Here is a 288358-nt window from a genome sequence, read left to right as displayed (position 1 = left end):
TCTCCCAGTCATGCACTTTCCATCTCATTCCCAGTAGCCAGCGTGCATATTTTCCCCCTCAATGCAAATGTTCGCACAGTGAAATTGTGAGCACATTAACCCGGCTCTTTAAACACAGCAAATGACACAGAGACTAAATGAATTTCTCCCTGCGAAAAATTATTTCGGGGTGGGTAATTGAAGTTTGCCAGTGTGATCATAAGAACAGCTTTTTATATATATATATATATATATATGTGCATTTTTTCCAAAAGGTAACCATCAATATGAGGGGGGTTGGGTGGAGGAAATAGAGGCAGAAATGGAAAAATCAGTTTTAGTTTTTAGTTCTAGATCAGAGAGGCTTTCAACCGTAGAGCTGCGACTCTCGGGACTTGACATGGTGCAAGATCACTGAATATGATTTAAAGTAAGTCTACACAAGATTTAGATTTTTAGCTTAAGTAGAGATGCCAGTGATCTAAACAATTTAAGCACCAGGACTCCCAGAGTCCTGGAAAAACCAAGGGAACATTCAATTTTAATTCATGTTCATTTATATAGTGCTTTTACAAATGTAGATTGTGTCAAAGCAGCTTAACATAGACATTCTAGTTAACTGACAACTTTCAGAGTTGAAGTTTAGATTAGTTCAGTGGGGTTTAAATTTCACTGCTGAAAGTTCAAACACTGAAGAGCAAATCCAAAAGTCCCAACCAAGCAAGCCAGTAGCGACAGTGGTGAGGAACAAACTTCACCAATTGACGAAATTGAAGGGAAAAAATAGAGAGAAAGCAGGCCTACTTGTGAACGACCTTTTCTTGTCTGGCCAAACTTCTTGTGCAGAGCTGCAGTCTAGACGCCGGAGGTTGGAGAACGCTGGACGCCCATTGTGGAGAACTACAGGTGTAAGTCACTGACGGGTGTTCAGGCTGGCCCACCGGACCAATGCATAGTCTGTCACTGTGGTCTTTCAGGAATCAGTCTCACGCTCTCGCCTCTGCCACAACCACCACAGCATCAGCTCAGGATATGGCCTAGTACAGGATTATGGATTCCACAATATCATTTCTTTACAGGTCTTGGATTGCATCAATGGCAATTGAACATAGAACTGATTAAAATCTGGAAGGTATTGTTTTTAAAATATTAAATTTTACATTTTAGCATTATGTTACTACAATGTACAACTGGTTACATGCAGTATGGTTACAGTACTGTTCTTGATATGCTACACTGTGTTTCCATAATCTGTGCGTAATCCTTCACAATGTATTGTAACAGAAGAGCAGGGGCCTGTGCCACGAAGCCAGATTAGCTGGCTAGCCAGTTAAGTTTCAGTTTAGTTTGCACCAATTCTGGGTTTTAGGTACCATGAATGTAGCTCAGCTCTGCTGCTCTATAATTTAATGGAAACAAAGAGTAAATAAATTCAATCTGCTTACCTTCATGTTACCTACATAAAAGCTTAGTTTGGTATTGACTAAAACTTAGCGGGTTAATCAGCTAATCCAGCTTCATTGTACAGGACAAAAACTGCTCCCCCTTTTTTGTCCAACTTCACCAGCTCATCACACAAAAGATTTTAAAGACCTACAGTGGCGATCATCTACTCTCTACAGATGGTTTTCATAACACTTTTTTTGTTGTTGTTGAACTGAACACCTCTATGAAGACTTGATGTAAGCTTTGCCCCTTCCATGAAATGGGTGTTGGAGAAATGAAGTCCATGATTCTCTATCTATACCAATCCCAGCCCAACCCAAGAGTCTCCCTAAAAGTCCTTTGAAAACTCTCAACACACCACAGTAGCATTTCTAGTCTCCAGCAACCTCAAGGTTATAGTCTTCTAGGCCTGGACTCCACCTTGGCACACTGCTCCCTCATCCCCACTGTGGTACATCAGCGCACCAGCCCCAACATGCTCCATCCGGTTCAACCTTGTCCCAACTTACCTCCTGCTCTGTTGGACTCCTCCATGACTTCAGATCTAGCATTCTCAGGCATTTCTAGGGATTTCTGCTCCCTCCTTGATCATTTGATCCCTTAGCCCTGCCTTGGCCCTCCAGAATTTCATCTCCAGCCTAGGATCCCACTCTATTGGCTGCATTGGTCCACATCTCCACTATGGCTCCTTCCTTTTCTGATCCTGCCTGCACTGAGTCTCTTCACCTGGATTCTTCTGCACCTATTTTTTTCTGCACATGTGGCAAGTGCAAGGTCACACCCGCTTTTCTTCAGTTTCTCAGTTCCTCAGATAGCTTTGTTGATACTTCTACATTGTGTTCTACCATTTATCTGGATCACCTGTGTTTGTTGAATTGAAAACTTGTTCATCATCTGTATTCCTTTACAGCTACATTGATTTTAAGAGTTCACACTTAGCTAATGATTGATTATAAAAGCGTGTTTGGCATGCTGTCCTGGGAGAGAGCCCTGAGCTCATGAGATCCTTGAGCGCGGGGCTCCCTCCCGTTTGTAGTGTGAGAGGGGAGTTTGAGCTCAGGTAGGTCTCGAGAACTCTCCTGCTTTTTAATAGTGAGTGCAAATTATAAATAACTATGGAGAGAATATTGCTGAATTAATAGCTCTTCTATGGTGCTCATTTGGTTTGGTCAATTTACTTACATTACATGTTTTTGGACTGTGGGAGAAAACCGGAGAGCCCGGAAAAACCCACGCAAAACACAGGGAGAACATGTAAACTGCACAGAAATGTTAACTTGGCCAGGTAAAGACTTGAACCAGTTACATTCTTGCTGCGAGGCAACGGTGCTAACCACTGGGCCTCCATGCCACCCTGTCAAGGAAAGGGGAGGAGTGGGGGAGGAAGGGGGGGGGGGGTCTTAAAGACGAAGATGGCTAAGGTAAGATACTCTTGTTATTTGTAGTGATTGAGGAATCATGATTGACTGTGGCTGGTCCCGCATTAGCTAATGCATGATCCACCAATCAGATAAGCACGTGCTTCTCTCGAAATGAGTTTATAAATAAACCTCACTAAAACTACACTTATGTAGGACCATTAATTCTAAATTAAATGAAAATTCTAGATTCGAATATTTCCACTCCTGGTTAAAGTTAAAAATAAGCTATTTTGCCAACACAGCAGTACCGCCAAAAAAAATCTTGAAGGGCTTCCAATTATCAGTTTCTTTGGGGGCCCTTTTAGGAGTCAAAAAGGGTGAGCAGCGCTGATCTAGATCAAACTAAACCATCCAAGCAGATCCAGCATTTGGAGCGCAATTACCAATTCTGAATCGTTCCTGTAGCCGGATGATACACTGAACACATCAGCTCCCCTATACAAATATTATGATCCGCCTGATGAGAGCCAGGGCTCCAGTCTGGATGGCTAATAAATTAGAAGCACGCTTCTCGTTTACTCATCAGAGCTAATGAGGCTGATAAAATTACCTTGAGGATCATAATTACAGGCTAGTGGCAGAAGCACCATATCTACAACCCAAGCGCGTGCACACACACCTACAGTAGAAGAACAAACAGCTCAGCGCAGTGGCCACCGCTGGACAAGCAGAGTTTGACCTTTATTATAAACTCTGCGTTAGATAAGTGTGTAATGTATGCTTTTAATTAAACAATTAAAGCAAGTTGCATTTTGCTGAAAGCAGCCCATGTGATCGCATTAGCACACTTTCCACCAAAAAAAAAAAAAAAAAAACACCCCAAAAAAGGGCTTAAGTACACTCCATTTCCAAATCCATTTTGTGTTAGTGACCCACGCTTAGCTGGCCTTGATCAAGCAAATATGTAAATGTCTTTCAGTTATGTACCGAAAGTGAGACGCGCACACGCATGCGTGAGGTTAGCGAGGGTACATCTGAGCTGGCACACCGAATTTCAAACACCATCCTGGTGACAAACACCCGTCGAACCCTGGGATCCTTTCCATTTCGTCAGGCGGCTCATATACATTAAGCACTTGATCAGTAATGGCATCTTTTGATGGACACGGCTGGCGTGGACGCGAGAGAATTTCATTTCATCAGCCAATTCACAGGACGAATTGTTTTACTTATGAATATTAATGTCCGCCTAATTTGAGGCTGTTGTTAATGCTTGTCGCTAGGAGCTTGGCAAATCAGGTCCCATTCCTGTTAAAACCATGTATTAGACACCCCCTGACACTAAGCCCTCGCCTTTGATTCTTAATTGCAGGAGTGCGAGCATTTGCAGGAGATGGGGCGCAAAGCTTTAATTAACTCTAATATCACACGTATTCAGTCTCGACTGTCACCCGCATCACGCGTGGCGCTCTGCACCAATATCCTCCTCCTCCTCGGCGAAGAGAGAGATGCTGTTCCAAGTTCATGATCACAATTTCATGCATCTTAAATTGGGGATGGATGGCCTGTAAGCAGTGCCACGATATTAAATGTGAGTAAATTATCTTAATGCATTTCACTAAAACGCATATTAAATGATGGCTGTATAAACGGCCATTTTACAGCACGCAATGATAGGAACAACAATTACGGGCTCTACCGCGGCGAGCAGGGTGTCATTTTTAACCCTCTCAGGCCTAAGGGTGGCTTTTGAGACCCGGATAAGTTTTGACGTCATTTATTTCTTCATATTATTGCTTACAATCTGATTGCACTGTTATAGCACACATTCTGGTAAAGTAATATGCAAGCAGCATGCACACAAGTTTGTGAAAACAAGGCGTATGCAATTTTGTTTAGGTACTGCCCTGCACTGACAGACTTTTTCATATAGCCAGGGGCGGATTTAGTGATTTTGGGGCACTAAGCAATTCCAGCCATAAGGCCCAAGCCCTGAAATGCACCCGCTCTACTTTCATTTAACAATTATTTTATATAGCTTTTTTTTCTTCTTTTCAACATTTTAAATTAATGAAATCCCTACATTTTAAATGTGTTTTCTTAAAATTAATTTACAACTATATTTTTAATAAATTTGACTGCTGGTCTGCTCCATCACGCATATTTTATTTTGTAATATTATTATTACATATGACATTTTTATAATAATAGCAAAAATGTTATTTTTATAGCTAGAATATAATTTATACTTCTAGATATTTATTGGGGGCTCCCAGATTTCCCCTTAGCCCCAAGCGGCCACTTACCTCGCTTAATGGTTAAATCCACCCCTGCATGCAGCCTACAAGTGTTTATTGCCCCTTCATCTACATCAGGGTTGCCCAAACTTTTCTGTATGAAGGGCCAAAATTTAAATATCATTGAGAGCTGTGGGCCGAAGATAAATATACCAAACTATTTTACAAGCTGCCATGGGTAATTTCCTAGTTTATTTCATAACATTTAAAAGTTAATAGAAAACATCACTGTGAATCATATTGACTAATGCAGAATAACTTTAAATATAACTTATTGCAATAAAAACAATCACATTTATAACAGTTTAATGCTGAATATACACTACTCAAACGGAATCTGCTTTTGCCTCAATTTGCTCACCAAAGTCTCTGCATTGTTCTCGACCTATCGGTTGATAGTACCATAACTAAACTACTGCACTTAATTTCAGTTAGCTTTTTTGTAGCTTATCAATAAAACAATTAAAAGGTTACATTATATTTTAAATGACAATTCCTAAAACATCCCCATAATTCTCCCTCTCATCTCAGATGGGATGGTGGGCCAAATCAAAGGTTACCATGGGCCAACTTTTGCCCACAGGCCCTAGTTTGGGTATGTCTGATCTACATAAAACAATACATACAAACTGCTTTTTTTTGTTTGTTTGTTTGTTTGTTTTGAAGTAATTTTGTGTACTTTGGCTGTATGCATGGAAGGGTCGGTGTCCATATAATTGAGATTCACTTTTATTAAAGACCCTCCCCTGATGGACCAAATTAAAAGGAGCGTCACTGAGGGATTCAAAAGAAATAGTTTAAGACTATACAGTGCTCAGCATATAGAAGTACACCCCTCACGAATCTCTCTTTTAAATTCATAGTTTTAATAGGAAGCTATACAATATTATGTGTGCATATACTTAAGTACTGAAGACAAATCTTGAGCTTATTTAACAAACTAACTTATGAAAATAATCCAAAAACTAGTACTCCCAAATGTATACGTTAGATAAATAGAAATCAAAAAAGAGAAAAAAAATTAAAAATGGAGTTGAAATTTTGTAGTTTGTAATTTTAGCAATATTTTGCTTGAATTTAATTGTGTTAGCTTTAAATTTCGCAATGTTTCCTCAAAATGGGCTGTACTCTATGCGGAGCACTGTAAAAACATTTGTTTATCATTTTATATTATATTGGCACTTCCCATTCCAACTTTGTCTTGATCTTTATTACAAACACAGTTGATTAAATTGACATGCAAAATTAGAGGATTTATTATGTCTGAGTAAATAAATAGTTTAAAACACATTCTGAAGTACGAGTTTAACTTGTTAATAGTACAACAAAATTAATTTGTAGGATTTTAGCAATGACTAATAACCAAGAATTTGCAAACACCAACAATTTAAGGATGTGTAAAAACGTGCATTTGATAAATAAAAACATGCTAAGTAATAAAAAGTTGCTTTAAAAAAAAAAAAAGGTAAATAAATACACTACACAAAACTAAATAAATACACAAAAACACTACTGCTTATATGTATCTCTAGTTTGTTAACTCGAGCATATTAAATAACATTTCCGTTAAACTTTTACATTAAAAATCAAACTTAAGACTTTTAAATTTTCTTTAGATTTATTTTAGCTACTGTAGATCTCTGCTTGTCCAATGACCCTTCTGTGCCCAAAATTAATTGAAATACCTGGAAGTTTCGACTTAGCTAGGCTTTTTGGTAACTGGAACCATTGTAAATGGATAGGCATTTCCAATCAATATTTCTCCTCAGTCCAAATGCAGACATCTCGCATTCAAAGACAGCATGAAAATACACTACTGGTCAAAAGTTTGGGGTCAGTTTTTTTTTTTTTTAAAGAACATTATTCTGTTCATCAAGGCAACATTTATTAAATGACAATAAAAAAGTATGATGTTAAATATTTATTAAAATTAACTAACTGCTTAATTATATGTAGTTTCAAATGCAATTATTACTCCAGTTATTATTGCTTTTATTACTATTACCAATAATAATAATAATAATAATAATAATTTTATTGTTATTATTATTATTAATAAATATTAGAGTGGTTTCTGATGGATAATGTGACTATGAAGACTGGAGTAATGAAGCTCATTAAAAAATAAAATAAAATAAATAAATATTTCACTGGAATAATTTGATTTAATCCCAGTTTAGACCAATAATACCAAAAGTAGGAAATTTTTTTCACAATTAGTTGCTAGAAGTCTTGTACTGCTCAAATGGAAAGACAATTTTTCTCCAACTTGGAGATCTTCTGTACCATCTTACAATAGAGAAGATTCGGTGTTCCACCAAAGGTTGCAGTCAAAAATCTTATTTGGCAGCCAGTGATGACATGTATAGAGCAAATGGATACAAATTTAATATTTGCAGTTTGACTGGTTTATTTGTTTCTCACATTTTTTCCCTTCCCTCCCTCCATTTTATTTTATTTTAACTTCTATCTAAATGATTTTAGTCCTTTATTTTATATTTGCTAAGTCTATTGTGACTCATTGTGTGCGTATACATGTACAAAAGATGAGTGAACATAAGGGAACTTTTATCTACTTGTATTGCATGTATGTATATATTATGGTGTAAAACGGATTAAAAATGTGCATAATATTGTATAGAAATGATGCAGTAGGGCGGGGGGCTCAGCTGGAGCAATCTGTCTTTGTTATTTCAAATATTTTGACATTTTAGTTTTAGTGACAAAAAATGTTAATAAATTTAAAAAAATAAATTTAATTTAAAAATTCCCTGAAATAAATGATTAAATTTATAAACTACTTTTGAACAGTTATTTTACAGTGCAATTACACTTCACAATTTTTACTGTATTCTTGATGAAATAAATGCAGTTTTAGTGAGCAAGACAAACGTATTTTAAAACATTTAAAAAGCCCGGTATTGTACATAAAAACTTTGCTTTTTCTATTCCCGCTCATCAAAAAAAAAAAAAAAAAAAAACACAACAACAACAACAACTCTGCATTCACCTTGGTTATAATACAATTAGAAACTTCCTTAAGATTTATTGAATAACCCATGTTATTAAAGTCAAATACACAATAAATAAGCACATCATCAGCATCTCTTCAGAGAACTTTTTAAAACATCTTTAAAACATTCCTGAAGTAGCTTTTTCAAACAGTTCAGTCATACCTTTTATTTAAAACATTAAAAAAAAGGCCTCTTTGCACATCTACTACTTAGATAAGTTAAATGAGGTACACTTTTAATTGAACTAGGTTAGAGACTTAAAAAGAGAATAAAACCAATAATCCGTGCCTCTCCAGCGCGCGCGCACACAAGATCTTCTGCAGTCTAATCTCCAGCTTGATTTAGCGTTCACAGGATATAAGAGTCTGGATAGTCTGATGCACATGCATGCAAGCTCATAGTGCCCCCTTCAGGTCACTGTTAGCACAGCACATTGAACGCTTTCAATCTTTGAGCTCAACGCTTATTGGAGGTTAGGGTTAAATTAAGATGCTCCGCAGATTTTTGGATGGCAGTCAAAGAGCGTGCTTCAGCCAGCCTTGGACATCTGTTTGTTTATCTGCTAATACAACGGTACGGTTTATCTCCGAACAAGTGAGGGGGTGGAAATAAAAATAAAGTTAAGTAAATGTATATTCTGAACAATAATTATTCAAAAGGAGCCCACGCATTGAAAGTATAGGAGCAAAATTAAACATTTTAAATGAATAGAACAAGCATTAGGTAAATCAAAGTGAAAAACTTTCTGAACATGACTGAAATAATAAAAAGTTAATAATAAACAACATTTTACTTCAAGAACTCTTACCTCACTAAACCACCTGACATATTGTAGACCCACCTTGTTTTTTTAAAACATCTAAAAAGATGAAGTTTCAACAAACTGCAGCCGAACATATGGAGCACGTCAGTCTAGTAGCTGAGCTTCACTCTCCCATCGAGGCTTTTTTACTTCGTCGTCGAAATAACTTTGAGAAGGATGACTTGCGTTTGTTTTTAAACTTCTGAAGACCTGCATGGTGACATAAATAATGTTCACATGATGGTCTTGGGCTGCTTCTGATTTAAAATAAGAATAAGAGAAAATTCTTACCCAGTCTTTGCATCATTTCATTCAACTGTTGATCTTCCTCCTCCTCCCTTGAAATGTGATGTAGTACAATTACAAAAGTGTTTTTGCATATATTGATATTGTTCTTGCTCTAAAAAAAGTTTGGCATTTGACATGCAGAGTCAGCAACTGTGGTTTCTTGAGGACTTGCCTTATCCTGTCTTCCTCCAGACCCTCAACAATAGCGTTTCTGTCATTCACAATCTTCATCAGTCTGTTCAACAGCTCAGTTTCCCTCTTCTTCTCATTCAGAGTTTTGAAATGTTCTAATAAGCACACAAACCCACAGCTTAAATGACAGTTCTTCAAATTAAAGAAATTTAAAAAATGAACCAAGCCATATAAAACAGTCATTGCATTTAACTGGGGTTGACATTGTAATACCACTTTTGCACTTTTGTAAATGCTTAATTAAAATCATCACCATTTTAATTTGAAGCATATCCAAGAATTGCCTCCATGTGTCAGACGAGATCAATGAAGACGCTTAAATTTGTATTTAGTGCTAATTTCTAAAAGCAAACTTAAAAGCAACCAATAAGTAAAGAGAAAGCAAAATAAAAAAAAGCTCTTGACATTTATTAACATTAATGTAGCTAAAAAAACACTACAGTAGCACGCGCACACACACACTTATGTTTTTGAATTAAGTGTTTCGAACATTTAATTAACAGCAATGATCAAATATATTTAATAGTGTGTTGATGTATACATGGAATGCCTTTGTACTTAATGAGACTAGGTAATTATGTCTTTACATTTTGGTTGTCATTCATTTGAATATTTACATTTCAACATTGCAAACAATTACTGGAGCATTGTTTCAATAAAAATATGATAATAATAATAATAATAATAAAATAAATAAAATTGCTGACACCTTTCACAAACCAATAAGTAGCTGGTTTGGGTTTCTTCAATTTCATGAGGTTTCTTTGACAACATCGATAATGTAATACAGGGGTGTCCAAACTCGGTCCTGGAGGGTCAGTGTCCTGCAAAGTTTAGTTCCAACCCCAATCAGACACACCTTGGCTAGCTAATCAAGCTCTTACTAAGCTTTCTAGAAAAATCCCTGCAGGTGTATTGAGGCAAGTTGCAGGACAACAGCCCTTCAGGACCGAGTTGACACCCCTAATATAATATAATCAATATAGTCATAAATAGACCCAATGATTCAGTAGGTTTTTTTAATCTTAAAACTAGATAAAAAGATGTTTGGAGTAAGTATAGAATGACATGATATTTTACCGGAAATGCCCTGGCTGGATTATCAAAATTAAAAATCTCCAACTAAAACAGGAACTAACTAAAGGAAATAAAAACATGCATACAATTCCATGCAAATAGTCACCTTGGATATAAAAGGTTCTATCTGTGTTCTGAGATATTGAGCTTCAAAGTTTTTGCATTTCATAGCAAACAGTATGTGTGTAACATTAGTTTTTTTTAATAAAGTCTTAAAAATGTAAACAACTTCTAAAAAGAAAAAAAAAAACATCCCATAATATAAATAAGTTGTCATTTAATAAGAATGTCAATAACACAATTTGAAAAAATGACAGATAGAACCTTATAATTCTAAGGTGATGAAATATTAACCTTGCCATAGAAAAAAAAAAGAAACTAAAAAAAAAATAGAAAAAAAAGTTTCCGTATTTTGGTAAAAACCCAAGTTTGTGCAAGCAAGTATTTTACAGTACTTTAGAAATACTCAAAAACGTATCTGTCAATGTTTTCAAAGTATTATATTTGATTTACCAAAGTCACACAAGTGGCAATTTCACATCTGTCACATCCATAAAGGAAAGAGGTCACATCCATGACGACGCTTTTTCCTCATAAATGCTAAAAATAATAAATCAAATAAAATCATGGTTGTCCTATAGAGAGCCAACTCTTATCCTTTTAATTAGCACTATTTCACTATTTGGGTTGTGCAGTTTAGTTCACAGAATTACTACAAAGTATGTTGTATACTGCAAACTTGCAGACTTCTGTCACATCCATAACGCACGTTTATTTATTACTCATTTAAAAGTACAAAACAGATTGATATTTTCTGGTCCCTTTACTCTGTGGTAAATATAAAGAGATGTTTCAGTACGTTTCAATGTTTTCAGATGTTTCAGTATATAATAATTTTTTTTTTAATACCTTTTAACTTGTTTTGCTGATTGATCACTAGAAGGTTCATAAAAATAAAAACAAAACACTTATTTTGACCGTACAGATTACTGTTAAAAACTACACTTGATGTTATCTGAAAGGGGGTTTGCAGTAAATCTAGATATCAATGGAGTGCTCTTTACCTGGTTTGTTGATCAATCTCCTGAGTTCCCCCTCCACTCCCGGCTGTTGCTCCTCCAGATCTTGTGTTCTTGCTCTAAAAAATAGAAATCTTTCAAAACAACAGCAAGCAGACCCTAGATACTGAACAACTTGGCTGACTTCTCTATTATCTTATTAATCTACAATTAAATCTCAAAAACATTGTCATTCAGAAATAAAGCACATTAAAATGGATCACTTACATGTACATCAACTCCGACTCTCTCCGTATGTAGCTTTGTTTCTTCCGAATCAGGTTAAACCAATCAACCATTAAGGGGTCCATCAGAATGTCCCCATGACCCTCTGTAAAACAGTCCAAAGTCAGTAAGGTCCAAACTGCATCATTCACACACACAGATACACACCACCTCGAGCAACAATTTAAAGTGCTCAAGAGACAGGCATCTCCAAATACTCACTCCCAACTTCTATTTGAGCTATGATTGAATTCTATTTGTCCCCTAATAGAGTGTTGTAATGCGGTCTAAAAGCATGTTTTCCATTGACATTGCCTTGAGGTGGTACAAAAAAAAAAATACAAGTACAATCATGAATGCGCACAAACTTAATTTGATCAAGCGGAGGTTTTGGCTTTTGGTGGGAGTGACGGTTTCTTTGAAATCCCTCCGGTTGCTCACAGCAGGACAGGTGACTGGAGCAGCGAGCCTGGAGATGATATTACTGTGCCACGGTGACCTTGAAAAGAGCCAATCAGATGCCCTTGCCCCATTCAGCTAGCAGCCTCTCATTGCCGCCCACCACCTCCTCCATTTCCATCCCATCATCCCACAGGAGGAGAGGGAGCTTCCCCTGCGCCTCGCCTCATTTGGCCCTGGCTGCTAGAATAGAGAGGCCTTTATTGGCCACTGCCTTCCCCTAAAGGCTACATAGAAACACTGACTCCCAGGTGGACAGGCACAGCTAACAGGTTTGGAATGAGTGCGCAACTCGCACGACTCGGAGCACACACATGCATAAATATACACATGGCTGTTATATGGCATCTAAAACACACCGCATGGTGTTACATTGCATCAAAAAGAGAATCTGATGATGTCGATTTAGTCGCATACAACCTTGAAAGAGTTCACAACCTTCAAATCTCACTTTCAAACTACACAGACCTACATTCTGGATAAACAGAATCATTATTCTTGAAGGGATAGTGCAGTCTAAACTTATCAATTTCTCACCCACAGGTGAACACAAACTTTGTTCAGTATATCTTCTTTTTTTTTTTGTTCAACAGAATAAAGAAACAAAGTAGAAAACCTGTAACCGTCGACTTTCATAGTAGGAAAAACCAACACTATGGAAGTCTACTGCTACAGGTTTCTACAGAGCTTCCGTCTGGCCACTCAACCATACAGGCCTGATTGGTGGATTGCTGCTCAGACGGTTGTCCTTCCCACTCTCCACAGAAGAATGCTGGAGCTCAGACAGAGTGACCATTGGGTCTATTCTCCCCCAATCACTCAGCTTAAATGTCTGGCCAGCTCTAGGAAGAGTCCTGGTGGTTTCAAACATCTTCCACTTACGGATGGAGGCCACTGTGCTTATTGAAACTTTGAGAGCAGCAGAAATGTGCCTCGAGACAAGACCTCTGAGGTCTAGAGACAATTCCTTTATCTTTATACTTGGTTTGTGCTTTGGCATGCACTGTCAACCCTAAGATCTCAGACAGGTGTCTGCCTTTTCAAATCATGTCCAATCAACTGAATTTACCACAGGTGAACTCCAATCAAGCTGCTAAAAACACTTCACTGCTGAGCAGTGAAGCTCTAAATTGAGCTCAAGTACAAAGATCGTGAATACTTGTGATATTTGGGTTTTAATAATATATTTTTTTTGTAAATAAAATTTGCAACAATTAAAAAAAAATCTTTAAACATTGTCATTATGGGGTATTGTGTGTAGAAATGAGGAAATAAATTAATTTAATTAATTTTGGAATAAGGCTGTAACATAAAAAAAAAAATGTGGAAAAATTCAAGTGCTCTCAACACTTTCCGGATGTACTGTAAATGATTATCTCAGTACTTCTGATATTTTAAATTAGGGCTGGCCAATATGGCAAAATTGCAATCTCGATTTTTTTCTTTTTGATTATTAAACAATAACGATATATAACTTCGATAGCAGTTGTTGATTCTTCAAGATTAAAGAGTATACAGGGTTTCTGCAGGTTTCTCCAAGTCAAATTTAAGACTCTATAAGTCTAAAATTTCATTCGTCGTTGTCTTAAAGGGCTAAAACGAAGTATTTATAATGGCCCAGCAGAAAACAACAAAAAACAAATTAGGTATTTCTTAGGCACATATTTGATATAATGCATCAAAACAAGCAGACCTTAGTTGTATACACATTTTTCAACATGACTTAAACTCTTTAAAAGCTAAAATGTATGCACAACAGCCTGTTATAATATTAGTTGTGAACAGTTTTGAGATGTACAGTTGGTGATTGGATAGCTTTACATAAATAATTTTAAATGGGTCACAATTTTCCTTTAAGACCTATTAAACAACATTTAAGTCAATTCAAGACTTTAAGGCCTAAGATTGATTGATTGATATATATATATATATATATATATATATATATATATATATATATATATATATATATATATATATATATTTAAATAAATTTCATTTATGACAATTGTTAATGACTAGACACAAATTAGTGGGTCCTTTAAATAGCATAACCTATTTTTGGTGGCCGATCATTTTTTGCTGGCCAAAAATTTGGTGCATTTCTGAGAAACACACTTCTAGATTCCCATTCTTGCACGTTTTGTTGTGCGATAGGCTCTTAAATCAATATAGAAAGAAAAAAAGTCCTTGTCAAATTATTGTGATTGGCTATAATACCGTATCTGCCCAGCCCTATTTTGAATGTTTGTAAACAAAACAATATTATTTGAAATGACTAAAGCGGTTTTAACCATAAATGAAAGATCTAAAATGTACCAGAGTGATCAAAGCTTTAATAATTCTAAAGGATCGCGATCCTTTAGACTGGAGATTTCAGGAGTGTTTGAGACTTTAATATTTTAAGTGAGCAGCTGTACTACTATAACATTTAATATATCTGATCTCAAACCTTCTTCATAAACACGAAGTTTCCATTCCAGCTCCACTCCTTCATTCTCCAAATCGTTGAGGTTGTTTTCAATGTCTTGCAGTTCTTTTGAGATCTGCTCTGGCGTGATATAGCAAGTTTTTGTCTGGAAATACACATAATATTAAAATAAAGATGAATACGGTTTATGAAATGACTACAAAATGAATAAATTTGAGTCGAGATTTGCAAAACTTACAGTAGGTGACCTTGCTTCATGGAGCAAGCTGTCATTACATAATATATTTCCATTGTCGTAACCTAAAATTAAAGCACACATTTTATTAGTGTACAAAGAACCATCAACAAACTGCTAGACTATATTCAAAAGGATGGGTGAATTAGGTAAGCTAAATTGTCCGTAGTGTTTGAGTGTATGGGTGTTTTCCAGTGATGGGTTGCAGCTGGAAGGGCATGCGCTGCGTAAAACATATGCTGGATAAGTTCATTCCGCTGTAGCAACACCTGATTAATAATGGGACTAAGTCGAAAAGAAAATGAATAAACGAATGAATGTATTTAAATGGTTTACAAATTCTTCAAGTTAATTAAAACTTGAACTGACAAACTCTTAAAAAAAAAAATTAAATAAAAAAAATATAGCAACAATCCAAGATACAATTACGTTTTTACATTTATACAATATAAGATTTATTTGGGTTAAATTAACAACATTACTATTTACAACCATTTTCAATACTAAGAAATATAAAATAACTGATCGAAATCTATTTCTAGTGAAATATACAATTGAAGTCTGAATTATTAGCCCCCTCTGAATTATTAGCCCGTTTATTTTTCCCCAAAGAGAAGTTGAACACATTTCTAAACATAAGCTTGTCATTTTTTAATAACTGATTTAATTTATCTTTGCCATGATGACAGTTAATAATATTTGACTAGACATTTTTCAAGACACTTCTATACAGCCTATAGTGACATTTAAAGGCTTAACTAGGTTAGTTAGGTTAACCAGGCAAGTTATTGTATAATGATGGTTTGTTCTGTAGACTATCGAAAACAAAAATAGCCTAAAGGTGCTAATCATTTTGACCTTAAATTTTTTTTTTAATTCTTAAAAACTGCTTTTATTCTAGCCAAAACAAAACTAATAAGACTTTCTCCAGAAGAAAAAAATATCATCAGACATACTGTAAAAATGTCCTTGCCCTGTTAAACATCATTTGGGAAATTAAAAAAAAAAAAAAAAAACAGGGGCTAATAATTCTGATTTCAACTGTATAAATAAGGCATTTATTATTAGTTCAAGCGATATAAATACACACACACACACACACAAAAAAAACATTTATTTATATTATGAAATTTTTTTATACATAAAATAAAATATATTTTTTAATAACCATTTCTTAAAATAACACCATTTGAACATGCTTACTTGATGTCGCTGACCTGCAGCGAGGCTGTTTTGGAGATGAAGGTTTGTTACAGGACGTAGAGGGTGATACGCATGAGGCCAAGGAACAATCACTATTACAACCTGTGAAAAGAAAGAAGAAGAAAAAAAAACGTATATTTATTATGATAGTCAAACTTACCATGCTGCAGCTGATGTGCTATAAACAGCTGAATAGACAGATAGACCTGGTGCTGTACAAGCTCCAGTTTTAACTGGGAAGGAGAAAAGCATGTAAAGTTGCAAAAACATTTGGTACTAGAGCAGCAGATCTGAGTTTGAGGTGTTGAAATGTCTTACCCTTGGAGTGGTTCGACATGAAGGCTTGAGAATCCTGCACTTTTAAATCTTTGTTTTCTCCACACATCAATGCAACATCTTTGGCAATATCAGGAGATCTACTAAAAGCAAAATAATTATGATAGTTCCCTTTCACACAAAGAATGACAACTTCAATAAGACAATTAAAAAAAATATTCACATCATTTACAATGAAACAAAATGATACAAGTTCTCTATTTTTGCATTAACATTTAAAACTATTAATGTTCGATCATAATTCACAAGTTTTAGGAGCTGATTCATTTAAAAAGTGGCATATGTGACATGCATATAACAAACAAATCATTACAGTGCATTGGTGTGAAGGTTCAGGGATTTTGCAAGTTTCACAAGATCAAATTAAGACTTCACTGCCTTTTTAAGACTATTATGAATAATTTAAGACAATGCAGATATCATTAGTAGTCATAATTTAGTTCTATTTGAGCTAGTTTGAGAAATAACTAGTTCTAAAAATGATAAGAACAAATAAAACTTTCATTAATAATGTATACGGCATTTACAGCTTTGAGGTCAGAAAATTCTATATTAAAAATATATAAATAATGTGTTTTTTTTTTTTGGTTTTTTCCCCAAAGTAAATGGTTTAAAGTACAGACATGGGATAAAACGATTTGGAATAGTCAAGGTTTTAAAACCACCAAAACTGCTGTTTCTAAGGTATGTTTAATTAGTTTTTTTTTTTTGACAACATTAATCGCCAGCAGAAAAGATCTCCAAAGATCCTTTTGAAATTGTACAGAAATCTGTGTTTTTTAAACTAATAAAGACAGCAGAATGCTTCATTCAATGATTTATTTGAATTAATTTGCCAGACATCCCAGCAGGCACACATCATAAGATGTTAATATTAGGTTAGATTTAGGTCGTGACATCAGATAACAAATTCAATGTCTAGCCAGTGTCTAAGAACAACGTTAACTTGTTCAATAACATCAAATAATATTGACATTTGGTTGATTTTAGCTGACCAAAATCCATCTTAAACGTCATGACATCAAATAAGGATATTTTTACATCAGGTATGGAAACCAAAATCCATCGCCTGATAGATGACATAGTGGTACAGTCCACACAACGTCAAGCCATTACATCATTAGAGGCTGATATTTGGTTGATTCCAGGTTGGACATTGACATTGGCCTGATGTTGGGTTCTAATGTCAACCGGATTTTCAATTCCAAACAAAATGCAATGTCCCACAACGTTGGGGTACAACATCAATTTGTTTAAATCATGTTGACGTCCTGTGCCTGCTGGGATGTTTAGTATTCCAAAGCCTTTTTAAAAAATAAAATATATTGTGTTCAAAGGGAAAAACAAACAAACAAAAAAAAAAAAAAAGTTTGTTTCTTACCCAGAAACTTAAAAAGAACTTATTTTAGGGCAGTAAATCACAAACTGTGAAACTGATATCGTTATGTAAGGTTATCATAACGTCAGAATCTTAAAACGGTCCATGCCTAGTAGTTTTTATTGGTTAATTGCAGAACTCCTCCATTTATTTAAAAAAAAAAAAGAAAAACCCTGCAAGATCAGAAAGAGATCAAGCATTAGCAAAGGTAAGAAAGTGAAGCAAAATTAACTTAGTTTCAAATCATTATTAACTTAATAATTACTAACTTCAAATCAAAATTAACTTCGTAACACAATGAGAGTAACCAACTTTGTAGAAAAAAATAAAATCTCACAGAACCTAAATGATGAATTCACAAAAGCTGTGCACAGTAAAGCAACAGTAAAAATTATAAAAATGTATAAATATAAAAATAAATTATTATGTTACCTTCACTCGAATATTAACAAAAACATTTTACATTACCTCAAATTTCACTGTAAAAATATGCTGGGTTTAACAAATCCATGTTGTCCCAACAAAAATCAATTAAACTTACCAAGATTTTTATATTCAATCTACTTTAATTTGGAAAAACAAGTTATCCACCCAAAAAAAAAAAAGGAAGAAAGATTTGTCCTGATTCAGCTCATTTAAATCATTAGTTTGACCAAGCAGATAAAACATTTTGTGCATGTTTAAGTTCAGCTTAATACAATCAAACTGTCAGATTTCTTTTCTACCATCAATCTGAGAATAAATTAAGTGTTATTGTTCATTTTTTGACAAGATTAGCATACTGGAAGAGCCATTAATTAGGGGATTATAAAGAACATGAAAGTGAGCAATTATTGACACTTTTCATATTTTGGTGAACCAATCCTTTAAGACTGTAAATCATCATCATTTACTCCAACATAAGCAGACCCTCACCTTAGATACAGCAGACGCCCACAAAACTAAATGGGAGGATCGTCAGAAGAACTCAAGGTAAGAGTATAGGGTTTCAGAGAGGGTTGGTTTAGGCGCAGCACTCGTTGGGACTGGTGAGGATTGGGGACAGAGCGAGAGGATGCACTCTGCACACTATGGGGGAGGCAGGAGACATTCGCCGGCTAGAGGATGAATACATGAAAGGCCCCACTGTCAGTACTGCAGCTCTGAAGTGTCATCGCAGCGCACACCCCAGTGACTTCGCCTGCTTCCCCTTGTGTGGATTAGAAAGCATTAGGGATAACTAGGCTGATCGAACTTACTTGAGTCTTGGTCCATTTGGAGCTGCCTTTGGCTTTGATCTCCAGTCAGCCGGGGCATCGTAGCTCTGAACATCATTGGCTGAAGCTGAGAGAAGGAGGGAAAATTATGGCAAACAAAAAGAGTATGTTGCACAATATCAAATTACGCCATTTGAAGCCATGCTGTCACAGAGAAAGGATAAAAATACTATAGTCCCATCAGTTTCAGTCTTATTCTTGTGAAGCACAGCTTAACTTAATCACTTTCCTGTCTACAGTCCTACTTAATGCACATATGGGAAAGATACAAAACTTCAGCTTTTATAGGTGTGCTGCATTCATGACATAAACACCTACTCCTATAATTGGGTAACAATTTTGCATTGTAAAACTGTTGTGACATCATACACTCACTGGCCACTTTATTAGGTACATGTTACCAGTACCAGGTAGTACCTTTTGCCTTCAGAACTGCCTTAATCCTTCATGGTATAGGTTCAACCAGGCACTGGAAATATTCCTCAGAGATTATAACATGATAGCATCATGCAGTTGCAGCAGATTTGTGGGCTGCACATCCATGATGCAAATCTCCCAAATGTGCTCTACTGGATTGAGATCTGGTGACTGTGGAGGCCATTTGAGTACAGTTAACTCATTGTCTTGTTCTAGTAACCAGTCTGAGATGATTCACGCTTCATGACATGGTGCAATATCCCGCTGGAAGTAGCCATGAGATGGGTACACTGTGGTCGTAAAGGGATGGACATGGTCAGCAATAATACTCATGTAGGCTGTTGCATCCGAATGTTGCAGCAGAAATCGAGACTCAGTCCAGACAACATTTTTCCAATCTTCTACTGTCCTATCTTTGGTGAGCCTGTGGGAACTGTAGCCTCAGTTTCCTGTTCTTAGCTGACTGGAGAGCAGCCAGTATAGTCTTCTGCTGTTGTAGCCCATCCGCCTCAAGGTTTGATGTGTTGTGGAGTCAGAGATGTTATTTTGCATACCTTGGTTGTAACGAGTGGTTAAGTTACTGTTGCCTTTCCATCAGCTTAAACCAGTCTGGCTATTCTCCTCTGACCTCTAGCATCAACAAGGCATTTGCGCCCAAGGAATTGCCACTCACTGGATATTTACTCTTTTTCAGACCATTCTATGAAACCATTCTAGATATGGTTGTGAAAATCCCAGTAGATCAACAGTTTCTGAAATACTCAGACCAGCCCGTCTGGCAGCAACAACCACGCCACATTCAAAGTCTCTTAAATCACATTTCTTTCCCATTCTGATGCTCACTTTGAACTGCAGCAGATCGGCTTGACCATGTCTAAATGCAGAGTTGCTGCCATGTGATTGGCTAATTAGAAATTTGCGTTAAGCAGTTGGACTGGTGCAACTAATAAAGTGCCGGTGAGTGTATAAACACATTGCTTGGCTTAAACCAGGTTAAATTTGGGTTGTCAATGAGCATCAAATAGTCATCAAGGAATTGCCCAAAACAAATCCAGTCATCAAACACAGACGTCATGTATTTGAAAACTATTGTAGTTTTCACTGACAGACAGCAAATTTAGCCTCATTTTAGCCGAGCTCTCCATGTTTAGATATCATTTAAACAAGAAATGCTTGATGGGATACTTTAAAAACAATGGGTCATCTGGATTAAAGACATCCAAGTAATAATCAGTATACCAAATGAACTGAATCAAAGCAATAGTGACAAGCAATAGTAGAAATATTGCTACTTCTTTAAAACATTAGTGTCAGATCTAATTTAGTCGGCACTGCATCTTTTAATTTCTCTGAAAAGTCTTAATGAATTTGCAGTCAGATGAAGCGCACAACATTCTTATGGAACATCCTTCATTATTACTTGGTGTCTACACCAGTAACAAGAAGTGAAAAGAAAAATCAAGACAACTGAACCAATCATAATCAGCAAATGAGTACAAGCAGCGTAATTACACCATTTAAAGCCATTTCGTGAAGCAGAATGGATAAAAATACCATAGTCCTATCAGTTTCAATCAGGAATACATGGAGAAAAAAAATTAAATAAAACAATAGATGTTGAAGCATAGCTTAATTTAACACTGCTTTCCTGCCTATATTTTCACCTCCCACTTATTGCGTATGTTTATGGTAATACTTCCCATGTGACCTTTAAAAACCATTTTAAAAAAAGACCACAATTCATACAAGCAAAGGTCATCTACGAGTGAACAGCACCTTTGGCAGTAGTCTGCAGCAGGGATGGAGGTCTGCTGCGCTCCTTGCTGATGGCACTGAGGTAGAGCGATTCCTTGCCGTTCATGCCGCCGCCGCTGCTGATAATAGCAGGGCTGGATGGAGCAGCCTGATAGGAACTCCTGCCTTTTGAATCTCGCACATGTAGCTCCTGCCTCCAGGTAGAGACTTTAGCAGAAGAGCAACTGATTTTTACCCTGCGAGACAATAAAAATAATTTTCAGAATTAATCGTTTTCAATCGCTGCTAATTACCATTTTATTATTTTCACTTTTTTTGATTTATTGCAAGTAATCAAAGTTTTTTTTAAAAAAGTTATATTTGAGTTACTTTTTATTTTAATTAGCTTTTAAAAAAATAAATTTCTGAATTAAAAATTAACAGTCATGGTGAATGCTCAGAATGCATTCATTGTTTTTAACACATCGAAAAAAATGAAAAAGAGCACCGTCTTAATGGATTTTGCATAACTAATAAGACAAAAAAGTACAAAAGTAGCAAAAAGCATTGCTTTTTAAACTTTCATTATTCTGTACATACAGCATTTACAGCTCTGATGTTAAGAAGTACTCAGAATACATCATCCCAAATTACAAATGATGTCTTTATGGCAAATGAAGGTGTAGGTTATATTGGTTAAAAATAGCTAAATATAATATTTTTTATAATAAAAAAGACAACAGAAAACCCTGCAAAAGCAGTATAAGATCAAGCCTCAGCTGAGGTAGGCAAAAGTAAAGCAAAATTAACTTAAATAAAAAAAAAAAAGCAACTAGTTACTATTTTAGGGGAATAACTCAATATTGTAATGCATTACTTACAAAAGTAATTTTCGCCAACATGGATTAACCAGTCTTTATTATGCATTTTATTTAGTAATCCCTTGTGTTGTCTTTATTTTGATCTTGGATTTAAAAATGACATGTCTTCACTTATCAGTCTGCATTGCAACACTTGTCATGTTCTAATGCTAAATGTACATGCATGACTGTAAAAACATTTTAGAGAGGCAATATTCATAAAAGATAAAGTAGCAGATTCTTATTGTGTGCACGCACATGTTGGAGAGTGCATGCGTGTCAGTTTGTGGTATAAAAATGGTTTTACAGCTGACAGATTTTGATAAAAAAAATAAATAAATAAAATGCTATACATACAGTACCAATATGTGTACAAAAGTATAAGAGGATTAACTTTTTCTAATGTTGGGGACATTTTAGGAAAAAACGAGTCACCACATTTTGGACACGTTTAGATTTTTGTTTTCCTGCTATTAAAAGTGGTGTCTGGGTCATTTTTAACCCTCAATTCAACAGAAGGGTTAACAAAAATGTTGACCAAGTGTTTTAGGGTGTACTCGCACTAGACTATCCAAACCGTTCGATTGGCTGGCCCTGGCTCGAAGGAGTTGTGTCAGCGCAGTTTGGTTGGGCTCTGGTGTGATACGCTTGTGAGTGTGCAAAGCGAGCCCAAGCAGAAGATGTGACGTTACTTTTAAAGTAGTTTCATATGGATTTGATAATCATTCTTACTTTTCAATTAATGTGTACCATCATGGTTGATTAAATACGCAAACCTTTCGCTGCACGACAGCTGCCACCTTCAGCAAACCTCCTTAAGCCTGGTCTATACTTCTGTGTCAAGTGATTGGCGGGACCCAAGGCGCATGCAACGAGCGTAACTGTGCATTTATACTTCTGAGCACTTCTTCTGTTGTTCTGCAATAACACTTCCGAAACACTAGTTGGCAGTGAGGTGTAAATGTTCCTCTGTTTAGAATTTTTCACTGGCATTTTGTTTTTCCTGAACGCTTCCTTAAAATGTACAAGTTGCTCAACTTGCTCATTTTGAGGCAGGAACCTCATGTGCAACAATTTTAACCATGAGGTAAACACAAAACAAAACTTTCCATCCGGAGCTCCTTCATGGGACTTCACACTTGTAAACAAATCACTCCATCGGGCTCGCGCGGCTCTCAGTCCCACCCAGACTTGTCAGCGCTACCAAGCCAACTAATCACAGAGTTTGTGCTATGCGTCGTTGCAACGTGTAGTCAAATTTTTTTTTGAGAGGTGAGCAGGGAATGTGTCAATGTGTAGGCCGCGCCATAGCATACGCGGCGCTTGACGCAGAAGTATAAATCAGCCGCTAAACATGCAGCACAATGACTTTCATGAACATTTACGAGCGTCAAAAGTGGTGGAACTGTTTAGCAAAAGATTTGTCATTGCATCCCAAACGACTTAAAATAATACACAATATAACTAAAACATTCCATTATACAGAGCAAGTGTGCTTTTCTTCCAAACTGAACAGTCGAATCAGATAACACAAGCATGCTCGGAAGGTAAAATTGCAGTGCGAGTGCAGGCCGAGGGGAAGAAGGGAAACAATCGCGCCTGGGCAGTTCAAGACAACCATGCCTAGTGTGAGTACACCCTTAATCTTCATTTTCTACAATAACACTCACTGGCTTTTTGCTCTTGGGTCAGAATTCAGTGCATTGTTGTTATTGGCGTTTCCTTCATGTAGTCGATTTCCATTCGCCAGAGCACGGTTTCCTTCTTTTTCCTGCACCTTCAGACTGGAGGGCTCAGCTGGGCCTGATGGTGGTTTGGTATTGGGCTGAAGCTCTGTTGCTGGGGAACAAGACTGGAAGAACTTCTGCCGAGCTGCTTGAGTCCTCTGAGCTGAAGATGTCCATGACTGCTGAGCCAGGCTGAGCTCCACAGGTCTAGGAACAGCCTTGATGGGTGCAGATAATACAGAGATGTAGCGCTGTGAAGGCGACTGATCTTCTCGCTCAGATTTGGCCACCAAATCAGAAACTGTAAAGCCGCTGCTCTTAAAAGGCTTAACAGTGGGCTTGAAGCCATTTTGGCCATGTTGGTGAATAGTGCAGACGAGTGAACCAGTGTCTGATCCCAGTTTATATGCTCCAGATTTTAGTGTGCCATAACATACACTGCACCTGAATAAGACAGATGGAGAAATGATAAAAAGGTTACAGAATTTTCAAAATCTATTTAATCGCAAAGAAAAATGGAAATAACTGAACTAAATAGCGTAGGATGGGTTACATGCCAAAGCTTATCACAAGTAGCTACGAGTAGGCTGCAGCAGAATCAGCAGTTTAGCCCATCGTTGAGTTCATTTGTAAATTTATAACTACTAGTGAAGTAATGGATCACAAACCTCACGGTTCTGATCACATTATGGTTTTTTTAGTCATGGATCAGCAAAGGAGGAGACAAATGTCATTTGCTTTTCATTTCTACAAAAATATTGCTGCAAAAGCCATTGGTTTTAACAAACAACTAGGAAAAAAATTAAAATAAATAATAATAATAATAATAATAATAATAATAATAATAATAATAATAATAATAATAATAATAATAATAATAATAAAATCAAGAACCAGCTTTTAAAAAAAAGGAAAATGTTCAATATGAAAAATTATCTTTGCAACTGTTGCTGATAATGCTAAATATATTATATTAAATATAAATATATATCATATTTATTTTCAATTAATGATTCAACAATTCACACAAAACAATTAATTATAGGTGGATCATTTTTGAAAACCTATTCAGTGGTTTTTCACCACCTTTTGGTTAAACAATGTAATTACAACTACATTCATCAATGTCAGGTTCCATTAATCAGGGATTTTAATCTTTACCATAAACATTAGTGTTTATATCTGAACTATAAACTGTTCTACCAGTACTATTGTTTTATTTAAATGTTTGTAACGAACTGAAAACTTGTAAAAATTGCATCTCTCGGTCAAATGCAGATTTGTATGCAGCACTTCAAAGGACTAATAAACACATGCTAATCATTTATCATTCATGTTGTGCGGGTTTGAATTGACTACAATATTTTAACGCTTAATTGTGCAGCTTTACACTGAATACCAAACAGAGACAGAAAACATCTTTAAAGGGGTGGTCCAGAATGTAATTTTAAGGCTTGGTTGTGTTTATAAGATGCAAAGCAATGTGTGCTTATGCTTCACTTGAAGGAAATCGCGTAATATTTTTTATATATCTCACTTTGATTATACACAGCTACTCAGCTAACATGAAAACGACTGATATATTTCCTAGTTCCTCTAAAAGGCCCGCGCTTAAGTGACTCTGATTGGTCATCATCATAATGTGCTGCTATTGGCGGATCGGCTCCACGGCACCTCTGGCCACGGCCCTTACCTGCATGCGCAGTGTGGGATGCGCAGTAAACGAACTTGTGATCTCACAGGGGGCGGAAGTATTTTTTTGTAGTCCCCAAAATTCGTTCATTGTAGGCTTTGCTAAGCTAACTCTGTAAAAACCAAGGTCTCCCTTAGCATTGAACTTAGAACTTTTTACATTCAGAGATGTTGTTTATGTTCACACAGCTACATTACACATCAACTAAAGTTTAAAATATGAGATCGTAGTGGACCACCCCTTTAAAAGCTTAAGAAAGCATTTAGGTCCCACCACAACTTTCCATAATCTTATTTTACAGGAAAGCAAAAATGCTTTCATACACATGATGTGAATGACGTGAGAGGCGATCTCTCTGAAATTGCTATAATGTTGGATGAATCTACAAGTTCAAAAAAAGTTATTAATCCGTGAGTCACGTGCGTTCTGAACTGTGGGTTGTGATCACCTAATATCTACTCAGTTTTATAATTAACTTCAGTAATATTAAATCATATGGACTGTTTGTCATATTTGTCAATTAATGTACAGTTTGTAAAGTAATATGTTCTGTCTTTTAGAAGAGATATTATATGAGAAACTTGCTTTGTTTACCAATTAATATGGATCTAAATGCAATTGTAAATATTAAATAAAATTTAAAAAAGGTATTATTTTAAAGAGATTAGAACTCTATATCATTGTTTATGGAAGTGTCCTTTGGTTAAACATTTTTGGGAGAAAATTCTAAACTTTATCTATAGTATTAAAACAGGATATACCCAAATGTCTAAAACTGTGTAATCTAGTTATTTTTCTATTACAAGCATTTTTACAAGTTCAACTTTCTTTATTACTTGAAAAACGTATGATAGCTCGTTTTTTTTAAAATACAGAAAGCTCACATTTTGGACACGGTTGTGGGAATTTTCTAATAATTTTGGCTTTAGACCAGGGATGTCCAACTCGGTCCTGGAGGGCCGGTGTCCTGCAGATTTTAGCTCTAACTTGCCTCAACACACCTGAAAGGACGTTTCTAGAAAGCTTAGTAAAAGCTTGATTAGCTAGCCCTGGTGGGTCTGATTGGGGTTGGAACTAAACTTTGCAGGACACCGACCCTCCAGGACCGAGTTTGGACATGCCTGCTTTAGACAAATTAACTTGTATAGTCAAGAGAAAACCTGAAAAGTTCTTAAAATTTGGAATCTTTTTGTAGGTTTCCTGAAGAAAGTCGATATAAACCTTTTCTCAGTATAACTTGCATTATCTGTTATTGATATACCATAGTTGCTGTTATTATATAATCTACTTTATATTGTGTGTAAAAGTACACGCATTTGATTTCTGTTGTACATGGTAAAAGCTACTAAAATCAAAGACTGTAAAAAAAATAAAGATTTTTTTTTATTTCATACAAAAAGTTATGATGCTCACTAAATCATTCCATATAAATCTTCAGATTTCTTTTTAAAATTGTGCGCAGAAGTAGCAAACAATGTCTTTAGATTCTGTCTGGCCCTAGCTGGGAGTAATAATAGCAATAGTTTCCAAACACCACTAATGAAAACTCACTTATAGCAGCTCCGGTGGTAGAGTTTTCCATCCACCAGGTGTCTCTGGACTAGATGTACGTGATTTCCACAGACGGCACATTCACTGTTTAATGTACCCGTTTTATTTGAGGTCTCCACCAAAACAGACTTCTGTAAAAGATTCAAATTGATGAAAATTAGGGGCAAAAAAAAAAGCTGAATTAAAAAGTGAAAAAAGTTAAATATATACACATCAGGCTAAAAAAATAAAGCTAAAATATATAATGAAGTAACTTCTCTCTGCTGGCTAAAAAGAGAAATAAAAACTCCACTGTATACTAAAAATATAAGAATAAAAAAAGAGGGCAGAAAGGAAGTTAAAAGCTAAAAAAACAAAACAAAAAGGATTCATCATGACTGAAACAATCATTTCTAAACTTATTTAAAACCATTTTTTCCCTAAACTAGTTCTGAAGTCCAATCTTTGCGATGTTTAATAATCAAGGGAAAGCTTTAGCGACACCTTCTCAGCTTCTCTGTGTGGTTGTGGAGATCTCGCTCTGAGTGGTGTGATGGGCGCTTGCACACATTTAGGCCCTGGAGATTTCTGCCGGTCTGTGCCAGTCTGCCGAGCTGGAGTGGCTTGAGCGTGCTTCTCTGGAGCACTTTTCTGGATGTTAAGAGATGGAGGACGGTTGATAATTTTTGGCATTTCACTTTGAGGAGGACGGTTCTCTGTATTTGTTTTGAGATTGTGGTTTTTGGCAACCACAGGCAGATTCTTCTTCTCTGATGGCACCTCCTTTGAGTCCTCAGCGTGCCGCTTGATACCTCCTACTCCCCCGACTGAAAGACATCATTGACAAGACTAACAAACATGAACGCATTCGAAAAATGGATTGCACAATAGCATTATTTCTGCAGTGTACATGGCGCACAGTTTGCAATTTTCTTACTGCGTAAAATATATTGGACCTAAAAACCATATTTACATTTTAAAATGCTTTCCTTTAAGCATTTTCTAAATGTTTCTTGTCCAAACAGAATTTGCTAAAATGATCCAACTGAACACGAGAAATGAAAAGCCCACTTAGATAATACAGAGAAACAATACAAAGTCTTCATGCTGTTGTTCTTGCAAATTAATAGGATACATCAAGGCTAATAGTGTAGCTGTATAAACAGATGTGGTGTCCTTGTTCTTTAAATAGTTCAGTTTTTAGGCTACAATATAATGCAAAAATAAACAAATAAAAATATCAAATCAATCTTGGGGAGCATCCCAGGTCAAAATGCACTCTGTAGACAGGACGATAGAATTACATCTTATATTTATAAGAATATATGCAGCCTAGAAGGAATAATGTATGCCACAATGCAATATACTCTGATCAACTCATTACTAAAATTCTACACTACATTTAAAGAGGTCCCAAAGAGATCCTAAAGCCTCCTTTACTTTACACTGCAGGTCTTGATACCCAAATCTGATTTACTGCCTACAAGTAAACTGTGAGTATGACCAACATCCAATGAATCAATCACCATTTGAAACATTGCACATGCTTAAACGAGGATACTTGCATCACACACTAGCCAAGGTAGCCGAAAGTAAAATGCACTTGATATCTAATAACTAGTGATTCATTTGATGTTCTCCAAACATGGTGAAAGAAAAATCATTGCAATATTCTTTAGTTATGGTATGCTTAAACATTCTGTGGAGTGTCTGGGTGAGATTTAATTACTAATTTTATTGTTTTTTTGTTTTTTTTTACTAATTTTATTTTTTTTTATTAAATGGACTGACAGTAGAGAAGTGGTCACTGCGAGCAACACTAGAGTATAAGGTTACAAATGAAAGGGAGAGTATAGACAGAGACATGTTAAAAGAACAGCTCAGAGGAGGCCATCCAAAAAAAAGCTATACAATGTTGTCCATTATCTTAGATAAATTGGTCACATGAAAATTGCTTAATCGTTTACGAAAAAGGTGTATTCAACTTATCACTTTGGATAGGGTTTTCAAAAATGCGTTTATCACCAAAAAAGTATCAGTTTATACATGGCCTAAAAATAACTATGAGAATATAACCACCCTCCCAAAAAAAAAGGATATAAATGTGCATCTCTTTAAAAGAAAATAAGCTGCTCCTTGTCATGCATTTTACAGCAGGGGGCAGTCTTTACAGCATGTGCCAACTCTTATGGGGCAGCTGGGACATAATGGTTAGAGTTTGATTTGTAGCTAAATTGTTGCTGGTTTGATTTAGGGTACTGGCAAGAATGGAAGGTGGGGGAGTAAATGAATCGCAATCTCTAGTAGGAGCAAGGCACCTAACTCCTATAATTGCTGACAAGTGTTCTGGGATTATGCTCACTGTGCGCGTGTGTGTTTTCTCACTCTGTGTGTTTTTCAAATCTGTGCACGCAATTGGAGTTTAAAAAAATAATAATAAAAAATAAGATATTAATAGTATATTTATATGCATGTTCCCTGAAAAGAAGCACCAAAAGAAGGTTAAGTTAAACATGCAAAGCAGTAAGGTTGTTGCTTGCATTTAAAGTTTTTGTTGACTTAAGGCATACTTCCTATCACGCTGTACAGCATTTGATTTACTGCAAATAACAAAACTGCTAGAACTCCATTCTAAAACAAGTCTAAAACAGTGTTTCTCAACCACGCTCCTGGAGGAGAGCCAACATTGCATAAGGGTTCTTACACCTTTTCCAACTTCAAATTCTAGCTCTTTTCAAGCACTTCTAAGGTGCATTTCTAAGCTTTTCCAGCACCTAACAGCCACAGTAAAATTATGTTTATTTATGCCGTTTATCCTCGTATCATTTTCATAGTGGGCTTTAACCCACCGCAAGTCTTTTATCTACTCTTCGAAAAGTGTAAAGGTGGATTAACATTAACCACATGATCACTGATCAGATCTGCCATTATTTGTAACTTTAGGTGGTTTCGATAACTAAATCTGTCAGTGTATTCTCACTCTCCCTTACCCAGACCTTTACATTTTCGCAGCTGTAGCTCCCTGTCATTTGAAGGCAGGCATTGACTGATTGATTGACAGCTGATATTAACCAAACCATTCGCGTTCAGTTCAAGAACAGTAGGCCACTCAGAAGAGCTTGAAGGCAGGGCAGGCATTGCTGGCTTTGTTTACTGCAGCAAGTTGACATGCCAACTGTTTTGAACTATTCCATAGCACTGCGTTTGGCATTTTTAGTTAATATGCAATATTACCTAATATGCACTCTGCATGTATGTCTACTAAATACATGCATGCGGTGAACATTTTGCAATCAAAACGGGTCACACAGCAACAAATATGCACTCGCACAAATGCTCCCAAATATATTTTGAGCTTGCGTGGATACAATTTTGGGCACATATGCAACCAAAACGGTCACAATTTCAAGCCCTGCATTTTTTAAATTCAAGCTGGTTTGGCACTTTGTCCAAAACACTTTTCCAACCATGAAAACACTATTGAAGAAAATAAATAAAATCAAGCATTTTCCAGGATTTCCAGCACCCGTATGAACCCTGCTGAATGTTTTGGATGTCTCCTTTTGTCTCTGACACCCATTACAGGTTTTTTAGTCTCTGCTAATGAGCTAAGTCTAAATCAGGTGTTTTTGGCCAAGGAGACATGGTAATATGCAAAGCTGGTGGTCCTCCAGCAGTGTGGTTGAGAAACTCTGCTCTAAAACAAAGATGGAGAGTCTCACTGCATCAAAAATCTCACAAAGAAAGCTAATAATTAAACTTTCACTTATATAATCTGTTTGCTTGCGAGCGAACCTACTTGGGGAGCGGCCATGGAAGTAATTGTAGTATTGTGAGACATATGTGAGGATGCTGAGTCTGTCTGGGACAGGCAAGGCCACCATATCCTCCGCATCCAGAAGAGCAGGGATCCCCAGATGATCTTCAGCCACACGAAAAGCCTGAAGCAAAAAAAAAAATCACAACAGAAGTTCACAACAACAAGCGGGACATAAGAGGAGGATGACCCCATACAGAAAAAACAACAATTAGACATGCACAGCAACAAAAGTCACCCAGTGTTTATCGCCACCATTGAACACACTCATTCAACATGACCTCATATGATTGTTTCAGGCCACCGCTATCACACTGGGCAACGTTTTTTTTAGAGGAAAGGCACTCGGCCAATTAACTGTAAACACAGACAAGGGACAAAAAGTTGTCAAAAATAGAACAGGCCAGTAAAGCAGCACGATCTGGCAGTGTGTCAAGGCGGCCCGGGCAGGGAGTGCATAATGAATAGCACATTTCCTGTTCGCGCCACAGCCTGGGAACGAGGACAGAAGAGGGGGATACCAGGGCATTGTTTAGACCTGACCTGGACACACTCATTAAAATTTACAGGACAGCTGAGGAGGGGTGTGCATATCCTCCATGAAGCAGCTGCGACTTCCTGTTTCTCTTTTGTAGCACAAATATGAGGGTCTGAGGTTGATTCTAAAAACATTTCAGGTCATATAATTAGACAAATCAGCCATTCTTTAGTGTTTAATGCAACGAGGGACTAACAGTTGTAAAGACAGTAGTAGAACAGAGGTAAGTTAATCTTGCCGGAGAGGATCAGGTGCACTGTTGATGACTGTCACCCTTGTTTATAATGCATTAACTGGACGGACTCCACGCAGCTCGGGTTCAAACTACAGCAGAGAGCACAGTCTATAGAAGTGCTGAGGGTTTGAAACAGATCTCGGAGTGTGTGGCCTGTAATCGCCTGTCTCTGAGGAAGCAACGCGAGAAAGAGCTCATCATTGTGAAAAAGTCCCAGTTGTGGCGTGTCTCGCCAGTTCATTCTCATACAAGCACTTCCTGACAGGGAAGAAAAAGAATTAGGTCACTGGCACTGGTCTTAAACACAAGATTGAATTTTTTCCAAAGAGAACATGCATGATTAACCCTAACTTGCATATTTATTAGATTTAATTTGTTATATCGTTAAATGCAAACTGCAAAGGAGGTATATTTTTATTGAAATGTTTATATTTCACCATTATGTCCTTTAATACATTAGTTTTACACAGGGCATTAACAATAGTTACACTAAAGACCTTCAAGACAAAAATGCCCCATTGAAACCCATTAATGATTCAATTAAAATGTCAGGAATATTTAAGGAACCTTCATACTTTGTTTGTTTGAAACGAAGTATGTGCAATAAATTTGATATCTTTATTATTAAATGTAATCTTTTGTCCTCTATGGGCAAAACTGCTTTAAATTGATATACAATGCAAGTTACCCAAATGAACGTAATACAGAGAATGTACAGGAATCTGATAGGAAAATTCAATACCTTTTAAGACCTTTTTCTATACATTAAGACCTTATAACCACTTTTCAACTGGAAACACTGGCAACATTTTCGCATATTTATTAAATATGTAGGAAATTAATTCAAAACTAAAACATTATTCATATACTGAATAAAAATGATTACATTTTAGTTAATTCAGCATGCTAGCACCTATAGAACTACAGAAATAATGGTGTTGCCTTGGTTTCTGCAGTAAACAAAGCAGCATGATGTCAAATCTAGTACGATTTTATTGAATTCATAAACTACGCAGCATCCTAATATTGGCAGAATTCAGGCAAACATTAGCATACAACCATACATTGCATGAGCAAAACTGATAAATTTAATACCTTGCAAAATAGCAAGACTTTAAAACTTTGATGCACCAACTTTTAATATTTTAAGACCCCGTGGACACCCTGTAATATAATTAAAATACAAAATATAATTTAGTCATTTTAATAATAAATAAAAAAACACTTCCTAATTTTAAACTTATTTTTTTAAAGATTTACAAATTTAAAAATCTACCATTGTAGGAAAAAAAACGCATGTAAAATGATAACAGCAAGCATGGGATATTTAATGTGAATAAAGATTTCTATCGATCAAAAGGAAGTAACACCTAACGAAAGTATGGTGGCTAAGAGAGTTTAGCGTGCTGCAATTTAACAAATACTGTACCATTACAAAAAAATTAATAAATAAAAAACACCAGCAAATAAAGAAAAGATCTTCATCGGTTTGATAGCACACGTGTTGCAAATCCCCACAATGCAAACAAAGAAAACACACAGCATTCTCATAACACTTAGCAAATAAAACAGAACTGAATGTTTAGTCACAATTCTGGAGTTTATAACTCTAAATTCTGATTTTATAAGTCACATATCTGAGTTATAACAAGACCATAAACCATGATGGAACCAGCTTTTTAGGTTATAGTTATTTAGGCTCAAAAGGGATAAAGGATGTTAAAAAAAAAAAACTCACTATTCAAAAAAAGCACCTACAACTTCACGGAGCACTAGTCACGGCACAATAAAGATTTCACAGCATCATATTTTAGGGTCCTCTTGAAACATTTTCATTATGTTCTGTTCTATTTGCAAGTGTTGTGAGAAACTGTAGATGTTTTCATAATTTGTTTGCGCTGTGGGAAAATAATTATGCCTGTTTTTTTTAGGTGTTTGCATTGAGGATTTACAGCATGTGTGCTATCAAACTAAAGAAGATCTTTTCTCAATTTGCTGACGTTTTTTGTACAGTAATTGCATGCGTTTTCTTAAATAGCAGCTCGTTAACCTCTCTTGGCTTGATTTTATAAATTAAAAACTTAGTTTTAAGGCAACATTATTCCCAACTGACTTAAGCACACTGAGGTCTGAAACTTTGATATTCGTTTTCATGCAAGGTAATTTTTGGATTATCTAAAGGATGTCTTTTATTGTGCCAAAAGCAAAGCATAAATGGAGATTATTTAAAGTAAACAAAAACAAAATAGATCACAAGCATTTAAAAAAAGCTTTAGGGAATAGGATATTCAAGCTTTTTCATGCATTTGTTTCTTTAAAGTGCTGCACACTACATGAGCTGGGTTACAAACAAATGTCCAGCCATACTGTGACTAAAAGCAAAAAATAAATGTAAAAAATCATGCAAAAGTTACAAATTTCTCACTCTTAATTTTTTCCAGGCATGATTTTCTCTTTTGTTGCACATAAAATTTGACAATTAAAAAAATGCTGAAAACTATGAATACAATTTAAGTTGAAAGCTAGTCACTGAATACCAACATTGCTTGTGTCTTCATTCATTCATTTAATAATTTTCCTTCAGCTTAGGCCCTTTATTCATCAGGGTCGCCACAACGACAACTTATCCAACATATGTTTTACTGGGGAAACACCCATACACTCACACATACCAGATGTCTTTGGACTGTGGGGGAAACCAGGGGGGTATTCCAGAAAGCTGGGTTAACTTACCATCTGCTAAAACCTAAACTCTCGGTTGATTTACCCAAAACCTGCTTACCGCGAGTATGTTGGTTCCAAAACAGGTGACAAGAGTTAGTTAAATCAACCTCCTGAAGATAACCGCGGGTTAATGCGCGTGCACGGCACACACCTGAAGGCATTTTCAGTAGATCGCCGAATTCACGAGTCACCATAGAAAGTCATGGTGAGGAAAAAAGGGCAACGCACTTTACAGAGGCGAAGCTGGAGGTTTTAAACACAGATTACACATCTGCTTCAACGAAGGAAAGAAATATAGAATAAGAAATAGATAAGAAAATAAAAAATAAATAAGAAAATTTATTAGTTCATTAAATTACACATGCCACCCTCCATTTTATTGTAATGATAAATTAAACTGCTCTTAAACATCCTTTTTGAGTATGTTGTGTAACCATTCATGCATTTATTTTTCTTGCCATTCATTTCTTAAGGCTACAATATGTGTATTGACTAATAAGGCTTATAGAAATTGTAATCTTTCTGGAGCTAGAACTCTGTCCAAAGTCATTAAACACAGAACCATTATCATAAAAGGTAATATTTAATTACTGGAGCTCTTTATTCAACACTCTAGAATATTCTTTCTGACATGCAGCTAATAGTAAGAGGCCTGTCGAACTGCTGTGTCCTATAATAAAGGCTTTTCAGTGGTTGAGTTTTTGACTTAAACCACACACTCTATCACTGTTGTAAGTGATTGTTGTCAGATAGCTTTAGGTTCTTTTTATTTTGCATGCAGACGAAGTTCCTTCTGCCTCAACTAACAAGCAGTGTAAGAATTTTCTACACTTTTCCATATTTGAATATTACTCTTGGATCAAAAAATCTTTTATCTACATATTTAAATTCTAAAGTAGCTGTATAAGGTCCATCTTCAAAGATAAAGTCACATGAGCATCAACTTAAGGTGAGAAATGTATATGAAAAATATGTTACACGTTGAAAGGTGTGTGTATAAAGCAGTGTACAAAATCATTCATTTTATTTCAGGAAATGAAGAAATGAACAGACCAAACTATTTGATTAAACATAGTTTTTTGACTAATTAAATATTTTTATCACTCTTCCATCTGTTTTGTCTGCTTGGGTCGCTGAGATTTTCTCTGGTTCAGGCTGCAGGTACGTGTCATCGTATAAGGCAGAAAAGGGTATCTTTTGTCCTCCAGCAAGTAACAATGTAGTGCCCAGTAATGATTCTATTTTATAATACAAATATAATAAAAATAAACATTGTGTTAAGCAACATTTGCTTTATTTTATTTTTTTTACTATATTTGTGTTATACACTTGAATCATTACTTCCTGAAAATCAGCCATTTAGCCTCAACATAGTGATGAGGTGAGGTGTGTGATGAGCTGGTAAGTGGAAGCAGTAATGAGTTTAATAGTTGAAACACCAAAAGATTAAAGATAGAAAATTAAGTTGTACCTGCACACTTATACTTTGGACAAATTTTATATTATCAGTGTCCTTTAGTGACTGATGGAGCTTTAAAATCGGCTGCAATTAATGCACACAATAGCATTTAGAAACCCTGAAAAAAATATTATATTAAAAATGTAGGTGTGTGTGCGTGAATGTGTATATATAAGAATGACGTCCTACATCTTAAATTAAAGATATATTTTCCTACAAAAGACAAAGCTACCACTTATAATATTATACAGAAAAATGTAAGGGTGCTGAAGGAGAGAAAAAACACAAAATCTATAAGTAAGATTCGAACTAGCTCCGTTGTGCGCTCCGTTGTTCTTTATCGACACACTGTCCACTACGCTATTCCCGTGCTCTGAATCATCTGTGTAATGATACGCAGTAATGTATGACCAAGGAACTGTACAAAAGTGTAAAAAGCAGTTCAGTGCCAGGCATACTGTACAGGAGGTCATGCTGCCACATTGTACAGTTGCCTAAAATGCCCTGACGCGAATACAAAGAGCTGCACTGAATGTTTTTCATGGTAAGCGCAGACCCGCGGTTTGTCACATTTGATTTCAAAAAGGTTTGTTAAATACATTAACATTATGAATTTAGTTATGAAAAAAACTTCACTTATAACCCTCTTACAACGAAAAAACTTGTATCTGTGTGTCCACATCCATAAATATTCTCATCAAAAGAGCACGCAATGCTCAGTAAACTCTCTGAAACAGACAAACTCTGAAACATAGCAACTTACTCTCTGAACATAACCTGCTTCGGAGCAGGTTATCTTCAGAGAGTAAGTTGCTATGGCTACTTAACATACCCAGAAGTTACCTCCGATTTTGGAACCAAAGTTGAGGTTATCCACCTACTTACTCTCAAACTTACCCGTGTATGTCACATAACCTGCTTTCTGGAACAGCCCCCAGAACACCCGGAGAATACCCAACCAACACATGGAGAACATGAAGCTACCAACATCATTCAAAATATAAATTGTGTTCAACTCAGAGAAAAAAAATCTTTTTTTTAACAAAGTGGATGGAGAGCAAAAGACAATCTTCATTATTCCTGTCTTGCACAGAGTATTTCAACTACAGTATCTGCACTAGCTATCAAGAGACTGTAGAAAACCCACATCTGTACAGGATACGGCCAAATGTGGATACACAACACGCAAGTAACAGGTCACTCTGATGTCACCATTTCCTATGATCAAGGACAAAACAAACAAACAAAACTACAAACTTACCAAGTGATTGTTGTAATACACATTGTCTTTGGAGAGAGACTCGAAGTTTCTGAAAGAAAGAAAGGAAATGAGTCAGCGGACAGACAGATAAAAACATTGTCAAACCTAAACATTCCTGATGCTAAAAGAACGTTGTAGCCTACTTCCAATGTGTATCAAACTGAAAATTAAAAGTGATGTCAGTTTTTTTTTTTTTTTTAAAGCCACACATAAAACCAATATAGAATATATAAATTTTGCATATATAGTGTCAAGATAAGTCTTAGTTTAAACATGAGACAGTGGTATGGGTTAAGGATAACCTACAATATTCAAGCAAAATTTGACAAGCAAAATGTTTAAAGATGGTTAAAAAACAAAAATCATATTCACATGTGACTGCAAGTGGGCAATGCCAACAGGTTTTAATCCAAATAATCAAGGCGACAGCTTACATGTACATCAACTTTAAATGTAAGAAAGGTAAAAACCTTAGGTCCAATCAGTTTTTTCCTTCACTATAGTTTATTTTACATTGCAATGAAATGATAATACACATTGCCTATTACAGCTTGTTGCCTTAACATATGAAGATATTTTATAATATAATATTTTTGTGATGCTCCTTAAAATATTTGTAGATTACTGGATATCAACTAAAAAAAATCATCATCTGTCATAACACAACAGAAGCCATATATATATATATATATATATATATATATATATATATATATATATATATATATATATATATATATATATATATATATATATATATATATATAGCATTTACATTTTATTTCAATACACTTAAATTGACAAATTTCCACTCAACACAATCAAACACACTGTCTGAAGCTATAAACAAACGCCAAAGCTGAGAACTAACATTCAGTTTTTTAATGACTTAAGTGTCCACTTGAGTGAAGGGGGTTTTCTGTTTAGCTCATAACATGTTGCAAAAGTTTCAGGAAATTTTAATTCAGTTATCTGTTTAAATATGACCAGGTTCAGATGTAAATACTCAACATAACGTATCGCTATCTATAAACCAGACTGAAAATCTCTACACTTCCCATTCCTTCTTAAATACGTTACCTGACATACATATTTGAATTACAGTTATATTCTCATTAAATTACCAAATACAAAAGGTGTAATACTTCACAGTTACACGAGCAGAACAACTTCTGTACCCTAACCAAGGGCAAATAAAAAGATTGTAATAAAAGTCTCTCACATGAGATCCGGTCTGAACTTGTGGATGAGCGCACAGAAGGCCAGTCCATCTCTGAAAGACATGCTCATGTTGCTGATGGCCACATCTCGGTATCCCTCGCACTGAATTTTACACCACTGCTGGAGCGCTTTAATAGCCGCCATTCTCTCCAAACGCTCTCTCTACTCACTGCAAAGTGTTTTTTAATAACAGGAAACTAAAAAGGGTCTTTTCCGACAAAATTACGAAGCCGTAAAGAGAAAACGTCCGCCGAAAATTAAGATTAAAATGAACTGAAGGGGACGTTGAGCTGTAAATGCGGCGTCTCTTCAAATCTGCTTACTCCTGCAGAGCGGCACCTGTGGAGCAGAGGAAATGGAGGAGGAGGAGCCTCAAATTGTCATCAATAATTAAACGCTAATTGCTTTAGTTGTTCTTTTTATGGAGTTTGTTTTGCTGGGTGCTAGATCTTTGTTTAATATGACTACATTACATGTTAAATAATTAACAAAGAGAGAGGAAGGTTGGTGGAATGTGATACAATAAAGGCCCATTTTAGAAAACCAAACAATATACAGTAGTTATGGTGTGCAGTTTTGTTCTGTCGTAACAAAAAAAAAAAAAAACATTTATAAACTACAGTAAAGTTAGACATCACTGCATTAAGTAACGTATCTGAGTACAAGACAATGAATATATGCTTCATATTTGCACTGCATATGCTCATTGCAATTCTAATGTATTCACAGCATTGTGCAAAAAAAATAAATACACCCTTATTTACAACAAATATAAACTTACTTTGGGTAGAGCTGTGCACAACTGTAAACAATACTGCAGTACATATTGGAACTGAACCTATATACAACATACAAGGGTCTGTAAAACATTCTTGAAATTGTTCAGTTTAGAAGACATTTTCAAGAAACAAAGTTTTTTTTGATAAAATTTGCTTGACATATTTTGATGACTTATTAATGACTCAAGTAGATGTTAAAATTAAGACTATTAGTTTTATATGGAATGACTATTCAGCATTCACAAGTTTAGTTAATTTTGACTGACATAAGCAAATGATAATGTTATAAACAGCAGAGAGTTGAATGAAAGCAATTGATAAATGTCCAAAAGCATTTGCAATTTGTTGGAAGGAATGAGAAACTGCTACTATGATGTGCACAAATTACTACTTGTTTTGAGAAATGCAAATGTAAATAGCGTTGTGAGAAATGCACCAAAGTGACTGAGGAAAACTGTAATAAACAATGGTGTCAGGACTTTTCATTTTGATGACTCTGACACTTTCATTGACATGAATACTTGCTTTTGAGAAATGAGCTATCCATTTTGAGCAAGTGACACTCTTTTGCAGATTACATCTAGGTTTCGCAGTTTGTACTAATTGTTTTTAGAAATGCATTAACTGTTGTGCAATTGTAAATAGTGTTGTGAGAAATACACCAAAGTCACTGAGAAAAACTGTAAATATTAAAAGTCTTATTTTATTGGTTATTCTTCTTAAAGTGAAGGGACAAATGGGGCATATGGGGTCAAATTCTGTACTTTGTCAGATGAGGTGTGGGTCATTCGAACAATTATTACTTCATGTCACCTTATACAGTGTGCATTTAGGTTAAACACCTTAAAACTTTTTTATATTGTTATGATTACATGTGTTATTATCAAAACATTTTTTTTTTATTCGCATACAGTAAATTTTAGGTTGACACTATGTAAACTAGCTAACTATCCTCATCCAGGTTCCATCTTGTGTAAATAATGTTAGTTATAATTAATAAAGTTTTAGCGGCTAAACTCCACCAGACTATATATCTGAAAGCTCAGTGTAGGCTTTATAAAAATGATTTCTTAAACTGCAACATTTGTTATTGTAATATTACAGTGCTCATATAAGGCACTTCATTACACGAATGACCCATATTTTTATGATGCAGAATAAACATGGAATGTGTTTAGGGTGAAACCACAGGGGGCTGCAGAGGACGTTGTTTACAATCATCAGCATAAATCAGTTCAGATTATTGGTGCATGAATATGAATTTAAACAAAGGCCTCTTAACAAGGTCAGACTGTACATAAACCATCTAGGGAAAAATATGTTTTAACATTCAGCTCACTACAAATATGAGCGCTTGTTTTACATTACCAATAATAAAATAGATTTATTTTACTTTAAATGATCTAACCCTTATATAATCTCTACAATTTATAAGACCGTCTTTTTTTATTTACCCAAGACCTTGTGTTGAACTTAAGTCAGAATGTGCCTATTATAAATGATGATGTCCACTGTCATGTTCTGAATTTGAAAATCCAAGTCTGTGAGGAGTGACTATGAGGGTGGGACACAGACAGTATCAAAATCCCACCCAAACCCAATGTGCACAAACCAAATCAGTTTTCTGTGTTCAAATTGAATTCTGCGTTCAGTGCTGGGTAGACAATATTTTACAATTGACAATATAAATTACATGAAGTAAATTGTTTCATTAACTATTAGATTTAGCATTTCTTGTGCCATATACTGTATGTCTATTATTACTGACTAAGTTTGATTGCTTTTAATACTGTTACTTCCCAGGTAGGAAAGGATTTTTGCCCAGATTTGGTATAAAGATGGCACAGCAGGCATTTATCCGGCTCTGCCATACAGCATGTGGGCCAAACATGGCCAGGGTTTGGCAGTGGTGGCATCGTCTTTAAGGTGGCGTGCAAGACATAGGCCCGATGTCAAATGTAGTATTTGGCCCAGATGTTAAAAGTTGATATGTTGGGCATGTAAGTTTGGCCTATCTTGACCCACTTTTTAAAATTTACTTTTTAGTAAATAAATATTTTGATGCACAAAGTCATCCCAAAGTCATTCCATCTTCCTGTTTGCATCTTCTAATGCCTTCATTTTAATCCAGGAAACAACAAGATTTATTAATCTAGCTTTTCCTGTATGTCGCAAATTAACAGAATTTAACCTATATTAAGGAAAGCACGGTGGCGCAGTAGGTAGCACTATCCCCTCACAGCAAGAAGGTCACTGGTTCGAGCCTCGGCTGGTGTTTCAGTTGGTGTCTCTGTGTGGAGTTTGCATGTTCTCTCTGTGTTCGAGTGGGTTTACTATGGGTGCTCAGGTTTCCTCCACATGTCCAAAGACATGGGGTATAGGTGAATTGGATAAGCTAAATTGTCCGTAGTGTGTGTGCGTGAATGAGAGTGTACTGTATGGGTGTTTCCTAGTGATGGGTTGCAGCTGGAAGGGCATCAGCTGTGTAAAACATGTTCTGGATAAGTTGGCGGTTCATTCCACTGTGGCGATCCTTGATTAATAAAGGGTCTAAGCCGAAAAAGAAAATGAATGAATGAACCTACATTACATATATTTTAACAAAATTATGTTATTATTAACCAACCATTACAATTATTAACGCACCTGAAGCACAGTGCTTCACGGGTTTATCAATTTATGATTTACAGTTTATTAATCATCAAGTCGTGACACCAAATATGGCTTCCAGACAATGGCCAAACATGGGCCAAAGCTGGCCCAGTTCAGGTCGAATTATGGGTTATTAACTTGGCTAAGACTAGACCCAGATATAGTCCATGTTTGGCCCTTATATGGAAGCCAGACTTGGTCTAGTCAGGTACCGTAATTCACAGCAGTATGCGGGCCACGCAAAATCTGATTGTGTGGGCCAGATCTGGTCCAAAAAAATGTTGCTATGTGGGTTGTTATGTCTTTATGTAATTATTTTACGACTTACAAGGAAATTGTTCTAAAGTGACTCCTACATCCTATAAACAAACACCTGAACACACATCAGTGAGATAAAAACTACCTAAAATGAGAGACAGCACAACTGAAAAAAAAAGAAACATTAATAAGCCTATTGTATTTTTTTAATTCAGCTCACAAAGGCTTTTCATTTAGTACAGGGGTGTCCAAACTCTGTCCTGGAGGTCTGCTCTCCTGTACCGTTTACCTCTAACTTCCTCCAAGACACCTACCTGGAGGTTTCTAGTATACCTGGGCTGCGTCCGAAACCGCCTACTACTCAGTAGGTACTGCATTTGAATTTAAGTAAAGTACGTTCTATACAGTATGGGTGTAAAAAGTATGAATAGAATTCGGACATACTACATCCGCCATTTTGTCATGGTCATGTGACCTATCTGCGTCAGTTGCGTCACTTCACTTCCATTCAAAAATTCTCTCGTGGGGTATCATGGTATAGCACAGCGTGCATGGGATGGGCACTTCAGAATCTCGCCGGAAGTTGCAAGTCATCCGGATACTTCTCGCATACTGATTTTTGAATTCTATGAATTCGGACATACTATCGCATACTGATTTTACCGTACTATACAGTATGGAAGTATACGGTTTCGGATGCAGCCTTAGTAACCTAGAAAGAGCTTGATTAGCTAGTTCTGGTGTGTCTAAAGGGGGTTGGAACTAAAATATGCAGGACACCGGCCCTCTGGGACCAGGTTTGGACACCCCTGATTTAGTAAATCGAGAAGACGGGTTTATGGCCTGTATTGCAGCCAGCCACCAGGGGGCACTCCAAAAATATGTTCAGTTTTTTTAGGATCGTGTGAGGTAAATTTGCACTGGTTTCCAGTCACAAAATAACTACTCATTGTACCATGGCCTAAAGTTTCCATCATTTGTATTCCTCAAATCCTTCATTCCAAAGGGCCCTTTGAATTGGCCAGTTTGAGCACTTCGGTTTGGAATGACACTTTAATATGGCAGCCCTGTCATGAATGTTTTGACTCCAAAGTGCCCTTCTGAGGGCAATATCTTGTTTGGAATGCAGTGTGGTAACTGTATGCCATTGGACTTTTATTTTGATAGAAAACCACAGGGAAATTATTCTTTTGAAATGATACTCTTCAGCTAGCAACCATTGCATTTTCAAATGTACATTTTAATGTGACCCAAACTTACAACACTTGCAAAGAGATCATTTGGATGTGAACCAAAACACATTGAAAACACTCCTATCATGAGCTCACTGTTCCGCTCTACCCTTGTTCACTTCACTCGCATAATTATAAACACAATTTAACATGCGAAACCATGTTTACAGAAACACCAATCAGCAGATCTAAGGCAGTGAAAGACGTGGCATAGATTCAACAAGGTACTGGACATATACCTCAGAGATTTTGCTCAGTATTGACATGATAGCATCCCGCAGCTGCTGTAGATTTGTCGGCTGCACATGCATGATACGAATCTCCCGTTCCACCACCGCCCAAATGTACTCTATTGGATTGAGATCTGGTGACTGTGAAGGCCATTTGAATACAGTGGATTCATTGTCATGTTCAAAAAACAGTCTGAGATGATTCAGAAGATGGATAGACTATGGTTATTAAGGTACCTAATAATGTGGCCGGTGAGCGTATATAGATCTGTGCAATTCATTATTTGGTAAAAAAAAAAAAAAAATGTATCATAATCTTTTAATCCATACCTCATTGAAATTAATTTTCTTCACTTCTGGTCACATGGATTTCCTTTCAGCATGGGCTATCAAGCTGGCTCTTGTTTCTGCCTTGCTTTTGTCCCTTCGTTAATCTTCATTTTGTTAGCAATAACCATCTTCCGACGATCCAGTTGGTTCCCAAAAGACAAAGTCCTGTACCACCCTACATTTTTTTTCTCATTTTAGGACCGTTTCAATTGGATGTACATCATATTATGGGGACAAAAAGGACAATATTAACCTCAGTCTCATAATGATTTTAAATTTAGATGATTCACCTCCTATTACGGATTTGTGTTTGACTTAGGTAACTCGTGGTGAGCCTCTCAAGTTGTACAGTAAATGAATGCAAAATTGATGGGTTGATGAATCTTCTGAATCCAGATTTGCATGACAATCTGAGCAGCTTCATTCATTCACTCAAAAAAATATTGATTTTTTTCCCTATTTCTAACTGCTTATTTAAAATGAGCTGAAACAACACAGTTCTTGAGATTTCATCGGGACAACTTAATTTTTTTATGTTCAATGCACATAAATTTGTCAAAAAGTGTTAAGTCAACTTAATCAATTTGCGACAACATGAAGGAATTATGTGGAACCCTGCATTTTTTTACAGTGTTTATTTTCTTTTCGGCTCAGTCTCTATTAATTGGGGGTCGCCACAGCTGAATGAACCACCCACTTATCCAGCATATGTTTTACCCTTCCAGCTGCAACCAGAACTGGAAAACAACCTTATACACCCCTACACTCTTATTCACACACATACACTACGGCCAATGTAGCTCACCCAATTCACCCATAGCGCATTTCTTTGGACTTGTGGGGCAAACCGGAGCACCCGGAGGAATACCCCACGAATGTGCAAACTCCAAAAAGAAATGCCAACTGACCCAGCCGAGGCTCAAATCAGTGACCTTCTTGCTGTGAGGCGACAGCGCTACCCACTGTGCTACCCTCTGAGCAGCTTGTTACGTGTTAAATCCTCTCCCAGATTTCATCCACACTGTTGGTGTCAGAATGACTGTGATCAAACAGACCCGCTTAATCTCAACACAAGACACCCTAAGGATGCCAGAGGAGGGCACTCTTACTCCAGCAACTGAAGACTGAGAGACAAGCGCAAATTCTGGACTTTGGTTTCACAAAAATAGCATGCTGATGTTGAGATCCAGGAAATTGTCTCATTAACAGGGATAGCTCACCTCAAATAGAAAATTTACCCACCATTTTCTCACCTACAAGTGGGTCCAAACCTTTAAATGTTTATTTATTCACAAAAGAAGATATTTTGAAGAAAGTTTTCTTAGTGTTCAATAGAAAGTCGAATAAATTGGCAACCAAATAAAGGCTGAGTGAATATTGACAGAGTTTTAATATTTCAACGATCCCTTTAAGGGTCTTTAAATTCATTTGACATGCAGGTGCTGTGCTTAAATTGAACTGTGGTACACCAACATCTAAGGTTATCAGAGGATGTGAAAATGATTTCTCAGGATTACCTAGTTGCAGATTTTCTTGAAAATAGTGTTACTTAAAATATAAAAGTGATTTCTAAAACCTTTAGATAATTGTATATGATATCAGAAGTTAACACTATGTATAAATGGGTCACACACAAGATGTCCCATTCAAATAAAAATTTTAAAAGTGGCTATAAATGCAAAGACATATTAGATATTGATTCAGTTTAATGTTTCAAATAACTTCAGTGAAAATAAATGTTAAAATATGGATTAAATAAAAGTCACAAGTAATTCTGATAATGGCTCTGGAAAGCCTGAAATTTAAAGTAGTTTTAAACGTTTGAAATATGATTTGACATTTAACAAAGTTTTAAAAGCTCAGAATTTAAAGTTTCTCAGAAAATGCGCCATTCATGCGAAGGTGGTTTTTGAGTGATTGCTAGTGTGTTCTGTGTGGTTGCAAGAATATCAATATGCATTTACTAGGGTGTTGCCATGCAAATTCTTTTGCTGATGCACGTAGATAAATTTTTGCTCAGTATGTTTTGGTGTAATCTTTTCTTACACTGAATACTGTTTTAGCCCTTAAACTGCCGGCTCTTGCAAATGGTTAATCATATTTTGACTGTTTTAAATAATGACTTTAAGTCATTTAAAGAGTGATTGATTTTAATAATGGTTCACACTCACAGCATTGTTGGCTTACAAAAAAATAAAACAAACATTAAACAAGCATTACTACACTTGATTTTGGTTTTATTGTAAAAAAAAAAAAATCTTAAATGAGAACCTGAAGTATTTTATAGCATACTTCAAAAAAAAAAAAAAAAAGATGATATAGTATTCAAAAATGTTTTATTTTGAATATATATATATATAATATAAATTGGTCTTACACTTCAGATTTTTAGATTTATGTATTTATTATAGGTATTTTTCTATAAACTAACATATAAACTATTTGGAGAGGTTGCTATTTATAACATTATGGGTTGAAAACAAATGCATTGTGTTAGCTAGCAACATTAGGAGTTAAGAAATGCAATACAAACCGTTTGTTTCTTAGTGAGGTAGTTAAAGGGTTAATAAATGTATTCTGTAAATCATGGTAAAATGCATGGTAGATATTTTTGCACAGAAACAGGACAAAAATGTTTTAAAGCTACATTTCATTTGAATTTTTGTTGTTGTTGTTGTTTGAAAACGCTTTTTATCATCTATGTATAAATTCAAACACAAATAAAAAGTGTGTTGGTCTTTAAAAAGCACATTTGTCAGGAAGAGTTAAAAAAAAAATCCCCATTGTGTTTCTGGAGGGCTTGTGGCAGCTTGCAGACGTCCTGTGTTTCCACACCGGTAACAAGAGAGCTGATAGAAGAGCAGGCCATCGATGACATCATCAGCAGTTTCCTTTTTTAGTTTCTCGTTCACTCACTGTCAGTCCAACAACAACTGAAGCCGTCACATTTGTAGATATGGAATTGACCTTCATATGTTTTAAATGCATTATATGAATTGCTGCTAATTATAATTTCATAATGCCCTTTTAAATTAATTTAAAATAATATAAACATATAATAATTATTAGAGTAGACAAAATGTTTAGCCTTACATTCGTCTGAATAGTCGCTGGAAAAACTAAAACTTGATATAGCATTTAAAATTTTAACATGCCAAACAAAACTAAACACACATACCATAGTTATGAGTTACTCATATACTGTTAATGATTTTTGTAAATTACACGGTATTTAACTGTAATATCAGCTGTATTTAACTGTAGGACACTTTTGCAGTATGTTATTGTATTTTAATGTTGCATTATGAAAATTACTGTATATTTTACAGTACAGATATAAAATACTGTAAATATACAGCAAGATAAATGGTACTGTTAATGTGAATGCAGTATTTTTGCTGTAATAGATTTACAGTAAATTCCTGGCAAACTGAACTGTAATATGAACTGAAGTTTACTGTATATTTTACAGTAAAGATATTTAATACCGTAAATACATAGACAGCAAGATAAATGGTGCTGTAAATGTAAATACAGTATTTGGTTGTAATTGAATTACAGTAAGTTACTGGTAACCTGCTGCCAGTGTTACTGTAGATTCTACAGGAAATTATTAGCAGTGTATATCGCAGACACAATATGACCTGATGTGATGATCTGATGTGTTCAGGTGATGAAATCTGTGTCCAGTGCTGGGTAGATTATTTAGGGACTATAATCCATTACTGATTACAAATTACATTAAGAAAATGGCTACATTAACTATTAGATAACACATTTTTGTAATGCAATCAGGTTACTTTTGAATTGGTTTAAAGCAGTGTTACTTCTCTTTTCTTTCTAATTTTATCGGTTCATTTGTTTTAAAGTGAAAATTGATTTCAAATAAAATATGCTCAAATAGTGATTTTTGCTACTTGTTAAAAATGAGCTGGATCAGCACTATTATTGAGTTGTTGTTTTTTTGGACTTGAATTTAATTGTTTTATGTTCAATCCACTTAATTTGTAAAAACCAATTAGTTTAACATATTCGAATTGTGTTGGGACAACAAGAAGGAACTGTGTGAAACCCTGCTTTTTTCTTTTTTTTTTTTACATTTTTAGCAAATTTCCAAATGTATTTTAAAAAGAAAATTCTTCCAGCAAAGAAAATCACAAAATATTATTAAAAATATTAATGATATTATAATAATATTGTAATTTTGATGCTTGTTAATATATATATATATATATATATATATATATATATATATATATATATATATATATATATATATATATATATATATATATTGACAGTTACCTGACCTTATATTTGAACATAAACTAGTCGGCGTGTGGTTCATTCAAGAGTGCATTTCTGTTAAATTACCCTTTTGAATTTCATTTCAGGACCTTGATGTACTGACTTTTCTTGCTATTTTTAGTAGTTTGATACAATACATTACCTAAACCGGTCATGTAATAACTGGTGTAAAAACAGGAAAAGAGCTCCCTGTACATTTGTTGTGATTTTAAGGAACTTTTCTTAGAGTGCGAAATTGGAAACATTAATTATTTGATTAAGTTTTTTTTCAAATTTTCAGTTATATAATCTGATTACTTTTGTTTATCTGTCCTTTACTTATTTTAGAAGAAAACAGTAAACCACACTGACATAACAATAAAATAAATTCAAACTAAATTATTGGCTGCAAGTGTCCTTTAGGAGTTGGTGCAAAAACTGTGGTCAAAAATGTTTCTCAAAATTGCTTTGAACACCTTTGACAGACATTAACAGACATCAGAGAGCAATATACATGATGTAAAGGTGTTGTTAAAATGTTAATAAAATTTTAAACTTCAGGGGTAGCTACTTCAAGCTAAGAAAGTCTTTAAAACAGCTATCGAAAACTGTTATACAAAGTTTAACTTCACAGTTTAGTCAGTTTGATTGATGACAAAAAAGTTAATTTAATTCAGCTAAAAAAATAAGGCAGCAATTTTTTACAATGTGTGAAATATATATAAAAGTAATCACGCACCAAAAAAAGTATAGTAATATAATTATCACCATTTTAAAATGTAATCAAATTACAAGTGTTTAGTTTGTAATCCAGATTATATCAGCAAGAACCCAGCACTTTTTATTTTATTTTATTTGTGTTTTGCTTTTTTCCACCTCGCTGTGTGTGTGTAATAAATAATGAGTTTAGAGATGTGTTTCCTGTGAATGTCAGTTCAGTCTCTGTCCGAGACTCTCTTCATCTTCCTCTCTCTGGCCACAGTGCTGTGAATCTCAGCCTCATAGTCTCTGGCCTTCGCCCTAAGTTTGGCAATACTGCAGGACCGCAGATCTTCTGGACCGGGAGCCTCAGAGTCCTGCTGGTCTTGGAGCAGGTCTGTGACGGGGCTCTGGATGGCTGAGGGCGAGGGTTTGGGGTGAGCAGGGTTTGTTCTGTCTTGGTTTCTGTCCCAGCATGGGCTGGGGCTGTTGTTGTGGAGCTCTGGGTTGCTGATGGATGATTCGGGGTGTCTGGTGTCAGTGTCCCGTTGGCTGCATTGCTCCCCTGTTTGGATCTGGAGCTTCAGCTGACGACGCATTTTAGCCCGACGGTTCTGGAACCACACCTGGAAGAACAGGAGGTTTTTTACTTATTGTGAAGTTTATGCTGGTTTTAGATCGAGTTAGATTGTGTTATGCAGATATTTAGAATACAAATGCTGGCATGAGCTTTGCTTTTCAGAGATAAACAAAATAACATTTGTCCTTTGGTTTTAAGTCAGATGCTGTTAGGTTTAGTGCATTTAGTAAATATAACTTGCACTAAAAAAGATTTGAGGAGATAGGAAGAGTTGCTAGACATTTTCACAACCAGCTAGAAACACGTTTAATTAAATGTAAAAGAAAAATAGTTTTAAGGTAAATGTATTCCAATAATATGTGTTGTTTGTTATAAGGTGCAAGAGCTGTTACTGGATTACTGAAATTGTCCATATCTTAAATGGTGCATATACAAAGTATAAATAAAATGATACTTTTTGAAAAGGTACGGCCACAGTCACACAACAATTAAACCCCTTAATTGTAAGCATCACACATGTAGGTCTTTTTGGTATATTAAAATTAAAAGGATCATATTCATATCCCATGTACCATTTTCAAGTCTAAAAACAATGGTGTGACGGTTAAGTGGTTAATTTTACAATTATTAATAATGACCTTAGTCTTGTTTTCAGTGGCAAGCAGATTCTTCTCTGTATGTATAAATTATAAAATGTAAAATATTAATTGTGATATAATCATTATTTTCTCAATAAGAACTTTTTTCTGTTTGATTTTTCTAAATTTATTATTTTAAGAATATATTTTATATTTGAATTCTCTAAATTTAATTTCCAAAAGTCTAATTTACTTTTGTATAATATATAATTTACTTATTATTTAATTTACTAAATAACATTTTTTCATTTCTTAATATAATATGAATTAATAAAAAATAGTGTTCCCCCATTTTTCCCCTCAGTTTTGTCTCATTTTATGAGTAATTTGTAATGCTATTTTATTACTTATTTTTCGAAATATTATGTTTTACATTTATATTCATTACATTTCTGGCGTTTGGGTATTTGGGTACTGGTATTTGGGTAGGCTAAATTGTCCGTAGTGTATGAGTGTGTGTGTGAATGTGTGTGTGGATGTTTCCCAGAGATGGGTTGCAGCTGGAAGGGCATCCGCTGTGTAAAAACTTGCTGGATAAGTTGGCGGTTCATTCCGCTGTGGCGACCCCAGATTAATAAAGGGACTAAGCTGCCAAGAAAACGAATGAATGAATGAATTCTGCAAAACTCTTTGTTAATTATTAATATCATTTAATTTGTACATTTTAAAATTAATTTCTTAATTAAATAATTTTCCCCTTAATTCCCTATACTTATTTGTAGGGGGAAAATAAATATAATATTTAGTTCCCCTTGATCTCACTTTTTATTTTCAATATGAATTATCATTTTCAATATTTCTATAATAGGCCCACTTAAAGTCACGCTGTTGTTATTCTCCTTATTTTTTTCAGTTGTTTTCTAAAACAGACTCGAATATTTAGCCTACACTAAAGATCAACAAGGCTTCATTTAGTGAAATGTAAACATTAGAAACATGCATTAGGACAATATATCTCCAAATGTGTCCTGAATCCTAGTGAGAAAGAGAGAGCGGGACGGACCTGCACTCGGGCCTCTATGAGGTCGAGTCTGAGCGCCAGAGCTTCCCTCATGAAGATGTCCGGGTAGTGTGTGCTCTGGAAGGTCTTCTCCAGCTCCTCCAGCTGCCAGCTGCTGTAGTTCGCGCGCGCCCGCCGCTGCTTCACTGGCCGCGGTTCATCTGGAAGCCACATCGCAGCCGCCAATTAGACAATTGCCAGCGGCTGACAAGGAACTAATGGCTCTAGATTGGATAATTAGCGCGGCGTTCATTAAGGCCTCTTCAGCCGAGCCGGATAATTGATTGTTAGTTACGAGCTGTTAGCCGATCCTTTGTAAACATTTCGAATCCTATTAAATACTGTAAAATGAGGATGGACAATTATGAGTGAATATGAGTCGCTAATGGACTCTGTTAATGAACCTTATGCTTATTAAGTACAATATGTTATTAAGAACAAATCAACGAAATATATACGTGGTGGACTTAGTGATTTGGGGGCCCTAAAAAATTCTAGGTAGCCTATATGGGGCCCCATTGAAACTCAAAACATTCTCTTTCTTTCTAGATATTTTTCTCTGTAGATTCATTTATTATTATTATTATTATTATTATTATTATATTTTATTTGCTTTTATTTTTTGTAAATAAATGGCATGTTAAAAATATATTTAAAATAGACCCTTTTTTATTTTATTAATGTAAAATTAAATTGTACCCATCGCCACAGAATATATTGGACAAAGCTATGATAGTAAAAACACACAGCACTGTCATTTTTCAAACTAATCTTTTCACTTGTAAATGAATAATAGCTGTTTGTAAATCGGTGACCATTGCTGTTCACTGGGGAAAAAAAAAAAAAAAAATTTATTTGAACAGACCCTTCTTAACAAGCTAAAAAACATTCCACTATTCATGGGGGCCCCCAGATTAGAAACGAAGTAATAATGCTAAAAATCTTAATGGTTGTACAAAGATTTTACATCATATGATAGAGAATTAATAAAAGAGCTATATGATTAATATTCTTGGCATTGGTGGGGGCCCCCTAAATCCCTGGGGCCCTAAGCGGCTGCTTACCTTGCTTATTGGTTAAGTCCCCCCCTGGGCCTATATATATATATATATATATATATATATATATATATATATATATATATATATATATATATATATATATATATATATATATATATATATATATATAATCATACAATATTTATAGGATAAAACAGGTTCTAGGTGTGTTTATATATAAGATAAGGCAGTTGTAACACAATTTTAAAAAGGTTTATTTTGCCTTTGTGGTCATAAATAAGTAATTTTATGGGCAATTTATTAATTTTTATTATTTATTAGCATTAACATGTATTAGGCCTATAGTAACCTATGTGTATTGTGTATGTCCAGAATTGTACATACATATAAATCTTTAAAAAATAAAATATATAAGCAAAGTGCTCTAATATCTCAAACAACTTTTGAAATATAAAAAAAGACGAATATTCATTGTCATTCTGGGTGACAGATATTTTGAAACAATTCATTTATTCTGATCTGATCTTAATATATAAAAATCTTAAAATATATACAGTTGCAATCAGAATTATTCAACCCCCTTTGCATTTTTTAAATATTAATTGCTTATATTATATTGCATATAATAATGCATTTTTAAATATTGCAATAATGCATTTTCTAAATGATGTTTAACAGAGCAAAAAAATAAATAAATAAAAAATCTTCACAGTATGTCTGATAATATGATTTTTCTTTTGGATAAAATCTTATTTGTTTTATTTTGGCTAGAATAAAATCAGTTTTTTTTTTATAAACATTTTAAGGTCAAAATTATTAGTCCCTTTAAGCTATATTTGTTTTCTATAGTCAACTAAACAAAACATCATTATACAATAACTTTCCTAATCAACCAAACCTGCCTAGTTAACCTAATTAACCTAGTTAAGCCTTTAAATGTCACTTTAAGCTATATAGAAGTGTCTTGAAAAATATCTAGTTAAATATTATTTACTGTCATCATGACAAAGATAAAATAAATCAGTTATCACATATGAGTTATTAAAACTATTATGTTTAGAAATATGTTAAAAAAAATTATATGCTCCCTGTTAAACAGAAATTGGGGGAAAAAATAAACGGGGGGGGGCGGGGGCTTATAATTCTGATTGCAACTGTATTGAAGTCAGAATTATTAGCTGCCCTTTAAATTTTTATTTTATTTTTAAAATATTTCCCAAATTAACAGAGCAAGGACATTTTCACAGTATATCTGATAATGTTTTTTTCTTCTGGAGAAAGTCTTATTTGTTTTATTTTGGCTAGAATAAAAGCCGTTATTATTATTTTTTTTATCAACCATTTCAAGGTCAAAATTATTAGGTCCTTTAAGGTAATCTTTTTTCCCCAATAGTCTACAGAACAAACCCTTGTTATACAATAGTTTTAGCCTAATTACCCTAACCTGCCTAGTTAACCTAATTAACCTAGTTAAGCCTTTAAATGTCACTTTAAGCTGTATAGAAGTGTCTTGAAAAATATCTAGTCAAATATTATTTACTGTCATTATGGCAAAGATAAAATAAATCAGTTATTAGAAATGAGTTATTCAAACTATTATGTTTAGAAATGTGTTAAAAAAAATTCTGCTCTCCGTTAAACAGAAAGTGGGAGAAAATATTATATATATATATATATATATATATATATATATATATATATATATATATATATATATATATATATATATATATATATATATATATATATATATATATATTTAAAATATAAATAAAAATAAGTGATTAAAATATGTTGTATTATCAAATTGGTAAAATGATGGTTTAGATTGAATAATATAATATAATATAATATAATATAATATAATATAATATAATATAATATAATATAATATAATATAATATAATATAATATAACAAAACATAACATAACATAACATAACATAACATAACATAACAGGACAAAATGGAATAGAATAGAATAGAAGAGAATAGAATAGAATAGAACAAATTAAGTATTACTTGCTTGTAAAAAGTAAAGCAATACTTAATAAAAATATTACACAATATTTGTAATAAGTGTAATAATACATACTGTATATTACAAATATTTTACACAAAAATCCTTTTACTTTTTACTTTATTAAAAGATAAAAACTTAAAACATAAAATACATGTGTATTAGATGCTCTAAGAAAGGGACTTCATGTTTTAGTGTGCTCACCGATGTTGTCAGCAGGGTGTCCTGAGGACGGATGAGCGGCCAGCAGAAGGCTCTGCTTGCAGGGTTCAGGCTGTAGGTAACTGCGCAGGAGCTCATAGCTGAGCAGAGGCCCAGGGATGAAGATCTGCGGAGAACTCAACCTGCTGGGGAACGCTGGGAAGAAATGAGCAGCCGGAGAGTGGAAGACTGCAGGAGACAGAGGAGACACCAAATGCCCAGCGCCAAACATGACCAAATTCAGCAAACTCCAGAAGAAAAGCTCCAGACACTGTGGAGATCCAGCGGGAAGAAGGACTTCTTGAAGATCTTCACAGGTTTAACATTTCTCACCTGAGTCAGGTGTGAGTCCCGCCTTCTCACGGAGTCACATGACTTACCCATGAGCACTAATCCAGGCAAAACAGGCTTGGCTTTGATGGAAAGAGCCCAATCAAATAGGGGACTATTGTCTCCACGCTTCATTTAAGAGAAGTTTCTTTAGCATCACTCTTCAGTCTACATCCAGGGTGACACCTAATGCCTCCTAATCCACACATCGGCTACTCTGAAGGAGTAATAAGTGAGTAATCCCCCCTGATCGTTTTGAGTAGGAGTGTATGGAAAGGCCTGTCAGGCTGAAGTTTTCCATAGACAAGTTCAGGCTTCTGTGTTCACTTATTAATGTGACAAACCAGACATGTGCAATTGGAGTGTGGCGGGGAAAAATGGGGAAAAGCATCGCAAACGCTTTGAAAGACACGTACAACTGCAGGCAAAACCTGTTTGCTGTCTGCGTGCAAGGTTTAGATCTTAAAGCAGCAGATGGATCTTAAATCATTAAGGGAGAATCCAAAGGTTCACAGCTCAGGAGCGTTCTGTAAGAAAAGCCAACACAAACAGAGCTTCGGTTGAATTCTGCAGAGAGCACAAACAAACAGCCTCTGTTTACACAGTCAACACATCACACTAATTGGGCCACATAATTGACATTCATTTACAAGCCCATTTGCAGCATTTGGGTGACGTTCATTTGCGATACAGCATGGCTAAATGAACAAACAAACAGATTAAAAAAAATCTTCAGGAAAGGCTTTGATGAGCTTCCATAATCAACCTGCTTGTCTTTGGCGATTTTTTCGTTTGCGTCTGAAATGGAGAATGTGTGGCTTCGACTGGGAATTCTGCTGTCAGATTAAAGCCCGCTGCTTTTGTTGCAAAAGACGTCTAAGCCTGTTATCTCACTCAAAGCCTTCTTCACATTAGGAATAAGATCACCTGTCCAAACAAGGTGTATTGTTCGGTCCTGAGCTGAGGACAGAGTTCACTAACAATGGTTTTGGGTCACAGATTTGTGGTCTTTGAAAACAGATCACTTTCCCAGCTCGGGACTGAATTGTACTCAGGGAGGAATGCAAAAGTATTCACTGCAGCACATCACATATAGGACATTCTGACTGAGAATTAAATAATTTACATGTAGATATTTGAGTGATTTAAAAAAATAACAACTTACTCATTCTGACAATTGAATTTACACCAGTCACACCATTATCAACAAAATAAATTGTGTTTTCAAGACTGAAAAAATCTTATTTTATGTTTTAAAACAACGTTTTGTAAGTCTGAAAATGCAAATTTTTAAAATCAGGTTTCAATATTTTTTTGTAGTCTGTGTAAACTATAAAAGGCAATTTAATGAAAATACTGACGTTACACAAGCATATCACATATTGAGATTATTGACCTTTATTCTTTAATGCAGAAGTGTTCTCGTTTTTGTGATTGTTTTGGAACTTCCAATTCAGCTCTTTGAGAATTTAACAGGAATAATAAACTGCAGAAAACAGTCAAACTTGCTCTGCAAACAAGTGTTTGCATGATTATACAAACAAAGCAGGATCAAATAATAAGATTTAAGAATAAGTTTGACCAGCCTGATCTCACGAAGAAACATAAGTATTTTATGTTTTGTCAGTTTAGTGGCTAATTTGTAAAAATTTGCATGAGTTCAGTCGTACAAAAATGTACGATTTTAAAAAGGAGGCGTGGCACCCAACCCCACCCCTAACCCTAACCATCATTGGGTGATGAGCAAATCGTACTAAATTGTACAAATTAGATTGTACAAATCCATATGAATTAGCCACTAAATCAAAAAGTTACGAATTGCCGTGAGATTGTGTTGGTTTGCCACATCAAGCAGCATAACAAGCTTTAAAGTTTTAAAGGTCTAAAAATGAATAGAAGTGAATGACACCGGAAGTCTCGAGCAAAAAAGGTTTAAATGGCTGCGCCTGCTCGTACCCGAAGAATAAGGTGGATAGAGACCTGAACCTGACTAAAATTACATCATAATGTGCACTAGCACATGTTTATTTCAGTCCAACCTACCGAGGAAATAGAATTATTTTACGAATTGTCAGAAAAGTGAAAAATTCATACAAACTGTGTACGATTTTTAAAGGAAGACGTGCCCCCAAAACCCCACCTTTATTGGGGAATGATCAACTTGTACTAAAATGTACAAATAAGATTAATCAAACTAATACATTTAATAATTAATTGTACCTTTACTATTGTTGTGTATATTTTTTATATTATTTTTCTTGTTGTTTCATTGCTCTTACTTTAATGCATGGTGTCCTTGAGTTGCCAGAAAGGCGCCTATAAATAAAATGTAATATTATTATTATCATTATTGTTATTATAATAATAATTAAAAGTATAATAATAATAATAATAATTATTATTATTATTATTATTATTATTATTATTATTATTATTATCATCATTATAATCAAGCTACTAAATAAAAAATTTTACAAACATTTTTGATTTCTTTGAAGTCAATCAACTACTGGCTCGGCATACATAATACAGTGTATTTTATCATATTTGAGCATCCATGTGAATGAAGTTAAAGATGCAGTAGGTGATCTGCCAAAATGCAAACTGGTTAACATAATATGTTTAAAACACAGTCCCACCCTGCCGTCCAAAGCGATGCCTCCTGAAATCACGAACGCGTGCACCTTAAACATGACAGCAGACAACCCACTAGATCATGTCATTCGCCAGATAAAAAACTTTGTTGTACTTTATAATACTACAATTCTAAATGAAAAACTGTATTTTAACTAGCACATTTTCAGATGTCTAGCAAGCAAAACTTGTCATATTTGCAATACTGTATGTTTAGTGGTTGGCCGGCGGCATGCAGGAATTACAATTATTACTAAGCCATATACTTACATGCTATTTCAGAGTGAATATTCAAAGTAGCATGGTAAACAATATAAGGAGCATGTCACAGGTTGTCATTGTTCAAAAATGAACCATGTGAATATAAAATCTATATAAATCTATATAAAACTTCAGCTCAGGAAAGCAGGCTATTTATTCAGTAATATCACTATTTACTAATGTTTTGTTGTAAAACTAAATAAAAATCTATTTAAAAAAAAAACATTATCAATGTTGTAAAAGGTCCCTAATAAAACTGAAAATAGTTGCATTAATCTTTCCCCGCAAGATTTCAGAGGCTGAACAACACTTCTGTGCTTATAACCCATTCGTATAACCCATTCGTAGCAACAACACAATCCACATCAGCTTTGCTTGGCTAAAATAGTTTTAAAACAGAAAATTACCTGTCTTAAAGAAATATTTCAGCCATAGTGTCATTCTTCCTCAGGCGTGCAAAACTCACTCCAACATTGATTCAGGATTTTTAAAAAGTTTTGATTCAGCATTTGATTTTACGTGACTGTGTCTTGTGTGTGCATGACCTACTGCTGCTGAAATCAGGTCTCATACACAGCTAGGCCTTCAAATTGATGTCAAGAGGTCTGGGAAACTTGCCCACTTTGAAAAGTCAAAGACTGCCCATTAGGCCATATGACTGATGGTTTAAACAAAAAATACATTAAAAATGTCACATCTATTTCTATAAAAGTTCATACTCAATTTAAACCTACATGAAATTAAACATTCTGAAATTGGAAAATATATATAATTATCCACTAAAAACACAAACCAAGAATGCAGTTACTAATCACTGTACAATATTGTGCACTTCATTGACAGCGATGCTAATGAGATGCTTGAGGTAAATCAGTTTACAGTGTCTCCATTTTTTTAACATCAACAAGCAGTTCTGGAAAACTGAACACAAGACTAAATCATCCAAATACTATTTCAAAGTCTAATTTTGGCCCGGTATCCTCTCCTGGTTTAACTAATTCACTTGATCTTCCATCAAAGATTTAAGAGGGCAAACGACTTGATCTTTAGGGAAACATTCCTAACAGTCGGCCTGGCTTGAAAAACAAAACTCTTGCCATGTATAGTTGGCAAACAAGCTACCTTCTGGAAAACTCATGGACGTTTGTTAGTGAGGGATCGTCTGTGAAAAATGAGTTTATTTTGAATGGGTTTTTTAATTTGATAATGATTTGCTTTGATTATGCTAAGAACCTTGTATATGTTTGAGAACCAAAACAGTAGTTAATTAATTGATATTGATAAATCCTCATGGACAGAGATTTAAATATATATATATTTTTTTGATCAGATGGCTTTGTGTTGTTTCCAGGCAAACTATTAAATATATATTTTTGGTCGCTTTTATTTGGATATAATAGATGTTGGAAATGACATCGTAATGAGGCTACATATCAAAGCTTTGTCCATGAAGCTATTAAAGCCAATGGGTGAACCGTTAAAGCATGCAGAACGAATATCTCCAGAAATCCATGCAAGATTCAACCATACAGAGGACGACATTGATTCTGTTGAATATTCAGCATATGGTATATGGCCATGATGTCTTAGGCTGAGACTATAACCATACTTAGGCATATTTGACCAGTTTTAAATTTCAGCACCTAAAAGCCTTGATGTTCTGTAATTTGAACTAAACCTCCAAAACCATAATGCTTTGTTGACACTTAAAAATTTATTTGAAAAAAAACAACAAAAAACGTTGTAAAATATTTATATTATTTATATATTTCAGTCGTAAAAGGGACAGTTCATCAAAAATTCTCAATTCTGTCATAATTTACTCACCCACCACACCACACTTCAACCGATTTCAGTTTCTTTCTTCAAAAAAACTGGAAAAATTCTGGAAAATTACATTCATATACCTAATCAATACTTTTTTGTGTTCAAGAGAAGTGTAACATGGTAGCGCCCCATTCAAACAGGACGTCAGCGCTTCCCTTTCACTTTCAATGGGTGACGTCAAGCACTGACGAACTGAATTGTGGATCCGTCGGCACCACTTCAGCGGCGTTGTTTGCTGCAAAAGTTGAACATTTCTCAACTTTTCAAGCGCCAACGGACACGTCAGCCAATTAAATCACTTTATGCAAATACCCCAGCTCAGACAGTATCCAATTGCGGACTTACTTTATTCAGACACTTACTTTACGGACTTACTTTATTCAAATTCAGACACGCCCTCCGTCAAGCGTTGCCACTGAAGCCATATGTGAATGCACGGTAATGACAACGGCGTTGAGGATCCAAATGCAGCATGCTAATTTAAACAGAAAATGGTCAGACAGGCAATAGTCAACCAATCAGCAAACAGTATCAAACAAGGTAATCCGAGAGAAAAGTCAAGTCACAGGCGAAGAGGTGGCTAATGGCAAAATTCAATAAACAAAACAAGGGTTTAAAAACACGGAACGGAAAAACAAGACAAGGAAAACGATTTGTAATGTTTACAGGTTAATGAGACTCAGCACTGTGTGTGAGTAAGAGTGGTGTATTTATAGTCTATCAAATGAGTCCTTAAGCAGCTCACAGCTCATTGTGTGTGTAATCGATATAAAACTGGAACAGGTGTGTGTGTGAGGTGCATGACAGGATATGTAGTTTGTAACTGTGGCATGTGAGTAGTTCTCCAGTGAAACTGCAAAATAACAGATATCTTTTTACAGTCTATACTATACAATAATCAGTTTGTGTTCTAATTCTAAGTAAATAATCACTTACTGAGTTATACAGTATAAACATACATTGATTGAGAAAAACATGAAGGCAAGTAAAAGATGATAAAATTGGTGACTAAAATGACTGGTCACAATGCAACACCATAACAAAAAAAACAAACAAACAAAAAAAGAGTCCAGTAGATGACTGATACCTTTGAATAACAGAAACTCTTCCTGTTTTAGACATTCGCACTGAAAGAAGACAGCATCGCACTCTAAACATCTGCATCCCAGTCGCTGATGGACGAGCGAGGAGTTGTCATGATCTCTCCGAGCACAAAACACAGGTGCGCGAATTAATTCCCAGGAACGTTTCAGCCCACAATCATCTTCATCCACCCTCTATCTGCTAATCCGATCAAACTGCAGAGAGACTGGAGGGCTGTCACCGGCATCAGCGCTAACCGCTAATCCCGTGCTAACTTTGATCAGATCCAGACATCCAAGATTCACAGCTGGGCCTTTCTGAGTGGAGTGAGTCACCCGCTTTAAGGCCACAACAGCGCGGAAGGACAAAAACTCTTCAGGCAGCTGTCAAAACATCCAGGGATCCGAGTCCTGCCTGCTCTCCTCATACTTTCACAACCGTAATTACAAGAGTATGCTTGTTTATCTTTTCCACCAAACAATCTGGCAGGGTTCGAACACATCTGAAGATAGAGAAGTGACACTTAGATTTATCTGAAGTGTGAGGCATCACCGGGTTACATTCCTGTGGACTTAGAGGTTGTGAATCACCAGTCATAGGCCATTTTAAACCAGTGTTGGGGAAGCTACTGTGAAATAGTTGTGCTTATATAATACAATATACCACCCCCCACCCCAAATCGGACTGCCCTAGACAGGAGGAGAATGCACTCATCTATACACAGAACTCTGAGACTGAGCTAATACGCGCAAATTAATTTTTTTCATTTCTAAATTTTTCATTTTCATTTTATTTTTCAGTTGCCGTGTGGGATGCACATGGGATTGCTTGGAATTGCACGTGGGATCCTTCATGGGTAAGCCCTCATGGGTCCAACATGGACTCCTTAACCAAACACACCTAATTCAGATCATCAGCATATTAGCAAAGGCCCAAAGACCTGTAATGGGTGTGACAAACAAAGGAGACATCCAAAACATGCAGTGTTGGTGATGCTGGAGGAACGTGGTTGAGAAACACTGCCATGTGGGATCCATGTGGTATTGCTCAATACATGACATAAGAACTGTCATTGAGCTACTACCATGAAAATACAGAACTCTTTGACTGAGCTACTACCAGCAATTTAATTTTTTAATCTAAAGTTTAATTTTTTTATTTTATATTAATTTTCCTATGATGGACCCAATCCTGAGATTCCCAACAAGGGGCCCACCTGGAGTAGCCTGGGGTTGTCCACGTGGGGCCCACCTGGGGTAACTTACATGGGGGCCACCTGGGGTAACTTACATCGGGCCCACTTGGGATAGCCCATGTCGGGCACACCTGGGAATGTCCATGTGGGGATACACGTGAGCTTGCCCATGTGGAATCTATGTGAGATCAGTTTACCAACTCTGAAGCCAAATACATTGGCATCCTGTAGACTTCATTGCCCATACTAAATCTGCTTGGCTTTGTCCATGAGGGATCTAAAACCATGCTAGAACCATGTTTTTTGTTAATAGTTCTGAATTATCACATAATAATGTATAAAACTGTCTAAATGCATATAATTCTCAATGGTGTGTAACACACTTTAAACGAAGACAAAACAACATACTTTAACACATATATATATATATATATATATATATATATATATATATATATATATATATATATATATATATATATGTTAAAGTATGTTGTATTGTCTTCGTTTAAAGTGTGTTACACACCATTGAGAATATTGAGCTGTTAATGAAATTAAAATCCCAAATGGCATCTAAATTTCAGAAAAATCACAATTAGATTTTCCCCTTCTTGGACAGCCCTATTATAAATGCATAATTCTTATTACCAAAAAATAGTCAAGAAAAATGTGTATGTAACATAATGTGCAGTTGTATTTGAGCATAAAGTCTTTATATTACACCAGGGGTTCTCAAACTTTTCCACTTCAGGGCTCACCTCCCTCTCTGAAAATGTTTTTTCCCACGTCTTGACATTTATTTTTTTAAACTGATTGTCTAGAGAAAAGGCGTATTTTGAACCTTTATTTATTAGCAAACTATTTATTTTGCTTAAACTATTATTATACTATATATATATATATATATATATATATATATATATATATATATATATATATATATATATATATATATATATATATATATATATATATAGAACATTAAATAATATATATTTTATTTATTTTTTAAAAACACACACAGTTTCAAAGCTCCTGAATTCTTCAGGTATTTTTCACAACTGCAGAGTATTTGGGCCTTTTTTAAATAAATGATCCTGAAAAAAACTGCTGCTTTGAATTGGACTGACTACTTTTAATCGATTGATCGTATCCATTAAAAATAAACAAAAAAAAGTAACATAGTGGAAACACTATACGTCTGTTGAAATACATCCATCTGGAGACGCTTGGGTTTTAAGTATATTCGGTGACAGTAGTCTTATATCTGGAAGGTCATTAAAACTAAACACCACAACTTCTGCACAGTACTGTCTCTTGTAAAATAACCATTATTTGCAGCTTATGTTAATATCATGATGATTCCCAACATTGTGTAAAAAGCTTTAACAATTACTGCAACTTGAATATTGTATTATCGTCTCATGCATACTCAGGAATGTCAAATTCATTTGTATATTCCAGACAAAACCTTACCGACTCCTTTACATAAAAGTTATCATCAATAACAACAACAACAACAACAAAAAGATAGTGCCCAGGAAGTTAGGAAGGTGTCTTTTTTCTTCCTCACTTTTTGTTAAAAGCTATTCGTACAGTGCCAAATAAAATGCGATTAACACATAAAAATTCAGACATACAGCCCTTTCAACCATAGGGCCAAAATAAAAAGTGTGTGAAGCCAAAATAAAAAGGAGTTAAAGAGATTTCACATGCCTTTCCTAGCAAACTGAAGAAGGCATTAGGACAACAATGGCAGCAGATCTTACAGGCCTGCATTGATCTTTTAAACTCACACTTGTGTGGCGTCATTTGAATACACTGGGGCTTAACAACAACTTACAGCATCGACAATAGCTCAAAGTGCTTCTGGGCTTTAGTGGAGACATTCAAGGAGATACAATAAAAAAGAGAGCGTGTGTTCTTTGAATCAGAGAGAGGAATCAAGACGAGCATAAAAAAAACTCCTTTGAGGGCGAAGTCGCTGGTGTCAATTGTTTTAATACGGAGTCCTAATTAAAGAAAATCATTGAAATATAAGATGGAAAACAAGCTGCCTAAATGGCTCGTCCAATCGTCAAACAATAAACGAGGAATGTCATTTGATAGGTTTAATTCAAGACGGCGTTTTTCATTTCAGATGTTTCTTATTGTAGCTTGATTGATATATTTGTGATGCTGGATCATAATTTAGAGAGGTTAATTGCTTCTGCAGCAACTGGAAATGATTCTCGCATTCATATGTGGCTGATGAGGGCAGGTTTGAAGAGCTCAAGGAGAAAGAAAGGTAATTTACTAATAAAAACTACACCAACTCAGTCCTTCTGTCTGCATTTTAGCATTGAAAAAAGGGTGAATTAAGTGAACAGAACACAGCTCTAAACCGTTTTTGATGTAGATTTTTACATTTTGCTCATAAAGTGAACAAAGATGTAACTACTATAATTTCTGCAATTACTTAAATACATAAATTTGTAATCTACTGTAAACCCAAAAAGTTAAGATAACTCAAACCATTTGAGGAAACCACTTGCAACAAACTATTTATGTTCAAAATCTAAATCTAATAGAGCACCCAGAAGAACCCCAGACAGGATGTGAGGCTAATTCTAATTACATACCCCAATATTCATTTTTGGAGAGAGCAAAATACGTACTAGGAGTTTTTTTGGCAGTTTTAGTTTTCGCAAATCCAGCAAGGGCCGTGTACGCTTTTTCAGATCACAAATTTGCCAATCGTGCCTGCTGTTGCCGTGTAAATCCACCAAAGGCCGCTGTCAACTGACTGACTGACTGACCAACTGACTGATCCCCCACCCTAACCCTACTCTAAACCCAACCAATAGTGTTTTTTAAAACCACCGATTGACCCGCCCACCACCTTTCGTTAACTCAACTGCAGTTTTTTAAAATGCAATCCAGTAAAAAAAAAAAAAAGTCTAATTTTTAGCATGTTTTTAAATTTTACCATGTTCTCACCCTGTTTTTTACTTGTTTAATTTATTATTTTTTTGTTCTTGCTAACCCTCTTTCTGGAACCGTTCTTCACCGGACCCTATTGTTGTGGTCAAATTCACTCTGAGTCTCAAGTTCACTGATGTAGATGCCGAGCTATTGGACAAACTGGTAACAGTGGAAAAGCCGTCCATATGGTAAGCGGTCAGCTGATAATCGAGAAAAGGAACGGCGTCATACCGCCCTACAATATTCGTAATAAAGATGAAATGCAGCCATACATAATTCTGGCTACATAAATCACGATCTCCAGAAATATATATAGAGCTACGGTTTCAGAATGAGCACATGTTGCAGAAATTCCAACTGGTCCAGCTGGGACTTAAACCAGCAACCTTCTTGCTGTGAGGCGACAGTGCTAACCACTGAGCCACCGTGCTGCCTTATGATAACAACATATTACACCAAATTAGCAGAATGACAGTTTTTTTTTTTTTTTTAATAACTTTACAAAAAAAAGTTATGTAGTTTAACCATGGTAACCATAATGATAGGCATACTAGTATTTTACTAAAAACACCAAATGATAGCATTGTGCCAATCATGTTAGCAGCACACAGACAACATGCTATTTGTAATAACATAATGATGATAGCAAAGGTGTCAAATTAGCATAATTAATTGATTTCTGAAGGATCATGTTACATCCCTTACGAAAATTAACCATGGTTTTAATACAAATTCATGTAAAATTTGTAGGGGTAACACAATAGCACAAGTTAGAAACATATAAAGAGTATATAACATGCTAGCGTTATGCAACCCGAAAAAAGTTACCAATAGTGTTTACAAATAGCTTGTGCATGCTAATTATGTTAGCAGCACAAGCTATTTGTGTTAATGATGATAGCAAAGATGTTAACATCAAATTAGCATATTAGAATGATTTCTGAAGGATCATGTTACATCCCTTGTTAAATAGGCAAGGTTATACTAGAAAAAATGTATTGTAGTTAAACTCTTGTAGTTAAACCATGGTAACCATAATGATGAGCATACTAGTGTTTTACTAAAAACACCATGAGAGCATCATGCTAATCATGTTAGCAGCATCCAGGCAGCATGCTATTTATGTTAACATAATGCCAACAACATAATGTCACAAATAAGCATATTAAAAAGTGTTCTAAAGGATTACTTTACCTTTTGAAAATAACTTATTTTATTAAAGGAAAAAAAAGTTCACCATGGTTTTGCTACACTAACCATAGTAAAACTGTGGCTTCTATTATGGGTTATTAAAAATGACATTCCATGTAGTGTGTAACAGCTCTAAGTGAAGTGAAATATCCAGCTAAAGGCCCGTGCACACTGAGATGTTTTTTGCTCACGTTTTCTGTCGACGTTAAACGTCTCGTGACTAAATAAAGGGCATCAATATGATCTTGCACACCAACGCGCAAAACGGTGTAAAAGCGTCATTTAAAAAAAAAACACCTCATGCTTGTTTCTCCACCAATCAGATTGGCACTTTTGTTCACGTTCACAGAGCTGCTGAAGTTAAAGTAAACAGCACTTGGGGGCGCTCAAGTGCAAAACTGTCAATGCGAGCGCACATTGAAGAAGAGGCCCAGAGGCGATATGAACTTGCAGCTGCTTTTTTCTCTGATGAACAATAATAATTTCTTCATCGCTAGAGCTGGAGCTGCTACTTGAACCATCCATAACAACAAGCGTGTCAACTGTCTTCTTCTGTGTCACAAGTGGGTGTCAGAAGCTTAAAGTTGGGTAGCGCCATCTAACGTCAAGGAGTGATTTTTCATACTCTTCTGCTCGACGCCAGTGAACATCACTTGGGTTTGAATCCGGAAAAATGTCTTGAAAAACGCTTACCATAAACGTAAACGAAAAGCATCCCGGTGTGTACGAGCCTTAAGGCTTAAATCTGAAAGTGGACCGTGTTTAAAATTATTGATTCATCTATAAAAGACTCATAGTGGTTTAACCAAGCCAGCGTGACGTCAATACGGAACTTAAGCTCCGCCCTTTTGCTGCGCACAAACCTGGGAAATTTGAAACCCCCGGCCCTGCCCACAAACACTGTAGAAAGAAAAAAGTAAGACACTGTAGCAGATCCCGGTTGAATCATGTCGCAAAGACGCTGTGCTCTGAAGTGTGAGGGAAAGTTAGTGTTATTTTCCTTACCAAAAGATGAGGCTGTGAAGAGTCAGAGGTTGAAGTTTATTTTTGCAAAAATACCCCAGCATTGTAGACCCAGCCTTGTGCTGTGTTTTCGTCATTTTTTTGACGAGTGCCTCAACAACCTACATGTTTACAACAGGGGATTCATCGGCCGTTTGTTAAAAGAAGGATCAGAAAAGACTATTTGACTTTGCAGAGTTTGACAGGAACTTGACAGTACACAGTTCACGGATCAGTTTCTTTCTCCATTTCGCAAGTGTAAGTAGGTGCGATTAAAATGGTTTCTGGTTGTACTGTATCTGGTTAACTCTTGGAGTGTCTAAAGCCATGCTGAAACGCTATGCGCGCCGCTTTGTTTACAGATTTAAATTAGTTTGTGAGCTCGCAATCCACTGCCGTTTGTCGTTGCTATGGCCACCGTCAGCTGTTCCTACACACGTGCAGCGGTCAAGTTTCAAAATTACAGCAGTTTTTCGGAAGAAATAACAAAACTGGAGGGTGGCAGGAGATGGGTCTGAAATGACTGCCAGGAAAAACGGGAGTATTGGCAGGTATGCTCACACATACACACTGCACTCTGACTACTTCAGTATTGGTAATAAGCTGTGCTGGGCATTTCTCTCTGTCTCGCACTTAACATAGTCGACCAATCATAACAGACTGGGTCATCAGTCCAATTAGCGCAGATTAGCATCGTGCTAAGGAGGGATTTGGGAATAAATGACTCACTGATTGATTCATGAAGGAGTCGCTGGGATAAATAGATAAAAATAAATGCGTATTTGTCACCGACTCGGTCCCAATCATTCCCCTCGCTGGCCAGCAGAGGCCACCATCACCGGACTTCTAAGCATTACGTTATCCACTTAAACTGATAAGCACACACACCTGCAGCTCATCCCGCTAACGACCCACACTCACACATATATGCAGCACATACCCTCCAGTCCTGTGCGAAGTCTTGTTCTGCCCTGTCTGACATTTCTAAGCATTATCTGCTGGCCTATTTCCCCATTGATTACCTGGACTGCTACTGACCTTGTGTTGCCTTCTGCCTGCCCCGAACCTTGCTTGTTATCTCGACTCTGAACCACGCCGCCTGTCCTGAACCACGTCTGATATATCTACTCTGAACCACGCCGCCTGCCTCTGACCCATTCCTGCTACATTACTCCTTGACAGCCAGCCGCCAGCCCTAAGACCCTTACTGTATGCTATTGATGTGAGTTTGCACGTAAGTGCGTATTGTATGATTGTGTTTGAACTGTGTGTAATTAATATACTGCAAATGGATCCCTCCGTGTCTGGCTCCCCATTACAGTATTATGAGACAATGAAAGTTTTTTAACCTTGCATCCATATCAACCTGTTGTTGGAGACCCCCAAAACCAAAGTATGACCCTTTTTAATGCATAATAGGGTCTCTTTAATATACAAATAAACCTGATGGTTAATTTATGTCCACTTATAATTCATATTCATAAGGGACTGAATCAATTAATGCCAAAATAAATGTCTTGGTCAACACAAGATAGCATCTTCTTTCAATATATTATCCATTACCTCCTTCACGGTGTCTGAAAGCAGCTCTGAAACGATCAGATTCGCCTGGGGATTTGCCAGCACAGGCTCCTGGAACAATGCATAATAACATTAGCAGTCACTGGAGTGACACTTAAGAATACACAACACCTGAAACACTGAGCATGATGGATGACTGTCTCTGAGTCATGGGAAAATCTCTTAATTTACACAGAAAAACTCGTACAAGTCTAGAACGCAGGTAAAAAATGAACAAACAGTGAACATGAGCCATTATTTGAGTAACTGGGGTTACAGCTGGATATGTTTTGGACTTTTAAAAATGATTTTGCACTGTCCCGTGGTCTACCTTTTCACATTTTAAAAACTCATACATTAATAATGTAATAGCATTAGTCTATCTGTCCTGTTTATTTTTCTTTCTTTAATCTCCCTCACATCAATTGTACACACTGTTTGAGTAGATGAGACAGATTGTAGACTTCTAAGTGAATGCCCACTCTTGTGATTGGTTAACAGTTTGCACACACTGTCAAAAAATACCTGTTTATTAACAGTTTCCATATTTTGTCATTCATAAGTGTTTTCTATTTATTTATAGGTGTAAATTGAATGATGGGACTTTGATCTCAGCTCTCTTGATTTCTGATGTTGAAAATTCAACTACAGTTTAACAAAGTCACTTTTATTGACATTTTAGTAGTTTGAATTAATATAAGAAATTATATAGAGAGAAATAAGTGTGTTGTATTACACAACAGAAACTGTATGGCTGTTTATTTGTAGCAACAACTAGACAGTATATCACTTTAAGCTATTTAAAATGGGTCCCATAAAGCAGTTCAAAAGCACACAATAAATGGGAAAATATAAAAAAATAAAAACAGGAATCACAAAATATAGAAAACTGCTAATTTAAAGATCTTTTTTTTACAGTGTATTTAAAGTTATTATTATTTTAAATTAACATTTACTCTTATCATTTTCACATAGTACTGCTTGGTATAAATGACATATCTGTGCACTTTATTATTTTGTAAAAATTAATTACATTTTTAAATTGTAACTTTTATTCAAATACAATAACCTTCTCTCCATGCTCGACACAACTTCTCTTCACTTCTGGTCACAATTAATGCCTTTCGGGCGGGGCTATCAGGGGCGTCTCTGTTCTACCCTACTTTTGTCTATTCGTAAGTCTTAATTTTGTAAGCAACGCCCTTCTTACAACAATCCAATCGGTTCCCAAAGAACAAATCATGCGCCGCCCTTCTTTTTTTCTCATTTCAGTACAGTTTTAAGTGGATATACATCTTGATACAGGCAAAAATAGGACAGTCAACTTTCGTTTCATGGCAACTTAAAAACTTTTGAAAAGCTCAATAATGTAAGCTTGCCTACATCCTTCATAGATGGACACTGCTTGATGGAGGCTTAAACTAAAAAAAAAAAAAAAAGTTTATTCTTTCATCAACGTTTTTCTATAAAATGGAAAGTCTGTGTTTTCCACAATTGTTGACAGCATGCAATTTCAGTTATTGTATTGCTTACAACATATTAACACTGAATTACATCAGAATAATTTCTGAAATATCAAGCAACACCACTTTTGAAAATTAACTATGTTTTACTACTAGTAAAAGTAGTGGTAAATACTTTGTAGGTTTAAGCTTGGACCTGCATTAGTCTCTTTTTCTATTTAAGCCATGCTTACATAGTGCAAATTCTGATGGTCGAAATATTTTATGTCCATGCATGTGTCACAAATTAATTTGTGTCAAAAATCAGTTGCATAATCACATAAGACACGATTTTACAACCTAGCGAATTCCGAAGCAATCACATTAAATTTGGTGCCCAAACACATAGGAACTTCTTTCAGAGCCTCTGTCTCTCTCTCTCTTTCATTAAAGTTTATGGATGTGGGCCATGAACGTTTGCTACACATACATCATACATACATTTTTTTCTACCACCGGGTGGACATCCTGGAATTTTTAACAACCACAAAGAGTCAGGACCTGAGTTTAATGTCTCATCTGAAAGACAGTGCTCACTGACAGTATAGTGTCCCTATCACTATAATGGGGCATTAGGACCCACACAGACCACAGCATGAACAATGGAGTTTTCCCATGTAGTCTCCCCTCCTGACGAAGCCCTGCTAAGCTTCAGTGGGTGACCATGTGAGAGCTAATGGCTACCGGATTAGCTCCCAAACAATTTTTAACACGTTTATAAGTGATTATGAGCTCTCAAGCCACTCGACTTGTAAATTCCTCTCAGAATGAACCACAACTATGTGAGCATCAGCGGTTTCCATGTGACGTCTCCCGATCATGTACAAGCTCGTACCACATCAAATATCACAGCGTACACTCATCTTTAACCAAGCAGGTATAGCTGTAGCCCAGAGACCTTCAAGTAGGTTGGGTGACCTCCAAGTGGAAGGGACTTATGCCACATGTAGGTTGAGTTTAGGTGTTGTAGATGTTAATAAAACACATCAGGTTACTGTGAGGTTGGGTTTAGGTAGGTGTAGAGATTGATAATACACATCAGGTTACTCTGAGTTTGGGTTTATGGTTGGAGTAGGTGTAGACGTTGATAAAACACATCAGGTTACTGTGAGGTTGGGTTTAGGTAGGTGTAGAGATTGATAATACACATCAGGTTACTCTGAGTTTGGGTTTATGGTTGGAGTAGGTGTAGACGTTGATAAAACACATCAGGTTACTGTGAGGTTGGTTTTAGGTAGGTATAGACATTGATAATACACATCAGGTTACTCTGAGTTTGGGTTTATGGTTAGAGTAGGTGTAGACGTTGATAAAACACATCAGGTAACTGTGAGGTTGGGTTTAGGGTTGGAGTAGGTGTAGACATTGATAAAACACATCATGTTAATGTAAGGTTGGGTTTAGGGTTGGGGTAGGTGTAGAAATTCAAAAAGCACACTATTGGACTCCGTATCATGTACAAGGCAGTAAATAAATAAAAACTCCAGGTTTGTACAGCCTACTTTGAGCTCAAGGCCCACCCATTTGGAGCATCCGTTTATACCCTTCTCGATTTAACTACATTATTGAACTAATGGGCCGAGCTAAAGAACCAGTGATGTAGAAGTGATCTACATGCGTCGAGGTAAACTTTAGACACACTTTTATGTAATAAAGCTGCACATTTTAGCAGACAGGCTTAAATATAAGCATCAACAAAGTTTTGAGTTCTAAAACTAAAACAGAAATTTATTATAGTACAATGACAATGAAATACAGTTGAAGTCAAAATTATTCGTCCTCCAGTAATTTTTTTTCAAGTATTTCCCAAATTGTTTAACAGAGCTTAGAATTTTTCACAATATTTCATAATATTTATTTTTCTGGAGAAACTTTTATTTGTTTGTTTTTTCAGCTAGAATAAAACTGATTTATTAAAAAAAAATTAAGTTTTAAAATTTGAGGTCAATATTAATATTCTGTAAATATATAATATTTTATTTAAAGTTACTATATTTTCGATTATCTACAAAACAAACCATCATTATACAATTGCCTAATGCCCTAACCTGCCTAATCAAGTCTTGGCCTACTCACACTATGCCATCCGTACCGTGCCCAGGCCCGTTTCCTGGATCGTTTGAGAAGTGCGAGTGCGCTGAATTGGGCTCAAGCACGGTTCACTTGGCCGGCCCTGGCCCGGTTCGAAGAGGTGTGCCTGAGCGCGGATCACTTGGGCTTTGGCGCGGTACACTTGTGTGTGAGTGCAAAACGCGCCAAAGCCCGAAACTGAAAGCGATACGTGACTTTAAGGGGTTGTTTCATATGGATTTATTAATCATTCTTACTGTTCAGTGAACGCAAACTGCCGTCGTTTATTCAAGACGCAAACCTCTCACTGCACGTCAGCTGCGCGCCTTCAGCAGACCTCCTCATTCCTGCAGCACGAGGGCTTTATGGTTGTTTATGAGCGCCAAAAGTGGCGGATCTGTCCGGTGAAATATCTGACTGCGTGTCCCCGCATCCCTAAGGACTGTTTGGCGAAATATTTGACTGCATGTCACTGCATAACAAACGACTGAAAGGATATAACTAGAGAAATCTCCACTGTGCTACTGGGTGAGAGTGTATGGCAAGCCGTTTTAGCATTTAAACCTTGTTCTGACTATCCACAAATATATTTAGAGATCTCTAATTATATTTTGACTAGTCATAATTATAATTCGACTAGTCAGATTGGAGATATCTGCAAATATATTATGACTGACTAGTCATATTCCTCCATTGACTTCCATTGAAAAATATTTGCAGATATCTCTAAATAAGTTTTGACTAGTCACAATTGTAATTAGAGATATCTCCAAATGAATTTTGACTAGTCAAAAATCCAATTCAAGATATCTACAACTGTAATTCGGCTATTAGTAAACTGATTAGAGATATCTTCAAATATATTTGTAAATATCTCTAAATATGACGAATTAAAGACATCTCCAAATGTATTACGACTAGTAAAAACTCAGTTAGAGATATCTCTAATTACAATTGTGACTAGTCAAAACTCATTTAGATATCTGCAAATATTTTTCAATGGAAGTCAATGGAGGAATATGACTAGTCATAATATATTTGCAGATATCTCCAATCTGATTTCGTACTAGTACAATTGTAATTGCAGATATCTCTAATCGTCATTCTGACTAGTGGAATTATAATTATGACTAGTCAAATATAATTAGAGATATCTCTAAATATATTTATGAAGTCAGAACAAAGATTTAAATGCTAAAAAGGCCATAGAAAGCACTTCTCACTGAACAGAGCAGCAGCGATGACGTAAGCGCGCCGAGGCCCGATATGGTGTGAGCGCGGGCCGTCGGGGGAGACGGAAGGGGGGACAAGCGTGCTTTGGCCCGGTTCGAGGCAACTGTACCTAGTGTGAGTACGGCCTTAAAGTGACTTAAAAGTGTACTGTTATCATAGCAAAGATAAAATAAATCAGATATTAGAAAATAGTTATTAAAACTATTATGTTTAGAAATGTGTTGAAAAAAAATCTGCTCTCCGCTAAACAAATTGTGAAAAAAATGTATAAAAGGGGGCTAATAATTCTGACTTCTACTGTACATGGAAAGAAAAAACAAAATCACTCAAGCTGGTCAACACCAACTAAAACCCATTCAGACAAAAATCAGCATGCGATCCTCAACAAATGGGCAGGAATTTTTCAGTCATCTTTCTGGTAATTGTACCTTGCAGGCAGTGAGCTGATTGCTTTAGTCCTGGATCACTGGCAATGGGATAAACCTGAGAGCTCGGGCTGCTTTTCATGTCAAAGTCTTCAATAAGAGCGGCTGCGATCCAAAAGCAATCACACTTTGCACTTCAAAGCGCGAGGGAAAAGGAAGGCGAGAGCCGGTCCGCATTTTTTTCCACGCTCGCCAGGCACAACTCATGCGTGGAGGAAGAGGAGATGATCTAAGCGCAGGAGCTGTTGAGGAGCGGAGTCGACAGGTGTGCGCAGGCAGGTAAAGGCACATCTCCCGCCCTCCTAAAGCTGACACATGAGCAGCGCTTTACTCAGCTTTTATTACATTTATTTGTGGTCACCTGCTGGTACTTGCGGATAGTTTTGCTACCCCTACAAAAGTTATCAGGGTAATTAATCATACTATACAACTTTGGAAATTTAGTATAATTGTACCAAACAATTAAGAACACTTAATGCAACCATTAAGATTCAGAATCATGCAACGTTTTTGACTAAAACAAACACAATCTAGGGGAGAGTGGGGACAAAAGTAACAAAGTATTTTCTCTAAGCCCTGACAACATTTGATTTTCAGGCTAACAGCACATTCAGCATGCAACCCTTGATAGAGTTGCTAAATATGTGATTGCAGGACCCCGCAGTTAGGTCCGAATTTCAGTTTTTAAGTGCAAGTAAATGATTGTGGCGGTTCTTTTTACCTCATTACAAGTTGTGTTTCTCTTTTCACATTTCACACTAGATCAATCTACCGGTTATTTAGTGCAGTAATACATCCTTGAGTTTGAAATGTCTGAGGCTTAAGAGTAAATCAGACTTAAATGGCAAGAGTCCGTGAGAACGACAAGTAGCACACGAGGAAACACAAGTATTTTACTTTTTGACAGTTTAGTCAGTGGCTAATTCGTACGAATTTGTACAAGTTCAGTCGTACGAAAATGTACGATTTTAAAAAGTAAAATCATTCGGTGATGAGCAAATCGTACTAAATTTTATGAATTAGATCGTAAGAGTTCATACGATTTAGAACAAAAATAAAAAAGTTACGAATTGCCGTGAGATTGCGTTGAATAGCCATACCTTAATTTTCATTTTCACATTATACCTCATTCACACTAGCAGCGACTTTGTAGCTGCCTTGCGCTATGGGTGGCGACCTGCTTCAAACACAGGGGATTATGTGAGTTCTACTGGTGACCCTATTGGCTATCACTAGGGCCAGACGGAATCTGCAGATGCTTTTTGCTATTTCTGCAGGAAATTTCGCTAAAAATTGCAGATTTCTGCAGAATTTTTTGGGGAAGTATCATAACTAAAACCTTAATATGTAAAAAAAGAAAAAAATAACATCCTTTTAACTTTTATTTAATGTTTAAAATGCAAATTGCATTACTTTATTTGGTAAACAATGCAAGTTTCTTATATCTTAAAGACAGAAAAAGTTACTGTAGAAACTGCATTGTACATAAATCAGATGAACATTTTCATAGTAATTAATTTTAGGCACGTGCACACATAGGGCTCAACCTGTGCAGTGCACACGCCCTTTTTAGTCTTGGATAGAAAGTGCCCTTCCAAAATGATCTGAAATGCCCCAGCGACAGAAACCCCCTTGCATAAAGCTGAAGGATTCTCAACTCTGTTGCGTCACTCGACACGCCCACCTGGTCGCCAATAGTTCCTGTCGCTCGTGTGGACAGAGGTCGCTGGAAGTCGCTCAATTTTCGTTTAAATGAGCATGTCGCTTTGCCTTTGCGAGTTGCTTGCAGTGTGAATGAGGCTTTGAATGAGTTTTCAATGTTTTGATTCATGTTTTATAAGATTAATGCATATTGCCAATAACAATAATAAAAAATATCCAAACATTTTTGAAAATTCTAACATTTTGCATTGTTTGGTTGCTTTTGTATGGAAGCCCTGAATCGCAAAGTAGAAAAAAAGAAAAAGAAAACTTATCTTGTTAGATAGACATAATATCTCGAAATAATGACATAAGTTGTTATAACAACATAATATCTCGAAATAATGGCATAAGTCGTTATAACAACATGGTATCTCGTTATTTCGAGATAAGTCTTTATAATATCTCGTTATTTTCGAGATATTAAGTCACTATTACAACATAATATCTCGTTATTTCGAAATAATTTAGTCGTTATTTGGAAATAATTAAGTTAATTTCTATATGAGCCACTAGATGGCAGAGTAAGAATAGGAACAGGTCAATGTGAAAGCTCTAAGTAAAATCTTTACTGTTCCGAAATCAGAGCTTTATAATGGGCATTTACAAGCCATTTTGAAACATCTGAGCTGAAATTTAAAATAAAAATGCAGTGTAATATATTTTTTTTCAAAAATAAGACAAAATATGTTTGCAGTTAACATTAACAAGGTCATAGACAGATGTAATTAAAATAAACAAGAGTAAGCCAGTAAATCTAGCAAATATTGTAGTTACGTTTGACCCACCCATGACTTACTTTCGTCCCTGCTGACAATGTGCAACTTTTGTTTAAAGTGAAGTTATATTGGAATTGTTGATACAAAATAACACCACTCCAATTATGAGTTAGTAACCACATGAAAATATATCACTGATAAAAACATTATCTTTTAAATGAAAAAAATTCGACCCCGCTCTCCTCCAAAGGGCAGTTTAGAGAAACAATAAATTAAGTTTAAAATGATCTATTATAGTTCATCGATATTTCCTGGATTTATATGGTATGAGTTCGAGTAAAATGTTAATATTCGTTTCATTCTATAAAAGACTGAAAACTTTTCCAAATTAAAAAGAAAAAAAAGAGACATTAAGAGCTTTTTTCTTAAGGCAATGGCATTTCGTCACCTTAGAATTATAAGGTTCTATCTGACGTTTTTGTCAAAATTGAGTTATTGACATATTCTTATTAATGGGATGTTTTTTTTTTTTAATAAGTTGTTTACATTTTAAGACTTTTTATTTAAAAAACAGATTTTATACACATACTGTTTGCTATATGGAATGCAAAAGCTCAATATCTCAAAATCAATCAGAACGCAGATAGAAACGTATAATTTCAAGGTGACGATTTGTCATTGCCTTTGTGTGTATTGCCTCTTCTTGTTGAATCACTGAATGTCTCAGTTGTAAGTCTCTTTAGACAAAAAAAAAAAAAGCCTCTGCTAAATTACAAAATGTAACATTTATTATGCTGATTTTTTCATTTATACAATATTTTTTCCTGTAAATCAAACACACATCTTTAGCATTACACGCCCAAACTCTATCAATTTGTCCACACAAAATCTGTGCCCATAGACATCTGCAGATTTTTGAGTCCATCATTTTCGATCTATTCACTTACGTGTGCAAATATACTGATTCAGTTTTTATATTAATTTCAGCAACATTATTAAATTGAACATGCAAATGTTTAGATAATGTATGTACAATATAATTTGTAAAGTAATATTTTTTGTCTTTTAGGGAATGTCTTATTATTTGAGACATCTGCTGCAGCTTTATTTAACAAAAATGTTTCTTAATTTGATTGTAAACTTGTAAACATTACAAAAGTTTTTTTATTTTATTTTATGTATTAGATTTTCAGCTCCTACACTAAAAAGCATTCCACATAAATCAGCAAATTTTCAACTAAATTCTGTGTTGAATTAGCAATTAAATAAATTATTTAATTATTTAAAAGTCAGCATATTCTATCTGGCCCTGATATCAGCTACAGTAACAGATAAGCCTCTGCCCGAGATTAAGATTAAACGCTGTAGCGCAGCTGTTTTTTGGGACAGCGAGGGCATGCCAGTGGTTTTGGATGAGTGTCAGAGCCTCATCACACTCACTTCTCCACCCAGTGCTGTCACTCATCTCCGTTTCACCCCACTGCAAACCAGCCTATGGAAACCCGAGCAAAAAGTGCACTAACAGCCCTTCTGAAAGACACCCGTGTTATGCGACACCTTACAGGTGCAATTAAGACTGATCAAGCGCATCAGCACAAGACAAATTGACTACAGCATCTCTGAGGAAATTAGTCCAGCGTTAAGTAGTCATAACACTACAGAAGACAATTACTTCTGCCCTTTATGCATAAATCAGTCCTAGCAAGAAAGTTTTTGCCACAAATCTGAGCAAATGATCTGACAATTAACTGACAGCGGGGTGTTTTCTTGTCTAATTTATCATGGAATGTGAAGGTTAGGATGGATAGCGGCATTTTTTGGCACAGAAAATCAAAGGGATGACATTTTGTGTGATTGGGATAAGAAAACAAGGCCTTTTTAAGTAAAGGTAATGTTAAAAGTGCATGTTATAAAAAAAAAACACTTATTTAAATTGAAATAAATAAAATCACAGGGTTATTATTATCCTCAAGTTTATAATGCTGAGTGTATATTTACAAATTAAAGTTGTTATAAAAAAATATATAATTTTTTTTTTTTACTACATGTAGTACATTAACATATATACAGTGCTCAACAAATACAAGTACACCCCTCAAAAATCTCTCATTTAGATTAATATTTATTAATATTTAATATACTCTAGGAAGCCTTACAATGTTATATTTGTGCAAATAAATTAGATTAGTCAATACTGAAGCCAAATCTGGAGCTTATCTAGCTAAATAACTTATGATATGATGGTCCAAAATTTGTAAAAAATTATTAATTCTATTTATCTATTTTTTTTTTAAAAGAGCAAAATTCAAGAGAAACAAAAATGTATAAAATGTTGTAGTTTGGAAAAAAAAATAACAAAAAATAAACATTTTCAAAATGGAATGTACTTAATAATGTTGAGCACTGTATGTTCAAATATTGTAAATAAATATATAACATTTATTTTAAACTGTAATATTTCACAATATTCCTGTTATTATTAATGTAAAGGGGACCCATTATGTGTCTTTTCAAAATATATAATTTCATAAGAAATCAAAAGTACCCCACAAATTATTTGTTACACAAAATAGTAAAAGCAAAAGCACCCTGTTTTATGCATTTCCTTAAATACATTTAAGCTGACACACACAAACCGGCCACTATATTAGGTACACTTTATAGTACTGGATTGGACGCCCTTTTGCCTTCAGAACTGCCTTAAGGCATTGTGGCATAGATTCAACAAAGTACTGGAAATATTACTCAGAGATTTTGGTCCATAATGACATGAAAGCACGACGCAGTTACTGCAGATTTGTTGGCTGAACAGCCATCCCAAAGGTGCTTTCCTGGATTGAGATATGGTGACTGTGAAGGCCCTTTGAGTACATTGAACTCATTGTCATGTTTAAGAAACCAGCCTAAGATGATTCACGCTTCATGACATGGCGCGTTATCCTGCTGGAAGTAGCCATCAGAAGATGGGTACACTGTGGTCACTGTGGATGAACAAAGTCAACAACAATACTCAGGTAGGCTGAGGCATTGAAACAATGCTTAATTGGTACTAATGGGCCCAAAGTGTGCCAAGACCATTCAGAGATCTTCTTAACGTACCTTGCTTGTAACAAATGATTATTTGAATTACTGTTGCCTTTCTATCAGCTGGAAACAGTCTGACCATTCTCCTCTGACATCAACAAGGCGTTTGCGCCCACAGAACAGCCACTCACTGGATATTTTCTCTTTTTCAGGCCATTCTTTGTAAACCCTAGAGGTGGTTGTGCATGAAAATCCAAGTAGATCAGCGGTTTCTGAAATTCTCAGACCAGGCTGTCTGGCACCAACAACCATGCCACTTTCAAAGTCACCTAAATCACCCTTTGTCCCCATTTTGATGTCTACATGCCTAAATGCATTGAGTTGCAGCCATATGATTGGCTGATTAGAAATGTGTGTTAACGAGCAGTTGAAGAGGTGTACCTTTTAATGTGGCCGGGGAGTGTATTTGTCAACGCATGTCAAAAACAGCTCCTGCCATAAATAATCTTACTACACCATGTCACATTATAGTCTCTGTAAAAAATCCTTTTATGGATTTTATGTTGGTGAGAGCCATTTCTTTACCCTACACTCAAAACAAATAAATAAATAAATAAAAAAAAAAATTATATATATATATATATATATATATATATATATATATATATATATATATATATATATATATATATAATTTAGTTTTATGTTCAAAACACTTAAATCTATAATAATAAGGTAAATTAATTCCTTCATATTGTTAAAAAACAAATCGACTGTGTGGAACCTAGCCTTTTTTACAGTGCACTTCCACACGCACACGCACACACACAAAAAAGCACTAAACAGAATCCCAAATTCCACTTACGCCACTGTCAAAGCAGAGCAGAAAGCATGAACGTGAACGGAGGAAGAAGAATCTCCTTTCATCATCAGACGGGCTTGGTTGAGAGTCTCCGCCAGTGCAGACACGTCCACCCATCGGCTTCTACAAAACACACAGATCTCCCCAGTGAAACACAACACCCGCTCTGAACAGCGGGCCCTCATGAGCTCTGAACACGGGGCCCTTTGGTCTGTGTGATTGAACAATTACCACCATGGTTCATTTAGCTGTGCTTGAGATCCACGCTCACAAACATGCCGGCGCTTCTCCGTACAGATGAATCCAGCGACAACGGACCACAATAACTTGCACTTTCATGGCAAATAGACTCCCATCACAGCATTCACCGCATAGCTGAGACCTATATGGGGTGAAAAAAAGCAGGGCCAAAAAGCACAGACTTGACTCATTTGCAATCATGCGCAGGAATAGATCACAGCCTTGCCTATTCTCTGAGTTATTTGATAAACAATAGCAATCTTGAAGTGTTAAGAAAAGGGGAAATGGAGTAAAACAAAACTGGAAAACACAATTTGTGTGACGTATTGTTTTATTCAAAGCAGTAGACAATATGACAGAATGTCACTGGAAACTAAAAAGCTTTTCCTAAAAAATTAATTCAAGAAAGTTGGATGCCGGGTGTTTGAACACAGATCGAGACATGATCAGCACTGCAGAAGTTAAAAGTGTTTAAAGAGGACGACTAAGTAGTCGCTTCCATGCGCAAGACCTTCATGGATTCTGCTATCATGGAGCTGGTGTCGATCTGACCGTAGATGCCCACTAAAAACGCCTTGTGGAGGAGAATATCAGCATGTTCTAAGGAGGACAGAAAACACACAGATGGTTCTTTAAACATAGAGTAGCACTGTTAACATCAATCGAGTCAAAAAGAACGAGGGAACAAAAACACCTTTGCAAAAATGTAAGCTGAGTTTGTGCTTCAAACACTTTGAAATAGCCCTTAGTCTTGCACTGCATTTAAACACATTTAGATGCATATTTTAATATATTTAGATTCAATTCAATAACTGATAGCAAGGCATAAATGGAACCTTTTGCTACATGGGTCATAGGTAATTTACAATTCACTTAAAAAAAAGTCTTTACCTAATTAAAACCCAGAATATTAGGTAAAAAGTTAAATCATATGTGTAAATATAGTATTAATATATAATACTTATGAATTATATATGCAAAACATATAACACTTACATTTATTATAATCAATAAAGAAAATCAAGAAATATCAATGTGCTGCTACTGAACAGTAAAGTGAATCAAATTATTTTATAATATTAATTGTAATTACTACATAAACTGAATGATTACTATTAAATAGTTATATAAATATTAAAAATATTATAAATGACATTTTCTATAAATAAAAATTATTAATAAAATATAAATAATATAATTATGTTGTATGACACTACATTTTACTGTATGTATGCAATAATAATCATATTAAAATTTTAATAAATCATATTAAAATGATCTTATTTAAATAAAAATATATATATTAAATAATACTTTACTGTAAATTAATAATTTCGGAAATTAATAATCAGAGACAATGAAAATATTAGTACTAATTCATAAAAATTACCAATGCTGAATTTTATTTGCAACTGCTGCTTGGCTAGTGTTCAGTTTTTTAACCGCAAGTAAACTTATACACTGTGGCAGATTACATATTAATCTGCACTGACACTGCTAAAAAAATTTAAAGAAACACTCTCATTTTTTTGGAATAGCCTCATTTTACAACTCCCCTAGAGTTAAAGAGCTGAGTTTTACCATTTTTTAATCTATATAGTCCATCTCCGGGTCTGGTGAGAGCGCTTTTAGCTTAGCTTATCATAGATCATTGAATCGGATTAGACCATGAGCATCTCAATCAAAAAATAGTTTTTCAAAAAAAGAGTTTAGATAAGCTTGCTATTTAAAGCTCGACTCTTCTGTAGTTACATTGTGTACTAAGACCAATGGAAAATGAAAAGTTGCTATTTTGCTATTGCCATTTTTGATATGGCCAGAAACTATATTCTTATTTTAGCGTAATAATCAATGAACTTTGCTGCCGTACAATGACTGCAGCAGGCACAATAATATTATGCACTGCATGAAATAGATAACAGCGCAGTGTAATATGTTTGTGCCTACTTCAGCCATGATCCAGTAGCAGAGTTCAATTTCCAAACAGCCTACTTCCAAAATATCTAAAGTGTTCCTTTAACATCTGATAACAACAATTGTTACAGAAGAAAAAAAAACAAAACATTTGGAATAAAGTCTGTTTGTATACCTTGACAGAGCAGCACATATTCGGGCAGGCTTCTCAGTGCCGTCTGCACTACATCAAAACTCCCGCTGCCCAGACAGTACATGAAGGTTGGCAGGAATTCAGCAGCCATACTGCAGTTAGAAAAGATAATAATGAGCACACTTGTACATGGCATCTGCATTTAATATACACCATGTATTTCCCTGCAGGCGTCTCACCTGGGGCTGTTCTGGATGCAGCGTAGGGCCAAACTGAATGCCATGTTGCGGCAAACCTCTTCAGGAGAGCTCATCAATCTCTGTAGATCGTTCTGATAATACATGACAGGACCGTTGTACTTGTTAAATCTTGCTAATTTTCTGTCTCTTGAGCAATTATTTTCTTTTAGTTGTGTAAGATACTTACGACAAAATACTGAATGATTTCTGGATTCCGTTTGGATTTCTCATCCACCTCAGTCAGGCCCTCAAACACATCTAGAACAAACAGCAGTACGTCATCAGAAATTCTCATTTATTCGCTCATTTACAATAATCTATCATATAAAATGTAAATGAATACAAAATTATATTTAAAAAAACATTTTTATCTGTAAAAATATATATTTTTTATCTATAATAACATTTATACTATAAAAGTGTCAAAAATATTTTTACTTTTATAATAAGTAAATTAATACATTTATAATTGATAGTTTTAATCCTGTCATAATAAGACTTTTGAATAATCCCATATTTTAAATAATATTGATAGCTAGTAATACTAGTACATAATAATACATCAATGAATAATTAAACTAGCACAAATCATCAATATTATAACTATTATAACAAACTGTGCAATGTTTATTCAAGTAATAATTTATTCCCTTCTGTGATTTTTAAAAAATGGGTTTTATTCTTTATTCATTTTCTTTTTGGCTTTCTCAGTTTCTTTATTAATCTCAGGTTGCCACAGCGGAATAATCTCACTCACCACGTTTTTACGCCCTTCCAGCGGCAAAACATCTCTGGGGAACATCTATTCACACTCATTCACACACATACACTATGGACAATTTAGCTTACCCAATTCACCTGTACCGCATGTCTTTGGACTGTGGGGGAAACCGGAGCACCCAGAGGAATCCTACGGGAACACGAGGAGAACATGCAAACTCCACATAGAAACGCCAACTGACCCAGCCAAGGCTCGAACCAGCAACCTTCTTGCTGTAAGGTGAACGTGCTACCCACTGCGCCATATATTTCATATATATATATATATATATATATAATTACAAAAGCTTATTTATTATGTTAGGTTTTTATAGTGTTTGATGTTATTTTATGTTCTTGTTTCGTCTGATGCAACGTAACTTTGTTCTGCATTACAATTTATTGTGATGATTTAAATGATAAAATAAAGGAAACTGAAACTAATAAAAAAAAATGTAAAATAAATCCCATAAATATAATAGTAACCATATGAATAAGTAAAAAAATCACATTAATACATTTAAATAAATACAACTGGAAAATTATAAAAACCATCATTCTATAATTGTATTTAAAGCTATTTGAATGAAACTTTTCAATTACTAGTTAAAAATACAACTGAAGCAAAACAAAAATTGTATAGATCTAATTAAACAGTTCTGAAAATCATTTAATTTTGAATTGTATATATGCATTGGTGTTTATATTTATATTATTTATATTATATTATTTTATATTATTTATGATGACCTGGGGCGACGCAGTGGTGCAGAAGGTAGTGCTGTCACCTCACAGCAAGAAGGTTGCTGGTTCGAGCCTCGACTGGGTCAGTTGGCGTTTCTGTGTGGAGTTTGCATGTTCTCCCTGCGTTCATGTGGGTTTCCTCCAGGTGCTCCGGTTTCCCATACAGTCCAAAGACATGCGGTACAGGTGAATTAAGTATGCTAAATTGTCCGTAGTGTATGTGTGTGAATGAGTGTGTATGGATGTTTCACAGTGATGGGTTGCAGCTTGAAGGGCAATCGCTGCGTAAAACATATGCTGGATAAGTTGGCGGTTCATTTCGCTGGTGTGATCCCAGATTAATAAAGGGACTAAGCTAAAAAGAAAATGAATGAATGAATGAATAGGATGACCTAGAATCTAAACATTATGAAATATTAAAATATTATTATCATTATTATTATAATTATCATTATTATTAATATATTTAATAATAATTATAAATTTGTTGTATGTTTCTTTTTTTGTTTTTGTTTATTTATTCCCACGTCAGCAACTTGTCATGGCTTTTCAATGGCAAGATCAGTATACATGAGAACATCACATGATAAGAACTTCATATTTCAAAGAGATGATACACAAATACATAAAAATAAATAAATAAATAAATAAAATTCACAAAAAAAGTAATTCATCTGTAACAATGGATATTTTATAATCTATAATAACATATAAGTTATACTATAAAATTGTCAAAAATATTTTATCATTTTTATTTATAATAAATTCCAGAAATATTCATTATTTGCTATAATTTATACATCTAAATAAACAATTATGAAATTTATTTAATTTATAACTATTTTGAATTGTGTATATGCATTGGTTTAATTTTTTATTTTATATATGACAACCTAGAATCTAAACAATATGAAGTATTTTTTAAATTGTAACAAATATTTTATAACAATAATAATACATAATGATAATAATAATAATTATTATTATTATTATGATTATTATTATTATTATATTTAATAATATTTATTGATTTGTTTGTATGTTTTATTAATTTATATTTATTTATTTATTGCTACATTAGCTTTGTCATGGCAGGATAAATATACATAAAAACACATTACATGATAAGTGGAACTTCTTATTTCAATAAGAGATGATACACAAACACATACATAAATAGAAAGAAATAAATAAAATTCACAAAAAAATATATTAAAAGTTTAATATAAGTTTCAATTCAATATTTAACAAATAACTTAAAATTCTTCCTGGTGATACCTTTTTAAAAACATCCATCAAAGTGTTTTCATTATAAAATCTTGCCCAATGGTACTTACATTTTAACATTCTAATAAAATAAGGTTTACGGTGAGAGCCATTTATATTTATTGATGCTATCGTGTTTCTAAATAGATATAAAGATAGTACAATTTTCAACAGGGTTTCTAGCAGGTTTCAGCAAGTCAAATTTAAGACTTTTTAAGGCCCTTTTAAGACAATTAGTAATCACATTTTAGACTTATACCATTTCAAGAATCAGCTTGACTAGTCTCACCTTCAATGGCTTCCCCTCTGGAGATCTTCTTCAGGCATTTGGTCATGTCTGCAGCGGTCAGAGACATGGAGGCAGAGATGTTGACCAGCGGTAGGGATCCTGAGGAGGACTCCTCCACTGAAACACAGAGAGCGAGAGAACAGAGTGAGTCTCTGTTGTTGTTCCTCAGTCTCCTGTGGTTTGAGTGCCTACCGTCTCCATCCTCAGCCGAGCTCTCAGAAGAGCCACACTTCACCGGCAGAGTCAAGCCGGCCAGCAGAGACTTCAGCTGCACCAGGTCTGGATTCTCCGTAGACAGACCCCTGACAGAGAGGAAATAAACACAGGCTTTACACCAGGAGACATCACAAGCAGACAGTAAATGTAGCACTGTGAGAATGAGATACTGCCGAAACAAGGTAAAAGCATTCTTACTGAAGCACATCTGAGTGTTTCTGAAGGAAAGGGACTGCTGATGCGGCATCATGGGTAATGTATTTTTGGATGAACTGCACAAATTTGTTGATTATTGGCAGACGGGATGATCTCCTGAAGTTCTGAAAGAAGGGCACATTAGTACACTTACAGCAGTTCTTAGCCAGGTTGTACTGTCTTTAGTTATTTAATATATATATATATATAAATAAATAAGCCCTATAATTTCTCAGTGAATATAGACAATTTTTGTTTGTGCATTCAAACAGAGCTGTTTTATTAAGGCCCCGTTTACACTAGTGCGTTTTAGTTTTAAAACTGTTTCTGAACATATCTCCGTCCACACTTTGCCACCAAAAACGTATATCACGTGACCATTCACGCACTCTGGGCATGCGTGTTCTAGTATAATCAGGACGCATGCATCTCGCTCGGCATTTGGTTGTTGTTGGTCAATAAATGTCAGTTGAAAAATAAACGCGATGGCAAAGAAAGCAAGAGAGGTATTTTTGTGGACAGACGACGAGGTGTTGTTGTAACTAAACGTAACAAATGAATACCTGCACAATGGTGCCTAAAACTGACAATAGTGCAAACAGTGCTTCGATTTCTGTGTCCATGTTGTTGTTTACAGTGAAGGCTGGTCTGCTGTCTTCCAGCAGTGTCAAAGCCATGTGTTATAGTCATGTGATAGGGGCAGGTAGCGAATCTCAGCAGCTCCGCCTCTGTTTTCAGATGTCTCCGGTTTCCTTCATCCACACTGAGATGGAGCAGCAGCGTTTCACAATGAAAACGGCCTCTCCAGCGTTTTCGAAACGCTCCGTTTTCGCCGCTCGAGAACTCCGGCATAGTGTGGACGAATGCCCTAACCGTAGCAAAACTTACGCGTTTTAAAACGAAAACGCATTAGTGTAAACGGGACCTTAATAGTTATATGCATTGAAATAACTAAGTTAATAATTAAGTTAATAATAGTTAGTTATTGAAATTTTTTTTTATTACAAACAACAACATTTCAAGTGAAGTTTATGTTTTGTGTTTCTCTTGATTTTTTGACTGAGACCATTTTTCCTAATATTTTTCTCCAACATGTTAATTAATTTTTGGACCGTGATCTTAAGGTTTTTTGTAAGCTTAGGATAGTTTTGACTGTGGTGCTGACTAATTTAATGTACAGTGCATCTGGAAAGTATTCACTTTTTCCACTTTATTTAATGTTACAGCCTAATTCCAAAATGGATAAATTAATTTATTTGCTTACAATTCTACACAAAATAGCCTATAATGACAATGTGAACAAAAGATTTTTTTTGAAATTGTTGCAAATTTATTTAAAATAAAAAAACTGAAAAATCACATGTACATTAATATTCACGGCCTTTGCAGTGAAGCTCTAAATTGAGCTCAGGTACTTTCTGTTTTTACTGATCATTCTTAAGAGGTTTAGCAGCTTCATTAGAGTTCACCTGCTATAAATTCAGTTGATTGGACATGATTTGAAAAGGCAGACACCCTGTCTATGTAACGTCCCAGGGTTGACAGTGCATGTCAAAGCACAAACCAAGCAAGAAGACAAAGAGATTGTCTGTAGACCTTCGAGACAGGGTTGTCTCGAGGCACAAGGCTGTGGAAGGTTACAAAAACATTTCTGCTGCTCTGAAATTTCCAATGAGCACAGTGGCCTCTATCATCTGTAAGTGGAAGATGTTTGGAACCACCAGGACTCTTCCTAGAGCTGACCGACCATCTAAGCTGAGTGATCAGGGGAAAAGGGCCTTAGTCAGGGAGGCGATCAATAACCCAATGGTCTCTCTGTCAGACCAGACCCGTGTGGTAGAGTGGTCAGATGGAAGCCACTACAAGAATATGAAAAACAAAATTCTCTGGTCTGATGAGACTAAAAATGAACTCTTGGGAGTGAATGCTAGATGTAATGTTTGAAGAAAACCAGGTACCGCTCATCACCAGGCTAATACTATCCCTACAGGGAGGCATGGTGGTGGCACCTTCATGCTGTGCGGATGTTTTTCAGCAGCAGGAACTGGAAGACTAGTCAGGATAGAGGGAAAGATGAATGCAGCAATGTACAGAGACATCCTGAATGAAAACCTGCTTCAGAGTACTCCAGTCCTCAGACTGGGGCGACGGTTCATCTTCCAGCAGGACAATATCCCAATGCACACCACCAAAATATCAACGGAGTGGCTTTAAAACAACTCGGTGAATGTCCTTGAGTGGCCCAGCCAGAGCCCAGACCTAAACCCAATTGAACATCTTGGAGAGATCTGAAAATGGCTGTACACCGTCTCTTCCCATCCAACCTGATAGAGCTTGAGAGGTACTGCAAAGGACAATGGCCAAAAATTCCAAAAGACAGGTGTGCCAAGCTTGTGGCATCATACTCAAAAAGACTTGAGGCTTTAATTGCTGCCAAAGATGCATCAACAAAGTTATGAGCAAAGGCTGTGAATACATGTGATTTTTCAGCTTTTTTATTTCTAATAAATTTGCAACAATTGAAAAAAAATTTTTTCACATTGTCATTATGGGGTATTGTCTGTAGAATTTTGAGGAAATAAATGAATTTAATCCATTTTGAATTAGGCTGTAACATAAAAAATGTGGAAAAAGTGAACGGCTATGAACACTTTCCGGATGCATTGTAGATGCACAAATATTAATTTAAATAAGATAAATGCGAGGGGTATACTTATTTATGCTGAGTGTACTGGGAGAAATAATTATGCTCGTATATACAAGCACATATATATGTTTGTACAACTATTAGAAATACCCTTTTTCACAGTATTCCCTATTATATTTTTCTTATGGAGAAAGTTATTTCAATTAGTATGGTTGGAATAAAAGCAATTATTTTAACAAATGTAAAAACTGATAAGGTCAATGTTATTAGCCTTTTAAGCAATATTTTTGTTTTGATTAGCTACAGAACAAATCACAGTTGTCCAATGACTAAACTCAGTTAATGCAATTAACTTAGTTAAGCCTTTAAATTGTCTAGCAAAATAACTAGTAAAATATTATATACTATCATGATGGCAAAGACAAAAGAAAATATAATTTATACACAATATAATGTGTCTACAATTTAAATAATATTTTTAATAATATAATATAGACTAGAGGAGGTCTGTGTTTTTAATTACCTGCAGTACTTTGATGAAGGACAGTAGACAGTCCTGCAGCGCTCTCTGGTGGTCAGAGTTGAAAACCAGCGGCTGCAGGAGCTCCAACACAGCCAGAACATCAGTGAAGAAGCCCAGGTGATTCTGCTGCCTGATCTCCTGAAGGTTTAGATGGATGCGACCATGCAGGAGAGCAGCAATCATGGGCAGATGTCTGGAAAACACAGACAGGTCTTTTACACACTAAGAAGATTACACAATTATGCATCTTCACATATAAGAACACAATTATTTTGGTAAATTGCTCCTTTTATAATATTTTTAGAATTATTAATATACCATAGGACCACAGCGTCACATAATAAGCAATACAGAATTTAATTAATTAATAATTGCACAATTAACAATGGAATTACTAATTAGTTTAAAAATCTATAATAAAATATACTTGCAAACTTATTCCCAATTTGATATTTTAATGGACAACAAATGTTGTTTTTTTATTATTATTATATGAAGTAACTAGTTTTAACTGTCCAGTAATAAACTGTTTTGCAAAAACATAAAACACCAAGTAAATACACAATGCATAAACAAATTGAAGAATAAAAAGTAACATTTTGAATTGCAATTTGAAAAGAGAAGTAAATTACGAATTTAAATACAAATAATAATAAATACAATCAACAAATTGTCCCTTTGTTTTTTCTTTTCTTTTAGATTTATTTGGTAATTTAGCCAAATATTTGGTCATTTAGCCAATTAAATTTATGCCGTATTCTTCACATCAGATGTGAAAATATTACTCAAATAAAATATTTTTTTTGCTGAAAAATTAGTTTCACCCATTATTAGTATGTTTGATTATGTAAGTATAAAGTTTTGAATAAAAAAAAAATATATATTAATATTAATATTTTAATTTACAAACACATCTGTATGATCATTGCTCTCTGATTCCAGTTAGCGATCACTTCACAGGCAGGTTTTCCCCCCTAAATGCCACAACACCACAACTGGTTGTAAAAAGCAACACAAAATTACAGATTTAAATTTCTGGAGGAAAAAAAAAAGAATTTTATGTTAATATTAGAGGTTACTTTTTTATTTTTTTATCTTTTTAAGGTCACGTAAACTAACACTTTCTTATTAAATCAAAACTGTACTTTAGACCAGTGTTGGGTGAGTCACTTAAAAAAAAGTAATTAATTATCAATTACGTAACTACATTTGTATTTAAATTATGTCTGAAAAGCAACTTAGTTACTCAATAAGTAATTAAATTTCTTACTAAAACTCCACATAAATCTTAATGCATTGACTATAGAAATAAAAGTTTATAAAAATTTGAGGTAAACGGCCAAAAAAATGAACACTTAAAAATTAAACTAAATATATATCGAAACATAAAACATTTCAAAGTAATGCCACTATACATATATTAGCATAAACTTTTAAAGCATTCAATTGTTTCTTAAAAGTGCAGTTTTTGGAAAAATAAAACCTTGTTTAGTTGAAAATTTGAGGTATTATGCAAAATATCTGAACAACAAAAATACATTTACTATTACTCTGCTTCTCTGAATTTACATTGCCACTAATGTTGTAACGGATCACAAATCACGCGGTTTGGATCACACTATGATCGAGTCACGGATCAAACCATTTTTCGGATCAGCAAAAAAGAGAGGAAACAAATACCATTTGCTTTCCATTTATACAAAAATATTACTGCTAAAAAACATTGATTTTAACAAACAGAACTTAGAACCTGTAATTTTAATAAAATCAAGAAAGAACCTGCTGAAAAAAAAGAAAATATTCAATATGAAACATGATCTAATGCTAAATATAGAAATCTTGTACAACAGATTATATTTAGTTTCAAGTAATGATTTAACAACTCACACATAAAACATGTTTGGTGGAAAAAAAATTTTCAGGTGGATAATTTTTGAAAAGCTATAGTGACAATTTTGATGGTAGTAACCACCTTTTGGTTAAACAATGTAATTACTACAACATTCAAGTTCAACATTCAACAGTCAAGTTCCATTAACCTGCGATTTTAATCTTAACCATAAACATTAGTGTTTATATCTGAGCTATAGACTGTTCTCCTAGTACTTCTGTCTTATTTAAATGTTTGTAACTAACTGAAAACATGTAAAAACTGAATCTCTCTCGATCAAACGCAGATTGAATGCAGCGCTTCGAAGGATTAGGAAACATATGCAAATCATTATGATTTATCATTCATGTTATGCAGGATTGAGTTGAGATCACAATCTTTTAATGTTTAATTGTGCAGCTTTGCACTTAATGCATTAATGCAGGCTAAACAAACAGTGACAGAAACCACCTTTAATTAATTACCTAGGAAAGCATTTAGGTCCCACCACAACTTTTTCTGTCATCATTATATTTTACAAGGAAGCCAAAAAGCTTTTATACACGTGATTTGAGAATTATTAGCACCCCTGAATTATTAGCCCCATTTATTTTTTCCACAATTTCTGTTTAACAGAGAGATTTTTTTTCAACACATTTCTAAACATAATAGTTTTTATTACTCATTTCTAACACGTGATTTATTTTATCTTTGCCATGGTGACAGTAAATACTATTTCACTAGATATTTTTTCAAGACACTTCTATAAAGCTTAAAGTCACATTTAAAGGCTTAACTAGGTTAATTAGTGTAGACTGGGCAGTAGTTCTGTAGACTATCAAAAAAATATAGCTTAAAGGGGCTAATAATTTTGACCTTAAAATGGCTTTTAAAAAATTTAAAACTGCTTTTATTCTTGCTGAAATAAAACAGATAAGACTTTGTCCAGAAGAAAAAAACATTATCAGACATACTGTGAATATTTCCTTGCTCTGTTAAACATCAATTGGGAAATATTTAAAAAGAATAATAATTAAAAGGGGGCTAATAATTCTGATTTCAACTGTATATAATACTGTTGAATCTATGCCCTGTATTTAAGCCAAGTATATTATAAGTCACAGCAAATAAATAACCTAAAAATGAAAATAACCCTTTACTTTTTCAGCAGAAAATTAATTTAATTACAGTAACTAGTGATATTGTAACTAATTACACCGAACACTACCCCAGACACGGATATAACCACTTGCTACAACTATCCAACATGACCTATAGAAAGCCATTACTGTTTATTCATATATTATAAATCCCACATACGAGTACAACCCATAACCACACATTCAACAGTTTGTTGGACTGAACAGAAAGCTGTGATGCGTGTTGTGCAAACCTGAGCAGGAGCACTGGGTGAGAGACAGCAAGTTTCCTGCAGGCCAGATTGGCATCAGACACACGGTTTTCAGCTGATTTGGAGTCTCCAGTGTCAGCCAGCAGAGTGATGAGCCGATGCACAAGGACGTCCAACTGAATATGCGGATACACACACACATAGAGAGAGAAAGAAAACAAGCAGAGTATTAATAATCTGTGCAGTGCTATTAACAGGAGGTGTCAGTCTCTGCAGCCGGTACCTTGCATGTGCTGCCGTCTGCTGCCCCCTCGCCACTCAGTGTGGCCTCTGGTAGGCGGATGTGTTGGATGACCTCCGGGAAGTGCAGATAGATCTGAAGCAGCAGCGTCTGACACTTCTTACTCATTATACTGTAAACAGCACACAAACAATAAATAACTACTTAAACTGCCAATAAAAAGCTAAGAAGAGCCTGTTCTGATTCTCTAAATCTTTTTATATTAAATCAGCATCAGGAGTTTAGGTTAAAAATATGAGGAACATGTACAACGCAGCGACTGGTTAACATTTTATTGCAGTTTTTTTAAACCCACTTTTGGGTTCACCAGGTCACATTAGTGGGTCTAGTGGTGTAACAAATGAGTTTTAAAGCATCAATAAATAAATAAATAAATAAACAGTTTATGAACTATATAGACACTGGTCTAACTGTTTAGTTTGGTTGTGATTATCATGCCATCAATTCGGTTCAATTCGATATCTCAGAGCATCACGGTGCATTGACGATGTTTTTATATACACAATATAATATTTTATTTTACAGCACAGGAATTCTTGTGTTAAAATAGATAAATATATTTATATATTATTTGCAATACAATTTTGTCCTTTAAAACAAGCAGTAAGATATATGAACTGTACCTTTAACAACTCAAGTACATGCACAGAACAATATGAGCAAGTATAGCAAATAAACAAATGTAAATACCCTGCTCACTTTCTGATCATTGTCTATCTAGTTCTTACACCCCTAATGCTCTGGCGCTGTTCACCGATTAGTGACACTGCTAAACGGCAGCAGCGATCATAGCTGATCCATGATAGACGTAGAGGAGAAAACTAAAGTATTACTTTAACAGCCTAGAGGAGAGGAAAAGTTACCTCACGCCAGTAGGTTAAATGTCCACAGTGAGAGAGTGAGAGAGACAAAAATTGAGTTTACTTTCTTTTTCTTAAAGAAAAAGCAATCACTCACAGTGAATTTTGCAGAGTTTCTTTGTTTTTCTGTGGTTGGAGCATTTTAATTGCTCGCTTTTAATTACTTCCCAAAGAGGGAAGAAATCACTTTCGCGAATGCTCACGCTCAATCTGCCCAGTTGGTGGAATGAACTCCCTAACTGCATCAGAACGGCAGAGTCACTCGCTATTTTCAAGAAAAGACTAAAAACTCAACTATTTAGTCTCCACTTCACTTCCTAATCTGCAATTGCCTGAATATCACACTACCTGTACCCAAAAAAAATAAATAAATAAATAAAAATACTAATACTACTAATACTTCCCTTCTTAGACTTTACAGACCTGAAACTTGCCTATAGCACTTATTCATTGTTGCTCCTAGTTGTGTAAATTGCTTCCTTGTCCTCATTTGTAAGTCGCTTTGGATAAAAGCGTCTGCTAAATGACTAAATGTAAAAATGTAAATGTAATAAATTATTATTATTATTATTATTATTATTATTATCATTATTGTTATTATTACACATTTTGAGCAACAAAGCATAAACTATTAAAATTATAATCAATATAATTACAAATAATTATTTATAATTAAAAAACGCAACTTTTTCCACAAAGTATTGTCCTTTATGCAAAAACTATACACTTTGACAGTAAAAAAAATGTCAGATTACCACAGTTTAACTTGAAAAACCGGCCAATATCAAAACAGACTGCACAATAATAAGAAGAGCACAGTCATTACAGCTCACCCAATCAAGCGAAAGCTTTTTACACCGACAACTTTGTTGCTTAATTGTGGTTTATGCCTGCTAATCCGCTGTTGTGCTCAAAAGCAACAGATACGGAGAGAATGCCAAACAAGCACACGAATGTTTATCCCACCAAACACGCGCTTTACACGCCAGCATTACCCGGGCCCATTCTCAACCAAAAGACAGCTTAGCTTGACTTAAAAACATCGTATTTCTGTAGCAATTTTTTTTTTGGTCTGACCTTGTCCAAAGTTTTCTCCCCCTCATTAAGAGGGTTTATTAACCCAAGGCAGATTCATGAAAGGAAGGCACAAAGAGGCCAGTTCTGATCTTTCTGACAGCCTCGGTCTGAGCTGCGACTCACAACAGAAGCCAGAGGAAGAGCCGGAGCCTTAATCCTCACGCATTCATTATACTACACTGAGCTCTTTCTGCTAGATCACAGCTTCAGCTGCCTCTCATTTCACACCACAAGAGCTAATTACAGCTCCTCCTGCTATTGTGCCTGATGTGGGGCATTTCTGCTGTAAGCAAACCGACGATGGTGATATCGCACGCGTTTATCAGTGTCTTTAAGGAGGAAGTTCAGTGCGCTGGCTTTGTTATGGTGGTGAGTGTGATTGAGTGTATGGTAATATGGTTCAAATGCTGACCTCTGTCTGACACTGTTTTGATGCGATTAATATTGTTTTTTGTAATGGAAAATATATTTAGTTGCTCTATTTTTATAAAAAATAAAACTTTTTAACAGTCTTCTAATAGTCCTCCTGACTTTGTATATGGCATCTTGAATACATAAGTTTATTTAAACATATTTACTTAATTAGAATCATCATCAAAGTTTCTAGCGAAGAATTTCTTTCAGTGCCACCTTTGTCCTCTTCCCCTACAGGTATTATTGTTTTTGTATTTTTGTATTTTTTAATTTTTTGTATAGATTGTGTATAATTTACCTTTTGTTGTTATTTGTTGTCATCTATATTATTATTATTCTTTATTATAACTATTTTCTGTTTATCTTTGACTTTGTATAATAAATTATTCTTTTTTTGGCAGTATTTTGGTTGATGCAGGGTTTTCTCTTCCTTCCGCAATACACACAATTGTCACAATATAAATGTTACATACTTCAGTCCATAGATTAACATTGTGAAGTCATAACAATAATATTTTTTCATATTGTAATGATTACAATGAGCAATATCACATGCCTTTACGAGGACGCAGACAAAACAGCTTTGTGAGAAAGTAGCAATCTTGTAAGTACAATGTTTAAATTTTTGCATTTTACTTAGTGACATTTTTTATTTTTAGGTTGGACTCATTATCATTAGTTTTTGAAAAGTGTTTTGTATTGTTTTTCATCAAACATTTGCCCTGAAGTTCTAAATAGCGCAAGAAATATTATCATTTATGAATGAGTACAGTTCTGAGTGTATACTTTAAAATGCAAAAAAGAAAAGTCCTTTAAATGTAGTCAGTACACTACCTGACAAAACTGGCCTATCCAAGTTTTAGGAACAATTCATTATAACTTGACTTCTAGTTGATCATTTGGTATCAGTAGTAGCTTTTATGAAAGGCAAAGGCCTCTAGATTATGCTTATTTTACCAAAATAAAATATGATCATGCCTTGATTTTTTAATTATTTAATTTGGACGGTAAGGTCTGACTTAGATGTACAGTATAGAGTATTAAGTCATGGTGCAGTGGAAAAAATAATTAGTATTGTGTATGACTCTCATGAGCTTGGAGGACTGCATCCATACATTTCTTCAGTGACTCAAATAACTTATTAATAAAGTCATCTGGAATGACAATGAAAGCGTTCTTGCAGGACTCCCAGAGTTCATCAAGATTCTTTGGATTCACCTTTAACGCCTCCTCCTTCATCTTACCTCAGACATGCTCAAAAACATTCATGTCTGGTGACTGGGCTGGCTTTCAGGAAGGCTAAAGGGGATGTGGAGGCTAAAGTATGAGAAGTAGCGCTATCCTGCTGAAGAATTTCCCCTCTCCTGTGGTTTGTAATGTAATGGGCAGCACAACTGTCTTGATACCTTAGGCTCAGCAGATCTCTCCCACGAACCCCCCTACTAAATGTAACCCCAAACAATGATTTTTCTTTCACCAAACTTGACAGATTTCTGTCAGAATCTTAGATCGAATGTCAGAATCGAGTTAGAGTAGGTCTTCTGCAGTATTTGTGATGATTGGGATGCAGTTCAACAAATCTGCCACTTTTCCAAATGATCAACTAGAAGTAAAGTTATTATTTGTTGCTCTTACAACTGGGATCAGTGACAAGACTTTTGTCAGGTAGTTTACATATAAGCTATCAATTGATTGAATTTACCGAAATATTACTATATTGTGATATATACTGATATCAGGATATGATGATTTATATCGTGATATGAGATTTTTGTCGTATCGCCTAGCCCTAAGTCAGACGTTTCACTGGTGACGAGTAATCTATCCACATTTAATTGGCTACTGCGATCAACAGAAACGTGTGATTGGTTATAACGTTCAACATTGCAATATAAATAAATAATAATAACTAATAAGAAGCAACCTTTGGACATCAGAATATAGTTTTGCAAATTGACACTTTCCACGTTAAACTTGAATCATGACAGTCATAATAGATTAGTAACTGTGCAGGGGTACTTTTTTCCTCTTATCTTGTATTTACGGGGTATTTTAGTTAAAGCTACATCTTAGCTCCCTTAATTTTCAACCTGCTTTACAACAAAATTAAAATTTGTGGTCATTTTCTGAGACAAAACAAATTTAGTGACCAGCTTTGTAACTAAGAGCTAGCAACAATCTCCAGCAAATCAATCTGAGTATTCATACTCAGCAGAAGTAATAGATTAATCGTGTGCTTTTCGATTCTTTTTTAAAATAATAATAATTTCAACCTGGTACTCATCTCGCATACTATTTTCCACCTTACTATATATTAGTGAGTTCGGTTGGAGGAAATGTCTGTACATTACGCAGTTTAAGATAAAAAGAACAGGAAAAAAAAAACAGGAAGTGGAATTAAAAATCTATACAGAATGGATCTGCATTACCCATTCTGCACCATTATACAGTGCTTTAAATGCATATGTAAAATCACTAGATTGTGGTTATTAATACAGCTGTGTTTAATAAATAGATTCTGCATTGATTTGGAGATTTTCTAACTGCTTCGCTATTCTCTCTTGAATAGACTCTGATCTCAGTTTTTAAGCGCAGATGGAGCGGTATGCTTTATGAACAGCCATACTCGACTTGCATCCAATTCCTTACAAATATGATAAGCTAAGGGAATTTATAAGTTATAGTTTCCATTTTAAGTTTGCAACATGTTTGAAAAAGTTGATTCTAATGCATGAGTTTTTGTTGCATTTACATGGTGTTGACCAGCAGGTGTCCCTACCACATGGTGTTTCAAATGCTTCAAAACAGTGAATCATTTTGCAAAGCAATTGATTCAATTGTTTTTAAACCTTTAAAATATTTAGTTCCTTCAATCCCTATTAAAAATTAGCCTAGTGCGCCATCTGCTGTTAAAAAAATAACAACCGCAAAATCAATTCAAGATGGAAAGATGATGCATTTTGATGCAAAGTGACAGCTCAGCGAATGTATGAATGAAAACAGATTCAGTGTGAAGAGATTCGCTTAATGGTATGATTTAAAGGGAGAAAATGTAATGCCACATGCAGACTCAAAGGGTGTACCTGTCTCCCCACTTCTTCACGCAGCTGATGAGGTACTCGGAGACCCTCTTGACATTGTCCAGGTCTGAGTGCAGACAGCTGTGCAGGAGTGGCAGTCGGGACTGGAGAAGAGAGCAGGAGACCGGGTCCAGAGCGCTCTTGGAGGAGCCAGAGTCCCGGCAGCTCAGCTCCGACTCAGACAGGATGAGATCCACCAGACTGATGAGCTCCTCAGAGCTTAGCTTTAAAACAAACTGCTCTGTGCGCTTCTGCAGATACACAAATACACATTTTACACAAGCAAAAGAGAGAATACACGTTTTGATTATACATTTAATGTTTAACACTGTAAAGTTGTCTGCTTAATGAGCAATATACGGATTGAAGTGCTTTATAAATCAATCTTACATTGTTTTGGTTGCATATTTTAGGTATTAAGGCTTTGCAATGAGAATATATAGGAAATAGTCACCCGGTCAATACCAAGGAATTAAAATTTTCACTCAGGCATTTTCTTGATTGCATTAACACTGTCACTAGGAACTTTACTTTTTTGTTATTGTTGTTTTTTTTTTTATCCTGTCAAATATGTTTATAATAAACGGTCTGAAAAACAATAAAAGTGAATTGTAAATTGAAATGTAGGTTATTCTAGACCTTTTGTGCAAAACAAATTGGTTAAAATCAAATGATATTATAACATTGTAACATTACAATCTTAAGAGAAAAAATAATGCTTTATAAAGCAAAAGTTAAGGCAAACTTTTTGATTATAATAGTTTACAGTTATTGATTTACTTGTCACATTACAATTTAAAAGCAAAAATAATGTGTTTATAGCAAATGTTAAGGCAAACATTTGTGACTACTGGAACTGCTTTATAGTTATGGCTTTCATAAAAAAACAGGATATTGTAAGTTTACATTTGTACATTTAAAATCCAATAACCAAACATTCAACCAAATGTAAATTGATGTCACAATAAATGCAATCTGACTTTTTTGGTGCTTGTTCTGTCATAGTTTATGAAGTTTAACAGAAAAAAATGCTATTAGTATATCAAAGTCATGTGTATCAAACAATTGTGTATAAATATAAGAGAGCGATGGATGGATGGGAGGATGGATGGATGGGTGGGTGGATGGATGGACGGATGCATGGGTGGATTAGATGGATTGGATGGATGGCAAGAAAACATTAATATATAAATATATAATTATATTATAATATATTATAATTATATAAATATAATTAATACCCTTAATACATAATGATAATAACTATAACCATACCTGAGGTGTCTTCTGATCTCGCCCCTGCCAGATGCGGGGAATGTGACTGCAGGCCCACAAGAAGTCCAGAGCTGAGGTCGGGTCGAGTCTGGAGATGAGATGAAACAGAGTTACACACTCTGCAGGTGTGAGAATGAAATGCAGCAAGTGTGTTTGCTAAAGAGAGCAGCTGCTGACCTCTGCTCTCTGTGTTTGTTGAGCAAAGAGCTGATGCATTGATGTAACGTGCTCCAGTTGGACTGATGCGTGAGGAGGGCCAGCAGGTATGGCCTGTATGAAGGAGCCACACTCACACCACTGCTTTTAGCCTATAGACAAAAATAAGAAACTTTATACTCAAATTTTACAGACACGTCACATCTGTTTGGTATTTCAGTTTCCTTGATTTAAGAACAAATTTTCCCATTTATCATCATTATATTCTTCTTAAACAAATGACTGAATTTCAAATTCTTTAAGATAAGCAGAAGTCTATATATATATATATATATATATATATATATATATATATATATATATATATATATATATATATATATATATATATATATATATATATATATATATATATATATATATATATATATATATATATATATATATATATATATATATTTTTGTAGTCATAATTTTCTATAAACATTTTTGTTTATTGGAGAGTATTTTTTTCAACACATTTCTAAACATAATTTTCTAATAACTGATTTATTTTATCTTTGCCATAATGACAGTAAATAATATTTGACTAGATATTTTTCAAGACACTTCTATAAAGCTTAAAGTGACATTAAAAGGCTTAACTAGGTTAATTAGGTTAAATAGGCAGGTTAGGGTAATTTGGCAAGTTATTGTATAACAATGCTTCGTTCTGTAGACTATCAAAAAAAGAATACCTTAAAAGGGCTAATAATTTTTACCTTAAAATTAGAGGAAAATATGTCTAATTAAATTATTGTAAAACAGATGCATTTATGTACTTTTGACAAAATAATTAAACATTTGGAACGAAAACTTCACACTTAAATTAAATAAAGGAACCACTGCTGTCTATGGGGAGGGAGGGAGGGAGGGAGGGAGGGAGATCTCTATCTTTAGTCTAATCTTAATTTGTGTTCTGAAGATGAATTAAGGTGTTAGAAGTTTGGAACAACTATGAGGGAAAAGTACAGAAACAATAACAGAATCTCCACTTTTTGGCTGAACTAACCCTTGAATTTTAGAAAGTTTTGTCACCAAATACAAAACTAGTAAATCCTATGAAAACCAGGATACAATGTACTGTATCATTTATTGTTGCTGGACTGGACTATAAGTGTAAAATCAAATAAATAAATTAATAAATAAATAGTCATACCAACATAATCAGTTTAGATCGGTTTACCTTGTTTTGAGCAAAAAGCAGCTTCTGCTGAAGATCTGAGCATACAGAGGTCACCTCAGGGTCAAGCAACTCCAGCCAGTCAACCAAAAGCCCTGAACATGAGCCAGGCTTCTTTGACTCAGTGCTATCAGGGAGAGAACACACACACACACAGCAGTAAACAAATTAGAAAACACACTTTTTCTAGCAAATAAATAACACATTTACTAAATTTGTTAATTGCCATCAATGCTTCTATATTTGCCTGATCAAAAATAAAGTAAACCAGGGGTGTAGTGGACATGGTTAACATTCTTAATCACCTGTTTCTAAATAGTCTGTCTCTAAAAGTGCGGGGGACGTATTCCCCTCTCCCCGTCCCCGTCCCCCCCGGTTGCTACGCCCCTGCAGTAAACTAAGAAGTAATGTGGTCAAATAATAATACAATTTAAAATAATAGTTTTAAATTTTTTTAATAAGGAGCAAAGTACCACAGGTGGGTTGACACCTATTGTTTTTGTTGGCGTTCCTTTTACTATTATTGTTATTCCCTCTTCTGTTTCTTCCATCAAATTTAAATGGCAGCCCATATAACCATATGAGGGAAAGTTGTATAATTTGGCACAATGATAGAGGGCAGTCTCAACATTAACCACGCAAAGAGTTCCTCACATTCATACGGTATAGAACGTACTTTTATAACGGCCAAGTAGTACATTTAAATTTAAATGCAGAACTAACTGAGTAGTAGGTGGTTTCGGACAGAGCCTTGTTGTGTTATGACAACAATGCTCTGAGAATATCTGCAGCGCTTTTTTTTTTAATTATAACTTCTCAATCGTTTGTCACAAATTCATAAAATTGGTCTCTTTACATACAGCGAAGCGTGCCAAGTGCGACAATGTCACATTTTGTCGATCGGCTATTACATACTTAAAGGGTTTTTAAAAACTTTGTTTCACTTTGTCTGATGCTCTATACTAACCATGTTGATTTTAGACTGCTTTGCCCATTCTACCTCTGGAATGCTTTGCTCATTCCGGCTGTGAACTGCTTGGCCCCCAAATTGCTGCTTGTATGTATATATATATATATATATATATATATATATATATATATATATATATATATATATATATATATATATATATATATATATATATATATATATATATATATATATATATATATATATATATATATACACACTAGGGATGTAACGGTATTGTAAATACCGTCATACCGCAATATTAATTTTTTTCGATATTACCGTAGTCGCATGACTCGATAAAACTATAGGTCTTCTGAGAAAATTTACTCAGGCGAATGAAGCGAACGGGAGGTAGCGGAAACTACAATTCCCAGGCTTGGCCATCATCCTTTGCGGTCTGTTGTCACTACAGATCCAGTAATGCGGAAATGGAGTGTGCTGCTAGAAGCGGGGATGAAAAAGAGCTGGAAATGATCGAACGTAAATCGGGTGTTGTCGCCGCACGCGTACTGAATAGCGGTGTTGTCGCACGCGTTCTGATCAGCTGTGTTGTCGCGCGCAAAATGAATAGCGGTGTTGTCGCGCGCGTTCTGATCAGCTGTGTTGTCACGCACGTACTGTAAAGCTGGGAGGGGGGGTTGAGCGCGCATACTCAAGAGCGGTGTTGTCGCGCGCCTACTGAAGGGCGGGACGGAGGTTGTGTCGCGTCGCGGGGGCACTTTTGATTATTTTGGAAGGGCACTTTCTATCCATTTTCTATACTAAAAAGGGCATGTGCACTGCACAGGTTGAGCCCTATGTGTGCACGTGCCTGCAAGTTGGGGAATACGACTAATAACAGTGATGGGGACTGCAGAAACACAGCACACTGTTCAGATTGATGCAGACATTGACTTGTACTGCAAAGAGACCTCTATCTCACTCATGGTTTGTCCTCTCAAGTGGGGGAAAGACAATGCACAACGTTACCCACTGCTGTCAACCTGGGCCAAGTCATATCTCTCTGTCCCAGAAACATCAGTCCAAAATGAGAGGGGTTTTTTTTCTGTTGCAGGGGACATTGTAAATACCCAGAGATACCAGCTTTTACCAGATTATATTTAAATGATAATTTTCCTTAAAACCCATCTCTATCTAAGTGAGTGAGTAAAGGATTAAATGTTGAATGTGGTGAGTTTTCAACAATACCAAATTGAAACTTTATTTTTTTTACATGGTTTAATATTTTTTTTGTTATTAAAATTGAAGTTCCTGTTTCAAAGCTTACAGATAGATGGCTAATTTGTAAGTCATTGACACTTTTGGCACTTTTTTGGAGTATTTTCATAAGTTTTGTTTTTTCCTGTAAATGATTCAATAAATACCGTACCATGACATTCATACCGAGGTATCACCGTACCGTGAAATTCTGATACCGTTACATCCCTAATATATACACATCATTTTTTTTAGATAATTTATTCCAGTGATGGCAAAGCTACATTTTCAGCATCAATACTAGCGTAATAAGTTCTTCTTTTAGAAATCACACTAATATGCTGATTTGGTGCTCAGGAAAAATATCTGGTTATTTACAAGAACAGGATTCTTTGATGAATATAGTGTTTTTTTAAAAAACATTTAACATTAATTTTACATTACATATTTCTTTACTATCATTTTTTGATCAGTTAAAAGCATTCTTGTTGCCTGCAATTGCAATTACTTATTACTTGTCAATTTCTTCTAAAGATATAGCAATGCATAGTAATGGATGTCTGCATCCATAATTTATATGGCGTGTTAAGTGTTTGGGTCATTTTATTCATTCATTATTTATTTATTGCCATGTCAAGTGTTTGGCTCAAATGTAAGTTTTAATATACTGGTTAAACTACCGATGACATTTCTTACACATTTGAAATAAAAATGTTGTCATCAAAACAACAAATATAAAAAAACAGAGATGTATTACACTTCAGAAGAGTCCAGCAACAAGTATTTGGCCGAATAATTCTGACTTTCAATCACAACATCTACAAAAAAAAATTGCTCTCAATGACTATATTGTTATTTGAAACTTTGAAGATTTTTTATAGAATATTACAAATATTGGCCCTGATTTTACTCAAAAACATACCCACTAAATCCAGCAAATTCTAATAGTGGTATCTTAATAGTTTCCATAACTATGTTTGATATCACATTCTCATTTGAATAAACACAGTTGTGTTCTGTCACTGTAGAGTAATACTAATAAGTAATGTAATAAGTAATAGATTTTTCCCTCAATAAGACGACTAACAAGGAACACATTTCTAACTAGCTGTTCATGAAGGGATACTAGAGATTTCGTGTAGTGCTATAAAGCCAAAAACAAGTTGAGATCACTACATATGATGTGATGATTTGATCTCACTGTTCCTTACTATGGTAACTTTGGCAGTTCAACAAGTACCATAAAAAAGTGTAAATGCAATTTTACTGTGTGTTCCTTCCCCACCTAGAAACAGTAACAGCAGCACACAGTAAGGACATCTCATCGTGACTCATCATGATCTTACATTTTGGAATCCAGCTCTACTTTCACCCCGCGCTCCTCTGTTTCCTGAAGCAGGAGAGAGATAACCATGGCGACGGGGCCCGCTGTGCTTCCTGGGCTTCCGGTCTCTGTCCCGATGCTCATAAGCAGAGACAGCAACTCCTCCAGATATGGAGACTTCACCTCCATGAGGCCCTGCAACACTAAGACACACAGGGTTTTAGTTTTATATTGTTTGCACTCCTGAAACATACACACAGGCCAAAAAAATAAAAAAAGGAAAAGAAACAAAGAAAAGAAAAACAGCATCCCAGCCAATCCCACAGTATAAAAATGAAAACAACTACTTTGTCAATTTTTAGCAGTCATTACTCCAGTTTTTAGTGTCACAAGAAGTTTCAAAAATAATTCTTAAATGCTGATTAAGAAATCATGTTAAAATCATGCTGAATAATATTATTTAGTATTATATTTATATTTTGTATACATATTTATACAACAATTATGTCTGGTTCTTGAATCTGATTGGCTGATAGCCGTGTAATCTGCCAATAACAGCGCTCGTACTGCCTCTTCCCCCTTCACCCTTGTGTATTACTCTGTCCACATACACCAACAAGCAGAGGCAACATAATGTACTTTTGAGGTTTTTTTAGTCGAGAACGTAGTTATTTAGATTATTTATTTATAAGGATAGTGCCTATTTTAAATATTTATAATTTCTGAGAGATGGCGGCCATTAGCCTGTCATTGAGCAGAGCAAAGAAGGTTGACGTTGTCCATGATGGTGACAAAAACCGTATAATAAGTCCTTAGAGGAGGAAAAATACAGTGTCATTTTAAACTAAAGCTGACCAAATCATTATAAAACAGGTAAGTGACTAAGTCGATCTCTCTCTCTCTTTTATGCTGTAGTGCTGTATTTATACCATAGTAATTGTAGTGTGTTGAGTGTGAGATGGGACTAATCTTAAAGTCTTAAAACCGGATATAGGCATCTGTTTCCAATGAATCTCCTGATTTCGCTACTGCAGACTAGTTCAGTAAACAGAAAGAAGAGATACCTGCATGTGTTTAGCATTTCTTCTATCTGTGTTTACGTTGCTTTTTCTGGGTTAATTATTGTGAGATCCTGATTGCAACAGAAATACTAGGAAATCTTAGTAGACTGATGGTATTTCACGCCGTTCAGCCTTATAATCTTAAAATGTCAGCCAAATCACTTGTTTTGTCATCACTTTAGGCATTACGCTAAAGAATCATTCAAACACTAGCTTTAAAGTAATGTGTGTGATTGAGCAACTGCTGTATTGACATCAGCTGCAGATGTGAATGAGTGGCGCAAAAAAGTAGTTCCTCTTACAAAAGGATTTTGAGACTCTCCATGTTGGATTTTCTTTTTTATATATATGATTTTGCTGTTGAACTGTTGTATAAACGCAATATCACACTCGAAGCTCACTATAATGATAATATTTATTATTATTACAGTAATAATAATAATTATTAAAATAATAATTATTATGAATTATATAATATTATATAGTAATTATAATATATATCAAATTATATAGTAGCAGTGCAATTTGGCTGTATATCGTCACGGGTGGGACACTAAGGCACACCTGCGGCCTCATGACAATGCACGCCTCCCACCAGTGCCAATATACAGCCACATCGCACTGCTACTCGTGTGGTATTGCTCATATTTATATAATTAACAATAATAATAATAATAATAATAATAATAATAATTATTATTATTATTATAGAAGTAATATATTCATATTATTATTCTATAATACATATAATTTTATAATGTTTTTTATTTATTATTTTTACTTTTTTAGGATTTGTTGATGAACAGCCTTCTTTTTAATGCTATGCCAGTTTTTTTTTTTTTTGCTTGTGCTCAAAGAATTCATTTATTTTCTTTTCAGCTTAGTCACTTTATTAATTTGAGGTTGCCACAGTGGAATGAACCGTCAACTTATACATTTTACTCAGAAGATGCCCTTCCGGCTGCAACCCATCACTGGGAAACATCCATACACACTCATTTACACTCTTACACTACAGACAATTTAGCTTACCCAATTCATCTACACTAGATGTCTTTGGACTGTGGGGGAAACCGTAGCACCAGGAGGAAAGCCACGCCATTATGAGGAGAAAATGCAAACTCCACAAAGAAATGCCAACCGACCCAGTCGAGGCTCGAACCAGTGACCTTCTTGCTGTGAGGCGATTGTGCTACCTACTGCGTCACCATGACGGCCAAAGACAGAATTAAGCTTTGTTATATCCTCCCAAAAATTAAATGTTTACGATTTTTTTTTCCTTAAAACTTCACAACTTTTCAAAAATGTATCAGCAAATGTTCCTTGCAGTGGTAGAAGAATTACAGTCTAATGAAAAATAATTAATGAATAGTGAATTTAATCCAGATAGCAGCAAATGATGTGGCATCATTCTAAGACCGATCAAAAATCTCGCATAAATGATTATTTTGAGTATATTGTTGTTTAAAGTTTCACTAAGCAATATTTTAAAAATACTTTTGACTCCTGTGTTGGACCGAATCACCAAATACACTTTCAGCCAATCAGCGGTAAGGGGCGTGTCTATTACCAATAGTGAAGATTGGGCTAGATAGGGGCTAGGTCATGTTGAGTTATGTGCGCATTTGTTTTGGAGCTTTCAAATATCAACATAGTTTGTCAAAATTTGCTTAGTACATCTTTATATTTACTGATCCCATTCTGCATGTTTTTTTTCTGATTATATATTTAGAGTTGATCTCAAGTCTGTAAAAAATACAGAGCATTTCTTTCATGAACACAAGATCCAAAAACAGAAACACACACAGGCCGGAAAAAGAAAAAGAAAAACAGCACCGTAGCCAACCCCACACTGCAAAAATGAGAACTACCACACGCTTTGCTTCTGAGTAAGCCAGTCTCTTTAGGCCTCCAGCCTCGCCACATTAACTTTCATGAGGATGTATGTTTGAAAAGGCCGTTCGAGCTGTCGCTGGGCGTAAACAAGCCCTGCAGTGGATGTGTGGCCAGCCCAGTGTGTGGCTGTTTTTGTTTTGGTGAGGTTTCAGAGCGGAATGTTCAAATCATAAAGAGAAACACATTAAGGATGGCGGCAGGAGTGATGGTGCATGAGTCAAACGCTGCCCTACGGAGAGACTGACTAATGCTGGCAAACACTTTGACACCAACACACACACAGACTCACACACTTATGCTTACGTTGGCCTCAGCCTGCCACAACACATACTTTCCATAGCATACATTGTTGCAGAAAAACACCATGTGGTTCCTAGAGGAGCTACAATTAACATCATATACAAATAAGTGCTGTGTAATATAGGCCACAAAATATTCAAATGATTATATAATATTGTTTACAAATAATGGTTTCCTTTTTTTTACAATAAGGTTAATGTACTTACTTACATGAACTTATATTTGTTAATGAATTTTAATTTCGACATCTGCTAATGCATTATTAACATCCAATGGTGTGTTAATGGTCAGAACTCTTCCACTGTGTTAATGTAGGATTTCCCACAGGATATTGTGAGACTGCATTAAAAGGAATACAAATATTCAATGTATTATTCGAATTAATTATAATTAAAATTCAAAAATCAATGAAATCATAAGCAAAATATGCCTCAAATCTATTTCCAGAGCCTTTTTTAAAATGTATTATTATATCTGATTAATTAATTTATTATTTTCAAATTCATATTTATTAAGATTGTTTGTTTTTTCAAGTTTAAAATATAAAACTTAAGCAATAAAATAAAATCCCTGTGTTTATTTAATTTAGAAAATTTTAATTTATTTCAAATTTATTGTAAATTTATTTAGAACGAACAACTTGTTTAGGTGCACTTTCTCAGAAGAGAGAATGATTAAATGTACGCCAGTACGTAGAGTGTAGGTAGTCTATAATGGTTTCTTAAATGCATTCAACCACAAGTGTTTAAACTACAATCTAATTGTATCTCAATGCCAGGTACAAACAACTTTATCTGTGTGATTCCACAAACATGCTGATTTGCATTATCACTGGTAACAGGTAATGCTTGAATTTTCCTAAGACGCATCAATTACATCAGGTTTCCACTTTTTTCTTGTGCTTGAATGGTAAATATACCTCCTATGAGTTGTCAGTCACGACAATGGCCCAAATTTGAGTTTGACACCCTTGCTGTAAGTAGTCAAAACTATATTTCCTGGTGAAAAAAATCCCACTAAAATACCTTTTCTGATGAGTTCAGGTTCAGCATTGCACTTTTCTCCAGCTCTCAGAGAAGCAATAATGCCCCTCACTGCCACTTCAGAGTCCCGTCTGTAAGCTAGCGCTTCAGCCAAATGCAGAAATCCTGTACGAACTGATGACACAAGACAGAATCAAACACACTAGCAGAGCATATATTCTGCTGACTGCATTTATTTCACATGTTTTCCCTATTTCTCTGTCGTCATTTGGATTACACGCTAGTAAAAGTGATCTGTATGGCTAAGAATCAGGATCGGGAGCTGCTCACCATCTGTGATGCGATGTTTGTGAGAGTACTGCGCTGCCAGAGACTTCAGGAGGCTGTGGAGAGGACCCGTGTCTACCGCCGAGTTCTCCAACCACGTTAACATTTGCACAACGGCGTTAAAGAACAGTGATGAGAAGCCAACGTCCTGAGAAACCGACCTCTGATTGAGAAAAACAGAAGTAGAGAGTAAGCAAAAGCAAACAACAATAGATTCCAGATTTCAACCCAAAGATGTGAACTTACTTTATACTGTAAAAATTAAATATTGCATAAAACATCTACAAACAAAAGTGTTTCTATCGCATGTGTTAAAGAGAACAAAAATCAATGCTTCTGAAGAAACTGGCATGATGTATGATTGATAAATTAATTGGTTTTGCAAATTCAGAAACCGCTTTATCTTTATTCTTCATAGTAAGTTAGTAGTAGCTCAGGGGTGCGTTTCCGAAAACCATCGTTAGCCAACAAAGGTCGCAAGTTGTATCCTTACAAACATAGTTTGTTGATTTGCCGTTTCCCAAATCCGCCGTTCCAACAAATATTTGCAAACTGTGTCGCAAACTTCTATGCTTGCAACTAAACCTCTGGAGCTGTAGTTAGAAACATAGTTCCTGGCTGTGTTCTATTAGTTATCCCTCCTATGCCCTATTAGTTTAGAACATTCTTACATTTAAACTTGGAATTATAAAAAAAGCATTAGAGTCATCACTCTTACAGGTAATTTGCTTTCAATGTATTTTTACATATCTGTTTTAGAGATCTTCATGTTTACAATTGCGCTCCCTTAGCAGTGCACTTTGAAAACATTGATGTCATTTTGAAAACAGCAGTGGTTTATGACCAAAGCTATAGGTGACCTATTTTTTAAAAGAGAAATTTACCTTACATCTCCAAAGCTTGTGAAAACAAAAAATGTAGCATACGTTAATTGTTAAAATTTATAGTAGGTTAATTATGAAGTATCTGTACTGTATATGACATGGCATGGGCCAGTTGGTTAGAACATTTCTGCAGTGGTGTGCATGTGTCAAATTGTAAAAGAAAACTTAAAAAAAAAAAATAATAATAATTAAATTAATTATATATACATATACATATACATAATTATACATATATTAATAGGCGAGGCAGTGGCGCAGTAGGTAGTGGTGTCGCCTCAGAGCAAGAAGGTCGCTGGGTTGCTGGTTCGAACCTCGGCTCAGTTGGCGTTTCTGTGTGGAGTTTGCATTTTCTCCCTGCCTTCGCATGCGCCGGGTGCGCCGGTTTCCCCCACAGTCCAAAGACATGCGGTACAGATAAATTGGGTAGGCTAAATTGTCCGTAGCGTATGAGTGTGTGTGTGGATGTTTCCCAGAGTTGGGTTGCGGCTGGAAGGGCATCCGCTGCGTAAAAACTTGCTGGATAAGTTGGCGGCGGTTCATTCCGCTGTGGCGACCCCGGATTAATAAAGGGACTAAGCCGACAAGAAAATGAATGAATGAATAATAATAATAATAATAATCGTCATCATCATAAAAATTATTAATATTATTATTAAAATAGATTTTTTTTCATTTCCTAATAAATAATAAATATTAAATTAAATTTTCTAATAGATAGTCTATTTATTATTAATTAATTTATTTATATGATATATATCATATTTATATGATATTAGAATATGTGTTAGCTTTTACAAGTGATTTTATGTTAATTTAGAATAAAATATGTAATTCAGTTAATATATAAAAAGAGTGCATGTTTTTACCGAAACTAATATTGGATTTTTTTTAACGTGTGTGCGTGTAAAACAAAATAATTTGCACAAATAAATGATGGAGTTCTTCTTTAAAGAAGCTCTAACCACCCTGCTTAGAGCATGATTATGGATGTCTGATGTTATAACTAACGTGGTTCAAACGATGGATCTGTGACAGAGAAACTTCGGGTTTTGGGAAATACTCGACACTACATCGTTCTTTTATCATAGTACTATGATAGTTCAGCCGCGAGTTAAGTCGTGGTTTGGGAAATGTATCCCATATGTAGAACGTACCAAGTAACGTAGAAAGCAGCGTCAGTGCACCAAGATATCCAATTGAACCGAATTGATGGCATTATAATCGTAACCGAACCAAACCGTGAGACCAGTGTAGGTTCACACCCCTACTAAGAAGTACATAAAAATAGATGGATGGAAAACAATGTTGGTGCTGATAGTGAGTGTGTAGGAATGATTAGCTTTAGTGCCTGGTAAAGATGCAGCTGGCGCAGTAGAGGGCAGGAGATAGTATGGCTGTGGTGCATTGCCATGACCAGGGCTCCAGCATGGCCAGAGTTGAGAAGAGCTGCTAAAGCTTGAAGGAGTCTTCCAGCAGCTCCACCCGGCTGGATGTGACCCTGGCGTGCCCGCAGCACCTCCTGAGCCAGAGTCTGCTGCAGAGCTAATGATAATGGCCGGACGGGGGGTGGAGGCCAGTGGGGGTCCACCTTCAGAGGGAAGAGCTGAATATAGAAAAAAAAATACATGATTTATTAATGACTAGATATGCCATCAATATAATCAGACATGGAGTTCTAAACCTAAAAGATCCACAATAGATTTCAAAGAGCTCATGACTTTTTTAGTTGTCTGAGTGTCTAAGTATAAATCGATTTTTACTTACATATTTGATCTAATAAAATATTTACAACGAGGAAAATCCAATTCATAAAATGTATATAAATGCAACTTTATGCAAACATAAATATTAAATATAAAATGTATTCAGAAATATAAATGTAATTATAAATATTTAAATAATTGTATTGATTTATTTATTTATTGAGGACTACACAGCCACAATATGGGTAATGCTCCATTTTTATTCAGTGTAATCTATCCAAAAATGAAACAGCAATTATTCTGCACTGTATAATATTAGAATATATAACATAATTAGAACTAACAGTTAATCTTTATACTTTAATGATTATTATGTACTTTAATTATTAAATAGTCTTGCTTTTTAAAATAATGGTCAATTGACAATTTGCTAAATCTTATGAATTGCTTTTAAATCAAATTCAGGAAGTTTGAGGAAGCATCCTATTTTTGGTGGAATGGGTTTTCAAAGGAGGAGAGGAATTTCAGAAATTTGTGGCTTTATGATGAATCAAAATCGTATGGGTTTGGAACAACATGAAAGTGAGTAAACAACCAAATTGGTTGACCATTCTTTTAAAACCAACTCAGTACTTCTGGAACATTCTACAAATTCAGTGCAATACAATAATGATATTTTGATGCACTGCAAAGCCTTAAACCATGTCATCACAGTCATTACGTTCTGAGCTATCTGGAAATTACGGCTGAACAATATATCATTTTAGCATCTATATCGCAATGTGATCATTCGTAATAGTCACATAGCAAAATTTGCCATGTTATGCAATGATATGCAATGTGTTTTTGAGGCCTGTGACTGTATAATGACTTTTTAAAAGAATTCATGCATTAAGAAATTGTACAGTTTGTAACTTTAATAACGATTAATTTTACTGAATTATTTTTATTATTCATTTACTGTACCTGAATACAGTACAGCATTTTTTTCCTTAATGTATTTATCTACACTCACCGGACACTTTATTAGGTACACCTGTCCAACTGCTTGTTAACGCAAATTTCTAATCAGCCAATCACATGGCAGCAACTCCATGCATTTAGGAATGTAGACATGGTCAAGATGATCTGCTGCAGTTCCAATAGAGCATCAGAATGGGACTTTGACCGTGGCATGGTTGTTGGTGCCAGACGGGCTGGTCTGAGTATTTCAGAAACTGCTGATCTACTGGGATTTTCACGCACAACCATCTCTAGGGTTTACAGAGAATGGTACGAAAAAGAGAAAATATCCAGTGAGCAGCAGTTCTGTGGGCACAAATGCCTTGATGCCAGTGGTCAGAGGAGAATGGCCTGACTGGTTCCAGCTGATAGAAAGGCAACAGTAACTCAAATAACCACTCGTTACATCCGAGGTGTGCAGAAGAGCATCTTTGAACTTTGATCAGAATTTGGAGTCAACAACATGAAAGCATGGATCCATCCTGTCTTGTATCAACGATTCAGGCTGGTGGTGGTGGTGCAATGGAGTGGGGGATATTTTCTTGGCACACTTTTAAAGCGCAAATCATCTCAGACTGGTTTCTTGACAGTGACAATGAGTTCACTGCACTCAAATGGCCTCCACAGTCCCTAGATCTCAATCCAATAGCGCATCTTTGGGATGTGGTGGAACGGGAGATTCGCATCATGGATGTGCAGCCAACAAATCTGCAGCAACTCTATGTTGCTATCATGTCATTATGGAGCAATATCTCTGAGGAATATTTCCAGTACCATCTTGAATCTTTGCCACGAAGGATTAAGGCAGTTCTGAAGGCCAAACGGGGTCCAACCCAGTACTAGTAGGGTGTACCTAATAAAGTGGCCGGTGAGTACATGTTTGTAGATTGTTTATAAGATTTTATTTGCACTTTCTTGCATAATCATCCCAATCGATCTGAAACTATCAATTCTTTCCAAATAGATTTACACAATGTTAGGTTTTTAAATATCGTGCAGCCCTACTGGAAATCATCTCACTTATTTCTGAGAGCGACTGGAAATGCGGGAAAGAAAGCGTGAATGTAATAAAGAATCCAATGCATGTCAGACCATAATTACATGCATATCTGCTGTACCAGATAACATGACAGGAGTACATTTTAGTTGGAGCTTTATTCCTTTATTGACCTTAATCTGTGATCTGGAAATAAGCTGTTTTTAGAATGTTTCAGAATTTGGGGAATTGACTTATATGACTTATTAATGGCATTAAACAGTCAAACTACTAGCTTCACAAACAATTATATTAACGACAACACAAAAAAATAAAAATAATACAATAAGAAAATACCAGTTTGCAACATGAAGTAGCATAACAAGCTATTTCTCAGAGGTAAAAACCAATACAAGTGGATGAAACTTAAAGTCTCAAGCCAATAAGGGTCCAATGGCTGCACCCTGCTCAAACCTAAAAGACTAAGGCCAATAATAAAATGTCGTACCTGTAGTAGGACCCCAGCAAGATCATCCTCTGGGCCGATTACTGGCACCTGACTCACTGCTCTCATCTTCACAGAGCCATGGGGTGTTTCAACAGTCACTTTAGCCCTGCTCACCTCTGAGCTGTCTGTAACACACAAGACCAGCAGAGGATTCATTAGTAGAGAATTTAATCACGCCGTGCAGTAAAACAGCACCATTAATCATTGCTGACTCAACCCATGGCGTAAAGCAATAAATCCTGACCTCTACGTTGAGGAAGTGAAGCGCTGAGCAAAGTGTGGAACGTGTGTCCTCCTGTGGCTCCTCTCTCATGCTGGACCTCCACCAGATGAGCCATATAATCTAACAGGCAATAACACACATAATGCTAGTATCTTTTGGCACACTCAATAATGGAGAAAAAAAGACAACTGAAAGAGCCTCACTCTTGTCCATGATGTTTTGCTCCAGTGTTTGGGGATCATGAGACACGGCCTGGTCCAGATACTGCAGCAGTTTGCTCATGCTGGAGACGGGGATCCCGAAAGACTGGACAAACAACAGTAGCTGTTGGGGCTCCAGATCTTGCAGAGCTGAAAATGACCGAGAAAATCAGATGGACACCAGAAGGGTGGGATATTTATCATCTAAGATCACAGTGTACCTGTTGTTTTAATGATATCTTATGATGGCTGACAATATGGCTGCATTTACACTGCAGATCTTGATGATCAATTCCGGTTTTGTGACTGTATTTGATTTTTTTGATGACCTGCTTACATCATCTTTTAAAAGTGACTCGTATCCGATCGTCTGCATATACACAGCACATGGCAAAGGCGCAATGACCAGGAAAACAAGCTGTTTTGACAAGCTGTTTTACTATAGTTTATGACAGAAAGGTTTTCATTTGTACATCTTCTTTTATATATATATATATTAACCCTTAGGCATCTTAATGTAATGTTCATGGCGTGATTTATGCACGTGATGTATGCACTAGTTTTATATTAGTTTATATTGGTTATGTGGCAGAGATTGCGCACTATTGCTCTCATTAACATGCTTAAATACCTGTGCTATATGACAATACAAAAATTGTTAAGTCCTCGTGTATGAGATTTAAGGTTTGGGACTCTGCGGAAGTCTGTTCTGAAATGAAAGTGTCAGACTTGATGTCATGCACGACTCGCATTGACAGGTGAAAATTCAATCTACCTGTTAACACTGCAGAACACAGATCCGATTCATATCGGATTAATTTCATATAATTTATAATTAGGTTTATATAATAATTCAGATTCTCATTTAGCATGTTTTCCTGTTGTTGTTTTTTACAATAAAACCAAAATCAAGTGTAGTAGTGCAACAGGATTTTGTGTGTTTGATTTTTATTTTTTTGTAAACCAACAATGCAGTGTGTGTAAACCATTATTTAAAATAGTAAAAACATGGTCAACTGTTTGGTAGAGCAGCAATCAAAGGGTTAAATGTGATATTCTTTATAATTATTCTGTAAAATACATTAGTATAAGAAAACAAAAACAAACAAAAAACAAATTGCTCTGCTTCTCAAAATGATTTACTTTATAGCAGGGATCACCAAACTTGTTCCTGGAGGGCCGGTGTCCTGCAGATTTTAGCTCCAACACTAATCAAACACACCTGAACAAGCTAATCAAGGTCTTACTAGGTATACTTGAAACACCCAGGCAGGTGTGTTGAGGCAATTTGGAGCTAAACCCTGGAGGGTACCGGACCTCTAGGAACGAGATTGGTGACTTTAAAGTGTCCAATGCAAATATATTGCAAGTAACTTTAATCACCTAAAAGTAAACAGCATTCCTTACTTTACGTTTTCAGCAATTAAGTAATTTCATTAGTTACTAGCTGCACACTGCATTTGTTCCTTCTTTATAAATTCTTTGGGTTAAAGTGTCTGTTAAAAGCACTCATGTAAAGTCCTAAACAGAAAACATCCATACCTGCATCAACCAAGCGGGAGACCTCAGATCGGATCATTCTCAATTTCAGCCAATCAGGCAACAGAAGAGCCTCCTCAGAAGTGTCCACCAAAAATGCAGTAGGAAGAGGCTTTTTATCAGGAAACCAGATATCCAGGAGTATGTAGAACTCACTTTCCCCTTATAAAATCACCAAACACAGTATCTGTTATAACAGGAACAGCAATCACCACACACCACAACAGAGGAAACACTCACCTTTGGGAGGTCCAAGTGTGAGCAAGATGACCATGGCATGGACTACCAGAATGTGCATCGTGGCTGTTTCTCCAGTGGTCCATCGCAGGAACACTTGATCCTGAGACTCTGACTGAGGATTCAAATCTGTGAGTTATTCATATGCACAAGCAGTATTTAAACTGTCCAATCAAGTGTTTTGTTCCTCACCCAGCTGTAAAGGTCCTCTCCCTCTTTTGTCTTCCTCATGCGACGGATGTAGTTGGAGAAGATGGAGATCAGAGCGGAGAGAACCGCATCAGACTCGGGTCTGCAGGAGTGCTTGGAGAACAAGCAGTTCATTATAGTGGAGCGTTCAACTATTAGACGGGCCACATCCTGACAAGACGGAAAACAACATTAAAACAGGTTAGACTTCAGCTTGGTTAGTGCAGGAAAAAAGGAATTTATTTTTATTACTTTTGGGTCTTTATTTTTTATTAGAAAGATGTTTAGACTAACAACAGATTAATCAATCTTTTCTATTGTATTATAAAACATCTTGACCAGACACATTCCTCTTTTTTTACTGTGCTGCATTATTTAGAAGAACTGCTGACTAGAGGAAAAAGCAGAATAAGAATAAATTTAGGTTTGTTACACACTGCTGTCTGGACATGTCACAAGGAGCATGATCATTGTAGAAGTTATGAAATATATTAAAGATGCACATAATTTTTCAGTTCTGGTATGCAGAGAAGGGTTGCAGAAAAAGGAAGTATGTCTAGGGGTTACAAAGAGCCAAGGGACTGCAGAATGACTGATCAGTGACGTCAAACCAAAACTCCACCTGTTATTATCAGTTGTGCATATATGCTGGAGTCAGGAAATGTAACTAATGTATGTTTTGGCATTGAAGAAAACCCTCTCCAGACCTTTTCTTATTGAACACGCATGGAATTGGCATGATATTTCAACATTAGTTAATTGCTAATTTTTTAATTTAATGTTAGCATCCGAAGCTCTCTTCATATAAAAAACAAAGGACAAAAATTCAAAAGTTAAAAAAATACAAAACAAAACCTTAAGCAGAAAACTTTAACCAAAAAAATCAATTCAACAAAATCTAAAATACTTCTCATACATTAAACAAAATTCCACTTAACTTATTGTCATAGTCTAATTAATCTCAGTGTATACATAGCCCAAAAAATACACAATAAATAAATGACAATATATATATAAACAACAGTTTACAAGTTACAAGGATAGTGAATGATTCCCTATCCTGTTTGTGCGAGTGCAAAAGGTGTAATAAACGTTACAGCTTTTGGTAAAAGCTGATTCTCAGTCTATTTGTGTGCACTTTAATGTTCCTGTATCTACGCCATAAAGGCAGGGGGGCAAATGTGAGTGGGATCCTTAGCAACATACATTCAACTGCATTAATATTATACAATTACGTGAGTAAGTGCACTTCACAAAAATTAAACCAGAATGACTGAGGACCGGAGCAGACCAAGCCGGTTGGGTGTTGAGTTTGGGCAGTTCGTCGGTCAGGCTATTTGGTATATTCTATGCGCAACCTTTCGTCGGGTTAATGTTAGAGCTCGTTGGTACCAATTCAGCATGTACAATTGGTTTCGGCCATCGGCTGAAGAGAGCGCTCTGACTGGTTATTCAGCAATGAAACGTAAAGTGATGTAACAAGTTAACAAATCAAGCCAAAAACGCAAAGTCACAAAGAAGCTGATTGAAATTTCCCAAAATTTCTCAAATATTTGCAAACTATATGGATTATTAGATTATCAGACATATTTACATGGGTGAATGTCTTTCTGGTGAGTGACAGTTAAGGTCTTTGCACATTGAAGTCTGAAATGTTTGTAAGTTTTTTTTCGTACAATCATATGCGAAAAATCCGTCTGATGCGTATAAATCAATCCATTGCGAAAAAATGCTAAACATTTCGTAGTCGAGCAGTGATATGTTCTCCTCTCTTCTCCAAAATAGAAACAGAAAGAGGAATAGGCTGCATATTGTGTTTATCCAAGAGGAAGGAGAGTTTAGCTCATTATCAAAGAGCTGCGCTGGATTATCCCGAACGTTCTTTCAGGAAATCAGTGGAATTTTGATACATTGGTTCACCTTTACATTACAAATCCTGAACAGAGACTGGCATATATAACATTATAATAGATAGCGGCCAAGTTGATGTATCGAAGCAACAGACCGACCATGCTTTCTATTATGTTTATGAGCAGTACGTCAAATGTATGGACACACACACACACCAAGCAGAAGCAGGGGAGAGATGCGCCACCCACTGAAACTGTTTGTCATCAAGTCATCTGTAGCTGAAATGACGGCATTCTGTAATTAGCTTTATGCTTGTACGGTGGCTCTGAACTGTCAAAACACCTCTCAAAAACTCTTTTTCGGATGTGAAAAGAGGAAAAAAGTTTAACGCGGTTTGATTTTTTTTGAATGGTGGACCAAAGTTTCAGAGGCAGTTTTTAATTAGGATTCACACAACCTGAGATTAAAATTATTTTTTTTTATGTGGGAAAATTATGGACGAAAATTCAGCGTGCAATAACCTTTACTGTGATAATGTAATAATGGAAGTTTGGTTTCTCTTTGTGGCAAGACAAGTCCACTTGTGCAGGCACAGAACACGGCTCTCGTTTCAGTCGGCTTTTGCCCATTTGGTGTGTTCACACAGAGCTTTTTGCTCAAGATGCCATCCCACTTGAGGTGACAATTCAAGTCAATTCAATTCAAGTCAATTTTATTTATAAAACAACACAGTTGACCAAAGTGCTGACAATAGTAAAACAAAGTGTAGCACAAAGTTTAAAACAAATAAATAAATAAACAAAAAATATCAACATCTCACGCTGTGCTAAAAGCCAAAATGAACAAGTGGGTTTTAAGAAGAGATTTAAAAACAGTAATGGAAGAGGCTTGTCTAATATACAACGGCAACTCATTCCTCAATTTTGGTGCAGCCACAGCAAAAGCCCGATCCCTTCTGAGCTTTTGACTTGTCCTGGACACACCCAGGAGGAGCTGGTCGGCTAACCTGAGCGAACAAGAAGGTGTGTAGGGACAGAGAAGCTCAGAGAGGTAAAGTGGTGCAGCACCGTTCACTTACTTAAAAACAAATAAAAGCAAATTAAAATGGGTCCTGAAATGCACAGGCAGCCAGTGAAGTGAGAATAAAACCAGGGTTATGTGCTCGTATTTGCGTGTGCCAGTTAAAATACGGGCAGCTGCATTCTGAACAAGTTGCAGTCGAGAAATAAAACACAGTTGGGTTTGGTTGGTGCTAGTTGGTAGTGTTGGCTTGGTGTGTCCTGGCTCTAATTAAAAAAAAGAGTGTTCTAACACATCACACACAGAAGAAACTGAGCAAAATTCAAACCGATTAAAACCTGCAGATTTACACTAACCAAGGCTAGGTCATTGTGGAGGGACTGCTCTTCTATTGGTGCATGCTGGGAAAGGTAAATCAGGTATGCACTGATGGTTTGAGGATCCGTCTCCACGTGAATGGCCTGGAAAAAAAGGAAAACCATGCACACACTTTAAGTTCAGCAAGTCACAGGTACTGATAAACTTATATTTGTGTAGGATTTGTGTAGGTGGACTAACCTGCTGCAAAGCACTGGCCGTTAAGCCTCTCACGCTGTCAAACAGAGGCAGTTTAGGAAGGTCCTGAAGGAGCCACTGGTAGCTTGGCAGTAACTCTGCATCTCTGGAGTCCTCCTCCATGAGATGATCCCTGTCCTCTCCATCTTTCAATCCGCCCTCCGTCAGCACCAGGGACAATCCCTGATATGCACATCATAATTCACCATATCACACAAGTGTGTAAAGAACCATGCTTAGTTAGATGGAAAATGAACTCTGTACCTTTATGGCCAACACTCTTGAAGCCACTTGAGAAGAGCTTAGACGCCGGAGAAAGTAGTCCAAGACCTCACATGTGGTCTGTTTATCAGCCTTAGACCCCAGCAGAAGGTCCTGCAGCCGCCCAAGAAGCTGCCTCTGTTTTTGCTGCCGCTAACACAAACAAAAAAGCAAGAAAATTATTAATTTTTGTTTTTACAAAATACATGTTTTCAAAACTATGCAGCATATTTGTGTGCTTTCAACTTTCAGTAGTCAATACTTAAGACCTAAATGTCACGTGATCCTTCAGATGTCAATCAAATGTACATATTTGATGTTCAGGAAATATTTTCCATAATTATTATTATTTAAAGCAGTTGGGCAGATTAGAGATACAGTAAAAGTACAAGATTTAATTGAAATAATTCATTTGTAAATGTTATAAATTCCTTTATTTAGATCAATGTAATATGCCTTTGTTAAATAACAGTATTCCTTTAAAAAAAAGAGTATATAGTTGTATTAAACTATTGAGTAATTAGTTGGATTATTTTCTTTTAATATAGCATAATTGTTTGAACCACTCTATTACACCATACTGTAAACTACTATGGGTCATGTAAAATTAAACATTGGTTTAAGACACCACCATTGATATTGCAAGATGATAACAAAAAACAAAAACATTCAAACAATAACCAATGCCGTAATCATTTTTACCTGTCTTTTCTTTGCTCTCTGTTCTTTGCTTTCTCCTTCCTCTTCATCATCAGCAGAAGAGGCATCATCTGCTGCATCATGGAGGAGAAATTCACACAGGCACTGAACGGGCAGCACATCTAAGGAGCCTTCGCTGGACTGGACAAGATCAGCCAGCCACGGCATAGACTGAGAAGAAGCCTGAATAAAGGACAAACCTTCAATTAAGAGGATCTGCGATTACACAAGACCTTGAAAAGCCATAATCATAAAGCCATAATACAAAAGTCATAATATTACATCACACTTTACAGCCTAAAAAATAAAAAAAATGTTACATTTCAAATGGAAAACCCCATGTGGGTCCAATATGGGCAAAAGAAATTAATTACATACCCTTTGCCTATGTAAGTAATGAGCATTAAGTATCTGTCTATATAAAGACATCATATAAATAATGTATATAGACAGACATGGGAAATAGAGAGATGGGTATTTATACAACAATTCTGTCTGGTTCTCAAATCTAATTGGCTGATAACTGTGCGATATTCTGCAATATCAGAACTCCTACAGCCTCTTTACCCTTTGTGTATTACTCCGCCCACATACAGCCAGCAAAAAGCAGACACTACAGATCTAAAGCTTCAAAGATGCTTGCTCAACTGTTTAACTGTCAGCTTATGATATGAATCCAATGTGGAAGAAAGTAGTTCCACATACAAAAGGGTTTTTGAAACTATTCGTGTTTGATTTTGTTTTTATATATACAATTATGCCGTCAAACTGTTGTATAAACGCAATATCACACGACTCGGCCTGTGGCCTTGTGCCATCGAACGCCTCCCATGAGTGCCGATGTACAGCCATATCGCACTGCTACTCGTGTGATATTGCTCATATATATATATATATATAAGGGCTTGACATTAACTTTTTTGATCACCAGCCACTGTGGCTAGTAGTTTTTCAACATTACTAGCCACTTACCACTTTTACTAGCCACAATTTTGCTATAAGGAAAATGTATAATTATATGCATACATTTGATTTTGGCATGCCAAAGTTACGTACTTTACATTTTGTGTAATGTCCACATAAGTCCTCATTCATTTCACTTTTTGTGTGTTGTGTTTGACCTTGCTCAATGAGCATGAGCATATGGGTTATGGTTTCAGTCGCATTCAGATTAGTGTCGCATTGCAATTAGGTCTTGTTTCACAAGGCTTTTCAGGGCTAAACAGCAAGATTTACCTATTTTTTCTCTGGCCACACCAAAACAATAGTCTAACAGTCTCTAGTGGTCTTGAACACCTTAATTAGTTGGATCAGCTCTGTTTGATTAGGGTTGGAGCAAAACTGTGCGCGCGACACTAAAGCCCTTATCAGTCAGTGACAGGGCTGATAGCGGAAAAAATTCCTGAGCCTGAACTTTTTTTCCTTGCCCCTGAGGTGAGTAGGGGTGGGGGTACTATGTATGCAACGCACTTTTAACACATAACTTGTGGGCCCCTGGGCCCAAATATATTAACAGCCTATGTGTAACCCTGATCATCATTATTGTCAAGTGGCTCTTTTTAGACACATGCCAGTAATGTCAGTGACACATGCCAGTGTCAGTGATCTTGTGACATGTGCCAGTAGGTGTCAGTATAAGCACGTTATAAGCACATTAATCTTATAAGTCTCTTTGCTTTAATATTTAAAAATCATTAGGCAAATGACACCTGTTATCTTACATGCATATATGTTATGAGTTTTCAACATGCATTTTATTATAACTTTTTAAAGGATATTATTTAAAATACCTTAAAATGAAAATAAGTTAAATAATAAAATAAATGAATGAATTAAAAACATAGAAAAGTCCATATTGTAGGGAACAAAGGAACTGCCAGGGTGCAATAAACAGTACAACAGATAAGTGTAACCCCTCCCATACATAAGCATGCCACAATAAATTTGACTGACATGTACTGTCAAATGACTATATTATGTACGGAAGTACGACTACGAATACATAAAATAAATGCGTTTAAATTAAAACATCGTGGAGTAGCTCAGCAAATAAACTAACTTGCGACGCAATAAATTAGGTTAAAAGTCGCGTAATGATTAAATATGGTTTTGCTCGTGTTAATTAATGTCATAAGCTTCGCCGGGTGTCGATGTCACTGCAGTGACATGCAGCGCGACACTCTGAGTGACACAGGTCACTACACATGCCACTAGCGAGTGACACATGACAGTGGAAACCCGGACGTGCCACCAGTGGCGTAGCGCAAAATGCAGAGGCCCCCCTGCAGGGATCGCTGACGGGGCCCCCTGATGAAGGGGGGGGGGGATACGTCACACGTCAATTTGCATATCACTGGCGTCATCACGTTCTACCGTTTCTGTTTGTTTAACAGCCTATGGTTAATAAAGGGGTATTTATAATTGCACTACACTTTATATAAGCATGTTTATTTAACTAAATGTATTGCTGTTTGAATACAGTATGTCATTATAGATATGTAGTGAATGTGCAGTAATCTCTCATATGTAATAAACTCAGACAAGTTCAGAAACTGTCACTAAAATATCTGTGATTGTGAACAAGAAAAGAATAAACGGTCCAATTAAATTGTTAAAATAAAGTAGCAGTACATCGGTTTGACTGTACAAGGGAAATACCTTCACACTGCCTGTGCTAAATCATTTGTCGTCGGTACGCAGAGGGGTGATCTGCTCTCGGGCTGCAGGTGGGAGAGGCTGCTGTATGAGGACTGACTGGGCCGCCTGTCAGTGCTGTGAGGCGAGGGAGGGGCCGGCGGCATCACACGCAGCTCGTTGAGAAGAGTAGGGACGGTACAGTATGGACAAATGACAGTCTAAAAAAATCTCCAATAACACAAAAAAAAGTCGCTAGATTTGTCGCTAAGGGGGTCTGAAAAGTCGCTAAATCTAGTGACAAAGTCGCTAAGTTGGCAACATTGGCGGCAAGCAATCAGAATGAAGTAGTCCACCGCTTGAGAGGTGTTCAGAGAACACAGACCTGTGAACTTTGGTTCCGACCACAGTTGTTCCCAAGAGTTTGATTATTGCGTTCGCCGGTGGATTTTTAATTATTGAAAATCACGACGACGCGGGGCCCCCTAATCACGCGGGGCCCCCCCGCGGTGCGTGCCCTGCGGGCCCGTCCGCTACGCCACTGCGTGCCACCGGAAGTGTCACTACACTCAGTGGCATGTGCCAGTGTCATCTGTACGTCAGATGTGGTGTCACTCCATGTTAAAACTGCTACTGTGAATCCGCGTTCAAGCGCACACAATAAGCTAAAACTCGCCCCAAGCACCGGCAAAAACAAATAACAATGAATGTGTCGAGGAAAGAGTACATATCTTAATTATTTATTAATAAACTTATTCTGAGTCAGTGTCGCAAAGATCCTGACTGGCAATCTCCTCTTGGACTCGCCTTTAGAAATTCATCTTTACGGATTACATGAAGGAGTTTTTTTGTTTTCGATTTGTTTTATTTCGTTAAGTAATAATTTAAAGCTTTCTATAAATATATTATTATGTCTGTGAGGCATATACATTTTGCTTCATTTTGTTAAGCGCTCCTGTTCAAAAACCTCGATGTCCTGCAAGCTTTTTATAAGCAAACTATGCGCCTAATAGCACACATTCTTTAACGTTTAAGCTACCATTGTTTTATACTTGAACTGTTTTATATCTTTTATTTTAGGCAAGTCGTGATGATCTGAGAAGGCAAACTGATCAAACAGACAATGATGGTCTTCCGCTGGGCGCTGTTCGTTAAAAAAAAACTTATTTTTAACGAATAAAAACTGCTCCAAACGTATTTCTAAATAAGCTGAATAAAAACGAAACTAAGGATAAACACTTTGCCATTAGGCTACATACAAAACTGAACTATGTCATAGCTGAAACACTAAGTTGTTTAAGGAGAAGGGGGAAATATATTTTTGTCCCGTCTATTGCTTCACCGTTATTTCGAGAATAAACCCAGCGTAAATATGCAGATGTCATTCCCAAAACATATCAGCGTATATGTGCCGAAAACGAAAGTTTCATACAAATTCTGAATGGATTATAGCCTGGAAAGTGCAAAGCACGCTCCTCTTATTATCACTAAAAAGCGTCACTAATCTTAGTTCATAGAGATCTCACAAAGATCCGTTATATTTTATAAAGCTCTCTAAATTACACAATTAATCTTTTATTTACATGGCGTCTACACTCAAAAGATGATTCACGAGCACACAAAATGGCACTTAATAAAAACCAATCCGGCGCTTTCAGCAGTGAGTGAATTCTGTGAATCTAGAGAAATGACAGATCAATATCCGTGAACCTGATTTTTTTTTTCCCGCAGCCACAGTACGCCGGAAATCCGGCGTGGTGCCGGAACGCTATCACCCCTGCAGTGAGTTAGAGTCTCTCCATGTGCATGATCATCCTCTCACTCAATATTCACCTGCTTTCTTTTGCTTCTTTTACTCACTTCTTGTTGTATGGCGACAGCACTACCTACTTCGTTGCCCACACATCAATTCATTTTTTTTAAATGAAATAATAATTCAATATTAATCTGACCAGTTTACGTGGCAGTTGTCGCTTGGAATAATTAACCGAAATGATCCCTAGTTTCCACAAACTATTGACACACTTTACAGATTATTTTAATCTGCTCCTCGTCACACTTAAGATAGCCAAACCAATTCCATATAACAGAATTCGTGCAGCCTTTTTTGTCGATAATTTAATCATCTTTAGATAATAACTCAAGGTTAGTTTACTTTCGTCACTACTTCTCTCATTATTTTTTCATTTTTGTCATCTTGACGAGTTTGTTAGCAAAGTGCGGTAGAAAATGGTCTTTTGACTTCATGCTGATTGGTTGTTGTTGTCGCATATTGCTGCTGTGTGATTGACTCTTAGATATCCAGTAAAATTATTCAGAGCTTATCATTGTTATCGAAATAAAATTTAGTGCAATTCAATATGAAATCGTATATTGGCTCAGCCCTAAATGGATGTCAGTGGAAGTGTGGCATGAAACAGTTCTCTGTCAGCAGCTCCACGAGTAAATGAGTGTGTTCACCTGTCTCTGGATGATATTGAGCAAGAAGTCAGGGCTGCGGCTGCGGCAGAGCAGATGACCCAGACGCAAAGACTGATTCAAACTCTTCACTTGATCCAGGACAAGAGGTGGGGGTCGACGTGGGGGACCCCTGAGCACAGAAAGAAATCAAAGAAAAGGCTCAGTTACTTCATACACACTGTGGATTGCCTTTATAGACACTTTCAGGAGGTCATACTTTGGGTCCAGGCTGGTGAGCTGAGACAGCAGAAGGCTGTTGTTCTCGGTTATGGTCTGTTTGGTGGAGGCGGCTGCCAGATGACTTTCAAAGGCCAGAATCTCCTGCCTCTCCTTCTGAGAGATCTGCAGCTCACGGTTGATCATCTCAGTTTTGGTCTCTTCGTCGGCCACCGTGCATGGAGGGTAGGAGTAGTTACTGAGAAGAGAGAAATTGGATATTTCAATAGTGGAAATATCCATGAAACCACATTTCCACCCAACCCGCAGAACACTTACTTCGTCATAACCATCTCCATAAGCATTTTCAGAGTGGGGTAACCATCCCACGCTGCCAAACCTGAAACCATTGGTGACAGTGATATATTAGCATTCTAATAAGAAGTTATTATGAAATGCAAGTATTGCAACATATCTGGCCTCACCGATTTTCTGTGGGTTAAACGCTGCCACCACAAGCAGCAGGAGCCAGGCCTTCCAGTAAAGAGTTGATATGGCCAGATTTGGAGGTTGATACCTAGAATGGAACATTTAATAAAGCTTTTCACCTCCTGGTAGAATAAACAGCCCACAAATAAGTAAGGGATGCCAGGAGCCGACAGACCACAGTGTAGCTTAAACTTTCAATGCTAACAGCCCATGACAGCCGGTTATTATTTGACAATATAACGCTGATGAATCACTGCATAATAAAACAAAGTAAAAAAACAGCCGGCTATAAACTCGGTTAGGTAAAGTCATACCCTGCTGGAAGCTGGATGTTCTCTGGATGGTGGTAAGTGCAAAGATTCAGTACAGCATCGATGAGTTGGATCCTCTCAACCCGCAACACTTCCAAATCTACCGTTGAAGATGTGGAAGGACAAACGGTTTTATGAGCACACCACTTCAAAAAAGTTCTGAGCTATTTTTGAAATATTGAAGAGGGCTTATGATGCTTTGTAACGTTTTCCTTTTCTGTACAAGCAGTACAACACAAAGCTTGGGTACACTGCACTTTAAGGAGGATTGCTTGATGAAGTGGATAGAGCACAACTCCAGCTTTACACAAACAAAACCACTACGCATAGTTGCTTAGAAGCTTTGGAAGTTGAAACAAGGGCTGGTTGCACCAGCAGTGTGTAAGTTAAACATAAAACATAGCCTAGTTGTGACTTAAAGGGACACTATGGCCTCGTTTACACTGCCAGTTAAATGTGACTCAATTCAGATTTTTTTTGCTCATGTGACGGATTGGATCTGTTCTATGACCATGTAAACACAAAAAACAAAAGCATGCATTCGGATATTCAGAGACCAGTTTTAGGCCTCCTTCACATGTGGAAATAAATCAGATATAGATCGGATATGTGGCAATGAGGCTATCATGTAAACAGGCAGATCGGATTTATTGAGGCATTCCGTTTTGTACATCATTAAACTTGTGACAATGTGGTACTTCTCCGCAGTTTTATGATGTAGAAGGAAGAGCATGTGTGTGCTCATCCTAAAATTTCGGACCCACTGCTCCTCTCACCTGACCTGAGAATTCTCTCGTACCCACACATTCCTCTGAATGGTGAAGGACACCATATATAAGCCATAGACGTAAGTTGCGATGACGACCCTTTCCCTCCTCCTTCGCTTCAAAATCATTTTAAAGTTGGGCGAACTTCGCATATTTCGCAGAGCTAAAAGAAAGAAAATTTCTTCAATCGTGGCTAGTGTGACGCAGATGCTAGAACCTGCCTTTACGAATGCGTGGCGTCGTAAATTGTATGGCAGGTGTAAACCCATGAATCGGATTTGGGTCACAATTAAAAGATCAAGTAAACGGACAGGCAAAAAAATCAGATATAGACAACAAATGGGAATTGGGCATCAAGACCTGACAGTGTAAACGTGGCCTGTGTTACAACTTCCACACTACTAAATATTTTTGTTTTGCACCACTGAACTTAGTTTAAACGTATCGATACGTTTCAATTAAATATTTACGGCAGCATCCCCCCCATGTATAATGGTAGAAAAGACATAACAGCGAGATTAGTTTACATCGAGGAGCTCACGATCATAATGAAGAATGTTCTCCCTCTACTCACAGCCTTCATTTCCTCCCAAATCTCACATTTTTTTGGTCTGTGAAAGAAGAATTTATTTTATTTTAGGAGTGTTTTTTGTTTATTGCATTCATTAATTAAATGAGAAGTTCTTCTCTGTGAACTTTTCTCTTTCATGTGTAGGTTATTTGCAACAAGTTTAATGTTTTGATAACTTCGTGTATTTTGCGTGTGAAATGTGTCTCGTCTGTTATGGTGAGGGACTGTAATGTAATGTACTATAACAATGTAATTTGTTGTTTCATTTTCATAGGACAGTTATATACAGTTGAAGTCAGAATTATTAGCCCCCCTTTGAATTTTTTTCTTTTTTTTTTTTTTAAATATTTCCCAAATTTTGTTTAACAGAGAAAGGATATTTTCACAGTATGTCTGATAATATTTTTTCTTCTGGAGAAAGTCTAATTTCTTTTATTTCAGCTAGAATAAAAGCAGTTTTAAATTTTTTAAAAACATTTTGAGGACAATATTATTAGCCTCTTTAAGCTATATATTTTTCGATTGTCTACAGAACAAACCATTGTTATAAAATAACTTGCCTAATTACCCTAACCTGCCTAGTTAACCTAATTAACCTAGTTAAGCCTTTAAATGTCACTTTAAGCTGTAGAGAAGTGTCTTGAAAAATATCTATTAAAATATTATTTTCTGTCATTATGGCAAAGATAAAATAAATCAGTTATTAGAAATGAGTTATTAAAACTATTATGTTTAGAAATGTGTTGAAAAAAATCTGCTTTCCGTTAAACAGAAATTAGGGGAAAAAATAAATAAGTGGGCTAATAATTCAGGGGGGCTAATAATTCTGACTTCTACTTTATAGATGTATTAGTTGCAGAATTGAAAGCAGTTTGATGATTTAAATGCTTTTTATTGGATATTAAGTTATTCAATGAAACTACGCATGACTTTACGGAGAGCTTATGACCTACTAACTACGTTTGCCTTAAGAGCATGTGGTGCGAACAAATTTAGTTACAATTTAACTAGTAGTTACTAAAGCCCCTAGTGTGAACTTTACATTCCAGTTTAAGAAAGAACATACGAACAGCTGGTGCATCCCTACCCTGGTGATTACAGGAAGTAGGTAGATATGCCTAATTTAAATGATTTACAAAAAAGAAAATAATTATATTATTAACTTAAATGTCGATCAATTTAATAAAATTTGGAAGATGAAGAAAAGATAGAACTTATTTATACGTGTTTTTGTATATAAATATGCGCTTGACTGATGTGTTTGTCGTATTCACCTGAAGTACAGGAAAGGGAAAACAGCAGCAGGTCAGATTTTCTTTGCCACAGAATGTTTACTAAAAACTCTGAAAACTTTTATGCTAATTATCATTTTATTTCAATTTATCTTGTTTTAGTTTTTCTTTTATTGTGAAATTTTGATTTGATTTTATTAATTAAAATAGTTTTCCTTTACTAAATAACATTGGTACATGCAACAAACTAAATAATGACCTTTTCAAAAAAGCATCACATGGCCACTCTAAAATAAGGAAAACCATCTCTGTAACCAGAAGTGCTGTCTTACCATCAGACTGAACTCCTGCAGCTCTCTTCACCAGGTGATCGGCCAGCTCCATGGCATCAGCTGGGCCCAGGGGCAGATCACGGGACAGACCAATCACCAAGATGCGCATCAATGTGTCCTCCAGCAGAGGAACCTCAGAGCACAGCCGAAGAAAGAAACTAACACAGAAGAGAGATAGATTAGCATTTGTTAGACAGACGCTGAAAACATCTGCAAGATGCTAAAATAGAGGTAACTCACTTTCTGTCACTCTCAGGAGGCCAGTTGTCCCATTTATAATACGTCTCAGGCTGCTCGGTGAAAAGCACCTTGTGGAGGCTGTTGAAAAACACAACAAAACAATCAGTATACTGCACGGGTGTCATTGATAACATTGAAAAAGTTACACTATTTTGAGGTGTCCTTGTTGCAGTTGAACACAGGGTTTTTACTGGTATCAGCAAGTCAAATTTAAGACTTTTTAAGACCTTTTAAAAACATTATGAAATAAATTTTAGACTTACACAAGAGTAAACGCAAAAGATTTTTTCTACTGGTTCAGTTAAAACATAAAAAAAATGTTTAAAACAAATGTTATTGTAATGAAGATAATTAAACCACATTGGTAAATATAGTAAATAAATAATCTTCAGTTAAAACTTTAATTGAGATGGACTTTTATTAGACGAGTTTTGGAAATAGAAAAATTAAAACCTGTTAAAAATTATTTAAGACCTACAGCCCAATATTTATGTGAATTGAAGGCTTTTTGTTTTTGAACTTTAAGACATTTTCAGACGTTTTAAGACCCTGCAGATACACTGGTAACAGTTCATTTAACTACTAAATAATATTAATTACTTGCATGTACTAGGTTTACATGTTATGCTTAATAAAATGTAATTACTATAGTAAGTACATGAAATGTGTAACAACAGTGATCGATTACAAAGTACCTAGTTTCAGTAATTAAATTACCTAAAAGTTATGTATGGCAATACATTTAATTTTTAGATAATGTAATTAGTTATTTAAAGTGCACCTGCCTTAAATACTCTATATTCAACATTACTGTATATATCAAGCAGAAGAGATTATGTTTTTATGTTATTACACTTACAGTTGAAGTCAGAATTATTAGCCCCCCCATGAATTATTAGCCACACTGAATTATTAGCCCCTCTGTTTTTTTCTACCCACTTTCTGATTAACAGAGAGAAGATTTTCTCAACACACTTCTTATCATAATAGTTTAATGACTTATTTCTAATAACTGATTTATTTCATCTTTGCCATGATGACAGAAAAATAATATTTGACTAGATAATTTCCAAGACACTTCTAAACAGCTTAAAGTGACATGTAAAGGCTTAACTGGGTTAATTAGGTTAACTAGGCAAGTTAGAGTAATTAGGTAAGGTATTGTATAAAAATGGTTTGTTCTGTAGACAATCGAAAATATATATAGCTTAATGGACCTAATAATTTTTACCTTAAAATGTCGTTTAAAAAATTAAAAATTCCTTTTATTCTAGCCAAAATAAAACAAATAAGACTTTCTACAGAAGAAAAAATATTATCAGACATACTGTGAAAATGTCCTTGCTCTGTTAAACATCAGTTAGGAAATATAAAAAAAAAAAATCAAATGGGGGCGAATAATTCTGACTTCAACTGTATATTTTCAGAAAAAATACATTTTCAGCTAAAGAAGTATACATTTGAATTGAGATTGAAGTTAATTACAAATAATTCAATTTAAAAAAATTTTATTAAATTAATTAAAATGTATTAAATAGAGCAAAATGCCCTATTTGACTTACAATTAAATAATTAAGAGTTTAATATATAATATATTATTAATATTAATTGTTCATTTAGTATTTTGAAAAACTTATGGTGCAGCTTAGGTAGAATATGGTTAACGTTAGGGACTAATGGACCTTTTTCACAAGACTGTTATGAGGAGTTTAAATGTCATCATAAATCCTATAAATCTTAAATCCTTAAAGGTTTTTAATGTGTAGATTTTTTTAAAACGTATGAACATTTACATTTGTATGTATGCATTATATCATCTTTGCCTCAAATGACAAGACTCGAAATGCTGCTTTTAAAAGATGTTTCTAATGCAGCGTCTATGGGGCTGAGAGTAAATTTGACGTTATTCTCTCCTCTGGCTGCCTTCATCAGTTTCACATTATTATTTTTATTATTTTTCTGAAAGTCTTGATAACATCATCTTGGCATTTTTTTTATTATTTCAGCAAATAGGATTGTAAAAAATAATTTGTTGTACTATCCCATTCACTCAGCTCTAAGCTTACCCAACTATGACGACTTCTGCTGCTGAGAATCCCAGTAATGTGAAAAGGGTCTATTTAGTGGTACATGTAGGATTAGGGGGTAAATGCTAGCACAACAGTGTAATTACTATGTATTTACTAGGGGTGTAACTCAAACATTTGCATTGAAAGGTTTTTCCAAGTATTTTTTAAGCTTCAGCTTTATTTTAAGTACCAATAACCATTTTACTAACATTATTTAACAGCACAAATCCTGCAATCCTCTGAACCATACCAGTGCACGTAGTCTTTGGGTCCCACTTTACTGATGGTGGGAACAACAGAGTGCAGCCACCACACAGCATCTCTCTGAATAGCAGCGATCTGGTTCTGAAAGGACCTCAGTACCTCTAGATCTGAAATACATACACATAATCATTAAGATCAATACTACACATTTGAATGTTGGATATTTGTGTCACTAACAGTATAAAACAGTATTACTCTTCTTTTCCCCTTTGTCCCAGGCAATGCCGGCCTCTTTGACCTGAGCTGTAATCCCCAGCATCATGGACACGGTCAAGAGATCCGTCACTTGGATGACAAAACGCTCCTAAAATGGAAACCAAAAACAAATTATATACATGCAAAACTGATATTCTTAAAACACACAAATGCAGCAATCCAGTGCTCACTTTAAACTCCATGTCCACATAAGTGGCCTCTTTCCTCTCCTGCATGAGGCCTAAACAGAAGGACTGGAAGTTGATCTCATGTTTGGTCTGTTTAATGATTTCCCTGAGCAAGGCCCTCGAGGCCCGCAAGTAGTCGTCCTTATTGGTCAGCAGGTCCTGGAAGACCATGGCAAGAAACTAGAGACAAACGAGAAAACAAAAAATTGTAAAAAACTGCAACATTTAAAGTCTGATACTCAGGGTCAAGAGGTTTTTTTAATAAGTATGAGCAAAACTAACATATGATAACTTTTTATTTAGTAAAAGTTGACATTTTATCTTTGCATTAATATTTTGTAAACAAAGCAAATCTATTAAGTGTGTTCAAGAGAAAAAAAAAATAATAAATTTTATTGGCAAGTGGGACAAAGTTAATATCAGAGGCCCACCTAACATCTTCCATCCTGCATGTTAATGCAACATCACAACATGAATATAAAAATACATGGATGGAAACAAAGCTAGTTAAACTTTTCTAAGAAATCGAGGTCCCACTTTGTATTAAGTGGCTTTAATTATATTCATCTATTTATTAAATATGTACATATGTTTTTACACTGCATTTATATTTTTAAAATGACCAGCATGCACTTATATCTGAAATTAGTTTCTGCAATTACATTTGTAATTACACCCATCCTTTAAGTACCTAATAGTTAAAGCCACTTAAGATGAAGTGGGATCAAAATCCACACTATTTAAGAAGTATTTATGAAAACCATTTACACTTATTTGTGGAGTTTTGTAGGTTGCAGCTCACAGATATTCGCTTAACTGTTTTAGCAATGCTTCATGTGTTCTTAAGGTGTCAACCTGTCTTTGTGTAAGTAAAAACATCTGCAACTCTTCTAAAACGATGATTATTTGATGAACATTATCAAATAACTATAATCAAAGCACAAATTGCTTGAAATTGAAGTCATCTGAAATCATTTCACATTTCAGTTTAATGTAAAAGACAAGTTTCGATTAAATAAAAATATCATATATATAAAATAATTGAACAATTCATTGTCAAAAGTGAAAAATAACCAGCATCTCTTGCAAGCAAAATGAAAGTTGTTACAAATAAACAGTGAACTAAACCTAAACATGAAGTTCATTCTGCTAAGTCGACCCCTTATAACTTATAAAGTGAGTGAGGGATGCTTGACGTGAAATAATGGCAAAAATTTTGCTCCATAGTGAAAATGCGTGTGATACATGAGTGCGGAGCCTTTAAATTACACTATTCCCGCACAATACCAAATAGACGAGCAACAAAAGAAATATGATTTACTTGAGGTATGAGACACTGGCATATGCACATGCACATTATGGATTCTCTCAAGAAATCCAGGGAAATTATGTCAGTTAGGTTATGAATTTTTGGTTCGGTTTATTTTCAATTAACCGTCCAGCCCAACCATAAAGCCAGCAAAGATGGAAAGTCACCTTGGGTGCCTGCTCTGGGCTATGCTGAAGAACTGTATGGAGCACTTGCATATTATTGGGGTTTCTTGCATTTGACAATTCGTTGAAGATCACAAACTTCACCATGGTTCCCAGATTATCTCTGTGAGCATTCAAAAGCTCCCTGCAGAACATGAGAAACCAAATGGGTACAAATTATTAACAATGATTTATTATATGCAAAAAATATCCTAAGCAATTTTAAAAGAGATCTGCTGTGTCTGAATGTAATTATGTGACATTATTTAAAACAGTCAGTGTGAGGTTGTAATGCCGACCTGACACACAGCATGTAGTGGTTGAGGAGAACTTTGGGTTTGAGGCGGATCTTGATAAGGTTGGAGATGACCTCCATGTCGTCTGAGCCGTGTGTATTACAGTTCATGCACAGAGACATGAGAAGATCCTGTGCTGGCCGAGTCAGCTGGAAACACATCAAACACACAAACAAATCTTCAGATATGTGGTTTCACTCTCTCAGACAATGACACTTCCTCTCTTTTGTTTGTACCTTCGGATTCTGTAACCACATCTCCAGTCTCTGGACTGCCATTAGTCGGACCTCTTTATAACCACAGGTGGCCGTGAGCAGGCGTAAAAGGTTTCGGGATACATTGTCCATGGGCTGGCGACGGTTCAGCTGATCCCTCAAAACATCCAAGACGTATTCCTCCACACTTTCAGCTAGCTCCTCGTACCTTTAGCCGAAGATATGAAAATAAAGGACAACAGACAGAATGAAAACGTAAATTCAAATTTGTATTTGAAGCTTTTCACACAAAGCCATTTATACATATTACAAGCTGCAAAATGATTAGAATGAAAAAAACACATGATCAAGCTGTTGTCAAAATTTCAGCATAGCAGTAAAATATCTAAAATATTGGTGACAATTTCAATACCACCGCAAAAATGAAAATAAATGCGAGAGACAGTGCGTCAGCGGCCATTAGCCTGCCATACTGAGCAGAGCAAAAACATTGGCTGTTTCTCACTATGCTTTCTTCAGCGACCTTGCGTCCTCGTGTTCTCGCATAACATCATCATCAACTGCCAAAGTTCAGTTTCAATACTCAAGACCGCAAGAACAGAGGATGCGTGAAACTTCCCGGATGTGTTCTTGATATCGAGGACACACCGATGCAGACTTGAGCATCGAACTCGCTCTAGAAGTCCCAGAAGTCATTGCGACTGGAGATGAGAAGCGCAGCATTTTATATTTATTTTTACTTAAAGTTTAGAGATATCACTAATATACCTCAGGAGTTTCCCTAAATGAAACGGTGAATATAAACATTACCAAGGAAATCTTAATAAAGGAAAAAACACATTATGGATGTTTGTTTGCTGAAATTTGTAATAAAATCTGTTTTATTTATATTGTGCGATGTTTATTTATGGTGTTTTTATGCAGAGTACATATTTTAAAAAGGGGAAAAACAATAAATCGTTGTATGAATGCTGTAATGTTTAAATGATTTTCAGTTAAAAATGTGTGAAGGTCATGTGACCATCAGGAATATCACAGCATCTCATTTCCCACAGGATGCATTCTCTGTTCTCGTGGTCTTCCAAGTTCGTTCTTCCGAGGACACCTGGCAAGACCGGTCTCCACAAGAACACAAGTCTGTTCTCTGAGTTCTTGGCCAATGTCCATCCACAAACTGGCGACAGAGACAGCATAATAATCCCTTAGAACAGGCATGCTCAAACTCAGTCCTGGTAGTAATCAGACACACTTGGGCTAGCTAATCAAGCTCTTACTAGGCTTTACAGAAACATCCTTGCAGGAGTGTTGAGGCAAATTGGAGCTAAAATTTGAAGGACACCAGCCCACCAGGACTGAGTTTGGACACCCCTGCCTTAGAAGATAGAAACAGCGTAATTTCTAACTACAGCTGATCAAATCATTATTAAACAGGTAAAAGATATTCTAAGTCGATCTCTGTCTTTTTGTATGTTGCAGTGCTGTATTTAACCATATAATTGTTGTGTATTGAGTGTGAGATGGGACTCGCATATCAGGAATATGTGTTGTGTTGGCAGAAAGAAAAAAGAACTGCCCGCATGTGTTGAGCGTGTTTCCTTATCACAAACACAACAGTGATCTGGTAGTGATTGCCCTGCTTTTTTCAGAGGTTAATCATTGTGATTTCCCGATGGCAACAGAAAAATAATATAGACTGTAATACTGTATACGATCAGCCGTATAATCTTAAAATGTGAGCAAAATCACCTGTTTTGTCATCACGTTAGACAAGTAGAAAGTAGCAATAAAAAAGGGTTTTAAGATTTTCCGTGTTTGATTTTCTTTTTTTATATACACAATTTTGTACATCGAACTGTTGTATAAACGCAATATCACACTCGTAGCAGTGTGATGAGGCTGTATATCAACACTGGTGGATTTAGGAAATTCATTTTATTGAAAGGTTCTGTATTGTAATTAATAGAACATTTTCCCACAGTAAGGAAAAGTCTTTCATCAACATTCTCAATTACAAAAAAGAAAAAAAAATCTTTCCAAAGCAAATTAGAAAAACTGCACTGCCAAAATAAGTGAACTAGGGAGTCAGGGTGTTGCTCACAAAAGGAACAATTAGTATCAATATCTTTATTGTATTTTACTAAAAGAGTATTCACTGGATTTGCACGATGTATAATTCTAAATGACTTATTTTATCTTATTTGTAATTAAGTAGCTATTTGAAATGAGCAATAATTTTTTTCCAATCAATATCAGGAACTAAAGAATTCCAATAAAAAGTAATATTTGGAACTTAAAGTCAATAATATCAGGACAATAAACTTTTGTCAAATATCTCACCTAATTAACCTAGCTTGCCTAGTTAATCAAATTAAACTAGTTAGAGGAAGTCCTTAAATTGAATAATAGCACCTTGCAAAATAAGCTTAAGTTCAGTCATCATGGCAAAGACTTAATTTAAAACGAGTTATTAAAAAATTAGTTCTTAAAACTACTGTGTTAATGAAAACCTTAATTAAACAACATTTGGACTGAAGTATTAGTCGAAGTATTAGTCGTACAAATAATAATCTTGTGCTCATGAAACATTTGCTATTTTTAGCATAGCAATGTTGAAAACAGCTGTGCTGCTTAACATTTGTGGGCAAAGTTGTTATGCATTGTTTTTCAAACATTCAACAAGTCATTCTCTGTTGACCAGAGCAGTAAAAATATTTGTTTAATATAATTGTTTTTTTTAACAATTTTAATTTTAACAATTTTTAATGAGTTTTCACTCTCACTTGTTATGTATCAATTCCCATTAAATATTATATTATTATATCATCTAACAAAAATAACACATTTTAACAGTAGTGTAAAAAATTAACCCGGGAATTCAAAATGCAACCCAAAGTGTTAGCACATTTTACCTCAAGTCAAGTAATGAGGTTTAGTCCCTTTATTAACCTGGGGTAGCCACCGCAGAATGAACCGGCAACTTATCCAACATATGTTTTACGCTGTGTATGCCCTTCCAGCTGCAACCCATTACTGGGAAACACCCATACACTACCATTAACTCACATAATTTAGTATAAATAATGAAATAATGTAATTAAAGACCCGCATTGTCTTAATCATCAGGACATCCTCACCTGGGCATGACCTGTCCATCATCCTCAGGACTCAGTTTCTCTTCAGCGATTAAAAGCTCAGTCTGACCTTCATCTTCATCTGGAGTGGAAGGATGAGGGCTGTTTCCTAACATACAGCATTCAGTGTTATTTACCCTCCATTTTATTAACAAACACTCTTTAGCCCATGACTGAGAATGCTTGAACCACCAACCTGCACTGAGGTCACCCCCTGATCGCCCTGTTTCCGTCTGTAACAGCATACTCTTAGGAGGCATCTTGGTTGTGAAGGCGGTCTGGATGTTATCAACAAATGTTTTGCAGTGCGAGCTGTCAACCCAAATACGCTCACCAAGAGAGTCCTCAATGTAGACCTGAAGAACAACACCATGATTACTTTTGAGTCTGTAAACCTGGGGTCTTTTCTTTACTTAAAACAGATGTTTAGAAAGATGCAGAGTCTTTTAATCATAAATAGGGCTGAACAATATATTGTTTAAATATCAATATTATTACAGTGGCCGAGAGAGCTTAACGCAATGCAATTTAAGAAAGCACATGCAATTACAAAAAACACCAGCAAATAAATAAAACGATCATTAATTTCACAACACACGTGTTGCAAATTGGTCACAACACAAACAACTGAACAAACGCTTTGCAAATTGGTCACAACACTTTCAAAAATCCACGTAACACAACTGAAATGTTTCAAGAGCACCCAAAAACATGATGGACCCTGCTGAAATATGGATGTGTTATTATGCAGTGACTGTTGCTCTATGAAGTGATTGGTGGTCTATGAAAGGTGAGTTGTTTCTCATTTATTTTAACATCCTGATTACATGATATAATCTTTACCATGTACATCAGTCAGGGTTTCCTCTAGGATTTCCTCTAGGATCTAGTCCATTTTCTTGTGCGCTCTCAAATAAACGCTGCTTAAGTGTGATTTAGTGCGTTTATGTAACGAATGTGTCTCCAACATTTATTAGACTTACTAAGAATATTTATGAATTTCTCCAATAGACCTACAGAGCGGCATGAACGTGTCCTGAAGTAAAGTAAAACGGCTTTTTCTCCAGCAAGATAAAGTCAATTTATGCAGAGCTATAGACCTTTATCTATAAAGTATAATTATGGAAACTGTGTTCATCATAACTAAAAGCTACATCGTGTTAGCTTGCCTCAAGCATCACGCACCTGTCAGTCAGTCAGTCAGCAGGTAACCTTGAAGGGTTGAACGAATAACGCACAGCACTACTACGGTTACAGAAAAGTTTGCGCTGTAACAATTCACTTATCTTTTAAAACTTTTTTGTGCGATTAAAACCCGCTATTTAAAAAAATAATAACTGAATGTTTTGAATGAGAAGCTGTAATGTAGCCATGGCGGGATGAATTTTGGTTTGGCGCCCTGCCATGGAGGAATGAATGTAGTGAAAACAATGTCAGTGTTTATATCTGAGCTATAAACTGTTCTCCCAGTACTTCTGCGTTATTCAATTGTTTGTAACTAACTGAGAAAAACTGAATCTCTCTGGATCAAACTTAGATTTGAATGAAGCGCTTCAAAGGATTAATAAATAAATGCAAATGGTTGGCGCAATAGCCTAGTTGTTAGCGCGTCGACATATGATGCAGTAACTCGTCAGGGCGTCTTGAGATCGAATCCCAGCTCAAGGCCATTTCCCTACCCTACCCCCTCTCTCTCTCCAACTTTGCAATGCAAAAAATAAATCTTTTTAAAAAAAAAAAAAAAATATATATATATATATATATATATATATATATATATATATATATATATATATATATATATATATATATATATATATATATATATACACATGCAAATCATTATGATTTATCATTCATGTTATGCAGGTTTGAATTGAGATCACAATCTTTTAATGTTTACTTGTGCAGCTTTACACTAAATGCATTAATGCAGGCTAAACAAACAGTGACAGAAAACACCTTCAATTAATAGCCTAGAAAAGCATTTAGGTCCCACCACAACTTTTTCTGTCATCATTATATTTTACAAGGAAGTCAAAATGCTTTCAAACACAAGAATTAAATGACGCTGGATGCGATCTCTCTGCAATTGTTATAAATGTTGGATTAATCTACAAGTTATTAAAAGTTATTCATCTACGAGTCACGTGCATTCCCAATTGTGGGTTTTGATACGTTACACCACTAAAGAACAGCACCTTGAAAAAATTAGCTGAGCACTTACTTTGACAAATATCTCAGGCCAGTTTTCATCCTCCTCATAGGCGGCCATGAGCAGGTTACATGCGAGCACAGAAACCAGGTTATTCCCTTTGGCCTTAAAGTTAATGGAGGCGTCACGACGGAGCAAACTGCAGAGAGCCTGAATTTGAGACGCACAACACTTTATTAGCTACGTCACTTTAAGAATCAGCAAATACCAGTAGAACAGCACAGTAGACTCAATCCACCTCTATCACACCCTCCGTGGCGAAGACATTGGGCTTGATTTTGGCCAGAAACATGAGGCTCAGGTAGAGCGTCATGTCAGGCTTTGCTCGGTTCATCTTCAGCTGCTTGACGGCGCCGCAGAGCACCCCCTCAATGCGGTCATCATTACCCTCTGCCTCCGCCGCCTCAATCTCATCCAGAAGAACAGCAGGAGACACTGGAAAACAGGAGATTTACATGATGCAGAAATTCATCAGAAACAAGAAGAATGATTAGTTCTTCTTATCGCTTTTATTAGTTCCACTTATCGCTTTTATGAATTTCTTTCTTCTTAAAGAAAAAAAGTAACAACTGACATGCAAAGGAAACAAATTAAATATTATGGATGTCAATGGTTTTTCACATTATTTTTCAGTATCTCTTCCTTTGTGTTAAACAAAAAAAGAAAATGAACAGGATAGAAACAAGTCAAGGATGAGTAAATTATGGCTTTTTTTTGTTTATTTGTTGCTTTAAAAAGTGTTTGAATTTTGAAAATATATTATAACTTATAATAATAATTACTTGCTCCTGACCACATGTAAATGGTGAATTAAAAAAAAAGGAAAGTTTTGTTGACTCAACTATATTTAAAATATGTTAAATGAAATATATGAGTGATATGAAGTTTCGGTAAAAACAAATAACACACTAGTTAAATTTATAATCAAGTACTTTGTGTTTTCTTTAGTTTTGTCAAAACATCAAATAACCACAATAACTGGCTGAAAAAGTCTTATGTTTTCACACATGGTTTACTTTAGCCCCACACAGAATCTCTCCCAGCAGATATTTGTTTACTCTATGTTTATATTAATTTCAGTAGTAATATTGAATAATGTGCAAATGTTTTGATGACTCATGCACAATATAAATTTTGAAGTAATATATTTTTAAAGCCTTTTAGTGGATGTATAATAAGGCTATGCGATATTGGAAAAATCTGACATTGCGATATTATGTTTTTCTGCAATATATATTGCGATATGAATTCATTTTTACCAAATGACTTGAATAGCTCTATTTGAAAATAATTTATCATTTTAGATCGATTGTGTCAATACTGTAGTGCAGGGGGGTCCAAACTCGGGGCCATTGTACGCAGAGTTTAGCTCCAGCCTCTCTCAATTTTGACCTTATTCTAAAATGCGGAAGTGCGTCTGTTTTCGTGATTGTTTTTGAACTTGCGATTCAGTCGCCTATGGGAGAAATGACTAGGAATAATAAACGGCAGAAAACGGTCAAACTACTTGCTCTACAGACAAATGTTTGCATGACTATACAGACCAAGTAAAATAATATAATAAGAAAATATCAGTTTGCAACATCAAACCGTGAAACAAGCAGTTTTTAGTTTCTAAAAATGAATGGAAGTGAATGAGACTGGAAGTCTCGAGCCAAAAAGATTCAGATGGCTGTGCCCACTTGTACGCGGAGAATAAGGTGAATACCTCCCTGATGTTTCTAATACACCTAAAAAGAGCTTGATCAGCTGGTTCAGGTGTGTTTAATTGGGGTTGGAACTAAAATATGCAGGACACCGGCCCTGCAGGACCGAGTCTGGACACCCCTGCTGTAGTGGGAGTGCATCTGCATTAAATACACAAGTTAAAAAAATAATCATTTAACAATACAAATTAAATCAAAAGTGTGTAATGCTTTTGAAGGAGTCATACGGTATTCAGGAAAAGTAACTGAATAACCACATGTTAAATAATACTGCATAATCTTCATTGCATAATTTAATAAAATGCATTGTTATTAAAGTTAGAAAATGATACAGATTCTTATGCTTGAATGTTTTTAAAACCAAATCACATGCAAATTTTGAATTATAATACAGAATTAACATTGCATATCCTGCGATATGACTAATGTGAATGATCACATTGTGATATCGATGCTGAAATGATATATTGTGCATTCTTAAGGTATAATATTAGAAAACCTCTTCTTAAGTTTTTGGCTTTTATACCTCAAAATCATTCTCCACAAAGCCACAGATTCTTTACAAAATTCTGGGCAGAAAAAGGAAAAAAAGGCAGCAGATTCTGACCTGCTTTTGACAAAAACATAAAGACAGATAAAATACTTACCATAATACCTTTAACATGCATTTTGAAATGTTTTAAATTACAATTTCATGCAAACTTTGCATTCATTTCTTTTTTTATATAGCTGACATTATAGTAAAAATAATCTCTTGTTCTACTACATGATTATTTTTTATTTAAATAAGTAACAATGTTTTCTCTTTTTAATGATTTTTGTATTTTGAAAAAGATCTTTGCAAAACTAATATATAAAATAAAACTATGTTTTTTTTAATTTTGTAACATTTAGACCTTTCAAAGAGATTTTTTTTGCTGTGATATCAAAGGCAGCTCCAAAAACTCTAAATTTCACTGCAATTATGATCAAAATAAACATCAGATAAACAACATTTTACAATAAAATAGAAAGGTTTGTTGGCGTTACCTTCAATAGGAATCACAGACGGCTCTTTGATGGAGGGAGAAATTGACCTTTTGTCCACAGCAGCCACCTCAGCGAGACGAGAGAGGGCGCTGGGTGGAGTATTGGGGTGTTTGGGCCGTTTGGACAGACTGGACAAGCCGGAGGAAGAAGGCAGAGATGAAGATGCCTCTCTCTTGCGATCTGGTGGCAAACCAGTGGATGCCGGCTTCAGCAAAGCTGGGTTTGCTTTCGGTTCACTGCTCTGACTCTTCGACCCAAGAGCAATGAAATCTCCAGGAGGAGGGTGACCTGAAGGGCGCCAAAGGGGGAACAGGAAATACAAAACAATACAATACAATACAATATAATGAGTGTTCATCAAGTCAAAACAACTATTAAATGCCATGGATAAGAGATATGTTTTAAGAGTACCGAATTGTCCATATTGAGGTAAAGTTAGTTTTATATTTGCACATTCGTTCATTTTTGAATAGGTTCGAACTCCCTATATTGTTTACCATGCTACTTTGAATATTTGGTCTGAATTGGCATGCGAGTATGACTTCAAAACACCATTAGCTGCTACCTACTTAACTGTCTCTGAACAATGCAGTATTTTGATAGTCATTGGATGCTAATATGTTTTCTATACTTAGAATTTGTAAAGAATGATTTTCTGAAATTATATTATTAAGGAGAAAGTCCAAATGTGCAAATATAAAACCATCTTTATCCAAATCGTGTCCGAAAAGTAAGCTTAAAGTCTTACCTGATGGCTTGGTGTTACTAGGGCGCCTGATGCTTGTTGGCTTTGGTCGATTCATTGTGACAGTTTCCACAAGTTAAACAACTCACTGTAACTGTAAGACACATAAACAGCATTAGTCTTCAATTAGATAAAAGTACATTTGAGTCTATAACTTAAAATGACTATGATCACACCCAAACAAAATCTAGCATTTAACTTAGGTTAACTTTACATGGTGATATGGACTGATGTTAGCAGAAATAATTTGATACTGAAGTAAAAATATATATATATTTCCTATGCTGTACATAAGCAAGACAAAAATAGGTTAACTATTTTTTCGACTACCTGTAAGAGCTCTTATTTTATTTAATGTTTTGTATTTGTTTACATGCTAGTCTAAGCGTTTTAGCAGGTGATGCCTTGTAACGTTTTGTAAAAACATCAAATACTGGCTGAAATGTTCATTTTGAAAATGTTTGCTCTACCAGTAACATATCGTTTACATAATGGTACAGTAAGAAGGCAAAAAACAGGAATTGAGGATTAATAAAGTACCTCAGTTGTTGTTGAAAGGGGCAGCTACATGATTTGCCGAGTGCTGTTTGTGCTTCTGCTGCAGTGGAAGAGTTTGATGAAAAGAGCGGCTGCGCCTCCTGCAGCACTGGAGCTGAATGACTAAACTAAACTAAACTAAACTAAACTAAACTAAACTAAACTAAACTAAAATAAAATAAAATAAAATAAAATCCCAGTGCTGGGTTGCAGCTGGAAGGGCATCCGCTGTGTAAAACTTATGCTGGATAAGGTGGCAGTTCATTCCGCTGTGATGACCCCAGATTAATAAAGGGACTAAGCTGAAAAAAAAGAATGAATAAATGAAATAAAAGTAAATTAAATTTGATCAAATAATAAATACAGTACAATAAAAAGTTTATTTGTATAGAACATTTAAAACAACCACAGTGAGGGGTATAAAAACAAAGACAAGTCAACTAATTTGTATACAATAAAAAAGAACAAAAGCGCACACTACAAATGGAGATTCATTAAAATAAAGAATTGTTGCTTATCAAGTCAAAAAAAAATATTGAATGCCAAAGAGAACAAATACGTTTTAAGAGTTAGTTAAAAAAAAAATCATAAATAAACAAAAATAAAAATCAACATGTAAAAATTTAGGACAAAACAAAATAACATAAAAAGCAAAATATAATCAAAGAATAAAATAGAAAAAAACTAAAATATGTACAATAAAGTCAAAGACAACAAAAATATAATTAATTATAAAATAAAAATAATTTAAATTATTTAAACTATATAAATTTAATTAAAAAAAACTATAAAATCTTGGCATATAAGTATATAAACTAAACTAAAATAAAATAAAATGAAATAATAATATAAAATAAAATTGATAAAATAATAAACTAAAATAAACCTTAAAAAGTAAATAAAAATAAAAATAAAATGTGAAAAGGCAAAGACAAAACAAAATAAGACAGAAAAAATAAAACAATAAAATAGAATATACTTAAACAATTAAAATCAAGTAAAATACAATTAAAATACAAATGATTATAAAATTAAGACAATCAAAAGTAGTTTAAAAAAATTAAATAAATAATTATTTAAAATAAAATTAATAAAAAACTACATATTAATCATTAAAAGAAAGTAAATGAAAATAAAACAAAAAATGAAGACAAAACAAAATAAGATAAAACAGCAACAAATAAAAGAAAAAAAAACTAAAATTACTTAAATAAAGTAAAATGCAAAACACATTAAGATAAATGACGTAAAATAAAAGAATGAAGTATAGAATAAACTGAAATAGTTTAAATATCAAATTAAATCAACTAAACTAAATTAAGTGGAAAATAAATTAAATAACAATGAATTTAAAAAATATAAAAGAAGATTGATTTCTACAAGAAAGTTGTAGAAACTAAAAATAAAATAAAATATAACATAAAATAAGCACAGAGATCCCTAGTTTAAATTAATCTTTATTAAGCTTCAATTTTTTTCTCTTTTAGTCGGCCTTAGTTTTATGGTATTAGTTTTAGCTATCATAACTGCATGGAACCATTCGGCCATCAGGACAAATCATTCAGTTATTTTGCTGCTCCAATCTTTTATTACCAGCAGAGATCATGTGATTTTCAACTCCACTGCCATCTGTACGCTAATGGATGTTTACCTTCAATCTTGACTGCATGATGCAAAGCTTTGAGTCACTAAATCTGAAGCAGTTATTCATTTATTTCATTCATAATGTCATCGCCCCTTAAGACGCTTCACTCGTGTGACATAAGAATCTATCATTTTATCTAAAAGTAAAAGTTTATCTTAAAGTAACCACAGACTCTGGGTGGTTAGATGTCTCTGGGTGGCAGTGTTTCAATAGAGTGTTCCTGTACAAGGAATAATATTTCCAAGAATCTTCATTTTAAAAATGATGTCAGCATGGAAACAGACATTACTCTGCCTGCCAGACAAAAAAACAGCACAAAACAACACAGAGATACTCGCTCCAAAATAAAATAAAATAAAATAAAATAAAATAAAATAAAATAAAATAAAATAAATAAAACAAAATAACATTTTAGGCGACACAGTGGCGCAGTAGGTATTGCTGTCGCCTCACAACAAGAAGGTCGCTTTGCATGTTCTTCCTGCATTCGTGTGGGTTTCCTCCGGGTGCTCCGGTTTCCCCCACAGTCCAAAGACATGCGGTACAGGTGAATTGGGTAGGTTAAATTGTCCATAGTGTATGAGTGTGAATGAGTGTGTATGGGTGTTTCCCAGAGATGGGTTGCAGCTGGAAGGGCATCTGCTGCGCAAAAACATTTGCTAGATAAGTTGGCGGTTCATTCCGCTGTGGCGACCTCAGTTTAATAAAGGGACCAAGCCAAAAAGAAAATAAATGAATAAATGAATGGAAATAATATAAAATAATAAATATTAAAATAAAATATAATAAAACTAAATTATATAAAAATTTAAAACAATTAAATTACATACAATTAAATACAACTAAAAACCACAAAATAAGATTTTTTTTAATAAATTAATACAAAATTAGATACCATTACATACAATTAAATTTAATTTAATTTAAAATCTTAAATTAAAATTAATTTAAAACTAAGATACAATTAAATTTTATTACATTTAGTTAAGTTATATTAAATTTACTTATAAATAATAAATATACAGATTATGAATAAAATATAAATAAATAAATAAATAATAAATGAAGGAATAAATGAATGAATGAATGAATGAATGAATGAATAACATAATTATGACACATTTGAATGGAGCTACATAAACTTCAACTTTTCATCTTTCAAATTCCTTTTGAACCAATGAGATCAAATCAGTTCAACTAGAATATTATGAATTTATCACAGTTTAGACTTGTTGGGGCAATTAACTTTCTTAAAGTGAACATTTCCTCATCATTTGCTCATACTAAAGAAGTTCTAAATAAAATATTAATAAAATATTCTTCAAATTATATTATTTTGTGTTTAACAGAAGAAAGAAACTCAAACTAGTTTAGAACAAGTGGAGGATGAGTAACCGCTGACAGAATTGAAATTTATTTGAATTGAAATTTGAACTATCCCTTTAATTCTGATCAATGTTTTGTAAACTAATGCAGTTCAGACTTGACTTTGTTAATATTTTTTCATGCATAATATGGACTGTGCAAGTAAAAAAAGACTGATCTCAGAACTGTCATTAGTACAGTTATTGCTGATTGAGCGAACTAACAAACATTATTCCCTTATTCCCTGCTATATCAGGGATCACCACAGCAGAATGAACCACCAATTGCTCTGGCAAATGTTTTAGAGCCTGATGCCCTTCCAGCCACAATGCAACAATAAAAGCACAAACCTCAGTGCTGGGAAACACCCATACATTATGGCCAATTTAGTTTATCCAGTTTACCCATAGGGGTGGCACGGTGGTGTAGTTTGTAGCGTTGTCACCTCACAGCAAGAAGGTTGCTGGTTCGAGCCTCGGCTGGGTCAGTTGGCATTTCTGTGTGGAGTTTGCATGTTCCCCCTGTGTTCGCGTGGGGCTCTGGTTTCCCCCACAAGTCCAAAGACATGTAAAGGCGAAGTAAAGGCGAAAGTAAAAGTTTATCTTAAAGTAACCACAGACTCTGGGTGATTAGATGTCTCTGGGTGGCAGTGTTTCAATAGAGTGTTCCTGTACAAGGAATAATATTTCCAAGAATCTTCATTTTAAAAATGATGTCAGCATGGAAACAGACATTACTCTGCCTGCCAGACAAAAAAACAGCACAAAACAACACAGAGATACTCGCTCCAAAATAAAATAAAATAAAATAAAATGAAATAAAATAAAAAAATGAAAATAAAATAAAATAAATAAAACAAAATAACATTTTAGGCGACACAGTGGCGCAGTAGGTATTGCTGTCGCCTCACAACAAGAAGGTCGCTTTGCATGTTCTTCCTGCATTCGTGTGGGTTTCCTCCAGGTGCTCCGGTTTCCCCCACAGTCCAAAGACATGCGGTACAGGTGAATTGGGTAACCTAAAATGTCCATAGTGTATGAGTGTGAATGAAAGTGTATGGCTGTTTCCCAGTGATGGGTTGCAGCTGGAAGGGTATCCGCTGCGTAAAAAACATATGCTGGATAAGTAGGCGGTTCATTCCGCTGTGACAACCCCTGATTAATAAAGGAACTAAGAAATTGAATGAATGACTTTACCCATACATGTCTTTGGACTGTTGGGGAAACAGGAGGATCCTGAGGAAACCCACGCAGACACGAGAAGAACATGCAAACTCCACACAGAAAGGTACTCGGACCAGCGACCATTATGCTGTGAGTCATCTCTGCTGATCACTCCGGCCACTGTGCCACTCCTTGTTACAAACAACGTCAAACATTATTGTTATTAAAGCCCCTAAAACTAAAACAAAATAAAAACTAAATGTATTTTTGTAAACATGTTTCTTGGCACTTCACACACACTCCTATGTCTCCAAAACATATTTATAAAGCCCAACACAAATTCACTCATTTTGCTTACTATTATGTTGTTTTTACAAATTTAAAAGGATGAAACAAAAAACAAATCACTTATTAAAATAAGAATTGTGTTGTTTCAGCTCATTTTAAACAAGTGGCAAATAAATATACATATATTTTTTGAGTGTATGTGTTTAAGTAATGTACTCAGCAATAGCAACGTGCACTTGTTATGGAGAAAACGCACACATGTGTCTGCTCAGAGTTGTTAAAAACAGATTTCTCTGACATGAACAATGAGCAGTCGTTTCTGAAAGCCTTCCAGATATGAAATATGCATGCCACTCCTAAAAAGTTGTAAGTGGAAATAAAATATGTGTTTCCCTAAACTCGGACTGCACTTGAGGCAGATTTGCTGAGTGTTTCTGCTGTCTGTGATGAACTTTTAAAAACACTCTTCGCTGCATTTTTCCATAATTAGTAATGCTATGGCAAAGTCAGTAAAGTTATTACTTAGCCAGACGCCACACCAAACTTCCCCCATGTTATATAAACTGTTTTTCATATTAACCATATTTTCATGATGTCAGTGGCACACCAGTCACTTCTCCAAATATAAATCCTGTGTCACAGGGGAAATTGAACACTTGCGATTCTTTATGATAGAGTCTTTATAGTATTAAAAATATATAGAATATGGATAAACTGCTATTCTTAACTCTTTGGCATAACTTTAAATTTTAATCATTTAATTATTAATAACAGTATTTAATATTTAAATTCAATTTAAACTTTAACTAAAGAAGATTTCTTTACCACCATCCGTCTAGAGAGCAACCGATGAGTCATTCGTTGTAAGAAATGTAATCGTTTGAATTTACATCCACATTTGTTCATTTAGCAGAGGTTTATCCGAAGCGACTTACAAATGAGGGTTGAAATTTATTGTCTTCCACTCTAAAAAAACATTACATTGGGTTTATATTGGGTCTAAAATTACAGTTCCTGAGAAAAACTAAATTACAGTAATTTGAGTATTTGCAAATTGTTATTTTACAACACTGCCTGATGGTAACAATTTGAGATAAAGGATGTCTCTCATTATTGACAATCGTGATAGCCTTATTTAATACTCTTTGTACAGTATATGTCAGGAATGCTCTTTAGTTGTATTCCCACAACTTACTGGGATACAGTCTAGATTGGATATGCGGCTGGCTTGAAGTGCGATATACACATTAATATAATAGCTTGTCACAGTGTAAAACCAAAGACACTGACTGACAAACACACATCACATGGCACTCGTACACAAAATACATACACTTATAAATATTAATTTTTGTAGCGTTATCTGTTTTGTGCATGTGTGTGTTTGTGTAATGTGTAGGCTATAAGTTTTTGTTTTTTTCCAAGATTAGCATTGCGTTTATATAAAAATCTCACTTTCGTGTCAAACAATAGGCCATATCATCTTCCCATTCACACTAAAATAACCACAGACACGTTTTTTTTTAACATAATTTATTAACCAAACATAGACAGTTTACATACACTTACCAGTTTCCATTTCTCAGCACCAAACCTGATTATGTTTCAAACGAAGACTTTTATACAGATTTTTCCCGCCTTCACTTCGGAGCAGCCATTTTTGCATGACATCATCAGGGCATTGCATCAGGGTCACTGGTCAGTGAATAAAAATCACAGTTTTGTTGTTTAAATTTGTATTGGTTATTTGTTGTGTTGTATTTTCAGTTTTGTATGCATATTAATTTACTTGCATTAATTTATACTTTTGTTTAGTGTCTTTTTATGTCTTTTTTTTGTCTACATGTTAACCTACAACCAGTAAAATGGTTGAACCCATGGGCGGGGCCAATACTATAAAATGGCCCCAAACTTTGCTAGTGGTGGTGAAATGAAGCTTTCTGAATCAGTGAAGCGATCAACACAATTGTTTTGGAAAAAGGTTCATTACTCGAAGCTTTATAAATCAGAGCTCGATGAGGAACAATTCTGGTTAAAGTGTGGGAAAGCAGAAATGCATGCAATCGACGCCCAATCTCTCGCTACACACTTTACTAACCCATAAGTGTGTTTAAATCTTTGAATCAAAATTCGAAGCAGTCACGTGGGTACAGGCGGAAAATTAAGCTTCGGACGTCATTGATCACGTGATAATGGTAAAATAAATCAAGCTCTTGTACACTGCTTCACTGCGAGATGTATTGTTGTTGTTTTTTTTTTCCTTTCTTTTTTTTTGATACATGCTTCGAAGCCTCGGCGCAGAATGTCACATCACTACCATTCACCCCCAAAAAAATAGTTGTCAATGTGGGTATATGCACATAGACTTCTTGTGCCATTATAAATCACCATGTGTAAGATCTGGTTTCTTTAAAATCAATGATCCTCACTGCCTGATTAAGCTGTGATATAAAGTGGGAAGAACTGCATTAAATTACATTGTGTTTACGGTATAAACATTTATTTAACCACAGTATTTTAAATGGAGTTTCAGCACTCGCCTGCTGCTCTTGATGCTGCTTGCGTCTTCATCTAGTTTTGATTTCACTTATTTAACTGATTATATTTTAATTAAATTACATTATTAATGCTGTGAAAGCAACTTTATGAAATTTAAAAACGGTTCCATTAACATTTCACCAGACATTTATCGATGGCTGAAAAACACTTGCTCATTTACCCATCCTCAGAATTTTCATGCAAAGTGACTTTTTTTCTGGTTGAATTTTAAAGAAGATTTTTCTAGGAGTAATTGTGGTCCTTGTGATTAATAAAATAAAAGTTAATGACAGCTGGAACATTAAGAGTAAAAGAATATATTAAGCATACATGGTAATCATTTCAAATATTTACCATTCCTACAATCTGTCTTTATAGAAAAAGAAATAAATAAAATTTACTATGTGCTATAAATCAAAAGTCTTTTTTAGATAAATCTTGTTTAGTAATACCTTTTCAAAATTTGCTATTGCAGGGTGAAGCGAGGGACATTTTAGCTCTTAGAAAATGTAAATATTACAGTAACTATTTATTTCAAGCACCTTTCAAAAGATATGAGAATGTTCTGTAACGGGGAACATTTGGCCAGCATGTTACATGCGAAAATTCTGTTAAAAATGCTAAACCGTAATATCCTGAGCTGGAACAGTATTTTCTTATAGTTTATTAAGTACTCTTTCAATTGAAAAGATAAAATCTTGGAAATGGAACATTTTTTTAGGGACAGTTACTACCCTGAAATGGCACTGAATAGTAGGAATGACCTAGCACTGACCAATTGTTTTGCTTCATAAGACCTCAATATAGCATTCAAAGCCACACGGGTTATTTTGCTCTATTTATGTTTTAGTTTTCAACTTCAAAGTGCCAGTAGATTTTGAATTGCATTTAATAAATCACCAAGGACCACAATTTGAGCTAAAAATCTTGTTTAATGTCCTACTAATGAATAAAGAAAACTACATCTCAGACTGTCAAAGGTTGAGGAAATTACCAACTTATTTTCATTTTTGGGTTCACTGTCACTTTAAGAATCCGGAGATGTGTTTCCACTTAAAAGTTTCTCCCTTTTTTCTAATGTCCACATGGTGGTTTCCCACAGGTCCCACAGGAATCCCACGGGAAGCAGAACGGCAGTCCATCACTTCTTTTATGTTATTTGAGCTACATTTGTCTGTTTTTGTCTATAGAGGTGTGTATGTTCTTGCTTTGAAAGGTTCAAATGATGGGGTGGAGGAGAATTGTTCGAAGATAAGGAGTGGGGAATTTTTGGTAAAGAGATATTTTCACCTGGCCATAAATATTTAAAATGGACAGAACACTTTTCAGCAGCTTTGTGACATTTCTTAAAGATTTTACTTCATAACAATTGCTAACTTATTTATTTTTAAATATTTTTTTCTTAAGAAAACATTTTATGCAAACAACAACAACAACAACAAAAACATGTTTTCAGTTGACATTCAGTAAAGCTCGATACACTTGTTGGTACAAACCAGATAATTAAATGCCACCCAGAATTCTGGGCCTGAAAGAATCAAGAGGCCAGAAGCACAAACACTGATATTAAAGCCATATGCTTCTTCAGAGAGGGAATATGTGCTGAGTCACTAGAGACAATGCGAAAATTAATAAGGCATAGAGGACTAAACCTGCTAGGAAATAAATAATACCACAAAATGATCTTTCCCTTTCATTTTCCCCATAGATAACATAATGTGCAGTGTATAATTTTCCAGGACTACAGCTGTGATAAACAAACAGATCCACATAACTGCAAAGAGAAATAAAAGGATAAATAATAAATATGTATTCAATAATTTCTGAATTTATTTATTTATTATATTATATATTATAGAGATACTAAACCCTCATCCTCCACACTTACTACTGATGACTTTGCTACTTTTTTTTGCACCAAAACTTCAAAAATCAGTGCTCAATTTGCTGCACCTACAACAAACAGGCAAGACACACCACCATCACCACACACACTCACCTCTTTTTCTCAGCTCTCTGAGTCTGAGGTGACCAAACTCGTGCTATCTAGCCATGCAACCACCTGTCCGCTTGATCCAATTCCCACTCATCTATTGCAAGCCATTTCTCCTGCAGTCATACCAACACTGACTCACATAATTAACACATCTCTTGACTCTGATTTATTCCCCACTTCATTTAAGAAGGCTAGGGTAACCCCACTGCTAAAGAAACCCAACCTGGACCATACGCTACTTGAAAACTACAGACCAGTATCCCTGCTTCCATTCATGGCCAAGTTTCTGGAGAAAGTAGTGTTCAATCAAGTTCTGGACTTTCTTACTCAAAACAACCTCATGGACAACAAGCAATCCGGCTTTAAGAAAGGCCACTCAACTGAGACTGCCCTGCTCTGGGTCGTGTAGGATCTCAGACTGGCTAAAGCAGACTCTAAATCATCAGTCCTCATCTTGCTGGATTTGTCAGCTGCTTTTGACACTGTAAACCACCAGATCCTGCTATCTACGTTTGAGTCACTGGGCGTTGCAGGCACGGCTATTCTATGGTTCACATCTTACCTCTCTAACAGGTAATTCAGGGTGTCTTGGAGGGGAGAGGATGTCCAACCTACAGCATCTAAAACACTGGCTCTGTTCTTGGGCCACTTCTCTTCTCCGTCTACACAACATCTTTAGGACCAGTCATCTAGAAACATGGATCATCCTGATGATCCCTCGGTTCCAGCTCGCATCTCAGCCTGCCTGTCAGACATTTCACACTGGATGAAAGATCATCATCTTCAGCTTAACCTCATGAAAACAGAAATGCTTGAAGTTTCTGTCTGATGACCAACTAAACTTCTCTGACCACATCTCTAGAACTGCTCGATCTTGCAGATTCGCACTCTATAACATCAGAAAGATCTGACCCTTCCTATCTGAACATGCAGCTCAACTCCTAGTTCAAGCTCTTGTTCTCTCCAGACTGGTCTCTCTACTTGCCGGGCTTTCAGCTAACTCTATCAAACCTCTTCAGATGCTTCAGAACGAAGCAGCACGAGGGGTCTTTAATGAACCTAAATGAGTACATGTCACTCATCCGTTTGCACTGGCTGCCAGTTGCTGCTCGCATCAAATTCAAAGCTCTGATGTTTGCTTACAAAGTGATTTCTGGCTTTGCTCCTTCTTATCTGCTCTCACTTCTGCGGATTTATAGGCCCTCCAGAAACTTGCGTTCTGTGAATGAATGTCGCCTCGTGGTTCCATCCCAAACAGGCAAGAAATCACTTTCCTGAACTCTCGCGCTCAATCTGCCCAGTTGGCGGAATGAACTTCTTAACTGCATCAGAACGGCAGAGTCACTGCCTGTCTTCAAAAAACGACTAAAAACTCAACTATTTAGTCTCCATTTTCCTTACTAATCTGCAATTCCCTCTCTGGCTCCTACACTAACTACCACAAAATGAATAAATAAATAAATACTAATGTTTTGCTTCTTACACTTTCTTTACATACCTGAAACTTGCCTACAGCACTTATTCATTGTTGCTCTTATAGTTGTGTAAATTGCTTTCTTGTCCTCATTTGTAAGTCGCTTTGGATAAAAGCGTCTGCTAAATGACTAAATGTAAATTATATTATATTATATTATATTATATTATATTATATTTATATTCTATTCTATTCTATTCTATTCTATTCTATTATATTATATAATTACCTTTTTGTAATTACCTAGCTGTTTTAGCCATTTATTTTGATGATTTTCCAGCATCATAAGTCTTCAGTGACACGATTCCTCTGAAATTTTATAAGATGAATTCTGTAAATACTATACTGTTTTTGAACCACACTATAGGAAATACTTAAATTACTCTGCTGTACACACAACTACTATACTAATATAAAAAATCATACCATACTGTAGTTTATATGTTATAGAATTATTATCCCTCCTGAATTATTAGCGCCTCTTTATATTTCTTGCCCCCAATGTCTGTTTTACGGAGAGAAGATTTATACAACACATTTCTAAACATAATAGTATTAATAACTCATCTCTAATAACTGATTTATTTGATCTTTGTCATGATGACTGTAAATAATATTTGACTAGATATTTTTCAAGATACTTCTGCACAGCTTAAAGTGACATTTAAAGGTTTAACTAGGTTAATTAGGTTAACTAGGCAGGTTAGAGTAATTAGGCAAGTTATTGTATAATGATGGTTTGTTCTGTACACTATCAAAAATAAATATAAGGGCTGATAATATTGACCTTAAAATTAAAAACTGTTTAGCCGAAATAACACAAGTAAGACAAAGTAAGTAATCAAAAATATTATGACATACTGTGAAAGTTTACTTGCTCTGTTAAACATAATTTGGAAAATATTTTAAAAAGAAAAAAAATTACAGGAGGGTGAATAATTTTGATTTCAATATTTACATTTACACACTAATACACTACAGTTTACTGTAGTAACATATTAAGTACACTACAGTTCTACAGCCTTTTTTTGTTGCAGTTTTCAGCTCATGGTTGTTAATACTGTAGTATGCTTTAGCATCCATTAGAGGTAAAAAAAAAACATACAGTATAAAGCATTTTAATAAAACTATGGCTCAAAAACACTATAGTATTTACTATAAACTACTATAGTATTTTTGTCAAGTGGGTCTCCTAATAAATTACATTTTAATCAAATAAATACAGCTTCTGTGAGCAGAAGATACTAAAACATTGAAAATCTTGATATTTACAAATGTTTTATTTTATTTTATTTTTTTAGTTTCCAAAATCTTTTATTCATGCACAAGATTATCTAATCCTCCTGAATGACTAACTGGCAGCAGTTGCTTCCCATGTGGAACTGAATGAGTTGTTAAAATGCTTGCTGCTTTCTAAGCTTATTTTCACCTACTGTAGAAGTCTCTCTGTGACAGACAGAGGGCGCTTTTGCTTCCACTTACTCAAATGTATGACACAGATATATTTATCTCAAACATAGACGTCAAAGGAACACTAAAAAATAAGTAGAGGCGTATGAACTCTGATAACAGTCATATCACCACATATCTATCACTGATGACTAGCACACACATAAAACAATTCATTTTGTCGAAGAACACTTCAAAAAGAATTCCTAAAAATCAAATAGATATTTGCCGTTTGTATCCATAATCTGAAGATTATATGCTTACTTTCTGCGATTAATACAACGCACCGACTAAAAGTATTCAGTTGCGTCTATTTCTGGCCTCCCCTAGTTTCCCGCCTGACTGACGTCAGCATAAAGTTATTTTCATGAATGGAGGGGGCGGTCACGAGGAATTGGTGACGTCAGTGCTTGCGGAAGCACGGAGTGGAATGTTGATACATTGTTGTTGTTTTGTAGTTAATTTAGTTCAGGGAAACATTTCGCTTCGGTTGCAGGACGCGGGACAAGGCTCGACCTGTTGACTCCAGGACACTTTCTCAGAGTTTCTGCGCATCCCCGACACAGATTCCGCGTTCACAAGGTAAAGTGTGCGAGCTTTTCTGCGAGATGTTTTGAAATTCCTTTCGAAATTGCTGATGTTCTCATGATGACGGACAAGAATTCAGCCTATCCGTAATATTCGCGTACATTTGGTCGATGCGTACCATGTATCCTTCTCTAAAATAATAAAGTTGAATGAGAAATGTCTTGTGTTATAAAGTTTAAACATGAAACATTATGTAATAATGAAATATTATATTATAAAAATCAAAATATACCAGTCTGCTTTGGACACGTGTTAACGGTTACAACTTGGAATTTAGCTTACAAACACTTTATTTTTTCATGTAAACGAACACTTTAAGTCACAAACCTCACTGATATGTTGCGTACTATTCAATGTTGTGTATTTTGGAAGTTTGTTCTACTTATTTACATTTTAAAACAAGGTGTATTCGAAGCAGTGCATGGTAAACCAAGTAAACAAGGCAGTCTCGTAACATTTAAATCAATATGGCAATACTCTTCCAACTTTTTTTCTAGCTTTAACAGCGGTATGTTTCAAAAGAATTACTATTACGACATAAGGAAATAACACGTGGTGGGCATTTGGAATTCTGGGACAAAGGGCATATTTGTGTGGCGAGTAGTATTGGAAAGAGACCGAACGACTGCTATAAAGATCTCAAGTCATTCGAGCCGCGCGGAAAGATTCCGTTTTCCCGTGCTCTTTAATCAACACGAGGGTTCAAGAATAGGGTGACGTTATGTCAGATGCCCGTGCACGCGGCGTGAACGCGCACTGGTGATACATAGGCTATTACTTTTTAAGCGCTGATTTAAGAATGCGTCGCATCTTCACCATTTGGCTTACTTTCTATTTATGATTGTGCAAGTTGTTTAGTATCATAAACGCGCTTGGGCACTCTCTGTGTTGCAATAAGAAGACAGTGGTCGAAAATTATCAATGAAGGTCATCTGAAATGGAATATGAAAGTGTTTGTGGATGTGTAGGTGATTGGAAATCTGTTTGAGCACATTGTTTTAGAGTGATTGTGTCCACTCTATGCTGGCAGGTTAGCACTAGAGCGACGCCCTCACAGGAAAAATGAGTCATAACTGGATAATGTGATTCATTTCCACACATGATGATAAAATAGTTGCCCTGAACCAATTTAACGTGATTAAACCGTATTAAAGGGGAATCCATTCATTGTGATTAGAGGAATGCATGTCTTTTGCTGAAACAAGTAGTTGTTCAATTGTGTTTTGTATGCAGCTTGACCATGTAAGGACAATCGGTGTGGTTAATTAACTGTAAGAAAGAATTTAAGAATTAAGAAAAAATTAATTAAAAAAATTAAATAATGCGAGAGGAGCATTTAAGCAAGAAACACTAGAGAAACTGAATAATCAACAATGCTTATTTTTTTATAAATTACAATGGATCAGAATTGGATGAAATGTATGTGTGTGAATGAGTGTGTATGGATGTGCCCCAGTACTGGGTTGTAGCTGGAAGGGCATTCGCCACATAAAACGTGCTAGATAAGTTGGTGGTTCATCCCGCTGTGTTGACTCCTGATAAATAAAGGGACTAAGCTGAAGGAAAACTAATGAATATAGAAGATATAACAAGTTATTCATTCAAGATCAGCGAGTGAATCCTTCTTTTTGTGTTTTGAGTAACATTAATGACAAACAGCAGGAGGTTTGTTAGACTAGATGCACGGATCTAAAGTAACATTACACATCAGATTTAGTAAGAATGCCTTTATCTGCAAAAAACTGTATTATAAAATATTTGACAGACATATTTAAATTAATTTGAATTTGAATATTATGTTTGCTGTGTTTACAAGGAATTCTGAAAGTCTGTGAATTTAACCAAGTCATACATATTCTCTCTCACTCTCTCATGATTAAATCTGGATTAGTTGTTCACCTTAGTAACAGCAATGTAAAAAGCAAAGTAAATAGTGTCAGCTTTGATTGTGTGATAACTTTCAAAAGTGGGCGTGCTGTGTAAAATCAATCATTAGCCACAGTAGTTTATTGAAGGAAATAAAAACTATTGTATACTACATCAGAGGCTTTTTACAAAAGGATTACAACAAACTTCTAAAATATTCAGAATAATAAGTTACTAATATATTAAAATAAACAAGTATATTTCTAATATGTAATTATGAAATAATAATAATATAAACAAATGTAAACTAAAATACACAAGATTGTTTCATTAGTTAATTTTAGCTTGAAATGCTCAAACTAGTATGTCTTATATTATATTAAAGTTCTTATATGTATAAAAAAATATAAAGTTCTTATGTAATATTAAAATTTTGATTAAAACAAGGTTGGGAATCACTGTATTAAGCTCATTTATTTGTACTGGAAATGTGTTCCCACTGTTCTGCTGTAGATAGGGTTTCAATTTACATTGCATTAACACTGTTTATGCAATTCATCCTTAACCCTAACACTGTTCCTTTGCATTAACTTTGTGTAGCATCTTGTACAGCCACAAAATTAGAATTAGACAATAACAAATTAAAGTCAATTTGTAGAGCTTTGTTTTAACTTTACATCGATAAAAGTGATTTAAATTGTCTCAGATTTTAAAATAGTGATTTTTACAGTACGTAATGTGGAAAAGGATGCCTAATCGTCCATACATATTATATTATGTAGTGGGTCACTGTTGAATACTTGTTATTTGCTGTATAATGACTATGGTTTGCTCATAAAATTACATATACTTATAGCAGTTGTACTTCTAAGCTTATAATGTGTTAAATGTGAGTTATGCGTGTTGAAAGAGCGGAATCTGAACCTGTGCATCACTTTTTTTCCCCCCACATGTATTCAGAGAGCTTCTAAACATTGCCTGCCACAGCGACTAGCAGATGAACAAAAATATCCACCATGTGTAAAAAAAGCAAGTGTGTTAGCCTGGTGTTCATTTCACACTTTGGAGAATATAAAAAGGCCATCATCTAACCACTTGCGTGTGGCGCTGTGGTTTAGTTTGATAATTTGGCTTTGTTTTTTCCAGAGTCAGCAGGAGATCAGTTGTGTAGGCTGCTAGATCAGCAGTGCTCATTGCCCAGGAAGAGTCCTAAGAGCCGAGCTAAGGGGAAACTGCTCTGAGTTCCTGTCATTACACACTCAAACAGTTGCTGGGCTCAGCTTACATTTGTGTTTTCATATCTTCCATCGATATAAGAAGCATATTTATAGTTTTCTCTTGAAGTCGCACCCTTGTACAAACGGCCACCTATAAGGTGAGACAACATGTTCCTCTCTTACCACTTTTACATTGTTTGAAGCAATATTATATGACATTGATTTTAAAGTTGTGTTCACACTTGCATGGTCTGGGCTGATTAAAATAAAGTGTGGAATGATTGCTCTTTTGGTGCTCTTTAAGATGTGAATGTTTATCTGAGGTTTAAGTGCACCTAACAAGAGACCTCTGAAAAATGGGGTTTCCATCAGCCTCCAATTGAGCTCATTTTGGCTGAAAGGTGTGAATGCAGCAAGAACCACAGAAATCTAAACAAACAAAAGCATGACATGATGTCTTAAGATGTGACCTTTAAAGTAGCAGAATGATCAAGCAATAGCTGGCTTTACAGTTCAGCACAGGCAGCTTGCAATAGATATAGTGTGTGATGGAGGAACTCCTGGAGCTGTTTATACTCCTTTACATGTTTATAAGCTCATTAAGGGCATACTCACAATAGGTACAGTTGCCTTGAAGAATGATTGTCCCCCCTCTCCTCTCCCCCGACGGCCTGCACTCACACTGCATTTTGCCTTCCGAACCTGAGCACACTTGCGTCATCGATGATGCGACTGCTCAGTTTAGCAGGAAGAGAAGCGCTCTCACTCAGCACAGTAGAGATCGCTTCAGTTATATTGTCAAATATTTTGCAGAACATATTTTGACACTCATAAATGAACATTAAAGTCCTTGAACTGCACATATTAGGATGTTTGCTGAAGGTGCAGCTGACGTGCTGCGAGGGGTTTGCGTCTTTACTGAACTATGACAGTTTGCTTTCATTGAAAAGTAATGATTAATAATAAATCCAAATGAAACCCTCCCTTAAAAGTGATGTCACATCTTCAGTTTTGACTCAGGCATGTTTTGCACTCACACTACAAGTGTACCGCGCTAAAGCCCAACTAAGCTGCGATATGGCACAACTCTTCCAACTGAGTCAGGGCTGGCTGTACCTGAACCGTGCCTGGGCCCAATTCTGAGCACTCATACTTTAACAAACAAACTGGCAAACGCGCCTGGGCACTATTCGAATAGCATAGTATAAGTGCACCCTATGAGTTCTCATCTGATATAGTCATATGCATGCATACAGCTAGCGTTCAGACCAGCACACAGCATTGTTTTGGAGTTTTGTCACAAAATATACATCATGATAGCCAGATTTTCATGGCTGATGTAATTGCATATGCCTTTGTAAGGTTTTCCATTTCAGGCACAAAATTGACAGTCTAATTTGCACTGCCTATGCACTGTGTATACATATGAAGAGTTTACTTGCAAAAAAAAGATAACAGTTTTTAGTGATTTTCATACATCTTGTTTTTCTATTATGTATTGAAGGATACAACTGCAAAAACATAATTTATGGATCTTCAAATTACTAAAGTTTTAGAAATCAGGATTTTACATTGAGTACTGAAGAGAAGTAATTCTGTAATAGTAAGATAAGTAATTCTGCAGCATCAGTGTTTTGGTCTTTTAATATTACAGCCTTATTATTTGTATAATATTACATTAATAAGTCAGATGATGCAGTGTTGTTTGGTTCACTTCTTTTTGGACCAAATAAAAGTTTAGTCCTGGTTTACTTAGGACCTATGGTGTAATTTTAAGACCTGAAGAAAACAACTACAACAAAAAGACTCATATGACACCCATTCTGTGACTAAACTTGCTGGACTTGCTTGTTGCATTCATTCATTTATTAATTTTTTATGAATAAATGAAATAACAATTTATTAATTCTTTGGCTTTGTCTGTTTATTGCCAACTTATTCAGCATATGTTTTATCAGCGACAACTGCAACCCAGTACTGGGAAACACCCATACACTCTCACATTCACACACACACATACATTACGAACAATTTAGTTTAGAATTTACAATTTAGAACACAATTCACCTACACCGCATGTGTCAAACTCAGTTCCAAAAGGGCCGCAGCTCTGCACAGTTTAGTTCCAACCCTAATTAAACACACCTGATCAAACTAATTGAGACCTTCAGGCTTGTTTGAAACCCACAGGTAAGTGTGTTGGAGCAGGGTTAGAACTAAACTGTCCAGGGCTTCGGCCCTCCAGGAATTGAGTTTGACACCCCTGACCTACACCGCATGTCTTTGGACTGTGGAGGAAACCCACTCTAACATAAGGGAGAACATGTAAACTCCACACAGAAATGCCAATTGACCCAGCTGGGGCTTGAACCAGCGACATTATTTCTTTGAGGGGACAGTGCTAACCACTAAGCCACCGTGTCGCTTGCTTGTTACAAACAAATGATATATAAATGAATGCATATGTTATTTGTATCAGGTAAAAACTCATAAAGAGCTTATTAAATGTGTAATGGAGTCAAAGCATCTTCTGAAAGGAGACAACTTTCTAACACTTGCACTGAACTTTAATGAGCAACATAGTGACTTTAAAGGGAAAATAACAGACATGCTTGCTTGAGCATTCTGTGCATATTATGGTCTTATTATCTTTGATTCCATGTCCTTTTTTTTGTTCATTTAAGCATCTATGATCTGTGGTTAATTTTAATTGATCTATTTAGTTTATTTAACTCATTGTTTTAGAAAGGTGATCTAATTATCAAACGCAACCTCATGGTAATTGGTTTAGTGGCTTATTTGTATTTATTTGCACAGTCTCATTTGTACATTTTTGTCTGAATTACTCATCCCCCAATAGTTTTTGGTTTTTGGGGCAAGCTTCATTTTAAAAATCTTACACATTTATACTAATTAAATCATATGAATTTTTACAAATCATCCACTTTACTGACAACATCCAAATAGTTATCTTTCCTCATGAGATCGTGCTGAATTATTCATGTCTTGAAACCGATTTTCTATCAATACCTTGCCCGACTCATGGTGGAAGATGTCACAGTAAAGTAAATCTTGGTTTCTTTTGACTTTGACCCAGCATGTTCAGTGTGGAAAGTCATGAAGGAGGGCAACTTTGTGTTGTCTCTTCATACTGTACGTGGGGTTGTGTGACCTCGTCTGAGATCTAGTGTGACTCAGAGTTGCTGAGGTATCTGTGGCCATGGCCTCCCACATGTTGTACGTTATCTGCACGCTGCATTTAGAAACCCAAGGGAAGTGCAATGCACACACTGCACTGTCATAAGACATACACGTGGGGTCATAGGAACTCGAGTTTGGTCACTAGGTGTTGACAGAGTAAACAGTTTGCCATTAGCATTATAATCACATGATGTCCATATTCGGTTGTTGGCAGTTTTGGGTTACATTACGATCATTGTTGTATAGAGGATCTAAAGATAGCGTAGTCTGAAATCTCTGGCAGAAAAGATCCTGTGGTTTGGATGTTGCATTTGGAGAATCGGAACTCTTACAGTGCTCTTTGTGGTTAGAACAGCGGGTTTGAAAGTGAATGAGACAACGGTAGTTGGTGAGATAATGACTTAAAATGAAACTCAGGGGAACTCCATATCCAATTCTCACGTCTAGTTTGTATGTCGCTTTCACTTTGTGCACCATGTCTTGACTTAGTCACATCGTGATATTATCACCAGTCATTGTGAATCAAGGTCATTTGAAATAATGTGTTTGGCTCTTTCAAAACATGTGTTGACCAATGTTCCCTTTCAGAAAAAAGAATGTTTTTTTTTAAATAGATTTAATCTAAATGTTTAAATATAATTAATTTGCAGTGATAATCCCTTTTACTCAGGACACAACAGTGTACACATCTTAAACATTTTAAACATCTTAAACCAGAATTTAGGTTTGACGGATATTCATTAACAGTATTATGATTATTAATAATAATATGAATTAGGTTGTTTATACCAATTGGCATTAAATTTTATCTCATCAAAAAGTCCAGTTATTTGACATTTTAAGCGGCTTGTTATTTTTGACACCTTGAGTCATGGGGAGTCTTCTAAAGTGATATCACTTCCTGTTTTGATTTCACCTGCATGTGTCTGTTTGATTTTGTTACAGAAAATAAATGTTCTGAATAGCACATATTTTATTTGAAATATTACACATTGTATTTAATATTGTAATGATATTAAAGTATTTAGTAATTATTTTATTTCCCCAGAGTTTACCATGAAACATGTTTCTTAAAAAAAGTTATTTATTTTTATATTATTAAATCAATGTGTGTATTTTTCTTAGACTATAGAAGCAGATACAGTAAACAATGGTTGCACAAGTCTATGCATCCTCATTTGTAGTGCATTGCTGAAAAAACAGTAGAATCACATTATTGATCCATGTAGTGAATCAGACTTTATTGGCCTACGGGGTGTCTGGACCACAAAGCTGCACCCTGCCCTTTTCTTGCTGCCCTTTACTAGTTTCTGGATTGGACAGGATTGACCTCACCACATTGTGGTCAGGCCTGTGGAAGAGCTGTCTGGTACTTATTTCTCAAGAGCTTGGGTAACTGGATGTTTATGTGTCTATGATGTGTTGGTGCTGCGTTGCACAATCCCCAGGCCTGACCCGATTGCTGAAGACCATTAGTTAAGCCTTGTTTAATCATATGAGGGTGGAGAACTGATGTTACGTCAGATAGGGGTTTGGATGAGATCTGTTGGTTGTAACAAAGTTGGTCAAGTCATGATTTTTTCTGTGAAGAGCTGTGCTTGTTGTTCTTTACTCATTAAGCACATTGCACTGGCTTCCTTGTCGTACATACTGGGTGGGTTTGTCTTTGGTTAGCACATGCTTAACATTCCTTCGAATCCCTGCATCCCCAGTTGGAAAGGAGCTTTGCTCTTGCTACCTCTCCTCCCAATCCGCAGAAAGTTCCGCCGGCTCCGCCAACCATTCCCAAGGTTCCACGTACTTTTCCTTCCGCCCCTGCGAAACAACAGGATTTTCCAGGAAACGTCAGTTTGGGAGGGTGTGATTCCCTGCCGATCGTCCTAGCTCTTACCAGTAAACAGCATGACTCACAGCTCTGCTATGCTCTCCATTTCCTTTACATAATATTCCTGCGAATGCGCCGCTGCGCTGTGGAAAAGAGTGGGCCAGGACCAAAGGAGACTGAGCTCTCCACCTCCCTGTGAAAAACAGAGTCTGAGCAAATCCTTCATCTGGCTCCCTCACGCAGGAACGTAGCAGCTGGCCATGCGCTGCTTGACTAGCTGAGCAAAAGAGGGAAAAACAAACAGCAAGTACAAGCCAGGCCTCCATTTATCATGGGAACACAAGCACACATGGCTTTGAAGTGGTGTTTGGTTTAGCCCAAGGCCTCGTCTCAATTCTCTACCTTTCATAAGTGGTCAAAACAAGAGAATCTCACATTCTCACATGTGTTAACATGGCAACACTGGCGTCAAATTCCAGAAGAGGGGAGGCCCTTTGTGTTGTTTCTGAGAAAGTTCACAATCTCAAGACTCAGATATGCGGTTATCCAGCCATATTGCTCAGGGAGCCTAGAAAAGACGTCATCCCTCTAACAGCCAAAGCACGCAATACTTGAGCAGACATTAGCCCTGCGGGCCAGAGGTTTAGTCAGTAATAATCTGCCCCGTTTGGTTTATTGAGATCAAATGTCATATAAGTAATTACTTGAAGCACAAGTTATGTGACGCAGAGGCCCATTGTAATTTACCTCATGGTTTACAATTCATGGAAAATTATTGCAATATTTGGCGTGGGACCTTAACTTCCATTGTAATTGAGAGTCACCAAATCATGTGTCAAGGCTAGTGTGAGACGGAGGCTGACCTTTGAAGTTGAACAGAAAAAGCCATGACAGACATCCACATGATTCCTGTGACATGTCTGAACAGCTTCACCTTGTGATTACTGAATAGTTTCAGTTCTGTTTGTGCTAACATATTACAGTATGTACAGCAATCAAATCAGGTATACCAGGCATGGTAAGCCAAGTGGAATTAAGCATAAGGGGAACTTGATGTGAAATGAAAAGAGCAACTTGTATAGAAAAATTGGTCTCTGTCAGAAAGCTTGGCAGGATTTTGCACAGTATTGTTATTGTTGACTCCTAGTTTGACTCACCGTAGGATGTGGATGCTGGGGCTTCCAGTTCTGTCCCTTACAATCCTCTGATGAGGTAATTGTTGCTTTCCCACAACAATGCATAAACAAGCCATTTTTACGCTGCACAACCAAAATGCTTCGCTTGCAGAAATTAAGCAAAGTTCTTATAAAAAGTATTTAGTGACACTCAATTAAGCCAAAACCAACTTAAACAGACTTGACCGACATAATTTAATGTTGCACATTTGTCTGAATCTGTTTTTACAATATGTGCCATCTTCCAAGCCATTTTGTATGCCTCATGTTGGGTGTCAACATCAAGAATTTTAACAGAACTCCAAATAATATAAGATATATCACTAGAAATCAAATATGCATTTTAATTGGCTTCCTTATATATATATATATATATATATATATATATATATACACACTTGTTTGATTTTACTACACTTTATTAATTAATACACAGTTAGTGCAGGCCCAATACTAATACTTGATGAACGCCATTGTCTAAAAACAACCAGACTGATAAAGACGCCTAAAAAGGGGTCTGAAAACAGGTTTGATGAATTTTTGCTGAGTTGGCGGCACATACTTTTATACACAGCTTTGTAAAGTAATTCCATGCATTGATGTCATTTCTATTTAATGCTACAGTGTTGTTGCTGCGAGTATACTGTAACAAGTGACTAAATATAACATGGAGTGGATCTGGTTATATTTAGATGATTATAGTCATGTAGTAAGATTATTATGCAGAGAATTAAGTATGCAGTTCTTTGAATGGAAAGTGGGGCCTCTTCGCTTTTTCACAATGCCAACATGTGTGGAATGTGTTTGTTATCCACACTTCACATACGCTTTGTGGCTTTCTTCATGCTGTAACATGGATTCATTGTTTCGTCCTGGCTTCAGAATCTATGATAAGAAGTCTAGTGTTCACAAGGAATATCAAATGTTCCGCATCAAAGGCGTTGTTCGGTCCTATAATTTATGTCCAGGAAACTATGAAAACCCGGCTCTGGCCTTGGGACATTAAGGCTTTTCCTCTCTGTGAGGGCTGAGCAGGAAAGAGGGGCCCCCTGTCACTTCACCCCAGTTCTCAGAGCAAATGGAAGAAGGGGGACCATGTGCTGAAGGAATTTCAAGGAAGTGTGTGTATGTGTGTGAAAGACGTGAAAGACTGGAGGCCCCATGAATAGAAAGGGAAGCATTTAAAAAAATGTGATTCCATGGTGCTTGTTGGAAAGAAAGACAGGGCCTCCCCTGTCACAGCCATTTTAAAATCAGCTATGGTAAGCCAATGTGATGTCTGTCTAGGAAAGCTGGTCAGAGCATTGCTTATTGTAAAGTTTTATACGTTTTCATAGTTAATTAATTGTTTTGCCATTACTTAATCTGCCATTTTAAACATGAAGGAATGTTGTATAGATTTCTTATTGGATTGTAGCTGAATTAGTTGAGAGGCCCTTAATGTAGCCCTCACATCAATGGCCAGATGGAATGAATCAACCATTCAGTTTTTTTTTTTTCATGGTGGTATTTGGTTTCAAGTGCGCAGTTCAAACCCAATCTATACTCTTTTTGTCCCGTCATAACCGAAACATTTAAACCCGCAAGTGATGCTCATCCGGTGTGGTTTACTTGGGCCAAATCAAAAGAATGACTCAGAATGAACCAAACATGCCACAGGCAGTGAATCTGCTCACTGCTCAGAGATACTTAATGTAACCCTTACTAAAGAATTCTCCTCAAGACAAAATAATCAGCTTAGAAATGATTGAGGCATTTAGAGGGTTAAAAAGGCCAGATGACTGGGCCGCTGGAATTCTGCGTAAATCTGTGCACCAAAAGAAACGTGTGCTTCATCCTAGAATAATACAGTAACATACCAAAGAAATAGTATCAGGTGAACGTAAATAGTTAACTTTGAGGATTGCACAATTATTTTACTTCCTAATGAGTCATTTCTAATATTTCTACTCAAAAATTGTGTCACTGGCAACTGGAGTTTAGTGTCAGCATGCTGAGCTAAATATAACAGGCACAGTTAAATAAGGACATGAAACGAGCCAGGAAAGCCTGGTGAAACAGGATCCAGTCTTTCAGCTACAGTTCTAAACCTGATAAAGAACATTGTCTAAAAGCACAAATATAACAGTGACTGTATAAGGGAAACTATTCCCATGTGACTGACGGCTTTCTGGAATGTTCCATTTACTGAATGGCGAAGGATAGACTTGACTTAATTAGAGCTCAGCATTGCATTCAAAGAGGTCCGTGTGTGGTCTGTTCAAGTTCTATATGTATGCATGTACTGTATGTCTGTATAACAGGATGAGATCATCAGATAGAACGATGGCCTGGGTATACATGTCTATCAGTCTGTCTATTGTTCCTTCTGTTTGCATGTTGATCTTTTCTAAATCTAGTCAATGTAAATATATACACAGTGGTGTGAAAAAGTGTTTGCCCCCTTACCGATTTCTTTTTTGTTGCATTTCAGTCACACTTTATTGTCTTAGATGATCAAACACATCAAATATTACTTAACGCAACATGAGCAAACACAACATGCAGTTTTAAAATGAAGTTTTTTTTTTTTATTAACAAGGGAAAACAAAATCCATAGCCCTATTTGAAATAATGTTTGCCCTACTGATTGGGCCATGCTTAGCAGCAACAACTGCAATCAAGCATTTTCAGTAACTTGCACTGAGTGTGTTACAGTGCTGTGGGGAATTTAGGCCCACTCATATTTGCAGAATTGTTGCAATTTAGCCACAATTTGAGTATGAACTGCCTTTTAAAGGTCATGCCATAGCATCTCGATTAGATTCAGTCAGGACTTTGACTAGGCTTCTCCAAAGTCTTCATTCAGTTTTTCTTCAGGTTTTCTTCAGCCATTCAGAAGTGGACATGTCTTCCAAAAAAAACCCCGACTTCAACCATTGTCTCATCAGTCCACAGAGTATTTTCCCAAAAGTCTTGTGCGTAATCAAGATGTTTTCTGACAAAGCCGAGATGAGCCTTTATGATCTTTTTGCTCAGAAGTGGTTTTTGTAATAGAACTCTGCCATGCAAACCAATTTTGCCCAATCTTTTTCTTATGGTGGAGTCATGAACACTCACCTTAACTGCTGTTGGATGAGCTGTCACTGTCCTCTGGTGGTTTTGGTCCATTTGTAAAAAAAAATGGCTCTTACTGTGGTCTGCTGCAGATCCAAAGCTTTATAAAAAAACTGATTTTTTAAAAAACTTTTTTCCAGATTGGTAGATCCCAATTATTTTCTTTCTTGCTTGTTTTTAATTTCTTTTGGCATGGTGGCTAGCTAATAGCCCTTTTTACACATACAAAACTTTCTGGAAAATTACCGGCAAATGTAATTGCAAATGTAACAAAGGTCTGTATGTGTGAACAGGTCCTTTTTGAAAATACAGGTAAAGTCATTCCGGCAATTTTCCAGGATAAGAAATTGTAACATTATCGATAATTTGCCGAAATGCTGCGCTGTGTGAACGCAGAAGGAAAATTGCTGGAAAGAGTGCCTTAATGATTAAAATGAGATGACATAAGGCATCCAACTCCAGTCAATGAGAACATTCAGGGCCTACTCACACTGTGCTATCTGAACCGTGCCCAGTCCCGTTTCCCGGATAGTTTGAGAAGTGTGAGTGCTCTGAATCCGGTTCAGGCATGGTTCACCTTGGCTTTGGAATGGTACGCTTGTGTGTGAGTGCAAAACGCACCTGAGCCCAAAACTGAAAGTGAGACATGACTTTTAATGGACTGTTTGATCTGGATTCATTATTCATTCTTACTGTTCAGTGAACGCAAACTGTCATAGTTTAGTAAAGACACAAACCCCTCACTGCACGACTGCTGCACACCTTCAGCAAACCTCCTAATTCCTGCAGCACGAGGACTTTATGATTGTTTATGAGCGTCAAAAGTGGCGGATCTGTTCAGCGAAATATTTGACTGCATGTCACTGCATCCCAAACGACTTAAACGATATAGCTAAAGAAATCTCCACTGTGCTGTGCGAAAGCGCTTACTGAACTGCGCATCGTCGATGATGTAAGCATGCTCAGGCCCGAATGTAATGTGAGTGCGGACCATCGGGGGAGACGGGAAGGGGGACAAACATGCTTTGGCCCAGTTCAAAGCAACTGTACATATGGTGAATGTGTGTGTGGATGATTCCCAGAGATGGGTTGCGGCTGGAAGGGCATCCGCTGCGTAAAAACTTGCTGGATAAGTTGGCGGTTCATTCTGCTGTGGCGACCACGGATTAATAAATGGACTAAGCCGACAAGAAAATGAATGAATAGATAGATAGATAGACAGACAGACAGGCAGACAGACAAACGGCTAGACAGACATGTTATTTCCTTTTGAATATCTATTATTATTTTTTTTGTTTGTTTCTCCCTTGTGCGTCGAGCTTATGAATGAAGCTTGTTTACCATTTTCTGGTCACGTGACACTCACTCCCACACCCTTTGAAGCGCGTCTCCATGGCTGCAGTCATGAGCAGAGTTCAGTTCACGCGCTCAGACGCTCCTGAAATGGAGCCCGCAAAAGCGCGTGTCTCGAGCTCAAACGCACACAGTGGACTCTTTTAAAAATAGCACAGTGGCCAAAATAGCCTCGCTTGAACCGCTAAGCAGAAAGATCAGACAAAGCCTCATGCCGAGCGCTGACCTGCTTCTATTATTGCCCTCCTGTAACGGTCTAGTGAGCCGCATCGTGAGAACGCGAGATCAGCAAGTAAACAGGGCAACCCTTGTCTGGCTGAGGTTGTGCAGTACTATACTGACCTCTGCTGCTCACTATAGGACACTTCATTCAACTCAGCAGTTTCATTGGAATGTTCTAACTAGTGCATTCACACAAAAGTGTTTCTCCGATTTTGTTAATTTTTTATTGCACATATAAGTGTTACATTTGATATATTTATTACGTTATTTTCTCTTTCTTTTAGACAGATTTTTGAAGAGTTCTGACAAGCTGCTTGTATGCAGGGCATGACGACTCATTTTAAAGCAGGCAAAGCTTTAAAGGTAAGAACACTTGTGTGTTGGGAAGATTAGATTTTTCATAAATGTAAGGCCTTAAAGGGTCTAAATTCAAAGCAAATCTTAAATTTATAGAACGATTAAATGTTGCAGATGCAAAGATTAACATATTGTTACAAATATCTACACATCTTTAAATCAACATGCATCTACTTAAGATGTAAAATTAATAAATTGTTTTTTTTTTGCGAAATCTTTTAAAAATCAATTTAGCATAAGACAAGATTTCTAATCACATGCCAATTTGCTTTAAAAGTGTGTCTTAATAACGAATCTAAACATTTACATTTTGAAACGAAATAAAAAGTAATTTAAAGTCATTGTTGTTGTTTTATTTATTTTTGGAAGATAGAATAAAGTTGATCTTAATATTTAGTGTTTATGATACCGCTTATTTTTTAAAAAGTACTTGAGCATATTACCATTTGACAGCATGCTAATATTTAATACATCTAAAATTTACCTTATTAAAACTTTCAGGAACCCGTATGAAATAGCTACTATTGCAATTTAAGCTGAATTTAAGATGCCATTTATTCTTGTGATGGTACAGCTGAATTTTCAGCATTACTCCAGTTTTCCGTGGTACGCAATTCCTCAGAAATTATTCATATTTGCTGATTTGAGGATCAAGTAACATTTTTGAAAGCCTTTGTATAATTAATTGCTTTTTTTGTTAAAATTGTGATCAGGTAATTTTGTTAAGGTACATGGTGATGGGTAAATTTTATGAATTTTTTTTTTTTTTTACGAACAGAAATTATAAATTAAAAGCATTTATCTGAAAATTGAAATAATTTTTGATGAAATTAATCTTTTATGAATAAAAAAAGTATTATTATTATTATTATTATTTAAAGTGCCATAGAACTGATACATGCTTAAATTGTTCCCTGAACTCTTCATAGAATGTATGTGGCTTAGGTAAGTACAAAATCTCCAGAAAAGTTTTTACAAGTCTATTTAAAACCCTACACTAAACAAAATTAGTTTCCCGTATTTTGTGCTTTGTGTTTTTATTTATAGATCTTTTCCCCACCCTTCTATTTATGCTTTTAAATTGCATGATGAGACTTTGATCTTTCTTCTTACAACTTTTAACCTTTTAAAAAAAGTGACTTTTATTAACATTTTGAATAGTTTAAAGTGATATATTGTCTGGTTTTGTTCTGTTATTTTACATGCTCATTTCTCTCTATATTATTTCTTATACAATATATAACTAAAATGTCAATAAAAGTCACTTTGTAAAACTGTAGAGTTGAATTTTCAGCGCAGAGATCAAGGTCCCATAATGCAATTCACAACCGTAAATAAACAGAAAACACTAATCCCTAAATACGGAAACTGTAAATGAACAGATCTTTTTAAAGCATAGGGATTTGTGCTACAATGAAAAGCTCAGTTTTCCCTTATTTGGAAAGATTATGAACATTAAAATATTCAGAATAAACTTATAATCTGATTTTACTCTATTGAGACTGTTGCATTAACTTACCCCAGAGCTAACGTCTGTCCCATTTTCAAAATATGAGTCCAACATAAGTTGTTTTAAACTGAGAACATAAGAAAACATTTCTATCTCACTAGGAAATGTTGTGTCCAATCAAAGGCTGCTGGGGTGCATATTGATTATCCCACATGTAACATCACAGTCTGTTATGTTCAGATTCACGTGTGGTCTTTTAGTCAAGTAAAATGTTTATGAGAAGAAGGAAACAGTGGTGTTTGACTCTTGTGGTTTGAATTATAATTCAACCATGCATATGCAATTTTTTTTCATTCTATGGAAGAGATTTCTGAGATTTAAAATTCTTAGCATGTTGATGTACTTGCGACTGAAACAGAATATTGAAAAAGGGCCAGAGCTGTCTTTTTACACATCATTCCCTTATAGCAAACTAAAGATAAAAGGGGCATGGTTAAGAATTTTGTGACTGAAGCCATCAAACTGACGTCAATAGACCCAAAGACCACCACTACAAACATGGATCAGGGTGGGGCCAAGCTGGAGCGCACGCTCTGATCCCCCTGGCTCTGCAATGGTTTGGGAAATTAGAAATTGAACCGAAAACAAACAATTACAGATGGCCTAAGATTGACAATGCAAATTTGGGAAATGTAACCAGCAGAAACTGGGAATTAAAAAAAAAACCGCATGGAATGGTCAGACTTTGATTAATGATTACCAAAACAAACATTTTTTTTCTCAATGAAATAACTTGCAGTTATTAGTTTAATCACCTAAACAATAACAGTGTATGCTAGCAATATAAACATTGTACTTTTTGATTGCTCATGTACAACTTTCCAAACTTTGTAAATTTACAGATTCCTAATTTTTTTTTTACATTTGACTTGATTATGAAAACTTTATCAAGCACAGTCTCTAATGTCTGTTTCTGTGCTATATTTCAGGTAAAGAAGGAGGCAGGTGAGAATGCTCCGGCGCTCAGCGACGATGAGCTGGTGGCCATGTCTGTGCGGGAGCTCAACCAGCACCTGCGCGGCTTGACCAAGGAAGACGTGGTGCGGCTGAAACAGCGGCGGCGCACGCTCAAGAACCGCGGATACGCTGCCAGCTGCCGCATCAAGCGCGTCACGCAGAAGGAGGAGCTTGAGCGGCAAAAGACGGAGCTGCAACACGAAGTGGACAAGCTGGCTCGAGAAAACGCCAGCATGCGACTGGAGCTGGACGCGCTTCGAGCTAAATACGAGGCCCTACAGTGCTTTGCCCGGACTGTCACCCGTGGGCCGCCCGGTAAAGTGGCTGCTACCAGTGTCATCACGATTGTCAAGTCTGCCAATCACAGCCCAAGCTCCGCCCCCTTTTCAGCACAATCGTAGTGCAGGCTGACAGTGCCAACCTGGTCCAATCTGGCTCTGAATCCAGACTGAATCTGAATCTGAGATGCTCGGGGTTCAGACTGACGGGATGGCGGACGCCTTCATCTACGCGACTACAACAGGCTGCATTCATTTTCTTTCATGTTTTTTTTTTTTTTTACTCATACACAAAATACATTTATATTGTCTGTGCACTGTGCTAGAAAGTCCGGCACCGGCAGGGCACGACGACCGCTATTTCCACAGGCTGAGCGTTAGCTGAGATGAGCACTTGTTGAAGAAGATACTTGATTTATGATATGGCAGCACTGGTCAGACAGCTGTGACATATTACATATGCATTGGAAATATTTTATATATCTTACGTAATAATTATTCCTATATATTACAAAAATATATAGTATAGCACTCAGATGGTTGAGGTCAGTAAGATATGATGCAATTTTGTTATATATAATATATTCAGCAGCAAATGTAGTTTTGTTGTCATTTAAATAAATTATAATTTAACGCATTCAAAGAGGAAACTTTTTAAACTATTCCATACAGTGGCAGAGAGAGCTTAATGTGCTGCAATTTAGGGGTGCTTTCACACCTGTAGATCGATTGTTTTGTTCCAAAACAGGGCTTATAACCATTACTGTGTTGCTCTTTGTTCTTGGTGTGGTTGGCTTTCACACAGCAAAGTTTCTAAATGGACCAAAATAGCTAAAACAAGTCACGTGCGAGTAAACTCTCCTTACATTTGTCAGAGTTCCACTGTTTATTTTTCGCGCTCGGCTGTCATGTGTCCTTATTTTAATTTATGACAATGATCAATAAGATATTATAAGCAAAAAAGCTGTGCTTTCATTTTGAATCGTGACACCCACAGACCTTGTCACCAAATATGAATCAGAGGAAAGACTTTCTCATACACTTGCTTAGAATTATGCATTATAGGATTTACATTATAGAGAAATATAACAGATAAACCTAGACTGCAGTTCTGTCAATTTTTCTAAAGGATAAAAAGCTGTCGTAAAGAGTTCAACGTGGCTTCACATTTGTATTTGACATGAAATGCATATTTACCAGTAGGAATGATGACATCCCGTCCTAATCATCATTTTCTCTTCATATAGCCATATATGCCTATTATATATCTACAATATACTGTAGTAAAGCCTGGTTTGTTAGGTTGTTGGATTGTTTTGCTTTCTCATTACAATCGATCGGCCCCAGAGTTCACTTCAGTTGAGCAAAGACCACCCCTCTTTCGAGCGATCTCGAACTAATTGATTTGGTGCAGACCTGAGCGCAATTGCTGGTTTCACATATGCCAAACCAACCACGCTAATGGGGGAAATGAGACCGGTTCCGAAACAAAAGTCTAGGTGTGAAAGCACCCTAAGAAAATATGTGTAATTACAAAAAAATGCCAGCCAATTGTCATCTGTTTGACAGCACACGTGCTGCAAATCGTCACAATGCAAACACATTTGTAAAAAAAATTTTCTGCATTTTCTTACAATACAAACAAATGAATAAAACGCGCAGCATGTTCTCAACACACAAAAAATAATAAATTGTGCTGGATTTCTTTTTTACAGTGCAAACAAATGACAAAAACGCCTGCAGAATGCAGCACGTTTTATTAATTTGTTTGCATTGTTAGGATTTGCAGCACGTGTGCTGTCAAACAGATTTTGCTGTTCTTTTTTTTTGTAATTGCTCTCTCGGCCACCATAATTCCATGATATTACTGTTTATAGGTTCGTAAGCAAAAATAATAATTAAAAACAATACAACTGACCTTTAACTTCTGAATATATTCATAAAGATTAAGTGACCACTTGAAAATTCACCATTTTCTGGATTTATTAGATATGGGTTTGAATGAAATGTTAATATTTGTTTTATTAGGTAAATGTCTGATAACATTGTCTAAAATTTCAAATAAGAAACATTGTAACTTAACTTTTTTTATTTAAAGATTTACAATGATTGGCTTGCGTATTCTAAAGTTAAAACTGGCGTTGTGTTCTCAATAAATAAATACAAACCAAAACATAACTATTCCAAACAGAACTTTCAAGTGGTCTATTAATTGTATTTTAAATTATATGTTATGCATATATAGATAGGTAGATAGATATGTGAATAAAACATGACATCATCATATGTCATCAAATGTGTTGGCGGAATCTCATAATACATCACTATAAACTGATATCAGTCATTGTAAAAGACCAGTGATTCTGATGAAGTCCAAAGTTGAAAATGATATCGACATCAAGGGCAAATCCTTATCCTGAAACATGACATTACTGATAAACAGAGAAAAAAAAAAAAAAATCCAATAGGAAATGAGCCAATCCTCACATAGTCAGCTTTTATAGACATAGCAATCCCAAATGGGAAAACGGCACTTACCTTTTACTGTTGAATTGCAGTACAATACTATGAAGCACTTGCAAAGCAGACTGACATATGTAAATATGCAAGACTGAAAGCACAGAGGGGCTGAGATTCTAAGGGCACTTCATGTTTTTTTCTTTTATGATACTTGTTTTACAAAAGGTTAGTTAGTATAAAGTTGATTATCCTCAACTTGGTGATAACATCTAAGCGGCACATCAGTGTTGTCAGTTATCTTGAAGATATATCGTTTTTTTCAGATCTGTCTCTATACGACACCATAAAAATGGTAGGTAATCCATATTGGATAGAGCGATAGCTGTCTTAAAACTAATGCAGTTCAATTCTAACCTGTATATTACAGAACTGAGTTAAGCTTAGCAAATAATGTTGAATTCAAGCTCCCAAACTTCATCTAGAAAATTCCGTCCGTTCAGAAATCATTCCTACCGCCAAGCCACGAAAAAGTGCCACTGCCGGTGTTGGTAACCCTGATGAAATGTACATAAAAATGCAAATATTTGATATTTCGACACAGACTCTTGGGTATAGGGAGAATTCTGGTGTAATGTAGATCTGAAAACATTAACATATCCTAAAACTGATCCTTCGTAACATTGAGATGGTTAAAATCAGGATTGTCTCTTACCTAAGTGGCTATGACCTTTTTTTATTTTGTGAGCCCTTCCACCAATGCAAGGAAGCATATTGGGGTTTATATCGCCACAAGTGTTTTTGTATGTCTTTATATCCCCCAACATGATCTAAATTCCTCATTGCCTCTATAGTTTATATCTATATCCAGGACTGGTGTGATTTGTCTTTAAGTGGTTTATTTAATTGTCGATGAGCAGCAGAAACACACACACAATATCTTTTGAACAATATGTACAATATTATGAATGCAACACACTATTAGTTTATTATGGGTGAAATGTGGTGTGTTTAGGTTTCATTTCAGTATTCATTGTTTATTTGGCATTGTTATGAAAGGTTTAACATGCAGTCAGCATTTCAAACCATGACCTTTGTATTCTAATATATAAATGTGACCACAGCTCTGGTTGGCAAATCCGCTTTTATAGACGAATGAGTTTTTAAATTGCTGTCTCCACTTCCCTTTTAGGCCACAAAAGCTTTTTAGTGAGAGAAAAAAACTCTGACATTTACCATTCGTCATTGTGGCCATTTATTTTGTTCCTCTGAGATTCCTAACACATTACGTAATATTGGAATTGATCCAGTTCCATTAAAAGTCACTTAATCCTCCTTTATGGAGTTATATACAGCTTTTTAATGTAAGAAAACTTGACAAAACAGCTCTTTCTGCGCTTTACACTGACACCTGGTGGCGAGTTGTATTTTCTCCTTCAAAATGCTGTGATCAAATGCTGATGACACCAAGATCTCCGTTCGTTTCTTGGACTTTTGAGGCATTTTTGTTTTGCTTTTTTGTTTGTGTGTGAGTTCAATTCAGCTGCCACCAAAGCCATAACTCATTTGTGTACATTCTTTAAAATTCACTCAATTTTCTTGGTATCGTGAGTGAGGGTGTGCGATATTTTCTTTGTTAATATCTGCCGTTTTTGAATGGTATGTGCGCTAACATTTATCGCTACGCTAAAAAAACAAACAAACATAGCTCGAGAGTTGACTGTAAATTAAAGGGTCAGTTCACTCAAAAATGAAAATTTACTCACCCTTAAGTTGATCCAAACCTTTAAGTTTCATGGGTGTCAAGCTTCCAGCCCTGCATCAACACCTATCTGTGGGTATCAAACAAGCCGAAAGCACTCAATTAGTTTGATCAGGTGTGTTTAATCAGGGTTGGAAGTAAACTGTGCAGCGATGTGACCCTTCTGGAACGGGGTTCGATAGCTGTGTTCTTCTGTTGAAGCCAAAGCTGTCAAAACTATGTAAATCTGTAACCATTGACTTCCATAAAAACAAATAGTATTGAAATCAATGGTTACAGATTTCGAGCATTCTTCAAAATATCTTCTTTTCTCTTCAACTGATGACAGAAACAGGTTTGGACCAAATAAAGGGCAAGTAAATGATGACAGATTATTCGATTTAGGGTGAACTATATGGGGTGGCTAACCCTGTTCCTGGAGAGCCACCTTCCTGCGGATTTCAGTTGCAACCCATATCAAACACACTTGCCTGTAATTATCATGTGGTGTTCAGGTTCTAATTAATTGGTTCAGGTGTGTTTGACATGGGTAGCAACTGAAATCTACAGGAAGGTGGCTCTCCAGGAACCGGTGTTAGCCACCCCTGATATAGACCATTTTGAGGGATGTAAACAATAACAATAGTCCTAATATATTTACTGTTATGCATTTTTAATTTTTATAGCTTCCAGGAATTCAAAAAATGACATATTATTAAATAATGTTATATATAATAGCTGTTATAATAGATGTTATAATGATAGCTGTTTTAACGTAAAGTTTGATTGAATTGCCTTTATTTACAGTTATGAAATAGTTTGACATTAAACAGGAAATGTAAACGGACTATAATTCACTTCATGAAAATGATTCGATGGACAGTCCAACAAACAAAAAGTTAATATTAAGTAAATTAATATTGAGCTTTTATATGCTTTCCAGCTAGTTTTTAGGTTCCAAAATATTCTCAAAGTGTTATATGTTGATTAGCCAGGACCATTTTCTATATGTAATTAAAACATTCCTTCTAGTTTAGGAGAACAAACTCTATGTCATCTGTAACGTGATACAATCTGGAAAGTTTAATGTTTGGTTAAAAAAAAAAACCTTCAAAGAACATCCTAAAAATTTCTTATTTGGTTTCTAAAACAAGCTTATTTTTTTATAGTTCTGAAGCTTACATTTCTGAATGAATTAAGTGAGTTAATGATTGATTCATTGTCATTTGATTAAATGAATCATTTGCTTGACATTAAAGGGATAGTTCATCATTAGTCATCACTATAAACCAGTTTGATTTGATTTCTTCTGTTAAGCACAAAATATTTGTTAAAGAAACCATTGACCTCCATAGTAGGAAAAACAAATACTGTAGTCTGTAGACTGTAGTCACAGGTTTTTAGCTTTCTTCAAAATATCTTCTTTTGAGTTTAAGAGAAGCTCATAAAATTTTATAACCACTTGAGGTAGAGTAAATAGTGAGTCAATTACTATCCCTTTAAGATACAGACTTTCCACCACCTTCTAGTTGTTTTGGTGTTATATTTATTCATCCTCAACAGGCCTAAACCGTACCAGGGTAAAAAAAAAAAAAACACACACACACACTAAGCAAACTGTTGTTTATTATTACTATGGGGCAACACAGTGGCTTAGTGGTTAGCACTGTTGCCTCACAGAAAGAAGGTGGCTGGATCAGTTGCCATTTCATTGTGGAGTTTGCATGTTCTCCCTGTGTTTGTGTGGGTTTCTTCCGGGTGCTCCGGTTTCCCCCACAGTCCAAAGACATGCGCTATAGGTGACTTGAATAAACTAAATCGTAAATGAGTGTTACCCATTACTGGGTTCCAGCTGGAAGGGCATCCGCTGAGTAAAACATATGCTGGATAAGTTGGCGGTTCATTCCACTGTGGGGACCCCTGATGAATAAATGAACTTCGAAAGAAAATGAAAATTCTTACTATAGATACCATTATTGCCAGTATCGCACACCCCTACTCCATCCTTCAGTAATGCCGTAATTCAAACTAATAAGAACCAAACATGCTGTCAAAGAAGCTGTATTCTGTAGCCTTACAAGGAAGCCAGTGTTTTTTGGCCAGTTGATCAGATTAAAAAACAAGATCTGTACTGACAGAGGCATTACAGGTCATCCTGTGAGCGAGGCCTGTAGACACTTCCCTTTATTTTCATGCGGTTTTGTGCAGTAAACGTTCCTCCTAACACAGTTAGATGGTGAAGATGGTCTTTAAACTAAGTGGGTACTTTTTCCTGTCTTTTTTATTTTTAATGTATGCTGTATGTGGCCTTTTGGGCTGAATATGATAAATTATTCTATATTTTACATATGAATATATCTATTTTTTAAAATATATATATATATAATATGTGCTCAGTCAGTCCTTAAAAGCTATTTACCATGAACGCACATAGGATTTTTTTTTTCACCAATGCTCTTTAATACACACTTGCCTATAAAAAAAAAAAACCTCCATGACGTATAAAGTATGCTGCTCCAAATTATTACTTTATATTTGTCAATGTTCAGATGAAACTGCAAGGTATTGGGGGAAAGTAGTCATGTTTGTAGTTAAAATAGTGCCTTTAACGTTGAGCTCGTCATCATTTAAGTACTGTATGAATGGGTTGTCATTTTGTTTTCCCGTGTTGGACAGATTTGCCTGTTTGATCGGTCTCATAGGCGTAATTCCTATACAAGTCGGCGATTGTAAATATGGAAAAAGGCAGCAAAAACTAGACGTAGATTAATCATATTCATGATTCTCATCATTAATCAGCTTGTATCACGTTAATCTTTGGTATTTATTTTATTTTCAACCTCTAAATTATTTTATTGACATTATTTTGTTTCCTTTTCAATGAACTACCCTCATGTACAAATGAAATCATTCTGTGTTTTTTATTTCGTTTTCTTTCATTCTGGCTAAATTTGAGGTGGTAAATTATTCCTGTACAAAGTCTGCAGTGTTTGTTTTGTACTTTTAAATAAAGCTTTTCTCATGTAATCTTGTTTGATTTGAAGTCTTTTTGGTTGGAGACGTCAACAAAAAGAAACAAGTTTCACTCTCATTCATTTATTTCCTATGAGAACAGATTTGTAAAACCAACTGTACAGGTAGCTTGTTTATAAGATATCATACTCGGAATCACACAATATATAAACACAACTTCCTTCATCCACATATATAAGGCAGCAATCATTGGCACAAGTTATACTCGTATAATGCTGCCTCCCGACATTCGTTTAATGGCTATTTTACAGACAAAATAGGCACCCTTATTTTGTCTATAAAGTAAAGAGAACACTTATTACATTCTCAAGTCTGTATATTTTCGAGAAATAATTAACAAAACAAGATCAAGACATATTAACAAACATACCGGCTAACATTTAAAAACAATTTTGTATTCAGACATAACAAGCGGTGTGCTCAGAAACTTCAAAAGGCAGGGTTTCAAAGACGTCAAATTCTGTTTGGAAAGTGATCAGGAGTTCACTTTGTGGTAACAAGCGGTAAATAAACATTTTCAATGGCTTTTTCATGACGCCTGAAGTATTTCATCTTGGACTGTTTACACATGTAAACCATAAAAAGAACGAATCACTCTTGAACGGAGAGCTAAACAACATCGTTTAACGTCAACAAATTAGCCCAGGTAACCGCCTGTTTTGTTGAACACTTAAAACATCATAGGTTAAAGCTTTACCCAACCAAACATTGGATGAATACGAATGATCTGCAATTAAAATACACAACAGTGGTGGAGACTCTCCTTTTTTTCGGCATCAGATCATATTCTCTTTGAAGACCTGGTGTGAAAATTAATGAACCTCCGAATCAAACAGGGGGGGCCAGTGCTCAGTCCCACACTTTGTCCGTGTGGTATGATTGATATGGAGGTTTCAAAGAGTCACATACAAATGTTTGAAGTGCCATCTCCAAAGCCAGGGCGTCTTTGGGAGCCGTTCAATTTGTCCTGGGAACCAGCAGAGGGATGCTGAGCAAATACTTCAAACGGACAGATGCAAGGATGGCTCTCTAACGTGTCGCTCCCTCATTCTTTCCATCCAAACACCCTCATGTTTATAAGACATTGGCTTGGTAGAAAAGTGGGACTCTTCATCACAGGGATCAACTGCAGCAACGGGATGAGCTCCGGACTACAGTGAGGAAAACAAAACAAGCCCTTCCTGACACCATCTCCTTTCATTCCTGGTGTGCTCAGATCCCTTTTTTAAGATCTCTTCATATATAGATATATAAAAACAAATCATGAGCTGATTTACATGATTAGCATTGGTATTAAAGTTAGAAAGAGTTAAATTAGTTTCAGATTCAATAAATAGAAGGGACAGGACAGATTCAAGCTAGAACTCATCATCTGTGTCGATCAGCATCACTTTGTCTGATTTTTTGGTGCTCTTGGAGGTGCTGATTCCCGGTTTGCCGTTTGCATTGGGCTGCACCACTTCCTGCGTGGACTGCTGGGTGTACTGCTGGTAAGCGGGAGAGAAGTTGTGGATTGCATCCTGAACCATGTCTCCAGGGTTAATGGTCTCCTTCAAGCCACTGGATATGCTGTGCATAGGTGCCACATTTTCTACAAAACAAAAACACGGTAGATTAAATTTAGGACATCCAAAACTTTTAATGAGCTATTCTAATTATTTTTAGACTATTAGAAGGGTGTGAAAATTGAGGATGAAGCAACCATAAGAGTCTACAGCAGAGCTGCTCAACCCTGTTTTTGGAGATCTACCTTGCTGTAAAGTTCAGCTCCAACCCTGATTGAACACACCTGAACCAATTAATTAGGACCCCGAACAGCACTTGATAATTACATACAGGTGTGTTTGATATGGGCTGCAACTGAAATCTGCAGGAAGGTAGATCTCCAGGAGCAGGGTTGAGCACCCCTGGTCTTCAGTAAGAAGCCATTAAAATACAGTCATCATCATTTAAAACTGGGTAAAGTCTAGATCGGATACGCGGCCGAATGTATGATGTGCTAGTGATTGTGAAATAAAGCTTTCTTAACCAGTGAAGCGCTCGACTTGATTGTATCAGAAAAAGGTTTGTTACTCGGAGCTTTCTAAATCAGAGCTCGATGAGGACCTCTTCTGGTTAAATTGTGGGAAAGCACGGCCTTGCAATATCAAATGTTCACAACTGACCAACTCATTCATGTAGTAACACAACAACAGTAATATAAACACAATTAATCAATTACTGTAGTTTTACACATAAGGTATGTTACATTATACCACCGATGACTAGTAAAATAATGTTCAAATAAATTTACATTTGTCGTATTCCAACTAGTCCTTCACCCACCCACTCATTCCAAGCGGAGATCGAACTGGCGACTACTGTATGGGAGGCGAATGCTCTAAGGAAGAGGCTTTGAGAGTTCAGACTGTATTCGCAAGCTGGCCTCTGCTAAACAGTATACTACGATATGCAGTGGTTTTCTTTAAAGATACTTGCAAAAAATACGCTTATACACTTTAGTACGTTTCAAAACCTTTTTACTATAAATTACTATTCTATTTTTGTTTAATTACTGGTGTGTGGAACCTGTGCAGTGCTTTGAAACAGTAGAAATGCATGTAATCGACACCTAACCTCTCGCTATACACCTTACTAACCCATGAGGGTGTTTGAACCTTTGAATCAAAATTTGAAGCAGTCACGAGGGTATAGGCAAAAATGAAGCTTCGGAAGTCACTGATCACATGATTATGGCAAAACGAAAATAGCTCCAGTACACTGCTTCATTGCGAGATGTAACTTTTTTGATAAATGCTTCGAAGCCTCGGCGCACAATGTCACATCACTACGATATGCATATCAATATAGCAGCATTTATGACATTGTATAACAATAATTAATATTTGTTACAGTACTGTGATGGTTGGGTTTAGGGTTAAGGTAGGAGTATGTGTTAAAAAATTCAGTTTATTGGGTAATTTAATAGATAGCATAAATAATACTCTGTACAACCAGGGCTTAATTTGTGCTGGAACATGCCGGATCCAAATCCGGAACCTCTAAAATCTGATCCAGCACCTCATTTTATATACCCCTCTCCTCATCCGCCCTCCTTCCTCGTCCGCTGTTCACTTTCACTGTCTTCCGTGACTCCCCAACACTCTTCACTTTCGTCCACGACACCTCTCCGCCATCCACCGTACCAACCAACAACCACCGCTCCTCCACGCTATCTACTTGTGAGCGCGACACTTCTCCATTTTCGGTGAACATGCCGGATTACGCACTGGGTACAACTTCTGTTTTTACATTACTGAGATGGTTGGGTTTAGGGTTTGGGGTGGGGGTAGACGCAGTAGGTAGTACTGTCGCCTCACAGCAAGAAGGTCGCTGGATTGCTGGTTCGAACCTCGGCTCAGTTGCCGTTTCTGTGTGGAGTTTGCATGTTCTCCCTTCCTTCGCGTGGGTTTCCTACTGGTGCTCCGGTTTCCCCCACAGTCCAAAGACATGCGGTACAGGTGAATTAGGTAGGCTAAATTGTCCGTAGTGTATGAGTGTGTGTGAATGTGTGTGTGGATGTTTCCCAGAGATGGGTTGCGGCTGGAAGGGCATCCGCTGTGTAAAACTTGTTGGATAAGTTGGCGACCCCAGATTAATAAAGGGACTAAGCTGACAAAAAAAATGAATGAATGAATGAACTAACTTCCAGCCATAACCATATCTGATCTAGCAACAACCTTAAACCTGACCTCACAACTACATGGCAGGTCAACAAATGATATGTAAGCTAGCGGTGTAACGATACACCAATGATTCAGTTCGATTCTTAGTATTGGACCACCATATGGTACATTTCTCTTTGGTTTGGTTCCGTTTGCTGCAACATTCAAAATGTCCAAATTCCGATCCTTCTAAAACCTTGTATCCAGAAGTCACTCGGGAACAATCACATTATCATTATGGAGCATGTCCAAAATTTGGTAGCCTTGGGGGTGGGTTGTACCTTGGTACTCAATGGAAGCATCACAATATAGGGTGTATCATGGTTTTTCAGTTCAGTTTGAATGTCGTCACACCCTTAACCGTAGGTTAGCTGAAGATATGGCACCACACAGACCCATCTTTACCTGACAAATCTAATGCATACTGCTGCTGGATCATGGTCATGTGGCATCAAAGTAGCGCAAGCACCAGCTGCCTGTGTCAGTTGCACCAAATCAGCTGCATGACCTCTGATGCCAGCACAGCTGTTCAACAATACTCGCAGGAAATCAACTGATTTATTAATAAAGTGTTGTAAACATGGTTTACTTTTGTTGTTGGGTTATTGGTTTGGGCATAAGGCTACTTCAATAAGCAGGTTGAACAAGGGCACTTATTGAGCAATGTTGCTTAGATACTTTATTACTAAGAAAGGGCAACAAAATGTGTATCTGGACCTGGTTGATCTAATTAGTTCGGTGTCTCACATGGCTGCCCAAAAAATAGCAAATTACTGGATATTTTCAAATATTGTATCTACTTACTCTTATAAGTAAACATATAAGGTATTTCTGACCTGTTTTTTAAGTCAGCCACAAGGAAAACAATCCTTGCTGTGACAAATGCAACAAGGTGATATTTGACATGTCTCATGTGGACAAAACTACCTATGTGCAGTGGTGTAAAGTGACATTACAAATGCTCAGATTACTGTAACTAGGTAGTCTTCCTCAGGAATTGTAATTTACGAAGTAGTTTTGAAAATGTGTACTTTTACTTTCTTTTGAGTACATTTTTAGTACTCTATCAGTACTTTTACTCTACTACTTTCCTTCAGCCTGCAGTCACTGCTTTATATTTTCTTGTCTGTGGGGATTAGAAATATCAGTCGCACATAGTAGGTCAATCGCATCATAATGAACTACTACCGCTAACTGTATTACAAAAAAATAAATAAATAAAATAAAACAAAACAAATTACTAATGTTTTGCTTCTTACACTTTACATACCTGAAACTTGCCTACAGTACTTATTTATTGTTGCTCTTACAGTTGTGTAAATTGCTTGTCCTCATTTGTAAGTCGCTTTAGATAAAAGCGTCTGCTAAATGACTAAATTTTTAATGTAAATGTAGATGAAAAGATGACAGATGTTTACTGTGCGATGACCGAAATGGCCTTAAACAACCAGCGGCCATAAGACATCAACATGACATCAAATTGACGTTGTACCCCAACGTTATGGGGATGTTGTATTTTGTTTGGAAATCAAAATTGGGTTGATGTCAGAAGCCTACGTTAGGCCGTCGTCAATATTAAACGTCCAACCTAAAATCAACATCTAATAATGTTAGAGCTTGATGTTGTGTGTATGTTACCACTGTGACGTCTATCAGAAGTTGGCTTTTGGTTGCCATACCTGACTAAAAAAATGTCAGTATTTGACGTCAATATCACTTTGGTTTTAGATGTTGGCTCGACGTTAGATTTTGGTCACTTTCACAAGCTAAAAATCAACCAAATATCAACGTCATTTGACGTCGTTATTGGACATCAAAATAATGTTGTCCTTAGACGCTGGCTAGACATTGAATTGTGGTCAACTGAAGTCACAAAATAAATCTGACAAAATATTAACATCTTATGACGTCGTGTGCCTGCTGGGCAATAACTAAATGCACTACAGAATGTTAAGTTTACAAAAATTTACAAATAACATGTAAACTCATCAGCTTTTTACAGCGTAGTACTCACTTCTTACTACTCTTGGGTACTTTTAAAGGGCTACTTTTTACTCATACTTTGAGTAATATTTACAACAGACACTTTTACTCTATTTGCACTACATTTTTAGACAGGTAATGGTTCTTTTCCTCAAGTATGAATTTTCAGTACTCTTTCCACCACTGCCTATATGAAGTAAAATGTGACTTGTCAAGTATGGTTTTACCCATACTCGAAATTGGTCTTCTGCTTTTAACCCCAATTTGAGCGGGGTTGAAGAGATATCACACACAAATAAACACACAGAGTGAGCATACACCTGGAGCACTGGGCAGCTATATAACCTTTGGATCACAAGTCCAATTCCCTAACTATTAGGCAAAAACTGGTACCTCTATGGAACTAGAGGTGAAGCAATCTTAGTCACACTGACTTCTGTTCTACCTGCAGGCTTTTTGGGCACTTGAGCTGGGCAAACCCTGAAAATTGTGGGTAATAGGAAAGGCAATAAGATAGATCTTTCTGGAATGCACATAAACACAATCCACCCCACGTAGATCTCTAATCTAATTCATCCAACCAATAAAGAGCCCAAGAACTGGGCAAAAAGACTTGCTGTAAATACAGACAAACTGTGAACATTCACCTTGGAGAATAATACACAGCCTGCCCAGATTGACTTAACACAACAGTCATATTCCACATTCTTTTTGCATTTTGTTTGTATTACACAATGCTTTAACAGCCGGTGACATTTCCACACAATGCAATCTTGCTATTATCCTCACCCTTGTGAGCACATCCCTGCTGGCGCTGCCAAGGTTCAACCCAGCTGTTCGCAAAATAGAAACCAGGATGAAAACACTAGCAATGCATTGCTCCGCTTCACTGATGGGGTTGCCAAATCACTCTTTTGCTTCATTTATCTACTACAGACTGAAGAGGCCCACAAAAGAAATTTACAAACCCCCCAGATTTTGGCTTAGCTGTGGATGTATTGAATGGGGTTACAGAGTACAGCCGTATACACTGGAAAATGATGAGTTCCAGCAAACTGCATTTTGCCTTGTGGCTGATGGATGAGAGCTCGGACAAAGGTGACGGCAGGCTGCCATGAGAGGGGTGGAAGTTTCTGACCTCCTGTTCAAGAAATACTTAAACTATGCTGGTAGATCTCCAGTGGCCTACACTGTGTGTGAACGGATGGACTATTGGGGATCTGGCCTCAAGAGCAGAGGGTAAAAACTGGACAAGCACACCATCCTGAGCATCTCAAAAGCTGGTCCACTTGGGAGAAAAGGCCGACCTGGAAAAGGTTTAACAGGTTTCACAACAGTCGTGACCTTTAAATCGACAGTGAACAGTGACTTCACCTTTCCCGCTCTGTGCTAAACTGTGGTTAAAACAAAAGCAGCTTTGACTTCATATGCCAGTAATATGAGTATATATATATATATATATATATATTATATATATTTTCTTTTTTTTTTCTTTATTGTCTACACTACCTGACAAAAGTCTTATCATCTATTCTAGTTTTAGTCACAACAAATAAAAACTTGACTTCTAGTTGATCATTTGGTATCAAAAGTGGCTTATATGAAAGGCAAAAGCCTCTAGATTACGTCTATTTGACCAAAATAAAATTTGATCATGTCTTGATTTTTTAATTGTTTAAATAGGACAGTAAGGTCTGAGTTGGGTTGGGAGCTGGGACTAGAGGTCTGCATTCCCGCGGCTGTCCCGCGGACGCCGCAGGACCCGACCAGATTTCTGCGGCGCGGGAATAAATTTCCGCAGTCGGTAACGGGTTTAATTTGGGACGGGAGCGGGCTGTCTAGCAATATCGTGGATATTGCTATGCGAAAGAAAGAGAGAGAGAGAGAGAGAGAGCTTTGCCTGTGTGTGTGCTTGGTGCTTGTGTGTGTGTGTATGTTAGTGCGCGCGCGCGCGAATGAGAGAGGGAGAGATTTCCCAGATAGCAAAATACACTCAGGCCAGTTCCGGCTAGATTCTCGCCTGCCGGAGACTTACCCCTCGGCCCGGCTCCGGCTGCCGGACTCCGGATGCTTGTGGACTCACTGCCCGATTCCGGCCCGAATCAATCGGGCCAGATGCGGCGGCCGTAAGCATGTCGATGCTGCTGCATCCGCGCCGGAATCGGCCCGAGAGTAATGTATATAAATGTAATGTATATAATTTATATAAAACCTTTTGGTATTATATTGGTACTTGATACATGGTATTACAAGCCTTTGAGTTGATATAACAGCAAACGCCTGTGTGTCTGCTTGATGCTTGTGTGTGTGTTAGTGCGCGCGTGCGCGTATGAGAGAGAGAGAGAGAGAGAGATTTGTCTGTGTGTGTGTGTGCTTGGTCAGCAGGATGACCTTTTGGATTTTTACTTAGTTCAAAGACACTACTGACTACGTTTACATGGACATCTGTAGTCTAGTTATTTGCCTTAACAGACAATAATATAATTAAGGTGTTTATGTGAAGTGCTTTCATGAAAGAGTTTTCTGTAATGTTGGGTGACTTTAACTGCAGTTCGGCACTTTCACTCATGAACATTTCATTCATGCCCCCATGACAAACTGGGGTATTAGACGCAAATAAGAAGGAAGGACTAGTGAGTGTGTTATGGAATTAAATAAGTCACACCAAATAGAAAGAAAAAAACTTTCGCATTTCGCGATGTGTGTGTGGTCCTTTACTGACAGCCATGTGTGTGGATCTCGTCAAATATGTGGCGAAACGTCCTACATGACGGTAATAGTTTGATTGTGGTGTTTACTTCAATAATGCCAATAATATATGCATACTCCATATGTCTTAATTCCATTTCTGTTTAGACTTTAGTCAGATTTAGGTAATCAAAAATCACTGTTTCGAGCTTATGTAGGCTTACAAAACAGTTCAAAATTCATGTTTAACTGAATAACCAGTTAGTAAACACAAGTACATCTTATTGAACATCATTTTTTTCATCACCAAGTTTAATAGTACAACAGTTTCTCAAGCAGTTTGTGATGCATTTTAGAAACAGGAGATGAGCCCCTGGTCTAATGCGCCACCTGGCTTGAGAAACCCGTTCTCAAAGACTTATATTTAGTCATTACTTGGGTAGCACACATATTCAGAATGCCTTCATTAGAAATTCAAACGAGCCATTTTATCTAGATTAATCTGGATTAATTCCAAGATTAAAAAAAAACATCTATGCCCACCTATAATATTATATATAATATATAATAATAATTTTTTTTTTTTTAATCCTAAGAAAGATTTGCTGAAGTTTGAAGTAAGATTGTAGTGAACCAATAACTGACTACTTTGCGGTTGCTAATACTTAAATAGGTAAGTCATTTTTGTGCTATATCAGCTGCTATGGTGACCCCTGATAAAGCAGGGAATAACCTGAAGAAAAGTGAGTGAGTGAGTAGTGTTAAATCCTTGTAGTTGGTATAGGTAAAATGAATTTGTTATGTATATTTATTGTGTTTTGTAAAGACTTATATTTGGATGTCTACACTCTATTTAATATAGGCAGAGTTTAAGTTTCGTACCTCGCTTAAATGATCTAAGATTATTTGGCAGATCCCGGATCTTTTAATCTTGATAACTGATCTCTCGCTAATTTGGTTCTTCAAACAAGTTCGCAAATCAGATTAGAATGTCTGGATAAACTGATCTGAGATCGCTGAATGTGTTGTGAAGGACAGATCTATCGATCCTCGAAATCATCATCAGCAATGCAACGATTGGCTGACGGCACAGCAGCGTAATGACATCATCTGATTAATATTCAATTATCCATGTGAGCAAAATTACATCAAATTAGCAGTAAACGGTTTGTTAAATATGACACGCAATAACCTTCCACATTTGTTGTGAGCTGCAGGCTTTACACTTTCATGTGTCAAGAGTATTCATCATGTATTTCAATGCAAATCAGTGTATTTAGTTCCACATTTAGAAAAGATTTTCTTTATTAAAGTAGCCGTTTTTTAATCGGTGTAAAAAATAACTGGTTGTTTACAAAAGCGTTTTCATATTGGTAAAGGCTCTGCAACTTTTGTGAAGCATCAAATCACCGGCATATTAACTATCAAAACATGTTCATGACTGCTGAAATGTATTATTGCTTTAAAAAAAGTCACATATTGTGCATTTCTATTATACACAATTTGTACTAAAGCGGTCTAAAAAGTTCATATCAATAGGTTTTCTTTTTGCACCACCAGGTGGCAATCTTTGTACTTTCATTTCGAGGGTGCAGATTGCATATGTTTTTTAATATGTATAACTTAATTTATTTTATTAATGACTATAACTTTATATATATACAGTTAAAAAATATGTACCATTTTCTCAAATGTATATAACTACTACTGTAAGAAAATATCAGAATTCGGAACATACTTTCTGTATTATCTCTGCTTGAACTGAGCCGATCTAATCCTGTTTATATGAATTGAACCTGCTCCCGATCAGGTTTGACCTAGCAGAACTGTTGCTATGACAACAACTCTCGGATCAGCTTTGAAGAACGAAACGATCCTGGATCGTGTCAAATCGTCAATATCCAAGTCCAGCTAACTGAGTAATCCACGTACGAAGAACGGACCCCTGGTGCCATTTTAGAAATGTAGCTTTTAGCACTAGTTCTACCAGGAAGACATAATGTCACATCGCTCATCACAATCATTTCCAACCGATAGCCACGAGACTCAAGAATTGTATAAGTTTTTCATTCATTTTTTTCATTTGATTGCAGATACTGATGCGGATGTTTACCCACCATCCTCCCCACTACCACCATATTGGCCCTGTCCAGGGGGGTAAGCTCCGCCCCTGCCTTTGTCCTCGGCAGCCATAGCTGGATCAACAAACTTTCGATTCAAGCTATGGATGGGGCCTCTGCCAAAGAAATCCATTCATTCATTCATTCATTCATTTTCTTTTCAGCTTAGTCCCTTTATTAATCAGGGGTCACCACAGCGGAATGAACTGCCAACTTATCCAGCATATGTTTTACGCAGCGGATGCCCTTCCATCTGCAAGCCATCACTGGGAAACAACCATACACTTTCATTTACACACATATACTACTGACAATTTAATTTACCCAATTTACTTATAGCGGATGTCTTTGGACTGTGGGGGAAACCGGAGCACACAGCAGAAACCCACATGAACACTGGGAGAACATGCAAACTCCGCACAGAAATGCTAACTGAACCAGCTGAGGCTCAAACCAGCGAACCAGCGGCCTTCTTGCTGTTAGGCGAACGTGCTACCCACTGCGCCACCGTGCTGCCCCAAAGAAATCCAATGATTTGTTAATATCAACTTTGTCAAACGATACTCATCAGATAAATGAAAATTAATATCATATTTATCTCCCTGGTCTTTCTGTTAGAAGTATTGATATGGCACCTTATACTAAAAAAACAACAACAACTAAAGATGAGCCAGAACACATTTGTAGGTCTTCTTACACATATGCCTACAACTGTTATCTAATATGCTTTAATATCCCTACAGCTTATCTAATAAGCTTCAGTATGCCTACAATAAAAAAACCTCACGCTCAGAATATTAACATTAACAATGACACAAGGCTTGAAGCGTGTACATCTGATTGACATTCAAGTTACATTTCATAGATGCCTCTTGAAGTCAGAATACAAATCTAATGCAGCTTTTAACATTCAGCGGCTGAACTGACATTACAGCTTAAATTGGTGAAAATTGAAACGGAACTCTTCCTCGCTACCCTGAAAAGCACAAGCGGCAGAATATGACTAATCCGTTATCCGAGAGGCTTTCAGAGCTTTAAGGATATGATCAGAAATACTACTAGCTTTTTCAGATAGAGTATGCTTCTTGATGGATAAAAATGGAAATATGTAATCACTAGTAATAGTGGCTCCCACAAATAATTATAAAAAACATCATCATTTAATTGTTTACTTAATTAACTGTATTCATTATATGACTTTCAGAACAGAAATTCAGAAGTCTTTCTGTGCATTTGTTTTTTAAATAATAACTTTAAAAGGAATTTTTCATTCAAAGTTTTTCAGTTTACATATTTTTTTTCATAAGCATTTTACATTGAAACTGCAGTTCTTGGTTATTCATTAAATGTTTGTAACAGCTGCCAGCATTGTGGTAAATAATAATAATAATAATAATAATAATAATAATAATAATAAACCTTCAGCATGCACTGAGGCAGTTTGCTGCAGAATGTGACATGACTGGGATGAGAATCAGCACCTCCAAGTCTGAGGCCATGGTGCTCCACCGGAAAAAGGTGGTTTGCTATTTCCAGGTTGGAGGAAAGTCCTTACCCCAGAGGGAAAAGCTCAAGTATCTTGGAGTTTTGTTCAGGAGTGAGGGAAGGATGAAAGGTGAGATTGACTGGCAGATTGGTGCAGCGGCAGTAATGCGGTTGATGTATCAGTTTGTCGTGGTGAAGAAGGAGCTGAGTCGAAAGGCAAAGCTTTCGATTTACCAGTCCATCTACGTTCCTACTCTCACCTATGGTCATGAGCTTTGGGTCATGACCGAAAGGACAAGATCTTGGATACAAGCAGCTGAAATGAGTTTCCTTCGCATGGTGGCAGGGTGCATCCTAATAGATAGGGTGAGGAGCTCTGATACACGGGAGGAGCTCGGAGTAGAGCAGCTGTTCCTCCACATTGAGTGAAGTCAGCTGAGGTGGCTCAGGAATCTGTTTCGGATGCCTCCTAGACGCCTACCTAGGGAGGTGTTCCAGGCATGTCCCATCGGGAGGAGGCCTCGGGGAAGACCTAGGACATGCTGGAGGAATTACATATCTAGGCTGGCCTGGGAATGCCTCTGGATCCCCTGGAGAAGCTGGAATAACTGTCTGAGGAGAGGGAAGTCTGGGGTTCTCTCCTAAGACTGCTGCCCCTGCGACCCGGCCCTGGATAAGCGGGCGAAAGTCAGAGCTTAGTCCCTTTATTCATCAGGGGTCGCCACAGCGGAATGAACCGCCAACTTATCCAGCATATGTTCTACGCAGTGGAAGCCCTTCCAGTCGCAACTCAATAAAGGGAACAACTTATTTAAGCAACTTATATAAACAAACTCTCATACACCACGGCCAATTTAGCTTATTCAATTCACTTATAGTGCATTTGGACTGTGGGGAAATCAGAAAACCTGGAGGAAACCCATGCAAACATGAGAAGAACATGCAAACTCCGCACAAAAATGCCAACTGGCCCAACTGGGACTCGAACCAGCGACTTTCTTGCTGTGAGGCGATAGTGCTAACCACTGAGCCAACTGTGCCGCCCTAAAACCCAAACTAAACTAAGTAAACTAAAAGGGAATTTATCAGCTAGTATTTCCCCACACTTTTTATTTTGACAGATAATCAGGACGTTTTTTGCTATTTCTGCGGTGAATTTTGGTAAAAATTCTGCGGAATTATTTTGGGAGTATCCAGCGGAAAATCATAACTAAAACCTTAATATATTAAATAAAAAGTAAAAAAAAATAACTGAATAAAAACTGAATAAATTCAGATTTACACATTTACTCGAGTAAACAAACAGAATTAATGATGGACTAAAAATCTGCAGAAATCTGCGGAATTCTGCGGAAAATCTGCAGAATTCTGCGCGCGCAGATACAATAATAATAATATCAATAATATCAAAATAATATCAATAATAATGTTATTTCATATTATTTTTGACACAATAACTGTGGATTAATATGCTTATATCGTGACAGCCCTAATAAAAAAGCTTTTGATAATTTTTTTTGATCAATGATTTTGTGATGCAAGTTAAATTCCTAATAGAAAGGATAACCTCTAGAAAAGCACCCACTGAAGACTGTTTTCTACTTTTTTTTGTTAAATGTCATCATTTGGCCTGCTACAGGTCTGTGTTTCTCACTACACAGGAGTTATTTGATGATCTGTGTCTATCTGACATGAGTGGAGCTTTCCAACAGTCCTCTGAACTGTGAGTCACAACCCTCTTGAGGAGAAAAACTTCCAGTTGCCTCATAAAGGTTTGACGAGACATGTTTTTATGAACCTCTAAACAACAAAGTTACTCTTTCTTTTTCCCCCAAGTGTCAGATTTTCGAGTGTCTAACCTGGTGCTTCGTTTTTCTTCTCGCGGTACACGCTGGAGGTGAAGGCGTAGCGGAGGGCGATGGAGGCGAAGAACATTTCGATGCAGATGATGAAGTTCTGCCAGCCGGCTGCTACTGTTCCAGCACCAACCTCATGACCATCAATGAACTGAGCTTCTGGGATCACACCACAGCGTTCCAGAATAGCCAAAACCATGCCTGATGAAAGACACACAAAAGAAATGTTTTCAAATGGCCCATGACTCCAATTTACCAGACAATTTGCAATTTAAAAAATACTTTTGCCCAATTTCTATATGAGTGTGGTGAAGTTATGGATAGATGGAGTTTTTTTAAATAACTTTTAAAGAAAAAAGTTAAATATTACATTTATTTTAATGTAATCTTTGTTAGGCCATTTTAACAGTTATGAATAAATGGCATATAGTTTCATTTACAAATTGTAGAACATTTTTGTTGCTATCTTATAGACTCCCGTTAGGCATGTGTCTAGATGCTAGATGATCATTTAAAATGATAAAACTCACTTAAAACATACTTAAAACTTAAAATTCATGCAAAACATATTAAACGCATGTTGACAACATGCTAACTTCACACTGGAAATATGTGAACTATGCTAGCAACATGTTAAACATGGTAACAATGAGCTAAACTAGGTAACAACATGCTAAATATTGCTCTTTTTTCTTTCTTTGAAAGCTGTATCAGACAAAGGATGATCTTTAGTAACTATGCTAGCTGCGACATGTTGAACATGGTAACAATGTGATAAATGAGGTAGCAACAATGTAAATCTTTCTCCTTTCTTTCTTTTTTTGAAAGCTGTATCAGACAAGGGATAATCTTTCTATGTTAACTATACTAGCAGAAACCATTTAAACATGATAATGATGTGCTAAGCTAGGTATCAACATGCTTAACCTTTCTCTTTTTTTCTTTCTTTCTTTGAAAGCTATATCAGATTAAGGATAATATAATTATATGTTTACTATGCTAGCAACCTGTTAAACATGATAACAATGTGCTAAGCTAGGTAACAGCATGCTAAATCTTTCTCTTTTTTCTTTCTTTCTTTGAAAGGTGTATCAGACTAAAGATAATCTTTAAATGTTAACTATGCTAGCAACCTGTTTAACATAACAATGTGCTAAGCTAGGTAACAAATTGCTAAGTTTTTTTCTTTTTCCCTTCTTTGAAAGCTGCATCAGACAAATGATAATCTATGTATGCTAACTATGCTGTCTGTCTGTCTGTCTTTAAAAGCTGTATCAGACAAAGCCTAACTGAAAAAAAAAACTGTTTAAACCAGCCTAAGCTAGTTAGCTGGTTTTAGCTGGTCGATCAGCCTGGTTTTAGATGGGTTTTGGCCATTTCCAGGCTGGTTTCCAGCCATTTCCAGCCTGGTCTTAGCTGGTCAGGCTCGGAGATGACCAGCTAAAACCAACTTGACCAGCCTAGCCAGACTGAAAGCCCAGCCAAAACCAGCTATGTCCAGTTTAATGTCCTGGTTTTAGCTGGTCATTTTTCAGCCTGACCAGCTAAGACCAGCCTGGAAATGACCAAAATCCCTCTAAAACTAGACTGGTCAACCAGCTAAAACCAGCCAACCAACCTAGGCTGGTTTAAGTTTTTTTATTTTAGCAGGGAGGATAATCTTTGCATATTAACTATGCTAGTAACATAGTAAACATGATAGCAATGTGTTAAACTTGGTAGCAACATGCTAAATCTTTCTTTATTTCTTTATAGGATGCATTATACATCAAGGCTAATCTTTCTAGTTTTTAATTTAGCTTTATAGTTACATGTTAACACAATTGAATACACATGCTCTCTCCGGTTTAGTCTTAGTTAACAATAATAATCCTGCAATAAAGACTAAGCAATAAGCTGGAATAAACATTATTATTATTAATATCATTATTAATAAACAATAAACATAGTCAAACAATATTCCGCTTGGACAGAAGTGTCAAGTAACAACAATGCCAAGTAATACGAAGCAAACTTCAGTTACCAACCTTGCCAAAACGAGAGGAAGATGACTGATTTGATGGTGAGGAACTTGAGCACAGGCTCAAAAGGTCTCAGAAGGTCACTGGTGGCGAAGTAGAAGAGAAAGAGGGCATAGAGAGCCAAACTGACAGAGAAGTTGTAGATGATGGTGATGTACAGGTAACCTCCTGTTACACTATATAAGGAAAAACAAAACGTCAGAAAAGTGAAACGCTTGATTTAAACAGCCAGATGTTAGGTAACTATGAGGGTGTTAATATGAGAATTAATGACAAGGCGGCTCACTTAAAATCTCCATCGTGATATTTGCCAAACGCCTGCAGAAGGATGGTGATGACAGCCATGATGGGTTTGACGACGCAGAACTGAAGTGTGGCCTAGATGACGATGACATTAGTAACAGATGAGTAACGGCAATGGTTTGACTTTTACTCCTCTTCTATTTAGTCAGCAAGAGCATCTCATATAGTCTGAGTGATAGAAAACTTCTAGTCCCCATCGCTTTTTCAAAGGCATGGTAATGCCGAATGCTTATTTTTGACAGGAGGTGCTTATTTCTTACATAATCAACACAACGCTCGACATGACTGACAAATCCACTCATTGAGAATGACACAAAGGAGAATTTCTCCCCAATATCTCTACAGGCAAATCAGAATCGACCACTTGAACCATCAACGTGGAACACAAGTTTTAAGTCGAAGCTGTCTGCGTGAAAAAGCCGTCTCCGAAATAATCAAAGCACACGCTCTGGTGTTTCGCAAGGTGGTGACGCTTTGAAAAATCCGTAAGGTCAGACAGATTTATGAGTTTTGAAATTCCACTTCCTATTAAAACAGAAAGTTGAATTCACATTCTTTTCAGTGTTTTTTAGGGACAGGGCTCTCAAATCCAATTTCCATCAGTATTATTTTCAAAGCGTGAGTTTCTCAGCTGTCACACAGACAACATCAGGCTGGCGGCTGTAGCTATTTTTTGTGTTTATTATCAAGCTACCTGCACCTGCTTCCTACTGTTTTTAATCCTACTTTAACCACTGAAGCTCCTCCGGAAAGACAATGGTGCACAGATAACAGCTGCCACTTCATGACAATTCAGGTAGAAAAGGTAGATAAAAGGCTGAGGAGGATAAGTCACAGGAATTCAGACCCACTTATTAATATATTCATGCTATTTAGACAAAAACGCTGTCCTCCTCATACAATTTCATAGCAAAACTTGGATTTGAGACACTAAGTGGAGTCCTAAAAAACACTGAAAAGTCTACATGTTTAAAACAAATAAATGTAAAATCTGGGATTGATGTTAAAGTCTCCATGAAATCACAATAAATCTTTTTAGATGCTAGTATTAGTTTGCTAGTTTTATAAGTAGCTAGTGTGCTCCAAAGCGATGACAATATTTGCATTAAAAAGACTTAAACATTGAACGCTTGTGGTTTGTTAGTCATGCTTAAATGAATCAACAATTTTTGACATCAACTCACTTCAGTTCCTTATCAAATCTTCTGACCAATCAAAAGCTCTCTAGGATCTTACATGCTCCGCCCCCTTCAAGACACTATAGTTACAGTATGTCACAAAAGTGAGTACACCCCTCACATTTCTGCAAATATTTATTTATATCTTTTCATAGGAGAACACTGCAGAAATGACTCTATCACAATGAAAAGTAGTCAGTGTAAAGTTTGTAAAGCAGTGTAAATTTATTGTCCCCTCAAAATAATTAAAATACAGCCAATAATAGCTAAACCCTTGGCAACAAAAGTGAGTACACCCCTAAGTAAAAATGTAAAATGTCTGTATTTTGTGTGGCGACCATCATTTTTCAGCACAGCTTTAATTCTCTTGGGCATGGAGTTGACCAGAGGTTGCCACTAGAATCTTTTTCCACTCATCCATCACAACATCAAGGAGGTGGTTGACATTTGACACCTTGTGCTCCTTAACCTTCTTTTTCTGCCCCAGAGGTGTTTTATGGGGTTTAGTTCAAGAGGCAAGCTTGGCCAGTCCATCACCTTTACCCCTCAGCCTCTTCAGCACTGCTCTGCTTCCCAGTTTCCTGAGATAGGGGATCATGTTCTTCTTCAGTATGTCACAGTACATGTTAGTTAGTAATTTCTTTCAATGACATTTAGCTCCCCAACGCCAGCAGCACTCATGCAGCCCCAGATTATTACACTCACACCGCCATGTTTGATGGTAGGCAAGATGCACTTGTCTTTGTACTCCTCACTTGGTTGCCGCCACACACGCTTGAGACCATCTGAACCAAATAGGTGTATCTTGGTCTCATCAGACCACAGGACATGGTTCCAGTAATCCTGGTCCTTACTTGCGAGCTTTCTTGTGCATCATCTTTAGAAGAGGCTTTCTTTTAGGACAACAACAATGCATATGGTCTGAGCACTGACACGCTGACCCCCCATTGCTTCAATTTCTGCAGCAATGCTGGAAGCACTCATCCGTCTGTTTTTCAAAGACAATCTTTGGATGTGACGCTGAGAACATGCACTCAGCTTCTTTGGCCGACCATGGTGAGGTCTGATCTGAGAAGAACCTGTCCTCTTAAAGCACTGAATGGCCTTGGCCACTATGCTGTAGCACAGTTTCAGAGTGTTGGCTTCTTATAGCATAGGCCATCTTTATGTAAAGCAACAATTGTTTTTTTTCAGGTCTTCTGAGAGTTGTTTGCCATGATGTGCCATGTTGAACCTTCAGTGGCCAGATTGAGAGAGTGGAGAAGCTTTTATACCAAATTTAACTCACCTGCTATCTGTGGATACCCGAGACAGTGTAACACTAATGAGTCACATGACACATGGGAAGGAAAATGACTAATTGTTCTCAATTTGTACATTTTTGCTTAGGGGTGCATTTACTTTTGTTACCAAGGGTTCAGATATTATGTGTTAATGTGTTTCTAAATACTGATTTATTTTATCTTTGCCATGATGAAAGTAAATAATATTTGACTAGATATTTTTGAAGACACTTCTAAACACAGTGTCATTTAAAGGCTTAACTAGGTTAATTAGGTTAACTATGCAGGATATGGTAATTAGGCAAGTCACAAAAAATATATAGCTTAAAGGGGCTAGTAATTAACCTTAAAAAGTTTATTAAAAAATTAAAAAACAGCCTTTATTCTAGCCGAAATAAAACAAATAAGACTTTCTACAGAAGACATAATATTATCAGACATACTGCGAAAATTTCCATGCTCTGTTCAACATCAATTGGAAAATATTTAAAAAAAGAAAATCAAAGGGTTTAATAATTCTGATTTCCACTGTATATTTTTGAGCAACTGTCCCCTCGATTATCACAAAAGCCCTCTCTGTTTTGTTGTATGTGATCAAATACTTAAGCTGTGTCAAAAGTATTTTTGATATCTGTATAATGCCTCCAGAGTCAGCACTTGATTGGACAGAGGCAATAAGTCAACAGCCTTAGTTTCAGACAGACAGTGACATTATGTCATAAATGAGAATGAGTATAATTTTATAACATTTGGTATAAAAGTTGATTGATAATCAGATAATGTACTGATGAATACAAGGTTATGAAGCCTGTCTCTGTGAGAGTTCTCATTTTATGTCATATGATATATCTTAACACAACCAAGACAATTAAAAATCTAACAAACCTTTCTTTTATATATTTAAAAGTATCATTGACTCTCCTAAAACATTTTCATATTTTGTGTAGTGCTTTATTTGTTTAACATTTGTAAACTAAAACTGGTTTAAAATCAGTTCATAACATTATTAATGCAACTGTACACTGCAAAAAATGCTTTTCTTTTTGTTTCCAGTCCAAATATCTAAAAACCATGAAGCGTTTTCTATACAAATAAAAATATTGTTTTGTTTTCAGAAATAAGGCAAAAATAAGTGGATTTTCCCTTAAAACAGGCAAAATAATAAGCAAATAAGCAAAATACTAATTTTTGCTTTGAAATAAGATTATTTTGCTTACTCCATTGGCAGATATTTTAAGAAAAGAAAAAAAAACTAACTTAATTTTAACATGTTTCTGAAAACAAGAAAATATGTTGTACTTGTCTAGAAAATGCTTCTTTATTAAAGAATTTTTAGATATTTGGACTAGAAATGACAAAAAAAAAAAAAAAAAAACAACAAGGAACAGCATAAAATTGCCTTAATAACGTTATGAACTTAGTGTTAACCATTTTCTGCAGTGACATTTTGCACTGTAAATTAATTCATGTAAATTATATGTAAATTAATGCATGTAAATGATAAATTACTCCATGTAAATGAAGCAAATCATGTTGATAAATTAATTAAATAAATCATGGTTCATTTGAGTTCATTATAGTGTAAATACATCTAATTGTCACCTCTGATGCTTCCATTTCTTGGAAGAATTGATTAAGAATATGAAATAAAAATGATTCATTTATTTTTAATAACATTAAGAAAACAATAGTCATTTATGTGGATGTAAAAAACATGGGAACAAACCTGCTTGCAGAATCTCAGGAAGCCAATAGAGTAGCTCATCCCTACCAAACAGCATGTGCCATACAGGCAACTAGACCTGTTGGAGACAAATGAAGAAGGACATTTGATATTGCGGTTTGTTGACTGGATCTCTTAGGGGAGAAATCTGAAACAGTGAATCAAAATCTCTGTCCAGGTGAAAGTTCACTTCAAGAATAACCACATTTTCTGTATGTGAATGCATCTTTCCATGTACACATTTGAGTTATTCCAGTCACATAATCATAATGACATTAAAACATCAAAAAATATATATATATATCATATAATATTTAAAACCCCAATAATCATGTCTACAAACCATATTGTGCATCCTTATCATGCTTTTAAAACGCTATATAAAAATAGCAATTATTTATATATAAAAAATAAACAGGCACACTCACTGAATGGGCTTTCCTCTTATTTCGGACATGATGGCACTTTCTCCTCCAAGGTACTCAAAAGACAGACTCAAGAAGTTGTATATCACAAATGCTAGAAGAATAAAAAGGAAAAATCTAATTTAGATGACAGGCAAACTATTTGCTGAGCTTGCAGTGAGTTTTAAATAAGCAGGCTGAACACGTTTGACATGAAAGAATATCTTTTTCACTTTGTGTGACAAAACAAGATTGCGGAATTCCAGGAAATCCTTCTTAACCTGAGAAGTTTATTTAAAGACAGATTAGATGGTTCGATCTTATTGTCTCTTGTCTGACTTAGAGCGTTTATACGAGAAATAACACAAGTTATGGCAAAGTTTCTGGACTTCTGGAGCTTTCGGTTAGAATTTTTTTTAATACTTTTGTAGTTGAATTAACAATTGGATCTTTAAATTTTGTTTGTTCATTTTGAGATTTTGTTTGCATCCACACATGGATAAGAATTGTTTCTTGAACAATACATAAACATATTGCATATTGTGCTATAAAAATATTGGCTTGTTTTAATTTGTGTTAAACACAGACAAACATAACAACTGGGTTAAAATGTCATAATTTTGGGCAAATATGAGCAGACATTAGGCTAAAGGTAACAATCAGAGTTGAATACATAGAACCCAAACTTTGGGTAAACATTTTATTCTAAATTAATTTAACCCAGTGGGTTCATATTAAACTCAAATTTGGGCTGAAATAACCAGTGTAAATTTACAGCTTTGTTTTTAACTGTATTTTTGGTCAAATAACTGCAGCCTTTTGAACTGAAGTATAACCGAGAACACAACAGATTGAACTTCAAAACTGTGACTGATGTGTACACGGTTACAATGATAGTTTAAATCAGTGGTCACAAGCTTGTTCCTGGAGGGCCAGTGTGCTGTAAAGTTGTAGCTCCAACCTAGAGTTGGGCCGATGGCTGATAGATATCACGATGCTGAGCCGGCATTGCGATCCTCCACATGCTCCCGTTGCAGCAGCAACCCGCCCCGTTTACACTAGTTGTAAAATGGCCTTTTAGAATGAAAATGATCCACGTCCACACTGGCATTTCACCTGGCATTTATGAACGGCTCTCTGTCCACACTATACCACTCAAAACACACATCACGTGACCACACACACACACTCTCTGTCATGCACTCTAGCATTTGCATAGAAGTCTGAGCTCCAGGCAGTCAGCGGGCGCTTTGAGCACAAAACCCCAGAGAGCAGTGCACGCCAGACAGTTTATCAAGGATGTACCACTGGATCGAGTCCCACTATAGTTTCTATAAACGTGAAATTTAATTAATGTTGTCTCTATCTTACGACCCTTCTGTCTTTTGAATCTTTTAAGTAATGCGTTACAGCGCCAGTACAATGCTTCAATCTTTCACTTTCACGCTTGTACTCTTAGTAATTATAGCAAAAACCTCAGATACTGTTGATTGGTTGCTGTTGATTGGGCACCTTTTTTTTACCAACCAAGATTGTCGATGCCATTATAATGACACAAATCACTCAGAGCCTATTCATGCCAGAGTCCTGCAAAAAAGTGATAGACAGGTGGTAATTTGGTTGTAACTTAACTTATTTATGATTTGGTTATGGGTAAAACATAGACCATGCGGGTCAGGAAATGGAAACTGTAGGCTACAAATAATTACTTCGTTATGAATTCCTTAGTTATTCATTAATGATTAATTCACCGCCACCTACGACGTATGATGCCAAATTGGTCGACATCGTCCAGCCCTAATCAAACACACTTGAACAAGCTAATCAAAATCTTAATAGACAAAACCAGTGCATGAGGAAGGAGACCAGAGACCTTTTGTTTGAATGGAAGTCAATAGAGGAGAGGTGTCACAACATTAAATAAACAGCTTTTGTAATAGCTTGTCATTTAATCAATCTAAAGCCTGGAAGCTGATCTTCAACATGTTTAACACTATACGACACATTCATGTTCAATCAAATGTATATAATAAAAAAGTATTTTTTAAGAGAAGGCAGGGTAAAGCTGCATCAGCAATGTGAGCGCTGTTAATGCTGTTACATGATTAGCGGAGGTGTCGTGTGGATTCAATGTTAGCCGTAACACTATTTTCAATAGCGAGTAATACACATATTTTCATCTCGACACAGTTTCGAAAATCTCTGGTATTAGGTATACTTAAAACTTCCAAGCAGATGTTTTGAGACAAGTTAGCGCTAAACTCTGCAGGGACAACGGCACTCCAGGACCAAGATATGTGACCCCAGGTTTAAACAAAACAGCACCAACACTATTATTTTCCCAGGTAACTCAAACACCGCCGGGAAAAGAGTGTTTCAAATCTTGATTGTCTAGGGATAGAGGATTAAGCCTGAAAAGATAATAACAGAGACAACTGGCCATCCTCCATTCTAGCACTAACAAGACAAACAGGTTTGTTCAGTTGCAATGTATCAGTTTCCCCGTCTATGAAACTTGCCACCCCCCAACGTCTACAAATCAAGCTCTCCTATCCTTACTATTCCAAACAACAGACACGTCATTCCGCCCGCTGTACTATTTGGCCTGAATAATGCTACGCCTGGGGGACAGGAGTAGATGTAAGGGCAGAGAGGAGCTCAGATTTACTGTACCTTCATAGCAGTCACGAACAGAGTCGAAATACACATAATACTGGTCATTAGTGATGAACAGCAGGCTGAGCCATGAGTCGAAGGCATAGATGGGGACGATAAAGAGGATGCGGATGATGTAGCGCTGCTCGTTTGGCACCGTGTACGACCTCAGGTGCAAGTAGATCTAGAAAGACATAAATGTGATAAAAAAAGCAACATAAATGCCAAGTATGGCAAGAAAACAAGTGTGTATTATCAGTGTATCATCAAGGTAGGAGGAAAAGGGAGTTGGGCAAACAGGAATATTTTAAGTGTTAGTTGCAGTGGTGTTGAAAAATAGTAATTATTAGTTAACTTTAAGAGTTTAGAGCAGACTAGCATGAGAAAAAAAAGGCAAGCAGAAGAAATAAAACAAACAATGGAACAAATAAAACTAAACTAACTAGGGAAGCAGGCTATGTCGAAAAATGATGGTTATTGTGATATACATTTATTATTGATTATCTGCATAGCAGAGAGGGGAGATAATTCCTATTTCATTTTGTGTGTCAACATGTTTGTGTTGCATGCATAGGTTGTTTATTCCAATTTAATCAATCAGTTGGGGGCTAGACTGAGCCCAAAGGTGAACCTATATTGCTTTAGAGAAGATAGCTGAAAGAAAAAATGATAATAATGAAATAAATGAATAAATAAATAAATGCACTAATGACTGGAGTAAAGACATGGAAGGAAAATGACAACAACAGTAAATAAGAATGAGAATATCTGCAAAATTTTCAGACTTTTCAGTTTTATAAAGTATAAATGTTTGCAGTTTGCTCCTTAACATAGCCTGAAAAAGATTTTATATTTGTTTATTTTGGTATAAACACAAATAAACGATTTTTAAAATGCTAATAAATCGATTTTTTTTTCTGTAGGGAATGTTATAAATATATGGTTATCGCAATACTCCAACACGATGATCGCACAATACATATTTTGCCAGTATCATGCAGCCCATCATTCTTCCAATTATATTCTTTAGTGTCAAGCATAAAGAAACTCCTAAATGGGGAGTGCATCTTCATATCTGGGTGAACTATCCCTCAAACTATCCCTACAAAAGTGGTAACTTTTGGTCTTCAAGATCCAGTCCTGCAGACTTTAACTTCTACCGGACAAAACAACCTGAACACTATAAAGAAGTGTGTCCTTATTCAAAGGCTGCATCCTAGTAAAATCCATATTTGATGACTGATTTGGTCACTGTTATCTGACAAAGGTGGTCCAATTTCAAAAGCAAGAATTAAAAAAAAAAAAGATTACATTTTAAAACAAGTACAGTATACTGTAGGCTGCAAATGGACTTAAACACTTTAAAATAATTCAGAGCTTCACATGTCTTTCTAAGATGCAATTTGTTGCAATTTTTGCTATTTGTTACATACATAACTGAATTTAATTAAATATATTGAGACAGGTTTTGAACTTCTTGTTTAGAAATTACAGTACAGAAAAATGACTGCTATTCTTTCATGGCAGCGGTCACTTCGAGAATGTTTCTTTTTTAGAACATCAAAGCCTGTACCAAACCTGTTTGTGCTTCACTCTTCTGTTGAACACAAACTCAAGAATGTTTTTATTTTATTGAATTATTGTATTTTTGTTCCAACTATAGATGTCAGTGGCTGCTTTTTCCAATATCCTTCAGAATATCTTGTTTTGTGTTCAACAGAAGAAAATCCTAAAAAAAAGTTAGAACCACTTGAGTGAGAGGAAATTTTCATTTTTGGCTGAAGCTTCCCTTTAAAATAGCAGTCAAATTGACTCATGAACATGGAAATCATTACAAAATGTGATCGGAAATCGTGCCTGATCATGTGTTTCAGACTCGATCGGAATCGGACGATACCTCCCGAACAGGACTCGAATACACACACACACACACACACACACACACACACACACACACACACACACACACACACACACACACACACACACACACACACACACACACACACACACACACACACACACACACACACACACACACACACACACACACACACACACACACACACACACACACACACACACACACACACACACACACACACACACACACACACACACACACACACACACACACACACATATATGTGCATCTATATATAGATTTTCTCAATATTTTTTAACACATCTATAGTTATGCGGTAGCACAGAGTTAGACCTATTTTTTGACTTTGAAACAACAACGTATGCGAATGACATCACTTTGTTGCAGAGATGTTATTGGTTAAATGCCAGCAAAGTAGAACACGGAAGCAGCTTGATGTGGAAAGCGAGAGTATGTCTATGGTCTGGAGGAATTATAAAGTTGATGATGACAATTTTGCCGAAGCAAACCTTAAGACATGTAAACTTGATATGCTGTTTGTTTTCATATTAGATTTTTTAGATTTACTTTTGAACTTTAGTGCTAAAAGTGTGGAATTTCTGTTATTTATTACTTCAAGCCACCTCACAGAAGTGTTCTGTTTGTTAACAGAGTTGTTGAATGTTAAAATAATGCAAATTGAATAAGAACACCATGGATCTGTTTCTTCACTCTTCTTTATTCTTTTTTTATGTATATAAAAGTATCGGAATGGGTTTCGGTAGATACTCAAAATCAAATGACTCGGACTCAAGGACTCAAAAAAAAAAAAGAAAACGGGATCTCTACAAAATGTACAATATGAATATATCCATTAATCAACCATTTTCCTTTTATGATTCCTGTGTGTTTTCCATGCATTTATTTACTCTTTTAATCTGATGAGATCTTGATCTCTGCTCCAACAACTTTTATATTGAAAAGTTTACCAAAGTAAATTTTGTGGGCATTTTAATAGTTTTAATCATTAACTGGCAGTACTTTTTCCTGTTACACACATACATTTTTACACATATTAAATATATTGCATTAAACTACAAATTTTGTTCAACTTCTCATTTAAAACAAAAATGATGGAGTCAAGACTAAGATCGCATAATTGGGGATAGGATGATAGGATGATGACCGTTATCAAGGTATACCACAATTTGGAAAAGTCAAGGTTTTAAAACCACCAAAATGTTCTGTTGTTTTTTTCTGTTCGGTAGATTATTTAAAATGTTTTTTTTATTTATTTATTTTTTTTTTTAGGACAACAGTATTTCCAGCAGAAAAGATATCCAAAGATGCTGTTTTAAATTGTAAAGTAATCAGTGCTTTTGAAACTACAGCAGAAGTCAATGATTCATTTGAATGAATTAGCCTGACATGTTCACTGCTCTAAAATATTTGAAATGTTCCTCAACATAATACATAGTGTTCAAAGGGGGGAAAAGTTTTAGTTTTTTACCCAGACATTTAAAAAGAGCCTATTTTAGAGCAGTAACCACAATACTGTAGTATTCCTATGCAAGGTTTTTTTTTTTTATTATTCGGTCAGAATCTTATACCAGCCCATGCATACCCATAATACAATTACACATGTGAATCCCAAGTAAACATTTGTATATTTATTGTATTTTATTTATTGTATAACAATTGTATATTTGTATATGTATATTTTTACAGAGTACATAATTACTTTGCACAGAATACAAAAGTCACACGTAGTTCGGCTATACAGATTTAAAGTCTAAATTTGACAAACACTGAATTATTTGAAGCCTATAAATGTCCTCAAAATCCCTTTGAACTTCACATTATTACTGATGGGGCTCAATATTCGCTGGGCTTTTTAAACTTTGGCACTCTCAATCATTTGAAATCAGATTATTTGAGGCCTTCATTCCACGGGTGCAGGCTTGATGTATTTGGGCTCTGGAAAAAGCGAGGGGAGTTGCTCTCTGAACTGATGTCCTCCATTTCACCTAGCCTGCAGGGGAAATAAGTTCATAGTCTCTCAGACTCCATAATCCACTGCTGACAGTGAGAGAGAGCTGCGCTCACAGTAATGGCTTTGGCCATTGACTGTCTGCTGGCTGTCGCAGAAACGCAGTCAAAGCTAATTACACCCTGTCTGAAGCAAAGAAAGGAACTGCCTGTGGAGCCTCAAAACAAGAGTCAGTGAATCACAAGGTGCAAAACCAACTTCAAGACTGTAACACTTATAAAATCTAGAGAACAGAGAAAGGGCCTACCCACGAGTGCTGCCGGCGCCTTGTCATTGCAACATTTCACTTAAGAAAGACTGGCCTAAAAGGTGCTCGTGTTCTAAATAGCTGGTCTTCAAAGACTCCTTTGATATCCTTGGGACTGATGGGAAAGTTATGCAGGCAAATCAGTGGCTTCAGAAGAGGGAACACAATCTCAATTCCTGCCTTTAGTAAGCAGAGCATAAGAGGCTCCGTCGGGAGAATCTTCTATAGCTGAGAAAAGGCAGTGAAATACTAAAACAATCCTGAGGGCTCCTTTAATCTCCTCAGGATTTACATGTGTTGCCTCACACAAACCTCCGCAGGCGATGGTTTGACTGCTTGGAAAGCCGCGGATGAGGTGGCGGTAGATGAGTCGTTCAGGGGGACCAAAAAACCAGACTGTTTTGACTTGATTATGACTTGAAGAGGAAAAGCACTACACAGGGACTCATTTCCAGGCTCTATATAGCATGTTTGGACGCTTCAAAACTGTCAGGTTCTCAGAGGTATTGGCTTTTGTATGGCACACAAGATGCTTTGGAGGCAATCAAATGCAAGTCCTCCGGGCACACTGCGGGCGCTGCAATTCAGAGCTGAAGAAATACCTTTCCTGACCTCTGCTCTCCATCACGACGTTCCCAGTGGTTCAATTACATAACAGATGCTTGAGAAACATATTCTATATTAAATTTCTTCATGGGTCATATAGGCTGCAATGGAGAGAGATTCAAACTATAGCAGCAAGAGCGGGGAAATTAGATTTCAGGCCTTCCTGAAACTGAACAATGTCTGCAAATATAATTGGTAATTCGACACACACAATATGGGTATATTCATACTGTGGCGCCACTTCACCTGACAATTACTTTTACACAAAACTCATCCACCACCAACTGATTTCATCTAGCTCTAGGCAACACGGCGAACTCATTCATATGCCGCAGAAATTGATATTCAGGTTTGATGTGCGCTTTTAGCTGTAATGAACGGAAAAATATAAAAGGACAAGGAAATATCCCAGCAAATTAGAAGAGCTCAGCATGTTTATATCTATGAACAAATGACAAGAAGACTTATTGAACGGTCTTATCTCTCTCTTTTACTGATACAGCTGGTGTAAAGGTTAGTGACTGATGGTCTTTCAACGAGCACAAAAGAACTTCCTCTATAAACAAAGGTTGGGTGCACAAATATTGCTCACGCTTTATTTTCTGCCTCAGACTAGAACAAATGCTAGCAGACGACCATGTGAACACATTTAGTCACTTTAATAGTACTATTTTCCACATTTACAATACATAATAAGGCTAAATGGCAAATGATGCTTTTCAAAATATCTTCTTTTGGGTTCAACAGAAGAGGGTAAATGATGATTTTTGGGTGAACTATGCCCTCAAAAGCATCGGCAAAGACTGATATGGTGCCTGATTTAACTTTCTGCCTTTCAAGGAACACAGATAAAATGCATCACAGCAAAAGTATTACACAGCACAACTGACACTGATAACCACTTTATTAGGTACACCTTGCACTCGGGTTGCACACTTATTTGTCTTCAGATGGTCAGCAACAATACTCAGTATGTGGCTTTTTAATGATGCTTAAATGGTACTAAAGGGAACAAAGTGTACCGAGAAAATATTGCCCAAAACATCACAACATCGGCAGCTTGAACTGCTGACACATGGCTGGATAGATTCATGTTATTTACGTTCAATTCTGACCCAACCATCTAAATTCAGACTCATTTTTTGTTCCACATTTTAAAAATATGTTGGTAAAAGAGCTTTTATGTTTAAGAGTCCAAACGATTGGAATAATTTACCTGCTAACATTTGATCCATTGCATCATTTAAAGTGTTTAGGCAAACTTTGCTGTCATATTTTACTTTGGACTGTTTTTTTGTTTTTTTTGGTGAGGATTTTGTCGTTTAACATTTTTTGTACTATGAATATGCATGTATAGTACTTCCCCTTTTGTTAAAGTTTAGGTTTTGTTGTTTGCTGTTGTTTTATGGATGTTATGTAATATATGTTTTGTTTCTTTCTTATTGTGTTATTATTATTATTATGTGCTTACAATTAATTGTGGGACTCCATCCTTATAAATAAATGTGGGGTTAATCCTAATAAATAAATAAAAAATACAAATCTTGCAGCAGACGAAATAAAAAAAACTTACATGACGATCAGGCAATTGTTTTTTTAATCTTAGTAGCTATTCTGCTCCTGTAGCTCACCTGCTTCAAGGTTTTTATGTGTTTTATTTTCAGAAATTTAGGCATCAACAAGGCATTCACCCACAGAACTGACACTCACTAGATTTTTTTAACTCTTAGATTTGCTAATATATTTATATGTAAAAAAAAAAAATAATAATATAGGTGATGCAGTGGCGCAGTAGGTAGTGCTGTCGCTTCACAGCAAGAAGGTTGCTGGTTCAAGCCTCGGCTGGGTCAGTTGGCGTTTCTGTGTGGAGTTTCATGTTCGCGTGGGTTTCCTCTGGGTGCTCCGGTTTCCTCCACAGACCAAAGACATGCGGGACAGGTGAATTGGGTAGGCTAAATTGTCCGCAGTGTATGTGTGTGAATGGGTGTGTGTGTATGTTTCCAAGTTATGGGTTGCGGCAGGAAGGGCATCCGATGCGTAAAAAAACATGCTGGATAAGTTGGCGGTTTATTGCGCTGTGGCAACCCCAGATAAATGTAGGGACTAAGCCGAAAAGAAAATGAATGAATGAAAAATAATATATGTATCTCAATAAAATGCCAGTATACCAGCGGTTTCTAATATCAGCCCACCTGGCACCAACAAATATGTTAAAGTCACTTAAATCCTCTCTCTTCTTCATTTTTATGCACAGTTTGAACTTTATCAGATCTTCCTAAACATGTCTACATGCCTAATGCTTTGAGTTGCGGCCATGTGTTTTGCTGATTAGATTTTTGTATCAACAAGCAGCTGAACAGGTGTACCTAATAAAGTGGCCAATGAGTGCATATTCTTTTAACCATTTAAACGGGTACTTTATATCATAACAATGTAACTCAATTTTGGACCAAACAAATTAGGTCCTGGTGAGCAGACATCTTTCAAAACATAAAAATATCCCTCTGTACCAAAACATTTGAATGGTGCCCTTTTATCTCTGTCTATTCAACACTAATTTTGAGCAAATCTGCTTATTAAATAACGAAAAACATATAATATAGAGTCTGATGTGTATGAGACGCTGTCATCAAAACTAAAATGTCAAATCTTAAACTGACGAGCAGGGTGCGTATTATTCAACAGACATCAGAAGGGGTCAACTTTTTTGGTAATGTTAGCTTGCGTAATACATGCTTTAGTTAACCAAATTTAGATATTTAAATCAATAACATCAAACTTTTTAACTCAAGTCTTCAGTGTTTTGAAGGATATTAAGTGTATTCTGACATACAGTAAACTGTGATTGTCTATTTCAGCAGATGTATGATTCTCAACGACAATCTATTTTTGATTAAAAAAACAAACAGTAAATAGTTAGCATTCCTGTGCCAATAAATGAATAACCATGAAAGTGTGAGTAGGTGTCTATTAAAACACAAACTATGCATTTATTTTGACTAAAGTTTTAGGCTACATATAGATATAAACATCTATTTTACAATAAGAATGTCTTGTGAACACTTACGGTGTTTATTGTGCTCTAGATATGACGAATTCAGACTAGGGCTTCACAATATATCGTTTCAGTATCGATATCGCAATGTGATCATTCGCTATAATCACGTCACAGAATATGCAATGTTGAGTCTGGATTATAACTGATCATTTTGTAAGTGTTTTTTGAGGGCTGTGACTGTACGGGGATTTTAAAGCATTTAGGAATGAGAAATTGTACCATGTGCAATTTTGAAAAATGAATACCGATTCATTTTATTGAATTATTTATTTAAAGACTATGGAGTGTTATTTTATATTAAATTTGTGTATACCTGAATACAGTTTGACTCCTCTGAAAACAATAAAATGCTGTTTGTTTAATTATGTTGTTCTTTATTGAATTTTTAAATGTTTTTTTTTATTATATTTTATGCAGATACACTCCCTTATAGAATCATACCAATCAATCTAAATTTATAAATTATTTCCAAATAGTTTTTCATGTCGTCTAGTGAAATCGTACACATATTGCAACATATTGCGGAATAAAAAAATGTGATTTTTCCAATATTGTGCAGCCCTAATTCAGACTGCTGAATGAATTTTTCTTGCATATACTGCATGGGACGATTCTGCATTTACAACGGTATGAACCATTTTAGGGGAGGTCAAAATGTATATGTTTATCTAAAATAAAATTTTTTCATTCATTTATTTTCTTTTCAACTTAATCCTTTTACTAATCTGGGATCACCACAGTGGAATGAACCCCCAACCTATCCAGCACATGTTTTATGCAGCGGATGCCCTTACAACCTATCACTGGGACACATCCTCACACACTTACTCATACATACACTACGATCAATTTTAGCATACCGAATTCACCTATGCCACATGTCTTTGGAATTGTGGGGTGAAACCGGAGCACCCGGAGAAAACCCACACCAACACGGGGAGAACATGCAAACTCCATTCTTGCTGCTTACCCACAGTGCCAACACGTCGCCCATATTTTAATTATTAATGTTTTTATTTAAGATACGGATATGACCGAATATAAATATTTGACCACCTAGCTATTAATGGAAAAATTATTAAAATTGACATTCAGAACGTATAATTGATCAAATTTTTCCAGGTAAATTTTTTTCAATTACTTTTCCTACTGCATGTGGAGTCATGTGATCCCGCTTTATTTATACTTCTACATCAAGCAAACCCCTCACCGTGGCTGACGTGCACCTCTCAAAATTTATTTTGAAATGACAAGAAGCACAAACTCTGCGATTTAGATTTTAGGCCAAATTGCCCAGCCCTATGACCACCCTATACATTTTGTTTGTATGTCCTTCATGGGGGCATACCGGTCAACCCTCCCATTTTCCATGGGATTTGCCTGTATTTTACAGTTCCATTTCCCTATCATCCCGTAAAGGTATTTTGCTGTATTTCTCTAATTTTTTTAAGTCTTTCTGTGAAGCTTGGGAATAAACATTAAAGAGCTGAGCCTCCCTATACACAACCCATAGCGCCAAACCACCAGGGGCCGCCACTTGCTCTTAAATGTGAATCTGTTGTTTTTCCTTTTTATTTAGTCATGAAAACACTAAAAAAATAAATAAATTTGAAAAAAACAATGGATTCCTATTCTTTTCATGACAGGTGCCGTTGTGTCGTCCCTCCTGTGCAATTATCAAAACAGCCATTAGGTGCGTTCGACATAAAGCTCAGCTGCAGCCGGTGATCAACGAGATTAGCCGAGCGCAGGCGGGGCGGAGTTGAAAACGGAGCCGTCAAGACGGACAGCTGGACACTTCGGGACTTAAAGTTGCTGCAGTCATGATGACCGATAACATGGCGTCATCATATTTTTTTGTTATTTTTATTTATAACAACAAAACATTTACAAATAAAACAGAATACAGTTTCTACAAACTGTAGTTCTTTTTTAAACAATAAGAGAGAATTATGAATAAAATATCTAACAAATGCATGAGAGAAATAAGAGGAAATGAGAGGTTAATATAAACATAAAAACGAACAGGTCTATTAAATACAAAGCATAAATTCTAGGAGTTAAACATCAATCTTTGGGCTAATACTTCTTGTTTGAATATGCTAAAAAAGGGTTTACATATATGTACATTTATAGATAGAAGACTTATTTAGGTTATTCACTAAAATATACACTAAATATATCATTTAAATCGTTCATGAATGCAGTAAATAGTCTGTATAAAAAGTTAAAATTAAAAATAAACCTGTGCAAACAAGCTAACCTTTATAACCAGACTATTTAACAAAAGATGATTACTGCAGTAAAATATTGGTAGTCTTTTAATAAGCAAGATGTGTACAGGATAGAGAGGGTGTGAAAAGTGAATTGTTTGTTTTGAAACTTTTGAATCGGAATTTGTCCAATTATAAACCCGAAATACACGTGTTTGTTGTCATGTGGTGAACTCGGCCAATCGTGTAATATCGGTGTCGTCATCAAAGCTCCTGCAGTCGCTCTTCAGAAGCTGCATGGTCTGAGTTTGCCGTCTGATCTCGGAGCGCTGTCGCGGTACTTTGATGCCACATGTGACAGTCACGTGGCATCGGCGCAGCATCAATCCGGACAAGATTTCTAACCAGAATGCACCGCTTTAAGACAGATTTCGATCGATCTGCGCAGCGCTGCATGAAGTCGAACGCACCTATTAGGCGGTGCTTGACTGTCAGCTGACACGCTCCATAGACGCTGTTTCCCAAACGGATTCTGTACACGCGATTTGAAGTGGAGCAAAAGTCTGGATTTTGGGTGCATGTTTAAACAGACATATACACATTAACAATAATAATACCATCTAAAGATCTGTCTATCTTGGTGTTTTCTTTTTTTAAACACAACTAATTTTGTCCTAAATGAGCATAAACAGTTAGGAAAGCAATCGAATGCTTCCAATTTTAATGTTAGATGTGTGCATTTTTAAAGTGACACCTGTTAATGTAATCAAACAAAAAATCCAAATAAATGAGATTCATTCGTTGCTCTTTAATCAGAATGTGTAAGTTATACATTGAAGAAAAGATTAATGAGATTTGATAACTTGATTCTATTTCTTTATATTAGCTATATTAGCTATTAATTTTAATAAAGCTAAACTGTTTGCTAATTTATTTGCAGCTAATGTATACTATTTTTTATACTATTAATTTAAGGCGAGCACATCCTTTTTTTCACATCCCAATGATGTGAAATGCATAGGGGATGTAAATGTATTACACAGACACACTAATATTCTTTAATTGAAAAAATAAAAAACCCACCTTACTGTAGATAACTACATAAAATGTCCACTGCAGATAGCACATCAGTGCACATACATTATTGGTTACGTATCTTCGCATTACAAACCCCAGAGTACACTAAACCATATTCGATGTTTACTCAGCAGTCTTATCTGCTCTGGGAACAGGTACCACTCGCCTCCAAAGTTAACTTGGATTGGTCAAAGATGACTAACAGCACACTAAATGGATCGTTTAAAAGGAAAGAAAACATGGATGACTGTCCAGAACAAACAGGCAAGTATTTATTGATCCTTGATGATCGATAAACCTGCCTGCACTGGTTAGTTATTGCTGCAGTTTTTTAATGACTGCTGGCATAGATTAACCTTCTAAAATTACACAGTGTTATCAAGATCTGCTGGCGATAATGAGCCTGTGGTTAGATATGAAGGAGGAGACAGTAGGAAACAGCTGTGCGTATTCCCCGCCTAGGCTATTTGCTTTTATTTGTGTGAGCTCTGAATGAACCACGGCTATTAGCGCCTCCAGTTTTCCCTGGGCCATGATAGCACTCCATTTAATGCTGAGATTTGTTTATCACCTCATGGCCCATATTGGCGTACTGGTTTAAAAGCAACAGAGCGACGCCTTTCTGTTTCTAAATAAGCCATTCTGGGGATTAGAAACTGTGCTGCATGTGTGAGTGCCTGGCTGTAAGAGGAAACCTGCGAATTATCCATCCTCAAACACATTAGTGACATTTAGTTTCGGTAAATTAGCCTACCTGATGACAGGTGAGGATGAGCGCGGACCATACAAAAATGCCTGATAGGGCTTGAGCTGTGGCCGTGCTGAGGAAGATCTGGTCGTCTGCCACAACTTCAGTTCCATTAGCAGACCTGATCACGGTCTTGTTCAACAAGTCTGTGTTATTTGACAGCAGGGAGTATGAAGGCAAAGGAACATTGTCCATGTTTTTATCTGAACTCGCTGACAGAATTCTGAGAGTAGTTTCATTCATCTGCAGAGGAGAACACAAGCAAAGAAAGCATTTTTAATGTATTTCTATACTCAAATATTGATATAAATTACATAATCTAATTAATTACAAGTTTACATGTTTTAATATCTTTCATTTTACATCAGGCTGGGGTCAGCAAGCATATATATATATATATATATATATATATATATATATATATATATATATATATATATATATATATATATATATATATATATATATATATTATAGCAATTCCAGTGTTATGGATGTGAACCTTAAATGTTCTGTTGAACTGTTAACTGTTAACATTAAATCAAAACTTCTGTTTATATTTTTCAGAAAAACTAACCACAATTAAACTGCTCAAGTAAAAAAAAAAAAACTAATCATAAGTTTGAGAGAGAGTAAACATGTTTGATTTTAATTTTATTTAATAGTTTTGCATTTATGATAAAAAAAAACTTTGTTATGGATGTAAGAGATGTGAAATTGCCACTCGTGTGACTTTAATAAATCAAACATAATTGTTTAAGAAACATAAACAGAGACATTTTTGAGTATTTTTAAAGTACAATAAAATACTTGCTTACAGAAAAAAAACATAGCAACAGTTTCGGTATTTTGGTGAAAACATTTTCTTGGAAAAGTTAACATTTGCATGGAATTTCTCAATAATAATTCCGATCTACTACTTTATATTCCAGTATAACATGCGTAGAATTAATAACATACTTTCAATAAAGTGTATTACATAATTAATTTATTATTTTAAATGATTTATTATTTTCAAATCAGAAAGCATTTTATTATATTATTGAATTATTTTTTTATTCAGTATGAAGCAATAAATGAAAATATATATTATTTTATTGAAAAAATATATATATATATAAATTATAATCACCCCAAACTACTAAATTCTTGTGTGTATAAATATTCTATACAACAATATGAAATCTATTTATAAATACCCAACTACTTCTTTGTCTACCATGCATTTTTATTCATGGTAAAAAATACACATGAAAAATATCATTACTTATTATTTCTTCTTTAAACAGTTTCCTTATTAAATAAAACCCATATATTAGTCATCAAAACAAAGACAACGTCATTCGAAATAACATGTTTTATGGGTATTAAAATGCCCTTGACTATAATATTTTGAGCGAAACTGGATGGCATGTTAATAATAATAATTATATATATATATATATATATATATATATATATATATATATATATATATATATATATAATATGTTTCTTTTAAAACCACGATAAACAGAGATTAACCATCGTTTTGCTATTCTAGTACATGGTATTTGTAATAAAACGTTAGTAACAGTTACAGTTTTGCTATAATAAAACCATGGTTAATTACGAGTTTGCGTTAAACCTAAAAAACTGACTCATTATTTAAGTCAGATATATATAAAACTGTTTAAGTCAAACGGTTTACTGTAACAGAAGACAATATGTGTATATAGACACTTACCCTGATACTGTATCAACACGTGAAGAGATGATTGTGATCAAACGTAAATGGCTTAAAAGTCAAATAAACGTCACTTTTACTCTAAACATCGCTGTGGGACTAAAATACTTCATATATTGCATATATTTTAGTCTATGCAAGTATCAGAACACGACATGCAAGTTAGCCATAGGTAGAGTCGGCCCGCGACGACACTTCCTCGTTGAACTATTGACAGACAGGTCTGACGGACGTCACTCAGCTCGATGGAAACAGACGGAAACAGATGACCTGGCGGATGGTGATGAAAATCCCAAAGCGAAGGTGTACAGGATCGGTTTTTCCAAAAGCCTTTTCGCGATTCCACACAAAAGAAGCTCACAAGTCGGTTTCAAATTAGGGCAGGTGTACGTACTTAGCAACAACACAACAGCACACCCAGGTCATGTGACCTTGAGACTTTAGTCTTTTGGTCACGTGACGTGACAGTCAGAGGCTGCACCTGTTGCTCAAAGGTACGCGCAGTGTCTCTTTAAACGCTTACGCATTACAAAATCTATTCAAAACTATGTAGATTTAGTTCAGGTAAATCAGTGGGTCACTTTTAAACTTGGACAGAAATAGCACCCGGATATCACTTTAAACAAACACAGGGGCGAATTTAGTGATTTTGGGGGCCCTAAGCAATTCCAGCCATGGGGCTGAACAGTCCTGTAGACCCTTTATATTTTTATTCATTTCGTCACCTTAGAATTATCAGGTTCTATCTGACATTTTTGTCAAAATTGAGTGATTGACATATTCTTATTAAACGACAACTTGTTTACATTATGGGATGTTAAAGTTGTTTACATTTTAAGACTTAAAAAAACAAATGCTACACACATACTGTTTCCTATATGGAAGGCAAAAAGTTTGAAGCTCAATATCTCCAAATCATTCAGAAATCAGATAGAGCCTTATAATTCCAAGGTGACGATTTGTTTAACTGTGTTTTTTATATATATAAGAGAATCTTCTTTCCTACAACTTCACAAAATATGAAATAAACTTTCTTATTTTAAAACTAAACCTTCATCTGATTTGACTGCTGGACACAAATGTAACAATTACACTAACATTTTATTTTAGTTAAACCCTCACCATACAAAATATGATAGAAAACTAGAAACTTGAAAGGTATTTATTGGAGGCCCCAGATGGGTTGTTGGATAAACTCACCCCTGAATATACAGTATTGATTAGTTTTAAATAAATAAATACTGATAAGTAAAATTGTAATCATGAGTTAATAAGCCTTGATCTGTCGGGAGGTTAATTTATGGTTTAAGGTTTTAAAGCTATTTTCCTGCTTTCACCCCCAACTAATTAAATTAATTTATTTTTTAAATAATGTTAAAGAGATAATGAAATAGAAAAAAAGTCATCTTTCCATGTTTAGTTTGAGTTTTAATTCTGGTATAAAAAAGGTAAACCCAAAAATGACCAATCTGGTGTGAGTAAAATGACATGTATATTATCCACTGTAACAAAGCCACTCCCAGTCCCAGAGCATCTTTTTACCTCTAAATTAAAGCCTTTACGCTAAAGTTAGTCAAAATTGCCTTTTGATGCTAATTAATTTAAATTATAGGAATTTAAATGATTTGTACATTATATTATGTAATCAAGTAGTTTCAAATGGTCAATTTATAACTGCTTCAGATTAAAATTTACATTAAAAATATTCATATACAAATTTGCTTCAATATGTAAATCTTTTGAGCTGTTTGTGAACCTGCATTATAAAAATCAATTGATTTAACTGCATTGATATTAGTTAACAGACAATGTTTATATAAAGTTTTGTAAAACCACTTAACCTGATATAAACCAGATTAACTGGCTAGTTAGTTTCACTGTAGTTTGCAACCGCTCTGGGGTTTAAGTACCATGAATGTAGCTCACCTCAGCTCAGCTGCTCCATAATACCGTGGCAACAAAGAGACAAGCTGCCTTTGTGTTAGCTAAAACCAAGGATTGGTGCAAAATAAACTGAAATTAAACTGGCTATCCAGCTAATCAAGCTTTATGGGCCTGTTTAATCTGTTTTGGCAACCTGGAGTTTGTTCATTTTTGTGATATTTCAGTACTTTTGAGATAATATTGAAGTTGCTGTAAATAATACATTTGGAAAAATGAATAAATAAACAAAATACAATTTTAATAATTACTTAACAGACTTAGACCTAGTTCATTTAAGTTTTACGGTTTTAAAGCCATTATCCTGCTTTTTCCCCAACTTAATTTTTAAATTTGTTTTTAAAACAAAATGTTTGAAGGGATAGTGAAATTAAAATAAATAAATAAATAAAAAGAGTTTTTTCTTTTTAGCACAAAAATTATATATTTTAAAAATATTGAAAACTATTTACTTCAGAGGTGTTTTTCTTTATACAGTGGAGTTTGGGTAGCCAGCTAATCCAGCTTCCTGGGGCCGTTTGGATTTGGCAACTTTTTTTTGTTCAGCTCTTTTTTGTGATATTTTAGTAACTTTGAGAAAATATTGTATTTGCTGGTAATAGTTGATTTGCAAAAATGACAAAAAAAGAGCTATAAACAGTTCAAGTCAGAAATATTAGCCCCCTTTGATTTTTTTTTTTTCTTGTTGAAATATTTCCCAAAATAAGTTTAACAAAGCAAGGACATTTTCACAGTATGTCTGATAATATCTTTTTCTTCTGGAGAAAGTCTTATTTGTTTTATTTCGGCTAGAATAAATAAAAATAAATCAGTTATTAAAACTGTTATGTTTAGAAATGTGTTGAAAAAAAAATCCTCTCTCCGTTAAACAGAAATTGGGAGAAAAATAAACAGGGGGGCTAATGATTCAGGAGGGCTAATAATAATAACTTCAACTGTATGTGCATTAAGCTGACAATGGCACGGTGTAGAAACACTAAACATACACGCCTGTGCACATCCAGCTGTGTAAGCCACCACTGTTGTTTTGGTTGTCAAGTAATATGCAAGGCCTCATCGTATTCATAAATCTCCACTTCAAAAATTTGTTTTCAGGCCCTCAAAATGTAAAATAGCCCTCTGTGTAGAAGAATGACAGAAATGAACAAAATGATTTCAGTTTGTATATTTATACTCAGTTTATAAACTTAATTTTAGCTTATATTTATTTCAAATAAAAAAGTCAACTCTGGATTGTAACTAAATTAAAATCATATGGGGAAAATATGGATTAAAGTAGCTGAACATTTCAGTGAACACTGAATTCAATAACTGTTTAGCAGACAGTATATGTGAGGCTAACATTGCAGGTCCTTTTCCAAATGTTTTAGAACTGGTATGAATCATTTAAATGAGCACCAAAAATAACCAAAGATAAGAAAATATAAATTTATTCTTGTGACAACTTAAAGACATCCATTATTATCTGGAAAAATAGAAGTGAAACTGAACAATTCTCTCACGTTTTTATATTAAGAATCAAGTGCTGAGTAGTGTTCAAGTATAGCATGAGCACTTAAGATCACCATCTGCTCAAGCATCCTGTAAACTCACCAAAGACAAGTAAAGATTTATGATGTATAAATCACACAGATACTCCAAAACAAAAATAGTGTGCTCGCCATGTGACCTTCTGTTTACCAAACCTGGCAGCTTTTGATCATATCTTTAACAGTTTTCATAGTTTCAGCACTGTTGTCTTTCAGTGAAAGGCCCAACAGGATTGGTCGGTTGCCTGATTCCTGTGAGACAAACGTTGCAACATTCTTGGCGTAGACGTGTGTAAGAGGCTGCAAAGGAGACAGAAATGACAAGGTGAATCACAAACACGACTTTATCTGTTATGCTGATAGTTATCAAACAGAAAGCACACTTCAGTACCTCATCTTTCCCCAGCAGGACTTTGCTAGTGTACATTGGTACACTGATGTCACCGGACCTCGTGTCAGGCGTTATAGACACAAGTGTTCCAATTTTACCATACTGTGTCAGAACGATAAATATGTAGTTGCTGAATTCCGTGCAAACAACTTGAGTTTGGTTTCCGTTTATTGTTTTTTCTGCCTGTTTTGATCGGATGACTGGTTGAGGGGCCATTATTTAATTTCACCTGAAAATAAATAAGAGTAAGAGCCACCAAGCATAATAATCATGAGATTCATATGATAATACTTATTAACAATCGAATTACTGGAAGTTATAAGCAAACAGAAAGCTCTGCGGAAAGATTTAGTCTTGATGCTAATTCGGTGCTAAAGCGAGACTAGGCCGCATGACGTCGCGGCGTTCGGCTTATCAAACGCGGTGTGTAATCCAGGAAACACCGAGGCTCATAGTCTCTATAAGTTAGCCTTACAGAATGCTAAAAACAGCACACAGTTTCTTAGACAGAACAGCGTACAGTTAACAGCAATTTCTCACCTGTAACTTATTGACGGGGGCTAGTAAACTATCCTGTTAAGTCGATGGAATTCAGTTTATGAACATCCCTCGGCGAACACTGAAACGTGGGTGATCTTCTTCTACGCATACAATGACAAAGGGGAAAGATGTTGAACGAGAGGAGGAGAGAGACAGAGAGGAACGGTCCGTTGACTTTTGTTGCATGGATGACAGTTTTATGTCATTGTATATTTATATTTTATCAACATTAAATCGTAGTTATTTTAGCATTATATTTATGGCAATCAAACATAAAGGGAAACGTACACATTTGTTCAGATAAGCAATACAATGATCAAACATGCATGGCAGGACTTTTATTGTTACAAAGTTATTTATAATTTGTTTTTACTTCAAAATAAATGCTGTTCTTTTGAACAGTTTATTCATCAAGAAAAGTAAAACAAATTCCTCAAAAATAGTTTACTTAATTATGTTAAATAATGTTTTCTGAGTACCAATACGTGATGTAATAGGAGGATCATTTGACACTGGCTGCTGAAAATTCAACTTTATCATTAAAGGGAGTTTTTTATTTTATTTATAATGACTATTTCTGTAATACTATGTCTGTTTGAATTTGTATTTAATAAAACAGTCAGCATCAGTGACTTAAAAATCTATACTTTTAAATGCAATTGATTATATTTTAAATAAAAAAAGTATAGATGAGTGAGACAAGAAAAAAATACTGAATTTTGTATGACATTTTTAACAGTCACTGGCAACTGTATTAGGTATGTTTCTAATACCGGGTTGGACCCACTTTCACCTTCAGAACTGCTTTAATCCTTCATGGCACAGATTCAGCAAGCTTCTGGAAATATTTCTCAGAGTTTTTGGTCTATATTGGCATGATTGCATCACGCAGTTGCTGCAGATTTGTCATCCATGATGCAAATCTCCCGTTCCACCACATTTCAAAGGTGCTCTATTGGATTGAGATATGGTGACTGTGGAGGTCAGTGGAGTACAGTGAATTCATTATCATGTTCAAGAAACCAGTCTGAGATGATTCGCACTTTATGACATGGCACCATATAAGTAGCCATCAGAAGATGGGTACACTGTGTTCATAAAAAGATGAACATGGTCAGCAACAATAACCAGGTAGGCTGTGGCATTGACACAATGCTCAATTGGTACCTTTGGGCCCAAAGTGTGCCAAAAAACATTCCCCACACCATTACACCAGCAGCACCTGCCTGAACCGTTGATGCAAGGCAGGATGGATCTATGCTTTCATGTTGTTGATGCTAAATTCTGACCCTACCATCCGAATGTCGCAGCATAAATCGGGACTCATCAGACCAGGCAACATTTTTCCAATCTTCTATTGTCCAATTTTGGTGAACCTGTGTGAATTGTAGCCTCAGTTTCCTGTTCTTAGCTGACTGTAGTGTCACTCGGTGTGGTCTTCTGCTGCTGTAACTCATCTGCCTCAAGGTTGGAAGTGTTGTGCGTTCAGAGATGCTCTTCTGCGTACCTCGGTTATAACGAGTGGTTATTTGAGTTACTGTTACCTTTCTATCAGCTCGAACCAGTCTGGCATCAGTCCTTTGACCTCTGGCATCAACAAGGCCACAGAACTGCCGCTCACTGGATGTTTTATCTTTTTCACACCATTCTCTGTAAACCCTAGACATGGTTGTGCTTGAAAATCCCAGTAGATTAACAGTTTCTGAAATACTCAGACCAGCCTGTCTGGCACCAACAACCATGACACATTTAAAGTCACTTAAATCACCTTTCTTCCGCTTTTTGATGCTTAGTTTGAACTGCAGCAGATCGTCTTGACCATGTCTACATGCCTAAATGCATTGAGTTGCTGCCATGTTGATTGGCTGATTAGAAATTTGCGTTAACGAGCAGTTGGACAGATAATGAGTGTATATAATGATTATTTCTTCATTTGCTTCAAATTGCTTAAAATATCAATAACACTTTCTTAAACTGTCAAATTAAACCTTAAGCATCTAAAATCATTGGAGCAGAGATCAAGCTTAAATAAACGTCAATAGTTTGTAAATATTTTGTCTTTATCATTTTAATAATGTTTCTTTTTCGTGGAAATATTGGCATAACAAGTTAGGCCTAAATTATGTCTGACTTATTGTTCACTCTAAAACAACACACATGTATAGGTGAAATAATTGCTGCAAGAGTAAATATTTTGATTTAGAAACAAGTCCAGACAAACGAACAGACATGTAAATCTATTTGGAAATGTTCTGCGTTATCCTCTCTGTCCACCTGGGGCTGCCTGATTGCGCATGGTTTTGTCTGGATAACTTTATCCTCTGGCTGCCTCGCCCCTGTCAGTGGATCTGGAGTGGATGTGTCATGCTTTTGCTGAGTCTAGTTCGTTTGACAGTGTGTGCCATGTTCACTGAGGCTGCGCTTTGTGTTCCAGACTGTAGCGACTCTGGCAGACTTATCCTGAAGCCTTTGAGCCTTACATCTGCCTGAAAGAAGTTGCCATCTTTGCACTTTCGTCACAAGGTTGACTGGAAGTGCCAAAGCTCTCTCTCTCTCTCTCGCTCTCTCGCTCTCTGTCTCTCTCTCTCAAACAGACCATCTGGATAGAACAGGTGAATGGAGGATTAGTTTTGTGAAATGTCATTTTAAATGTCACCAATTCACATCAACATACTCGCTTGTTTTAGAATTAAATCTTCAATGCAGTGTTGGGTCTGTTTTTATAGAGTCATTTTCAGCAGCTATGCATAGTTTTGGTCTGTTATTGAAACCAAGACTAAATTCAGAATCAGGGGTGAAGTAGCACAGAATTTTGGATTCAGATTAGTTTACTTATCTTATACCGCTTTGGGGAGGATTGGAAACTTAATTTGAAACTGATATCCATGCAAAGGCAATTAATGAGCCTCTGAATCTGTAACATCAACATTGGGCACACGGGCAAACACAAAATCTGACACACACAAATCTGAAAAAGACAAAATCAACAGGCAAATTACTGCTCATTCATGTTAGTGATGATTGCTTAATGCTGGGATCCCCATGCACAATTTTGAGTCTTGAGATCTCTGTTCTATGACTGTGATACTATTTAGCTCCTGTTGTGCATGCTCTACACAATCAATCGGCCTATGATGAAAGACAAGAAAAGGAAACAAGATTATTTGTGAGAAAGTAGTCAAGAATGGGAGCTCTGGAACCATCAAGAAGCTTACGAAGTTGTCTATGCTAATCTTTGGTAAATATTAAGTTTTAGGTCTATAACTATAATCTTTCTGTTGCCGTCTTGCTTTGGGTTGGCTTTGGGACATCACTGATACTGTAATTAAACACATTAGACAGTGCAGTGTACACTTGAGTCCTTGACAGGTCCAGATAAATAGCATACTATATCTCACAGGCATAGTCAGAATACATCTTTAATAATGCAGACTACACAATTGTCCCTCAGATGAACAAGCATGATTTGCACAAAACTGTTGACAAGTGAAAACTGTGGTGTGTAGATGGCACAAGGAAAGTATACATAATGTGCCATTTGCTGTACACACTACACAAATTTATTTGACAGATTTCGTAAATCAGTATCAATAACCCAAGATCACTGACAAAGTAGGGCTTTTTGTGGTCGCTAATGCTTATGTAGAATTTGATAAAATCCAGCCAATCACAGTAAAGAGAGTATGAAATGAATAATCTTGTAATTATTTGTAATATATATATATATATATATATATATATATATATATATATATATATATATATATATATATATATATATATATATATATATATATATAATATTTTTTATTTTATTTTTTTATGTGTTGTGTATATGACCATGTTGTGGGTGAGTTCCAAAGTGTTTCAGGCAGGGGTTGGTCAACGAAACTGAAACATTGGCCAATTTAGTATTGGAGGTTTCATGGCTAAATTTGACCAGCCTAGTGGCCAATCTCTTCATTAATTCCACATTCCTCTAGTAAGAGCAGAGTGTAAGGGTTTAATTAGCAAAGTGATAACACAGTTTTGCTTAAAATATTTCAATGCACACAGTATTATGGGTGACGTATCAGAGTTCAAAGAAGAACAAATTGTTGGTGTGCATCTCACTGGTGCATTTGTACCCAAGACAGCAAGTGTTTGGGATGTATCAAGAACCATGATATCCAGGGTAATGTCAGCACACCACCAAAAGGGACAAACCACATTCAACAGGAGTAACTGTGAATGCAAGAGGAACTCAATGCAGATATAAAAGTGCACCTCAAATCTTCTCTTTTCACCAAAACTGTTCACTGTCCAGTGGGGGAAACTGTTTGTTTGCTCCACAGGATCAGTATAAACATTGTTAGGCTAATATAGCCAAAACTTTGGTCACACGGGTGGGTTATGGTGTGGAGAAGCCCCAAAGAAGCATACCACTATGTTACCTGCCCTGACTGAAGCATAGGGGTGGATCAGTCATGGTTTGGACTGCAATATCATTGCACACATATGTGTGTTAGATGAGTACATTGCTGCCAAGGACTATCAAAGCATTCTGAAGGACCATGTGCAAACATTGTATCCTGAAGGCAGTGGTGTGTATCAGGATGATAATGCACCAATAAACACAGCAAGACTGGTGACAAAGTGGTTTGATGAACATGAAAGAGAAGTTGAACATCTTCCATGGTCTGCACAGTCACCAGGGCTATGTATTTCTGAGCCACTTTGGGGTGTTTTGGAGGAGCGAGTCAGGAAATGTTTTCCTCTACCAGCATCACATAGTGACCTGGCAACAATTTTGTAAGAAGAATGGCTCAACGTCCCTATGGCCACAGTGCAGGGCTTGTATCTGAGCTTGTATCTGTCCTTTTCAAAACGAATTGATGCTGTATTGGCTGCAAAAAGAGGCCCTAAACCATACTAATGAATTGTTGGGGTCTAAACCAAGTGTTTCAGTTTCATTGCCCAACCTCTGTGATTATTATAACTTAACAGTGCAGTAAGTGATTTTTGAGAAATGCTTTTGACTACAGTGTTGGATTGACACCCAAAATACACTTGCAGCCAATCAGAAATAAGGGGGTCTATCTAGTAGCAATGAGGAGAAATCTAAAAGCAGAGGGGTCCTGTTAAGTTTTGGGTTTTTTTTTTTTTGTACTTTCAAATACCAACATCATTTGGCAAAATTAGTTTAGTACACCTTTAATCATTTTGTTTTGCTATACATATTTTTTCATCTAGCAGTTTCTAGCTAGATGTATATGGAATTGCCTTAAGAGAATAATATGCTGACAATTGTTGTAATTTTAAGAGTTTTAATTAAACAAAAAGGCTTGTTAAGAGTTTTATTGTCACATATTTTGGACATTTAGAAAAGTTTCAATCAGTTCGAGATTTAATATTACTACTGTGCAAAAGAGTAGCAGACATGTGTTGCTGGCCCTTTTACTATTACAAAGAATGCTTGCTGCTTTACTCAGTGAGCAATAACTGTGCTAATAGCAGTTCTGAGATCAGCCACTTCTTACTTACCCAGTTTATATGTTACAAATAAAGTCAGTGCACAACATTATATGAGAATGCTAACAAGCTTTTTGCTTTTTTAAAATTGCTTTTTAAATTTAACACAGGGATAGATTTTGTTAACTAAGATCGACAACGCTTTATTAGTTTTAGTTAAATAATTGTATTGAACAGTTTTCTTTAGTTTAAGTTCAAGGATTTTGCTATTTAGTGAATCAAATGAACTGAATTAAAGGTGCAGTATATTAGTTTGACACCCAGTGGTTGAACTAGGTATTGAACGCCTGGTTCAAAACATCAATAGTATCTGGATGCAGCCTTTATAATGCAAGCTGAGACTGCATCACTTTGCGATGCAATGTCAGACTCAATGCACTCAATGGAGTGAGTGACGTCATTGTGATGGGCAGGGTTAGGGGTGGGGTTAGGTGAGCGCATTAAAAAGCATTGGATGCAGCTCAGATTGCACCGCACCAAGTCTGCAGCCAGACCCTTCTCCAAAACACTCAAGTGCAGATTGCCTGATTGACAACATCAAAAGACGTGTATAGTGAGCCTAAAAGCTGATTTAAGACTGATAATATAAGTTTGAACACTTTTACATGGTATTTAATATTGCCATACTAATGAAAGCAGCAGCAGATAGTTCACCTCAGATCTTGAAAATAAAACTTTAGAACTGTGACTCAACAAACCAACAAATATTGGCCATTCAGCATGTACATTTAATAATGATAAAGAGGTTTATTATGTATTAATTAAATGATAATCCTTATCAGTTGTTGGAGTGCAGTAAGTGCACTATTCTGTGCTTCTGAATGGCTGTATTTAAATTTCTGTCACGTTTCATCTGGTGCAAACAGCCAAATTGATTTTGGGTTACAATGTAACCTGCTCACCTAATGTTTACGTCTGTAATATTTATATGATTTGCTAATTGATAACCTCATGTGGAACTCTTTAATCTGCTTCTCATTTGCTATTGTCAACCGGAGGTCGCATTTTGGTCATGAACTTTATACTTTGAGAGCCTTCCTGACTGAATGAATGAAATTCGCAAGGCTACTCTGAAGTATAACTACTAAAAAATAATTGGCTAAATTCTCATTGGCAGGCTTAAAGGGACCATAGCGTTCCAGCATGCAACTCGCATTTTCAAAGCAGAATATCTGATTTTAGCATTGATTTTCAGATAAACAAGAATGTTCACTTAGCATGTTTCTTAAATATCTGTAAACATATCAAGGTATTTTTTAAATATTTTAGAAGAGTCAAAAACGTACATACAGCACCTTTAACAGAGATAGTTTTAATCTCACCCATTCTACCAAATGTAAACATATCCTTAATATCCCATCAGGCAAAAGAGAATTTGTATCAGTTTCAATGAAGTGACACAACTGATGCATATGCTGTAAAATGGCAGATGGGGTGGACTATTTTAATGTGGCTATGTCACTTACCCATGAACAATTCCTGTTTGTTATCAAAATATTTCATAACTGAAACAAGAGGCCTCTCAATCATAACTTATTTTAAGGCAGCTGTTACATAATTATTTATCAATATGTGTCTCTTTTTGGATTCTCAGAAGCTATAGAAATTAAAAATGAGGAACAGGAAATACATTGGGACCATTGGTTTTGTTTACGTCCCTTGAAATGGTCTTGATAACATAGAACATTCTAGAGACATTTTAAAGGAACACTTTTGTATTTATTTTTTTTTTTGACAATAGGCTCATTTTACAACTCCTATAAACAACAGTGATCAACTATTTTTAAATTGATTCAGCTGATCTTTGGGTCTGAGTTGAAGCACTTTTAACTTAACTTATCTTAGCTTAGCATAAATAGTTGAATCAGATTAGACCATTAGCATCTCACTCAAAAAAATAAAAAAAATAAAAATAAAATAAAAACTTGGCTTTTGTGTTGTTACATGCCAAGACCAACTGAAAATAAAAATGAGTTGTGGATAGCCAGCAGCACAAGCACTGATTTTACTCTGTAATGAAACCTTTCATGATCCCTGCAAGGTCTCTGATTTTCTCAGCATGGTCTTGTACTGCATGGATATAACAAATGGATCATCAATTGTTCTGTCCTAAAACAAACAGTCTCGAGCGATGTTTATATTATATATTTCATGATATTTTGCAATCATGTAAAGTGAAACCTTTTTTCCAAAACAAATGTCAAATGTAGCATTTTTCCTCTAAAGCACCATTAAGTAATCACTCTCAGCTGTTAACATTAGGTAAAATGGGCACGCATGCTATAAACATGCTGAGAAGTGATTTGCTCTTCAAAGTGCTATAAAGAGGCGCCAATCAGAAGCATGATGGGCTTTTTTGTGCTCCGGAGGTAGAGGGAGAAATGAGGATGGAGCGGCAAAATGCCTATCATGGCTGATAAAAGAAAAGAACAAGCAGGTTCATTGTTCATGAACACCTCCCACAGAAGAGGACTATCGTTTTAATATCTTTTTAATGTTCTGCAGGAAATATGCATGTCATTTGGGTTCTTTTTGTTCCCGGAGCAGGAAGATAAGTCTGATTGGCTGGCGCAGAATTTAATTAGAGGTTCATTTTATCCTCGGTGTAAGTCCACACATTTTGCCACATACCTATACTCTTTTGTTCCCAATCCCTTTCATTTTAATTGTGGCTTCTAATGAGGACAGGATTATACAGATTTGATGGACATCCATTATTCAGGTTGGGAGACTTGACTTCAGTTGTGATGATTAGGGTTTTTGTTTTCATTCATGTCATGAGTAATTATTCACATTGATTTGACACAAAAACTCCTTACAGTTATCAAATGAAGTAGTAGAGCAGTTCAAACGAAAATGAAAATTCTGACGTTACTTATTCACTTTTATTATATTGTTTCAAATTCAAATGCTGTGTGCACGTGGCAACTTATGTGGATATACAATGGAGAGCAACTTTCAAGAAGTCTACAATTTCCTTGGTTTTTAAAGTTACTGCTTAATCCTATTTGGAATTACCTGTAAGCATATTTCATGAGTTACATATATTGCACCATATAAAATTCTTAAAGGGCACTAGTGATGAAAATTATCAAATGTAAGCTTTTTGGACAGAACTGTGTGTAGCTATAGTGTGTCCACAGTCATATTGAGGTGATATAAAGACAATAAGTCTCTTTTAAAATTTCCTGACGTTAAAATAGGATCCAATTCCCTCTCATTTTGAGGTCCACTGCAACATGATGTAGGAGTGTGGTTTCCCTGCCCACTGAATTTGGTTGACAGTCGCATATTAACATGTCTAATAGTAACGTGGATAATCATTTCAACAAGACAGGATGTGTGCAAAGCAACTGGGATTAAAAGATCTGTTCAGCTCTCTGTGATCATCAATCATCATCAAATGTGATCAAGAAAGAGTTTTACAAGTTTAAAACGTTTTAAAACAGTGTATGTTTGTAATGAATTACAGCGATTTTACCGTCTTTATCACCACAGCCTCATGTCAGTACAATTACAAAAGAAGATACTTCAATCTCGGATTGGTAGGTGGTTTGCTAAAATGCTGTGGAGGACCAAAAAAAAAAAAACCTCAGGTTTTATATTCATTCAAAAGCATAACATTATTGGTGAGAAATGTCTTTTTTTTTAAAGACAAATTTAAATCATATTTCAATAATTTTTCTTCATGTATTTTGCAAAAAGTACACATATGAGATAAATCACAATATTGAGTAATTTTAGAATTTGTATAGGATATACATTATGCAAAATCTTAAAATGTGTCATTCTTATTTTCTTGGATATGCTGAACTTTTCCAGCAATATCCATCCTCTCTTCAATTGAATGCTGTCAGAAAAATTGGTCCAGAAAAATGTAAATTTTGGGGAGGTATATACAGAGTAATGTAACAGTCATCTGAGATGTCTGTTGTCACATTTTTTTTTTTTTAATTTAAAAAAAAGACACTACATCCAAAACAAGTTTGGGCATAATTGTTTTCCTTTCATTAAAGTAAAAAAAAAAAATGTTTTAAGTAAATGCACAAAACTTAGTGACAAACTCTTTATAACACAATTGAAGGATTTGGCTGGCAGAGGAACTTTATGCAATGTCATAAATTCTTCACATTCCAGAATATTGCCATAATTTTAAATAAGTCCAAAACAAAAACAATCCCTCTTTCAAACCACCAATCAAAACAAAAGAAAAAAAAGAGAAAGAAATCCAAGCAGGTAAAACTTGTTTGTGAAAGTTAGAGAGGGAAATTGTCAATTTAGAAGGGATAAAATGACATTTTAAAAGAAAGTCTAAGCCACCTATTTTGTCAAATATAACATAATATAGTACCAAATTAGTTGTAGAGAAATCTTTGTAACCAATCAATTTTAAATGAGCTAATTAAATCTTTGAAATATAAAATCTCCAATCCACCCTCTGAGGTCCTGTTAGATAAGACTGATTTTCTAATTTTATGTGATTTATTCTTCCATATAAAATACTTTCAAGAGTTCCCACTTAGATATGCTTGGCACTTATCAGGTTTGGCATGCTGTCCCGGGAGAGAACCCTGAGCTCGGAGATATTTGAGCCCAGGGCTCCCGCCCGGTCTAGAAGCATATCAGGAGAACCGAGATCAGGTAGGTCTCGATCGCTCCCCCTTTAGAAGGGGAGAAAAAGGAGGAGATGGGGTGGAAGGGGGGATTCTTCCAAAATGAAGATAGTGCAATGGGGAGAAAGTGATCCATTTATACTAAGGTAGGATCATTCTGATTGGATTATTACTGATTACGGATGAGTGGCCAGCAGTGCACAATCATATCACGTGCTCCTCTCGAAATTAGTTTATGAAACTTCACTTCAAGAGTTCCCACTTAGATATGCTTGGCACTTATAGCAGGTTTGGCATGCTGTCCCGGGAGAGAACCCTGAGCTCGGAGATATTTGAGCCCAGGGCTCCCGCCCGGTCTAGAAGCATATCAGGAGAACCGAGATCAGGTAGGTCTCGATCGCTCCCCAAAAAATGCCTCTAGCTCGGGACAGCAGCCGAGTATTTCAAAGAATTTCCCCCAAAAAGCTAGAAAGTTTTTACTATATCCGGCTGCTGGATATAGTAATTAAGGAATGAAGAAAGAGTAGGGGGCTCCAGTTGGAGCAAAGTTTGAAACTGACTCCTGTGGAAGCCAGAGCGGGGGAGGGGGTTGGGTGGAGACTAGTGAAGGGGGGCCAAAAGGGGTGGGCGGGGTTGGCTCATTAAGAGTCAAAAATGCTCGAGGAACACTCCAAACGGAGATAGAGCAGGGAAGTGGCAGCGCTATATATAAATATATATGTATATATGAGAGAGTATATAAATATATATATATATATAAAATGGGATAATCTAAGGCCTGGGGGGGGTGATCAGGAGACTTCTGAGTCAGAATGGGCGCTGCGGGAGTTGGGTGCAGCAATTTTTTATTTTGCCATCTCTAGCAGAAATCGTGAAGTGTGATTTGGGCGGTGGAGATTTCTGCTAGAGGGTGAGTGGCAAGTTTGGCCAGACTCTTGCTGGAGTCGATGCTCGTGGAACACTCCGACTGGAGATGGAGCGGGGAGTGACAGCGCTCTATATAAATATATATCTATAAACGAAAGTCCATAGATATACATATATAATGAGTTTCAGTGGCCTGGGGGGGGCAGTGACGCCCGGGGAACAGGGCAAGCTGGCCTACTCTAGCAGGAGTCTGGGAAAAGGGATTTGGACAGTGAAGACTCCTGTTAGAGGGTGACGGGATAAGTTAGGTGCTCGAGGAACACTCCGTTAGGAGATGGAGCGGGGGAGTGACAGCGCTATTATAAATATATATCTATGTACAGGTGTATATAGATATATATATATAAATAAAGATTGCTAAGGCCTGGAAGGGGGACGGTGAGACGACCCCTGCGGGGGTCGTAGCTCGGGGTCACACTTCTGCGGAAGTCAGAGCTTTAGTGGGGGCGGGGTCCGGCAGGAGTCGGGAAATGGGAGGGGGCTGTGAAGACTCCAGCGGAAACGGCCAGGGTGGCGAGGTGACGGGGGGCTTGGATGAAACTCCAATTACCTATGTGGCTGGGGGAGGAAACTGAGTGTTACTCAGGCTAGAAGGAAGAAAAAGAAGAAGGTGGCTGGGTCACACCCTCGCCCTTGAGTGGATGTGGGATTATGGCTGACAAGAGCCATCTGGGCTTCTTTGGGGGGCCAGTGGCTAGGACGCATGTCTTGAAGGCATCAGGTGACCACCTTTCTAGGATCTGGATTTGTTGCTGCCCTTTGTACTTCTGTGATGGCTGCTCATATTCTGAAACATAGTATACAGGAATAAGAGAAGTAATTCAACACCTTTAATACTTTTCCCACACATTTAGAGACATTATCACCATTTTCAATCAAAAAAGCTGGCGAGATTTATCTTACGGAATATTTACTAAATATTAAAATGTAACAAATGAATCCAACTAAACATTCGAATACAGACACATGTATATTAAAATCTAGCCGATTCGACAGGTTGTCACCTATAGAGCTGCAGACTGATAGTGTTGCAGTAAACAAGCGGCAAGCTGTCAAACCTCAGTAGAATTTTACTGATTACGTAACTACCTAGTATCCTGATATTCACGGCTTGAATACAGTCAAACTTTAGCATACGATGATACCTTGTTCAACAATAAATGTATTACCTTGTAAAGGAATCTAAGACTTTCTAATACTTTAAGCCCTCAAACTCCTCTATATTGACTTAATTGACTTATCAGCCCCCAACACCTTCTGATACTCCGGAGACACCCTGTGTAAGAGTGACTGAGAGTTGATCTGGGGGATACCTGTGGAGCAAAGAACTGCTATAAGCATCTCTTAAATCAGAATCGTGTGACAGGGCGGTTGTGTCATCTATAAATGGGAAGAAGGGGGGGGGGGGTGCAGAAGGAGAATGAGGCTCGGCGGAGCGACTCTGCTATAGCGGAAGTACAAATGATAGTCAGCATTGGAGCGTTATGAGTGCTAAATATTGTCAATAGTGATATGAAGAGTAAATGGGGGAGGGGGGGGTGGTATATGTGAATATGGTATCAAGGGTGTGGGTTGTACAGGCAGAAAGTATCTTTGCGAAGAGTGTAAATGCATTAGGAATGGATGAAGAGTGTGATGGGTTGAATGAGGGCAGTTTCAGGAGCTGGCAGTCTTGAACTCTAAAATGGAAAACAAGAGAGAATTAGAAATGAAATCTTAGCAACATGGCACATGTACAGCAGACATGATTAATTGTATTGGCTGATATTCGTGGGAGAAGTCTTCATAAGTGTATGGATGATTGTGAATGGAGGCGCCTTTGTTAATGCATGTTCCAATACTTAATATCACAATGTGCCAGGGTTGTAGAAGTGGGCATTTGTCCTCCTGCAGGGTGGTAATTAGAAGGAGAACTGAGCGTATGGGGCGTTTCTATGCTGGAAGTCCAGGAAACCTCTTGGAGAGCTGGTGAGATGATGATGGAGTGGAGTTTAAACCCCTTACTGATATAGAAGTTTTTAAAACTCAAATGTATTTAACACAAAGTATAAGTATGAAAAGCTACTCCATGGCCAGAAATGTCCTCCTCTTGTTTGTTGCAGTCGAGCAGGAAATTGTTTTCTTACTGTCATTATAAACTGACTGACATTCAGGTGTATTGATATGAGAGTCACAATTGGCGTGATACAAAAGGGTTTCTGCTTGATGTGTAGGTTGTCTATCACTTGCTGGGTAATATTCATTTCAGATTTTTTTTTTTTTTTTTTTTTAAATATATGTATATATAATTATTAATAAAATGTAAATATATTAACTGCCTACATCAGTGGTTCTCAAACTGTGGTACGCGTACCACTAGTGGTACGCGGGCTTCCTTCTAGTGGTACGCGGAGGAATCGCCAAATAATGAAATAAACAATTAACACTTTTAATCCTTTGATGCGTACTATAACATCGATGTGATCAGCATTTTCTGTTTAGTGAAGCGTACGATCACAGCTCTGTGCTTAGTGTTTATTTAAGTGCATTGTGTCATAAACTTCGGAAACTGATATTCAGCAGCTTAAGAATTGATTCTGAAGCGTAATTTGACTGACATGAAAAGTAGCCAATCACAGTCGACCTTGTCTAGTTTTGCGTGAAACGTAAGGGCGGGACAAAGGCTTTCTGTGTTGCAGAGAAAGAGAAAACAACTTAAAAACAAATGTTTTGTGGGAATAATGCTTCTCGGATGTTTTCACTATAGAAATGTCTAGCATAGTTATTAAACCGCGGACATATTTCCTGCCTATTTTATGATCTTCATACACGTTTCGCCCTACGACAGCGAGTCGACTCGCCTCTGACCTGTCACTCCTCTATACAGTCTGAATGGCGGCGCGGGAATGGAGGTATTGCGCAATAACTAATTTCTGCAAATGTGGCGAGTGCTTTATTTTATCACGAGAGCGCATTCATGTACGCAAATCGCTAAAACAGACATGCGAGCTCTTAAATATGCTTTTTTCAAATGAACTGCAAGTCCTCTCATGATCGCCTGCGTGCTCAGATTGAATACAATCGCGATCTTTCCACTATTAAAGTAGACATTATTTATCTTTGCTCCTTGACTAAATTTACTCAAAAGTATTCAAAGTTATCAAGTATTTAGAAATAGATTGATGCATAATCGATTACAATGCTAATGGTCTTCTTGTTTGGCTGTGTTGTGAAGTGAAACTTACTTTTAGCAAGGTGGTATTTTTTTATTTCTTTACGACAAAAGAATTATGCTGGAAATGTTTCTGGATGAGGTATTTGTGTGATTTATACATTAAGCTGTATTCTGATCTGTCTTAAGGCATTACAGGTCAAAGCAATCCGTTGTTAATACTTATTGTTTATTTATCAAAATGAACAATAAGGCTCTTAAAGCACTGCTTTGATAAATGTAGTGTTGTCATATTTCAAATACCTCATGTAAAATGAAGTCATTTGTTTTATTTTTTTAACTGACAGTGTACTTGTATTTTTTTTAAGTTTGTATTTTAGATTAAGATCAAGTGTAAAATAAAATCTCCATGTGATGTACAGCTATTTAAGAAAATAAATTTGCCATATTGTAAAGAAAAATAGTGTAAAATATGCAAATAAAAGGCTAAATTTAAATCTTTTTACCATATACTTTAATTTAACCTTTCAAAGCTTGAAAATATTGTTTAAAAATGGGCAAAAACTGTCTTGATGGCCTTAAAGTTTATGTGGTAGTTTTGCCAATGCTATTGAAAAAGATTAATTGTCATGAAAGAAAAAATCGGTCACACTTCCTTTGTTAGTGCAAGTTCCTATACATGTAGCTTTGGGATTTAAGCAATTAAACCATTCAATCAAGTTTACACTTAAAAAAATGATTTCATAATGAAAATCAGATTTTTTTAACTAGTACTTATTAAAAGAGTACTTTGTACTTTTACCTAATATTAGTTTTATTTACTAAAATTTGTTATTTTAGCAGTGTAATAGTATTTTTACTTGAGTACAAAAAAGATTTTACAAGCATTTAGTGCAGGTTTATTTTATTAATATATGGTTAATAAATATTATTATTATTATTATTATTATTATTAATAATAATGGTTTTTATTTGTATCTATTCCTATATAATGTTTTATGGGTTGCTGACAATACATTTCAGGTCTTCAATACATAGCATGTCAGTCTTGAAAAAAATAGGTGCTGGAATTGATTTTCATTAGGCTGTCCCTGTATGAACCCTGTCATATGTACATTTAACATATATTTCAAGATTTGTCTGAAAGTGTATGAATATGACATTTAGCCTATATTTATGAGATCCAAGCAACATTTCCAACTTTTGATAAATAGGCTACTATGAAAACTTTAGATTTAAGTACAGCAGTTTTCTTTTTACTTTTTAAGAACAGCGCCATTTTTTAATGAACTTTTAAAAGCACATTTTAACTAAAACGTTTTTTTTTTTTACCTGCAAGCACAGTTAATGTTCAGACTATTTAAAATGTTTAAAGTGACTGACAATAATACATATTCTTAATAATAGAAATTAATCTGCATCGTTTTTAACAATGTGCACACCTGTAGCTGCTTAATTAGGCCTACGTCGCTATTTTTTTAATACTGGTTAAAAAATAGCGTCGTAAGGTGGTACTTGGAGAGACAACTTTTTTTCTAAGGTGGTACTTGGTGAAAAAAGTTTGAGAACCACTGGCCTACATCAAACTTAAAAAACGATGTAGCCACTTAATAGGAACTGTGTGAATGTAATGTTTATCATGGCTTTACTCCATCCATGATAAGTAACATGTCTATAATCTCAACATGATTATTTGGCCGGAATCAAAGTCTCTGCACGCAGTCCATTCATGAATTTGTCGGGAGAGAAGGCGGGACCGTCTCCAGTTTTGGAAAGCTCATTGGATGGTGATACTTCCCCTTTAAGCTATTGGCTCCTTGGAGTCACGGTCAAGAGTTCAGAGTGCAAAGGCCGGCGGCCATTTTGTAGATCAGATCGCTACAATGTTTATGCGTGAAAGTATGGCTCCACTTTCACCAGCGGCTGGTTTGGATATCAGTGCACCTTTCATGGATGTATATCGACGAATGAAGGTGTTGTGGAATGATGTTTATGGATTAGATTGCCTGGTCATTTGCCTTCGAACTATTTCAGCTGTCAGAATGTTATGGATCTGCTGACCAGCGGGAGGCTGAGAGGTGAGTTCTTCATTTAAAGCGTTCTATTCACGCTGATCTCGCCAGACTTCCCTTTAAAGCATGCACGTTACCGAAAGTGGACCGTTAACGTTAGGTGATCTGTGAGTTCGGCTCCTCTCCGGTGGCTTGAATCGCCGGCGTCATAAGTTTAGACGAAGTTGTGGCTTGTGTAGTGAGGTGCAGATGAAGTAGAAGATGGAAGAGTTGATATGCCGGCTTCTTGCGGGGGTTCTGGCTCGATTGCTGGCGAGGCAGCTGCTGGAGTTTTGGGGAGAGCGGGGTTCTGGTTGGAGAAGTTGTTGTTGTTGATTGTTTGTTCTTCCATGCCAGAAGGTTGAATGATGCTGAAGCGTAGTTTAAATGCTGGAGCGTTTGTAGCGGGAAGCATTCTTCCAAAATGAAGATAGTGCAATGGGGAGAAAGTGATCCATTTATACTAAGGTAGGATCATTCTGATTGGATTATTACTGATTACGGATGAGTGGCCAGCAGTGCACAATCATATCACGTGCTCCTCTCGAAATTAGTTTATGAAACTTCACTTATTTACATCATCAACAATTTCGTCTCTGACATCGCAGAGACATCACTGGATAAATACTATGAGACAGCCCTTTAGATTTGGATATAAGTACCCTGCCATAAATTAATAAGTCACATTGAAGCCATGGATTAAAGATAATTCTAGTTTTTTAAATTTTAGATTACAAAAATTCAGATTTTGACGAGATTTTTCTTTAGTACGGAAAATCCCCAGGTACTGATGTCCTCTGACTGACTAGTGATATCTGTGAGCGTCTAGTTATGTCCTGTGAGTCTAGTGTTGACTTTGAGAGACTACTGATGTCCTCTGATATTCTAGTGATATCCGTAAGAGTCTAGTTATGTTCTGTGAGAGTCTATCCATCTTAAATAGTTTTCTAAATAGAATTAGTTATGTTCCAAACCATATGCTAAAAAGAGTTTTCCAAAGTTTCGCAGATTATTTACTATTTCCAGTAAAAGTGTAGAAGTGTCCATACTCTAACTGCTAATATTGCCCACAGTTCATTGTGCGTTGGAATTAAAATTGATTGGAACTACAAATGTGGGTGAAACAAACTACAAACATGCTGAACGCGCAAGACCAACTGGCAAGTAGAGAGGTATCAGTAAAGTTTAAATGACTGTTAATCAATACCTAGCCAACTAGAACATATTTAAGCTGCGTTTTCCGTGTTGTATTACATCTGCAACAACAATCCCGAATGGCAGATTGACCTGCTGCTGCTTCTCCAGTAAGGTAGGAAATTAAATATGACAGAAATATGGATGATGTGTGGATGATTGACAGGGGACGTAACTAAGCAACATATTGATTGTTAACAAAGAAGTTCTTTTCCTTCACAAATAAGTGCATAGTTCTAGGGCGTAGTATGAGTATGTGAATTGGGACACAGCATCTGGCTACAGGTTTGACTAGTGATGTCCTGTGAGAGACCAGTGATTTCCTGTAAAAGACTATTTCCTGTTGCTGTAGATGTGTTAAAGCCTGTACACTTCCTATTCATATTGCTCTTTCCACCAACAAATATAGCTGTATCTTTCTTTGTGCTGCCATCATTGCTGCTCTAATTTTAATCACTGTGCTATCCAAAACAAAGAAAGGGTTTTTGTTAAACTGTTTTGTTTGTTTTGTAAAACATTGTTCTACTAGCATGTTAGCCACAACTAAAACTCCTTCAAATTATGTCATAGCTGTCAACATCGGGATGTGAAAATAAGGGATATATCCTAAATGCATTTTATAGTTCTTTAAGACAAATTAAAAAAAATTTACACCAAGATAGACATTTAGTTATTATTATTATTATTATTATTAATATTATTATTATTATGTGTATATGTCTGTTCAAGCACACACAGAAAACCCAGGGTGTCCACTGTTGCTCTTCTACAAACCGCGTGTACAGAATCTGTTTGGGAAACAGCGTCTATGGAGCACGTCTGACAGTCACGCACCGGTACATGAACTGACTGTTTTGGGGATTGCATAGGAGGACCAATGCCGCCTGTATTGGAATGAATGAAATCCTGCTGTTTTTATATTTATTTCAAAGTGTTTTCATGCCTAAATAAAATGAGCACACAGAACAGATTCACATTTAAGAGCAAGGGGCGTCCTCTGGTGGTTTGGCGGTATGGGTTGCGTATAGGGAGGATTGGCTCTTTGATATTTATTGCCACCCTTCATACAAAGACTAAAATATGGGAAAATACATTTACGGGATGATAGCGGGATAGAATTGTAAAATAGAGGAGAATCCCAGAAAAAAAAACTGGGGAATTGACAGGTATGAAACATGTATGATGAAGATTATTTTTTCTTCTCAAAGAAGGAGAAGAAGTAGAATACAATATTTATAAACGTTTCTCTTATTTTCAATCTTCACTGTATGTTCTGGACATTTCTTTATGTCTTCATATGTGTGGAGAGCAGATTTGTGTCAGAATGGTGCAGTTTCAGAGGGTCTGAGTTTGGGCTTGGGGCGCAGTGCAGACCCACATAACCCTGAATGAGTGCACTCAGCAGGGGTTAATGAGAGCTGCCATGGGTCGGTTACCTCAATGAATACTTTCTGCTCCATTGATATGACAACCCACCTCTGGCAACAGTCATCTGTGTCTGTCCTACACACGCATAAAGCATGTAATAGTGCATGGAAGAATATATATAGACTGAGGTCAAAGACAATGCATCCACAATTACTTCCACTTATTCTGTCTTTTAGACTGGATATACAATAAGAATATGTTAATTAATTTATTTATTTTTTTAAAATTTTTTATCAGGTAGTTGAGTGGTTTGTTAAGGCAAGGCAAGTTTATTTATGTAGCACATTTCATACACACTGGCAATTTAAATTTAAAATGATAACTATTGAAACAGATTAAAATGTGTCAAAAGAGGTTTTAATGGTGCAATAGTTCAATCCTTCGGCCGTAGCACAGACCTGTTAAATTTGTGTTCAGTGAGCAAACCCAGCAAGCATTTTTTTTTTTTAAAAGATGTCTAATAGATGTCTAATAGACGTCTAAACATAGTCGTCTTGGGTAAAACAAGGCTAAATTTAGGCTGTCAGTGAAAATCTAATAGATATCTGAGAATACACCAAAACTAGACTAGTCATCAAAACTGAAATGAATAACTACACATTTAAAATCTGTCTAATCTGTTTGACAACTAGTCTAGTTTTGGGCTAGACTAAAAGTGTCTATGTTTAGATGTCTGTTTGATGTCTATTAAACACAAAATTGTTTGCTGGGTTTCTGTAATGTATTGAGTTCATTGACCATTGCTTGCCACGGCTACAGTTTCTCATTCAAATCCTTCAGTTGTTGCTTTTTTTATAGCTGGTTATTATTGCACCAAAATGTATTAAAATGTAAGTAAATTATAACAGAGCAAACTTTTCTGTATTCGTAGTTATTAGTAGTGCATTATTTGTTTAACCCCTAAAGGCTACATGCTGACTGACTGACAGGGCTGTGTGATGAGGCAAGCAAACATGACATAGCTTTCAGTTATGATGAACACAGTTTCCATAATTATACTTAATTTATCCGCTTGTTAAGTGTGACGTCATGCAAAGCGGCTTCTGGGTCCAAATGCTTTATCAAACTGATTGGGAAGACTCATCAAATGGTAATAATAAATGTTTACAAAACAATGTAATACTTTCGAAATCACGATCAAAATATATATAACCATGCCTGATATCTGATGGCCAGAAAGTGATTAATATTTTACAATGAATAATATTTTATTAGGTACACCATAATGTTAAATAAAATTCACTTTATTGTGTGATAGGACTAAAAAGTGGTCAAAAACAAATATTTTCTCAATTCAAATGAGTACGGCTTGGACCCAGAAACAGTATTTATACGTTACGACTTAACAAGTAGATAGATAAAGGTCTATAGCTCTGCATACAATTACTTTATCTTGCTGGAGTTTATGACCGTTTCACTTTACTTTAGGACACATACTTTAGGATACATTACTGCTGCTCTGTAGGTCTATTGGAGACATTCATAAATATTCCTAGCAAGTGTAATAAATGTTGGAGACATACTTGCTACATAAGCACACAAAAATTGCACTTCAGCAGTGTTTATTTGAGAAAATCAGCAGTGTATATTTGAGGCTGTGCAGGAAGTTTTGTGCACAAACGGAGGAAATCGGCACTCAAGCAAAGGAATTTGCATGTTCGTATTAAGTAAATTCGATCTTGACTTGTAATACTGCTTACAACATTTGTCATTGAAATAATGCCATAGGTAGTTGGAAAATCTGTGTAAAAGGCCTGCCACCACAGTTGGAAAATCCTAGAGGAAACACTACAAGACATAACATCTAAGAAATCTGTTCTAAATGTAACTGGGAACCAGTGTAAAGATTTGAGGACAGGTGTGATGTGCTCGGATTTTCTGATTTTGGTCAGAATCCTGGCAGCAGCATTCTGGATGAGCTGCAACTGTCTGACTGTCTTTTTTTGGGAAGGCCAGTGAGGAGTCTATTACAGTAATCCACCTTGCTGCTGATAAAAGCATGAACAAGTTCTAAGTTCTATGATCTAACTTCTCGCTGGAAGCAAAGCATCTAATTCTTTTAATGTTTTTGAGATGATAGTATACTGATTTACTAAAGGCTTTGACATGACTATTGAAACTCAGATTCAACTCCAGAATTACACCAAGATTCTTGACCTTATTTTATGTTGTTTGACCCTTCGAGCCAAGGTACACATTCACCTCATCTCTCCTCACAAACGCAATGACCAGAGTTTTCTCTGTTTAACTGAAGAAAGTTTTGGCACATCCAACTTTTAATTTCAACATTGCATTAGCAGCTTTCAATGCATTAGCATGTATTGGTTAAAGTGGTTAGAATAGTTATTACCAGTTCCCCCCAATCTTGAAGTCAGAATTATTAAAACCCCTTTGAATGTTTTTTTTTCGATTTTAAATATTTCCCAAATGATGTTTAGAGCAGGGAAATCTTTACATTATGTCTGATAATGTTTTATTTATTTGTTTATTTTGGCTAGAATAAAAGCAGTTATTAATAATAATAATAATAATAATAAGAAAAAAGCATTTTAAGGTCAGAATTAATTGCCCCTTTAGGCTATATATTTTTTTCTCTATAGTCTACAGAACAAACCATCATTATGCAATAACTTGACCCTAACCTGCCTAGTTAACCTAATTAACCTAGTTAAGTCTGTAAATGTCTTTAAGCTGTATAGAAATGTCTTGAAAAATATTTAGTCAAATATTATTTACTGTCATCAAAGATCAAATAAATCAGTTATTAGGAATGAGTTATATTTTTAATAATAATAATTAATAATTCTGACTTCTTCTGTATATATGTATTTTTTTTTAATTAATAAAGTTTGGTTTGTTTATGAAATTTTAAGAATTGGGGAGGTATGGTGGCTCAGTCCTTAGTACTGTTGCCTCACAACAAGAAGGTTGCTGGTTCAAACCCCCGGCAGGGCCTGTTGGCATTTCTGTGTGGAGTTTGCATGTTCTCCCCATGTTCATGTGGGTTTTCTCTGGGTGCTCTGGTAAAATAATTTGGCTGTAGAGTGTTTCCCAGTACTGGGTTGCAGCTGGAAGGGCATCCTATGCATAAAACATATGCCGGAATAGTAGTTCGCTTCGGCAATCTCTGAGATTCAAAAATGTTGTTGTAATTTATTGTCATTTGTTTTAAATGTGTATATATTTATTAATTTTATAATACGGTTATTATTTAGTTCAATGTTATGATAAAGCGAAATGAGTAATTTGTCATGGCTAGTTGTAATAAAGTATGTTTTCTTGAATCTGCATTTATGATTATTTTTCAGTTTAACATTTCCAATTGCACAGATTATTTTAGCGTTAATTGATTGCTTTTTATTTCAGATAACTGCCGTGCAGCGTTTCAAGGCGATTGTTAAAGGAACGGTCATGTAATTAGAATCATTTGTTCAAATCAGAAATGGTTTGTGGCACTTTGATGAAAAATGAAATTGTTTTAAATTTCATGCAATTTTCATCCCCTTTAATGATGGCAGCTGGAACTGAAATGTTTTTTTTCCCCCAGCTGCTGAGGGATTTTGATTACAACTGATAATGATTTATTTTTCCCTCTTTTTTGCACCAACTCACAGACAAGAAGACCAGGAACGTGCATTAAAAAAGTAAATAGACTTGATTTTGATCTGATGTTGACTTTAAATATCCGACAATTATCGGAGTTACTTCCTTCCTCCTCCATTCAGCGTGATCGTAAATGGCCTTATGCATATTCATGGACGTCTACGTCACATGAAATCCATCATCAGCACTCTTTGAGAGAGTCTGAATGCAGCGGTTCATCCGCAGCATTGGCGTCTCAGTCTCTTAACATCTGATTCATGTTGATCTGTAAGGCTAGATTCATGATGTGAGTGGAAGTCAACAATACATGTAATGAAAATTGCTCTTCTACCATCTGGAGCCTTATGTCAGAGGCTCATTCATGAAACAAGAGTACCAACAAAGACACAAACGCACACACACCGCAGAAGGAAATGCATACATTCCCCAAGTGACCACTAGAGTGCTGTGCAGCATTACGGATTGCATGCATATAATGTTGGGAGAGTTAAACGCACTGACTATATTAGAGTTGTGGCTTTTTAAAAGCAGGCTTTACAATATGGATTTCCCATACAGTCCAATAAATACTGAATCACTCCTAATTAAACGGCTGACATTTAAAGAAGTGTTTTTCTCCATCAATTTTCTTTGATATTTAATGGTACATATACTGTGAAGAAAAGTAAATCATTTTTCCAGGAATCATTTTTGTTGTTATTGTTGTTGATTCACAATTGTCTTATAGAAATAACACCAAAGGCAAACCGATAGATTCAAGACACTAATTGAGATTCATCCCAACACAAAACCAGGGATTGTAATCCAAATTGTATCCCTTATATAAGCAACATACTGTAGATTAATTTATAATTACAGACAGCTGGAGAGAGGCAGTTTAGATGTACTGTTAGTAGACCATAACTTAAAATGCAAGAAACAGTATGGCATATTAAATAAACCTATTTTAAATGAACATATTTAAAAACAGTTTTGAGCATGAAGGGCTAAAACATTCCAGCATCTGAATTACAGATCTGAATTAGTTTTAGTCTATCTATCTATCTATCTATCTATCTATCTATCTATCTATCTATCTATCTATCTATCTATCTATCTATCTATATCTGTCTGTCTGTCTGTCTGTCTGTCTGTCTGTCTGTCTGTCTGTCTGTCTGTCTGTCTGTCTGTCTGTCTGTCTTGATGCCATCCATCAAGTTAGTTAGTGTCTAAAACCAAATGTAAAAAAACAAATATAAACATTTCTGAAAACATGGCACCTTGTTTTGTTATTCCTACTGGTTCTAAATTCATGTGACATTTTTTTAAATTTTATATTAAATTTGGATTAAATATCATAAGTAGTTTAGAGAGTAAAGAAATACATACATATTGTATTAAATAATGTTCTGTCTAGCTGATATATTTATTTGAAGCAACATACATATTCTAACATGTACTTAATAAAATATGTAAAATAAAAAATATATATTAAAAATGTTATAATAATTTAAATGATTTAAAACATTTTGCTGACAAATGGGTCAAACCTAATGGTTTAAATACATAAATACATTGTAAATACACAGTACTAATTAATATGTGGGACTGTATTTTGATGGTCTTTTAAAATGTCACCATATATATATATATATATATATAAAATAACAGCACTCCTACATCCTCTTCACCTTTTACTCCACCCACATACAGCAACAAGCACTCTACAGTATGACAAATATTCCTCCTGTTGGACAACATAATGTACTTTTGAGTTTTATCAGTCAAGAATGTTGTTTAGATTGACACCATGCAGTTTATTTATAAGGATAGTGCCTATTTTTAATTATTTATAATTTCAGAGCATCAGATTCAATGCATCGGCTGCCATCAGCCTTCTGAGCAGACCAAATAAAGTGACAGTTGACGTTCTGCCACAAGATGGCGACAGAGACCGCATAACAAGTCCTTAGGGAAAAAAAAACAGCCTTTAATCAGCATAGGTTCCAAACTACAGCTGAACAAATCTTTGTAAATCAGGTAAGTGACTTTTTAAGTCAGTCTCCCTCTTATTTTGTAGTGCGGTATTTATACCTCATAAACTGGAAGTGTTTGCTTTGCCCTGGCTTTTTCTGGGATAATCATAGTAATCTCCCGATTGCAACAGAGAAATACTCGGAAACCGCTGTAGACTGATGGCATTTCATGCCGTTCAGCCTTATAAACTTGTCAGCAAAATTACCTGTTTTGTCATCACTTTAGACATTGCGCTAGAGAATCAGCCAAATACTAGCTCTAAAGGGACGTTTGTGAATTAGTAATAGCTTCTGCTGTTGTGACATTAATAATGGAAGAAAGTAGTTTCTCATATAAAAAGATTTTTCAGACTATCCGTGTTTGATTTTCTTTTTTATACACACGATTATGCCTCAAACTGTTGTATAAACGCAACATCACACCCGTAGCACTGCAACATGGCTGTATATCAGCACTGGTGGGGCACTAAGGCACTCGGCCTGTGGCCTTGATATATATATATATATATATATATATATATATATATATATATATATATATATATATATATATATATATATATATATATATGAAATAACTAAATAATCGGACAATAAACAAATAATCCAATTGTAAAAACACTTTTATTGTTCTGTTGCTTGAAATCCCCCTTTAATTTTTTAACTTTATTTTTCTCAGTTTACCTATTCATTCATCATATTTCACATTTCCCCATTGTTTTGTCAGTAAATGCAATGCACTGCAGGTCCTTCCCTAACCCTCAGATGTATTGCGGTGGTTGTGTTCATTGGTGTGAGGTGACTGTAACTCAAGGCAGGACTGCTGGAGGTGGATGTAGACACACGGAGGAGAGAGGCTGATTAAGAACCTCCGCAGTGTGAGAGCAGGGCTTTCTGCCCCCGTGCTACCGGCTGACCTTGCACAATTCAGCTCCATGAAGCCAAGTCACAGCCGTCCCACTGAATAAAAGCTTGCTGGCCATATGGGTCATGCCTAAAAACACTGCTTTCCTTCCTGTCATACAAAGTGCCCCCACCTACAAAAAATGCACACGCAGCATTTAATGCCCTGTAGCACCAGCTCATAAATGCTTTGAGCCATTGGGAGAACATTGAATCTGACATCACTATTACCGGATTCTAAACTAGCCTCGAGGAAGAAGAAAAGTCTGTTATGATTCGCTCACCTTTTTGTTGTTTCCAAACTTGAATGCTGTTATTTTTTTCAGTTCAAAGTGTGACCCTGAACCATGAAAAGCAGGGATACGGGTCATTTTATTTTGTAATCGAGATTACATCATCTAAACGCTGAATAAATATAACAAAATACTGGCAGATATACTCTTATTTGAAAATATGGGATCTGAGGGTTTAATAAGAATCAAATTATTGAGAAATTGTACAAGTTGTACGAAATAAGTTCAATGCACATTACTGATTAAACAATAAGATTTGATATGTTTCCAGTTGGAAATGTCTTCATGGAGCTTGATCTTTACTTAAAATTAACAATTATTTTTGGGTCAAAGTAAATTGATAATTTAGACTAATACATTGCATTGATGGCTAATTCCTTTAAATATACCCATGTGACTATTTAGAAATAGGGATAATTCACTCAAAAATAATATAAAAAGTTGTTAATTTACTCACCCTGAAACAATCACACATATAGATGACTTCTTCTTTGTTGAACAAACACTATTTGTTGCTGAAAATGTGCTCTTTGGTGATCCATAAAATGCTATTCAATGGCTATCATCACTTTAAGAGTCAGATTCATTCTGAAAGCCTCTATATACATTTCTGGAGAGCACCAAATACGTCTTAGGTGGTCCTTTATTTTTGCGTTTTTTCTTTTCATGAATCCACAAGAGGCCGCTGTGTACACTTTTGAGATGTCAAATTTCTCTTACAAGTGCCATTTGTGCATGCTCTTCCAAAGGCTGCTGTCGACTTACAGACCAACCGACCGATACCCCCTCCCACACCCTTCCTAAACCCAACCAATAGTGTTTTCAACAGCACTGATTGACCAGTGCCTACCCATTTTTTAAAACCCAATCAACACATTACATTTTCGAATTTTACCACATTCTCACCCTGCTATTTACTTGTTTATTTTATTTTTTTTCGGCTTTTGTTTTTGTCTTACCTGTTTTCTGAAACCATTTTTCACTAGAATTGAACCCTGTCATTGCGGTCAACTCCTCTCTGCATCTCAAATCTGCTGACGTACACTATAAGCCACTGGAAAAACTGGTAAAAGCAGAAAAGCTGTCAACACATGTGGTAAGCAGTCAGCAGCTAGCGTGAAAAGGTGCTAATACCGAAAAGGTGCGAATAAGTTTAATACTGCCTCATAGCTTTTGTTTTAAAGATGAAATGCAGCCATACATACTTCTGGCTACATAATTTGCAATCTCCAGAAATGGATAAAGGGCTATGTTTTCAGAATGAGCCTATGTTGCAACAAGCATACACAGATAAAAAACATTAATACAATACACACATAAAAGAAGAAAAAATGTGTTTAATGGAGCCACTTTTACCAATTCAACTGCTAGAGTACATAGAACCTATAAAGAAGAACCTGTAATTCTCTGGTGGTTAATTTGCTATAGCACAATAGGTACTATCATTAAAAGTGTTTTGTTTTGTTGTTGTAATCATAAGGGAACCATGTCAAATGTTTTTTGTTGTAAACATGAGGGTAACGTAAGTAAAATTTAGCACAGTTCTTTTGTGTTTGTAGTGTAATATTGTGCTTAAAAAACCCCAAAGACCTGCTGGAGAACAAATTATTACAGGTTCTTTATAGGTTGCATATAATCATCCTATGATTATTCAATTCAGTTCATGTTTATTTCTATAGCGCTTTTACAATGTAGATTGTGTCAAAGCAGCTTAACATAGAAGTTCTAGTGAATTGGAACAGTCAGTCTAGTTTTCCAAGTTCAGTTTAGTTTAGTTCAGTGTGGTATAAATGTCACTGCTGAAAGTCCAAACACTGACTAGCAAATCCTTGCATGCTTGGCTTTACAAGTCCACAGGTGATCAGGCTGGTACATGGGATCAATGCGAAGACTTGTCTGTCACTGTGTTCTTTCTGGAATCAGTCCCATGCTTTCCACTCCTTCATGACCGCCACAGTGTCTGCTCAGGATTTTAGCCTCTTTATGGTTGATTATGGGCCAAAGAACCACTGAAGAACCTTTTTTTGTAGTTGATTGTTATAGATTATTCGTAGAATTTGTATTGTGTCGCTATAACTTTGATTAATAAATGCTGTAAAATATTTTCCATTTATTCTGATAATTTGCAAAGATTTAGACCAGTGGTCACCAAACTTGTTCCTGGAGGGCCGGTGTCCTGCAGATTTTAGCTCCAACCCTAATCAAACACACCTGAACAAGCTAATCAAGATCTAACTTGGTATACTTGAAACATCCAGGCAGGTGTGTTGAGGCAAGTTGGAGCTAAACCCTGCAGGGACACCGGCCCTCCAGGACCAGGATTGGTGACCCCTGATTTAGACACTCTAGTCTGCAATTAGGCATGGGCCAGTATTAGTTTCTGGCACTATGAAAACCTTAAAAATACCACAGTATTGTGACTACTTTTGTAGTCTGCTCAGTTATTTTTAAATGCCTTAATGAAAAACAACAACAATAACAACTTGTACACAATATATTTTAGTTATAGGAAAGATTAAATTTTTGTTTATAAGAGTAAACATTACAGGCTAAAAAAATTAAAATGAATTTTCGACTTCTGCTTCTTCATCATTAGTTTCAAAACCACAGATTTCTTTCTCTTTTTTTTTTGCATCTTTTTATTAACATTTTAACTATTAATTACAAAACACATTGAAGCACACCAACAGACTATGCCCATTTATAACAATGCAAAGCTAAATAAATAAAAAAAAATAAAAAAAAATAAATGAATAAAAAATAAAAAAATAGTAATAAAAATGATTTATTTATTAGTTATTATTAATTAATAAATAATTAGAATATGTACATATATGCATAATAAAATTACAATATATATATATAAAAAAAAAAAAATATATATATATATATATATATATATATATATATATATATATATATATATATATATATATATACACACACACACACACACACACACACACACACACACATACATACACACATGTACACACATACATACATATATACACACATATATATATATATATATATATATATATATATATATATATATATACATACACATACACATACACACATGCATACATATACACATACAAATATAAAGATAAAATAATAATAAAATAAAACACATAAATTCAATTATGACATACCATAACTCAAAATGCAGCTTAAAGAAACATCAATAAGTTCTCATATTAAGCCTCAGTAGACATATGAATGACACAGGTAAGAAATTCTGAGGGAATCATTTCCCTAATAATACTGTGCCACCCTTTCAAAGATGGGGGTTTGTCACTGACCCAGTTTATCAGTATATTTTTCCTGGCAGCGAAGGCTAAAATGTCAAATAAACGATTACTGAATTTGTCAGGCAAACGTCCAACCGGGAGACCTAAAATTAAAGATAAAACCACAGATTTCTTAACACATAAACAAACATAAATCTTAGGAATGGTATAGCAGATCATTTTAGCGGTCCTAAAACCTTGACTTTTCCAATCCGCGGTAAACAATACTGAGCATTTTATTCACAAACCAGTTTGATCCAATTCCAGACTTTGACTCGATGTAATCCATGCAGAATTTTCATGGGTTGTCGCTTACAAGCAACACCGATTTGTTTTGTGCTTCAGCATAACTTTTCAGAAAGCCTATCCTCACAGCATGATTGTTCAGGGTGAATATAAATAGATATATTGATTTGTGCATGGGGTTGTATTAGTGTGGATGGTAACGGCAGACACAACAACTTGGCTGATTAGTTTGTTGGTCAGAGTACGAGAGGAAACCAGTGGAAGTCTGAATAATCAAAGCTTGCATCCCTGTGTGCTGTCTGCCAATAGACCCCCTCATTACTGGGATGTTGACAATCAGCTACAGCAACGCTGACACTATTTCCCAGTCCTCGGAGGCCGGATCCTTTGAGTGTCATGGGAGGGGGGAGAAGGCTTCGAAAAGCACTTGTATGATAGAGAGAGATGCTTTGTATAACAACAACAGCTTGTTTCTTCCATCCTTTTCACATGTATGAGTTCCTGGCATATCCAGTGTGCTGTCCTGCAATGTTCCTTTCTGTTCCCTTTCTCTCGTGGCACTAATTACACGGTTACACTAAGCTATTATTAGGCATCCTCTTTGTTTACTTAATGCCGTATTCGTGTGCGTGTGTGTTTTATGTAGCCTTGGTTTCCAGGCGAGTATAATCGGCACTTATAATATGCGAAACTGAAAATAACTTGGAGATACTAGCAGCATTGCTCAGATGCGTAATGGAATTGAGGATCAGAATGGATAGAACTGTACGGCGTTTAAGAACGGCGTGTGATTGGACTGAAGCAATGAGTCATTGTGTGATCATAATGACTCAAATCAAAATTACTTATTTATAGAGCCAGCGATTTGCACTCCTGCCTCCTCCATTATGAACAACGACGTAACTTGAGAGATGAAGCTATTGCATAATGTTTGAAAGGTTTGGAGAACTGAAAGAGATTTCACATGAATAAAATTCCCATTTGGCCGCATTAATTGTCCGGTGTCATTTAGATTGGACTTGGTTTGATTAATTTGTGACAGCCGCTGTCAGTTTGTCCGTCTCATGAAATTCAGATCATCCCTTCAATGTTTTTGTTTTTCATCATTCAATTGAAACGTCATTAAACATTTAATTTAATTCATATGGACCATGAAGTAACCTGCTGCGCGTCTGCTCTATTATTGATCAATTAGACTGTAATTTAATCAGAACGTTTATTTATTTACGTTTATAATGGCGAAGATTCATCCAGGGTGCTATGTAAGTGACATGCTTTAATGGAACCATTTCATATCCATTATGACCAGTGCTTTGTTCTAATTTAAAATAGAGACACAAGACTTTTAAAGATGATTTCATTATTATTACCTGCACCATTAGGGGACTTTACCATTATGAGTGTATTTGCAGCGAGGGAGCTAAAGCATGACAACATTAAGCATACTATAAACTGCTGGGGTGTCAAACGCCGGTGTATTCATACAGAAAATGACATCATTAAAATTGATCAAGTGTAAGAGGAAATAACAGGAGCCGTGGAGTGAACTCCACTTTCAAACAAAACCTTCATACGCAGCCTAATGTATCTGCATCAAGCCCCTGTTGTCATCCAACTGCTATGCATTAGCCATATATAAATGATCAGCTATAAATGAAATGAGAAGTGCTGATGAAATTTGGGGAGCTTGATGTGAACTGCAGCACAGATTAGGCTTGGAGGATTGATTCCTTCTAAAAATGTCAATGAGATGAAAAGTAATTTGGTAACTATTAGAATGACCACAGCGATCATTCTGATCATTCATATAAGACTGTAAGTTAAGTTTTATGAAGTCATTACCCTAAAAATACAATCTTAAAAAAAGGGTCACACTTTACTATAAGGTTTTATCTGGTAATGTATTTACATGTATTAATCATATATTACATGTATTTAAATGTATTATAATGTATTTAACATCAGCTAAGTATGAACAGTACTTGTACAGCATTTAGTAGTTCAACATGTACTAATGCATTATTAACATCCAAAGCCATGCTTGTTAACATTAATGCACCATGAGTTAACATGAACTAACGATGAACAATACTTCAATTGACTAGCGTAAAGGCGGAGTCCTGGCTTGGCCAGTTAGAGTTTGCATGTTCTCCAATGTTCGTGTGGGCTTTCTCCAGGTTTTCTGCTTTCCCCCACAGTCCAAACACGGTTCATTCTGCTGTGGCAACCTTTGAAATAGACACTAAGCTAAATGAAAATGAATGAACTAACGTTAAGTAAAACTGACAAATACTGTTATAAATGTATTGTTCAAATACATGAACTAATACACACTTATTCTCACACATGCACTATGGCCAATAGAGTTAATTTAATTCACCTATACCACATCGTCACCTTAGAATTATAAGGTTTTATTTGACATTTTTGTCAAAACTGAGTTATTGACATATTCTTATTAAATGACAAATTATTTACATTATGGGATGTTTTTTTAGAAGTTGTTTACATTTTAAGATATTTTATTTAAAAAACAAATATGTAATGCAAAAACTTTTAAGCTCAATATCTCAAAATCATTCATAGAACCTTATAATTCCACGGTGACGACATGTCTTTGGACTGTAGGGGAAACCGGAGAACCCAGAGGAAACCCACGCGAACACAGGGAGAACATGCAAACTCCACACAGATATGCCAACTGACCCAGCCAGGACTCAAACCAGCGACCTTTATGGATATAGTATAATGTTGCAGGTACATTATTTGAGAAGTGTATTTCCATTAGTTAGCCTATATTGACATTCAACGAATATTATATACTACACAACACCATCAAATTTAAATGTATTAAAATGTTTTGTGTGGTTTTATTCATTCATTTATTTTTCTTCTGACTTAATCCCTGATTTATCAGGGGTTGCCACAGTGGAATGAACCGCTAACTATTTTAACATATGTTTACCTATACGCTATATGGCCAATTTTGTTCATTCAATTCACCAATACCACATCTGTGGGGGAAACTGAAGCCCCCCGGAGGAAACACATGAGTACACGCACACACAAATGTTAACTGAACCAGCTGGGACTCAAATCTGCAACCCTCTTGCTTTGAGGCAACAGTGCTAACCACTGAGCCACCATGGTGCCTGTGTGTTTTTATTGTTGACAATGATTTTATAATGGCAATTTATAATGCAGGTATTTGTGTTATATCATGCCACCAGAAAGGATCAAGGAGCATCATTCCTTTCACTTTGAAAGCATTGCAAAAGATGCAAGACGTGATGCAATATGTTACTGAAATGTCATTGTGGGATTGAGCCTGGTTTGACTTCTTTTGACTGGCACAAGAAAACAATTAAAGCTTTGTCTCCAAGAGAAACACAGGAGGAATCCTCCGAAACTCGCTGTTCGGCAGTCTCAAGGTGACTGCACTTTGAATGACTTCTGATTTTTAATTGAACACGGCGAGACATTCACAAGACCCTGGAGAATCCACGGTTCAATTGAGTGTGAATGCGTGGCGCTATGCAAATGGCTTCACTCCTCCTCTCACAATAATTAGGATGGGTTCCCTAATTCCACAGAACTTGTTCCTGACTCGCAGTGGCTTCCTCTCTAATGCAAATGCAGCTACCAAAGTTGAGAGTGGCTCATCAGTCAAATCATGCGAGACTGAAGATCAGAACACGTATGAACTGGATCATGCATACTTCATTGGGCGTATCCTTCAAAACTCATGTGCTGCTACTACTTCGAGATGAGCTTTAAGATTGCATCCCATTGAAGAATGCATTTCTTCAGGATCCCATTATGGAAGCTACGGTGCTCACAGAGATTTTAATGGCAGGGTAAGCTCAGCCAACGAAAGTGAAGCTCTAAATCAATCAATGATTAAAACAACACTGCTGGCTTCTCGATGGCTGGCTGCTTTTAATTTCCAGCTTAAACCAGCCTCCGTGCTCGTTTCAATTTTTCAGCGATCCCTCGAAGTTGCAGCATAGCCAGCAAGTCTCCAGAGAATCTCTGCTGTTGTCTCGCTCGTCCCACCACCTGACAGGAAAGTGGCTGGAGGGGCTTCTCCTGATGATGCCAGTGGAAAAAAAGCCCCTATTAATTACTGATGTGGTCTCAGAGCAGGGACATGACAGCAGGTAAATGAGATTCAGGAAGAACAGCTGCAGCTCCTCATCTCCTGTGCTGGCTATTCTTAGAAGATAAAGAACAGGCCGGATGGCCACTTGCCGAACGAGCCAAAGAAATGAATGGTTTTGAAATGTCTTCAGATAATGGGACTTTCAGTCTGTTAAGTGGTACGATTCTGTGATTTTTTTTTTTTTTTTTACACAAAAGTGGGTGACTGCATAGAGACAGCTAGGTCAGAGAAATCTGAAGAACAACCTGTCTTGCAGGCTTTAAATCAAGCGTTCTCCATCAGTCTAAAAGTTTCTAGTGAGTCTGAAAAGAGATCTTCCTCTGCAAATTTTCATTATGTATCCCAAAATGTGAGCATTTTGAGTGGCATCAGATGGCGGCTGCGGTATAGACCATTTACCATGTTTGTAAACATTCAGGATGCGCGCGCAGGGAGGTGGCAGAAAGCAACTGGGAGCCCTAGCATTTACAGCCAGGGAATGACATTAGATGCGGTGCAGAGTTTGTTGTTGGCTTAGAAATAAGATATATTACTTACATATTATATATATTATTTACATAATGCTTACAGCATATTATAACAGCTCGTCACCCAGTGACAAGCACAGTGATTCTGCAAAATTAACGTTAATGTGAGCGGCGTTCATCTGACAGGTCTATTTGTGATAGCTCCCTCCCAATGGATATTCGATAAGACGAAGTGACCAAGCATCCAGCCCGAAATATACAAACTCATTGAAGTTCCGAGTGATTTTACAAGAGAGGAGTTAAAGGTCTACAAGTCTTTAGATGCCAACAATTTTGTTCTTTGTGGTCATGTGCAAGAAATAATGCTCCATGATGACCAGATTCAAGAGCTAAACACAGAGATTCTGCCTAGCCAAAGACAAGGAAACAAGACGGAGCTAACGTTATACAAGGCCTGGGTAATTAATCACCAACACGCAAAACAACTGCATTCTGACAGTGAACTTCACCTGTACGGCAGGGTATTTGTACCTACACATAGAGGTAAAGTTGGTTTTATATTCGCACATTCAGACTTTCTCCTTAATAATATAATTTCATAAAAATATTATTTGCAAACTCTAAATAGCAAAATCATATTAGCAGCAGCCAATGACTATCAATATAGAACATGTTCACAGTGAAATAAACAGTGTTAATGTTTTCAAGTCACACTTGCAGGTTATTTCAGACCGAATATTCAAAGTGCCGTGGTAAACAATATAGGGAGTTTGTCACAAGTTGTCACTGAATGAATGTGTGAATATAAAACTAAGTTTACCTTAATAAACGTAACTTTCACATTTCATTCTTAGCATTCAGTGTCCGCAGTTTAATTCACCATATGTAACTGTTTTTGCTGAAATCATTTCAGCAATCAAAAACGAGTGATGTGTAGGATTCAGCATAGTGAGCTTACCTAATATGACATGAGAACTGCAGAGTCCAGCATTTCTAATTAGCTCCTTACTTCATTCAGCTCCCATTTAGCCAAAGACGTCTGCAGTCGGTATTAAAGCAGTGTGTGGTGTATGGAAAAAGTTAAGTTTTCTATTTTTGGACTCGAATTCGGCATCCTACCGCAAAACATGACATCTTTCCCATTGCAGCCTGTCTGTTTTTTGCAACCGGGGACCCGTGTGACGTCATGTGTGACGTAGGTTGGTAATTGATCTATAGGTCACTAACCCCGCCCTCTTCTTGTAAACTCATGGGAAATTCATTTGGCGTGTTTTGGACTTTATGAAGATTTTGATTCCATGGATTCAGCTCAAACTCACTACTGTGGAGGCACCATCGTCATCATTACTCAAAAGATGACAGCAGCCAGTCAAGTTTTGACTTGACTTTTCTAGAGTGTAACTGTGGATTCACACCAAAAGCAGTGAAGGCGTTTAAGTAGCTAGAAGTCATTCATTTTCAATGGGAGCCGGTGGTGATAAGCAGCAATTAGCAGTGCGGTGTGGGCATCGAGGAGAGTTGAAATCAAGTCAACTTTATGGTAATGAACTATGACGCACTTCGGCAGCAAGCGTTCGGAATTTTGAAGTCCAACGCTTGAGAAGATTCCAGAGAACACAGTCACTGTAAACTTTGATTCCGACCACAGTTGTTCCCAAGGGTTTGATTATTGCCGTCGTCTAATTTCCAGTTATTTACAATGTTTTTTTGCAGCGATGTTTATTAAAAACAAGTTAGAGGCAAATTACTGATGTGCATTAATCCCATATATACTTTTTTCCTAAAAAAAGCGGGAATCTTATGCTAACTATTAGAGGTGTGAATCTACACTGGTCTAACGTTACGGTCCAGATAATATTATCATGCCATCAATAACGTTCAATTTGATATCTCGGTGCATCACTTTGCATTGACGATGCTTTCCATACACAGTTTTATATTTGTTTCACAGCACAGCAATTCTTGTAATAAAATGTATAAATATATTTGAATTTATATACTATTTGTAATACAATTTTGTCCTTTAATACAGTCAGATATATAAACTGTACCTTTAAACAGCACAAGAATTTATAGCAAATAACCAAACATAAATATCCTGCTCACTTTCTGAGCCGTCTAGCAAGATCTTTCTTACAGCCCTATGATTGGTCACATGCACAACAGAAAGGGCAGCGATTGGCTCTTACGAGCAGCATTTTCACAGATGAGTGACACTAATAAATGGCAGCGATTTTTAGCTGATCTATGATAGATGCGGTAAAGAAAACTCTGCAGACACACGCTTGTGTCTGGATCCAGAAGTATTGATGTAACAGCCGAGGAGAGGAAAAGTCATGCCAGCAGGTCAAATGGGTCAAACAGTGATAAAAGGAGAGAGAGAGAGAGAGAGAGAGAATTGGAGTTTACTTTCATTCTCTAAATCGCAGGGAAATAGGGGCTTCTGCTGTAAGTGTCAGTGAAAGACTGACCAGCAAACACACAAACACACACGAAGTGAAATTGTGCCCAGTTTCTGTGTTTTTAAGTAGTTGGAGCGTTGTAAATACTCGCGCTCGCTTTCCTCGCCATAGTAAGCTATGGCTAGAGAGCGTATATGATATAAATGACTTCAGTACACAATAAACCAGTTATTGTGTACTGACATCATTTATATCATATGATTATTACTGAATCGATACAGAATTGTGCGCGTCTGCATCACGGTGCATTGAAGAAACAATTCATTTTGACACCCCTACTACACAGTAAATTTTGCTGTGTTAAAGAAACTCTTAAAGAGTTAAATTTAACACTGCACGTGAGTGTATTTGGTCCCACTCAGAATTGGTGTTAAATTAACACTTTTCATTGTGTTATATTTTCAGAGTAAAATTAACTCGATTTTGAGTTAAAATTTAACACTGGTAAACACTGAAAATTGTTAAGTTGTTTTACTCTATTTAGAAATGACTCTGACTGGTGTTCCTTAATTTAACGCCACACAGAAATGAACTCAGGTTAAATGTTAATACATCACTAATAAAGAGTCGATTTTCAAACCATATGGTGTTGCATTAACTGTCATTATTTCAATCTGGTGCATTTTTTAATGCTACTGAACATACTAAAATACATTAAACAAAAAAAACAAAAAAAACAAAAAAAACCCCAACTCAATATCAGTTAAATCTTTTAAACGAAAGAATTGTTTAAGAATGACCCATCACTACATGTCACCACTGTTTACAGGGTGCAAACACAGATACACGCAACTTGATCGTTTTAAAGCTGTGAAGATGAGCTGGCGTGTCTATGGACACAATCAAGATTAAAATTCACTGTTGTTGATCCTGGACCATCAAGATTAAAATTCAGTGATGTTGATCCTGGACCATCAAGTGTAAAATTCACTAATTATATCCTGTACCATCAAGATGGAAATTCACTGATGTTGATAATGGACCATCAAGATTAAAATTAACTGATGTTGTTCCTGGACCATCAAGATTCTAAATCAGTGATGTTGATCCTGGACCATCTAAAGTAAAATTCACTAATGATATCCTGGACCATCAAGATTGAAATTTACAGATGTTGATCCTGGACCATCAAGATTCAAATTCACTGATTGTGATCCTGGACCATCAAGATTCAAATTCACTCATGTTGATCCTGGACAATCAAGATTCAAATTCACTGATGTTGATCCTGGACCATCAAGATTCAAATTCACTGATGTTGATCCTGGACCATCAAGATTCAAATTCACTTATTTTGATCCTGGACAATCAAGATTCAAATTCATTGATGTTGATCCTGGACCATCAAGATTAAAATTCGTTGATGTTGATCCAGGACCATCAAGATCAATAATCATTGATGTTGATCCTGGACCATCAAGAATTAAATTCACCGATGTTGATCCTGGACCATCAAGATTCAAATTCACTGATAATGATGCTGGACTATCAAGATTAAAATTCAGTGATGTTGATCCTGGACCATCAAGACTTAAAGTTCACTGATGTTCACTGATCTTTAAGATTCAAATTCATTGATGTTGATTCTGGACCATAAAAATTCAAAGTCATTGATGATGATCCTGGACCATCAAGAATTAAATTCACCGATGTTGATCCTGGACCATCAAGATTAAAATTTACTGATGTTGATCCTGGACAATCAAGATTCTAATTTACATATGGTGATCCTGGACCATCAAGATTAAAATGTACTGATGTTGATCCTGGACCATCAAAATTAAAATTCAGTGATGTTGATCCTGGACCATCAAGACTCAAATTCACTGATGTTGATCCTGGACCATCAAGATTCAAATTCAGTGATGTTGATCCTGGACCATCAAGACTCAAATTCACTGATGTTGATCCTGGACCATCAAGATTTAAATTCAGTGATGTTAATTCTGGACCATCAAGATAAATATTCGTTGATGTTGATCCTGGACCATCAAGATTCAAATTCAGTGATGTTGAACCTGGACCATCAAGATTCAAATTCATTGATGTTAATCCTGGACCATCAAGATTCAAATTCAGTGATGTTGAACCTGGACCATCAAGATTCAAATTCATTGATGTTAATCCTGGACCATCAAGATTAAAATTCAGTGGTGTTGATCCTGGAAAATCAACATAAATATTCGTTGATGTTGATCCTGGACCATCAAGACTATTATACAATGATGTTGTTCCTGGACCATCAAGATTCAAATTCACTGATGTTGATCCTGAACCATCAAGATTCAATAAAGATTCAATTTCAGTGATGTTAATCCTGGACCATCAAGATTAAAATTTACTGTTGTTGATCCTGGACCATCAAAATTAAAATTCACTGATGTTGATCCTGGACCATCAAGACTAAAATTCATTGATGTTGATACTGGATTATCAAGATTCAAATTCAGTAATGTTAATCCTGGACCATCAAGATTAAAATTCTGTGGTGTTGATCCTGGACCATCAACATAAATATTCGTTGATGTTGATCCTGGACCATCAAGACTATTATACAATGATGTTGTTCCTGGACCATCAAGATTCAAATTCACTGATGTTGATCCTGAACCATCAAGATTCAATCAAGATTCAATTTCAGTGATGTTAATCCTGGACCATCAAGATTAAAATTTACTGTTGTTGATCCTGGACCATCAAGACTAAAATTCATTGATGTTGATACTGGATTATCAAGATTCAAATTCAGTAATGTTGATCCTGGACCATCAAGATTCAAATTCAGTGATGTTGATCCAGGACCATCAAAATTAAAATTCAGTGGTGTTGATCTTGGAACATATAGATTCAAATTCACTGATGTTGATCCTGGACCATCAAAATTCAATTTCACTGATGTTGATCCTGGACCATAAAGATTCAAATTCACTGATGTTGATCCTGGACCATCAAGATTCAAATTCACTGATGTTGATAATGGACCATCAAGATTAATATTAACTGATGTTGTTCCTGGACCATCAAGATTCAAATTCAGTGATGTTGATCCTGGATCATCAAGATTCAAATTCAGTGATGTTGATCCTGGACCATCAAGATTCAAATTCATTGATGTTGATCCTGGACCATCAAGACTCATTTTCACTGATGTTGATCCTGGACCATCAAGATTCAAATTCACTGATGTTGATCCTGGACCATAAAGATTCAAATTCACTGATGTTGATCCTGGACCATCAAGATTTAAATTCACTGATGTTGATGCTGGACCATCAAGATAAATATTCATTGATGTTGATCCTGGACCATCAAGATTCAAATTCATTGATGTTGATCCTGGACCATAAAGATTCAATTTCACTGATGTTGATCCTGGACCATCAAGAATAAAATTTATTGATGTTGATCCTGGACCATCAAGATTCAAATTCACTGATGTTGATCCTGGACCATCAAGATTCAAATTCACTGATGTTGATCCTGGACCATCAAAATTAAATTCACTGATGTTGATCCTGGACCATCAAGATTCAAATTCAGTAACGTTAATCCTGGACCATAAAAATTTATATTCACTGATGTTGTTAATGGATCATCAAGATTCAAATTCATTGATGTTGATCCTGGACCATCAAGATTAAAATTCCTTGATGTTGATCCTGGACCATAAAAATTCAAAGTCATTGATGATGACCCTGGACCATCAAGAATTAAATTCACCGATGTTGATCCTGGACAATCAAGAATCAAATTCACTGATGTTGATCCTGGACCATCAACATTAAAATTTACTGATGTTGATCCTGGACCATCAACATTATAATTTACTGATGTTGATCCTGGACCATCAAGATTAAAATTTACTGATGTTGATCCTGGACCATCAAGATTCTAATTTACAGATGGTGATCCTGGACCATCAAGATTAAAATGTACTGATGTTGATCCTGGACCATCAACATTAAAATTCAGTGATGTTGATCCTGGACCATCAAGACTCAAATTCACTGATGTTGATCCTGGACCATCAAGATTCAAATTTAGTGATGTTGATCCTGGACCATCAAGACTCAAATTCACTGATGTTGATCCTGGACCATCAAGATTTAAATTCAGTGATGTTAATTCTGGACCATCAAGATTCAAATTCAGTGGTGTTGATTCTGCACCATTAAGATTCAATTTCACTGATGTTGATCCTGGACCATCAAGATAAATATTCGTTGATGTTGATCCTGGACCATCAAGATTCAAATTCAGTGATGTTGAACCTGGACCATCAAGATTCAAATTCATTGATGTTAATCCTGGACCATCAAGATTCAAATTCAGTGATGTTGAACCTGGAACATCAAGATTCAAATTCATTGATGTTGATCCTGGACCATCAAGATTAAAGTTCAGTGGTGTTGATCCTGGACCATCAAGATAAATATTCGTTGATGTTGATCCTGGACCATCAAGATTATTATACAATGATGTTGTTCCTGGACCATCAAGATTCAAATTCACTGATGTTGATCCTGAACCATCAAGATTCAATCAAGATTCAATTTCAGTAATGTTAATCCTGGACCATCAAGATTAAAATTTACTGTTTTTGATCCTGGACCGTCAAAATTAAAATTCAGTGATGTTGATCCTGGACCATCAAGACTAAAATTCACTGATGTTGATCCTGGACCATCAAGACTAAAATTCATTGATGTTGATACTGGATTATCAATATTCAAATTCACTGATGTTGATCCTGGACCATCAAGATTCAAATTCAGTGATGTTGATCCAGGACCATCAAAATTAAAATTCAGTGGTGTTGATCTTGGACCATCAAGATTCAAATTCACTGATGTTGATCCTGGACCATTAAGTGTAAAATTCACTAATGATATCCTGTACCATCAAGATTGAAATTCACTTATGTTGATAATGGACCATCAAGATTAAAATTAACTGATGTTGTTCCTGGACCATCAAGATTCAAAATCAGTGATGTTGATCCTGGATCATCAAGATTCAAATTCAGTGATGTTGATCCTGGACCATCAAGATAAATATTCGTTGATGTTGATCCTGGACCATCAAGATTCAAATTCATTGATGTTGATCCTGGACCATCAAGACTCAATTTCACTGATGTTGATCCTGGACCATCAAGATTCAAATTCACTGATGTTGATCCTGGACCATCAAGATTCAAATTCAGTGATGTTGATCCTGGACCATCAAGATTCAAATTCACTGATGTTGATCCTGGACCATCTAGATTCAAATTCAGTGATGTTGATCCTGGACCATCAAGATTCAAATTCAGTGATGTTGATCCTGGACCATCAAGATTTAAATTCACTGATGTTGATCCTGGACCATCAAGATAAATATTCATTGATGTTGATCCTGGACCATCAAGATTCAAATTCATTGATGTTGATCCTGGACCATTAAGATTCAATTTCACTGATGTTGATCCTGGACCATCAAGATTCAAATTCACTGATGTTGATCCTGGACCATCAAGATTCAAATTCACTGATGTTGATCCTGGACCATCAAGATTCAAATTCACTGATGTTGATCCTGGACCATCAAGATTCAAATTCAGTGATGTTGATCCTGGACCATCAAGATTCAAATTCAGTGATGTTGATCCTGGACCATCAAGATTTAAATTCACTGATGTTGATCCTGGACCATCAAGATTCAAATTCAGTGATGTTGATCCTGGACCATCAAGATTCAAATTCAGTGATGTTGATCCTGGACCATCAAGATTCAAATTCACTGATGTTGATCCTGGACCATCAAGACTAAAATTCAGTGATGTTGATCCTGGACCATCAAGATTCAAATTCACTGATGTTAATCCTGGACCATCAAGATTAAAATTCACTGATGTTGATCCTGGACCATCAAGATTTAAATTCAGTGATGTTGATCCTGGATCTTCAAGATTCAAATTTACTGATGTTGATCCTGGACCATCAAGATTCAAATTCACTGATGTTGATCCTGGACCTTCAAGATTCAAATTCACTGATGGACCATCAAGATTCAAATTCAGTGATATTGTTCCTGGACCATCAAGATTCAAAATCAGTGATGTTGATCCTGGACCCTCAAGTGTAAAATTCACTAATGATATCCTGTACCATCAAGATTGAAATTCACTGATGTTGATAATGGACCATCAAGATTAAATCAAGATTCAATTTCAGTGATGTTAATCCTGGACCATCAAGATTAAAATTCAGTGATGTTGATCCTGGACCATCAAGACTAAAATTCAGTGATGTTGATCCTGGACCATCAAGACTAAACTTCACTGATGTTGATCCTGGACCATCAAGACTAAAATTCATTGATGTTAAAACTGGACTATCAAGATTCAAATTCACTGATGTTGATCCTGGACCATCAATATTCAAATTCATTGATGTTGATCCTGGACCATCAAGACTCAATTTCACTGATGTTGATCCTGGACCATCAAGATTCTAATTCACTGATGTTGATCCTGGATCATCAAGATTAAAATTCACTGTTGTTGATCCTGGACCATCAAGATTAAAATTCAGTGATGTTGATCCTGGACCATCAAGATTAAAATTCAGTGATGTTGATCCTGGACCATCAAGTGTAAAATTCACTAATGATATCCTGTACCATCAAGATTGAAATTCACTGATGTTGATAATGGACCATCAAGATTAATATTAACTGATGTTGTTCCTGGACCATCAAGATTCAAATTCAGTGATGTTGATCCTGGATCATCAAGATTCAAATTCAGTGATGTTGATCCTGGCCCATCAAGATTCAAATTCATTGATGTTGATCCTGGACCATCAAGACTCAATTTCACTGATGTTGATCCTGGACCATCAAGATTCAAATTCACTGATGTTGATCCTGGACCATAAAGATTCAAATTCACTGATGTTGATCTTGGACCATCAAGATTCAAAATCACTGATGTTGATCCTGGACCATCAAGATTCAAATTCATTGATGTTGATCCTGGACCATCAAGATTTAAATTCACTGATGTTGATCCTGGACCATCAAGATAAATATTCATTGATGTTGATCCTGGACCATCAAGATTCAAATTCATTGATGTTGATCCTGGACCATCAAGATTCAATTTCACTGATGTTGATCCTGGACCATCAAGAATAAAATTTATTGATGTTGATCCTGGACCATCAAGATTCAAATTCACTGATGTTGATCCTGGACCATCAAGATTCAAATTCACTGATGTTGATCCTGGACCATCAAAATTAAATTCACTGATGTTGATCCTGGACCATCAAGATTCAAATTCAGTAACGTTAATCCTGGACCATAAAAATTTATATTCACTGATGTTGTTAATGGATCATCAAGATTCAAATTCATTGATGTTGATCCTGGACCATCAAGATTAAAATTCCTTGATGTTGATCCTGGACCATAAAAATTCAAAGTCATTGATGATGACCCTGGACCATCAAGAATTAAATTCACCGATGTTGATCCTGGACAATCAAGAATCAAATTCACTGATGTTGATCCTGGACCATCAACATTATAATTTACTGATGTTGATCCTGGACCATCAACATTATAATTTACTGATGTTGATCCTGGACCATCAACATTATAATTTACTGATGTTGATCCTGGACCATCAAGATTAAAATTCAGTGATGTTGATCCTGGACCATCAAGACTCAAATTCACTGATGTTGATCCTGGACCATCAAGATTCAAATTCAGTGATGTTGCTCCTGGACCATCAAGACTCAAATTCACTGATGTTGATCCTGGACCATCAAGATTTAAATTCAGTGATGTTAATTCTGGACCATCAAGAGTCAAATTCAGTGGTGTTGATTCTGCACCATTAAGATTCAATTTCACTGATGTTGATCCTGGACCATCAAGATAAATATTCGTTGATGTTGATACTGGACCATCAAGATTCAAATTCAGTGATGTTGAACCTGGACCATCAAGATTCAAATTCATTGATGTTAATCCTGGACCATCAAGATTCAAATTCAGTGATGTTGAACCTGGACCATCAAGATTCAAATTCATTGATGTTGATCCTGGACCATCAAGATTAAAGTTCAGTGGTGTTGATCCTGGACCATCAAGATAAATATTCGTTGATGTTGATCCTGGACCATCAAGATTATTGTACAATGATGTTGTTCCTGGACCATCAAGATTCAAATTCACTGATGTTGATCCTGAACCATCAAGATTCAATCAAGATTCAATTTCAGTAATGTTAATCCTGGACCATCAAGATTAAAATTTACTGTTTTTGATCCTGGACCGTCAAAATTAAAATTCAGTGATGTTGATCCTGGACCATCAAGACTAAAATTCACTGATGTTGATCCTGGACCATCAAGACTAAAATTCATTGATGTTGATACTGGATTATCAATATTCAAATTCACTGATGTTGATCCTGGACCATCAAGATTCAAATTCAGTGATGTTGATCCAGGACCATCAAAATTAAAATTCAGTGGTGTTGATCTTGGACCATCAAGATTCAAATTCACTAATGTTGATCCTGGACCATTAAGTGTAAAATTCACTAATGATATCCTGTACCATCAAGATTGAAATTCACTTATGTTGATAATGGACCATCAAGATTAAAATTAACTGATGTTGTTCCTGGACCATCAAGATTCAAAATCAGTGATGTTGATCCTGGATCATCAAGATTCAAATTCAGTGATGTTGATCCTGGACCATCAAGATAAATATTCGTTGATGTTGATCCTGGACCATCAAGATTCAAATTCATTGATGTTGATCCTGGACCATCAAGACTCAATTTCACTGATGTTGATCCTGGACCATCAAGATTCAAATTCACTGATGTTGATCCTGGACCATCAAGATTCAAATTCAGTGATGTTGATCCTGGACCATCAAGATTCAAATTCACTGATGTTGATCCTGGACCATCTAGATTCAAATTCAGTGATGTTGATCCTGGACCATCAAGATTCAAATTCAGTGATGTTGATCCTGGACCATCAAGATAAATATTCATTGATGTTGATCCTGGACCATCAAGATTCAAATTCATTGATGTTGATCCTGGACCATTAAGATTCAATTTCACTGATGTTGATCCTGGACCATCAAGATTCAAATTCACTGATGTTGATCCTGGACCATCAAGATAAATATTCATTGATGTTGATCCTGGACCATCAAGATTCAAATTCATTGATGTTGATCCTGGACCATTAAGATTCAATTTCACTGATGTTGATCCTGGACCATCAAGATTCAAATTCACTGATGTTGATCCTGGACCATCAAGATTCAAATTCACTGATGTTGATCCTGGACCATCAAGATTCAAATTCACTGATGTTGATCCTGGACCATCAAGATTCAAATTCAGTGATGTTGATCCTGGACCATCAAGATTCAAATTCAGTGATGTTGATCCTGGACCATCAAGATTTAAATTCACTGATGTTGATCCTGGACCATCAAGATTCAAATTCAGTGATGTTGATCCTGGACCATCAAGATTCAAATTCAGTGATGTTGATCCTGGACCATCAAGATTCAAATTCACTGATGTTGATCCTGGACCATAAAGATTCAAATTCACTGATGTTGATCCTGGACCATCAAGATTCAAAATCACTGATGTTGATCCTGGACCATCAAGATTCAAATTCATTGATGTTGATCCTGGACCATCAAGATTTAAATTCACTGATGTTGATCCTGGACCATCAAGATAAATATTCATTGATGTTGATCCTGGACCATCAAGATTCAAATTCATTGATGTTGATGCTGGACCATCAAGATTCAATTTCACTGATGTTGATCCTGGACCATCAAGAATAAAATTTATTGATGTTGATCCTGGACCATCAAGATTCAAATTCACTGATGTTGATCCTGGACCATCAAGATTCAAATTCACTGATGTTGATCCTGGACCATCAAAATTAAATTCACTGATGTTGATCCTGGACCATCAAGATTCAAATTCAGTAACGTTAATCCTGGACCATAAAAATTTATATTCACTGATGTTGTTAATGGATCATCAAGATTCAAATTCATTGATGTTGATCCTGGACCATCAAGATTAAAATTCCTTGATGTTGATCCTGGACCATAAAAATTCAAAGTCATTGATGATGACCCTGGACCATCAAGAATTAAATTCACCGATGTTGATCCTGGACAATCAAGAATCAAATTCACTGATGTTGATCCTGGACCATCAACATTATAATTTACTGATGTTGATCCTGGACCATCAAGATTAAAATTTACTGATGTTGATCCTGGACAATCAAGATTCTAATTTACAGATGGTGATCCTGGACCATCAAGATTAAAATGTACTGATGTTGATCCTGGACCATCAAAATTAAAATTCAGTGATGTTGATCCTGGACCATCAAGACTCAAATTCACTGATGTTGATCCTGGACCATCAAGATTCAAATTCAGTGAAGTTGATCCTGGACCATCAAGATTCAAATTCAGTGATGTTGATCCTGGACCATCAAGATTTAAATTCACTAATGTTGATCCTGGACCATCAAGATAAATATTCATTGATGTTGATCCTTGACCATCAAGATTCAAATTCATTGATGTTGATCCTGGACCATCAAGATTAAAATTTACTGATGTTGATCCTGGACCATCAAGATTCAAACTCACTGATGTTGATCCTGGACCATCAAGATTCAAATTCACTGATGTTGATCCTGGACCATCAAGATTCAAATTCACCGATGTTGATCCTGGACCATCAAGATTCAAATTCACTGATGTTGATCCTGGACCATCACGATTCAAATTCACCGATGTTGATCCTGGACCATCAAGATTCAAATTCAGTGATGTCGATCCTGGACCATCAAGATTCAAATTCAGTGATGTTGATCCTGGACCATCACGATTCAAATTCACTGATGATGATCCTGGACCATCAAGATTCAAATTCAGTGATGTTGATCCTGGACCATCACGATTCAAATTCACTGATTATGATCCTGGACCATCAAGATTCAATTTCACTGATGTTAATCCTGGACCATCAAGATTCTAGTTTACAAATGTTGATCCTGGACCATCAAGATTCAAATTCAGTGATGTTGATCCTGGACCATCAAAATTCAAATTCAGTGATGTTGATCCTGGACCATCACGATTCAAATTCACTGATGTTGATCCTGGACCATCAAGATTCAAATTCAGTGATGTTGATCCTGGACCATCACGATTCAAATTCACTAATGATGATCCTGGACCATCAAAATTCAAATTCAGTGATGTTGATCCTGGACCATAGAGATTCAATTTCAGTGATGTTGATCTTGGACCATCAAGATTCAAATTCACTGATGTTGATCCTGGACCATCAAGATTGAATTTCACTGAGGGTGATCCTGCACCATTAAGATTCAAATTCAGTGATGTTGATGCTGGACCATCAAGATTCAATTTCAGTTATTTTGATCCTGGACCATCAAGATTCAAATTCACTGATGTTGATCCTGGACCTTCAAGATTCAATTTCACTGATGGTGATCCTGCACCATTAAGATTCAAATTCAGTAATGTTGATCCTGGATCATCAAGATTCAAATTTACTGATGTTGATCCTGGACTATCAAGAATTATATTTACCAATGTTGATCGTGGACCATCAAGATTAAAATTCAGTGATGTTCACTGATCTTTAACATTCAAATTCATTGATGTTGACTCTGGACCATAAAAATTCAAAGTCATTGATGATGATCCTGGACCATCAAGAATTAAATTCACCGATGTTGATCCTGGACCATTAACATTATAATTTACTGATGTTGATCCTGGACCATCAAGATTAAAATGTACTGATGTTGATCCTGGACAATCAAGATTCTAAGTTACAGATGGTGATCCTGGACCATCAAGATTAAAATGTACTGATGTTGATCCTGGACCATCAAAATTAAAATTCAGTGATGTTGATCCTGGACCATCAAGACTCAAATTCACTGATGTTGATCCTGGACCATCAAGATTCAAATTCACTGATATTGATCCTGGACCATCAAGATTCAAATTCACTGATGTTGATCCTGGACCATCAAGATTCAAATTCACTGATGTTGATCCTGGACCATCAAAATTCAATTTCACTGATGTTGATCATGGACCATCAAGATTAAAATTCAGTGATGTTGATCCTGGACCATCAAGTGTAAAATTCACTAATGATATCCTGTACCATCAAGATTGAAATTCACTTATGTTGATAATGGACCATCAAAACTAAAATTAACTGATGTTGTTCCTGGACCATCAAGATTCAAAATCAGTGATGTTGATCCTGGACCATCAAGTTTAAAATTCACTAATGATATCCTGTACCATCAAGATTAAAATTAACTGATGTTGTTCCTGGACCATCAAGATTCAAATTCAGTGATGTTGATCCTGGATCATCAAGATTCAAATTCAGTGATGTTGATCCTGGACCATCAAGATAAATATTCGTTGATGTTGATCCTGGACCATTAAGATTCAAATTCATTGATGTTGATTCTGGACCATCAAGACTCAATTTCACTGATGTTGATCCTGGACCATCAAGATTCAAATTCACTGATGTTGATCCTGGACCATCAAGATTGAATTTCACTGAGGGTGATCCTGCACCATTAAGATTCAAATTCAGTGATGTTGATGCTGGACCATCAAGATTCAAATTCAGTGATGTTGATCCTGGACCATCACGATTCAAATTCACTAATGATGATCCTGGACCATCAAAATTCAAATTCAGTGATGTTGATCCTGGACCATAGAGATTCAATTTCAGTGATGTTGATCTTGGACCATCAAGATTCAAATTCACTGATGTTGATCCTGGACCATCAAGATTGAATTTCACTGAGGGTGATCCTGCACCATTAAGATTCAAATTCAGTGATGTTGATGCTGGACCATCAAGATTCAATTTCAGTTATTTTGATCCTGGACCATCAAGATTCAAATTCACTGATGTTGATCCTGGACCTTCAAGATTCAATTTCACTGATGGTGATCCTGCACCATTAAGATTCAAATTCAGTAATGTTGATCCTGGATCATCAAGATTCAAATTTACTGATGTTGATCCTGGACTATCAAGAATTATATTTACCAATGTTGATCGTGGACCATCAAGATTAAAATTCAGTGATGTTCACTGATCTTTAACATTCAAATTCATTGATGTTGACTCTGGACCATAAAAATTCAAAGTCATTGATGATGATCCTGGACCATCAAGAATTAAATTCACCGATGTTGATCCTGGACCATTAACATTATAATTTACTGATGTTGATCCTGGACCATCAAGATTAAAATGTACTGATGTTGATCCTGGACAATCAAGATTCTAAGTTACAGATGGTGATCCTGGACCATCAAGATTAAAATGTACTGATGTTGATCCTGGACCATCAAAATTAAAATTCAGTGATGTTGATCCTGGACCATCAAGACTCAAATTCACTGATGTTGATCCTGGACCATCAAGATTCAAATTCACTGATATTGATCCTGGACCATCAAGATTCAAATTCACTGATGTTGATCCTGGACCATCAAGATTCAAATTCACTGATGTTGATCCTGGACCATCAAAATTCAATTTCACTGATGTTGATCATGGACCATCAAGATTAAAATTCAGTGATGTTGATCCTGGACCATCAAGTGTAAAATTCACTAATGATATCCTGTACCATCAAGATTGAAATTCACTTATGTTGATAATGGACCATCAAAACTAAAATTAACTGATGTTGTTCCTGGACCATCAAGATTCAAAATCAGTGATGTTGATCCTGGACCATCAAGTTTAAAATTCACTAATGATATCCTGTACCATCAAGATTAAAATTAACTGATGTTGTTCCTGGACCATCAAGATTCAAATTCAGTGATGTTGATCCTGGATCATCAAGATTCAAATTCAGTGATGTTGATCCTGGACCATCAAGATAAATATTCGTTGATGTTGATCCTGGACCATTAAGATTCAAATTCATTGATGTTGATTCTGGACCATCAAGACTCAATTTCACTGATGTTGATCCTGGACCATCAAGATTCAAATTCACTGATGTTGATCCTGGACCATCAAGATTCAAATTCAGTGATGTTGATCCTGGACCATCAAGATTCAAATTCATTGATGTTAATCCTGGACCATCAAGAATAAGTTTCAGTGGTGTTGATCCTGGACCATCAAGATAAATATTCGTTGATGTTGATCCTGGACCATCAAGATTATTATACAATGATGTTGTTCCTGGACCATCAAGATTCAAATTCACTGATGTTGATCCTGAACCATCAAGATTCAATCAAGATTCAATTTCAGTGATGTTAATCCTGGACCATCAAGATTAAAATTTACTGTTGTTGATCCTGGACCATCAAAATTAAAATTCAGTGATGTTGATCCTGTACCATCAAGATTGAAATTCACTGATGTTGATCCTGGACCATCAAGACTAAAATTCATTGATGTTGATACTGGATTATCAAGATTCAAATTCACTGATGTTGATCCTGGACCATCAAGATTCAAATTCAGTGATGTTGATCCAGGACCATCAAAATTAAAATTCAGTGGTGTTGATCTTGGACCATCAAGATTCAAAATCACTGATGTTGATCCTGGACCATCAAGTGTAAAATTCACTAATGATATCCTGTACCATCAAGATTGAAATTCACTTATGTTGATAATGGACCATCAAGATTAAAATTAACTGATGTTGTTCCTGGACCATCAAAATTCAAATTCAGTGATGTTGATCCTGGATCTTCAAGATTCAAATTTACTGATGTTGATCCTGGACCATCAAGATTCAAATTCACTGATGTTGATCCTGGACCTTCAAGATTCAAATTCACTGATGGACCATCAAGATTCAAATTCAGTGATATTGTTCCTGGACCATCAAGATTCAAAATCAGTGATGTTGATCCTGGACCCTCAAGTGTAAAATTCACTAATGATATCCTGTACCATCAAGATTGAAATTCACTGATGTTGATAATGGACCATCAAGATTAAATCAAGATTCAATTTCAGTGATGTTAATCCTGGACCATCAAGATTAAAATTTACTGTTGTTGATCCTGGACCATCAAAATTAAAATTCGGTGATGTTGATCCTGGACCATCAAGACTAAAATTCAGTGATGTTGATCCTGGACCATCAAGACTAAAATTCAGTGATGTTGATCCTGGACCATCAAGACTAAACTTCACTGATGTTGATCCTGGACCATCAAGACTAAAATTCATTGATGTTAAAACTGGATTATCAAGATTAAAATTTACTGATGTTGATCCTGGACCATCAAGATTCAAATTCATTGATGTTGATCCTGGACCATCAAGATTCAAATTCACTGATGTTGATCCTGGACCATCAAGATTCAAATTCAGTGATGTTGATCCTGGACCATCAAGATTCAAATTCAGTGATGTTGATCCTGGACCATCACGATTCAAATTCACTGATGATGATCCTGGACAATCAAGATTCAAATTCAGTGATGTTGATCCTGGACCATCACGATTCAAATTCACTGATTATGATCCTGGACCATCAAGATTCAATTTCACTGATGTTAATCCTGGACCATCAAGATTCTAGTTTACAAATGTTGATCCTGGACCATCAAGATTCAAATTTAGTGATGTTGATCCTGGACCATCAAAATTCAAATTCAGTGATGTTGATCCTGGACCATCACGATTCAAATTCACTGATGTTGATCCTGGACCATCAAGATTCAAATTCAGTGATGTTGATCCTAGACCATCACGATTCAAATTCACTAATGATGATCCTGGACCATCAAAATTCAAATTCAGTGATGTTGATCCTGGACCATAGAGATTCAATTTCAGTGATGTTGATCCTGGACCATCAAGATTCAAATTCACTGATGTTGATCCTGGACCATCAAGATTCAATTTCACTGAGGGTGATCCTGCACCATTAAGATTCAAATTCAGTGATGTTGATCCTGGACCATCAAGATTCAATTTCAGTGATTTTGATCCTGGACCATCAAGATTCAAATTCACTGATGTTGATCCTGGACCTTCAAGATTCAATTTCACTGATGGTGATCCTGCACCATTAAGATTCAAATTCAGTAATGTTGATCCTGGATCATCAAGATTCAAATTCACTGATGTTGATCCTGGACTATCAAGAATTATATTTACCAATGTTGATCGTGGACCATCAAGATTAAAATTCAGTGATGTTCACTGATCTTTAAGATTCAAATTCATTGATGTTGACTCTGGACCATAAAAATTCAAAGTCATTGATGATGATCCTGGACCATCAAGAATTAAATTCACCGATGTTGATCCTGGACCATCAACATTATAATTTACTGATGTTGATCCTGGACCATCAAGATTAAAATTTACTGATGTTGATCCTGGACAATCAAGATTCTAATTTACAGATGGTGATCCTGGACCATCAAGATTAAAATGTACTGATGTTGATCCTGGACCATCAAAATTAAAATTCAGTGATGTTGATCCTGGACCATCAAGATTCAAATTCACTGATATTGATCCTGGACCATCAAGATTCAAATTCACTGATGTTGATCCTGGACCATCAAGATTCAAATTCACTGATGCTGATCCTGGACCATCAAGATTCAAATTCAGTGATGTTGATCCTGGACCATCAAGATTCAAATTCAGTGATGTTGATCCTGGACCATCAAGATTTAAATTCACTAATGTTGATCCTGGACCATCAAGATAAATATTCATTGATGTTGATCCTTGACCATCAAGATTCAAATTCATTGATGTTGATCCTGGACCATCAAGATTAAAATTTACTGATGTTGATCCTGGACCATCAAGATTCAGACTCACTGATGTTGATCCTGGACCATCAAGATTCAAATTCACTGATGTTGATCCTGGACCATCAAGATTCAAAGTCAGTGATGTTGATCCTGGACCATCAAGATTCAAATTCACTGATGTTGATCCTGGACCATCAAGATTCAAATTCAGTGATGTTGATCCTGGACCATCAAGATTCAAATTTACTGATGTTGATCCTGGACTATCAAGAATTATATTTACCAATGTTGATCGTGGACCATCAAGATTAAAATTTATTGATGTTCACTGATCTTTAAGCTTCAAATTCATTGATGTTGACTCTGGACCATAAAAATTCAAAGTCATTGATGATGATCCTGGACCATCAAGAATTAAATTCACCGATGTTGATCCTGGACCATCAACATTATAATTTACTGATGTTGATCCTGGACCATCAAGATTAAAATTTACTGATGTTGATCTTGGACAATCAAGATTCTAATTTACAGATGGTGATCCTGGACCATCAAGATTAAAATGTACTGATGTTGATCCTGGACCATCAAAATTAAAATTCAGTGATGTTGATCCTGGACCATCAAGATTCAAATTCACTGATATTGATCCTGGACCATCAAGATTCAAATTCACTGATGTTGATCCTGGACCATCAAGATTCAAATTCACTGATGCTGATCCTGGACCATCAAGATTCAAATTCAGTGATGTTGATCCTGGACCATCAAGATTCAAATTCAGTGATGTTGATCCTGGACCATCAAGATTTAAATTCACTAATGTTGATCCTGGACCATCAAGATAAATATTCATTGATGTTGATCCTTGACCATCAAGATTCAAATTCATTGATGTTGATCCTGGACCATCAAGATTAAAATTTACTGATGTTGATCCTGGACCATCAAGATTCAAACTCACTGATGTTGATCCTGGACCATCAAGATTCAAATTCACTGATGTTGATCCTGGACCATCAAGATTCAAAGTCAGTGATGTTGATCCTGGACCATCAAGATTCAAATTCACTGATGTTGATCCTGGACCATCACGATTCAAAATCACCGATGTTGATCCTGGACCATCAAGATTCAAATTCAGTGATGTTGATCCTGGACCATCAAGATTCAAATTCAGTGATGTTGATCCTGGACCATCACGATTCAAATTCACTGATGATGATCCTGGACCATCAAGATTCAAATTCAGTAATGTTGATCCTGGATCATCAAGATTCAAATTTACTGATGTTGATCCTGGACCATCAAGAATTATATTTACCAATGTTGATCGTGGACCATCAAGATTAAAATTCAGTGATGTTCACTGATCTTTAAGATTCAAATTCATTGATGTTGACTCTGGACCATAAAAATTCAAAGTCATTGATGATGATCCTGGACCATCAAGAATTAAATTCACCGATGTTGATCCTGGACCATCAACATTATAATTTACTGATGTTGATCCTGGACCATCAAGATTAAAATTTACTGATGTTGATCCTGGACAATCAAGATTCTAATTTACAGATGGTGATCCTGGACCATCAAGATTAAAATGTACTGATGTTGATCCTGGACCATCAAAATTAAAATTCAGTGATGTTGATCCTGGACCATCAAGACTCAAATTCACTGATGTTGATCCTGGACCATCAAGATTCAAATTCACTGATATTGATCCTGGACCATCAAGATTCAAATTCACTGATGTTGATCCTGGACCATCAAGATTCAAATTCACTGATGCTGATCCTGGACCATCAAGATTCAAATTCAGTGAAGTTGATCCTGGACCATCAAGATTCAAATTCAGTGATGTTGATCCTGGAGCATCAAGATTTAAATTCACTAATGTTGATCCTGGACCATCAAGATAAATATTCATTGATGTTGATCCTTGACCATCAAGATTCAAATTCATTGATGTTGATCCTGGACCATCAAGATTAAAATTTACTGATGTTGATCCTGGACCATCAAGATTCAAACTCACTGATGTTGATCCTGGACCATCAAGATTCAAATTCACTGATGTTGATCCTGGACCATCAAGATTCAAAGTCAGTGATGTTGATCCTGGACCATCAAGATTCAAATTCACTGATGTTGATCCTGGACCATCACGATTCAAATTCACCGATGTTGATCCTGGACCATCAAGATTCAAATTCAGTGATGTCGATCCTGGACCATCAAGATTCAAATTCAGTGATGTTGATCCTGGACCATCACGATTCAAATTCACTGATGATGATCCTGGACCATCAAGATTCAAATTCAGTGATGTTGATCCTGGACCATCACGATTCAAATTCACTGATTATGATCCTGGACCATCAAGATTCAATTTCACTGATGTTAATCCTGGACCATCAAGATTCTAGTTTACAAATGTTGATCCTGGACCATCAAGATTCAAATTCAGTGATGTTGATCCTGGACCATCAAAATTCAAATTCAGTGATGTTGATCCTGGACCATCACGATTCAAATTCACTGATGTTGATCCTGGACCATCAAGATTCAAATTCAGTGATGTTGATCCTGGACCATCACGATTCAAATTCACTAATGATGATCCTGGACCATCAAAATTTAAATTCAGTGATGTTGATCCTGGACCATAGAGATTCAATTTCAGTGATGTTGATCTTGGACCATCAAGATTCAAATTCACTGATGTTGATCCTGGACCATCAAGATTGAATTTCACTGAGGGTGATCCTGCACCATTAAGATTCAAATTCAGTGATGTTGATGCTGGACCATCAAGATTCAATTTCAGTTATTTTGATCCTGGACCATCAAGATTTAAATTCACTGATGTTGATCCTGGACCTTCAAGATTCAATTTCACTGATGGTGATCCTGCACCATTAAGATTCAAATTCAGTAATGTTGATCCTGGATCATCAAGATTCAATTTTACTGATGTTGATCCTGGACTATCAAGAATTATATTTACCAATGTTGATCGTGGACCATCAAGATTAAAATTCAGTGATGTTCACTGATCTTTAACATTCAAATTCATTGATGTTGACTCTGGACCATAAAAATTCAAAGTCATTGATGATGATCCTGGACCATCAAGAATTAAATTCACCGATGTTGATCCTGGACCATTAACATAATAATTTACAATTTAAAATGTACTGATGTTGATCCTGGACAATCAAGATTCTAAGTTACAGATGGTGATCCTGGACCATCAAGATTAAAATGTACTGATGTTGATCCTGGACCATCAAAATTAAAATTCAGTGATGTTGATCCTGGACCATCAAGACTCAAATTCACTGATGTTGATCCTGGACCATCAAGATTCAAATTCACTGATATTGATCCTGGACCATCAAGATTCAAATTCACTGATGTTGATCCTGGACCATCAAGATTCAAATTCACTGATGTTGATCCTGGACCATCAAAATTCAATTTCACTGATGTTGATCATGGACCATCAAGATTAAAATTCAGTGATGTTGATCCTGGACCATCAAGTGTAAAATTCACTAATGATATCCTGTACCATCAAGATTGAAATTCACTTATGTTGATAATGGACCATCAAAACTAAAATTAACTGATGTTGTTCCTGGACCATCAAGATTCAAAATCAGTGATGTTGATCCTGGACCATCAAGTTTAAAATTCACTAATGATATCCTGTACCATCAAGATTAAAATTAACTGATGTTGTTCCTGGACCATCAAGATTCAAATTCAGTGATGTTGATCCTGGATCATCAAGATTCAAATTCAGTGATGTTGATCCTGGACCATCAAGATAAATATTCGTTGATGTTGATCCTGGACCATTAAGATTCAAATTCATTGATGTTGATTCTGGACCATCAAGACTCAATTTCACTGATGTTGATCCTGGACCATCAAGATTCAAATTCACTGATGTTGATCCTGGACCATCAAGATTCAAATTCAGTGATGTTGATCCTGGACCATCAAGATTCAAATTCATTGATGTTAATCCTGGACCATCAAGAATAAGTTTCAGTGGTGTTGATCCTGGACCATCAAGATAAATATTCGTTGATGTTGATCCTGGACCATCAAGATTATTATACAATGATGTTGTTCCTGGACCATCAAGATTCAAATTCACTGATGTTGATCCTGGACCATCAAGATTCAATTTCACTGAGGGTGATCCTGCACCATTAAGATTCAAATTCAGTGATGTTGATCCTGGACCATCAAGATTCAATTTCAGTGATTTTGATCCTGGACCATCAAGAGTCAAATTCACTGATGTTGATCCTGGACCTTCAAGATTCAATTTCACTGATGGTGATCCTGCACCATTAAGATTCAAATTCAGTAATGTTGATCCTGGATCATCAAGATTCAAATTTACTGATGTTGATCGTGGACTATCAAGAATTATATTTACCAATGTTGATCGTGGACCATCAAGATTAAAATTCAGTGATGTTCACTGATCTTTAAGATTCAAATTCATTGATGTTGACTCTGGACCATAAAAATTCAAAGTCATTGATGATGATCCTGGACCATCAAGAATTAAATTCACCGATGTTGATCCTGGACCATCAACATTATAATTTACTGATGTTGATCCTGGACCATCAAGATTAAAATTTACTGATGTTGATCCTGGACAATCAAGATTCTAATTTACAGATGGTGATCCTGGACCATCAAGACTAAAATGTACTGATGTTGATCCTGGACCATCAAAATTAAAATTCAGTGATGTTGATCCTGGACCATCAAGACTCAAATTCACTGATGTTGATCCTGGACCATCAAGATTCAAATTCACTGATATTGATCCTGGACCATCAAGATTTAAATTCACTGATGTTGATCCTGGACCATCAAGATTCAAATTCACTGATATTGATCCTGGACCATCAAGATTCAAATTCAGTGATGTTGATCCTGGACCATCAAGATTCAAATTCACTGATGTTGATCCTGGACCATCAAGATTCAAATTCACTGATATTGATCCTGGACCATCAAGATTCAAATTCAGTGATGTTGATCCTGGACCATCAAGATTCAAATTCAGTGATGTTGATCCTGGACCATCAAGACTCAAATTCACTGATGTTGATCCTGGACCATCAAGATTCAAATTCACTGATATTGATCCTGGACCATCAAGATTCAAATTCACTGATGTTGATCCTGGACCATCAAGATTCAAATTCACTGATGTTGATCCTGGACCATCAAGATTCAAATTCACTGATGCTGATCCTGGACCATCAAGATTCAAATTCAGTGATGTTGATCCTGGACCATCAAGATTCAAATTCAGTGATGTTGATCCTGGACCATCAAGATTTAAATTCACTAATGTTGATCCTGGACCATCAAGATAAATATTCATTGATGTTGATCCTTGACCATCAAGATTCAAATTCATTGATGTTGGTCCTGGACCATCAAGATTAAAATTTACTGATGTTGATCCTGGACCATCAAGATTCAAACTCACTGATGTTGATCCTGGACCATCAAGATTCAAATTCACTGATGTTGATCCTGGACCATCAAGATTCAAATTCACTGATGTTGATCCTGGACCATCAAGATTCAAATTCACCTATGTTGATCCTGGACCATCAAGATTCAAATTCAGTGATGTTGATCCTGGACCATCAAGATTCAAATTCAGTGATGTTGATCCTGGACCATCAAGATTCAAATTCACTGATGTTGATCCTGGACCATCTAGATTCAAATTCAGTGATGTTGATCCTGGACCATCAAGATTCAAATTCACTGATGTTAATCCTGGACCATCAAGATTTAAATTCACTGATGTTAATCCTGGACCATCAAGATTCAAATTCAGTGATGTTGATCCTGGACCATCAAGATTCAATTTCAGTGATGTTGATCCTGGATCTTCAAGATTCAAATTTACTGATGTTGATCCTGGACCATGAAGATTCAAATTCACTGATGTTGATCCTGGACCATCAAGTGTAAAATTCACTGATGGACCATCAAGATTCAAATTCAGTGATGTTGTTCCTGGATAATCAAGATTTAAAATCAGTGTTGTTGATCCTGGACCCTCAAGTGTAAAATTCACTAATGATATCCTTTACCATCAAGATTGAAATTCACTGATGTTGATAATGGACCTTCAAGATTAAAATTAACTGATGTTGTTCCTGGACCATCAAGATTCAAATTCAGTGATGTTGATCCTGGATCATCAAGATTCAAATTCAGTGATGTTGATCCTGGACCATCAAGATAAATATTCGTTGATGTTGACCCTGGACCATCAAGATTCAAATTCACTGATATTGATCCTGGACCATCAAGATTCAAATTCACTGATGTTGATCCTGGACCATCAAGATTCAAATTCACTGATGCTGATCCTGGACCATCAAGATTCAAATTCAGTGATGTTGATCCTGGACCATCAAGATTCAAATTCAGTGATGTTGATCCTGGACCATCAAGATTTAAATTCACTAACGTTGATCCTGGACCATCAAGATAAATATTCATTGATGTTGATCCTTGACCATCAAGAATCAAATTCATTGATGTTGATCCTGGACCATCAAGATAAAAATTTACTGATGTTGATACTGGACCATCAAGATTCAAACTCACTGATGTTGATCCTGGACCATCAAGATTCAAATTCACTGATATTGATCCTGGACCATCAAGATTCAAATTCACTGATGTTGATCCTGGACCATCAAGATTCAAATTCACTGATGCTGATCCTGGACCATCAAGATTCAAATTCAGTGATGTTGATCCTGGACCATCAAAATTCAAATTCAGTGATGTTGATCCTGGACCATCAAGATTTAAATTCACTAATGTTGATCCTGGACCATCAAGATAAATATTCATTGATGTTGATCCTTGACCATCAAGATTCAAATTCATTGATGTTGGTCCTGGACCATCAAGATTAAAATTTACTGATGTTGATCCTGGACCATCAAGATTCAAACTCACTGATGTTGATCCTGGACCATCAAGATTCAAATTCACTGATGTTGATCCTGGACCATCAAGATTCAAAGTCAGTGATGTTGATCCTGGACCATCAAGATTCAAATTCACTGATGTTGATCCTGGACCATCACGATTCAAATTCACCGATGTTGATCCTGGACCATCAAGATTCAAATTCAGTGATGTTGATCCTGGACCATCAAGACTCAAATTCACTGATGTTGATCCTGGACCATCAAGATTCAAATTCACTGATATTGATCCTGGACCATCAAGATTCAAATTCACTGATGTTGATCCTGGACCATCAAGATTCAAATTCACTGATATTGATCCTGGACCATCAAGATTCAAATTCACTGATGTTGATCCTGGACCATCAAGATTCAAATTCACTGATGCTGATCCTGGACCATCAAGATTCAAATTCAGTGATGTTGATCCTGGACCATCAAGATTCAAATTCAGTGATGTTGATCCTGGACCATCAAGATTTAAATTTACTAATGTTGATCCTGGACCATCAAGATAAATATTCATTGATGTTGATCCTTGACCATCAAGATTCAAATTCATTGATGTTGGTCCTGGACCATCAAGATTAAAATTTACTGATGTTGATCCTGGACCATCAAGATTCAAACTCACTGATGTTGATCCTGGACCATCAAGATTCAAATTCACTGATGTTGATCCTGGACCATCAAGATTCAAAGTCAGTGATGTTGATCCTGGACCATCAAGATTCAAATTCACTGATGTTGATCCTGGACCATCACGATTCAAATTCACCGATGTTGATCCTGGACCATCAAGATTCAAATTCAGTGATGTTGATCCTGGACCATCAAGATTCAAATTCAGTGATGTTGATCCTGGACCATCACGATTCAAATTCACTGATGATGATCCTGGACAATCAAGATTCAAATTCAGTGATGTTGATCCTGGACCATCACGATTCAAATTCACTGATTATGATCCTGGACCATCAAGATTCAATTTCACTGATGTTAATCCTGGACCATCAAGATTCTAGTTTACAAATGTTGATCCTGGACCATCAAGATTCAAATTCACTGATGTTGATCCTGGACCATCAAGATTCAAATTCACTGATATTGATCCTGGACCATCAAGATTCAAATTCACTGATGTTGATCCTGGACCATCAAGATTCAAATTCACTGATGCTGATCCTGGACCATCTAGATTCAAATTCACTGATGTTGATCCTGGACCATCAAGATTCAAATTCAGTGATGTTGATCCTGGACCATCAAGATTTAAATTCACTAATGTTGATCCTGGACCATCAAGATAAATATTCATTGATGTTGATCCTTGACCATCAAGATTCAAATTCATTGATGTTGGTCCTGGACCATCAAGATTAAAATTTACTGATGTTGATCCTGGACCATCAAGATTCAAACTCACTGATGTTGATCCTGGACCATCAAGATTCAAATTCACTGATGTTGATCCTGGACCATCAAGATTCAAAGTCAGTGATGTTGATCCTGGACCATCAAGATTCAAATTCACTGATGTTGATCCTGGACCATCACGATTCAAATTCACCGATGTTGATCCTGGACCATCAAGATTCAAATTCAGTGATGTTGATCCTGGACCATCAAGATTCAAATTCAGTGATGTTGATCCTGGACCATCACGATTCAAATTCACTGATGATGATCCTGGACAATCAAGATTCAAATTCAGTGATGTTGATCCTGGACCATCACGATTCAAATTCACTGATTATGATCCTGGACCATCAAGATTCAATTTCACTGATGTTAATCCTGGACCATCAAGATTCTAGTTTACAAATGTTGATCCTGGACCATCAAGATTCAAATTCAGTGATGTTGATCCTGGACCATCAAAATTAAAATTCAGTGATGTTGATCCTGGACCATCACGATTCAAATTCACTGATGTTGATCCTGGACCATCAAGATTCAAATTCAGTGATGTTGATCCTGGACCATCACGATTCAAATTCACTAATGATGATCCTGGACCATCAAAATTCAAATTCAGTGATGTTGATCCTGGACCATAGAGATTCAATTTCAGTGATGTTGATCCTGGACCATCAAGATTCAAATTCACTGATGTTGATCCTGGACCATCAAGATTCAATTTCACTGAGTGTGATCCTGCACCATTAAGATTCAAATTCAGTGATGTTGATCCTGGACCATCAAGATTCAATTTCAGTGATTTTGATCCTGGACCATCAAGATTCAAATTCACTGATGTTGATCCTGGACCTTCAAGATTCAATTTCACTGATGGTGATTCTGCACCATTAAGATTCAAATTCAGTAATGTTGATCCTGGATCATCAAGATTCAAATTCACTGATGTTGATCCTGGACTATCAAGAATTATATTTACCAATGTTGATCGTGGACCATCAAGATTAAAATTCAGTGATGTTCACTGATCTTTAAGATTCAAATTCATTGATGTTGACTCTGGACCATAAAAATTCAAAGTCATTGATGATGATCCTGGACCATCAAGAATTAAATTCACCGATGTTGATCCTGGACCATCAAGATTAAAATTTACTGATGTTGATCCTGGACCATCAAGATTAAAATTTACTGATGTTGATCCTGGACCATCAAGATTCAAACTCACTGATGTTGATCCTGGACCATCAAGATTCAAATTCAGTGATGTTGATCCTGGACCATCACGATTCAAATTCACTGATGATGATCCTGGACAATCAAGATTCATATTCAGTGATGTTGATCCTGGACCATCACGATTCAAATTCACTGATTATGATCCTGGACCATCAAGATTCAATTTCACTGATGTTAATCCTGGACCATCAAGATTCTAGTTTACAAATGTTGATCCTGGACCATCAAGATTCAAATTCACTGATGTTGATCCTGGACCATCAAGATTCAAATTCACTGATATTGATCCTGGACCATCAAGATTCAAATTCACTGATGTTGATCCTGGACCATCAAGATTCAAATTCACTGATGCTGATCCTGGACCATCTAGATTCAAATTCAGTGATGTTGATCCTGGACCATCAAGATTCAAATTCAGTGATGTTGATCCTGGACCATCAAGATTTAAATTCACTAATGTTGATCCTGGACCATCAAGATAAATATTCATTGATGTTGATCCTTGACCATCAAGATTCAAATTCATTGATGTTGGTCCTGGACCATCAAGATTAAAATTTACTGATGTTGATCCTGGACCATCAAGATTCAAACTCACTGATGTTGATCCTGGACCATCAAGATTCAAATTCACTGATGTTGATCCTGGACCATCAAGATTCAAAGTCAGTGATGTTGATCCTGGACCATCAAGATTCAAATTCACTGATGTTGATCCTGGACCATCACGATTCAAATTCACCGATGTTGATCCTGGACCATCAAGATTCAAATTCAGTGATGTTGATCCTGGACCATCAAGATTCAAATTCAGTGATGTTGATCCTGGACCATCACGATTCAAATTCACTGATGATGATCCTGGACAATCAAGATTCAAATTCAGTGATGTTGATCCTGGACCATCACGATTCAAATTCACTGATTATGATCCTGGACCATCAAGATTCAATTTCACTGATGTTAATCCTGGACCATCAAGATTCTAGTTTACAAATGTTGATCCTGGACCATCAAGATTCAAATTCAGTGATGTTGATCCTGGACCATCAAAATTCAAATTCAGTGATGTTGATCCTGGACCATCACGATTCAAATTCACTGATGTTGATCCTGGACCATCAAGATTTAAATTCAGTGATGTTGATCCTGGACCATCACGATTCAAATTCACTAATGATGATCCTGGACCATCAAAATTCAAATTCACTGATGTTGATCCTGGACCATAGAGATTCAATTTCAGTGATGTTGATCCTGGACCATCAAGATTCAAATTCACTGATGTTGATCCTGGACCATCAAGATTCAATTTCACTGAGTGTGATCCTGCACCATTAAGATTCAAATTCAGTGATGTTGATCCTGGACCATCAAGATTCAATTTCAGTGATTTTGATCCTGGACCATCAAGATTCAAATTCACTGATGTTGATCCTGGACCTTCAAGATTCAATTTCACTGATGGTGATCCTGCACCATTAAGATTCAAATTCAGTAATGTTGATCCTGGATCATCAAGATTCAAATTCACTGATGTTGATCCTGGACTATCAAGAATTATATTTACCAATGTTGATCGTGGACCATCAAGATTAAAATTCAGTGATGTTCACTGATCTTTAAGATTCAAATTCATTGATGTTGACTCTGGACCATAAAAATTCAAAGTCATTGATGATGATCCTGGACCATCAAGAATTAAATTCACCGATGTTGATCCTGGACCATCAACATTATAATTTACTGATGTTGATCCTGGACCATCAAGATTAAAATTTACTGATGTTGATCCTGGACAATCAAGATTCTAATTTACAGATGGTGATCCTGGACCATCAAGATTAAAATGTACTGATGTTGATCCTGGACCATCAAAATTAAAATTCAGTGATGTTGATCCTGGACCATCAAGATTCAAATTCACTGATATTGATCCTGGACCATCAAGATTCAAATTCACTGATGTTGATCCTGGACCATCAAGATTCAAATTCACTGATGCTGATCCTGGACCATCAAGATTCAAATTCAGTGATGTTGATCCTGGACCATCAAGATTCAAATTCAGTGATGTTGATCCTGGACCATCAAGATTTAAATTCACTAATGTTGATCCTGGACCATCAAGATAAATATTCATTGATGTTGATCCTTGACCATCAAGATTCAAATTCATTGATGTTGATCCTGGACCATCAAGATTAAAATTTACTGATGTTGATCCTGGACCATCAAGATTCAAACTCACTGATGTTGATCCTGGACCATCAAGATTCAAATTCACTGATGTTGATCCTGGACCATCAAGATTCAAAGTCAGTGATGTTGATCCTGGACCATCAAGATTCAAATTCACTGATGTTGATCCTGGACCATCAAGATTCAAATTCAGTGATGTTGATCCTGGACCATCAAGATTCAAATTTACTGATGTTGATCCTGGACTATCAAGAATTATATTTACCAATGTTGATCGTGGACCATCAAGATTAAAATTTATTGATGTTCACTGATCTTTAAGCTTCAAATTCATTGATGTTGACTCTGGACCATAAAAATTCAAAGTCATTGATGATGATCCTGGACCATCAAGAATTAAATTCACCGATGTTGATCCTGGACCATCAACATTATAATTTACTGATGTTGATCCTGGACCATCAAGATTAAAATTTACTGATGTTGATCTTGGACAATCAAGATTCTAATTTACAGATGGTGATCCTGGACCATCAAGATTAAAATGTACTGATGTTGATCCTGGACCATCAAAATTAAAATTCAGTGATGTTGATCCTGGACCATCAAGATTCAAATTCACTGATATTGATCCTGGACCATCAAGATTCAAATTCACTGATGTTGATCCTGGACCATCAAGATTCAAATTCACTGATGCTGATCCTGGACCATCAAGATTCAAATTCAGTGATGTTGATCCTGGACCATCAAGATTCAAATTCAGTGATGTTGATCCTGGACCATCAAGATTTAAATTCACTAATGTTGATCCTGGACCATCAAGATAAATATTCATTGATGTTGATCCTTGACCATCAAGATTCAAATTCATTGATGTTGATCCTGGACCATCAAGATTAAAATTTACTGATGTTGATCCTGGACCATCAAGATTCAAACTCACTGATGTTGATCCTGGACCATCAAGATTCAAATTCACTGATGTTGATCCTGGACCATCAAGATTCAAAGTCAGTGATGTTGATCCTGGACCATCAAGATTCAAATTCACTGATGTTGATCCTGGACCATCACGATTGAAATTCACCGATGTTGATCCTGGACTATCAAGATTCAAATTCAGTGATGTTGATCCTGGACCATCAAGATTCAAATTCAGTGCTGTTGATCCTGGACCATCACGATTCAAATTCACTGATGATGATCCTGGACCATCAAGATTCAAATTCAGTAATGTTGATCCTGGATCATCAAGATTCAAATTTACTGATGTTGATCCTGGACCATCAAGAATTATATTTACCAATGTTGATC

At 36.0% G+C, this 288358-nt stretch overlaps 6 protein-coding genes and 3 long non-coding RNA genes across 45 annotated transcripts; 3 read left to right on the top strand and 6 right to left on the bottom strand.

The window, feature by feature from the left end:
* Positions 1-7721: 7721 nt before the first annotated feature.
* Positions 7722-38540, bottom strand: micall2a (mical-like 2a). 34 transcript variants are annotated; one of them, XR_015479566.2, is made up of 20 exons: positions 38255-38540; positions 37033-37081; positions 30798-30939; positions 27503-27825; positions 27020-27150; positions 23719-24219; positions 21231-21445; positions 19020-19104; positions 18697-18878; positions 16386-16486; positions 16228-16300; positions 16068-16092; positions 14868-14929; positions 14651-14774; positions 11743-11845; positions 11521-11594; positions 9360-9474; positions 9191-9237; positions 8939-9109; positions 8099-8656 (listed from the first exon to the last, which is right to left on the bottom strand). XR_015479566.2 is itself a non-coding variant. In XM_087242216.2 (18 exons), exons 1-18 carry the CDS (start codon positions 38395-38397, stop codon positions 9024-9026), a joined length of 2430 nt encoding a protein of 809 aa, XP_087098342.1. In that variant the 5' UTR covers positions 38398-38540; the 3' UTR covers positions 8099-9023.
* Positions 38541-48664: 10124 nt separating this feature from the next.
* On the bottom strand, positions 48665-54475 carry si:dkey-43p13.5. Its single transcript, XM_087245030.1, has 3 exons — positions 54184-54475; positions 50942-51099; positions 48665-49346 (listed from the first exon to the last, which is right to left on the bottom strand). Exons 1-3 carry the CDS (start codon positions 54410-54412, stop codon positions 48957-48959), a joined length of 777 nt encoding a protein of 258 aa, XP_087101156.1. The 5' UTR covers positions 54413-54475; the 3' UTR covers positions 48665-48956.
* Positions 54476-70297: 15822 nt separating this feature from the next.
* LOC147845991 (uncharacterized) lies at positions 70298-76878 on the bottom strand. The gene is made up of 3 exons (XR_015481119.1): positions 73142-76878; positions 71058-71772; positions 70298-70777 (listed from the first exon to the last, which is right to left on the bottom strand). It is a non-coding gene; the product is annotated as an uncharacterized LOC147845991 (long non-coding RNA).
* A 3438-nt stretch (positions 76879-80316) lies between these two features.
* Positions 80317-143775, bottom strand: ints1 (integrator complex subunit 1). 2 transcript variants are annotated; one of them, XM_087244898.1, is made up of 48 exons: positions 143491-143775; positions 143164-143254; positions 142416-142703; positions 139919-140115; positions 139693-139830; positions 137662-137821; positions 137469-137574; positions 134356-134542; positions 134123-134268; positions 133827-133968; positions 132354-132530; positions 132163-132271; positions 131954-132074; positions 129635-129712; positions 129395-129552; positions 126496-126592; positions 126178-126269; positions 126032-126092; positions 125754-125951; positions 125537-125666; positions 120446-120625; positions 119747-119896; positions 119486-119665; positions 119284-119388; positions 116060-116227; positions 115871-115982; positions 115634-115792; positions 114095-114241; positions 113913-114011; positions 113669-113793; positions 110828-111082; positions 108599-108758; positions 108311-108442; positions 104051-104231; positions 100538-100661; positions 99334-99464; positions 99157-99244; positions 97885-98132; positions 92433-92562; positions 92192-92325; positions 88929-89121; positions 85762-85883; positions 85540-85649; positions 85348-85464; positions 82477-82547; positions 82290-82381; positions 82093-82202; positions 80317-80603 (listed from the first exon to the last, which is right to left on the bottom strand). In XM_087244898.1, the coding sequence occupies exons 2-48, from the start codon at positions 143216-143218 to the stop codon at positions 80488-80490; spliced, it is 6579 nt and encodes a 2192-aa protein (XP_087101024.1). In that variant the 5' UTR covers positions 143219-143254; positions 143491-143775; the 3' UTR covers positions 80317-80487. The 2 variants fall into 2 exon arrangements, with proteins under 2 accessions (XP_087101024.1, XP_087101023.1); XM_087244897.1 differs by having other exon boundaries at positions 143701-143775.
* Positions 143776-156080: 12305 nt separating this feature from the next.
* mafk (MAF bZIP transcription factor K) lies at positions 156081-177416 on the top strand. 3 transcript variants are annotated; one of them, XM_087242461.1, is made up of 3 exons: positions 156081-156197; positions 170447-170521; positions 172955-177416. In XM_087242461.1, exons 2-3 carry the CDS (start codon positions 170477-170479, stop codon positions 173381-173383), a joined length of 474 nt encoding a protein of 157 aa, XP_087098587.1. In that variant the 5' UTR covers positions 156081-156197; positions 170447-170476; the 3' UTR covers positions 173384-177416.
* A 3122-nt stretch (positions 177417-180538) lies between these two features.
* Positions 180539-217829, bottom strand: tmem184a (transmembrane protein 184a). The gene is given in 9 exon segments (NM_213520.1): positions 180539-182082; positions 194331-194528; positions 196355-196524; positions 196635-196726; positions 200839-200914; positions 201264-201354; positions 203913-204078; positions 215764-216000; positions 217484-217829. Coding segments are annotated over 8 exon segments (1263 nt in total). The 5' UTR covers positions 217484-217829; the 3' UTR covers positions 180539-181849.
* Positions 217830-220838: 3009 nt separating this feature from the next.
* Positions 220839-221995, bottom strand: psmg3 (proteasome (prosome, macropain) assembly chaperone 3). The gene is given in 3 exon segments (NM_001002529.2): positions 220839-221253; positions 221345-221573; positions 221885-221995. Coding segments are annotated over 2 exon segments (369 nt in total). The 5' UTR covers positions 221561-221573; positions 221885-221995; the 3' UTR covers positions 220839-221100.
* On the top strand, positions 221210-264739 carry LOC147845989 (uncharacterized). Its single transcript, XR_015481126.1, has 2 exons — positions 221210-221278; positions 258976-264739. It is a non-coding gene; the product is annotated as an uncharacterized LOC147845989 (long non-coding RNA).
* On the top strand, positions 254727-258892 carry LOC147845990 (uncharacterized). The gene is made up of 3 exons (XR_015481109.1): positions 254727-254972; positions 255102-258031; positions 258550-258892. It is a non-coding gene; the product is annotated as an uncharacterized LOC147845990 (long non-coding RNA).
* Positions 264740-288358: the final 23619 nt, after the last annotated feature.

Source organism: Danio rerio, chromosome 3 (genome assembly GCF_052040795.2).
Source record: "Danio rerio strain M-AB ecotype USA chromosome 3, GRCz13ab, whole genome shotgun sequence".
NCBI classification, from domain to species: Eukaryota; Metazoa; Chordata; class Actinopteri; order Cypriniformes; family Danionidae; genus Danio; species Danio rerio.
Note: the sequence above shows the minus strand (reverse complement) of the source record. Positions and strands in the feature narration are given on the sequence as shown.

Excerpts from the sequence above, each read along its gene's own strand:
- mafk (XM_087242461.1), top strand. The coding sequence starts at position 170,477 with ATGCAGGGCATGACGACTCATTTTAAAGCAGGCAAAGCTTTAAAG. Across the intron at positions 170,522-172,954 it reads AAGCAGGCAAAGCTTTAAAG|GTAAAGAAGGAGGCAGGTGA; the intron begins GTAAGAACACTT and ends GCTATATTTCAG.
- micall2a (XM_087242216.2), bottom strand. The coding sequence starts at position 38,397 with ATGGCGGCTATTAAAGCGCTCCAGCAGTGGTGTAAAATTCAGTGCGAG. Across the intron at positions 16,170-16,273 it reads TGGAGCTTGTACAGCACCAG|GTTGTAATAGTGATTGTTCC; the intron begins GTCTATCTGTCT and ends TTCTTTTCACAG. Across the intron at positions 9,234-9,355 it reads AGGAAGACAGGATAAGGCAA|GAGGAGGAAGATCAACAGTT; the intron begins GTCCTCAAGAAA and ends ATTTCAAGGGAG.
- ints1 (XM_087244898.1), bottom strand. The coding sequence starts at position 143,218 with ATGAATCGACCAAAGCCAACAAGCATCAGGCGCCCTAGTAACACCAAG. Across the intron at positions 132,531-133,826 it reads GCCCAGAGCAGGCACCCAAG|TTTCTTGCCATGGTCTTCCA; the intron begins GTGACTTTCCAT and ends GTTTGTCTCTAG. Across the intron at positions 99,465-100,537 it reads TGCTTTTTGCTCAAAACAAG|GCTAAAAGCAGTGGTGTGAG; the intron begins GTAAACCGATCT and ends TTTTGTCTATAG.
- si:dkey-43p13.5 (XM_087245030.1), bottom strand. The coding sequence starts at position 54,412 with ATGTTTGGCGCTGGGCATTTGGTGTCTCCTCTGTCTCCTGCAGTCTTC. Across the intron at positions 51,100-54,183 it reads ACACCCTGCTGACAACATCG|ATGAACCGCGGCCAGTGAAG; the intron begins GTGAGCACACTA and ends TGTGGCTTCCAG. Across the intron at positions 49,347-50,941 it reads TCATAGAGGCCCGAGTGCAG|GTGTGGTTCCAGAACCGTCG; the intron begins GTCCGTCCCGCT and ends CTGTTCTTCCAG.